Raw genomic sequence first — 288,358 nt, 5'->3', positions numbered from 1 at the left:
TGGGGGGGAGAGGGTGTTACTCTTTATGGCTATTAAATTTTCTATGAAGTACTCATTTTGGGGATGGAAAATATTCAATTTGAATTTTGGTTAGCCTTCTATAAGAACAGTTTCATGTTTTATATTTGTACTAAATTATACAGTATTAGATTTGACAATACAGTGCAATGACATATCTTGTAGGGGTTTTACAACATACTTTTTTGAAGGAAGGAGATTTTTTTTTTGTGACTATAAATACTTAAAGTTTTTGTATAGGTATCACACACTATTTCTACAAAATATTTTTATTATTCAACTTTGTCATGAACTGGAGGTACTCTCACCTGTAATGATTTATGAACTGTTGGGATTGTTGCCTTAAATGTTTTGTTTTCTGCACCTATAAGCACATAAAATACTGCTTTCTCTTGGACTTTTTAGTGACTTGTGAATGCTGCTGTAAAAAAGGCCTTATAGCACAATATATCACAAGCAGTTTACACCGTAATTTGGTTCCTGTGATTTGCTCTCCACTTCTGAAGAGCTCCAAACTGTCTGCAGATCACAGGCAAGGAAATAATGCAAGAGAGAGAAACTCATCTGGGGCTCAGATACATTGCAACCAAAGCTTCCTGCACACAGTTGTTGTGCTTCCTTAGAGGCATCGGGACTGATTTCCCAAACTGCTGGCTGCCTGATGCTTCTTACATAAACCGCAGTTTGCTACAGAAAAGTTTGAGGTCAAAACTCTGTGTTCAAGGCTGCCTAAGGAAGTAAATTCAGTACACAGTGACTAACGCTACCCTGCACTGCTACAGGTGGACTGACCAGCCTGTGGTTTGAGAGCAGGCAAGTAAGAGCAGATGCAAGTCAGAGTGCATTTATATATACAAAGAAGTTGAGATATTTGATAGTGTAAAGTGTATTAAATACCTTTCAAAAGTTATCTTGCAATATTAAGACTTGCCTAAAATTGTTACGAAAGAGGGTGGTTTTCTTTTCTTCTTTTTAACCTTGTGCAAGTTTCTTTTCCTACACAAATGCTACATTACATAAAAGTTAAAAAGATGGATGGCAGAGATCCAGAAAAACAGATCTTTGCGTAGAGCAATTGTTTTTCTACTGCTAAGGTAGAAAATCAATAGTGCATCAAATCTGCTTTGTTCATGAATTACTAAAGACTTTTGTTCCAGATGGGTACCTAAAAAAATTACTTACCTCAGTAAAGAAACAACCTACCAGATAAACAAGCCAGTGCTTTAAAGTATGTTCATTTCTAAATTTTTTATTCATTTTATACATCATAAGAGATCAAATCTAATCTAACTCAGGAAACATTGTTTCATTTTCCATCAGGAATCTCAGCCTATTTAGTAGTGACATATAATCTGGTATTTATGTTTTGAAGCACTACTTTTCCTACCATTATTATACACTCTAAAATTTAATATGATTGTAGTAGAGACACAGATAAAGGTATTCTTAACTTTTGCCAGTGTTTCTATCATTTTTGATAAATATGTGAGTAGACAGAGGGACAGAGAATGCAATAAAAAGTCTAGACTGTTGGAAAATTGAAACCTGATTTTAAATTCAAGAGTCTGTATCAAAATTCTTAAAAATGTCTAATGATTTTTATTGCCTCAGTTACTTCATAACTGATTTAAAACACCTTCCTGGATTTGAATCGTCAGATAGTATGTAGCTGTTCTTTCTTGAACAAGTTGGTATACTGTCTTCAGTTGGGAACTCTACTAAGGGAACTAACATTTCCATTCACTATCAGAGTCTTTGAGGTGATGCAAAGATTTCAGAATTGGAAAAATGGCCCAAATGTTCAACTGCTTATGAATCTTTTATACTTAGAAAAGTTTTTAATCCCCAAAAATTTATTAATAAAATTTATTTCTATGAAAGTCATCAATGTAATAAACAAGAGTCAAATAAGAAGAGTTAGTAACTAACAAGACTTAGTAAGGGAAATTATAGTTACAGTCCTTACAGTAAGTAGAGTTCCCTGGGATTTTTATTCTTATCTATGATCTGACCTAATATTCATTTGTGTCACAAGAAATATTTTTTCTTTAATTCAAAATGGGTTCTGCTTTGGGCAGACAGTATTTGGTCTTCTACCCAATGAATTGCCAAGTAGGTGTTTATTTGCCCACCTCAAAAGCTATCAATTTATAACTCAAGTGTACTTCAATTAATACTTAGGGATGAAGCCAGTGTCCTAGCAACAGTTTTGCAAAGGGAACTTATTTTGTTATGACAATGCTTTACTTCTAATGCAAGTGATGAATTCACAGCACACAGAGACCAAACACTCTATAGTATGTATGGCATATTGTAACAGAGGAAATATAATTCTCTGTCTGCAAAAATCAAATGCTATAAAATATACTGCTTCCTATTACAGCAGCAATAAATATAGAAATGCTTGCCATGGCTTAGCAAATTTGCTCTGCATTGACAGGTAAACAAATAGAGGAGTTCCCTCAGACTTCACAAAACTTTGACATTCCTTGAGCCAAACCCCTCCCTTTACTCCTTTATAAACATATAGAGTTATAGATTTATAATATTTATATATACATTTAATATATAATGATGTAGATTTATTATATTTATAGATATATAGATTTATAGATTTATAGTAAAAAACAAAAAAACACAACTGCAACAGACATCAAGGAGATACCGAGGGAATCATCAGTGTCCTAAGTCCCTACCCACACATGATCCAATAAGCAACTACATGTAAAAGAGATGGAAACATCACACAGAAGGCTCTATCTTCTCCTATTGTATCTGAATTCTAAGTCAAACAAGGGAAAACAGAATGCTATATGGTGGTGTCTTTATTTTATAACCAACCACAGTATTTCTAATTGCTATTTGGCAAAAAAAAACAACCCAAAACAAAACATAAAGAAAGCACACAGGGAACTACTGACTACTTCTGGAACAAAAGATTTAAGTCTCTGCAGTCCTCCCAGTTGAGAGTATGCAGACTGTAATTGTTATTAATATTGGCTGTCAGTGATTGATTTTGCTTTCTTCGTATCCTGCAATGCTTTTAAACAGACAGGGAATGGCACATAGTTGTGAATGAATGTTACTTTGCTGAAACAGCCAGGTGAAGAATGTCAGACATCTTGGTGCAGAAGAATGTCACACGACTATAACAATTTCAAGCTACAGTCAGAAACCAAACTTGGCACAGCATAAAGTAGCTTTTGAGGTGAGCAAGAAAGTGATGGAGGTCAGACTTCCCCACAGTTTCTCTGTTTATTTGGAGTTTGAGAGCTAGGCTGGCTGCTTGTGACCTGGAGGGGGTGGAATTCCATGTGTTGGTGTTGAGACTTAAAAAGCATGTTATTTTTGTCAGTCCTTGCATTTCTCCACATTCTTTAGGACATTGTCATCTCTCTTTCCAAATACTGCATTAAGCTAAGGATTAGGCATGATCTGTATGCATAATCATAATTTGCTATCTATCTGAGTCATTGCTGGTTTTCATCTTGTCAAGTTATGTATACTTTTGAAGCATTAAATTATTTTCAGGAAAATTCATATGTTCTAGAATCTATATGTAAGCGGCGAGGAGAAGCAGACAGGCCAACCCAATATGGGTGATAAGCAACTTCTACTTTATTTGTGACACAGTTCACACATATATAGGAGTGGTATTCAGCCACTCCTTCTTGGCACAACAGTATTGGTTAGCCCCCCACAGCTTCCTCCACATTCTCCTCCCATGTCTGGTCTCCGGCTACCTGTGGGGGCCACCCCCTGCCTTGCTTGCACAGTCCTCCAGACCTCTATGGTCCTGCTCTTAGAGTCATTCTGCAACATCTATATATGATGATTTGTTTGGCTGTGTGTGGTTTGGTTATTTTTGTGTGTTGTTCTTTTTTTTTTTCTATTTTGTTCTTAGTTTTCAGAAGTGTTTTTCCTATTAACAATTGCCGCTGTTGTAACTTAGCTGCCATTCTCACCAGTGGTTCTGGAAGTGCTTCTCAGCACTCTCATATGCAGGTTCTAAGAATAATTCTTCAAGCAAATTTGGTGAAGCAATATGCCTCCTGACTGAGGAGAGAGCAGGTCTTTTTGCATTGCATTAGCAGTAGCAAGGGCAACAAGAGGAGAACTACTTCTTTCCTTTTCCCACTGATATGTAAATTCCATTCTCTTACAGCGGTTCTATCTGTACTGTTATTCTGAGCTAAGGAAATCAGATGTGCACTGTTAAGTCAGCTCTATGAATATACTAGTTACAATAACAGAAAATACCATTAGAGTTTAATTATCACTAACATAATATGTCCAACAAATGATTTTCCTACTTGTACTATATATTATATCTTTCACATTTAATGTGATTTAGCAAAGTGTGTTTGCAGCAATTACAATTAAGTTTTACACTCAGACTTCACACTGCAGCTTCCAAGGGGAAAAAAGGTTATTGTACAATCAACAAGAGAGAAGAAACTAGGAATCTGACATTTTTTTGTCTGTTTTTTGGTCATCACACGCTTCTTGTGAAACTCTGTTACGCTATTTTCAAAATACATTTATACAGAAATCTATATGCTTATAAATAATAGTTTACTGTGTCCTGAAACCTAACATTTGCAAATGCAACAGCTAAGGATAACTGAAAAAAAAACCAAACAGTCTTAGTGAGAAGAAGTAACCATGTGTGTAGAAAGGTGGACAAATGCTATAGGGAGGAGAGAATGGTTGAACACAGGGACTTATGCAAAAGAAAGGACTGATCAAGGAAAGGGCTGCGAGTACTTCTTAGGAGATCAACATAGAAGGAATTCCTAGGAATAAACATTCCTAGGGAGGAATGTTTATTAAGGGAGAGAAGGACCCTCCCCTTAAGCATACATATCTTCCCACAGTTTCCGAGTTCCTCTCAATTCTTCCTGAAATTCTTAATATTCAGTGAGGTACCCGTGACTCCTCAGACACACCTCAGGGACTCCTGTTCCCTTTTGCCCCATCTCTCCGACCTCTCCATTGCTGGCAAATACAGCCTACTTTAATTTTAATAAAATGAAAATAACTGGATAAAGAATTAGGAATTACAAAATAAGGTAATGCTCCAGAGAATAAAGCTATTGGGAATGCAGGGCTAGATTTGCTTTTAGTATTTGGATAAATGGTTTTCTTTACAAAGATACAAGTTTGCATGAACATCTCACCTTTTCTTATTTTGCAGCTAGAAATGCATGAAATAAAAGAGATATGACCAGGAACACTCAGAGCAACCTGATTAACTCAATTAATAAGCAAACAATGCAGTAATGAAAAGCACTGGGAAAAGGGTGTCAGAGAAGGACAGAGACAAAATAGAATTCTGAACTCCCAGGCAAAAAAAAAAAAAAATTAAATTGAGCATGTATTAGTGTTTATTAAGGTCATGCAGGATTAAAGATAAGAAAAGGAGGATAATTTCTTTTTTTTTTTTTTTAACTGATAAAAGTTAAGAAGTAGATGTAGGTTATCTGGTGCATAGATGTAGAACACTCCAGCATGTACATTTTAGAAATGTGTAAGAAGGGGGCTGTGAGTACCTTGGAATGGAGTTAATCGATCACATTAATCACATTAATCACATTAATGTGATCACATTAATCGATAGCATTTTTGGCACATAAAAATTGATGTGTCTGTGAAAACACTGTCTAAACACAGGTGAAGCCAATAAAATTGCAAGGTAAACATTTTTTCCTTTAGCAAATGAAACAATAGGAAGACATTTTTGTCCAATACTAAGAAAAAAACTTCACATCTACCTAATACTGGTGCTGAAAGGAGATCAGTTTGGCCAGCCCTGGAATTCACAGGAGGGACCGATGTGAACACTACCAGCCATACTTTTTCCAGGCAAAGTTAAAAATAAGGAGAAAAAGCTAAAATTTTCCATCTTTTTATACCACCATAGAGGAATATGAGCCAAGGGTTTGTTACTTATTCCATTTAAGCAGAAAGTGAAAATTCATGATTGAAAACTCTCCTTGCTTCAAACAGTGTGGGAAATTATCTTAGGAAAGAATGAAATTGTTGATATTTCAAACATTTTTTCTAGCATCTTTCTTCATTCTTTACAAAGAAGCAGTTGATGGAACTATGTGACTGAGATTGATTGCAAATATTAAATGTTGATATCTTTTGCAGATACATTCTTTTTCTAAGAAAGCAGCTCAATTATTTATTTTTTATGGTTTAGATGTGTCGTGATTTAAACACAATCAGCCACACAGTCTCTCTCCCCCCCCCCCCCCGTTCTTGCCCTCCCCCTGCTCCCAGAGGTATGGGGAGGAGAATTAAAAGAGTGCAACTCCCACGGGTTGAGATAAGAACAGTCCAGTAACTAAGGTATAACACAAATCACTACTGCTACCACCAGTAGTAATAAAGGAAATAATAAGGGAAGAGAATACAACACCTTACCACCCTCCAACCGATAACTCGCCGCCCCCCAGCCTGACCAAGCACCAACCAATACCTAGTCCAACCCTGCAGTCTCCCAGCCCTTCTGGGTAAATCTCAGTTACATCCTGGGTATGATGTGCTGTGGTATGGAATACCTCTTTGGTCAGTTTGGGTCAGGTGTCCTGTCTCTGCTTCCTCCCGGCTTCCCCTCCTTCCTGGCAGAGCATGAGGCTCAGAAAGTTCTTGGTCAGAGTAAACATTACAGAGCGGCAACTAAAACCATCGGTGTTATCAGCACTGTTCCCAGGCTGAAAGTCAAAAAACACAGCACTGCAGCATCTACTAAGAAGGAGAAAAATTATTGCTACTGCTGAACCCAAGACAGCTATATAAATTAGAATGTATTAGTTATAGAAATCTGCCAAGAATCTCCTTCATTTAGGTCTTTTTTGCTCATTTTACCAGATCAGGGAAGGGAGGTGAAATTACAGGAAAGCTTCTTACTGAAAGGAAGATGTAAATATGTCATGTAATCTTAAGCAACCCTGAATGTAATTTGAACTTTTTATAATAATGTAAGATCTCAGAAATGATTTTTCAGTGGGTCAGGATGAAAGTACAATCTTCTGTGTTTTCTAGCTGCTGTTTTAACTATGAAAAGGTCTCAATTCTATTAGTGAAGGAGAAAGGGCAGTCAAGGTACAGGTGTTGTGACTGGATTCTCTTTCTAATGAGACTGAAACTTTTGTGACTCCTTGACTAATAAGTGCCCCCAGTTGTATATTAATGACCTTTATTCATCAGAAGAAAATCAAATTCTTCATGGAAGACCGACCATTTTGAAAATTCACATGACAGACTTTTCTAAGTATATTCAGGTTGACTTTCATTGCAATGGTAACATAAATGACATTGAAGTGCATAACTTGCTGCTTAGCAAGGAAAAAGCAAGCAGATCACGTCTTCACAATGCACATAAAATAGCCCCATTTCAAATTCATTCAGTTAATTTGGAAAACTTATGGATTTGAATGTTTATGTGAGTGGTGGCAAGATTTTTTCAAAAAATGATCATCATTCAAAATAATTGAGCAGTTACTATTTCACCTATTTTGCAGCGCAGAAGCTAATTTCAGAAGAATGTTTTCACAGTAATTGTGGCTTGTGATAAGGACAATAATTGTGATAGAATGGTGTTAGGTTAGAATTAAACCTTGAAAATAAACAATTTGATCTGCTGAGTAACTTTATATGGTCAGTGAATTGACTGTAATATTTGCAATGAATAAAACGCTTCAATCTTGCTGATACTACTACTGCACATTGGAGTTTCCGGATCATAACCTCAGACTCCAGAGTGATGGATGCTCCATTGCTCCGCTGCTCCATAACAACACATGTCATGCTGCTTATGCACACATAAAGAGGTGCACACTTCAAAAAAGTACTTCTCTGCTAAGAGCTGGAATTAAAGTGATAAAATAGCCTCTTGGGAGCAAGAAGTAATTGGAGATATACGGACATATTGAGCAGTTTTAGGACTAAATGTTCATGTGCTAGCAAAAAGTAGCCAAATGACATGGATTATATCTATGTGGAAAGAATTTCCAAAAATATTATACTTATTAACTGTTGTTCAATCTAAGGAATTATCTTTTTTTTTTTTTTTTTTGTATGCACAAATCATCAATTTACTTGCATTGATGGCATGTTTTGTGTTTGGAGTTTTCCTAACCTCATTAATTATCTCATTTACATAAATGTGAGTTAGGTGCAACAGAAATTGAATAAGGATGCAATTTTTTAAGAATCTTCATTTAAATCCTTCCTTTTCAAGAGGATTAAGCCATAATTTGAAATCCTGAGCAAAGTATTCTCACAGTCTATGAAAATGATGATTTTTGTGAAACATCTGCTTTAATACTGGATGGGTTTATCTTCTTGTAGTCTGGGTGGGATTACCGGATTTTGGTTCTTTCCTAAATCTATCACACACACTTCAGTAATATCATAGATTTGAAAGGGAAGACCATTCAATTCTGCAAAGATCTATATCATCTTCTTTTGCAACATCTTTCAGAAGTGATTTCCCATTCCTATCATAACTGTCCAGATAGCTACCCTTTTTTTCAAGTGTCCAGTACATCTTCCAGGATTATTTCTTTATCCTTATTTTACTTACAACTTTGTACATTTACACTTTTAATTTCACTTCTTTGATCTTCAGGTCAGACCATGCTTTCTTCCCTATCTCTCAGCCCTTCGTTAAACTGAAGTAGCAGGGATAAGTTGAAAAAAGCCCCAAACCAGATATGTTTTCCATGCTTTTTTTTTGAAATCCTAACAGTTTTTCTGTTTTACTAATTTGTATCATGATTATTGGTTACATATTTTGTTAGCAACTTCTCTCTTTTTCTCCTGTTTCTAGCCTGTTCTTTATTGTTCTTTCTTTCACCTGTGTGAAGATTTCATCTAGGACCTTTATACCTTATTCTTTTACTAGTTTTCTGACATGGTATCTATCTCCCACATTCTTCTATCTCCAGTCTCTCTCAGAAGCCCCAAACCATTCTCTAACTACCCCCATCCACCCCCCCCCCCCCGCCCTTGGTCCCTTTCAATACTTTCCAAGTAAAAAAATAGTTTCCTTCCTATATAATATCTATATTTTAAGTCCTTAATTTTTTATAACCTTTACTATTCACTCACATTCAATCTTACATTGTCTTTAGAAGTCCTGTTCTGGTGTGTTTTATCTTGTTTTATTTTCAAATGAGATACCATACATGGAGAAATCAGTGATAATAGCATATTATTCTAATAGAAAATTCAACAGAAGTTAATCCAGAGAATATTAAAGTTTGTATACAGATACTGGCTATCAATACAATATATTTTTTTTCTTTTTTAGTGCTTCAAAGACACTTTAAGACAATCTGGTGAATTAGAGCATTTATAGTTGAAGTCTTATAATGAATGAGTGCTACTCCAGTGGAGCTGTATCTCCACTGGATATCTCCACTGTATCAGCACAGATCTCTGTCCATGTGGAACTGTTCTTAAAAGAAGAAACTAAACAGCCAAAATAAGAATGAAGAAACAGACATGAGGGAGATCTGGAAGAATGTAATAAGACTCAGAGCAATATTAGAAAGGATAGGATTCAATATACATCTCATTACTTCTTCTTAATTTCATTTTTATGATTTCCCCTACCCAGGCAGCGATAGTTTTAAAGTCCTATAAGCCCTGGACTTCTAGAAGATGACAACATTGATTTTATAATTAAGAGAAGTATGATAACTGAGCATCTGTCTGTGTTTTCACTATAGTTCTCCATACCAACTTTTAGAACCAAAATGAAAATCTAGTTTATATGCTATTAATCTTTCTAATGAGACATTAATATTTCAAAGCCATTATCCAACGCTTTTTGACATCAATTAGATCTATAACCATATAAATCCTATGACATTCCGTACCTTTTATTCTCAATCTTCATCTCAGATTGTATAGGAAATGGGAAACAAGAAGACACTACGCAGTCTGTAATACCACTTATGTAAGAAGTAGGATACTGAATTCTAAAGCACTGAAATCGTGTTTTAATTAAGATAAAACATTAATAACATCCTCTTCTTGGATTTGATAGTGTTAATACATAAATTCCATTGCCGTCCTTGACAAATGAAATATGATAATGGATTTCCTCATAGTCGAATTAGCATTTAACAACAATTACATTAAAAAGATATGTAATGATCTTGATATAATGAAAATATTTGTCACAGGCAATTTGTGGGAGGAAATTACATATGCCAGTATGAACATGTTGAGGAAAATTCCCAGCTCCTCTCCCTCTCATCGAAACATATTTCAACATCAGTTAAATGTTTATTTTGATAGTGACTGCCATAATTTTACAAATTCCTTGTCATCCACAAAGATTACACAGAAAAGAGGCACTAATTTTTTGTCAAAGTCCAGTTGTTTTCCACAGAATAGACAGGGTAAGAAATGCCATAATCCTTAACCATTTTTTTTTTAATCTTTCTTTCTTCTTCACCTGAGAGAAAAAAACCAAACTCATGTAACATTTGTATTTATCACCTGTCTCCCACTTAGTGATACCAAAAACACAAGTACAAAACACACCCACCTAAAACTGAAACAGTTCTGGTGTAGCGTTATTGTATCTATTCTATGTGGATTTCTTTTTCCTGTTAATGTACATGTAAAATATAAACGTATAATAAAAAATGAAGATTGTTTGTAAGACAAGTGAGATGCTGTGCCTGCTAATTACTCTAGGCAGGTCATGTATGTGTCTATTTGACAGCACTAAAAGTCAGGTCACTGTAAAGAGCTCTTGAAATTCCATGCCTCTTTTATTTGCATTGGGTGTATGCTAGACATTTATAGGATTGAATCAATAAACTTTCACTTCCTCCTTGTTCACATCACAGCTCATAATGACATTTACAGTAACTAAAAGGTCACTTGATTTCTTTTTAGGTTTTGAAGAGGAAAAAGGCAGAATTATTTGGTAATGTATTTCCAGAGATGAGAAATTAAGAACTGTCCAGAGTATAAATAACAAATAAATTCCACCAGTGACCTTTTGGTGATATCTTCCATGCATTATTCTAAAAATGTTTTAATTATGTTTTTAACAATCCTGTAGTCTTAGATCCAAGATGGACTACTGGTGAAAATCATGACTGTTTTATGTGTGCATAAATTGAGATGTTATTACATTAACTAATTGGCCACTGGGTACCAAAATTCCTTTTTTAGGCACTTACTCTTTTACACAAAAAGTTTTCATTGCCTTCAATGTTCTTCTAATTTATGATGCCCTTTCTTTATTCTTAATTCAATAATGATTTGTATGAGTAGTTCCCAAGAATGTTATTAGGAATTATAAGAATTATTCCCATGCAAAAAGATGAATACATACATAACCTTAAAAGTCGTTATCCTCCAAAACAAACTGGCTGAAATAGTTTGTTAAAACAAATGTAATAACGACAGGTTGTGGCTCTGAAAGGTATGAGTAAAATTGTATGAATACTAAGAAACATGTTTTAAAACACCACTCTGCCATATATTTACGCATCCTAAACTGTATGTTAAAAAAAAAATAGTTAATTTCTGCTAAGCTAAATATTTCAGTCAGGATAGCTTTCAAGTATTATTCAGGTCAAACTGCTACTGGGTTTGTGAGAGTATAACACACTGAACTGATGACAAGTTTGTCTTGTTGTAACTTATAGGATCTTCCTGTAATGCATAATGAGTGATACCAATGCACTGAGATATAGCTGTAAGTCATCATTAGGCAATCGGTCCTTTCTATGGTCACATACCACATTTAGACTTTCTAACTACACAAATTAAGGATTTTTTTAAGCCCCAAACACTTGCATTATCTCTGTTAACAATAACTGTTACATTGCAAAGATTAAATTCTGTTAATATTCAATTAGGTATTAATATGTGTGTGTTGATAGAGGCATATTTCATTAAGTACAGTCATTAAAAAACATGCCTTAACATGCCAAGGAATTTCTCTGAAGACAGAAGCATCAGAAGTCTCAAAGTAAAGCTGAATTCCAATATTTTCTTGCTGCTAGAGAAGTTCTCATTTTTTTTTGCAGCTAAACGTAGATCACATTCAAAGGGAAGAGTGTTTTCAGATGACAACAAATTAAGTACAAAGGATACTACTTTGCTGAACGGTACTGTTTTTAGTGAGAAAAAAAAGAAAGTTCAAATCTTTCATGAGCAGATAACAGCACAGGCAGCCATTCAGCTATGCCAAAGATCATTCTGTTGTCACTGTAGAAATAAACTGTGATGACATAAAAATATAGAAACATAAAATATGCATTAGACTACAAGTCCATCAGGCTTAACTGTTTTCCATGTTTTATTTCTCCAGCATTTATGGCACGTTGATAGTCACCTGAAATCCCCCAGGGATATCAGACACTGTTCGAAACATTTATTATATCATTTGTTTTTCTACATATGTATGTATGTATGCATGTATGCATGTATGCATGTATTTATGTCTATTCTTTTTATTTGAAACAAGGATGTGTAAAAGTGTAAAGATCAAACTTACTTGCTCTGGGAATTCATGGTTTCTTAAAAGCTGGGCTCTAAAATGGGCATGATTGCAACTCTTCCATTAAGCGCTGCCTTGATGCTCTTCAGCCTGGAATGGAAAAAAGCAGAAACAAAGCCTTTCACTTTAGAAGCAACTGGGACTCCTTCTCAGAAGGGCTGGGTAAGATGTGCAGCTAGCATTGGAACATCATTCTGTGTCTTCCAAAACTCATTTCTGTACTCTGGAAGATATTCTGTGTGAACAAATGAGAATGAAGAGAGACTGCTAGTCTGTTGTCTGTAGAGTCTGGCATGAAGAGCAAATAATCTGATGAATGAACAATTTAAACATACACTGCATTTATTTTTCAACTTAGTATACAGAATGTTTCCATTTTTTTAACTGCACTTACTTGACTGCTTGTTGAATAGTCCTGTAGTGTCCATAACAACAGCAGTTGAAATATTTGCCTTCTCTTTGGTTGCTTCTCAAATAATAACTGGATTGCAGTTGCATCTGGGAAGAAAAAAACATATCAGGAAATGTTCAAAGAAACATAATGGCATCCAGAACTGAAAAGTTATATGAATTTTTACAATAGGATTAGATTTATAACAAGATGCCTTTAATTTAAAACCTGTGGCTTTATCTATTGTGCTAATTTTCATACCTATTCTTCAGTTATAGGTTATCTATCCCAGTGTTACCAACAATGCAAAAAACAGCTGTAAGCATTTTAATGTGTCACATAGCTGGAGTGAGCAGCATTTATATCAGCAAGACTGTTAACAATGGGACAAATACACTGTTGAGAAAGTGCTAATTTCCTTATCAATCACTGATGCGTTGTCAGTGACTAGTACTTTGAGACAAATTATCAGTTCTAAACTGAACTCTACTGAAGGTACATATTGAAAATTAAAGATGAAAACCTGAAAAAAAAATAAATCTATATCCTTCTTTATAAATAAAAAGGGAAATGACTATTTAACAGGAACATTCATTTTATTTTTTATTGTAATTTATTACTACAGGAGCAGCAGATGAGATTAGGTATATTTATAGGGTGTACTAGAAGAATAGGATTTTTTTTCCCTTCTGAAGAAGACAGTTAATATTGTTTAATCTTAATAGAGTTAGACTTGAAATTTGTGTTGCCATTTGTTGTCATTATAGGTCAGATCTAAAATGGGTTTAACAGAATTTCAATTCCAGTAAGGAAAATACTAATTTCACTGTTGATCAATCTTACTTACTTCTTAATTCTTACCTGCACAAAAACCTTTATAAGGAAAGAAGGAAGATAACATCTTTCTAACTTTCAGTGTTTAAAACCACGTAAAATAGGTTTTTAATAATTTTTGAGAGTTTACTGAATTTTACCATTTTTGATACTGTTATGGTTAAACCCAATAGCATTCATATATCTGGACTAGCTGGTCTGATATATATATTTAGAAAGTTTGGGAGTGCTTAGAAGATGTAGTTGGATTCTGGGAAAATTTTGATGGAAAATGAGATTAGTTCTTGCACTTCATAACTGGCTTGAATGCTACTGTAAAACATTTCTAGCTACACTGAGCCACTTGGTGTATAAGCAATACTTCCATGCTACAAATCAAACAAGAAAAATGATGAAAATTACTTAAGTACCTTGGATACATAAGCATAACTTAAACATAGGAATAATGGAAATCTAAAGACAGTTTCTATGAAATGATTTTTGCCATTTAAAGTTCTACTATTGCTCTACTGATTACCTGCTCATTTATTGACCTCCCTTCTAGCCTAATCTATGCTCGTGTAAGCACAGTGTTTAGCATTAGGAACTGTACACTGTATTCAGTGATCGGCCTCTAGTGATCACTGTGACGGAAAATAAATCTTTGTGAGCCTGCAGAGTTTATTATGAAGCTGTGGCAAATTTAATTCCTAACTTTTATCCTTGCAAAACAGATGATTTTCTGGAGATTCCTCACCTGTGTTTTTCTGGTACAAGATTTATGTTTTGCTGGGGCCATTTGGGACTGTGACAGAAATTAACTTCTGCTTCACTGGCTCCCCTTCTTAGGCTCATCTATGGGTTCTGCTCATCTATAAATCCATTTTGAAATTCATTGTGAAAATTTATGTCATCAAGAAAGATAAGTATATCTCAGCAAGACTCATTCAGTTCCAAAGAAGCAAGTAGCATTACCATCAGCAGGGCTTGCATATGAGTCACACTTATGGATGTGTCTTAATTTGATGGTAGCTTGCTGCCTTGATCCTGAGTATTGTGTTTCAAGTATGGTCTTCTATCAACAACTTGAATTGTAAGTAAATATAGACTTCTCTATTACATTCAGCTCTGCAGTATTTATTTTATCCTTATCACAGTCTGGTGCATGGGGCAAACAGTTCTATTATATTGATAGGAAAGTAGGACGCTGCTAATTTCCTGTGAGCTGCTGGTTGGAAAACAGCAACTGTATCTTGCTTTCAGTGCTCAATATTTTTGAAGTTTGCATCAAAGCAAAGAGACCGATAAGTCTTTAACCTGGAAAAGATTTGATTGACATCAAATTTAAGGCTTTCTTCATCTAATATGGGGCAAAGCTCTGAACTTTGAACTCAGACTTCAGCCAATTGTTCTTAGCTCCAAAAGCGAAAAAAAAAAAGAACTAATAAATGGGAAAGAGAGCATAGGTTCATTTTGGCAGTCTCATTCAGGTCTGAGAAAAAGATCCAAGGAAACTACCAGCAAACCCAGTATCCTCTGACAACAAAACAGCATACTTCAATGGAAACATATTTTGTTAAAACCATTTTAAAAGATCTAATTAAATTTTTCCAGATGCTATAACTGTGCAATTTTATGTGGTATTTCATGATAAATTTTATGCAGCAGAAGTACTTTTTTTAGAAAAAAAATCAAAAAGTATTTTAGAAAGAAATTATTATTACACCAAAATAAAAATTAGACCGCTTAAAAAAAATTCTTAAATTGTGCGTGTGTACAGACATATATATAGACATATACACATATATATGCCAAGAATGAAAATTAACTTCAGTCCTATGTAAATTTGTTTGTCATTTACCATAAGATTGCCTTATTGTGACAGAACGTCTACCTGCTTCTTAGTTTAACAAAATAATAGTATTCTGCTGCATGTCCAAAATTAAGACTGACAGAAGCAGTACCAAGGAAGTCAGCAGGAAATATAGCTGCAAGAATGAATATGCTGAAATCAATAATGCTGGGGCTCTAGGGGAACAGTGGGATATCCAATCCCAGACTGGTATCCTCTGGGCTAGTAAAGTTTACATTTTCAAGACTAAGCCTGTGATACAAATGTAAACTGAACTTGAAATATATAGTTCGAGGCAGCAAGGGGGAAGATATACACCAAGTTTATCTGATGAGAGAGAACATAGACATATATTGCAATAAGCAATCTGCTCACTTCATTATAAAGGTGAAAATAAGTGGTCTAAAGGGAATGTATGAAAGTTTTCTAGGGGAAAGTAAAGCTGAAACATATTGTTTTATAGGTTTATGCTATGGGATTCTTACTGTGAAAGCAATACATCAGTAGTCTATTCAGAACCTGTCTTTCAGTCATTTTAACACTCCCTTGCTCAGAAAGTCCTGGAGGAAAAAAGAAAAAAATAAATATGCACCACAAAAGTTAACGTGAAAAGTGAGTCCAGTGCATGTCCCCATTTAAACAGCGGTAAAGCTGTGCAGTTTCACAGTTAAGAGAAATGAAAGCAGTCAGATTTATAATATATAAGCTTAAGATATATTTGAAAGACCCTGCAACTGTAAAAGACAAAAATATATAACTAGCCATCTGCAATTTATCTCTTGTTCTTTGCCTTCAACTTTTGAACAAAGAGTCAGAAGAACTTTTTGTCTGGTGAGCAAAGACTGTATTTAAAAGGAAGTTTTGAATATTGGTATGGGGATCACCGCTATTGCTGTAATGAGTATTGTCATGACATATATATTTCATGCTATCCTTAGTAGAATAGGAACCTAAATTACACTCCAGCATTTTCATAGTTCAGACAAGAGAATCTTAAGTATATCACGAGGCAATTTCATAAAGTAAAAGGCAGTAACACTGACATTTTTGTGGAAAATTCTCTTCAAATACCCTTAATTTGGAAGATGTTCCTTGTAGTAAACTAAATTTCCTGCCTATTTATCCAAAAGATTATTGGCAATCAGGCTGATGTCAAATTAATAGATATGTACAAAAGAGGTGTGTAGTCTTGATCACTTTTTAAGATCTGATTTTACACCATAGTGTGATTCTTCTGCTTAATAATGTGTAAACATTTTTTCATCAGTGCTTCATAAACAGAAATGCAAGCTTATGTATATAAATTCATCTATCAGGCCTTTCTGGACCAACAATTTATCACATCAAAACAGTGAAAATGTTACCTGGAAAAGAGCTGTGTAAAAAGGAATCAAATTCAGAGAGGAATAAAAAAACCCCAAACAACCCTAAATTCTTCAAGGGACTGTATAAACCATGAAAAGCACTGTATAAGAAGAGTAAAATTCAACTTTGTCTTAGAAATGAAAGCTCAGCAGTTTTTTCAAGACAGTACATAAGACAGAGGTAGATCAAGGGAATTTGTCTATTTGCATTTACATCACCTCTTCAGAATCTGTTTTTTTTTCATTTAAGTTAGCTGCAGTAGCCGAATGACAAAATAATGGATCCTTTCAAGTTCTGCCAAACAATTTGAGCCCTTGGGTATTTATGTCAGTGCAATAAATGTAAATAGCTATGTATCTCTCACTTGATTTCTGCTTTCCTTCTTTCAGCTCAAAGTTAAAATTAAAATTTCCAAACTGGGAGTAGCAATTAGTTTTTGAGTGCAAACAAATATAACAGTGAAAGAAGAAAAAAGAAGGGAAAGAGGGCTAGGCAATGTATTAATAGCAAGTATATATATACATACTGAGTAGACTACGAGTTCAGACTTAAATAGGGGAAGTTTAGGTTGGATATAAGGAAGAAGTTCTTTACTGTGAGGGTGGTGAGGCACTGGAACAGGTAGCCAAAGCAAGTTATGAAGCTCCATCTGTGGCAGTGTTTAAGGCCAGGTTGGATGGAGCCTTGGGTGACATGGTTTAGTGTGAGGTGTCCCTGCCCGTGGCAGGGGGCTTGGAAGTAGATGATCTTAAGGTCTTTTTCAAACCTAAATATTCTATAATTCTTTGATTCTTTATAGACAATATAAGAAGAGGAGAAAAAAAGGGAGGAGAGGAGATGGAAAGAAGAGGAGAGAGGAGAGGAGAGGAGAGGAGAGGAGAGGAGAGGAGAGGAGAGGAGAGGAGAGGAGAGGAGAGGAGAGGAGAGGAGAGGAGAGGAGAGGAGAGGAGAGGAGAGGAGAGGAGAGAAGAAAAAGGAGAGGAGTGAAAGAGAGTACTATTACAGCCAAACTTATATACATAACACTAATTCATAAGAGGCATTAGATGCTGTTCTTTCAAATAAGAAATATTAAGGAAGTTCCAAAGAAGTGGAAAAAACCCTACTAAATCATAACGTGAGCACAGCGACTGAATGAACTCAAAACATACCATACCATTGGCCATGGGTACTACTGGTGCCCACTGTGAATCAACAGTCTGTTCCTGCATAGAGATCAGTACACCTGGAAATGTTGCTTTTGTCCTTGTCATTCAGAAATTTTACATTTTTCTTCAGGTGATAAGGAAGAAAATACTCCCTGTATTTCAATAATATGAAGAAAGACTCAAGGATTTTTTTTTTTTAATTTTTATTTGTACCTAAGCCATCTGTCATGGACAAGTAGCACTGAGACTGGAACCGCAGGATATTCAATCTGTGCTGGGCACAGGGATGCTAAGGCATGATGAATTGTATATATTTAGGTGTGTGTGTATATATATATATATATGTATATATATACACATACGTGTGTATGCCTATATAGTGCTTTAAAAATAAACAACCCAGCAATACCTATTGAGATTACTTAGTTATTGGCAGAAAAAAAAAAAAAATGATTCTAAAGTAGGAATGAATATGAAAAATACTTTTTTTTTTTTTTTCCTATGTGAAGTGGGCTGAGCCAGAAGTCAAGAGCAAGCAACTGCCTCTTGGTAGTGACTAGGAGTTGAACTGGATTTCTCTATTCCACAGGTCATAGTACACCAGATTTTGAGACAGCCTCTTTAGAGCTTGGAAGTACAGAACTTACTTTATAATCTGTGATAGACGATACCTCTGTATTTATTCTATGCATCCATGTTCCTTTAAAAAGAGAGAAACTCAGAGGAGCTCCCTAAAAAGGAGTAGTTTTGTTTTCTCCTGGAAAAAACTTAATAAAATCAGAGACAGAGTCTTTGAGACTGCAGATTTTGAGGAAAAAAAAAAAAGAGCTAATGAGGTTTTCAGCATAAAGGGAAACTGCTAAGAACAGGTAGTAGCCAGGAAGATCTCAGAAGTGACACCAGGGACTTTCTGCAGGCCAATGGAAACTGGAGTATTTGTTGCAACTTGATATTTATAAAGTTCTTTCAAAATATTTTATTGCGTCTTCTTTTTAATCTTTTTTTGTTACATAAATTCTAATAGATTGTATTTAGTGCTTAATTATGTCATTTGATCTTGGGGATCTCACTATGAGGAAGAAGTCAAGACAAATGGATCTCCCAGTTCCAGCTGACCTGAGTTTAGTCACACCGTTCCCTAAGGATTTTTATGCATCTGTGATTGCAAGAAAGAAGAAACAACTTTTTAACTTGTCTTTCTTCCCTACCCCATCTTTCTTGTGTCAAGAACCAGCAGCATTCTTGCACCCATCACTGTTCCTGACCCACTTATTATAATAGTATACAAACAGTATAATACAAAGAAAACCTCAGATATAATCAGGAATGGCAGTTACTTTGGGTACTTGAAAGAAGGGAAACAAAAATTTTTGCAGTAAAACCATAATGTGCTCATTCATGTTTATATAAAAAAACCTCTCTGTAGTGGAATGATTCTCTCTGGATGAAAGAGAGAATTGCCCCTCTAGAATTTTGGAGTCTTACATCCAGAGAGAATATTATTTTTATTTTAATAAAATATTGAAAAATTGTATACTTGAATAAATATTTTACTTACACTGATAATCTCAAGAATCTAGTACATAATTTTGCATAGGAATATGATATTTTTTAATCCCAAAATTTAAAAATCTGAAAAATTAAATATGGGTCATTAGGTGGGAAGAGGGGACGTGAACAGTATGATAATGTAATACTAAATTTTTTCAAGTCATGGATATTTTAGTTTTTACTTTAACACTTAATATCTGTTGACTGAATTTAAAAAAAAGAATCTCTATTTTTTCCTAGGTTAGAAAATGATTACAGATGATCATAATTAGAATGATAAAAGGGAACATAGTTCTTTCAGAACAGTCTGTTCTCTGACCCATGGGACAAAATGTCAACATAATGAAATTATTTTCCTTTGCAAAATTGCTGGTAGTAGCTAATACAAAAATTAACATTTTTAAAGTTATCACATTGTTTTTCTTAAGAAGTAATGGCATAATAGTCTAAGGATGAGGGTAGACCTGAAAGTGAGAAAAGGTTAGAATTTGTAGCTTTCTAATACTTTTTGCTATCTATTTCTTTTATGTTTAAGTCTTGTGGCTTCCTGCCACACAGAAAAATAATACTTATCGGTAGCTCGAGGGCTATCAGTGTACACACCATCTACTGCAGGGCAGTCAAAGTGTCAAGAAAGTGGTAGCCTGCCAGAGGGTGAGAGGAAAGGAAAGAGACAGTAAGAAGATAGTGAATTAAAGAACATATGAGAGGAGAAAAAATGTTATAGGGGTTAATGTAAGCTCAGCACAGTGACAGAAATGAAGTCAAAGGGCTAAAATGTGAGTTCAGTACCAAAAAATGAAAGTATAGCAGTACGCTAGGCAACAAAACGAAACTTCTCTGATCAGAAAACAAGAGAGTTTGTCCTATGCAAAATATTTGAGAAGGGATCCACCTTTGCAGCTGGATAGCCAGATGAACCAATGTTATTTTAGAAGATCAGTCAGATACATTGTACAGGGCCAAACATAAAAAGTGAGTTAAGAAGAAACATGTGAGGCATCAACTATTCCTAGAACCAGTTCTCACAAACAGGCAGAACAGGTAGCTGCCTAAGATAGGAAAATATTAAGGGCAGCAAATTGTTTAGTGATCATTTATTGTGCCAGAGGAGGTTCACCTGAACAAATGTTTTCCAGATTGCACGTGGCAACAAAAACTGTAAAGCAGGTGCCAGTAGTTTCAGCCTCAGTAAAATTCAGAGATGAATTTTTATTCAAAGAGGAGGAAATGCCAGAATTACTTATCAAAACTAGAAATGGGAATCATGACAATTATTCCCACGTTGTATTTTACAATGGTATGTCCACGCGTGTTTGCATGTGTGCATGCACACCTCTGTTCTTGGTTTATGTAGCTGGCTATCTTTGCAAATATGTAAAGCTTTGAAATCAGACATAAGATACATCATGCTTGAAATTCATTGGCCTTGTAATGATGTCAGAAAAAAAGAGAAAGTTAAAACCAAAATGAAAATCCAAACTCATTAAAAAACACAAAGAAAGAACTTGGAAATTAAAACCAACAGTTAGATTTACATACAAATTTAAAACCTAAACTTTCAGTAATTTTTTGTTTACTTGAATAACAGGCAACTAGAGAGAGGGCAGAATTCTGAGGAGCTGTATGTTGGGAAAATAGCTAAGGCATACTTCTGATCAAATGTCAGTTCCAGTAAAATTGCTCTAGCCAGAGAGATTAATGGCTTTAAACCACCACTGCTGTTCTTTGATTACCAAGAGCTTACATACAAAATCTGAACCAATTTTGAGTAGGCCATCAGTTCTGCAGGTCAAAAGCCATATCTTAAATTGCTTAATGAACCAGAACTGTATTTCTCATAAAGACTGAAAGAAGAACCTTCTCACTGCTCTGTGCATCTTACTGTTGCAATTTGAATTAATTTAATACCACTTTATCAGCAACTGATCTCACAGGCAATATTTAAAATCTTATGTGATAATACGTTAATATTTTTTTCTGCTACAAATTTCCCTTTCTGCAAGCTTATCTCACTGTCCTCTAGCTTTTATGCCCCGTGTCCCTTGGAAACATTGGGTGAACCTTCACCTTTAAGTTACAGAAAATCAAAGTGTAAAATCCATAGACAGTCTTAATTGGTAATAATATAAATATAAATTTTATAGATAGGCACATTTTGTTTTTCAAATAGCATTAATCTCATACACATTTGTGTGTCTAAAAAGGACAAATTATCAAAACCATAAAAATTTCATAACTGCTAGGCATTTCAGAGTGCTTCTGTTTTACTCCAGAATAATCCTTTGGCATCTGAAAACTCAAAGAAACACAAATCTTGGATAGCCACGTGAAATTGTAAATATTTGCCAATAGGCAATATACTGAAAGAAGAAGCCTTATTTTCTACAAAGAACTATTCCATGATATTTTTATATTATTAGTGTGTCCATAAAACCTACAGGAAGAAAAAGAACTCCAGAGACATAGTAACATTTTTGATTATTTCCCTGATGAAAAGATTAATGTCCCCAAAATTTGGTTTTTGCTGTGATCCTAGCAATCTGTCTCTTTACAGCCTAATTTTATTTAGCAAACAAAATCGTTCACTATCATTGTAACATCAACAGTGGCTTTTTGTGGGGGTTGGAATTTATCAAAGCTGGCAATTAAGGGGAAGGAGGAACTTTAGTAGGCAATTAAGAGTGACCTGTCCGTGACTGGTACTTGGAAGATGTTGGAACTGGCAAGGAACAAGGACGTCAGAACTGGAAAGAGGATGTCGATAAGAAAATCAGATAGACCTTTCACCTGATGTAACCGCAAGGCAAAAACAGATGTGCTTGGCTAATTACTTGGAAGCATATACATATCGTGTAAGCTGTTCAATAAACGATCCAGCTTGCACTCTACCTCTGGGTCCATGCCTCCATCCTCACAGCTTTTGTTTTATTTTAATTAAATCTCAAAGCAAATTGCCATTAAATGCTTGCCTTTCACAGATATTTGTAAAACCCATCTAATGCTGTCTAAAATAAAAGGATTTTGTTTGGTTCAGGTTTTTCATTTTATTAAGGTTTGATCCAGTTCAGTTTTTATCCCCTGAGGTCTGTACTTGGTTTGGAATACTGATACACTTGCACGCAAACCTGAGTATTACCTGACTGCCATCCATACATCTACTACAGACCCAGCCTCAATCAGTAATTCTGTGACTGAACACTGCGAAACTCCTTTGAGTTTGAGAATCAGCCCAAGTTTTATACTTCAGATTTTGTACCCTTCTGTTCAAAGACAACAACAGAAAATGCATGTAATATTCCAGGAGCCCAGGAAGAAAAAGCTAACAGAAGCTGTAGGCAAAAAAACAGGCTGTGAGGAGCTGACAAGCACGAGAAACAATAGTGCTTTTCCGGTTCTTGCTTTTATTCTAGGCTTGTTCAGCATCAGAAGACAACAAATCTTTTTGGATTCCTTACAGTTGTCACAAGAAAACCTATTGCACATCTCCCAGCTCTTCCAGTGAATTATTTATTAGATCTCCCTGTCAGATTTAATTGTCTTTCATTCTTTACCAAAGTGTTATGAACACAAATTCAATCAACCATTTTCCCATTTGTATGAGTAAACAAAGATGCTACTATTCTTCTTAGTAATAAAAGTCTAACTTAGTCAAAGCTTTTAAAGAAAAGCTTAATCAAGTTCCTGGTGAGAAAAAAAAGGAATCAGATCCACAAAAGCATCTAAAATGGATTTCGTTACATTAAAACTGTGGTTTTAAAAAACCCATCTCAGTAGCTACCAAGCTTTAGAGCCACGCAGGTATCTTTGTGGCCATAATATTTATCTTACAGTTCTCAGGTACTTTAAATTTTATCTTTTTGCCTAGTGTGAAGAATTTCTGCTGCAGACTGAACTATCTCTCATGTCAGCCTGACCCATATATAGATACCTTCACAGATTAGGAGAGCATATGCTTCTCAGAGCATTCTTGCATACACCTATAGATGACCAAACTCTTTGCAGAGTATAGGCTACTATGCTTTGGAAGTAAGAGATATGTATTAGGTCCTCATCAAGGCCTCTTGACAGAATATTAATCTATTTAAATTTCTGGAGGGAAAAGTAAGAGACAGCAACATCACCCACTCTGAATAGAATGACTAATTTTTGAAAGATGTCAGTTGGAAAGAAATGTCTCCCTGTGTACCAGACATAGGCAGATCAGTATTTCTTTCAGGCCATCAGTAGGTACCAATCTGAAGATACTGATTCCTTAATATTCCTTTTTAAAAACATTTATTATAAATATATGTGTGCATATATATATTATAAATAGATGAGGTGCCAAATTAGGGTTCTGAATTTAAAAAGAAGGAAATTATTTAAGTCCAACATCTTTAGACAAAATAGTGCTACTCCCATAGGTCTTTCTTAGTTGATCTCAAGAGACTGTTAAGTAGCTCTACTGCTACATCTGTAAATTTAGGGTTAAGGATGTCTTTCTTTATGAGGTGAATTCTTTTTATATTTACATTAATAAGTACTAATGAGTACTTTATTTTATCGGCTGCAAACTTGCAAGCAATTACAAATATTTACAACTCCTAATTTTAGTAAACTAAAACTGAGAACAGTTCTTGATGCCAGTTCTAGCTGTTTTGCACAGCTTCAAAAAAGCTGCTAGAAAGTTGCCCTAAAGGCTCATTTTAGGTGTTCACAGAAACGTATATAATTATCCTGTACAGACATTTAATTCATGAGACAGTGACAGCTCTAATGCTTTTCAGCTGACAGAAAATTCAACAGAAAATGTTACAGTAGAAATGTGCATGTGTTTTTGCATGTACATAGCACAAAGAAGGCTTAAAGGAAAATAATGTACAAAACAGTATAGGTAATTGATTATAAAGACAGCACTAAGAAGGTTACAATAAATATTCTAATAGTTGTAGTGCCTTGCAAAACAGAAAATTATATTGCTATTACTTTTCTGCTTTCTCCTCTGCAGCTTTTTTTGGATTAGCCTGAATTGTCATATGTCCATCCCTGACACCTTGGGCATAGCCAGAAAATTCCTGTTGTGAGTCCTCCTGTGCAGGTAGAGAAATGTAAGAACTATTTAATGCGTTTACTAAACCTGGTTTTCAAGACTGAAAACCCCAGTTTTTCACATTCATCATAAGAAGGAGGGCTGAAGCATGCAGTTATATAATAGACTGATGCCTCTCACCTCATGGACAAAATCACAAGACAGCTGCTATGATGGGATCTTCTAACTTTTTCCTCTGTGCGGTTTTTTCATGCTTATCCTGAGTTACCTCATGCCTCCCTCTCTTCAGGTATAATCAGAACACCCTCCCTATCCCCCAGTAAATTCAGCTCTGTAAGATGGTGGACTTGATGGTAGCATGTGCTTAACAGCAGAGAAATAAAGCTCAAAGAGTTATGGAAGTCTATGATTGTATGTTACCTCCCCTAGGAGTGCCCTAGCCACTAGACTGCAGCTGCTCTAAAGACAAAGAAAAGGAGCATATTTGTGTCCTTATGAAGAAAATATTGTGCTTGTTATTTTTTGTGACATATTTTCTCTCAGCTATAGCACCCTAAATGCTCCTGAAGTGAAGGATGACTCATCTAAGAATAAATGTACATTTTTATTCTTAAATTTCTTCTAGAACAAATAAGTAAAATTGTTGAATATGTGCTTACACAATTAGGAGCTGAAGTTCTGTACAGCTGAGCTTCTAAATGACTTACATATCTTGGGCAGTTTTCTTTAGACCCTCTCTAAATCATTCTTATTCATTCAGAGTCAACAGAGTGGTGATAGTCTATAATACTGGGAAATCTGGCCCTATACTGCTAGTCCTATAGTTATTATCATATCTTTAAGTAGCTATGCTTCACTGAGAACACTTTATCTTTCAATATTTTAAATGTCAAATATTTCCGAAGGATATAGTTATCAACGAACTGTAGATTTAAGAGAAAATTACTGTTTGCTTTACAGAACAGACTAAGATGAATTACACCCTTATACAACGTTTTATTTTACAAGCCTAGAATGGTGCCTTTCACCCAGATTATTGTACAGTCTTTAGCCATTACAATTGTTCTCACCAGTGTAACCTGCATGATAAAAGCTGTGAGACCATGTGGTTCACAAAGATGTGGTCAATAAAAAATGTGGCAATTGCAAAACTTCAGCTCATTCCAGCTCAGTTTTCTCAAAAGTCTTTCTTTCTTCTCTTAGATAATCAGAGCTATGAGATTTAGATTACTGCAATAAAGTAGCTGAGAAAGAGCAATACATTGATTAATGTAAATCCCTGTACTTTGCTTGGTTAATAATAGCTGCCCGCAATTCAGTGTATGGGAATTTGCATACTATGCTAAACTACTCAGATAAATCTCCACTATCATTATGCAAATATAAGTGCAAGAAAATGAGTGACTAAGAAATAAGTATACATACTGAGCTGTAGGGGCAAATCAGTTAAAAATGCAACAGCTTTCTTGAATTCTGACTTCTTGAAACAGTTTCAATTTTGAAGCAATTGTGATAGGTTAGTTGAAATATGCAGAAGTATAAAACAGGGGGAGAAGGAACAGAGACTGGAACAGTTTTCGGTGACTTTCACAGAAGATAATTTTCTGCCAATATTCCTGTTGCAAAATGAATATAGCATTTATTCACCTTATAAAGATGTCTGGACTTTTAAACCAGTAATGAGTTCTAAGATCCTTAAACGAAAGAGATAAGATGGAAGTCTTGGGTACAATGAAAATTAGATTAGTATTAGTAATATGCTAAAAAATGCAATTACCTCATTCATTATTTTATTTAAGTTTTTATCCAAGAAAAATTGTGCTTTCATGACATTTGGAAATTATGTTGAATTTTGGCTGTTGTTTGAACTTAGATGTATATTCTGGACATAAATAGGAATGGGTCAAAATGTATCATAGAAACGAAGGGTTTTTATTCTTTGCTCGTACCCCATTTAGATATTATAAAATGGCCCATTAAAGTAGACATTCACTATGCATTCTATATATATATATATTATAACTGTAAAGGGGACCCTACTCATCTCATATCAAATTATATGGTAACTACTGCTAAGATGATGTCAAACCTGTTATATATGATATAATGATGGGATCTAGGAAATGGGTAATTGAATTGACTGCTCTATGAGATTTTCCTGACATGTACTGAAAATTGTCATAGGATTATTCTGCTGCCTGAGAATACATCAACAATATTAATCATTAATTAGATTGAATGAGACAGCATGAAGTTGCCTGGCATCTAGACTGCAGGACTTAAAGAAGCTCTGTTTCTGGGAGATTTTCCCCTGACCTATGTGCTTGTTTCAGCAGGAGAATGAATAACCAAGCTCATAACATCTCCTTGGACACATTAGCAAACTATAAAGAAGCTGTTGTAGAAAACCATAGAGAAACACTGTGGTTTCTGCTATTCACATCACTGTTTAATTCTTGTATTTTAAGTCAGACTTGCTTTGGTTTGCTTTTTTTACTTCCACTACAGAGTTATAAATTATCAACATTTTTTTCTGTGTTAGGATTGCTGACCTATGCTGCACTCTGTAGGGATGTTCTCACAATATATGCCTGCACAGTCCCAGTTTACAAGCTTTTTGTTGTGAAAAGGATTTCCACTTCCGAAGATAGAGCATTGCCTGAGCTCAAGCAGAAAGGGAAAGAAAGGGATGGAAATCAGTACAACCAAAGGTATGTCTGTATGGCGTAGCTCTCATGAAATGCCATCCATTGGATCACATTGTTGCTGTTTGTCAGCGTCATGTCTACAGCAGATCAAAACTGTCAAGTAAGCATTTTGCTGTCAACATGACATTTTACTTTCTCTTCGTGATACTTTTGATCAGAAAATGGCAGACCCAGAAAAGGCATTACCATAAATAGTGCTCACAACTATGAATTGTTAGTGTGGTGTGGTACCAAGAATACTTTGAAAACCAGCAACAGAACCTAGAGAGACACCAATGACTCCTCCTCCAGAAGCCCTAGTATAAAACTCACCTGGTAATGTCAGGGCTTTAAATAGTCTTTTTCTTCTGAAGAATTAACAATTAGAAAATGTAAGAGAATCTAGACTCTAAGGTTGATTTTTTTTTTTCACTGTCTGGGAAATGGAACAACATAACTGTATGCATAACGAGGGAAATAATCATTATTTTCAGAAAGGAAATATGTAAGGTCATGTGAAAGTGAGATTGCGAGCAGATCGTAAGAAAGAATTTAGAGGAGACAGATGTTGAATATGAGAGGTTTAATTCTTCATCACATGTCTGTCTGGTCTATGCTGTTGGCCAAAGTAAACTATATGATAGGGATTATATGAAATAGGGTACTTTATATGTTAGCTTTCCATTCTGGAGCTTTACAATAGCCAACAATGAAATTATAACAGTAAGAGAATTAAAAAAATAAGAACCTTATGCTGAAACATCTCTCCACAAAATGTATTGTTCTTAGTTATTCTCAGAGGAAGGTTATATAAAAAATATACCAGAAAACATTGGAAGATATTGATATTTCCATAAAGAAGTGTGAACTGCAGAAATCTTTAAAGTTGCAATTGTGACATGATGAAGAAAGGCAGTTAGGGTTTTGTTTTGTTTTCTTTTGTTTGAAGTGATATCTGTCATCATATCACTAAGTATTTTTATAAATATGTATGTAAATCTGAAAGAAAGAATATGGTAAGTAAATAAATAAGTAATTCAAAATTCAAAACATACAAAATTATACTCTAAATATGCCTTTTTCAAACTTGTGCTGGGTTTTTTTTGCCTTTTTTTTTTGTTGTTGTTGCTATTAAGCTCGAATTTGATCCATTTCTCCCTTATCCAATTTCTGATTTGGAAAACATGGAGGAAGGCTGTAAGAAGATGTTTCAGGTAAAAATACAATACATTTTTCACATATATTTGGCACTTCATCTTTTCAAAACAGCTTTCAATACATGTGGAATAATGTTAGGGCAGTGAACCATGAATGTCTTTCCTGCAATGGAGACAGTTTTTTTCTAGCAGTACATTAGATTCCTTCTGACAGAAAAGAAGAAAAAGCAATTTTGTCTTTTATTCTCAGGTGTTTCATGGTGGTATAGAAATATCTGGGAGAAATAGCCACAGGCATATGTTCTTTTTTGATGACAAGATGAAATGGTAACTAACCTAATTTAATAAATAATGCTATATAGTACTCTGACCTAAATCTCAGTTAACAGGAACACATTGCATTAGTTAGACAAAGACACTGAATATTAGGAAACTGTACACAGTCCCTAGGTTGAACTAAAGAAAAGGGGAAAGTAAATAGCAGAAGAAAAAGCAGTGGAATTTATTTTAAGACACTGAGTTGGGATAATGGCTCAGGAAATGTGAGAGTAGCCTTGGACACAGCATTTCTGTAAACAGTTTTAAAGCCAGAAACACTGGGTTTCTGACAATGAAAAAATTGGAGAGTTTATGTGCCAGAGTTTTTAGAGCTGCAAGTCACAGTACAGAAGGCTTCAAGTAAGTGCTGATTTGAGTGAAAGGGGTATTTATATTAGTGCTTTTGCAAAATGAAAGTTTGTCCCACAGGGCAAAATGTAATCAGCACCTTTCACAATCTAGACCACTCTTTCTCTGCCTAGCACTGTCTATCATGTTTGCTATTGATCATTGTTTCTGGGAAGGAATAGCAATAGCAAGCTATTTTATATATGTCATACCTCACACCATCTGGTAGATAAACTGATGGCTTGGTGGAATTAAACATAATTTAGACCTAGATTCTAGTAGAGACTCAATGGTTTGACAGTTCATTGACTCTGTTCCTGCAAAAAAAATGGATGTAAACTTCTAGTATTCTGAGTAGGTAATATATTTACCATAGTAGAGAATTCAGACTATCTAATATGAAACACCCAACAGGCTAACGGAATTGTGTAGAAGATGATTTGGAGGACTCATGTTAAAAAATTCTCTTAGGCTTCACAGTCCCTTAACTCATTATATTAATTCCAAGAAAAGGTAAAAAGTTTATGCAATAAGTAACCAATTATTATGTGGTCAAGGTATCTGGCTCCAAACAAATGCATTTTCATTTAACTATGAAAAAAAAAAGAGATCAGGTTAAGTGATATTTAACAAATGTTGCTTTAGTAATATATAGACTCAGAAAATTCTGAGATGCTTAAATCATACTTAAAGTTTGTAGAATGGCTGAAAATGTACATGAATTACTCATGGCTTGGCCTTGGGCCATCTGGATTCTGATCAGTGAAACTAGTGAGAAGAAACCTGTTTTGTCATACTTTACAATACCTATAAAATAATAAACAACAATAATATCAAGAAGAAGTAAAAGTATATAAATTCAGATGTGTCTTTTCTTCACTAACATGTATGTATCACTTTCATTGCATCTCCATTAATGGAAGTCCATGTTGTTAGACAAAAACTTTATTAAGGACCTCAGTCTTTGACCAACTTCTCATTTTGCCAGTAGCTGGAGAAAGTGTTTTTTTTTCTGGTTTTCCACCACGTCCCCTGTTCCTGGAATATTTTTTCATGGTTTAAGATATACAGAAATGGAGGGAAAAAAGAAGTTTGATTACTGAGTTATTGTACACATTGGATTTTTTTTCCATTTATACTGTACAATGGAGAAATATTGTCATAATAGACAAAAACACTTGTGGTCTAGAGTTTTATGTTGGGTACAACAGAAAGATTTCTAAAAGACCAGTTCCTGGAGTGTTTAATCAGGGGTGCTGGAAATAGATGATCTTAAGGTCCTTCCCAACCTTAGCCATTCTATGATTCTATGATTCTTCAGTTACTAGCCATCACATCACAGCCTTGGGAAAACTCAAGAGAATGTTTAGGAGCCCAGGTAATAACTAAGCTCTTTCATAAAGATAGATAGTGCAAGTTTGCTTGGTATCTCTGTGTTGGGATCTTAAGATCTCAAGGGAAAAACCATTTGTATGCATTACTTTAAGGAGGCAATGACAATACACAATGGTACAATCTTTGCTTCTGCGTTCTTTGACAAAAAGGGACAAAAAGATAAGACTTTCTAAAAATGGTATTTCTCAATCAAAGGGGTATTTATTGCATGCTAGTAAAAGAACAGACTACACTTTACTGCATTTTTAAAGCCGTTGAAATAGCAGTAGAAGAATACAAACTGCTCCCATTTGTTTATGCCAATAAAACCAGTGAAAATCCTAGGAGAATTATCTGCAGAATCTCATTCATTTTTAAGAGACTGTATGAAAGCAATATATCATCATTTTTGTATTGAGACATCTATTTTATGCTATACAAAGTCAAATGTCATAAATGGGAATCTCTATACGAATTCATACCCTCCTGAGATTGAACAAGGTCTAATTTTTATATCTCCTAACCTCCTGCTGTTCAGTGTGGTTTAGAACTGTGGAATTTAGATTGTTCATCTTACTTGGCCTAACCAAAATTCATTTTATATTTGTATATAATAATAATAGAAACAAGCAAGACCAAGACTTAACAAATGACCAGGAATAAACCTTCCATAACATAGCTGAGAAAGGTCAGGATTATAAATGAAATTGATGTGATCATTTTAATAGTTTCAAGGGGCTGAAGTAGTCTTCAAAACTAGTTTAATTTTTAAAAATTTTTTTAAGAAACAATAAACTGATGCTTACCAAGAGAAATTAAATCAAATAGTGAGCTGACAAGTACTACAGCTATTTTCCTTATGCAGTCTATAAGATGTTTCTGAATATGCACACTTTACCAGAATATGTTCTAAAAGAAACTCTCATTATCCTGTTTCTCTCAGGAATTATAATTTTAATGGTTAAACCTTGACATTAGTTTAATCATATTTAATTCATGTAGCAGAGACAGTGGAATAGAGCAATGCCTCCTTCTTCCTGCCTTGAAAACGCTCTCCTTCTTCACAGGGATATTCAGCAGAGAGGTCATTTGCAGTGCAGAAGGGGAAGCACTAAGTTCTGACTTAAGAAACAGGTTTCAAGCACCTCGTGTTCAAGCAAAAAGTAAGCGAAGAGTATCAATAGTCACCTCTGGTCTGGGGAGTTAAAAGATAATTATATTACAAAAGCCTAATGTAAATCAGGTTTCATACACATTACTGTAATGGAGAAATAATAGTACTGAAGCTGAAGACATGTTCCATAAATGAATGTAGCATGTGAAACACAAATCAATTTTCCATCTCCTCTTAAATCCCAGAAGCTTGAGAGTATTTCAGGAATCAATCTAGGCTCAGCTTTTTCTCTCTGGAGAGACTGATTTCCTATCAGGGGAACACTGAACTCTAATAGAAGGTGAAAAGGATATAATACTGTCATTCTCCTTGATTTACAGTTTTACCATTAAATAAAACAGATAACTGTAGAATTGCTGACACTTCTATACTGCTGTTTACAGCATGCTCCCAGTAAATGCTTGGCTAGGGGGATGCCCAGGGTGCCCCAGTTGTTGCCCTGGCCCTGGCAGGCACCTCTTCTCCTCAGAGCAGCTGATGCCATCCCGTTTGGCCTCAAAACCCCGTGCAAGTGGCTCTTGACCTGCTATATTTAGAAAGATGCTACTTCTTGACTATTTATCAACCACCAGGAAAGTGTATAACTGAAAAATGCTGTGCAGTATACTACCACCATGTCCTCGGGCATGTTATGGTTTTTGTCAGGCTAGAAGGCTTTTTAGGCCCTGTGCTTGGGAAAGTAGGTTTGCAGGGTCTCTCTCCCTGTAAATGATGATAACCTTGACCTCAAAATACTGCTGAATTGTTCCCTAGAGATATCTTTGTTCTTAACTAGTTTTCCAGATTTTTCTAGATGATATGCTATCAATGATTTCTGAAAGGTAAGATTGTGATATAATTATGGGATATAATTTACCTCAAATGCAGTTGGAATCACTAGGCCATGTGAATATTCATTGCCTGGTCAGTCTGTAAATCAAGTCACTCATTTTCTTTCTCCATATGTATCTTCAATACTTTTGAAAAAGTAGTACACTTCAGGCTTTCTGCTGCTAAACAAATGTAAAGGAATACATAAGTTTCTTATTCTGCTTCTAGTGGTATTCAAATTTTTTTTTTCCCCTATCTTTTCTGTTAAAGGAAAAATCTTGCCTAATTTAGACAGGACACATCTACCCATTATATAAGATGAGAGGAAACAGATGAAGTGATCTCATTTCCCTTCACATGTGCTTGATGTTAAAACAGAAAAAAACTTGAATTGCAAAGCAGACATAAAAATGCAAATGGGTGACTCTAAAACCTGATGAAAATTTTAAGTTTGAAATTTAATTATCAAAAAAAGGATAACTGAAAAGAAAAACTTCTTAAAAATGGCAATACAAGGTGCAAACTTGTCTCATTATCACCAAATCAAAGAAAAAACCAATTTTTTCACATAGTGACTGCCAATAAGGGGGTTATTTGTGACAGCCAACATAGCTTCACTAAGGGCAAATTGTGCCTGACAAATTTGGAGGCCTTCCATGGTGGCGCCATGGCATTGGTGGATAAGCAAAGAACAACTGACATAATATACCTGGACTTGTGCAAGACATTTGACACTGTCCCCCACTACATGCTTGTCTCTGAATTAGAGAGGTATGGATTTGATGGATGGACCATTTGGTGCCTAAGGATTGGCTGGATAGTTGCACTCAAATAATTGTGGTAAACGGCTCAATGTACAAGCGGAGATCAGTGAAGTGTGGTGCTCTTCATGGTTCAGTATTGTGACAGTGGGATTGAATGTGCCCTCAGAAAGTTTGTTGATGACATGAAGATGTGTGATATGGTTGGCACGCTGGATGGAAGCGATGCCATCCAGAGGGACCTTGACAGCCTTGAGAACTGGACCCATGTGAACCCCATGGAATTCAATAAGATCAAGTACAAGGTCCTACACCTGGGTCAGGACAACCCCAAGCACAAATACAGGATGAGTGGATACTAGACTGAGAGCAACCCTGAGAAGAAATGGGAACTGGGGAGGGGTGCAGGTTGACAAAAAGCTCAACATGAGCCAGCAGTGTGCACTTTCAGCCTGGAAAGTCAACTGTGTACCAGGCTGCATCAATTGGAGCATGACTAGTAGGCTGAGGGAAATGATTCTGCCCCTCTGGTCTTGTGAGACCCCACCTGCAGTACTGCATTCAGCTCCAACACAAGAGGGATGTGACCTCTCAAGTGAGTCCAGAGGAAGGCCATGAAAATGATAAGAGGACTGGAGCACTTCTCCTGTGAAGACAGGCAGAGAATTGGGCTTGTTCAGACTGAAGAGAAGGTTCAGTCTTCCAGTATATAATGGGGTCTACAAGACATCTGTAGAGGTACTTTTTACAAGGCATGTAGTGACAGGAAAGGGGGTATGGGCTTTAAGGTGACAGAAGGTAGATTTAGATTGGACATGAGGAAGAAGTTCTTCACTATGAGAGTGGTGAGACACTGGAACAGGTTCCCCAGACAAGTTATGACTGTCACATCCCTCTAAGTGTTCAAGAGCAGCGGATGGGGCTCTGAGCAACCTGGTCTAGTGGAACCTGTACCTGGCTGTGGCAGGCGAGTTGGAACTAAACAATCTCTAAGGTCCCTTCCAACCTTCAATGAATTCAAATAAAATAACAAAGTATATGATAGCTGCAGAGAAATATGAAAAGGAGTCAGTATGTGACAAATCAGAATATTTCATAATTTATATTGAAAGAACTATAGCTCCATCTGATAGGGCTCTTTTTTTTCTCTTTTTTTTTTTTTTTTTTTTCCCCAGGCTATATATTGAGGAATAACAGGAGAAAATAAAGTTTTCCCCCTTTTTTTTTTGCTACTGCCAATGTGATACATTTAAGTGTGTTAGTTGCCAAAATTAAAAACCTGACTGAATCTCTAACTGGACCTTGATGACATCAGACTTGCATAAGAGGTCATAATTCTGCAAAGTTTCATGTATAAAACAACAGAAATAACTAATTATCACTCTTCAGTCTCAGACTCAGACTGAAAAGATTTTTCATTTGCCCATCATATATAATCAGCTCTGAAATACCATTAAAGGATTTACTAGCATATTACTTTAGTGACAAAAATGGTGCTATACCAAAAAAGAGCAATTCTGGATTGAAATGCGAAAGGATTTCAGAGCATGCTCTAAACACTGTCACGAGACATTAATGTATCGAAAAAAATTTTACAGCTACTTACACATAGAGATTTTTCAAGTATTGTAATGCCACAATAAGGACTAAATTGAGTCCAAAGATAGTCACAAGAAAAAAAATTCTCTACAGTGATTTTGCACTGGCCATGAACCTAGAAATCGAAAGTAGAAAAAAGCTTTTCTCTTTTCTTGAATTTTGAAGATATCAAACATGATGTGTGTGACTATCTCTTGAAGTACCTCTTTGGATTGATATTTAAAAAAAAAAAAAAAAAGAGAGTTTTGCTAAATCACCATTTTTTTTTTTTAAAGTAATCTACCTTTTCCTTACACTGTAGCTCTTTGTGTTTTCTTGGTCATATTCCAAATCTTGATAGGCCATAGCATTTTCAACATGCCAGATGGATCCAAGTTATTAAGTTTTATGAGATATAGACTTGGCAATACTTTATTTATTATGAATATAAAAATAAGAAGACAAGTTTCTTCAATCATCATTAGCATGTTTCATACGCATAATAATAAAGGTAAAATATGACTAATAAGTTATTATTTCCACAAGGAAATAATTTTACAAACTTAAATTTAATTCAAAAAATTACACAGTACTGAGTAAAAAATCTATTACGTGGTTAGTTTTCTAGTATTGATTTGTGCTTGAGATATAGTCTCACTACTCAATTACACCTTTACTATATGTGATTCATAAATGCTTTCTGCATCCATGAGTCCTGTTATATTCCCCGAGTTCTCACTGGTTTCAAAGGTTAAAATAGGCTTTTAATACTGAGTTGAGAGTACGCTTTATATCTTTCTGGAGGAGAATTTACTCCTCCTGTCAATCCATAAGAAAGATGTAAACTATGCCTGCTTTAAAAAAAGTTGCTAAATATACAGAAAGGGAGCTTACAGATGGAAATCAAAGCAGGACTGATAATGTATGGGAATCCTGTTGCTGGGAATCTATGTGACCCATGTACGTGTGGACTGTACTCCAACTGTAGTTCTGTGATACGCATTAATTTAGGTATCTGGAGAGATGAGGCTTCCTTAAAAGTGACCTTAAATTGCTAACAAAAGTACACCAAACAGAATCCATCAAAAGAAACCCAGGATTTTGAAATTCATCATTCTCAAAGAAGGAAGAGCCAAAAAATAAATTAATTTCATAGCACATTATAATCTTTCCATCAGTCTATGTCTTATTAATATTCTGCAGATGTTATCCACCTCTGTTTTACTGTCTCACAGGTTTCATAGGTCCTGTCTGTACAAATAAATAAAACAGGGTTAGGCTTGAAATGGTACCACAATTGTGGTCAACTGTATAATGGTTATAGCCTGTTATGACTGCATGCTCAGTCACTGGTGTGGTCCTTTATACAGCTCTCTGGCCAGTGTTAGGTGGCTAACTGCCACCCACTGCCCATTGGCACAAGTAGTACATGAGAAGCTCCATGCCACACATGCAGTTCTTACGTTGTCCTCTTCTTTTGGGGGATAAGAGGCACATGAATGTGAGCTAAGCTATGACATATTGATCTCAGAGCTGGTGAGCAGTTCTTGACATCTTTTTTGCCATTATACTTTTAGTGCCAGGGATCAACAGATGATCTCCACCTTTGCAGAGAAGAGGTCTGTTGGCTCCTCAAACGCTAATATAGCCTTTCAAGGTTCTAATTCATCAGTGAAAACGCAATCATATATGGTTTCACAGATGTTTTGCAGCTGACATAAGAATTCCCATTCTCAATGCATGTCCTACTGCTTATAGTACAACTATTGGCAGCTGCATGTTACTGATCCATAAAGTGAAAATAAAATGTAGTCACAGTTACAACAACACTATCACTTACAGATAATTTGGAAAAAAAATAGTTTTTCTGAGGGTTTTTATAAAGCTGTAGTGCTTGGAAAAGATGCATGGATTAGGCTGCAGTTGTCTAAAATGTAAAGTGAATGCATCATTGCAGATGGAGGAAGAGTTCTGGATGAGTAGTGTCTGAAGAAATACAAATGTGAAAATTTATTTAGATTTTGAACTGAGCAGATGGCAAAATAGAAGGATATATATTTGTATTAATGATGATTTAAAATGTTATCCATCAGTCTGTTTTTTTCCATTGTGACAAATTCCTGTTTGCCAGTTAAGAAAACTGTGCCAAAAAAAGCAGACTAACTCCTGATTTAAAGTGAAGATTGTATGAACACTCCCTTATGAAAAGGGGAATTTCGTTAAAAATTGTAAGTTCAGAAAACGATCTTTTCTGGGAAGGGGGGGGAACAGAAGATTTTCTGAGAAAAGCCCATACTTAAAGTATAGCTCATGGCCTGGTGCTTGTGGCTGTCATCTGCTTTGTGGATAGCTGAGGTCCAGTCCCTGTATTATGTGGGTAACATGCAGAACATTTTAAAAAGTAAGCATATGTTGAACAACTCCCAAAGAGCACCAGCTGTTTTAGCCATTGTTTCCACATAGACATCAATTCTCCAGCTGTTGTTTAAGAAGCAAAAATGTCAAATTGTGGTTGGGCAAGGTAGTGTTGATGGTACTTTACACCTGTGGGATAGACACAGAAGACAAAAGCATTAATGTAAATATTTCCGATTGTCAGCTCTATACTGTTGTTGGAGGGACATAATTCAGGCCTGTGGTCTTCTTTGACCCGTAAAAACATATTTAGATAATAGGTATTTGAAAGTTATGACAACCTTTGTCAATGGAGAGACTGTGTTGAAGTTAGTTTTGAATTTGTGGATTATTTCAAAGCATAGAAATACCATAGTATTTAAGTCATCCACCTTCTCTTTAACAATGAAAAAGCCCTCTTTGATCTCACTAAGTCCATTCTCCCATTGTTAAAAGCAGCAAGCATCTTCTGTCTCTATGAAATGGAAGGATTTTTCCAGAGTTCACTCTGGCACAGGGGTAGTAAAACACACTGGTGCCAGCACTCTTCGATCTGGTGTCAAGAACTGCATGTTGAGCTGTCAATGGTAGACTCAACTGTTATCTGGTCTGATGATTAATCCTCATCTGAGATTCAAGGTCATTTCAAAAACCTGAGAAAACTTTTTAATGCAGTCTACAAACTCAGGCAAACAACTTCTTATATTTCAAAGGCTGCATGACTTCAGAGAGTAGTCAGAGGCCCATTTTACTGTACTTTCCCTTCACTTGGATATAATTTACTATTATAATTATTTCTACATGTTTCAGTATAACATTTTTTAAATACCTTGGAGAACAGGTACCTTGGAACAGTGTGATCAATGCTTACATTACACTATTGCAGTGGGAACACACTGTTACTGCATTCAGTCTGGTTGATGGATAACTGCAGTCATGCAGTCACTTTCTATCATTCCTAATATATCAGGCTAAACTCACACACTGAACTCCAGAAGGTCTTGCAGTCCTCATTTCCATCCCAGCTCTAACACCATGTAATATATAATACTAACATTTCAATTTATATAATTTTCTAAGTTTAATGAAATCATTGCATCACTCACATTGTAACATATTATGACCCCACAAGAAAAATAGGGACTTTATTCTAGTTGTGAGGATAAATCCTTCATAATCAATGTGTGGTCAAACAATATGATGCTGCCATTATTGTGGCCAATACAGTTGCTTTCACAGTATCACAGTATCACAGTATGCTAGAGATTGGAAGGGACCTTGAAAGATCATCTAGTCCAATCCCTCTGCCGGAGCAGGAACACCTAGGTAATGTTACACAGGAATGTGTCCAGGCGGGTTTTGAATGTCTCCAGGGAAGGAGACTCCACAACCTCCCTGGGCAGCCTGTTCCAGTGTTCCGTTGCCCTCACTGAGAAGTTTCTTCTCAAGTTTAAGTGGAACCTCTTGTGTTCCAGTTTGTACCCATTACCCCTTGTCCTATCATTGTTTGCCACTGAGTAGAGCCTGGCTCCATCCTCGTGACACTCCCCCTTTATATATTTATATACACTAATAAGGTCACCCCTCAGTCTCCTCTTCTCCAAACTATAGAGACCCAGCTCCCCCAGTCTTTCCTCATAAGGGAGATGCTCCACTCCCTTAATCATCTTTGTTGCCCTGCGCTGGACTCTCTCCAGGAGCTCCCTGTCCTTCTTGAACTGAGGGGCCCAGAACTGGACACAATATTCCAGATGGGGTCTCACCAGGGCAGAGTAGAGGGGAAGGAGGACCTCTCTCGACCTACTAACCACCCCCCTTCTAATACACCCCAGGATGCCATTGGCCTTCTTGGCCACAAGGGCACAGTGTTGGCTCATGGTCATCCACTAGGACCCCCAGGTCCCTCTCCCCTACACTGCTCTCCAGCAGGTCATTCCCCAACCTATACTGGAACCTGGGGTCGTTCCTGCCCAGATGCAGGACTCTACACTTTCCCTTGTTATATTTCATCCCGTTATTCCCTGCCCAACTCTCCAGCCTGTCCAGGTCTCGCTGGATGGCAGCACAGCCTTCTGGCGTGTCAGCCACTCCTCCCAGCTTAGTGTCATCAGCAAACTTGCTGATAGCACACTCAATTCCCTTATTTAAATCGTTGATGAATATATTAAATAATACTGGTCCCAGTACTGACCCTTGAGGCACTCCACTAGTTACAGGCCTCCAACTAGACTCAGCCCCATAGACTACAGCTCTCTGGCTTCTCTCCTTCAGCCAGTTCGCAGTCCACCTCACTACCTGATCATCCAGACCACACTTCTTCAATTTAGCTGTGAGGATGTTGTGGGAGACTGTGTCAAATGCTTTGCTGAAGTCAAGGTAGACCACATCCACCGCTCTGCCATCATCCATCCACCGTGTTATTTCCTCATAAAAGGCTAAGAGATTGGTCAAACATGATTTCCCCCTGGTGAAGCCATGTTGACTACCCCTCATAACCCTCTTATCCTTGATATGCCTTAAAATGGCACCAAGGATAAGGTGTTCCATCACTTTCCCAGGGATGGAGGTGAGGCTGACCGGTCTATAGTTACGTGGGTCCTCCTTCTTGCCCTTTTTGAAGACTGGAGTGACATTTGCTTTCCTCCAGTCCTCAGGCACCTCTCCCGTTTCCCAGGACTTGGTAAAGATGATGGCGAGTGGTCTAGCAATGACTTCCGCCAGTTCCCTCAGCACCCGCGGGTGCATCCCATCTGGACCTATGGATTTATGGATGTCCAGATTGCTCAACTGATCTCTAACCCATTCCTCATCGACTAAGGCAAACCGCTCCATTGACCTGACTTCATCTAAGGTCTCAGGGGTACAGGGCTCTTCAGGACTGCCTGCAGCAGAGTAGACAGAGACAAAGAAGGCATTCAGTAACTCTGCCATATCTGCATCTTCTGTCACCAAGGCACCCATCCCGTTCATCAGTGGGCCTACACTGCCTCTGGTGTTAGTTTTGTCTGCCATGTATTTGAAAAAGCTCTTTTTGCTGTCCTTGACCCTTCTCGCCAGGTTTAATTCTAAGGAGGCCTTAGTCCTCCTAGCTGCCTTCCTACATCCTCTAGCAGCAGCTTTATATTCCTCCCAAGTGGCCAGCCCCTCCTTCCATGACCTGTAACCTCTCCTCTTCCACTTGAGCATACCCAGCAATTCCCTATTTAGACACGCAGGTCTCCTGGCCCTCTTCCTTGACTTCCTACGCGTCAGGATGCTCCGATGTGCAGTGAGTTTCTGTGTCCTCACAGGCTTTGTTTAGTAAAATTAAAGAAGACAAGCTATACTAGTCAAATGAAAGGTTCATCCTGTAATCCTCTCAATAGCTCTTGACTGTAAATGTTCCAATTTGAATTCTGTTTTCCTGCACACTGGCAATCAGAATGATATGAAACATTCTGGAAATGGTAACCTCCAGCCTCTCTCTACTAACAGAAAAGTAATTCTGAAACTTGCAAGTGGCTTCCTTGCCCTTCTCATGTTAAACCAAATATGTCACAAGATTCAGGAGAAACATAATTGGTTTCTACTTACACAAAGTTGGATTTTGCACTGCTGCATTTGTATTATTTAAAGTCACCAGATTATTTGGACCTATTTCATGTCTATGCGATATGCCAGCTCTGTCTGCACTTTTATAAGCATACCCTAGGATTTGTGCCAAAACCATTAAAGAACCTATAAAACAGGTTAGATCACAATACCAGTACTAGAGGAAATCAAGAAGTGTTTTTCAACCTCATTTGACATTATAATAAATCAGTAAAAATTAGTAAAATTTGACATTATAATAAATCAGTAAAAAAAAACTTTTCAAAACCATGCATTTCAATGAAAACATCTATGAATTTAGTAGTTATGCACCTGATAAACTTTAAAACCATCTAATAATTAGAATAAGCTTAAATTTACCTTTCAGTCACTTCTACTGATTCAAATTTCTGTCAGATTTTTTTTTCATTATCCTAATCAGATCTGAGAAAATGCATCCAGCCTATTCCTCTATTGTAGTTTCTGAAACCAGAAAATGTGCTCAAAAAAACACAGTTAAAAACAAATAGCCAAAAAATAAGAAGAGGAAGAGTGATAATTTTTAAAACTGATCCTGAAGAAAACAGATCATCTACACATGGTAGTTATTATTTTCAAATATTGAACAGCAAAAACTTGAGAAATTATATTTTTAATAGAACTTGAATTATATTCCTTGGACAGTGTTATGGTTAGGGTTGTCTTCCTTAGGCTTGTGGTAAACAACCTAAATAAATACAGGATGGAATGGTGGAAATGTGTCCATATGACTTACTTTCTTTTTAAGGAAAGTCCCAATATACTGTGTAATGTAAGGATGAAAAGGCTATTATGCATCTGCTTTGATCATTTTAGGGGTAACTTTCTTAGAATATTATTTTACTATATATATGTCTCTATAATTCTCTTATTCCTCTTATATTTAAATTTTGTATTTTACTTAGTGAAAGTTCTGATCATAAAGAATAATAATTCATTTTGGGTGAAATTTGTGCTATTCCTTTTTTACACTTCTGCTTTTACATGCACTAATAATTTTTAGTTCCTTACCTCTTTTGCTTATGTGTTGATAATTTTGTTTTTTCTTTTAGTTTTTTTTTTTTTTTAGTTGTTATTCTACTTTGGTTGCTTTTCTTCAAATCCATGTGACTTGAGGAAGAAAAGTAGGACACTTGAATGTTTTCCTTGACTGATAAGCACCAAGGAAGATACATTAGCATGCACTCCGAGTAGTTTTCTGAATTTCCGTACAATTTTATATGCTTAAAAAATGTTGCAACAGCACTTTGTAACCAAAGATATAGTAGTTTAATTTTATTTTTTTTTTTTTGATAACTGATGTCACACCTAAAGTTAAGTATGTAGTAAACAAAATAGTTCTATTTTAGGTTATGTGTTTCTATCTCCCCACACACATACTGTTGTTCTAAAGGTTTTGTTCCATGTTTCTCATTCATGGAAGCTTTCCATGAATAAGAACTGAGGTTGACAGAAGTTTTGTGAAGATAAAAGATGTACATCTTCCTTTACATTTAGATTCATATGCATTCCCCTAACATTATGCAGTTCATCAAGCCTCCAGATGTCAGTGCCTAAGATTATGTTAAATGCTTTCAGTCTCTAGGATTGTGCAGTACATGCTGGTTGCTGCATATACAGGTGAACTGATCTGTTGTACCTTTCAAATATATTTGTGTCTCTGGCAAGCCTTTAATTCTTTCCTACTGACTAAAATAAATGTTATTGTGTCCTCAAGCATTAGAAAGCTATGACCAATGAGTTAACAGATATTCTCTTTTTAGTACTTGTCTTCTTTCTTAGTGTCCTTGTCTTCTTTCTTAGTGTCATGCCTTTGGCCAGGTGGTTTTGATGGGCATTCCTGTACCACTTTCTAATGATCTTTGTGTTTGCATGCAACAAAACTAACTTGCTTTTTAAATCCAGTGAATCATATTATAAAAATACTTTTCAGTGAAAAGGTTCAGTCAAAATAGTCCTAAATTTAAATACTTAGGACAAAGAATATTGAAAGTATGAGTGTATGAATGTATGATCATCCTGCCTATATCTTAAACATCATCCAAATCAATACACTTCATTAGTTTGATATGTTTAAGCTAATATTTTAGATGGTTACTGCATCAAGGCTTAATTAGAAACTAATTATAAGAAGAATCTTTCATTTAAAATATGATAGGACCATTTCACTTTTGGCCAAATCAATGAAATATACCAACTCAACAGTGCTTGTGTAAAATGTACTGTAAAAATAAAAATATTTAGCGAGAAAATACTGTCTTTTGAACCACAGCATCTGCTTTTTACTGCCTGAAATTTAGATAGGAGTAAAAAAATTGGGCTTTCCTTTCCTTGTGTCTCCCACAGGGTACTGTACTGCCTAAAGAAAATGGTAAATGGTCAACAGACAAGTACATCTTTTCCTGTGGGTGAGATGTTTTACCATGGGAACTCAGGCCTGAAGAAATGGCAATTAAAGAGGACTTTGATTTATACTGTACATTAGTTCTAAATCAAAATGAAGTAATTTATTTTTCCCTTAAGGATCCGCTTCAATAGAGTGATATCTGTGACAGCAAAAGTGGCTTTTTTAACATCATAGTGACAGCATTCTTTAGTCAACTCTTTTCATGTGATCCTCATGCTTTCTCCAAAGTTCATGTTTAGAAAACAGCATACATAGAGATGATACAGGAAAATGTAACTGGTTTAGGCAGGAGCTGATTTTTTTTCTCTGCTGAATTTATCTCTCTCAGAATCAGAATACCCCATTAAGAATTTGAAACATATTTCTTGCCATTTAATTGCAACATGCAATATCTTACTAGCTATAATTATAAAGTTATTTTTTACTTTTATATAATTTAGTAGATTTTGAGATGCTTATTTTGTAATTTTGGATTTCTTTAACTATCCAGAAACCTATGCTGTTACTTGCAACATTAAAAAATGAATCACAATAATTGATTTTTCAGTTTAGCAGCAAAATTGGGGGGAAAATATTTCAGGAAAAAAAATATTAAAAAAAAATGTAACTTTTCCTTACCAGAAGGAAAAAAAAAATAAAAAATCATAGTTATTCAACATATATTTGTTCAACCTAAATCTCAGCAGTTTGATCACTTAAACTAAACAAATGAAAGGTAAGATTCATAAATCACATGTAGTTATTTTTATTTCAAATCTCAGCAGTGTGTCAACCAGGTTGCAAGACAGACAAACAAACAAACAAAAACCCAAACACAAGAAGAAAACTGATTCCAGCTCTCTCCAAGCAGGCTCTTCTACCTTCTCATTTATCTCACAGCTACCGAGCAATTCTTACCAAGACAATGGCATAATAAAAAGAGCTTTCCTCAACTGTTTTTTCTGGATCTATTCCACTTTGAATAAAATACATATTTCTTGAGCATTAGACATATCTTTTATTAGAAAATATTTTTAATTATGTAAATGCAGAAGTTTTTATATAGCATGCCTATGATAGGGTTGAACAAAACCCCTAGAAAAGTTTGAAATTCTAGAAGTAAGCCATCACATAATATAGCCTTTCATTCAACATGTATATGGTAACTTATAAGTTATACTAAGTGGCTATATTTTTATTAACAGAACAGAAACTCTCAATATGTGGGTTCTTTGGAAACGATTGGGATTATGAGCAATAAACTAGGCAAACTTTTTCTATGGTTGTTGATCAAGTTGTGTCATTCTTGAGCTCTTAACTTTTCATTATTAATTAGTGTAATGAATGAATGTATTGGAAACAGCTTTTATCAACCATAGAGAGGTATACTAATTTTGACCACTTATGGAACAGTTCACTATACTGCAGCACGCCACAAATTGCATTGCATAATTCATGTAGCCTGAAATAATTGATACAATGATTTACAAGATAGGGTAATAATAGAATAATAGCAGCATAAACCTGTTTAATTAAACAATGAAGTAAGTTCACTCTAACTTATTTTTTATCCACTGTTCAAATTAATCCAGAAAGAAGAGTTTCACTATTAGAATACAGACACTTATATTGTGTTTGTGTGGCATGGATTTGGTAACGAGAAGAGGGCTGCCAGGGTGGGTTCTGTGAACAGCAGCTGCACCCTTTTCAGCCAGAGTCAGTTCCAGACAGTTGCTAAAAAGAGCCACTGCTGGTCAAAGCTGAGCCCAGCAGTGATGCTCATGACTTCTCTATGATAACATATTTAAAAAAGGATAAAAATGTTGTACCACTGCTGTGAGAGTGTAAGAAATAGCCCTGCAAACACCAAGGTCATTGAAAAAGGAGGGGTGGAGGTTCTCCATGTGCCAGAGCAGAGGTTCCCCTGCAGCCTGTGGTGCAGACCATGATGGGGCAGGCTGTGCCCCTGCAGCCTATGGAGGTCCATGGAGGAGAAGATATCCACCTACAGCCCATGGAGGACCCCATGCCAGAGCAGGTGTCTATGCCTGAAAGCAGCTGCAGCCTTTGGAGAGCCCATGCAGGATAAGGATCCTGACAGGACATGGGGCCTATGGACAGGAGCTCATGCTGGAGCAGGCTTTATGGCAGTTGCTTCAGCCATAGAGAATTCATTCTGAAGCAGTCTGCTCCTGAAGGATCATGCTTCCATGTTGGAGCAGTTCATTAAGGACTGTATCCCAGCTTCAAGGGAACATTATGAGGAGGAAATAGTGGCACAGAGAAGCAGTTACGGACTCACTGCAAGCCCCATTCCCCTTGCACCACTCAAACAGAGGTAGAGGTGTCAGGAGTGAACGAGTGAAGCTGAACCTGGAGGAGGAGGGGGGGAGAAGAAGGTGGTTTAACTTTTTGTTTTTATTTCTCACCAGTATACTTTGTTATTAATTAGCAATGTTAAACTTCCCCAAATTGAATCTGTCTTGTCCATGACAGTAATTGATAAGCAATAACTATCCCTGTCCTTACCTCAATCTTTAAGCTCTTTCACCTTATTTTCTCCCCCTCTGCTCTATAGGAGGGAGAGAGCCAGCGATGGTTAAATCTCTACTGCAAAACCAGAATCTTATCAATGATTATATATGCCTAGTTACATGTAAGCTTTCATAAGGCATTTAAGTTGGAAAACAAAACTTTGTTCCATTGAATGCAGTAAAAGCATTTAAACTTTCTATTCCAGTCAACATGATTTTTAACAATATATCTGGCAGTACATAACAAGAACAAAATAAAGTGAAGAACAACATACAATGAAGAAAACAAAATAAGTGATTAATCATATATAGTCATATCAAAAAACTTTTAGTATTTTTCCTCATTAAAAGGGAATGTCTCTAAAACATGTCAAAACACATTAAAGATAATGTGTTTATTTGCTTTTTCTCTTAAGGGCAGACACTTCAAAGTTTAAGATTCTTCCTTATTTTGATTTCTTTTCTTAGAGAATTACCATGGCACTAAGAGCTCCACTTTTTTTTTTTTCCTTTTTAATTATTTTTTTTTGTTCTTTTGTTGTAGTTGGTTGTTTATTTGAGAGAGACTTCTGTGGTTTCATCAACCTCTAATCAATGTCGTCAGGACATTAGGGAACAATTACAGTAGCCTTCAGAAATATGCTGCCATTTCAGAACTCTTAAAGCTGTGCTTCTTAAATTCTGTTTGTGGATATCAATAATGTAGTGCAATGTGTAATGAGAATCTATGTAGAGCATTGACTTTTGAATCCATTTGTATTTTTATTGATTATCTGACTGGAAGAAAAGCATTCATTTAGACAGAAATACTGCCTATTGTATGTGTACCATAGCATTCTGTTGAGTTAATGAGATAAGCAAATTCACTTTTATCTTCTAATGTGTCCACTGATTGATGGTATGATAATAGTTCTTCATTTTACACTCTTACAAAGAAAAAAACACAAACTTAAATTATAAGAAGCATGGTTTTGTTTGTACTTATCTGCATTTTCTTCTTTTAAATATTAACAACTTTAAGAATTATTTTATCTAATCTTAGCCTAAGCAGGCATTCATGGCCCTTTTCTAATTAAGATCAATTGACTTCTGAAATGGCATTGCCTGGAAAATATTCTGTTCATGATTAAAGCAGGCAACTGAATCACATTTGCAGTTTAACACAGTTATGTTTGTTGAACATATTGAGAATAACCCTTGAAGTTAGTGTTTGAGTTTTAGATAATATTTATTTAGATTATAAAAAATATTAATATACTTTTTTTGATTAAAATTGAATAAAACTGCTTCCCTTCATCCTGAAGTCACAGTCTCTAATGATAAAAGGCATCCAAGAATCTCCATAGTTCCTGAGAAATAATTGCTTCCTGGCATATTTTTAATTTAGTATTGGAGGATTTTTTTTCCTTTAAAGTGAGGAAAATAAATAGACTCTGGTTACTCTTGAGATAGCCCCTCAATTGTGGCAAGATTTAAGCATGGAAGTAATGGAGACAGTCACACTCAGACAATAAATGGATAGACATTTCGCTTTTTTAGGCAACACTTATCTCAAGAAAGGAAGAACAACTCAATGGTTTGCAACCAAATTGAAGGTTTGACATTTTCCTGACTTTCCCGTACTTATCCTTAGTGACCATGAGCAAGACATGCCTACACAAATGTGTGTGTTTACTGCACACATGAAAAAGAGGAATGGATGGGAATACTTGTATATAGCACATATCATAGATGTATATTTAAGATCAGGTGGTATGCTATTATTATGATGAAAAGGACATAAATTAACATTTTTTGACATTATCTGCTGCAGCCAGGGCCATTATGTATCATCTTATTTAGCTTACTTTCAAGTGACTAATTTATGGGTTTACTTTTTCAGAGAGACCTCTAAATTTCTCTGTGTATGTAGTTGCTGAAATAAATATTTCATGTGGTTAACGGAAGTAGCTGCATTTTCTCTTACTCAAGGAATAGGAGGAAATTATGAAAAATGAAAGTATCTTGTGTGAACTATCACAATCAAGCAAGACAAGTTAAATAGTACTGCTAAAAAGGTACTTTAAAGTAAAATATGATCAATAAGTGATTACAAAGAAATGTGAGGGATAAATGTAAATATTAACTATCCCTCAAGAAACTATAATTTTCTTATGAGAAATAAAAGATACTATATTGATATTTTGAAATATAGATTTAAAGATTAGCATAATCTGATAATCTTTTTATTGACATAACCTTTGGACTATCCAGATATAGCACGCCTGCTGGGTATTATAACACAGTGAGCATGTACTAAAGGTTTGTATGTTAGAGCTACACAGAGCAGCAGAAACTAGCTTCTAGTTTGATTTCTATCGACATCCATGTTAGAACACCAAGCTGGTAGCACAGAAATATTCTCCAGCACCAATTAAACGTTATTTGTTTTTCTTACTTGCTTGGAGATAGAGAGGGAGAAATACAGAATCCTACTTTCCCCAGTAACTCACAAAATTATTTAACTTTTAGCCCTAGATATTACTGTAGGCTGAAAAGAGACCCTGGAGCTTAAAGAAATCTTGCCCAGCTCCTGAAGACCTCGGACTTTATCTCTGAAAGGACCATATTTCTAATTGCTTGTCAGATAAAAAAAAAAAAAAAAGTCTTGTCTCCAAACCTTGTCTAAATGATACAGGCTTTTATCAGTAAGCTGTTATGTGGCATTACTATATTTTCAAGTGCTTTAGTGTAACCATAGAAGAACATTTGGCTGTTACAGTATTTGAAAATCAGTAATTACACACTTTCAATTTCTATTGTCATATTGACATTTTTAATATGGCATTTTCAGTTCAGCATTTTCATATTACATGCTGAGGTGTCACAAAGGTGCTGGCATAAGAAAAGCAGATGGAACTTTAGAGAAATTTTAGAGAAAGTCACAATGCAAGGAACTAGGCCAGAGTTCTTTTGTTTAATATAAATCCTTGAACCAGTAAGCTAAGAAGGAGAAGAAGTTCAAGTTAAAAAAGAAAATTAAGTATGATGGGTATCAGAAAAAAACTTGTGGATTAAGAACAGAACAGTTTAATAATTGAAGTAATATATAATAATAATAACAACAATAATAATAATAATGTAAAAGAAAAAAAAATAGAAGAATAAGATCTGAGAAAGACAAGTGATGCAGAGTACAGCTCTGCACCACCAGCTGACCGATGCCCATCCCGTCCCCTCCTTGCCAACCCACCCCCAAGTTTATACACTGAATATGATGTTCTATGGTATGAAATATCCCTTTGGCTAGTTTGGATCAGCTATCCTGGCTGTGCTTCTTCCCAGCTTCTTGTGCCCCTTCTCACTGGCAGAACATGAGACTGAAAAGTCCTTGATCAGGGTAAGCACTACTTAGCAGGAACTAAAACATCGGTGTGTTATCAGCATTGTTCTCAGACTGAAGCCAAAACTCAGCACTGTACTAGCTGCTAAGAAGAAAAATAACTTTATTCCAGCTGGAACGAGGACAGTTATGAATCTTATGTTATTGTCAATGTTATTGTCCTATAAGTTTTAAATGTTTAAATTCACTTAAAAATAAATTGTCTCACAGTATCTCTGTACTTTGCTGATGAACATCAGCTACTGGTAGCAGAGAAAGACAGCATTCCTTCATTATGTATCCCTTACTGCATTCTGAGAGGTAATGGCTGGGAATAAGTCAGCACTTGTAAACATGAGAAAAGGCTAAGAACATAATAAGGTAGTCAAAACATGGATCCTTCTACTTTAGCATACCATCTCCAGCAGCGGCCAAAAGCTGGTGCTCTGAGGTGGCCACAAACACAGGTAGAGTCTTCTGGCTAATCTCAGCCTCCAATCATTTACAGCTTAGGGAATTCCTAGAAAAAATGTGATTCCTGTGTAATTAACAACCTTTAATGCTTCCCGTTTATAAATTTGACCAATCTGCACCTGAAACTAAGCAAATTTTACCTATGCACACATTGTCTTCACAAAAACTTCTACAGCAGTCACCAATTGTGAAAATAATTGTTTCTTTTTATATGGTGCCAGGTAAATTGCAAGACAAATCAGGAGGACACAATATCTGCAACAGGCTTAGAAGGAGAATATAATATATTAGTGGTGTGAGAAATATTGTTAGCTTTAAATACAACTAGAATTCTCTCAGAAGTTCTCAATTTATAGGGATATAAGGCATGAAACAAACATCGCTTAGCAAGTAAAACAGGTTTGCAGAAACTGTGATGCAGAATCTACATATATGTTAACAACTGTATATGTCAAACAGCAAAACAGTATAATTTGTGTCTGAAAGTTACTGTTTTTTATAAATAATGAATTTTCTAAAATTTTCAAAATCTGCTTTTGCAGTTTATCTTAATATATTCATGTGGGTTTCTATGTGACATTTATAATTTTTCCATGGACTATTAAAAAATGTAAAAAAAAACGTGGTATATACATTAAGATATAGTTTAGATGCATTATTTCTATGTATTTCTTTTATGTCATAAGAAAAACAAATACTTTTAAAATCTAAATGCATAAGTAATAACATTCAGGTATTTTAAATAAAAACTTCTTCTTTTTTTTTTTTTATAATGAAAAAAAAGCATAGTGCGTATGTCACCGTGGTAGAACTGGGGAACCTGCGAAGCAAAGTTACTTGCCCATTGCTATATAAATACAAAGAAAAGACAGGAGCAAAGCAAGAAACAAATCATTGACTTCCATTTCAGACTCACTGTCTTCCCAGGACTAAATATGAACCTTTCATATGTTGTGTACATTCTAAAGTATTTTTTTCCTAAATGAAAAATCAAAATACACCTTTTGCTTTAGAGGAGTGCAATAAAGACAACTGGAAAGGAAGGACAGAAAACTGTCAACAAAAATTCTAGGTTAGTACACACTGGCACTAGCATATTTTCCTTGGTTCTCAAAAAAAATCTGGAATACGTAGAAATAATGCATACAGTGTTCCCATATATGTCCGGCATGCACTTCTTCAATGAAATTTTCCTTTACATCTTTATGAAGAGTTTACTTTTATTGTCCTTCTTTACTGTTAGCCTTTTTTGCTGCAGGGCTCTTTGATGAGCTGCTCTTCACTCACTATCTTGGTAGACTTTCCAGCAACATCCAAGGAACTTTCTTTGGTCAAAAATCCTGAGTCTGCTTTCTTCTGTCTCTCTACTCTGAAATGAAATTTTCAAAGATATGTGACCACAACACTAAGCAGAAAAGTCAGTTTAAGTTTAAAACAATTGCAGATCAAATTTATTCTGAGAAAAAATTACAGTAGGATACAGTAGAATTTAGATGGGAAAAGATTTCAGTATTGTTAAGCTTGTAGCATGCATTAGATACTTTCTTCAACTGATTCCTTAACAATGAATAAAAAACTATAGTGTTTCAGAGCAATTACTTGGAATTGTCTTTCACAGTGAGTAGTCTACACTTGCTTCACTTTTGATGACTAGGAGCTATTATTTATTGATTGACAATTCTGAACTGCAGTACTATTGCTATTCAAGATACATTTAAAGTACTTATATATAACTCATGAGTCTTTTTATCAGAAGAAGGGAAAGTGGAGAATAGTGAAAAAGGTCAAAGATATCTCAAACCCCTAATTTGTCAGAATTCTAGACAGCAGTCCAGCATAATGTCTTCATATTACATTAATAGCAATAGGGAGAGATTACTTGTAAAAGCATAATTATAACTTAGCCAAATTTTGGGTTGGTAAATCACATGCTCAAAACCAGTGTGCAGCAGAACAAGAACTGCCACTCAAGGTGGGCACCAGAAACAGACTATTATGCTCTCTGGAATTAAGAACACAGTAAAAAGACAGTAGCCCTGCACAGAACACAGGCTTATCAAGATTTAGGAGCTTAAGCACTGCCCAAAATAGCTATACTAGAAACTGACCCAAGAAAACCACATGTAAGAGTGAATAAATCATGGCAGATCTAAACTATTTATGTATATTACTAGCTTTTACCTCATCCATGTTTAATTGAAAATTTTCTATGCCTTAAGCTTTGGGCCATACATCTCCAATTCTCCCAGTGTCATCTTTACACTTTCATTGAAATCCTGCTGTCAAGCCACAGTGCAATTCCTATTTTTCTTGTCTTTTTAATGTATCTTGAACAGGCTTTCAGCAAAGGGAGTTCATAAACCCTTTGGATTAGTCTTGGCTCTGGGACCTTAAAAGTCTTGTGAAGAGTGTCCAAACATGTCGAGGAACCTGAGTATTGTTGTCTGACTGCGGAACATGTTGTTTCCTAGTAGATCTAAACCCAGCTCCTGGTAGTGCGAATGGCTCCTTCATGCCATTATGCGTACACATCTACTCTAATGTGTCTACTATTGAGAAAACAAATGCGTACTTAGAAAAACCCAGCATCACGTGTCAAAATCACTCTGGGTTAAGTAAGATGACAAATAGTAGAAGTCTTTGAGCTAGCACAGCTGTGTGATTACTTGCAGAGTCACAGATCACATGATGTTCCTGTCTGCTGAAGAACACATCCACTAATCTTTTCAGATACAGACTGGTTGCCAAGCCCTCCATCAGTAAGAATCAATAATCTGGCAAATTCTTCACCCTGCTGGATACACAAGACTAAAATGATTGAAAACTTAGTTGTTAATACTGAATTTCACTGGATTTTTCTTTTTTAACAAATGGACATTTCCTTTTTAATTACTTTAATGATTTCCCAAAATAATTTTATCTTGTTAGAGATTCTATATTAAGTTCTATTAACAACTCATTATTAAAAATACTTCTGTGCATGTATTTGTGCAATATCACTCACAGTTTTTTCCTTCATTAATTTTGCTAATCTAAAATATACTAATATAAACTAAAAATAAAATCCCTAAAACTAGCAAATGAGTTGTAGATTAAATTTAAAGAAATAAATGAAATATATATGCAAAGTAGTACCTGCAACTAACCCTTAACTGATAGCTATGGGCTTAAATTACCTCTTGTTCCCCTAGAAACACACAGAACACACTTTCAAGACAAACCAAGTTACTTGTTTTTACAATATTTTTTAATTAAACATTTTAGAAACAAGCTGGTGTTTCTAGATGTTATGTTAGGGTAACTATAAAAGAGTAAGAGTTTAATTCTGACATCTATTTTGCAATCAAATGAATGCAGCTACACATATGAGCTACTACTAAAATAAATACATGAATATATAGAATGGTAAGCTTTAAATGTTTATGCAAAAGCTTACACACTTGCCAGAAATCCCTAGCATGCATCCATTCTTTTTTTAAAATACTAGTCTCAATCTGTAACAAATCACAGAACTTCACAGTGTTTGTTGACAAGCTAGTGTACAACTTGCTTTCATTTCCACATTGGTTTACAACAGTCTTCAAATACGTCCTGTAGGAACTCCTGAGATCACTGCTTTATGGAAGGTAATTTTTGCCAATATGTATACCTGGAGTATGTCACATGTATATCAAAAGGGTTTGGCTCAATTGCTCTTCTCTATTTAGAAGCTTTAATTCTTCCTAATAGTTCTGCACTTTTGCTATTTCAATGTGTGTATTCCATGTGATGGCAGCAATGAAAAGTCTAACTCAGTGTGAGCATTTGTGGCATTCCTTCCATTTCCATTAAGGAAATCTTTCCTGTGGGTAGTCTGGATCAGCTAGCCATGACAGCATCTGGGAAAGAATGGGATAAGAAGTTGTTCTATAGTGTCCCTCAGCCACATGATGGAAGGGCACTAGGAGCCAGCTGAAATGGGAAATATGTCTGCTTCCAGACAGAGCTCTCTGAGGTTCCTCAGGGCAGCCAGGGAAGCAGCAAATTGCGTGAGTGGCCAAGTAACAAGTGGAAGGACAAGAGGAAATGGTCTCAAGTTGGGCTAGTGGAAGTTTAGATTGGATATAAGGAAGATTGAAAGGGTTATTGAGCATTGGTACAGGCTGCACAGGGAAGGGGTTGAATCACCCCTGGAGGTATTGACAGACTTGGCAGTGCTAAGTTATTGCTAGGACCTGATGATCTGAAAAGTCTTTTCCAACCTAAATATTTTTATAATTCCATGATCCTGGTCATGAAAAGCTCAGATAGCTCTGCAGCTGCTGTTGTAGTTTTAGCCAGCTGTTAGGCCAGCACTGAGTCAAAACCCTTCTGTATGTGGAAGGACTACACAATTTATTCCAAATTATTGCCAGAAAGGGACTGAAATTGTGAAAAGCATAATAATAAAATGAATATGCAACTTCTTTAGCAAAAAAAAACAAAAGGATTTGATACAAATGAATAAGCAAAACAAAATACTTGGGTTTTGAACTCCAAATTAATGAGCAAAATGTTTTAAAGACCACTTCCTAATAGCAGACAAACAGAAAATGCTATCAAAGTCAGCTAACAAAATCATGAAAATGCACAGGCATATAAAAAGGAAGCATACCATATGTCCACCAATATCTGGTACAACAGGAGCATTAAGAAAGCCATTAAGATAGTGTCCCTATTGTGCCTAGGTATATAATAACATATGGTTCATTTCCTGCTTCACCATGCATTTCCTTGCTTTTGTTTAGCATCACTGATTTAGAGCTCAATTAATATCATTTGTGCGTGCATTTCTTTGCAGGATATCTTAAAATTCTTTATTGCTGCTTAAAATTATTTTTTTTTTTAGTGTAAGGGCACAGTAAGTATTAACAAAAGGTAAGATTTTTTTCAAACCTTAATTAATTGGAAGAACTAGACTGAATTATTTTAAGGTAGAATTATTATTGTCTTCTTGTTTAAGTCCTCACACAATTTGCTATGATGATGCTACAGAGTGACATTACAAGGTTGCTGTTGGTTTTAACCAATGAAGACTTCCAAAGGCCAGATGTGGGTATCTCTCAGCAGTGTAGATTAAAGGCAAAATAGTAAGGAACTAATGTCACAGTGTTAAAGAGAGTACAACAAGAAATACACGATTATGTACTGGTAAATGTCCACCCGTACATGCGGAAAAGAGAAAGAAATCAAGATATCTGAAAGATTTTTCTCCTTTCTGGATATTTATTCTTGAAAACCTAAAGAAGATTAAGGAATCTCAGGACTCCCCCCAGATGAGATTAAAATTATATGTAAAAAGCATTGTCTCTTTCTGTGGTAATTACAGATTTCACGTGCATCAAGGAAGAGTTGAATTTTCCCACAGTAGCTCAATCCTACCAAGTTCTCAAAGGAATATTGTTAATAATCTTATCTGCATTTTAAAAAGAGTCATATACTGTTTCATGACTTTGATATAGAAAATAAAATTAGATTGAAATTAAAAAACCCCACCAGCTTCCCAGATGCTAGCACAAGAAAAGTTTAGATCAAATAACTGTTTATACCAAATAGCTAATATCCTGAATATTTCATTTTAAAAGATAAAAATGTGAAAGCTGATTTAATAATAATAACAATAAATAATAACAAACATCAGTCCAGATTCACTAGGATTTGCCATTTATTGTCTCATCCATGACAGTTGTGATATACAGTACTGTTCAAAAAATCATGCATTATTTCCAAGCATGCATGGAGAAGCAAGGGTTCTCTGCTATGAAACCAAATTAGAATGAAGAAAGGAAATCATTACAAACTTTAGTATCTTCACTGCTATAAATTATACATCAATTTTAGACATTTATTAGTGACAAGATAATTTTCACATCAGAATTACAGGTTCCTGCCCATTTTACAGTAACATAGATTTATGTCAGCTTCTGATTTAATTAAAACACATTTGCCATTTACTATTAGGGGGCTTTTACAGACCATGATTGAACATATGGATATTGAACTAGTTATCATATCTTTACAAGGCAGAAATTGCTTAGACCCTGTGTAAATTCATCCACTGTGTGATTCCAGTCTCTAAAAATGTTATATGAGTTTTCAAACAGTATGACCTTTTCTTTAAATTTTGTGTTTCCTTTGAGAGCCACAAGACACCAAGTAATATTTTTTTCCGTATTTCTAATTCAATTATTTTTACTTCCTTGGAACTCATGCAAAATTATGCATTTCTGATTTTCCTTACAAGAAAAGATGTGTTTTGCCATATAATTATATACCCTTTGAACTTTAAAATTTGTCTCAGAACGAATACCCCTAGTACATTTCTGGTACAGAGTATTGCGATAAGTAATAATGAAATTTAGTAAAGCAATAGATTTAATATTTTTGAAAATGACAGAAATGTCAGTTTTGATCAAACTTTGCTGTAAAATAGAAACAACTATTTGCAACTCGATCATTGTAGTTTTGCCAATCAGGACCAGTAATAAGTATTTCTGGAGGTTAAACAGTTTAAGTCACCCACTTTAAACACTTTAAGAACAGCAGAGGATGAACATTACACAGTGGGTACCTAACATAAAAGGAATCCTTCAGACTCATTCAAAAAGTCAGGTCTTGTTAACAGCGAGTTTTTCCAAAAGAAGAATCATTCCCATTTATAACATAACATTTTCACTATTCTGGCACATTTAAGATCACCTTTGAAAAGATCTGTTTTTCTTAATTTTTTTTCCTATTTCTCAGATAACCACACACTTTTACTCAGTTGACTTTGCATAACGACTTTCTTAAATTCTAATGTTTTAGAATGTGATCATGCTAAGTTATGGTATGCTCATACTTATAAGAAAGAAAACCACCTTTCTGAAAAAAAAAATCCCACAAAAAAGAAAACGAGACCCAACTTCCTTTCAACTACATGATAGAAGAAAAATGTATCTGCTCTCTTCAACAAAATGGACGCAAGAAATAAATAATTTCACATTTTTAGGAAATGTCAGAAACTTTTTTGGCTTTTCTACCTTTGTTTTTTTAGAATACTATGAACACAGTGGAATAAAACAGAATATCTGTGTCATCTGATCTTACAATGAAAGAATGCAGAAAAAAGTACATTTTTTTCACAGCTTGCTTAAAACTTCAGTGTCCTTCACTTTTTCTGTTTTATGCAATTTGTTTCATCTTACAATAAAGGAACAGGAAATGCCCTTATATTTGAATACGAAGTATTACTTTTGCTATTGCTAAGCATACATTAAGACAAAATGCAAATTAGTTTCACCATTATTCTCTGCAAATCATTGAGTTTGACATTTGAATTGTAAACACTCAAAATTTAAAAGTAAAAATTGAAAATGAGATGTCAGATATTTTAAATAGTGACTGACACAACACAATCAATAAGTTTTTGTGGGTTTATTTTCATATGGTCAGATTAAACTAGGGAAAAAAACCCAAACAAACACCATGAACTTTTAGCTAAAGTACTTACTTATAAAGAAGGTAGATACTCTAAGTGACTCTTTTAAGACTTATAAGTAGATAGGATAAGACTTATTTGTGTAACATGCTTTAATATTTCTTTACGAAATGCCTTCTGATTGCTGAACACAGTTCTTTTAGTCCTACAAAGGAAAAGATAACAATATGTAGAGACTTTTGTTTTAGGAAATGTGATTTGCATGAAAGGCTTTTTGTAGGCATCTTTACTAATAGCTGAGTAAATGATAAGAAAGTACAGCTGGCACAAGCTCTTTCCTCATTCCTTTTTCACATATTAAGATTCACTTGATATAGTAGTATTTTTGCCTGCATAATCTCCAGGCCAATAAAAACATGATCGTTTCCCTTCCCAGTAATTACATGGTCGCTAGGTTCAATTTAGTTCCATTTACCCCTTCAAAATTCTTAACTTTTAACAGTTGCTCAACATGCATCTTCCTTCCTTTCTCTTACTTCTTCCAGGTAGAAAAGATATTCAACTTTGCAGCAGACATTTACTTTCCTCCCCCCTCCTCCCCTTATCCATTTCCTATTCTCCATCCAAATTTGTCTTGAAACTAAGTGGGTTATTTTCCAAATCATGTCAGGTAGTTTCTTTGTTATGTACATTTTTTTTGCTCTCTGGAAACACTACATGGATATTTAAACTGAAAATTAAGTTCTCTTTGAAATAAGGAAAAATCATGGACCCTCAATAAAATAAACCACTTAATTCCTGGAAAAACTACTTCCTGTAATGCAGTATCATGCAATATTATGACTCCTAGTTATAGTAATTGAATGAAAATTATACAAGAGTTCTAAGAAACACTGAAGAGGTCTTCAGTACACCATGTTTTTCCTTGGAACATTGCCCAAAATCACCTTTGACAGCAGTAAAGTTTGGTATCTCTTGAACTAGCTGGAGTATAAAGAAATACCATGCACTACTGCTGTGCTGTGATTACAAGCTTTGCAACAGTAAAAGCAGTTCTTCTAAAACTTAGAATGCTGAGAGACAGAATATGAATGTGTACATTACAATTACTTATTCTACTCCCTTCCGTTCCCCCCAGCTTCAAATTCTGACATGATAGTAGCTACTATCTCACAAGCTGTTAAAGACAGCATGCAGCTAAAAAATTACCTAACTGTAAGTCTGAACCTAGGCTTTCAAGTACCACAAAGCACTAATCTCTAGCTCCCTGGTTTGTAAATTTTTGACTGCTTAAGTCATGTGGGAGCTGAAGTGAAAAGCAACAAATGATAATGGTAATCTGGTAATGTGAAGGTTTCTTTATCTAAGGAACTATCATGTCTGATAAAATACTACAAGTACTCTCAGGACCAGTAGAATTATCTCAAATATGCAAAAAAACAAGGGGAAGGCATTAATACCTAAATGGCAGTTAAGCAGACAAGGACAAAAGCAGACCAAGAGTAAAGCAGTTAAGACAAAAGATAAAGTACAAATAGATAAGATAAAGAGCAATTTTCCTTTTTTTTTCCTTGTCCAGTTTTCCTAATGTTTTATTTACTTACCAATGTTTATTTTTCCTTGAAAAGTAACCTATCCAACCATTTGACCCATTCAGAAGCTGGAGCATATGCAACTGTGATTTTGTTGAGTATTAAGATGGAATATTAGCAGTTCAGATTATATATATTTGAGGTAAATGTCACATCGTCTGCAATTTTATTTATAAATTTAACTGATAGGAAAGGTCTTAGATCTCGAACATTCTTGGTTTCTGTATCAGTATAGAAATCGTGTGATTTTTTATTTTTTTTTGTCTGCATAGGTTAATTTAATCACTATTGAGATTCTCTTTCTGGGTGTTGCTTTGCAATTCCTTGATTTTTCATATCTCTAAATATTTTACTACTTCTAAAGACTGAATCCGCCACAGTATCCTTAGATGCCTGAAAGCCTCTACTGTTTAATAATATTGTTGTAATTAAAAAAAAAAAAAGTTTATCTTCCTATTTACATATCAAAAAATAAATAAAAAGAAAATTGGAATGACATGCTATGAAGCTCTTCTGTGACCAGAAACATAATACAGCTATTTGTTATATTGTTAAACCAAGCAGAACTGATTCAATTTATTCTCTTTATTTCCTGAAAATTATGAATCACAGCAGGTGATTCAAAGTGAGCATCATTCTACTGGGATCACAAATAACAAAAGCAGGTTGAAAACACTGTCTGTATAGTAGATGCTAGATTTTAGGAATTTTACAAGCTTGTATAGAAGATACAGAATCCACATGGTTTTTAGAAGGTAAATGACACCATCACAGGATATGTAGAAGTTAGAGGCACATTCATCATCTTTGTTAAATTTAATAAGAAAAAAAAAAATTAAACCAAATAAGCTATTCTTTTCATCATATGGTTCTGAATACTGTTGATGTGTTGTAAGTGCTGGATTTGATCAACTTTGTGCCTGTATAATTCCATTAATATCATAAACTGATGCAAGAAGGGTACTTTTGGAAGCAGACGCAGGGACTATGAGAATGAAGACCCTAGGCCCACTGTAGGAGAGGATCTGTTTCGAGACCATCTTAAGAACCTGAATGTGCACAAGTCCATGAGACCTGATGAAATCCATCCGTGGGTCCTGAAGGAGCTGGTGAATGAAGTTGCTAAGCCACTAGCCACCATATCTGAAAAATTATGGCAGTCAGATGAAGTTCCCAAAGACTGGAAAAAGGGAAATATAACCCCCATTTTCAAGAAGGGGAAAATGGATGACCCGGGGAATTACAGAGCAGTCAGTCTCACCTCTGTGCCTGGCAAAATCTTGGAGCAGATTCTCCTGGAAGGCATGCTAAGGCACATGAAAAACAACAAGGTGCTTGGTGACAGCCAACATGGCTTCACTAAGGGGAAATCCTGCCTGACCAATTTGGTGGACTTCTATGAAGAAGCTAAAAGTACTGTCGTGGTTTAAGACCAGCCAACAACAAAGAACCACACAGCCACTAGCTCACTTAAACCCATTCTTATGACAGAACTGACAGAAAGGGGCAGAGCAGTTGACAACATCTACCTGGACTTGTGCAAAGCATTCGTATCCTGGCCTGCATCAAAAGGAATGAGACCAGCAGGTCAAAGGAGGTGATCCTGCCCCTTTACTCTGCTCTTGTGAGACCTCACCTGGAGTATTGTGTGCAGTTCTGGTGTCCTCAACATAAAAAGGGCATGGAACTGTTGGAACAAGTCCAGAGAAGGGCCACGAGGATGATCAGGGGACTGGAGCACCTCCCGTATGAAGACAGGCTGAGGAAGTTGGGGCTGTTCAGCCTGGAGAAGAGAAGGCTGCATGGAGACCTCACAGCAGCCTTCCAGTATCTGAAGGGGGGCTACAGGGATGCTGGGGAGGGACTCTTCATTAGGGACTGTAGTGATAGGACAAGGGGTAAAGGGTTAAAACTTAAAAAGGGGAAGTTTAGATTGGATATAAAGAAGAAGTTCTTTACTGTTAGGGTGGTGAGGCACTGGAATGGGTTGCCCAGGGAAGTTGTGAATGCTCCATCCCTGGCGGTGTTCAAGACCAGGTTGGACAGAGCCTTGGGTGGCATGGCTTAGTGTGAGGTGTCCCTGCCCATGGCAGGGGGGTTGGAACTAGATGATCTTAAGGTCCTTTCCAACCCTAACTATTCTATGATTCTATGATTTTATGATCTGTGAACTACCAGACATACCTACAAAAATAAAATAAGAGATTTAAAAGCAAAGATTAATTTAAAGCTCCTTTGTATCTTGGTTTTTAACTTCTTTTTTTCTTTATTATCTTCCACTGTAAAATTTCACATAGATAGATATATCTCATTGCAGTCTTTCACCTGTGCTTTGCTATGTGGTTAGAGAAGTAACTGTATGCATATACCTGATTAAAATACTGTGTAAATCTATATACATTTTCGATGTGACCTTTGGCCAGGTTTCAAGCTTCCCAGTAGAAAATCAGAATTTACTTCTTTCTACTGCTGACCTAACGTAGCAAAAGAAGAATTTTCAGAAAAGGGAAAAAAAAAAAAGAAAGAAAAAAAGAGAACATAACTGGCAATCTTAAAATGAAAAATTATTTACAAATATACAAATATAACTATTTCCCAACAGTCTTTATGTAGCAGAACAGAACCAGTGAAATTGGGGTGTTGCACAAAATCCAGAAAATGTTATTAAAATAATGTAGTAAGAAACATTCTCAGAAAAATCCCCAATGTAAGAACAGAAGCTAATAAGGTTTGTAAAAATACACCTCTAAAGAAGATGGCTTCAGGTGGGTGAAGTGACAGCAAGATTGATTCAGTGAAAAGTTTTCATCAGAGAATCAATATTCAAAACATCAGGTAAGAACGGCTAACTTTTGATTAGCTAGAGACAAGTAGTTTCTAAATAAGCTGAAAGCAGGACTGGAAGTAGAAGACTTTTGAATTATTCCATTTATAAAATTCATTGCTTTTCAATTATCACAGTACTTTTTCAGTGAGAACATGTTGCTCTCTTCCTTGAAAGGGAAAAAGTTATTAATTATGCAGAATTGAAAAGTGGTAAGATAATGTAACAATGTGATGTAACAGTAAAGAAAAAAGCTATTAAGGAAATTGATAACACAATACTTATTAGAATCATAGAATACTTGGGGTTGGAAAGGACCTTAAAATCATCTAGTTCCAACACTCCTGCCATGGGCAGGGACACCTCACACTAAACCACTAACTTACACTGTGATTTTTGTCCATGAGGTGAGAGGCATCAGTCCATTATATAACTGCATGCTTCAGCCCTCCTTCTTATGATGAATGTGAAAAACTGGGGTTTTCAGTCTTGAAAACCAGGTTTAGTAAACGCATTAAATAGTTCTTACATTTCTCTACCTGCACAGGAGGACTCACAACATGAATTTTCTGGCTATGCCCAAGGTGTCAGGGATGGACATATGACAATTCAGGCTAACCCAAAAAAAGCTGCAGAGGAGAAAGCAGAAAAGTAATAGCAATATAATTTTCTGTTTTGCAAGGCACTACAACTATTAGAATATTTATTGTAACCTTCTTAGTGCTGTCTTTATAATCAATTACCTATACTGTTTTGTACATTATTTTCCTTTAAGCCTTCTTTGTGCTATGTACATGCAAAAACACATGCACATTTCTACTGTAACATTTTCTGTTGAATTTTCTGTCAGCTGAAAAACATTAGAGCTGTCACTGTCTCATGAATTAAATGTCTGTACAGGATAATTATATACGTTTCTGTGAACACCTAAAATGAGCCTTTAGGGCAACTTTCTAGCAGCTTTTTTGAAGCTGTGCAAAACAGCTAGAACTGGCATCAAGAACTGTTCTCAGTTTTAGTTTACTAAAATTAGGAGTTGTAAATATTTGTAATTGCTTGCAAGTTTGCAGCAGATAAAATAAAGTACTCATTAGTACTTTACTCATTAATGTAAATATAAAAAGAATTCACCTCATAAAGAAAGTCATCCTTAACCCTAAATTTACAGATGTAGCAGTAGAGCTACTTAACGATCTCTTGAGATCAACTAAGAAGGACCTAAGGGAGTAGCACTATTTCGTCTAAAGATATTGGACTTAAATAATTTCCTTCTTTTTAAATTCAGAACCCTAATTTGGCACCTCATCTATTTATATAACATGTATATAGAGGCACACCTATATTTGTAGAATTATTGAATAGTTAGGGTTGGAAAGGACCTTAGGATCATCTAGTTCCAACCCCCCTGCCATGGGCAGGGACACCTCACACTAAAACATGCCACCCAAGGCTCTGTCCAACCTGGCCTTGAACACTGCCAGGGATGGAGCATTCACAACTTCCTTGAGCAACCCATTCCAGTGCCTCACCACCCTTACAGTAAAGAACTTCCTCCTTATATCCAATCTAAACTTCCCCTCTTTAAGTTTTAGCCCTTTACCCCTATAGTAAACCTTTACACTATAGTCCCTAATGAAGAGTCCGTTCCCAGCATTTTTATAGGCCCCCTTCAGGTGCTAGAAGGCTGCTATGAGGTCTCCATGCAGCCTTCTCCAGACTGAACAGCCCCAACTTTCTCAGCCTATATTCACAGAGGAGGTGCTCCAGTCCCCTGATAATCCTTGTTATTATGGTATTATATTTATCCAATAAAATTACCACATCTTGAATGCTGAATGCAATGTTTACTGCATCTGAGAGGAAATCACACAAACCAAGAAAACGGTTTGCAGCACAGGAAGGATGTAAACAAATGCATGTGATGGCTTCCACAGAGCAGGGCGCATATAATGGAGTGAACAGGAACAGATCGCAATCTGTAACACAGAAGCTAGGCATCATCAGAAGAAACCAGAAAAAGGCAGGGTTAATCCAAGAAAGGATAACTTTTAACAGAACACAATTAAGTCTTAAGACCTCTTGTAGTATGCTGTTACAAAAGCTTTACAAGGCTCCAGAAAGTTACTGAATAATTTAATAGAAGAGAACTCAATATAAGTCTTAGAAGATACCATCTCTGACTGAGAAGTCCTTGACTTTGACTTTTCAGGAATCTGGCACTGTACTGCTGAAATGTATGTCTACCTTTCTGCTTTGCTCTTACAGACTTACACAAATCCACTTTTGTCCACCACTAGGAATAGGAATGCCACTTTACATGGAACTTTGTGTGGTGTTATTCTGCTATATTCATTAAGCATTAATGTGGACAGAAAACAACATCTGAAAATCAGATTATTTTGTTTAGTTTGATGCTTAAATTTACATGAGAAGAATTATAAATGTGACATGCATTCTGGTAGGACTTGGAGAACTTTTTCTTTCAGTTATTTTTTTCTCCAATTACATTTAAGACACATAGCCTCACTGACCAGTGAGAAACTTTCAGGCTTCTAAGCAGAGGATTTTATTATACATGACATCTGTATCAGTGTCTCAAAGTGCTGGAAAAGACAGCGTAATCTTCTGTATTTCAGAATGTGATTTCTTTCTGTCCAGTAAAATCTAGTGGTATTTTGAATATGTTATGACTTTGAGAGTAAGTTACACTTTCTTCTTTGGAAGACATCTGGCTATATTCACCATTATATTTCATTAAAATCAATGTTAATTTTCTTATTAATTTGATGAATTTAAGTAATTAAGATAATTTTATCTCCCTTTTGAGATTAAATGTAGTCTAACAAAATGTCAAAATAACATATCCATGTTTCTCACTTAAGAATTAAAATCCATTAGAATAGTACTGTACTCTAACAAAGCTGTACCTTGTTAAGATGCACAAAACTTGAAGCATCACAACTGTCTTGCAACTTCGCTATATATACTGCAGCTTCATATAACATAGCTCATTTGGCACAAATTTTGCAGCACTGTTTCTCTGCCTCTACACTTTCTCATAACCCCATCAACAGATATTTCATTTTTCATATCTTACAGAACCAGCTTCAGTTGCAAGCTTCCTCCTTAAAAGGGGCCATGGCACTAGAATATAGAAGTACATCTTCTAGGCACTTATAAAGATCATTTATCATTCAAATGACAGGTTTCCAGGAACTTCTGCAGAGTGCATTATTCCTTATAAATCCCAGCGGTTGGTCATACATCACTTTCTAACTAGGGTACTTCTTTCACACTGCTTTCCAAAATCTCACTTTCCTATTGCATCTCTTAATTGCAACTGTATCAATTTCTTAATTATTCTGAATTCATGTACTTTGCAACAAATGACAAGTTTTCTTCGAAACAAATGACAAGTTGTTTAGTTCCGGGTAGAAGTATTAATTTTTTCATTTAGCTCTCAAACACAAGTGTTATTGTGCTCCTGAAAATTTACAATTTGTCTATTTAAAACTACAATGCAGTAAAGAATATACATTCATATTTACTAATTAGCTTATTAAATGAAATTACATGTCATCAAAACTTGATTTGTGTTAAGTAAATTGTTTTGCTTAAATTATAAAATTTTTATTTCTTCAAAATTTAAATGTTGATTGTCTGTTTCTTTATATGTAGGTCAGTGCCTGCAAATACAGTTCTATTGAAAAGTGATGCTACTACAGCTACTACTATACTGGTGGGATTATACTGCATCCTGTGGAATTAAGACATTGTGTTGTGTGAGTCTTGTCACAGAATTTTAGTTGGTAATGGTGGTCACTATAGATCTGTGATGGTGCTTCAAAAAGATTTCATGTTTGTTGTGGGTGTTTTTGTTTGCTGTTGTATCTTTAAACACACCTCCAGTGTGGGCAAGCAGACAAAATCAAATATTTAAAAGGACTCAGCAGCTTCTTTCAAGAAAAATGTATAAGATGCACTAATTATTTTTTGCAAGTGACAGTAAATGCAAGTCACAGCAGAACGCTTTCAAGTATGTAACTGATGAATGGCAAACATGTTACCATAACAGAAGCGTATGCAATGTAAGTTTTAACTTTTTTGGAAATACTGCTGAAAAGAAACCTTGTAAAAACGCTTCACATTGCTATCTGAAAACTGTAAGAAAGTGACTCCTCTGCTCTCCAGAATAAAATATAACTGAAATATGTGCTGAGAGGTGATAAGCACATCTAAAAGACTTAATTAAAACTCTCAGGAATAAAGAAAAGAAGTACTAACACAGAAACTGTCATGGCAAATTATCTGTTGAAGAATTTTTAAGAACCAGAAGATACACAGCTGACTACAAAAAAAAGGTTTTAAAACTCTCACCAAAGAGTGAGATTAGAACCATTATACACATTTATCATGGTCAGTATAAGGTCAGCCACTTACTCTGATGCATTCAGAAAAGTTGACATTTAAAATTATTTTTAAATGAAGTTTTTTTCATTTATACCTGTTATGCAACCAGTGTGGATCTTTCAAAAACATTTCCATAAAATTACATTTCAAGATTATAATATTTAATATCAGCAGTAAAGAACTTGGATGTTTAATTACCAAGATATTAATTCTATTAATCAATCTGTAAATGGGGTTTGTTTTTAGTGACAGAAAATTTCAGGAAAGATCAATTACTCATTTTAAGAACAACCATGCTAATATTCCACCTTTTTGATTCCTTTGTTTAACAAAATCATCCGCTACTTCACGTTAACTTTCAGAATAATACACTGGTTATCTCCATATAATAATTATTGAAAGAATTCAAGCCCATTGAAAAAAATGGGTTATCACATTACAAGATGCTTAAGAATATTTAAGAAAGCTATATATTATAAAACTGTGTTTGTTCTAAAGCTATAAGAAGCTTTATCACATTATAAGAAGCTTATTGTAAGAAGCTTAAGAAAAAAAAAATCACATATTGAATTTGTTGTCTCAAAAAATGTTAGTGATTTTACCAAATACTTGCTCCACTAATGAACTTTAAATAGTAAAGTGAAATAGAAAGGATGCATCTTGTTCATGGACTCATATATCAGGTTTTTCCTTTTGTATCTCTTATAGTATGAAGTCAAAACACCTGTGCTTACCAGGGTAGCTATTTAATTCAGATACAAAATACAAAAGAAGATAATGGTAAATAATACTCTTTGTAGGTAAGTAGACAATAGCATACATACTGTTGATACTGAAGGTAATCAGCATAACATAAAAATATCATTATATATTGAATTTATATTGAATTTATCCAAACCCATAAAAAGCAATGTAGGTGATGCTGTCAGCATTACTATATTGTCAGTCCGTGGAAAAAAAGAAAAAAATAAAACCAGACTTGGATTATTTAATTATTAAGTCTTTTTTTCTAATATAGAAAGCTACTTCTGTGCTGATATTAAATCACTATCATGAAGAGTTAAGCAACTTTTAAAGCTTTAAAGAAACCAATGAAAACTTAATATGAGGAGCTAAGTGCAGAGAAATAGGCTATAATTTCAACAGGTCATTGATCGAAGGCTACTGTTTGGCTTTTCAATTTAATAGAGAGGGCAAATATAATTACAGAGTGTTCTCTGCAAATCAAAGAGCATAGAAACTGTCTTTCTGTTATGTTCTGTTAAATGTTCATAAATAACCCATTCACCACCTCCTTATGTTTGCTTCTGCATAGGATCAATTGAATACCAGAAAACTAAAAACTAGTGATGTGAAAATTTTTTAGAGCTTTTATGCATGAAATCAACATAGCAGTGTCTTATGAAATGCCTGCTCAAAATCAGCCTGTATCATTAAATTTTAGAACTATCAAACAAAAACATTTTGCACAAGTGTATTTTCAAAGAGCTATAGGTGAAAGAATTCAAAAAGAATGGAAATTTGATTCAGACACTTTCTAATTTAATAAAAAATATTATAAAAAATCTTAAAAGAAGCAATATTTATCAATTCCTTTCCTTTTTTAATTTCTTAATTAAATTCAGGACCTGGGGAAATACATTTTTCCTTCTGCATCTGACATGTAATTCCTCAAAAACTGTATGAATAAAACCAAGTTATTCAACATTTTAATAAATATATCATGAGATAAATTCATTGTTGATGTGAATTTAGAAAACATTAAATTTTGGGAATGAAAGATAAAGAAAATATATTTAATTACAAATTTAAATTTTCTGGAAGATTGATACTAAAGCTATAGAAAAGCAGTATCAGTATTTCTTTACTTTGCAGAAGTTAATAGTACCATGATGCTGTACAGTTTTTCCTTTGTCTTGGATTTTTTTATCTGATAGAATAAGGATGCAAGATCTTGCTTTTGCAAAATTATTATATAGAATTATAGAATCATAGAATAGTTAGTTTTAGAAAGGACCTTAAGATCATCTAGTTCCAGCCCCCCCGCCATGGGCAGGGACACCTCACACTAAACCATGCCACCCAAGGCTTCATCCAACCTGGCCTTGAACACTTCCAGGGATGGAGCATTCACAACCTCCCTGGGCTCAGTGTTCTTTTCCCATATTCATTTTACACAACATAATATAATTGCTCATGTTCACTGAGATAGTATCCTTGTGTTTCATAGTGTCCAGCTTGGTAGGCCAAAAATGTCAATATTTTCTTCTCTAAATTAGAGGGAGCGTTGCTGTTTAGAATCAATAGAATCAATGAATTGCAATGAAAATTTGAGACTCATTTACCAAGACCTACTGATCCACATTTTTTTTAATGGCTGTCTCCACTATGACAAACTAATACAAATATCTATCTAAAAAGGAAAATAGAATAGAATATACTGGAATATACTAGAATAGAATAAAAAAGAGAAATATCCTTTCAGGGTATTTAATGTCCCCTTTGCAGTGGCATCCTTTTGTTTAGAGCCAGCTTTGAAATAAACTTTCCATTTTGAATTCAATGCAAGCATAAAATTTAGCAACTTTGTTGAAGACACAATGCATCAATTTTTAGCTATAATTTTGTTCCTTCCACAAGAGATGATACCGCAGAGTGCGCACCCATCAGATTTTGCACTCTTTGGGCTTTGTTAATTCCAAATCTCAAGTATCTAGCTTTATGTTACTGAAACCTTCACCATTTATCATTCCCTGAATAGCTGGATCTACTTAAATACTTTTTTTTTTAGCAGAGTTATTTAAATTATTATTTCAATACTTATTCTATAAATTTGTTCCTTAATGTTGTTGGTAAGTTAAACAACTGTATAATTTTAATTATTTTTTTTTATCCTCCAATGTGTGTAAATAGCTAAAGAAATATGATCAGCTCCTTGGTTGATGGTTTTTGGTCTGTAAATACAGAACATGGAAAAGAAAAACAACTCAGAGTAATTAATATCTGCATATTGGCTTAACATCAATGTTTGATGGCTATTAGTAAAGGCAGGTTTTCAGTGAATGAACATTAAAATAGATAGATAAGATTACTGCCATTGTAAGCATTTGAATATTTCACTTTTCATATAGTCTGAAACTTTTCCAGATGTCAAATTTCATTTCAAGGAATGAAGACTTTATATTTTCTTTTCAGATTATGCTTCCATGGAGGTAACTTGTTTACTTCCAACAACATACTGAATGACACCGGGTAACAGATCACACTGGATTTGAAGAGATCCCTTAATACAGAGAAAACACTTAATTTAGTTCTTGCAACCCTATATAATAAAAAGTTAGGGTTCTTTTTCTGTAAAGATTAAGTCATTGATCAGTTTAATCAGATCAGTCATTCTGAAGAATAAAGTCTGCCTTCTCCTCCCTTGTTCTTGGAAGACATATTGGCAAAAAGACAGAGAAAGAATTTGCCTCCACAGCCATTTTAAGGACAAGGCAAGTGATACAGAGCTGCAGATTTTATCCTCCCCTCAGCACAGGGAAAAAGTGAAAAATTCTAATTGTGGAGGAAAAGTACGATGGAAAAGTAAATATTGTGGCTAGGCTGTCCTATTGCCTGTTGCTATAAAATCTATAGAGGTGCATGGTTGAAAAATCAAACACCTTAAAGGCTGAAAATTACAGAATTGAGATCTCCAACATTTTTTTGTGCACTCAAATTTTACTTATATCACAGTCTTACATTCATGGTTGAGGACTGTTTCCCTGTTCCCATCTGCCCTGCCCCACTCCTTCTGCTTTTACTCTACCTCTGCCCCATCGTCTCCTGCTGTCTGGTTCTTTTAATTTTCCTTTCTATTTTGTCTCTGCCCCCAGTTTCTCCACTCTGCAACATGCCAGGCCCAGCCCTGCTGCTCTTTTGGTAGTCTCAAACATGCTGTCCTTTTTCAGGGTGTAGATGTCAGAGAGGGAGGTTTGCAAAACGCACAGCAGAACCTGTGCTGAAACACTGCATCTTCTAGATATCCTCTGTGGCTAAGAGGAACAGTTGTAGCAAATACTGTAGTACCTTGCAAGTCAGGATTGACACACGCCAGGTACACAGAGAAGCTACCAAGCAGTTTGCTGCAAAACGAATCTCCAATGAACATGGAAAATTGATTTCTACAGGCTTCATCAGAATATTCAAGTTTCCATGGGTAGGGAAAAAGGCATATACTTGACAGCAGAATAATTGATCTGGCTAATTTTAAAGTCCCTACTCCAAAATGCTGAGTGAAAAAGTTTAGGAATATTTTTAACATAAGTAAATATGTGCATTTTCCTGGAGGCTGCCCAACCCTTATTGCAGATTTATATAGCTATATACAAACACAGAGGGCCATCCAGGACAATAATGGTCTCATAGACGTCTGCCCAACTTATAAGCAGATGACAGGAAAAGGGTTTTAATTGTTACTATTGTTATCGTATACAGGTACAATGATTACGATAAGCATAAACTGTTTTTTTTTAAGCAAACCAACATAAGAAATAATAATTTTTTTTTGCATATACAAGCAATCATAGGAGATTTTGAAAATAAAAGAGTCTGTTAGACTGGTAGATTCAGTGTTCCGAATATCAAGATTGATCTTTCCTGCTGCCTACAAGCTACGCATGCATGCTACCCTGCTGGAGCAGAGCTTTGCAACATTTATGGGTACAGTTTTACTGATGCCCACAGGGGTGTTGTGAAAGTCTTTTTGCTACCAGGATGTTCTTTTCCAATCTACCAAACACAGAAATAAAACTGTACTCATTGCACAGCTGTGTTTTTCATTAATTTCAGAGAGCTGCAGGTTTCTTAATAGCCTCCATGGCCTCCTCTGGCTTAAAGCTTGAAGTGATTACAGGAGCTAAAATTTTGTCATCCTTCCCTTGTAACCTGCAGGAGAGGAGGACATGAAGCTATGACATGCTTTCCAGTGTGCAGTAAAGTCAATAGTACCATGATCACTGGTGAAATTAGAATGGGAAGAACTGAGACAATATCACTGTTGATTAGTCTATGTGAAAAGAGATGAATTGGCTTTGAAGGGGAAAGCCCTGCATTTTCCTGCTGAGCTTGTTCTGAAAGCAAATATACATTATGTTATATTCTGAAATATAATCTTAAAATGACTACTATATTTCATATTGTATTATGACATGCATTATAACAAGCTAATTCATTTAGTGATCTTGTGGTTTAGTTTATTTTGTTTTTCATCTTTTAGAGCAATGTTTAATATCTGTAAGTAATGGGAAATACACTAGATGAATAACTAGTGAAAAAGAAGTTCAAGGACAAGTGAGTGAGTCAAGAGTTTGAAGTCCAAAACAGATGAGGTTGACAAATGTCCTAAAGCAAGCTCTGTAGTATTGATTTATCAACTATCTGTAGAAATATTATTCCATATTATTCCAGATCAAAACCAGTTCACTAAAGATGACAAGATGTACTTGAGGAAGAGCATTGGGTGGTGTAAATGGTGAGAGAGAAATATATAGAATGGTTTTGCCTTTCCTTTTCCTCTAAGTTTTATTTGGTAGTAATTCTGTTACTGTAGCTATTTAAATGAAAAAACTCACAGAGTAGGTGTCAGTTTAATCTCTTAAACTACAGAATAGTAATACTAGAGGAAAACATATAAAGCTGGAGGTACAGGAATCTTTTTTCCAGTAATTATCTGGGATTTTCCTTTACTAGTTTGAGGTTTATTATACAATTACTAATTTCTTTGGAAAGGTGACAGGTTATAGATCTTAGGATAGGAAGACCAATATGCAGAAAAGCATTGACAGCTCTCTGTGCTGCCTGTATGCTCTCTGTATTCACTTTCCTACGCTAGCTACAGGCAAATGTATGGGTTGCACTTTGACAACATTGCCTAAGAAACTAATTTCAATGTTGAAAATTTAGTTAAGATACTTAGGAATAATATTTGAACAGATTAAACTCCTTGCTGATATAGAATCTGGTGTATAACTGTTTGAAAATTGTTGCTTGTAGTACATAGCACATGTAGTAAGTACTGAATTAACTAACAAAAATGGATACATAAAAATGCCAACATTTTGTATTTATTATACCCATTTTAGAAACCTGTTTTTGATAAAAATTATATATATATAATTTTATATTTTTCTAAAATGTATAAATTGTATAGATTCCTTTATAAAGATGCATGCCATTAGATTTTTCCATTATTTTTATGCACATATATATAAACATACCACTGCAATAGCTTTAAAAGATGACTATGCTGGTCAACCCAGTACATTTTTAGTGTGAGGATTCCTCCTGCCCCTCAGATAGTATTAGTCATTATACAAGAACATATATGAATCCTAGCAAAGTCTGACTGGGAATAACCTACTTGTGCAATAGAAGCCTTACTCCTGGATTTAAGAGATTTATACATCCTTTCCAAATTGTTTGTTTACATATGCTGTCTCTGGCTTGTTATGCATGCAAATGCCCAAACCCTTTCCAAACTTGCTAATGCCTTTGAGAGTGTATCCTTTAGTATCAGTGATGCCACAGAGCTGACATATACCTCCTAGTGATAGGACCCTGCCATTTACAATGTATATTGGTTGTGATAAGGATGCTAGGAACTCAATAGAGAGTATTACATATGATCGCTTTCTTCTTTGGTTTTATTTTGTTATGAAAGTGTTATAGAAAGCAATTTTTACATTCCTAACACTGGTACTTTATTTCTGAGAACGTTGTCTTTGTTCCTGGGGTTATTATTTTGCTCCTCATTCATTTTATCCTCTGTGGAACGGACATATTAACACTGGAATACTCATAACATTGCATCATATTTCTCTAGCTACTTCTAGGTTCTTTTTCAATACAGGCACTTCAACAGCTCTAGAACACTGTCATTCACGGTTGTTGTGTTGAAGATGACAATATCTATCACATAAATATAAAAAAAAAACAAAACTAAACAACAAACCACAAAATCCCTCAAACTGTTTCCTAAACTCACTAAAATAACGCACCATTTTTTGAGAATACAGGCTTAAATTTCTTTACAACATGTCTCAGAAGATGGCTTTGTAGCCTCACTACATTGAAATAATGATTCAATTTTAGGTAGTCATGCAGGAAGCAGGGAGTGTTGGCCAATAGATAAGAATACAGACTAATGAAGCATAGGATCTGAACAGTAGCTTTTATTTTCTCCATTCACGCTCATTTGAAGCTTGCATAACCTTGAGACATGGAGCACAAACAGAATCAGGACAGAAGATAAAAGTCAGGCACTTTAACAAAGGAAGAAAGCAGTAAGACTGACCCTGGAACAGGTCAAGATTTCTTGGTGCTCTCTGTGGCAGCAGGAGTCAGCCTGGGCATATAAAAAAGGGATAAGGGGATGTAGAAGGAGTTACTAGTTATGCGATGGGGAAAGAGTTACTAGTTTGTGGGGAGTGAAGGTGATAAGATTTGCATGAAAAAGAGTTTGGGAATGAGCTCTGAGGCCTTGGTGCTTTGACAAGCCCTGGGGCGATGAGTTCGAATGTTAAAGGACAGGGAAGGTAAACAAAGCAAGCCTTGGGAGGATGGGCCAGGATATAGCTGTGGGGGGATTCTCAGGCGGAGGCCAGAGGATGTGGGGGTTATGAGAGGGTCTGCAGCATTGTGATTGGACTATTTACCTGAAGAGTTTCACAGGGGCCGATGAGATTGAACGTTGTATGTATGTGCAGGGTGGGAAAGTACCGAACAAGGGGATAAAAAGGGCTTGGCGGTAATAAACAAGGATTTGAGTCTGCATCAACTTGAGTCCGTGTCGTGAAATGCCACAACAGTTATGCTGTTTTGCATGGAATGTTTCATCAATTTGCCATAGGCCATAGAACAGATGCGCAATTTGAGCAGAAGCTATTAAAATACATCATGAAGATGGCTCACTTGAAAAAATGCTCATCCAACTGCACTGCCAGCTATTGAGATTTTAGCTCTGAAAGGTAAGAATAAGGCATATCCCAGGAAAAAAACAGGAAAAAAAGACATACTTTAATGCTGCCATAACTTTACTTTTGGTTCTGGGACGCCCAACAACCTGAGATTCAACTGAGCACTATGAGATGCTGCTGAAAGCAAACCAGTTCATGTTCTAGGGATGATTGCCTAGATCACAAGTAATCATGTAAAACAATATCTGTGATTAGATAGAATTGTGTAAGTAGTAAACATGATTTTAAAATACAGGAAGTGCCATAATAAAAAAATAAAATAGAGTGATACTTGAGAAGCCAAACTTAAACTCTATAATGAACTTAAATTTGCAAACTCTGACAGCAGAAGACAGCATTTTAATTTATATAATACTGAGGAAGCATCCAATTATTCTTCTTTCTGCCTTCCTGGTTTCTAGAAATACATGGGTCAGACTACAATAATGTAATAAAGACAAAGAATGGGGGTGAGAAAAGGCTTTAACATAATATATTCTTTCTTTTTGTATTTTGCTCTTTCAACAATCAGTCTGTGCAATGAAGCATTGACCTGGTGTGAAGGTCCTACATGGAACACAAAGCTCATAAATCTTTTAATAACTTATTTAGTAAACGAATGTGCAAGAAAGGCTTTTTCACAGAGCACAGTTAACAATTATAGGCTATAATCACATTTATTTTGGAAAAAATATGGTAAGCAATATAATTTATGTGTAGAATAGTTTATTCCTTATTATTCTGTGCTTCTGCTATGCTCATAGCTACTCAATAACCTGCAATTTTAGCTATAATAAGACAAGTTATTTTTCTCAGAGAATATGACATGATGGATTTCAATTTACCATAATTACTTAACCTCCAGTGATTTAGTTATATGTAGGGTTGTTATGTCTCTTTGTAGAAACAACCAAAATTAATTGTGTCTTATTAAGAGTAATTAGGAGCTGAGCAGTTAAAAAATCCTTAATAAGACTGACCCTCTTTTCAGCAGGTTTCTCACTTCACCTACAGTGTTATTGATTTAGAATAGAGACACTAAAAGTTTCATCAATATATTGCCATAGAAGACTTGGAATAGTACATGTCACAATTAGAGGTATACAAAAATGTTCTGATAATTTGAAGAGAAATATTGTTGGAAAACTACTGACAGTGTGATAACCAAGAATCATTAACAATCTGGTGCTTATTTTTGAACAGGTGTACATTTAATTATCAAAGCCAGTGGGCAATATTAATGCCACTTTCAAAGAAGCAAAACACTGCTGGAAGTTCTGAGCCAACAAGCAAATAAATATCTCGTTTCAGTCAGACAATCTAGGATAATCAGGAGTAGTCAACAGTGCTAATGAAAATGCTGCAGTCATGAAATAAAAATGATACTTTAATTCTCTATGTTTCTTGTCATACTGACACATTCCTGCCAGAGTATTTTGCTCTTCATTAGCCTCTGAAGTAATTCCAGATCTCATGCAGAATTACAAGGTGCAAGATCTAAATGGATAAAATACATATAGCTATTACATATTATTTGGATTCTTTTCCTTTTTTTTATTTAATAAGCTTTCATGAAAAGTTTCTGAAAGATTTGGTTTCTAATAATTTACCCAAGAAAACAAATATATGAGTTACAGTAGAATTTGCATTAGTGTTCTTGGACATTATTCATATCAAATAGAAGTATACCTTTAGGTAATACTAAAAAGTGAACAACCAGTTAAAATTATTTCCTGCAAAAATGGAAGTTCTTATTCTATCGCATTTTTCCATCTTCACTTTTTAAGATTCTTTAAAATTTCCAACTTATTTTGTTCATAACATTCATAATATGTCACATATTTTTTTATACTTCTAATGGGTAATTTAAAAAACACCACCCCACCCCCCTCCTCCAGTCTAGTATCATATATCAAAGTCAAAGCCATTATTTGTTCACGAAGTGTTTTTGCCTACATAGCTTTCTTATTCACATTTACAGCATAGAACTAAATCTTCATTTAATGGATCTGAAATAAAGTTTTCATCACACTTCCAGTGGTCAAATTACACAGTGTTTTCTACTTTAAAGCCTCACTAGTGTTTTGGGGATTAAATAGCACAAAAATCTGTTCCTTTTGCCTGACTATAATATTTACAGGGTCAGGTCAAAATCACAAGAAAATTGAACTTAAATTAAAAGAAATAAAATCTGAAGTATTTTCTTGGGCATTTCTGCTTAATATAAAATATAAAGCCTATGGAATTAATGTGCAAGACATACAGAGTTATAAATCATGGGCAAGGTGTAGTAAGTTTAAATAACCAGACATTCCATCCAGTCTGTCTAAGTCAGCGTTCTGTGGTCTGCGTGAGTCTTAAATAAACAGGGATAACTCTGCTGCATTAGATACTCTCTGATTTATGATCTGGTTCTCCCGCTGCTGCTGTAGTTGAAATAAAGCAGTATTGAAGCTGATGATCCATGGTATTTAAAGAAAAAAAAAAATGAAAAGAGGGAAAGAGACAGAGAGGAAGGGAGTAGGATGGGCGGGAAGAGAGAAAGAAGGGAGGAGAGCTTGAAGATGGGAATGAGCTACTATTATTTCTCTCTTAACAGCTCTCCATTTTTATACACTTGCTTTGATCTGACAAAACTGGGATTTGTCAACTTTCAGGATACACTGAAAACCGCAATCTTCCTCTAAATGTTTAGCCAAGGCACCTCTGTTACTCTGAATTTTTACAACTTGTGTGAAACATACTGAATCATCACTATACTTATTTTTTAAAATTAAAAATATTTCGAAGTGTAATTAAGAAGATGCTTTTTTTTACATGATTGCACACCGATCAATTAAAGAAATTATTCCTGTACACCATAGTGTCATCAAAGTGTTCCTAGAAACTATATTAGAGGACAGATGTCAAGTTAAAGACCAAATTATTTTTGTAAGTTGTCAAGGGTTTTATTATCTTAACCTGCTTTGCTAAAAACGTGCACATTTTCTCATATAATTGAAAGGTGGTTTGTAACCTTTAATTAGTGAAGTGCATCAGCATGGTATTAGGCTCTTATTCAAATCCCAGAGAGAAAAAGAATCTGGAAAATCTTTTTTCCTCCAAGGATTCAAACAAGTAAGTTAACAGGTATATTATGAACAAAGCCAAATTCCAAATACAGATTACAAGAATATCTGAAGCATATTTTGCTATATTTTATTTCCATAACATATGAAATGCAGAACTGAGACTTAATAATAGAATATACCTTTATTATCACCAGGCAAGCTTGTTCAAAGGGAATCTCTTTATAGTAAACTGAGAGGCAAAAATATTATGCCAAGGTGACAACCAAAGGTAGACTCCTGTTCTGTCCTGACCAGCTGGTTTATATTACAGAAAGTTAGGGATGGTAGTGTCACTGACTAATACTAGTTTCTGTGAATATTTACTCTTTACGGTCAGATATGTATATATATATATATACATATATATATATATAAATTATATATATATTATATATTTATATATATATTTTATATATATATATAAAAATTATATATATATATAAATTTATATAAATATATATACCCACTGTTGAATGCTATTTCTATAAGGACACAGGAGATATATTAGTTTCAGAAAACACTTGGAGAATATTTGAAGTTTCACAGAATATATATTTTGACAACTATTTTGCAATTTACCATGGGCAGCATCACGTAGGTTTTTATATAAATGTGAAATATCAATCCTCCTTTGCTCTCATTTTTTAGAAAATGGACTGTTCTTCTAAATCTATTTCTGAGCTACTAAGAAATACACACTTCAGGTAACTGCACCGTGACTGCCTCCTAAACTTGGTAAAGAAAGATTAATAGTATTTAAAAAAATAAATAAAATTCAATATGCTGCTGTTGTTGATTGCTATACACATCTATGCTTTATAAGAAAAACAGACATTGTTGATAAATCAGTCCATTTTAGCTATTGTTCACTTGTTATTTTTATGGAAATAGAAAGACTACAACCACAAAGTATTAAGATGATGAGTTCAACTAAAATTTGATCTATCAAAACACCAAACTGCTCCTTTTTTCTACCTCTTTCTTTCTCAGTCACTTTTTATCTTTCAAAAGATATATGTTAAAGATATGTTTTGGAGAACCTTGAATGTATAGAAGTCAACTATGATGACTTTGGAAACCCTATTGAATGTCTCAGGGCTAAGATCCAAGATCCAAAGAGGGGTTGTCTCCAAGGGAGCCATATAATAGGCACTTGCTCCAAATTGAGACAAAAAGGCCAACAAAGCAATATTTGGATCAATTAAGCAAGCTTTGGACCAACAGAATCTGGTTCTTACAGGTGACTTCAACTATCCAGACAGTTGTTGGAAGAACATTACAGCAGCTCACATGCCATCCATCAAGTTCCTGGAATTCACAGGGGAATGTTTCCTCATGCAAATGTTAGATGTGCTGACCAGGAATGATGCACTGCTGGACTTGCTACTTACAAACTGAGGAAATCTGTAATCTCAGTTAGTGATAGCTTTGACTGCAGCAATCACAATATTTTGGAGTTTGGGATCCTGCAGAGCACATTGAGGGTTAGTTCTCGGACAAAGGTTTTAGATTTTAGAAGAGCAAACTTCAGCTCACACAGAGCTCAGCTAGGAGGGATTCCATGGGAAGCTTCCACAGAGGATAAAGAAGCTGGTGAGTGCTGGAAGATTTTCAAGAACTCTCTGCTGGAAGCACAAAAAAGTTCATTCCCTTTAAAGTTAAGGGAAGTAAGTAGAGCAAGAGACCCCCTTGGCTTAACCGCGAGCTTCTGTGTCTGTTCAAAATCAAAACAGAAACATTCCAGAGATGGAAAAGTGAATGAAGAGAACTACGTGGGCATTGCCAGGGTGTGCAGAGATGCAGTTAGAAAAGCAAAAGCTCAGTTTGAGTTGAAATTAGCCAGAGAAACTACAAGAAATGGTTCTTCAGGTATGTAAACAACAAGCAAAACCAGAAGGAAAATGTTGAACTGCTTTTAAGCAAGGGAATTAGTCACCATCAGAGCTGAAAAGGTAGAGGTTTTCAACACTTTCTTCACCTCCATCTTCACCAGCACTGTTGGGCCACAGCCCTTGGGAACAAAAATCCAGGTTGATGCAGATACAGATTCACTGTCAGTGACGGAAGAGTTGGTATGTGAACTATTGCAGGAGCTTGAAAATCAATGAATCCTGACAATATCCACTCAAAGGTGTTAAGAGAGCTAGCTGATGTCATTGTGAGGCCACTCTGCATAATCTTTGAGAAATTGTAGGGATTAGGACACATCCCAGAAGACTGAAAGAAGACGAATGTCACCCCCATCTACAAGAAAGGCTCAAAGGAGGTTCCAGGAAATTATAGGCCCATCAATCTTATCCCTGTACCTGGGAAGATTATAGAGTTAATCCTCCTAGGGGTTAACACAAGGCAGATTAAACATGAGATTGGGAAAAACCAGGACAGATTAACCAAGGGGCAAATCATGCTTAACCAACCTGATTGCCTTCTACAACAAAGTAACCTGGTCAGTTGATGTAAGGCTAGTGCTGGACATTATCTACCCAGATTTCTCCAAGGCTTTTGATACGGTTTTCCATAGCCTCCTCCTAGAGGAACTGACACATTACTGTCTTGATGAGTGGTCTGCAGTGGGTGGGGAACTGACAGGCTGCAAACAGAGGGTGGTGGTAAATAGCTCCTTTTCAAACTGGCAACCTGCTACTAGTGTGGTCCCCCAGAGATCAATATTGGGCCCAACACTATTCAGTGTCTTCATAAGTGATCTGGATGATGGGATCAAATGAAGTTTGTCAGTGATACCAAACTGAGTGGGGAAGTGGACACTTTGCAAGGGAAGACCTGGGTAGGCTGGGAGAATGGACTAACAAGAGCCTTATGAAGTTGAACAAGGACAAGTGTAAGGTCTTGCACCTGGGTAAATACAATCCAGGGTCCAGGAGCATGGGCTGGGATCTACCCAACTAGGGGGCAGCTCTGTGGAAAGGGACCTGAGTTCCTGATGGACAGCAATCTCAATAAGAGTAAACTGTGCAGTTGCTGCAAAGAAAGCCAACAGGGTGCTGTTGGTTGATGCTAACAAGAGCATCACCGGCAGAGATAAAGAAGTCATTTAAATCTAAATTTAATCTCTGTGCCAGGAATCTGTCATTATTCATGAGTTACACTGATATTCATGAAAGATCAAAAATTCAAGTAAGAAATCAGAAACTTTATGGGGAGCATGAGACATCACTAGGAGATGGCAACAGTGGAAGTAAGTCAAGCACCCAGCAATATGTTCTCTTACATTCTTTTAAGATCAAATAAAGAACAAACATGAAAAACTTTTCCTATTATGTGATGCAAATATATACTTCAGCAACATCAGAAATGAAAAGAGTTGGGGTTTTGTTGTTGGTTTCAGTGTTACAAAAAAACCCCAAACAATACTGGCACAAAACAAAGCCAGCACCTCAGCTATTCCAAAAGCATTTAGCTCTGAAGAAGGCATTCTCAACATTAATAACTTAATCAGACAGTCTGGCACTTTAATATATAAACACAGCCATTACAGTACAATAAAGAGAAAACAGCAACCGAAAGCACAAGCCTTCTCATTCAGCACAATGAGTGGCGTCACTCCTGACAGTAATTATACGGTGCTAGGCTACATACAGCACATAATTTTGTGTTTAGTTGATATTTTTAAATTACAAAAAAGCCAACCCGGCAGCCATAGTTTTGAGTCATACATTTTAATCATTGTTTACTGCAAGCATTTGCAGCTTGCATTAAGCTTAAAGAACTGCATAAGCAGTACATTCCTAGTCACCAAACTTTTAGTTAGGAAAAAAAAAAAAACAAAACCCAACAAAACCTTGAAAGACTCAGTAAAACAACTTTATGTATTCATGATTATTTACATATTTTTTAGTTCTCAGGGCTTGATGATGGCCTCCAGCATATGAAATAATATCTCTCTGGAGCTCAGACAGTGGAAAAGCACAAGGATCTAAGCCATAGCTAACTGAAAACTCAAGAAGAGTAACTGATTTTGCAAACCACACAGCGCTGTCTACTGACCACTATCTGAGAGTCTTTATTAAGCCAACACAACATCACAGTTCAAGGGAGCTTAAAATTTCACTGTTCACTCTGGAAATGATATCTTTATGAAATATTCCCATGGATTTTTTGCAATGTGTCAAAACAGGTGCCTAAATATTACAAATAAGAGTGTATCAGCACTACTATGAAAATCAGTGTTACATTCTTATGAGAATTCCAAATCTCTTTTATGTAAAAAGAGAACAAAAGCCCCTAGAACTGAGCAGTCGATTAAGCACCTGTTACCGCAGTGAATGTCAAAGAAAGAACTTTAACTTTTGAAAGAGAAGGAAAACAATGAGAAAGTTAATGCATGATACAGGTAGTTCATTCACAAATGAATTACATTATAATCTCAAATAGTATCAAGTTTCAGAATATCTGACATATGTTACATAAAGATATCTTGACAGATACATCACATTATGATACTAAGATCTGTAGGGGTCTAGCCTTGAGTCGCTAAGAACAGCTAGGTTCTGATTCTTCTGAAAACTGCGCATTTTATAAACTGTCATTTACAACTGTCGTGCTTTAAACCCAGTCAGGTAATTCGTTCACTCACTTCCCCCCGCTTCTTGCCCTCCCCCTACTCCCGGAGAGATGGAGAAGAGAATCGAAATGAATGCAACTCCCACGGGTTGAGATAAGAACAGTTTAGTAACTAAGGTATAACACAAATCACTGCTGCTACCACCAATAATAACAATGATAAAGGAAATAACAAGGGAAGAGAATACAACACCTCACCACCAGCTGACCGATAACTTGCGCCCCCCCAACCCAACCAAGCTCTGACTGATACCTCCTCCAACCCTGCAGACTCCCAGCCCTTCCAGCTAACTCCCAGTTAACATCCTGGGCATGACGTGCTGTGGCATGGAATACCTCTTTGGTCAGTTTGGGTCAGGTGTCCTGTCTCTGCTTCCTCTCAGCTTCCCCTCCTCCCTGGCAGAGCATGAGGTTCACAAAGTCCTTGACCAAACCAAAACATCATTGTTATCAGCTCTGTTCCTGAGCTGAAAGTCAAAACACAGCACTGCACCAGCTACCAAGAAGGAGAAAAACGACTGCTACTGCTGAACCCAGGACAACAACACAGGTCAGATGAACTATGGAATCTATGTTATAACTACAGTAAGTATGAACGTCTTGAAGCTATGTAAGTATGTTTTCTGTCATAAACCAGCTTCCTACAGAGGACAGGGCAGAAAAAATTCAACTTGATTTTCCAATCAGAACCTCTGAAACCAAAAAGCTCAGACAAATTAGTTCTTGCCTATGTATTCATCAAAAGAAAAGAGAGAGAAAAATAAAACCAAAACCAATCCTATAGGTTTGAACACAAATTATTTGAAAGCACTTGTTCTGTATAGTGAGTGTTTACATATGTAATTTATTTCTGCTTAATTGCATCTCAAATGAATCTCTTTAGCATTACTTAACTAATGGCTAAAGTTAAGAAGATTTGAATCAGAATGGTTTGAATTTGGAAAAAAATGGTTTGGAAGGGACTTTACAGATCATATAGGTCCATGGACAGGGGCACATCCCACTAGAACAGGTTGCACAGATTCCAACCTCTCCCTGAACACTTCCACGGATGGGGCCACCACAAATTCTCTGGGCAACCTGTTCCAGTGCCACACCACCCTCACAGTAAAGAGCTTCTCCCTAATATATCTAATCTAAATCTACCCCCTGTCAGCTTAAAGCCATTCCCCCTTGACCTGTCCCTACATGCCCATGTTAAATGTAGGTTGTACTGGAAGGCTGCTCTATGGTCTCCCTGAAGCCTTCTCTTCTCCAGGCTGAACAGCCCCAATCTTGTGCCAGTCTACAGAAGAGAGGTGTTCCAGCTTTTTGATTATCTTGTGACCTTCCTCTGGACTCACTTAAGCAAGGGCTGAATGCAGTACTGCAGGTGGGGTCTCATCATAGCAGAGTAGAGGGGGAGAATCACCTCTGTCAACCTGCTGGTCACCCTCCTTTTGATGCAGCCCAGGATAAGGTTGGCTTTTTGGGCTGTGAAAGCACACTGCTGGCTCATGTTTAGCTTCTCATCAACCAACACCCCCAAGTCCTTTTCCTCAGGGCTGCCCCCCAATCCGTTTGCTACCCAGCCTGTATTAGTGCTTGGGATTGCCCCAACCCAGGTGTAGTACCTTGCACTTGGCCTTCCTGAATTTTACAAGGTTAGCATGGGCCCTCCTTCCAAGCTTGTCAAGGTGCCTCTGGGTTACATGTTACAGGCTGTCATGGTATGTATTTCTTGGTTTTTGCCTCAGTCACCACAGTATGTGTAAAAATCATGCTAGTAGCTAATTTATAAACTACAGCCAAACTGCTTATCAAATGCTTTTCATGGAATATCAGCATAAGAAGTGTCTAACGATTTATTTTCTGCCAAATAAATCCACTGCAGAAGAGATACTTTAAAAATGAACATGTACTGTTTTTATTTCAATAGCTCTAAAAAATGAGCTTTTTTTGTCTGAACTATCATTACAATTGCTAAATGCAAAATAAGAGATCTTCTGTATTTACATATTCACACTGAATGTGAAATGTTACCACAGAACCAAGTCTGGAGAAATGCACTGAAGTAAGGTATCAAATATTTGCTTTTCAATTTCATAGTGGAACAGGAAATTGCTAATCTGAGTGAAGAATAGCAGCAACCCAGCCCATGGCCTTATCACTGAACTATTACAAAGTGACAGTAACACACAGAAAATTTCAGAGTATAATCGTTTTTTAAGGAATGGGTATTGTTTCCAAATATGAGTAGCTCCTAACTGGAAATAATTAAGAAGAAAATTCCAGTGAAAAACTACTTTTCAAGTATGCTTGTAATGATATAACTCTTATTTAATGATGTGGGGCTTATTGGCAGGAGTATAGTGTACAAAAGCACACTATGTCTAATGTGAACCTGACTGAGTCCATTATTAATAGGTCACATTTGATGATTTTTGATTTTGATTATTTACCTGAAATTCTGGATTTAATCATATCTATCTCTACCCTGTGAACAGTTCAAAGCACTTTTTGGTTTGTAGTGTTAATTTTTACCATTTGCACCCCACTTTTCTAAAGGACGTGGTCTTGGGTAACAGATTCATGTGAAAGTCAAATTCATGCTTTCTTTGCTTTCTGCACTTTTGAGCTTATTTTTTTTTTATTCTAATTTTGACGTGAATAATTTCTCAGTATTTTTGGCTATGTACTGTTTTAACAAAATGCACCATTACAAAGAAACTAATTACTATAACTCCCATTATAAATTTGGGGTGAAAGTGCCGTCATCAATTCTTGCTTCAGTTCACATAGAGAGACCATAGTTTTCACATTAGTGGCTACTCTAATTAGAGGGTAGCAAGAACAAGGAATTAAGACACAAAGGAAAAGAAAAAGCATTTCTCTTAGCTAGAGAGTTGGATGCAATATAAGAAAGAAAGTGATTCCAGGATGCTGTTTCATTAAAAAAAAAAAATTTGGAACCTAATAATAGTAGTAGAAACATGGAATATCATCTAAAAAAATAGCAGAGACTATTTTTTTTTTTTATCTTGTTTACCTTCCAATGCAAGTGCTTCTATACTAGATTTTCATGCAAGGTGAGTATTTTTAGCAACCTTGTGCAGTGACACAACTAACATTGTGGAGGTTTATCTCATACTGATACGCAGTGTAGCACTGAATCTGTTTAATGTGTCCAAATGTTGGTTTGCTATTTGTATTACCCATCATGCTTCTGGAAGCATAATTAGAAGGCACTACAATGAGATTTTAGGTTTTCCTTTAATAGTCTTTCAACTTTCTTCACTTGCAAGTGCAAACAATCAATCTGAATTATTTAGATGACTGCCAGTGTTATAAATCAGAAATGCTAAAGCAAAGTAAGGTTATCAAGCTATAAATATGACAGTAGTGTTGAAATATCTAGCTGAATGTAAAATTTAGATCTCAGGTCTTTCTGTACAGAAGGTAAAGGCTATTCTGACAGTGAACATTGCTTGCTGGAAACAATGGATAAAACAATACTACTTTGCTGTGCACATATGCATTGAAGCATGAAGTTCATAGGGGCCGTACATATAAAAGTTTAACCAATTTCTGATTTTGTCTGTGGAAACCGGGGCAATCCCAAGCACAAATACAGGCTGGACAGAGAATAGAGTAAGAAAAGCCCTGAGGAGAAAGAATTGGGGGTGTTGGCTGATGAGAAGCTCAACATGAGCTGGCAATGTGTGCTTGCAGCCCAGAAAGCCAACCATATCCTGGGCTACACCCAAAGAAGTGTAACCAGCAGGTTGACGGAAGTGATTCTCCCTCTCTACTCTGCTATTATGAGACCCCACCTGGAGTGCTGCATCCACCTCTGGAGTCCCCAACACAAGAGGGATGTGAACCTGCTCAAGTGAATCCAGAAGAGGGCCACAAAGATGACCAGACATCTGGAGCACCTCTGCTATGGACACAGGCACAAGACTGGGGTTCAGCAGAGAGAGGGGAAGGCTCCAGGGAGACCTTGCAGCAACATTCCTGTGCCTTACATGGACCAACAAGAAAGCCAGAGAGGGCCATTTTACAAGGGCATGTAGGGACAGATCAAGGGAGAATGGCTTTAAACTGGAAAAGAGTAGTTTTAGATTAGCTGTTAGGATGAAGTTTTTTATTATGAGGGTGGCAAGGCAATGGAACACGTTGCCCAGAGAAGTTGTGGATGTCCCATCCCTGGAAGTATTCGAGGGCAGGTTGTCCTTAAAGGTCCCTTCCAGATCAAATCATTCTATGCTTCTATGATTATGTCAGAGAAGTGCTGTTAGTAGCAATCAACCCTATGCTATATCCATATACTTGATTCCTAGAGAAAAGTTTTCTGTTGTCTAAAAGTCTGTAGTCCCAGTTTTGTTCCAAGAGGACAGGTGGGTTTTGGAACTGGTGAGATGCATAAGAGTCAGGGAAATTAGATTTTTGGAGATAACTGATTTTGAATTCTCATTTCAGGAAAGATAACCCTGCTTGAAATCTGGCCCTGCTGAACTCATTGACTTCATAAGACCAGGATTTTAACCAGTGTTTTAATAAATGATATTTCCCCATTAGCTTGTCTTTTATTTTAGCCTGAATAAAAATGTGCTTTAAAAGTAAACTTTCCTTCCATGTAGGAGGAGGAAAATGGAGGTTCTCTTTGTATTGTGCATTTGCATTTAAATTGCTGCTATGGAATATGGTGAACACATTACTATTTCACTTTCTTCTTTTAATAAAAACTCATACTATCAATATTCAGTTATTGTGCTTCCTTCATTATTAGCATGGCAGTAGAGTGAGTTAATTAGTCATGTTAATAAAATGTGACTGGTCCCTAAAAGATAATCATTAAGCAGAAAATTGCAGTTTATCAGCAAAATACTAGCTTTTCCTCCTGAGTTTTTAATTCATTTTTCCCTATAAAGGATTATTAGATGACTAATTTTCTCATGGTTTTGCTTTATTTATGCTAAAATTGGATAATCGTAATTTTTCCAATTTACTATTTATGGTTTATTAAGGCTCTATCAAGGTTATTTAATAGAAATAACATTTTTACTTATTAGTTATGTATACTCATTGAGTGCTGATGTGAATGTGTGGATTCAGCTTTATGAAACCTACAGAATTTACTTAAATTACCAGTTTGGTGCATGTGGACATTTCTCATCATTCCAGTTTCCTGAAACAAAGCTTACCTTGAACACTAGATCAATCATCACTTATTCTGATGAATATTGCTGTTTTCCTTTCTCATCACTTATGTTTGTGTCCTTCACATGTGTATTTTTTAAAAGTAAGGTGGGAGAAAGAAACTTTGACAATACATTAAGACTAAACAGAGTTGTGACTGTAGCCATATCCATTTGTCCATCACTTGTAATGTCATTAAATTTAGACCTAGATTAGAATTGCGGATTAACTAAGAGTAGTTAATGTCAATTTTATGCTTATGTGAAGCTAGAAACCATTACTGAATACTAAAATGTACATTCCATTGTATACAGACAGCCTCTTCCCCGTTTGTAATCCTTAGATTCTGCTATATTCAAATTATGGGGGAAAGAGAAAGAGTAAGATAAAATATAAATGAGATATAATAATTATAGTACCTGCTCTTGACTTCTTAGTTTTAGACTGTTAATACCATAATTTTAATAATATCCTTGGGGCTGTTTTCTTTGTTTTCTTTTTTTTTTACATTATTTTTCTGTGTTCTACATTTTCAACAAGAACGTTAATATCCACTCACTGACAAACAGTAGCACAAACAAAACACAAGAACATTTTGCTGTAGAAAGCATACTAAGATATAAAATGCAATGCCAATTCAGTTGGATTTAGCAGGTGATTGTATTTGTCAAACAGGTTTGCCATAAAGCTATGCTTATAAAGTCTTCTGTCCCTAACCTCACTACCAATGATGTCACAGTGACATAAGAAAACTCAAGAGTACGTTACAGACATTATACAGGGTTCTGCCTTGTGTATTTTGTGATACTAGTAAGTGATTCAACACCACTAAAACACAGTCTACAATTGTTTTAAAGATATTTGAAAACTTGCTCATTCTTCTTTACTATATTAAAGTCAAATGTGGTTATTTGCCATGTCCCTGGATTAGTATAGATTCTTTCAGCATATATGTGATTTTTGTAACAATATAAATGAGATGGACATTTCAAACTGTTCACATTTTACTTCTTTACTTCCCCAAGAGAAAAAATAGGTCTACCTAATGCATCAATAATACAATCTTATACACCTAGTGACAGGTTACCATGATGAAAAATTTACTGATGATAAAATAAATTCTAATCTTACAGAAGGCTTCAGTTTATTGCCATCTAAGTTTTACAGCGTATTTTTCTTATGAAAATTTTTATTTAGTGCTAAAGCAGTAATGAAAACTAGCCTTTCCTGAAATATAGATATTTTTAAAGGATATTATGTCTTATTAACTCTAAATACAAGAAAGTTGATAATTTTCTTAGCAGAAAATAATAAGAAATTTTAGACACCATTCTCAAAATAAAATGAAGACATTTTTACAGGTACTGCTTCATGACCACATGAGAAGAACAGATGGCAGGTGCATACAGATGCTGCTAAAAGGCAGTTGACTACTGCTTAATGTCAGGTCTTGAAGTAAACAATATTCTAATTAATGGGAATGCATTGTCATTGTAACAGGTAAATAGAAAAATAAAACTGAAGCACCATAATTTCTAGGAGCAGAAGCATGCTCTAAACAAACTAAACAATGCTAATTATTATATGTTAATTTTGATAGAGTCAAGGTAACACAAAGTACAAACTGAATTTGTAGGATAACAGCTATAAGAAATATGTCCTTGCCCTGTCAAGCAGACATTCAAATATGTCATATGCTATAAAAAGGACATGAAAATGCATTCCTTAAAAAACACCCATGAAAAGTGTGACTATAACAGTTACGATTACATATGAAGGGAAATACAGACTTTTATTAAAGACAACAGAAATATAAGTATCTGCTATGAAAGAAGAGAAGAAAGTTAAATTAATAACATGGATTAATATAAGTTCACATCATTCTGGTGATCTATTACTCAGCAAACTAATCAGAAAGGCTAATAGAGATATTTTACACATTATTTACTGAAAAATACAGTAATACTTAAGTTTTTCCTTTCTTTCTTTTTTTTTTCACCTTTCTTTTTTTCAGGTAAAACACTAGATGAAAATATTAGTCCAATATTGATATACACATTATCTTCTAGCTCCCTAAGATTATATAGGCCTAGTGCCCATTGTTTCTCTTGAAATATGAATTAATTTAATAGTAAATAATTTTAATTATTATTTAAAACAATCAAACAAACAAACAATAAGCCCAAAACCTTCCTCCATGACTGTGGCAGCGTTATAAGCAAAATGGACAAGAGAAGGTCACACTTTTGTCTGTGCCTACTGCTTTCAGTTATTCTTCTGCTGTATCTTCTCCTTCTCTTGTTTTATATTATAGAATACAATGAAGCTACAGAACTTCACAGTAACTGGACCAAGCGCAGGCTGCTGTTCCTTGAGATTTCTACTGTCGTGTGATTCAAGGATGTTTCCCTCTTCCTTTCAGACTGCAAATACTTTTTTCAAAATTTGAACATCCTGCCCTAGGAGTTATTCAGTGTGCTTTTACAGCAAGAGTTCCTATTCTCAGATCCACACACTAAAGATTGTGAACCTTTAGAACCTTTATAAGTTTTTGATGCTTTGTTTCCATAAACATACAAATATTTTGTTTGGTTCTGAACACATCTAAATTGAAAAATTGAAGTAAATCTTTGATTCAAAGATCTTCAGTTGAAATGGAACATGTTAACTTCAGAGTTGTACAAAGATAACTGGACAAGGTTACATCCTGAAACAAACCCAAAAGGTCAGTTCATGACTATCTAACCCGCTCTGGTTTTGCAACAAGGGGTGAAAGTGCCCATAGCATTAAAATTTCTAGAAACACATATATTTTCTTACAATATGAATGCCTTTAATTCAATAATGTCAACGGTTAGCAAATACTTATTGTTAACAATATGAGACTTTTTTCTAAACTAGGATTTTTGTCTGGCCTGTGTCTTTAAGGAATGTAATTTATAACAACAACAACAACAGCAGCTACTTCAGTTTGCCACGCTTTGACTGACAGGAACAATTGGCATAAAAATGTAAGTATTACATCAATCTGCTATCAGTATTCAATTTCCACTTCAAAAATGTCCATACTTCTGAAAAATGAGTACTGTCATTCAGCTCTTCATTTTGGACATCTCAGTAATAGCTCCTCATATTAACTTTGAATGACAGCCTCTAATGAACGGCAACTCCATTAAAATGGCATGGTAAATCTGTTTACGTATGTAATTCATCTAATCATTTTGCAGATAGAACATTTAATCTTGGACCACAGGGAAAAATTATACAGTAAGCATCCATGATTTGGACAGCTACAGAAATTATGTCTATTTATTTTGACTGCAGGGTAATTGTTTTGCTCAGGACATAAACTCAAGGATGCTTTCTTTTCCTTCCTTGAAAAACAAATCCACTTTGACATACATCAAGATTCTATATTGACCATAGAAAAGTATATATAATGCTACTGTATATCAAGCATCTTGTTCCTGCTTTATTCCAGATATATATCCATCTTGTCATTTCCCTCAATGGTAGAGACAGGTATTTTCCTCCCTGACTGTAACAGAAACCGTGTTTGCCCTAATGCCATTACATGGTACCAGGTATCAGTTTTTAAGTTTCAAAGTTTCTTAGAAAAAAAGGGACTCATATTTTTATTCTCACATATTTTGGAAATAATAGAGTCAAGTCTTTCACTTTATCAAAGATTTTCCTTTATCTTTCATAGCACTGGGCTTAGAAGCCTGACTATGATTCATACTTTCAATATTTTTAATAAAAAAACAGTTGTCATAACCCATATCAGTGAGAAAAAAAATAACAAAATCAAGTATATAAAAGGTAAGTGATCTTGAAAGAAAAAAAAAGCAACATTAGAGAAATAAGCAGATAGAAAATGACAGGAAAAAAAAAAAACACCTTAGTTTGAGATCACAGCTGACAAGGTTTAAGGAAGCTTCTGGGCTAAGATAAAAATACACTGCTTTGACTAGGTCAATGTATTATGCTTGCTTAAACTACATATAGCCATTTATTTTACACTTTTCCAGTATTTCAATATTCTCTCAAAAACTTAGCTTTGCTTTATTACCATAGAACTGCTGCAAATGCGTAGGTGGGTGGGCTCTCAGAAGCACACTATGCTTGTTCCTTCAGATAACATTTTACCAGTCATTTATTCATCAGTAGTCAGCTTTCCCTCAGAAGCTTACCATATATTGTGTTTAGGATGGGGATTGTTGTTGAATGCATAAATATATAAATTTCCAACAAAAAAGGTTGTCTGGAGAAGTTGTGGAGTCTCTATTGCTGGAGAAATTCAAAGTATTGAGTGGGCAAAGCTCTGAGCAACTACATTCATCCTTAAAGTCAACTCTGCTTAGAGCATAGGGTAGCAAAAGATGTCCTTAGGTCCTTTCTAACCAAAATTATTCTGTAATTCCAAAATGCTACTGAAACTTGCTTGGAATATTTAGGTTGCACTAAACAATAAAAAAAAAACGCTTTTCAATTTTACTTCAGATGAAAACATAATGATTGTGAAGCAGTTTGAAATTTTTGGAAAACAGAATCTTGACTGATTTTTTTATTACCAAATATTTTAATTAGAAATAAGGCATGATGCTAGATTTTACAGCAAAGAATCTTAGGTACATTTAGGTTCATTGACTATTTTCCAGTGTGTTTTTAAGCATTTAAAGTTCACATAGTTTATATTTAACAGTCTGATTTGTAGAAATACACTGGATTGATAATAAAAGAAATAATAAATGTTGAAGATTAATCATTTGCATCTTAGTTACTGCTAAAGACTCTAACTATAATCTCTTTTGTAGACTGAAGACCAAAAACTACGAGATTTGAGCCAAGATTTGTATCAGTTGCAATTATTTGTTTTGAAAAATCCTGAAAATATAATTTCATTATCTAAAATCTACATGAGTTACGGAACTTAAATTATATTCCTTATTGATTTGTGAAGGAGAGAGGATTTAAATTTTCAAAGACTCAAGGCATGCATATGAATTTGCTTGGATACAATCAGATCTTCTGTTGTACAAATTGAAAATATATTATTTTATATTTCTAATTGTATGCTATATATTTTACAGTATCTTTGTGGTAAGGAAAACTGGCAATACAAACAGAAAAGAAAAAAGTGTGATATAAAATTGAAAGCAATATTCTTCTTTCAGCTTGGTATAAAAACATAATCTTTCTCTTTCCCCAACCCCTAATCCCTTCCACCCCCAAGTCTAGAATCATTATTTAATTCTTAGTCTGTTCTTCTGAATATTCTGAACTAAATAAACTTTTATGCAACGGTTTATTGGTCTTTTCAAACCTTTGTTCACAAAGCTGCCTTCTTTAAATATACCTTTTTTTTTTATGTTTACTAAGAAGTCTTGAAAACTTTGACAATTTTTTCTAAGAAGTCTTGTGTACTTTGATAATTTCTGAAAGTAACAACAAAGAAAGAGTAATGCAGACACAATGTGCTCCAACTTCTACTCCCTCTCTTTCCCAGAGTTCTTGGAGAAGCAGACAGCATTGAAAACTTTTGATGTGTACACACTGAAATATTCATTATGTCTTTTTTTTTTCCCTAATTTCAGTCCAATGAGGAAAGAGTCTGAAGAAAAAATTAAAAAAACAAACAAAGGAAACAAAAAATTGTCTCTGCATTATCTCTGATTGCTCATTAGTAGATGAGTAAAAGAAAGGGCATACCTACATTAAAAGATGTCAACTAATCAGTAGGAGTTAATATTTTGTCCTCAGAGGGGTAACATATAGAACATATGATAGTGTCACTTTTAAATAATCCCTTTTAGTACAGAGTTACATTTAATGTTATTTATTTATCCATATAATTGCAGGAATAATAGCATTCTATGAAAATTTCTCTACTAGAATTTTCCCATATGTCGTGCCTTGTGATAAAAGCACTCACCTCAGGCTCCCTGCTGAATCTGAAAAAAAAACCAAACCAAACCCACCAAAAAAAAAAATCCAACCAAAGAAAAACAAACAAAGACACCCTCCCCTCCAAATAATAAACCCACAAATTCCAAGTACTGATTCTATTCATTTTACGTTTCAATGCAGATTATCTGGTCTTAACTTTAAGACAATAAAGACCGTTTTTGTTGCTGCCATAAACATACAGACAAAAAAATGTTAATGAAAAGTATTAATGAAAAAATTATATTAATGACATAATGAGAGTTCTGTTTTTTTTACTATGAAGAGATGAGAATGGACACACGCTCAGATAATGATGCTGGTCTCTGTGGGGAGTGACATACAAGAAGGAAGCAAGCTGGAGCAAAACCAAGAGGAAAGACTGAGCAGAAAAGAATTTGTATTATCAGTGCTTTCATGTCCCAGCCTAGTCTTGAACTGGATTCTAAAAAAGACTTCCTGATTTTGTTTCAGGCTGCACATAATTGCTGGAAATGATTTGAGAGCAATTAAATGACTATAAAAAACACTAGAATTTGGTGTGTTTAGAAGTGATGAATTAGGCTCTTCAAAAAAGTATATATCAATAACTGATACTATTTTACTTAATAACAGCAAAATATGGAAGTTCTAGCAAAGAAAGAAATAATTAACATTTCTATTACTGCAGACAAACCTTAGATGTACAGTTTTATAATGCCAAAATTTGAACTTGCAGAGTCATAAAAGAGTGTACTGGAATAGACAAGGCTCTTTAAGTACTTACAAACACTTTATCTTTAAATATATAAAAATAGTAAAAATAATTTATCTGTGAACTAATAAATTGTTGGTTAAGTAAGTTAGAGCAATGAGACTAAAATCCAATTTCTTGGAAACACTGTTAACACAAATTAAAGACAAAAATATGGATAATCAAGTTGTACTCTACAGAACAAACATTGCAATTGGAAATCTTAAATGCAAAAGTAAGGGAAGTATGAATTTGCAGCAGTTCAGATATGTTTTGTTTGAATTGCTATGCCATAAACTGCAAAACATTTACTTTATATGGAATCAGCAGATTTACATGAAACTAATGATCTACAAAAACTGAGATTGGAAAGCTAGGACGGTGTGAATTACATATGAGTCTTGGCAACAATCTACAGTATATTGTGCTTTATGAGGTATGTGATAAAACAAACAAACAAACTTAATAATTCTAAAGTAGAAATTACCATTAGAAAGTTAAAAATATTCATGCATTAAATGAGATAACGTGTTGAATGTATAGTATGAAGAAATAACAATGCTTACTGAGGTCTAAACATTTCTTAATCCTAAAGACTTAAACTGGAATGAAAAAGTGCCCTTAAATATAAAGGGGTAGGATATGAAGTACACATGAATTAGAATTACGCGGGCAAGGTTAGTGTCATAAACCATGAAGTTATAAGAAAAAAATAGAGTAACTCCTTATAAAATGTGGATTTCAGTTTTGAAATGTTTTGTTGGAATCATAGATGTTTTTCTTTATTTATAATTCAAAAAAAGCAGATAATAAAATGCTGAAGTGCAGGACATAAAGCACTGGAACAGGAGATGATACTTTGGTGGCAATTCATTACCCTTAAAGGTTTTGAAAATATATGCTATTTTTAAGGAAGGTGGAAGGTTATCTGTTGCACACATTACATACAGATGAATTATATTGGAAGTTAGAGCTCAGGTTGTAAAAGATCTAGATTGAATCCCTAAAAGAATTTGAAGCCACATTTTCAAATTAATGGAACTCTAAGTTACAAAATAAATGTCTAAGTAAATAAAAATTGATAAACTATGTGTCAAAATAGTTTGATTATGTAGCAAATAAATTAAAATCCAGGGCAAGAATAAACAGGAATTTCATGGCTAATGCTACTCATGATTCTTAAGAAGAGAAAAAAAGAAAACTATTCATATGTTCCTACTTTTGATCAGAAATATTTCAGTGGGAGTACTTAAAGTAGATTTGAACCAGCTACAGTCCATATACCTTTTTAAAGTGCATTTATCAGAAACCAGTTCTAATTGGTAACTGTTAACTTTTTCTTCTAGTTGTTCAGACATACGTGTCATTTAAATCATTAATATTAACATTTCAACCATTATAGGGAGAACATGTGCATCTGTAGGTGTTCTGATTTCAGCTGTAACAGTTTTTTTTCTCCTTCCTAGTAGCTGGTGCAGTGCTGTGTTTTGGATTTACTCTGAGAACAATGCTGATAACACACCGATGTTTTAGCTGTTGCCAAGCAGCACTTATCCTCATCAAGGACTTTTCAGTCTCTCATGCTCTGCCAGTGAGGAGGGGCACAAGGAGCTGGGAAGGAGCAGAGGCAGGACTCCTGACCCAACCTAGCCAAAGGAGTATTCCACACCACAGCACATCATGCCCGGTATATAAACTGGGCGGAGTTACCTGGAAGGGACTTATTGCTGCTCGGTTTGGGCTGGTTATTGCTTGTGTTCCTTCTTTGTTTTTTTTTTATCTTTCCCCTTTTAGTTTTATATTCTCTCCCCTTGTTATTTCCCTTATCATTATTATTGTCATTAGTAGTAGCAGTAGTAGTAGTTTTATATTGTACTTCAGTTATTGACCTGTTCTTATCTAACCCATGGGGTTTATATTCTTTCGATTCTCCTCCTCATCCCACCCTGTCCTGGGTTCAGCAGGAGCAGTCATCTTTCTCCTTCTTAATAGCTGGTGAAGTGCTGTGTTTTTGACTTTCAGCCTGAGAACAACACTGATAATGCCGATGTTTTTAGTTGTTGCTCAGTCATATTTACTCTGACTAAGAACTTTCTGAGTCTCATGCTCTGCCAGGGAGGAGGGGAAGCCGGGAGGAAGCAGAGACAGGACACCTGACCCAAACTAGCCAAAGAGGTATTCCATACCACAGCACTTCATGCCCAGTATATAAACTGGGGGCAGTTACATGGAAGGGCCAGGTCGCTGCTTGGGTCAGGCCGGGTATCGGTCGGCAGGTGGTGAGCAATTTTATTCTCTTCCCTTGTTATTTCCCTTATCATTATTATTATTGGTGGTAACAGTAGTGGTTTGTGTTATACCTTAGTTACTGGGCTGCTCTTATCTCAACCCGTGGGAGTTACATTCTTTCGCCATCCCTCCAGGAGCTGGGGGAGGAAGAAGGGGAGGGAGTGAGCAAGTGGCTGCGTGGTTCTGAGTTACTGGCTGGGGTTAAACCATGACAGTCCTTCTTGGCACCCAACATAGGTTGAGAGAACAGCAACCTTTCCCCACCATCTAATAAGAAAGAAACACAAGCTTTCTTAGGTATTGTGGGTTTTTGGAGAATGCACATTCCAAATTACAGTCTGATTGTAAGCCCTCTTAAAACAGTCATATGTAAATTTGCTAGAATACTTTTACTAATTGTAACTCATTAGAAATATGCTTCCTTTCCAAAGCTGCTAAGTGCTTTTTTGTTCAATAGCAAAGTAGATATAGATCGAAAAATGTAAATAATTTCAAGTGAAGAACAACAGTGAACATAAACTGAACAATTACTGAAACAATTTATCTTGATCATTGTGCTGCTGTATAGCTCATGAAAACAGAGTCTAAACCCATGAGGTCCTGAAATTTTTTTCTTCGTGCAGTTTTAAAAAGTTATATAAATGGTTTGATGTACAAAAAATAATAAAATAATGAAAGGAATTAAAAAGGACACTCATTAACCATATTAGGGAACATGACACCTTATCAGACTGAGTAATGCTAACGTAAATACTGCCTCATCACAACAATTTCAAATAATTTTGCTACATTTTAGAAAAAGCAATCCCTATTTAATGTACAACCTGATTATTCATTCATGAAATCTAATTTTAATTCCTTTGTGACACAAACAACTTACTAGACCATGGAGTTTTTCGTTATGCACTCTACCCAGACAATTCATGCAATAAAGCTGGAAAAAGGTTTATTAAAAAAAATAATAAAATCCGAACAAATAGAAAATCCAACCCCTAACATAATTACAGAATTATAGAAAGAGAAGTTAAGTCTTGCTGAGATTTCTGCTATTTGAATTCAAGGCCTTTGCTAATTATTAATCTTTGTCTGCAGGTAGAAGTTTGGAACAAATACTAAACAGAGGTCCCATATGCACATCTAAATCTATGCTCTTCTATTAAACACAGCCATACACTTTGAAGATCAAATATATTCAGTTAAAATCTGCTCTATTTTATACTAGCATTAACAAAAAAAGCTTTAAAGACAAACTGTTTAACACTGTGCTTGCCTTAAATGATCACCATCCACAGACTCATATCAACTGATTGCGCAAAGAGAAACTTGTGTGATACAGTATCAGAGTCTTTTATTTCTTATTGCCCTACTCCATTTCTTCATTGCCTGACTTTTTTGAAAGGTTTTACAGTATCTGTTATTTTCCGTTGTAATAAAACTGACATATAGCAGCATGTAGCCATTTTTCACTAGAATTTTAATTACAATTTGGAGTCAACTCTAGAAAGGTAAAGACAACTTATTTAAAAACTTACACTAAATTAAATCTTTTGTTTGTTAGGATGTCAAATGGCATTTGTGCATGTGTCGTGGTTTAAACCCTAGCCAGGCAGCTTGTTCACTCACTCCCAGTGAGTGGTGCCGGGCTGAGAGCAATCGACTGATACCCAGCCCAACTTGAGCAGTGATCCATGCTGCTGGTAACTCCACCCAGTTTATATACCGGGCATGTGGTATGGAATACCCCTTTGGCTAGGTTGGGTCAGGAGTCCTGCCTCTGTTCCTTCCCAGCTCCTTGTGCCCCTCCTCACTGGCAGAGCATGAGAGACTGAAAAGTCCTTGATGAGGATAAGTGCTGCTTGGCAACAGCTAAAATATCGGTGTGTTATCAGCATTGTTCTCAGAGTAAATCTAAAACACAGCACTGCACCAGCTATTAGGAAGAAAATTAATTCTATCCCAGCTGAAACCAGGGCAGCATAGCATTTTCTTTCTTAAAGTCTTACCTAAAATGCAGAGTGAATACAGGTGTTAAAGGAAATAGGAAAGTCTGCTGCTTTCAAACTCTGCAATGCATAGTACTATTTTAAGGCAGTACAAATTATTATGCTTATTGAAATGCAGTGCTGTATATTTGAAACTCAGCTACTTTTTCCTTGGTTTCAAATGCCACATAAATATTACACAAGGAGACACTACTTTATATAATGGGAAAAATAAGATAATCGGAAATAACTGGGAAAAAAAAAGTTTTTTCACTGATGCATTTCATAACTTCATATATAAATTTGTCATAATTTCATTTTCAACCATCAAAGGTTATTTTGGCAATTTATCTAAAACATTTTAGGTTTTCTATAAAAAGATTTAAAAGCAAGTTATTAAATAGAAGTATTACACATACAAGCTCAAATACGAATGCCTCCCTTCGTATCTTGCCCCCCTTTAGTCTGGGCACTTCAAAAGTTTTTCATACATATTGAGTAACTTTAGAAAAGTAACCTTTAAATAATCATGCCTTTATTTTCTCTCCTAACAATTTCTGTCTATGAAAATATAAATATTATTTCTGAAGGCTGGCTCTAAGTCACAACTGCTACCTTCGTATGAATATGGGAATAGAATAATAAACTTGTTCACAATGTTTATTACACAGAAGTGAATGTGAATCACATCATGTTGAACTATTTTTGTAAGATTTGCCTTAAAAGGTTACAAAGTTCAAGTGGCTGTAACAGCAGGATTTTGAAAGTCAGACCCAAAATATATGAAAATACAGGGGTAAAATTCTACTGAGAGAGTGAGAGTACGTAAACTGTATACACTAAATTATACTGAAGTTCAGAGTTATCTCACAGAGGAAGCTAGTCAATGCTCACAGGTGTGTTTCATGGACTCTGACCCTGAGCTCAAGGAAGAAAATTTTATGAGTACACACATAAAATATATAAATGGTTGGCTATTAAAAACCAGACTAGTTGGCAGAACAGTGCCCTAATGAGAAAATGAGAATAAAAGTGTCTCTGGATGATTTATTATCAGCATCCTTTCTAAAATGAGATAAAATGCCTGGAGGGATACACTGTCTACTCCTTGACCTTGCTGAGATATGTCATATGAGCAACAGAAACACAGAGCACAGTCTTGAAAACAAATATCATATTTATGATTTACTTTTTGTTTACTAGAAAAATTCTTAGCTAGTGTTACCATCTTACCATGTATTTGGGAAAGTTAGTAAAACCCTAATGCACCAAGAATTATTGATATATATAAAATATATCTATTAGTATATATATAATCCAATGTTTAGTATTACAAAGAAGGCTTCTACATTAAGTCAGTGAAAAGTAAATCAGAACTTTGAGTGCATTTTTTCTAATCAAATGAGCAGTTACAGCAAAGAGCACAGAAACTGTATCCATCCAGAGAAACTGAGCCACTATGGAATTCTAAAATATCATCTAGTCTGCCTATCCTTTCTGCACTCCTGTAAATTTGCTATAGCAATACAGCAACACTATTGAATTTTGTTTTGTAAATTTAACTACAATTAGAATTTATGTTTTAGCTCAGGTTTGGGATTCTTTATAACAGTGAAATTACAACTAGCTACACATAAATTCAACTCCAACTGAAATGAGCTACTCAAAATATTTTTGTGTTCTTAGTACCAAATGTAGCCAGATTAGGTTGTCTCAAAATACTGAAATTAAGTTATTAACATAAATTAAGCATAAGGCATTTTTAAAACTGTCATTTCTGACTGATTTGAAAACTATATATGCAAGAATTCAAGTACTGTGTGGTATTCATGTAACACTAAGGATTAGAACTATAGGAAGTTTTGCACAAAATACTTAAAATTTTATTGGTTGGGCCTTTTTTTTTGTTTGTTTGGTTGGGTTTTTTTGAGTCATTTCCAATTTTTCTATTCTATATTCACAGTTTTACCTAACATAATATATAAAAGTTCAGAATTATGCACCTTTTTTTAAACTTAAAGTTACTTCTCTAAATCAATACCTAAGCAGCTTCCTTCTCAGAAAGTATCAGTGCACATTGTTACCATCAGCTGGCTACAACAAAGAGGGTACAGTACACTACAGACATTCTAGATACATTCTCATTTCCAGCATGTCTAAACAAGTGCATAGTAAAATATGTGGATTTGTTTATTGGCTTTTGGTTCCCAGCTGATTGCGCTGGAGTTCACAAAAAGCAGCAACAACCTTTGACTTGATGGAAATTGTTTTTATACATCTGTTTTATTCACTGGCACAGTTATTCAAGTACAGATATCTGAATGGAGTAGAATGGAGTGCTGCGTTAAACTGTATCTAAGAAGGCAACCTTTTTCTTTTTATATTATTTAACTGTTAGAAAGTTTAAATTTCATTTAAAATTTCCCATGATATCAAAAGACATCTGATTACTTTTTGTCTGTCTTAAAAACAAAATCAACAAAACAAACCCAACAACTATAAGAAAATGAAACTGGAAGAGACTAAAGAGTTATTGTCCACTTACTGCCAGAACACAATCAGTATAGAAATAATCGACAAGATACCATGCAAAACAGAAAGATGTGTTAACAATTTTCCTTTTCACCTGAAGAGAAAATTAGTATCTAGGGGCAGGGAGTTGGGAAAGAAATGAAAAAAAGGAGAGGGGAAATGTGGGAAGAGGGAAAGAGAGAAAGAAAGAGGCTAAGAAAGTGTTTGGCTGCAGTATCTTTTTTTTGCTCCCCAACATCACACATACAAAACAGATTTGGACTGTCCTCCACAGCAGTAAATTGTTTGAGGCACCTGCCTGAGACGTTTGTCTGAGAGAAACTTCATTGTAAGTATTTTAGAACCTAGCAGACTGAATTTTTACAACATCATCTCAGAAAAATTATTTTATCTTAAGCACTTTATACAAGTGTAATTATGTTAATCTCAGTGATTTTTAGGTCCTTCAGGAATATGTATACCCTGAAGGGATAAAGTTACAGCTGAATCCTAATCCCAGCTGTTCTAAATGTTATAAAGTGTATAAGGAGTATTTCATAGTCTAAAAAGACAAGAAATTAAAATGAAAAGACAAAGAGCTGATGCAGAAGGCAGTAGAACAGGTCCAGGAAAGAAGTGATTGATCCAAGATCTCCTGCAGAGTTTCTGGCAGAGAAGAGCATGTCCCAAATGATAGCCTAATCAGCAGACCCAGAGCAGTAGCATTCATGTAACCAAACTAAATAATACTTGCATTGTATAATGATTATGTCTTATCCAGTAGATGCACATAATAGATATACATGAGAAATTCAAATAATATATAAGTCGATTTCTTTTCCTTTTTTTGACATCATTTTACTTTAGCTGAGTCTTTCAAAGTCATTTAGCTTGAAGTTAACTGGGACATGCCTTTGCCTAAAAGTCACAGAAGTTCTCAGGGAGGCTTTTCAGTTTTATGTAGATTATATGAGCTGACACTCTTCAGTACCATCCTCATTCAAAAGATGTCACCTTTATGATATCAAAAGCCAAATTTACCACAGGTGTGTTGATTAACTTCTTTATTGGGAAGCTGAAGTTTGCTTTTCTAGGTAACACTACAGAGTGAAACCAATCTTAAAATACTGGCAGAGACTATATAAAAGAGTAGTGACCACAGCCACGATCCTGACTGCCTGAAATCCAAACTGAACATTTTGTGCGAATAAAAAGTTACTTCAAGTGAAAGTGAAGTGTAAATTTCTTCCAAATGAACGGATGGAGATAGTTGCTTAGAACTTTTAACTTAGTCTTGTTAAGGGTAATCTGCAAGAGTAGGGCAACATTAGCATATCGATTTTTTCCCTTAAAATCTGGTTCCTTGAATTGAAGCTATTATTCTACTAAATCAAGTGGGCATTTAAAGTAATCTTTTGGAAATATTCTTTAAATTGTTTTGAATATAAATCACAGAAAAAAAAAAAAAGTTCAGCCAAGTTGGAAAGATCTCTGGAAAAACCTACCCTTCTAAACCAACTTTACTTTGTATTAAAAATGAATAATCACTGGTATTTCTAATCTAAATAATGTGTTTCTAGAGTAAATCTGTGTTTCTTATATACTGTAAATAAGTTTTATATTATTAGGTAATAGGTGTAATCCCTTAGCCATAGACAAAACCAGAAATATGCTGTAACAAAATAGCATTCAGAAGGTTTGAAGATTCTCCTGAAATACACGATGGTAGTTCGCCTGACTCATAGAGAAGCAGATTCAACATGATAGTCTTTTTTTAATGAAAAGCACTGTTTCATATCTCTTTAGTTATCATGCTATCATCTCCTTGCTATTAACTCAGTGTAAGATGTTTAGTAGCTTTTAGTTGACTACATTGCAACAAACAGGTATTTTCAGCAGAAAAGATGTGGAAAATATCTTAGACTGGTTGGCAGCGTAAGAATATATTTAAAAACTTGAAATCATTGAGTATATTGGGAGCTGCAGGCAACTGTTAAACAGTGCTTAACTATATTAATTCTTTTTATGAGCATAATGCATTTTTCTTTATGAAAAAATAATTATGTTAAAAGCATACTTAATTCTGTAAGAATGGTATATTTCGAAGCTGTGTGCAAAGTCTAAGGCAGTCATAACCATAAAAATCTCTCTGTATCTTAATAGATGCATAATCATAGAATCATAGAATAGTTAGGGTTGGAAAGAACCTTAAGATCACCAAGTTCCAACCCCCCTGCCATGGGCAGGGACACCTCACACTAAACCATATCACCCAAGGCTTCATCCAACCTGGCCTTGAACACCGCCAGGGATGGAGCATTCACAAGCTCCCTGGGCAACCCATTCCAGTGCCTCACCACCACAGGAAAGAATTTCCTCCTTATATCCAATCTAAACTTCCCCTGTTTAAGTTTGAACCTGTTACCCCTTGTCCTATCACTACAGTCTGTAATGAAGAGTGACTCTCCAGCATCCCTATAGGCTCCCTTCAGATACTGGAAGGCTGTTATGAGGTTTCCACGCAGCCTTCCCTGCTACAGGCTGAACAGCCCCAGCTTTCTCAGCCTGTCTTCATATGGGAGTTGCTTCAGTCCCCTGCTCATTCTCGTGGCCCTTCTCTGGACTTGTTCCAACAGTTCCATGTCCTTTTTATGTTGAGGACACCACAACTGCACACAATACTCCAAGTGAGGCCTCAAAAGAACAGAGTAAAGGGGCGGGATCACCTCCTTTGACCTGCTGGTCATGGTTCTCTTGATGCAGCCCAGGATATGGTTGGTTTCTGGGCTGCAAGCACACACTGCTGGCTCATGTTCATTTTCTCATTGACCAGCACCCCCAAGTCCTTCTCCACAGGGCAGCTCTGAATCTCTTCTTTGCTCAAGCTGTAGCTGTGCCTGGGATTGCTCTGACCCAGGTGTAGGACCTTGTACTTGGCATGGTTAAACCTCATGAGGTTGGCATCAGCCCACCTCACAAGGGTGTCAAGGTCCCTCTGGATGGCATTCCTTCCCTCCAGCATTATCAACTGAAAGACACAGCTTGGTGTCATCGGCAAACTTGCTGAGGGCGCACTCAATCCCACTGTCCATGTCACCCACAAAGATGTTGAATAAGACCAGTCCCAACACTGATCCCTGAGGGACACCACTCATTACTGGTCTCCAGCTGGACATTGAGCCATTGACCACAACTCTTTGCGTGCACCCATCCAGCCAGTTCTTTCTCCACCGAGTGCTCCATCCATCAAATTGATGTCTCTCCAATTTAGAGACAAGGATGCTGTGTGGGACAGTGTCGAATGCTTTGCACAAGTCCAGGTAGATGACATCAACTGCTCTACCCCTGTCCATCAGTTCTGTAGCCCCATCGTAGAAGGCCACCAAATTGGTCAGGCAGGATTTCCCCTTAGTGAAGCCATGCTGGCTGTCACCAAGCACCTTGTTGATTTTCATGTGCCTTAGCATGACTTCCAGGAGAATCTGCTCCAAGATTTTGCCAGGCACAGAGGTGAGACTGACTGGTCTGTAATTCCCTGGGTCCTCCATTTTCTCCTTCTTGAAAATGGGGGTTATATTTCCCTTTTTCCAGTCATCAGGAACTTCACCTGACTGACATGATTTCTCAAATATGATGGTCAGTGGCTTAGCAACTCCATTCGTCAGCTCCTTCAGGACCTGTGGATGGATTCCATCAAGTCCTATGGACTTGTGCACTTTCAGATTTTTAAGATGGTCTTGAACCGTTTCCTCTCCTACAGTGGGCTGAAGGTCTTCATTCTCACAGTCCCTGCGTCTGCCTTCCCAGACTTGGGAAAAGTGACAACTGAGCTCATAAATTTAATTATTGTCTATTGGCACTTCATAACTATCCTATGTAATTTAACATCAGCAGGAATATACCTGATTCTGGCTGCTCTACAAAAACTCAATAAATTCACAAAAAAAACCTAATTCTTGGGTGCTAAGGAATCAGTATTGCAGACAGAAAGTCCTCCCTCAAGCATTTGAAAAAGCAGTTTGCAATATTTGGGTTTTTCAGTACTTGTATAAAAATGCAAGCACGTTATAATGTGTTATATTTAAATTTATCCCTTTTATCAGAATGGTGAATTTCTCTTCTATGATCACATTTTTTGGATAAAGAACCATTATCAGGCTGCATAGTGACTGATTTCTTTATGGTTATTAATCAGTAGAAGAACTATAAAGAAATAAGCCTTTTTTGTTAGTTTGTTTAGATGTACCTAGGGTATTTCACCCATGTGTATTTGCTTTGGTACATAAAGTGTTGTATTGTTGTACACTATTCCTTAATATTTTTCTATAGTTACACAGAGCACTGCAAAATAAATAATAATATGTACAGATAAATTGTTTTGAAAACTGATTTTTTTTTTTACATTAAGAGTAAACATGGATACAGAAAACATCTGCTCATTAAAAGCTCATGGAACTGAACTTCAGCAGTAGCCCGAATTTTTATTGCAACACTCCATTTTCAAACACAATCCCACCTGCTGACATTAATACAGAGGTCTCCTGTATGGTTTGGTGTTTTACCAATGCCTGCACATTCTGCCAGAAGTACACTCAGACCCCACACAAATGCCTGCCAATTTTAGTATATTAATTAACACTTTCTTGGTTTATTAAATCCTTAAACCTTCAACTTTCCTAAGAAGGTAATACCACAAAAGCATCAAGAATATTGAATTTCAGAGCTTACCTGCTTATGTGTGGCAAGCAGCTTCTGTAATGTAGCTGACAGCATTGACATTAGAAAGCTTCACATAGCTAGCTGGTCTGCTGTTTTCATAAACTAGGGGCAAATAACTAAAAAGATATTTACAAATTGAGTAAATATGTAAGCTTTTTGATTTAACACATTGATAATTGTCTTGTTAACAAAAGAGTTTTCATTCAGAAGGCTTAATCTTTAGGTCAATAGCATTCAGACTTTGCTAAAGCTTCAAAGTATAGAAATATGATGTTGAAAAGAATGGCTGTTAATTTCATTGTCACAAGTAACGTTCATGCTAACACTACACAATGCTATTTCCCTGATGCTTAACTGCTTACTTTTCTTATTAATACTTGCCTCTGTCAAAAACATGCTGTTGTGTTTATTAAGATGACCTGCCATTATAAGGTGAACACTTGGACTTCATAGAGATGATCCAAAGAAAATAAATACACAAACAAACAAACAAATAAAATTAAAATAAATAAATAAGGCAGCTGGCTACTGCATTGTAGCCAATAGACTGAAATTAATTTTGAGTGTGATAACAAAAAGGACACCAGATTTTGAAGTAAATTGAAAGGTTTATACCTTTATATGATGTTTCCAAGCCACGTTTATGCAATGAAAATATGCTACAGTAAGCTCACTATAGTGACTTGGTGTGTTTCTTTGGCAATGCAGGAGTGCCTGCTCAGTCCTAGCATCAGCTGTAATCTGTAGGTGAAACAGGTTTGTCTGGACTGATGCATGAAGCTAAGAAAAGTTTTCTGGAGAAGGTTTTTGAAGCTCATTACATTTCTTGTTAAGGATATTATTCCAGTACCTTCTCATTTCAATTAGCTTCCTGGAAAAACTGAATGTTCTTGTTACCATATAGAAGCACAGCTTTAGTACAGTTTGGTGTTAAATTAATATAAGAATCAGAACTCCTAATTCAGCCTAAGACCTCCTTGAGGTTGTCCTCTTAAGTTAAGCAAACCAATCATTAACTGGGTTATCACAAAGAGCTATGCTTTCAAGAATCAGACTTTGCTGTTTTCATTGTCCACATCAACTTCCTTTCAGTTAGTCTTTTTATTGTCATGCAACTTATTTTTGATACTAGTTACCTATGCCAAATACCTTTATTTTCTCCAGCAACAATATCTACAGGCACAACATGTGCATGCAGAGTCCAATTACCTGTCTCTCATGAAGTTCCATTTTTTTTTTCTTTCAACAATACCATCTAGCCCTAAATGCAGCATTTTAGATTTGAAAACAGATGCAGAGGAATAATAAAAATAAAATAAATACTTTCACTATAGCTATTTTTGCAAACCACAAAGCAAATCACTGCATAGTGCAGCTTCACTTAATCTACCTCATTTAACATCACCACTGATACCAGTTAGCTTCATCTATATACTTTTCAAATGTCTAAAATGCCTAAAGTAAATTTGCAGACTTACTTTCGTTTCTTTCTGCTTATCTAGGCACTGCTGTAGGTTTTGAATCTAATTCAGCAAAACACCAAGCTGAAAGTAAATAGAATGATTTTTAAATATCCTAAGCACATTCTTAGTTTGATGTTAGTTATAATGCAAAGCAACATCCAAGAATATTTGAAGTTGTTCTCTATATATATGTACATGTTTCTCTTTTTAAAATGTTTAACTTCGAAGAGTAGTATTCTGCTTTGCATGCCTTAAGCTGAAGTTGTCAGTTTTTATTGTTATTACGTATATCATTGTGCTGTATATTCTAGGCTGTACACAGAAATCCAATTTTCTTAGCTACCTTGAAATTCTTCTCTTAAAATCTTACTGCTACACTTTGTAGACAACAGGACATTACATACAACAAGGGCATTTCTCTGTCTTAAGATATTTCTCCAGTTTGTACGACACTGCCAATGAAATATATGTCACATGACTGGAAATACAAAATAGTACAGAGATGGTTTAGAAATAGGCCACATATAACTTTCATTCCAGAACTGTAATTTGAGTGCTATGAAACCTCTGGTATGAAAACTGATAATAGATGAAACTTTTTTCTGGTTTTGATAAAGAAACAACTAACGTATGGCCATCATTTCTGTAAAGGCTTCATCAAAAAAGGTCTATCTGAGCTTGGAAAAAAAGGATAAAATATTATACTATCTGTTGTCAGGTCAATGCCATTGACACAGTAGATTAGATTTCCTCCCAAATATTAAGACAGTTATTTCTATTTCTAACTTTACAATGCTACTTTGTGCATTTCTTTTTGATCAAAACCTGAATACAATCATTTCGGGGACAAAACTCCTCTTTTTTTACTAGATGATTCACTAATCTTGAAAGACAGAAACGGACAGCAAAACAGCCTGACAGTTCTGCTTAATATATGTATTAAAGTAAGGGGCGCTGCATCTTGTGCCAGTTGGGAACATGAAAAAGAACACCATTTCCATGTTGTTAATGTTTTTTTAATTACTCTGCCTACAAGTAGAAGACAAACTGAACTGAGTTTTCCACTAGGTGTAGCAGTTTCATCTGACGTCATTTACAAGTAAAGAGCTGACTCACTTTTATGTTTTAACTAAATGTGAATAGATGCCCAGAAACTGAGTGCAAAAGAAAAATATGCTGAGTACGCAATAATTATACAGGTGCTCTCTACATACAGGTATTAATAACTTTTTCTTGTCATGTTGCTCATGTGCCTTTTCTAGAGCTAATCCGTAACTCACTGAGGGAACTAAATCTTGATAATCTTCATCGCCAGAGCTTCAGAAATAAGAGATAAGTATCTTAGTACTCTATTAAGAAAGCAATTTTCTGCAGGAGAAAGAAGAAAACTGGTGATGTTCACTGATAATAATACAATAACAATAATTTTTCTCAAGAATTGAAACAATAAACAACTTCTGAATGAGGGAGAGACAGGAAACATTTGTGTTGTTCTATAATTTTATCAGAAAACTCAAAATTAGTTACTTAAAAAGAAGACAAACTAAATAAGCATGAGCATCCTAGACAGAAAAAAAAAAGATTTTTTTATTCTAAGAACCATTCACAGGAGTGTTTGGGACATCAGCAGTTGACATGGTATAGTCTTCACCAGACTCAGACTGGAAGGAGCACAAAACAAACTCAGTGAAACCACTTTGGTGTCCTCCCATTTCTTTTCTAGATGTAATGGACAATTTTTCAGTTTAAAAGATAATATGTTCTTTCCTTCATTTCTTAAATTACCTCCCAACAATTAGCAGCATGGTCTACATGAATGTTTCTAGCAATAACTAGTGACAATGACTACCATGCTGATGGAGAGAGAAGTCAATCATTGCCCTCTTTTTATGAGTTTTCAGTGTACAGGAGAATTCCTCCTACACATTGGGCATGTAGGGTGTTTCATGGTACACAAAATATACTAAATAGCTCATTTCATGATAAGCATGCCTACGTCATTTTCTGTAAGGTCTATTCACAGTGGAATAACATCATCACCTTATCTGGGATACTCAATCATGACAGAAATTTTATTGGGAAAAAAAGCCACAAAAATGAGCCACCTTAGAGTAGTCCCTAAGACATAATAAAACATATCCCTGCCAGATGGCTTAGTCACAGTAAAGGAGCCAAGAGAATAAAGCTCTTTAAAAGTGGAGTAATTAAGAAATCTAAAGGTATGTAACTTCCTTTCCTAATTTTGACCTCTACAGTCCCTGAAGTTACTCTGTCAATTTCTGAGCAGTTTCAGGTAAATGAGTTCAATGGATACACTACACATGACTTAATTCTTTAGGACAGTGAATCTTCAGCTGCAAAGAAAGGAATGTGATCACTTTCAATAGGTCCATAATATCATACATAGAACTAAACAAATTTACATTGATTGCATCAAATGAGGACTTTTAGTGGGGTGCTTACCTTATGATTTGCAATGGTGGATGATGTTAAGTATTAAAAAAAATATAAATATAAATACATTTCAAAAGTTGCTAAGTAGTCCAATGTGATGGACTCCAAATCATCTGTAATATTTATTGAAACTGTAGGCCTTCAAATCGAAAAATCTTAGATCTTAGCATATCTTCATGAATAGGCAGAAATTCTATGAATCTAACTTTTGCTGATTTAAATCTAAAACTGAGTTTATGCTTACAGTCAGATAGTGAAGACTAAATAGTGAAACACCTCAAACCAGTATTATTAACCTAATTTCTGGTAAAAATCTGAACCTTCAAGTAAAAATTCTTTTTTGATACCTATGACAGATATTAGAGGAGTGAGAATTCTTCAAGGACTCTGAAAAGGATGTTCCTGAGATAACGTTAATAACTATGATATCAAGGCTCTCATTAAGTCTAGATCAGTTCTAGTAAGATTTGCAATTGTTATAACTACTTTTGCAAGTACTTTGTTAGGCTATGCTTAATTGCAAATTTTTCTGCATATAAAGGTATTATTTTCCTGTACTCTCATTTCTTTACAGGGTTTATTCTGGTTATTGTTTTCCTATCATATCTTAAGCTAAACCTTACAGCAGAATTTTCTTGTTTTACTTCTGTTGTTCCTGCACAAATTTATGAAAGAAGTGGAATAAGCAAATGATGCATTTTGGAATATAATCCTATTTTTTAAATAAAAATCATTTTCTTTTGCTTTGTTTTGTGGTTTTTGTTGTTGGTTTGGGTATTTTTATTTGTGTTGGTGTTGGTTTGTTCTTGTGTTTTTTTTGTTTTGGGTTTGGGTTGTTTTGTTTTGTTACAGTGGTAATGCATTTGACATTATATAAACAGAGGTCTCAGACTTCAACATTAGAGACTGTAGTGATAGGACAAGGGGTAACGGGTTAAAACTTAAACAGGGGAAGTTTAGGTTGGCTATAAGAAGGAAATTCTTTCCTGTTAGGGTGGTGAGGCACTGGAATAGGTTGTGAATGCTCCATCCCTGGCAGTGTTCAAGACCAGGTTAGACGAGGCCTTGGGTGATATGATTTAGCGCAAGGTGTCCCTGCCCATGGCAGGGGGGTTGGAACTTGATGATCTTAAGGTCCTTTCCAACCCTAATGATTCTATGATTCTATGATTCTATATTAGAAGCATAACAAAGAAATCAGTCTCAAAATCCCCAAGACATGCACTGTGTTTGGTTCTGTGTAGAGAGATTCTTAGCAATAAGATTAGCATAAATATGCTGCACTGCTACAAATAAAGAATACTGCTTTAACTATAGAAAAATATCATCTATACAACCCATACAACAGAAATAGAGGTTCCTCAAATAAAAAAGACTGCTTAGTAATGCAGGGACTGGAAAATACCGAGCTGAACTTAAACTGTGTAACTGTAGTTATGTAGAACGTAATTACCCAATTTGGAAGGAGGTCAAAGAAACAGAAGACAAATTCTGCTGTCTGTTATATAATCTCACTAAAATTCAATTGGCAGAGTTTGGCTCAACACCAGTTAAACCCTTTTAGCCATGGGACTTAATCACTGCAAGAGGTCAGACCTTGGGCCTGTGCCTTTTTTAAAGAAAGAGCAGACATTTGATAGTTATCTTTAAACAGAAGATAGAAATTCTCATATCTTCTAAACAGTAAGAAATTTCTGTTGCCACAGAAATGGTTTAGAATATGACCTGCCAAGTCACATTCTCCTCTTTAGGGAGGAGAACTGCTATCACATTTGAAATGGGCTGTATTTTAGACTGGTAATACTTCTTTCAGAGAATTAAAATTCTAAACAAAAGTAATCTTTTATTTTGGAATTGGTTTTGTCACATGGTTGGTAGCCAGCTGAAACGGTATATAACAAAAACATTAGTATATCAGAAAATATCTCTTTATAATTATCTATCACTTGTTGTGTACCAGTGCCATCCATGATCTGAAATGTGTCTTAGAAGTTTTTAGGAAAGTTATCTAAAACATAATGTAATGAAAATATCTTATTAATGTATCTCCAAAGTTTCTTTTCCTTCTTAAAATTCTTCTCTTTCACTCTGTCAAGTAAATTCATAGTTTTTTGAAGGACTCATGGTTCAAAAAATGGAAGATAAATTTTAATTCTAAATAGATAAAAGTGACCCTATTGGACAGAGTTTTGCAAGGGGGATATCTTTGCTTTTTCTATACAGCTGTTCAGATAGCAAGCTTATTTTAAACAGTCATCCAAACAACTATAAAAATAAAATCTAAAGCTGTACATATACAATAGCGCACTATTATTATACATCCCTGAATAATGTTTGTGTTTCAAGTAATGAAGGAACTTGATAAACTATACACTACATTGAGCATTAAAACGGTCTACCTTATGGCAACTGCTAAAGAGAAATAAATACATTCAGCTAGGGTTTTTTTATAGTGTTTGTTTTAAAATTTAAATGTATGAAGCTGAAATGGCCTTCAAGACAATGAAAGATAAAAATGTAAATTTGTAAAGATTTTGCTATTAGATCTTGGAAAACCTACTCAGACAATAATGATCTAAAACGGAGGGGTATTATTTCTTGAGATATGAAATGCGTTCAAATATGTGCACAGAAGTTCTGGCTGAACTTGTTATGCAGACGTAGTCACCTGGAATCCTACAGAAAAGAAATAGGAAAAGAAGTCTGAAAATTTATCTTTCAAATCTGTTACTCTGAGAACCATGCTTCCTTTCAAATAATAGCTACCATGATACTATACATTTAACTTCTCAGAATTCATCAGCTTTCTCAACTATGTAAGTTATGTCAGAGATCATTGTGAGAGATGTAAGGCCATTATCACATTTGGTTTTTATCAGAACAAGTAATAAACTTATAAACCTGATGGATTTAAAATATGCACCTGGCTTTGGAAAATTATCTCATGTTTACACAGTATATTACTGCACTCTATAATCCTACTAAAAAGAAATAAGGTAATAAAGATTTTTTTTTTATTCTTTTCATAGTTTCTCATTTAAAAGCTATAAAAATCTTCATTTATTCACAGTGATCAATCAATATAGACTTATACACTCATATATAAATGTTGTGGTATAGTAAGTATAATGTAGACTAATCCCTAAAATACTGTCCATATGCTTCTTCTAGCTATCGTTCCCATAAAGAATAAGCAACAAAATTTTGTGAAGGTATGTATGGTAAGGATAGGAGTCTTCTAAGCATTTTAGAAAATAATTATAAACAAATTTTATAGCTCCAAACTCTTGATTATTTCTTATGGCAAGTTCAGCTCATCAGAAACTGATGGTTAATCTTTCTATTACTTCTATAACATTTTTAATATTTTCTTTTTCCTTCGTACTTTTTCGCTCTAGACATTCTAAAGAATCCTTAAAGCAATTTTTCTAAACCTACAAGAGTGCACTAACAAGCATGGTCTTATTATGGTGTTAAGTTTCACAGTTTAACACCCATTAAAAAAAATAAATAAAAAAAAAGATGTACAGATTAAGAAATTATTACCAAAACTTTCTTCTATCTGCCAGCTAACAGTAAAATTATTTTCCTAGGGATTAATTTTCAGTTCTTTTCTTCCACTTGAACAAATACAGATAAAAGAACAAATGCCAGTTGTGAAAGAGAATTGCACCAAGCACTTCAGCACTTCAGGATTTATTTTTTTTTTCCCAGGTTGTCTTCCCTGTTCAGCGGTGGGCCCATATTTTCTCTGACAGGGAGCTGTTACAGTCCTTTCCTGTGACCCTTTGCATTCCTTTCCAATTTAACATCCCACTGTCCTTTTGCTTTCCTAATTTTATCTCTAAGTGTATATTTTTATGATTCCTTCTTTGTAGACTTGGTCAATTTACACATTTTGAATGCTTTGTGTTTTAGTTCATTATATTCTATAATTCTTAATTAATTTGCAATAAATACATAAATTTTCAAAATTAGTAGAATTACTGTTTCATACGCTGTTCAAATGCTTCTAACAAAATACTACAGTAGTGGTCAGTTCTACTTTTACCTACCTCAACTTTTGACTATTTTGTCTCCCTAAGACTTGACTTCCTAAGAATTTTCAGTGTTTTAATTTCAGTTTCATGCTGTTCTTCTTCTTCATTTGCATATATCAGTTCTGCTACTTTTTCTTGATACTCCTTTTTTAGCTTGGTGTAAGCATGCTGCAGATTTTGGAGCTGCTTTTAAATAAGAACAGAAAAAAATAAAAATGAGACTCTGAGATCTTATCTAGTGTTATGCCAAGAAATCTGACTACTGGTAGGGAAAAAAAGCATTACATTTCCCAGTATATATGGACAAAGACACTGTTATGTACCATTAATGGTACATAACTGAAACATTTATTACTTTTTTTTTTTTAAATCTGTATCTGGCCACATTTTCTATAGTATCTAGAGTAAGATTTTCTGAAACAAAGACTTATTTAAGAATTATTTTTTAAATTTCTACTTTATTTATGCTGATAAAGTTTATACTAACAAGTATGATTTTGTATTTGAAATGCAAGTAATGGCAGAGAATATTTGAAAAGAGAACTGGATCTAACAAAAAACAAACCACTGTGACGTATTTGCAGCTGGTGAAAACTGTCAAAGGTCACTGCCACTGTTTATCACAGAATGGTGTTTCCCTTGTTCCAGACACTGACAAGGTAAGAATAGTCCTTTCAGCAGAAAGATTACAGAACTATATAGCTATCACTATTGCCTTGTGCTTTCCTACCAATCCTGTGCACAGCCTGCTATTTCTTCCTAAGCACAGATGTTGTCTATGAGACAATACTGTACCTTTCCTGTGGTAAAGATGGCACTTGATCAGAAATCATAAAATCAGTACAGCTGGGAAAATGAGAGTGGGCCTTATTTTACATCTTTATTTTGTAAAGGTATAGCATCAACCAACATTTAAAAGAAACAAAAGCAATATAGCTTATAAATGTGTGACACTTGCTTAAGAACAAAAGCTGCTTCTTACTATCTTGGTTCTTTGTATCATTAGACTACGGTGTAGAATCATAGAATCATAGAATAGTCAGGGTTAGAAAGGACCTTAAGACCATTTAGTTCCAACTCCCCTGCCAGTAAGGGAAAACAGAAAAAGTAACCATTACCCTGAACAATTTAGAATATGAATAAATGAAACTTGACTGAAACTAAAATTTGAAGAAATCTGGCCCATCAGCTACAAAGTTAACAATTATCAACTACTATAGTGTTAATTTTTCTTCATATTGAAAAAAAACCAAATACATTAGTGATTATAATTCCCATCTCCACCATCTATTATTGTAATTTTCAGCTCCTGTAGTTCCCAAATGGCCAACAGTATGTCAGAATGACATTTGTAATGGCTGAACTGAGTAAACTTTGGTTTGAGCCTCTAAGTGCAGTGAACTAGTAATTTCTAGATCTTACACACTCATACCTCATACACTATGTTTATGCTGCATGTGTGACTTGTTAGATAACAGAAATTTTCAGAGACACATCCACTTTAGGATGAAATGAACCGTATCCTAAAATACCCCATTCTGCTAAATTAAGGTAAATTAGTTTCATTATTTGTATCCAAAGTTACATTTGAAGCCTGAGCTTCACTCATGCAGGCATAGAACTTGCAGACAAAAAGAAAGACAAAATTAATTCTATTCAATTAAAAATAACTGAGAAATACTACTATTATGGTGTGACATAGTAAATGGCTTTACTAAATACACTCTATTTTTCAGCTAATTGCTCTCTAACAAAGCCCATATCCAGAAAACCAAAGTAAGGTAAGCTATGTCCTTTCTGAGCTAAGGTGTGGCAGTTCAGGCTGGAGAAGAAAAGGCTGCGTGGAAACCTCATAACAACCTGGTACTATCTGAAGGGGGTCTTCAAGGATGCTGGAGTGGAGCTCTTCATTGTAGACTGCAGTGACAGGACAAGGGGTAATGGGTTTAAACTAAAACAGGGGAAGTTCAGGTTATATATGAGGAAGAAATTCCTTACTGTGAGGGTGGTGAGGCACTGGAATGGGTTGGCCAAGGAAGTTGTGAATGCTTCATCCCTGGAGGTGTTCAAGGCCAGGTTGGACGGAGCCTTGGGTGACATGGTTTAGTGTGAGGTATCCCTGCCCATGGCAGGGGGGTTGGAACTAAGTGATCTTCAGGTCATTTCCAACCCTAACCATTCTATGAGTCTATGATTCACTCTTCAGAGAGTAGACCCTTATCCCTGATATTCAGTCAGTTACAAACATAAATAAGAATTCTACTGCTACTTAGTATTACCAGAGCTTAATTCCTTCACTTCCCTCACACAGGTAAATACGTATAGACATTTTTGTCAGTAAAAATAGCCTAGAATAATTCAAGAATCACAACGTGATATAGGTTACTGTATCTATGACTTAAAAAATTTGACAGGATTCACTTCAGATACTTGAAAATACTTTCAGCCTGTTCCCTGAAAGAACCAAAAAAGCTCTTCAGAAATAGCAGTGTCTCTAAAAAGTTATGATTAAGAGCCTGGCAGAAAAATAGTATATAAAATTTGCATGCAAATGAAGAAGAAGAATGTGAATTCTGAATGTTAACAGACACAGAATTTAAAAATTGTTTTAATTCCTCTATATATCTATATTTTACTTGCTGCAGATTAGTTCAGCTGCTACAAACACATGCATTAACATGCCTGAAATAGGATATAGTTTTCTTTCAGTTCTGCATTTCATATAAATTGATGCAGGGGTATCAATTAGATGAGGGTATCTGTCTTATGAAGTGAACTAGAAATATATTTTACATAGATGCTGTGAACATTGTGAGATCTTCAAGAATCACAGGAATTGATATGCTATGGTATGCTAAAATTGCATCCAATATATGAAAAGGTAACAAAATTATGTGGCAGCTCTCAGCAATGAAATGCCATTCCATAGCTGTAATACAACTTCTAACACTGAGCATCAGAAAGTGAAAGGTGAAATTCATTCATTACACAAGTATCAGCTGTTGCCCTGGACTGCCAGAAGATGGACAAGTTTGCTAGAAATCTAGGAAACCTACAACATCTAACTTACTTCATAAGTTAGTATTGCTACTTTGCAATATCACACATACCATAACCCAAGTCTGCACCGCAAGCTAGCACGCAACTGTGAAAACGTTATAGTAAACATACAGACAGGTCTGACAGGGAAAAATATAATACCCTTACACCTTTCTGCGTTGTGTGGTATAGCGTAATCTCTATTTGTACAGCCAAAAAGATTCCTCCTTGAAGATGCAGTAACAGTTCTGTTTTCTGTTGCAGCATGTGATATAATGTGAAAGCAGAAGGAGAAAGAAAAGCCTTCTTTGGGGTGCAAAGAAGTCACAATTTGACAGTAGTCTTTATTTTGGCCAGCAAGTGCCAGACTTTTAAAATCAACCTTACTTTAACTATTTGCCCCAAATACTTTTTATATTCAGTTTACAGAAAGTGATTCAAAACTTAGTTACAATAGAGAAGGAAGAGAGAAACACCTGCTAGAAGAATGAGATATACTGGGACTGGGGTGAGGTATTTGTGTTTGGGTTTTTTGGGGGTTTGGGTGGGGAGGGGGTTGGGATTTTTGATTGTGTGTTGTTTTTTTTTTTTGTGAGTTTTTGTTTAGTTTTTTTGTTTGCTTTGGGTTTGTTTTGTTTTTATTTGGGTGATTTTTTGACTTTTATATACAGACATGACGCTACTGAAATTTAAATTTCTATCTTCTACTGCTGAATTCAACAGATATTACCGATGTAGCTCTTTCTTGTCCACTCCACTCTCCTTCCAAGAGTAAATTGTTACACAAGATGAATGCTTGCATTTTCTCTTGTTTTCACCTATATTTATTCTCCCTCTGGGTAATTTCTGGTAGCTTTTAAGCATTATCATTTAAAAGCTGAATAAAGACAAAGTCCTAGGAAGCGTTAATTACTATTATCTGTAAAGGCAGTTTTTATAAAGTTGTTATTTTTGGTTTTCATATGTTAAGGACAAAGTTCTGGATGAAATATATGACATGCAAAACCCCTTCTTTAACAGAAAAAGTTATTAAAATAGGCAAGAAAAGAGTATACATCCAGAAATCTAAAACTAATAGAGCTGCAGTAAAGCTGAAAATGGTGTATAGCAGCAGACCAAGTTGGGTCCTCAAAAAAAAAAAAAGCAAGAGCAATTTCAGAGAAAAACTGATTTTTTTCCATGATTTATTTTTGTAATTTATTTTTTTTAATAACTTGGTCTTATCAGCTCTATATGATGAAAGAACTCCCATATACAGTTATAGTTAGTATATTTATGCCATTTTTCAGGGAGAACCTGTTTGAAGATGAATAATAATGCTTCATTCAGCAACTATAGTAGAATCATGTTTTCAAAACTATACCCTGCTTGCCTGAATTGTGCTGATAGCCTTGTTACACTCCACGTGGGTTTAATGGGGGGATGTACAGGAACAGTTATTGTTCTATGGAAACAAGTTGACTGAAGTGCAGAATGCACTAACACCATAATCAAAGCTGTTTGAAAATGAGTCAGACACGTCAATCAAAAAGCGCGGAAGAGTTAAAAAAACCCAAACCCAACAACAGACAAAGAATTATGCAGAGTATTGACTTGTCTCTGATGTCTCCAGGCTCAGTCTTATCATGTTCAAACTTCACCCAAGAGTAACAGCGTATATGAATTCCATTATGTGATGAGTTGACCCTCGCTGGACACCAGGTGCTCACTAAGTTACTCTGTCACTCTCTTCCTCAACTGGATGGGGGTGGGGGGGGAAGTATAATGAAAGGCTTGTGAGTTAAGATAAGTCTGGGGAGAAATCACACCGATTACTACCACAGGCAAGTCAGACTCAGCTCTGGGAAACTAATTTATTAATTAAAAAAAAAAAAAAGTCTTAGGAGCACCTTCCCTCCACCTCTTTCTTCTTCCCATGCTTAACTTTACTCTTGACTTTTCCAATGTAAGTCATTCCCAGAGGCTGCAGTTAGGGTTAGCTCCAGCATGGAACCCTTCCCTGGGGTGCAGTCCTTCAGGAACAGTCTGCTCCAGGGTGGGTTCCCTGTGGGGTCACAAGTCCTGCCAGGATCCTGCTCCAGTATGGGCTTCCCATGAGGTTAAAGCCTCTTTCAGATCGTCCATAGACTGCAGGGTGGATATCTGCTGCTCCATGGACCTCCACTGGCTGCAGGGGCACAGATGTCTCACCATGGTTTGCGCCATGGGCTGCAAGGGAATCTTTGACACCTGGAGCACCTCCTCCCCTCCTTCTGCACTGACCGTGGTGTCTGCAGGGCTGTTCCTCTCACATATTCTCACTCCTCTCTTTTGCTGCAGTTGACCAGGTTTATTTCCCCTTCTTAAATCTGTTATCCCAGACGGGCTACTACCATCACTGATGGGGTCAGCCCTAGCTAATGGCAGGACATCTTGGAGCCAGCTGGCATTGGCTGAATTTAACAGAAGAGAAACTTCTAGCAGCTTCTCACAGTAGGCACCCCTGTGGCCACCATCAAAGCCTTGCTACACAAACTCAATTTAGAAAAAAGTATGATAAAAAAAAAAAAACAACAACCTGTCAAGTAAACTCACATTTTAATTTATGTTTGCAAAGGGAACATAGACTTACTGAAGTTTTATTTTATAATTAAGCTAAGTTTAGCCCAAGTTTCTGTTCATACTTTGCAAAATTATCAAGTGGCTCCAGGAGATTTCCAAAATACGTTTTCTTAATTAGAAGAGAACTTGTTGTTTGACAGCTTCAGAAGGAAAACAGCTATACAAGACTGAAATTCCTAAAGATATAGAGGAACAGAAATTCTACGTTAAGTTTAATGTATTAAAGAGGAACAGAAGTTTAAGTTACTACATGAAGTTTAATGTATTATTTCCAACAGATTAGCATGAATCACTTATTGTTACATTTTACTTATTTTTACAAGAATTATACAAACATTTATTATTCACTAATTGCTACTATTTAAAAAATGTATTTAAAGCCATACTATCTATATTTGACTTGATTTGTGTCCTTCCATGTTCATTCATAATTCTGTACTTTTACAGAATGCAAAACCCACACAATATTTTTAAAGAAATTTCCCCAGTTTGTCTTCCAAATTTTGTAGGACATTTGCTTGCAGCATTTTCCCTTACAAATTCCCATTATAATATGATATCCTAGAAAATGAAAAAAAAAATAAATCTCACATGATCTCGTCATATGCACATAGCCAACAACAAATATATCCATCTTTGTCTCTTGACTTTATAATGACCATATTAGTTCCCCCATTTACTATTAATTTCTGCTTTACATAGTCAAATTTGCATTAAACCAGTGATAGCGACATATACAAAAATTGCCATGCTGAAATAAATTTCTGTCCATTCTTTCCATGTGTCTGGTCCCTAAAAATGATGTATAAACAGGGTTTATATACAGGGTTTATGCAGGAAAGGTAAGAAATGAGAAGGTAATCACACTCTTCATCTTAGATTCAGTCCTTAAAGTTTTTGATATTCGATAACTTCTCCCATGCTCTGACATAATGCACATAACACCACGGAATGAGTGTGTCACTTCCAATAAGCTAAAGTAGCTGTTGGACATGGTAAGAATTTGTCACCATTTTCTATCCTTCAGTTTGGCTTCTTACAGTACTGTAATTTGGTGCAGACTCACCAAATTGCACAAATTAATTTTCCTTTAGTTTTATAACATCTAAAATACTGCATAGTACATTAGAAAATTCTAACATAATGTATATAGGACAGTGTAGAGAAATTACTAGCTTTATCAAACCAGTTAATAATTGTTTATTTTAGAGAAGAAAAGCACAAAATTATCTCAAATTTTTTATCAGTTTATGAAACCTTTTATTACACCTACAGATTCCCCAGCAATCTGAAATGAAATGGCCTACTTCTGAGGTACTATTAGGATAAGAATAACTTACAAATTAAGCTTTGCAAGAGATATAGAATCAATCACTTTTACTATTGTAACCAAGATCTCATTAGAAACTCAGCTACACTTACAAGCATCTATTTTAATTTTTTATATACTTGGTAGGTCCAACATAACAGTACTGTGTCTCAAATTACTTTTGTAAATCTAATTGATTTAATAAATTCACACTTAAATTGCTATTCAATTACTTACTCTTCAGCAATTTTACAATCTTGAGCATATAGCAGAACAAGAATATAATTAAAGGGCTTATTCATTAAAGAAATACTTCTCATAAGTCACCTGTTTGTTGTTTTTCTTTGTCCCAAGATACTTTTATTTCCCCAGGCTAAATCACTTCTCTGTAAAAATATTATCATAGAAAGTTATCACGCAAAGTTCATCTCGATGTAAGCACATAGAAATGAAAGGTAAAGCTACTCACAGCCATTTGTGTGTGACACAGGTGAATTCATTAAAAGACAAAACAAACCAGTGGGCTTATCATGTGGCAGAGATCACAACATAATGAAGAAGTATTAGTATGCAGGTATGCAGTGGTATTTTAAGGTTCTCTCTGGTAGCATGGACCCACAGTACCTAGAAGCCCTCTGAGCAACAATTTTTATTCACAACAAACCAACAAAGTAGGAAAGTACTATCCATTTTGATGGATACTTGAAGGAGGGAAGTACTACCTGTCTTCTTCAAGCCTGTACAAATCTGAACATACAGCACAGATCAATTAATCATTAGGACAGTGCTTTGATCAAGCCCACCACATCATTTATTTATCTATTTATTTATTTTTAATCAAGAAACTTGTTTCAGCTTGAAGCTGTGATAAATCTTACTAAAGTGAGATGTTACTCCTCTAAGCACAGCCAGATTGTCATTTCCCCACAAGCAAACTGTGTGCTTACTCTGCAGTTCCAACTTCCTGCCTAGCATTGCTAAAAGTGGTTTTCCAAAAAACTCTGCTACCTAGGGTAAATGTGAAGAGGGAAACACTGGCACTACTTCTGCCTGTGGGCTAAGCAATCTATTCTGAAGAACAGCTTGACCCTGCTAGTAGGTGGTAGATAAACTAATTCAGCTTTTTCCCCCTTTCCACTTCTCAAGGCACTTTGTGTGTTACATGTTCTACTCTTAGGGATGTTCATACACAAATAAAGACTTGATAGTGCTTTCTGCATTTGACTGTCTATATTTTTTAAATGGAATACTTATAGTGTTTAAAGATTTTAGTTATATCCAGAAACAGAAAAATTAAACAACTTTATACATGAAATGACTTTTTCTCTTATTACGTGAAAGTAACACTCTTATTCATTCCCATAAACCCTAGATTATTCACTCTGTTAAATATGATGCATTCAAAAGAAAATCAACTCCAAAAGAAAAATTCGACAAATTTACTACAATTGTATTATCTGCATTTTTAATAGTGACATACAGACTAATAAAATTTTCTCAAAATATTTGGTTAGCGCTTTCTGAAGACATTTCAATTCTCTAAATTGGTATACATTAATTCTATAATTACTATATATATTCCAATATATTTTATCTAGATAACATTCCCTCAAAATAAAAATTAAAGCAATTTTAATCTTTGCCTAAAGAAACCTGCTTAGGAGTATTAGATGATTTGGTTTTGCATCACTTCACAAACAGTACAGACACTTGTAAGAATTCTGGATTTTAGACCAGTAACAAATTTAATGCTATAGTTTTTAAGCTGGGATGATGTTCAAAATTGTGTGTTTGAATCATACCTGACTTCTGCACAAAGCTTTTATATCATAAATCTACTTTGGGAAGTGATTGGTTCAGGGGTTTCATATGTTACTATAAGGGAAGGTTTATTAACATCAACGCTATCGGTTACCTTGACATTTTGACGTACCAGCATTCTTTTTTTCAAGACCAAGCAAGTTAAAATTTGTTATGATCTTACCTGACTGTTAGATAAGTCTTGCAAAATGATTACTGAGGCTAAGAGGACTGAGGCCTCTGTTCTACAGAATCTTAGCTGGAATGTACACAAGGACCACCTGTAAGGGTCTGAAAAGGTGCACTGAAATCTGGACTACCTGCACATGGGATACTGTTCTATTAGCATTTTATTTTTTCTGGAAGCTGCTGCACTTGATTGGTAATAGAATAATAAAATCACTATAGAACCAGGTATTCTCTAATAATATTTAAGGAATTGAGGGGAAAAAAAAAATAGAAATATGCTGGCAATATTACATGGAATCTTTATTACCAAAAAGTAATTCCAAAAGCTTTTTGTTACAATTTAGTGGGTTTTATGTTAGGTTTTTTTTTGACTTAGCTAAGATGATTTTCTTATCTAGAGTAGAACATAAAGTCACCTACTTACACATATGTACTTTGTTGCACACTTGTCCCCACAACCCTTTATAAAAGAGAAAATAGGTATTTCAAAATGTTAAAGAGGAAGATATTTCATTACCTCCATGAATATAAAATGACTTAAGAATTAGGAAGATGAGAAATTCCTGTTTTGAGTAGGGTGAAAATGAAGGGAATTATAAAACCCTAAAAGAACAAGTGACAATTTTTCACAGTAAGTAAATTAGGAAACTGAGAGCTTTATATACAGAAATGTGGTTCCTTACCAGAAACAGTCATTTGGCTGTGACTCAAACTGCTAAATCATTTTAGGCCAATCTAAAACATTTTAATAATCACTCAAAAAATTGTTTAGCAGTCAGCAGTGGCTGGGAAACTCAGTAATCTTTTTGCCTGAAACACTGTTTAGTAATTGGACTCCCTGTCATGTTACAAATTTCATCAGTTATGAAAATCACTATGATATCTCATTTTCATTTCTTCTCATGTAAGAAGGAATATGCCAATATATTCTGGCACTAAACCTGACCATGTGACCAAACATATAAGCACCAGCAGAAAAAGTGAGAAGTATTACTTCTATAGCCAGACCTGGTACCCAACAACCCACATTTACTTCAAGCAATCCACTTTTTAGCCCTGTTTATCCTATTGAAAAGGACAGCTAAATTCAAGAAAAAATTCCCACTGTTACTTTTCAGACATATCAAGCACAAAGTATGGCCCCTCTAAGGTTAGCGATTGCTGCTGCAGTCTGCAGTTTTGTCAGCATCTCATACTTGATTGTTTCCATGGTAACCAAGGAAATGGTGGTGATGAAACAGTAGAGCAGGACAGAACCATTTATCTTCTTCCAGGACAGCCATGTTAACGAACCATCAGTAACATTACTGCCACTTAGCAGTAGCCAAAAATCTTATTTCTGGCCAAAGTGACTGAGCCATCTGTTAACAGGGCAGGATTCTTCAGGCTCTTGCAATTCTAACAATGTTATCTTTCACTTTTCTAATCTGTTCAACAGTTTGTTTTACAACTCCTCTGGATGGCATCTGAAAACATCTGAGGAATCTCTGAATTGCATGATTAAATACTATGGGAAGATGATGTCACTATCTTTTCTACAATTTGTTTTTTTTTTTAATTCTTGCTCTATACAAGCTGATATTCTCTCCTTGTTCTTTGATTTTAGTAGCTGTGCTTAGGTGTAGAATATTTTTCAATATGAGCAATATATCCTTAATATTCACAGAACTCTACATTCAATTCCATCTTTGCTATTTTACAGCACATATGAAACAACTACAAAAATGTTCAGAATATGGATAAATTTTGAGAGTTCATTTACCAACACTTATCCAAAGGGTTGCTTAATTTCCCAGCTTCATTTCCTCTTGTTTAATTTCTATCTTAACCACTTTATCAAAGTTATTGCAATCTCAGCATGATTAATATGCAGAAACCCAGTGATTTCAGTATATGTCTTATAAGCTGAAACCCACAGATTTGCAGCTTTACCATAGAATCATAGAATAATTAGGGTTGGAAAGGACCCTAAGATCATTTAGTTCCAACCCCCCTGCCATGAGCAGGGACACCTTACAATAAACCATATCACCCAAGGCTCTGGCTTTGAACACTACCAGGGATGGAGTATTCACAGCTTCCCTGGGCAGCCCATTCCAGTGCCTCACCACCTTATGGTAAAGAACTTCTTCCTTATATCCAGTCTAAACTTCCCCTGTTTAATTTTGAACCCGTTACCCCTTGTCTTATCACTACAGTCCCTAATGGATAGTACATCCCCATAATCCCTATAGGCCCCCTTCAGATACTGGAAGGCTGCTGTGAGGTCTCCATGCAGCCTTCTCTTCTCCAGGCTGAACAGCCCCAACTTCCTCAGCCTGTCTTCATACAGGAGGTGCTCCAGTCCCCTGATCATCCACGTGGCCCTTCTCTGGATTTATTCCAACAGTTCCATGTCCTTTTTATGTTGAAGACACCAGAACTACACACAATACTCCAAGTGAGGTCTCACGAGAGCAGAGTAGAGGGGCAGGATCACCTCCTTTGACCTGCTGGTCACGCTCCTTTTGATGCAGCCCAGGATACAGTTGGCTTTCTGGGCTGCAAGCGCACACTGAAGCCAGCTCATGTTCATTTTCTCATCAACCAACACCCCGAAGTCCTTCTGCACATGGCTGGATTAATTTATTAATCAATAAATTAATTATTTTTATAACTCACTATTTATAGGTTATTTTAAAAACAAAATAATGAAATAAGGAGATATATTTACCAATAAAGTTCAGTTGAGAATCTCAATTAAAACAAAAATTCGTCTTCTTAGAGGAGCTATCAGTGGAGACTACCTAAGTAAAACTTAGGTGAAAATCAAAATACAGTAATTTCAGAACCTATCCTATTCAGTTAGTGGTAGACTCCTTGCTAATCCTATTATAAGTTTTCAAGAAGACTTTGATTACTTAAGCCTAAAAATATCACTGAATATATAGAAACTCTAAGAGTCCTCTACTGAAATACATCATGACGAAATATAACTAAACATAGAAGTTTTATTGATGATTACTCGGCATGATTAATGTTCTTAAAAAGAAAATTTTTCTTTTCCTGAATTCTTCCTTATTTATTTTGGTAGAGCATAAAGATATGCATACAGATGACAGTTACACATACCAAAGGATACTCTGCTCTTTTACCCTATTTGTGTTTGATTTCTTACAGCAGCACTCAGAAAAGAATCACAGAGGTTAAAAAAATTCCCCATCATAAAAGGGTCTATACCAGTGGCTAAAATTACATACACAACCAGAAGTTTAATATTTAAAAAATCACTACTTTGCAGAGACCGGCTGAGCTTATTGCAGATCAACTCTAAATCAAGCCAAGAATCCTCTTTTCACTTTTATTCCTATTGCATTCATAGTTATCTTTTCTTTGCAATTTTTTGCCTTTAAATGATTTCACAGCTACATTGGCCAGATTGTGTAAATGTAAATTAAAATTAGTGCCCCTAAAGCACAGACGACTAAACAAAATCTTAACAATAAGCTTTTTTGGTGTGAATATTGTTTTAAATCCTTATTCACATAGATCATGGAGCTATTGTAAATCGAGGAATAAATATAGTAATGTTGGCTAGTAATTATTACCAATTAAGCTAAAATTCTGAATATCAATTAACTATACATTTTCTCTTCTAAATGTATCTCTTAGTCCCATTGCATTCATATACAAATTTAGGAAGAGTTAAATTTGACTCTGCAGACAATTTTATGAGATACAGATATTCAGTCAGCAGAATCTGAAGTAACATGAAAGATGAAGTTGTGCTGAATGAATGATGTGCTTGAGATAGATGGAGCAAACAGTCTCTGCTGATCCTTTAGGCTATTCATTAACTTTTACAGAAAGATGAGTAAACAGGACTTATACATTGTTAAGGATTAATCCAGCGCTTCTTTTCTAAATGACCACCTCATTAATGATTTACAAGGAATGGTATTAAACATGCAGTAGCTTTAAGAGGCAGATCCCTCAATAAGATCATTGTGTGAGGGAAGAAGAGGAGGATTCAGCTTGGAGTTCTCCTCTTCACATAACTTCAGAAGTTTGGAGAAACCCCTGCAGTATGGTTCTGTCTTTCAAGATTATATATACATATATCTCAAAGTTATGTCACATTGGTGCCATGAAGATATTTATAATAAATACTGCTGTGACCTTTCACCAATGCTTCCTGCTGAGGACTACCATACTTTCATACTTGGTCAAGAGCAAATAAAAAATAGTGAATTTTTAGAGTAGTGTAAAACCCACCTCCCTCCCCCCCTCCCCCAAGAAAAAACCCACTGCAAGTAGTCAATTTATTGATGTAACTTATGTGTATTCCTTCCACAATGCTTGAAAATCCTCCAGGGAGGTAAAAAAAACATAAAATACAGCATACATCAAATCCATCCAAACTTATCGATTGTCAGTTTGGTAGATGTAGCAATAAAAACCTCATATTATCATATAGCTTACTACTCTTAAGGCACTGAAAGTTTTCTTTAAACTATCATAAATGACTTCCAATAATTATTTCTTTTAACTCCCAGAGGTAATATCAACGTGATTAATGGATATGTCAAAAAGAACAACAAAAATCAGGGTCTGGTTATAGCTACCTACTAGAGGATCAAGAACTATGTTTCCAACAAATTTCTCTTTCATTAAGCAGTATCACACATTTAAATTAAAATGTACAAGCAAACAAAAAAGCAGAAACAAAAAAAGAAACAAAAATGATCCTCAAAACCCCAAACCAAAAACCAGAACATAACCCAAATAAAAAACTCCACACAGTATAGAATGCCTGCATGGGATATATTGCAAAGTCTGTACTGAGAGCATGGTGGTGATCTCACTACATGTGGTGCCATAAACTATTAGAAGGCCACAGAATTTCTATTATCTTGGAAGTGCAGCATATCAGGTCTTGTCTTGACCAGAACTGAGTTTAGCTTTGATATAAAGTCTAACAGTCAAATGACTATTGCCTGTGAATTTTATTTATGGCAAAGGTCTAACAAACCTATAAAGCTGATGAGTAACAAACGCTACCTTTTTATGTTAAGTGGGCTTGGAGGAGGCTACCATAGAACCTTAAGTAATGGCAAAGGGGTGAAGATAGCCACATTTTCAGATAATCAACCAATGAAGAAAAATCAAATAAAGGCATGGATTTTGAAAACATAAAAAAATAATAAAAAATCCCAAGACAGACACAAATCTGAGAAGAAAGAAATGCCAACCACCCATCATGTACTCCGTGCAAATAACTCAGGACACAGATAACTATAATGCTCCCCCTCACTCTACCCCTCTTGAGGATGACTACCCACCTTAGATACTAGACTGACACAAGGAAGATGAACAAAACATCAGACAAAAGGAGTAGAAAACTTGGGCAATTTTGGTACAAGGAGTTTAACTATATTACCACTGAACATTTTCTTTAATACCTAGGTATACTGGCCTGTAAATGTTACTGTCATTGTAACTGAGATAGTAATTGAATATTTGCATTACTTAAATTAGACTGGAAATAAGTTATAGTCTCTGCCTGTACAGTGTGCTCCATTTTGCCCTTAGACCTTCAAGTTTTAAGCAGCTCCTCTTTAAATAGCATGTAGCACAGATTATATAGATGATTAAATAGAAACCAGGAGTTCTGAGTAAATGGAGCTCTTCAGGAAGTGAAGCCACTCTTTGTATCACTGCCTACTACTCCTACATCACAGACAAATAGACTTCCTCCAAGATAAAATGTCCCATTGTGTTCTATGATATACAGAAGATATAAAGCATGATTAGACATTTTAAAGTGATTAGTTTTGACTTCAAAAAGCAACATAGCATGTGATTCAAGTCTTGTTTAATGTTAAACTATAAAAATACCACCCAGAGATCTTCCCCAAGGCTGGATAGTTGTCACTGTCAGGGTGTGTGGGATAGTATGGACAAGTACCTAGGCCACTGGGCACCACGAGTGTCTTGGAAATTCATCCCTAAACATGTGCAAAATCTGGAAAAAATAGTAAAACATTTGGAAAAATGCATGCTGTTTTCCTGGCAATTGCAAAGAGGCACAAATCACTGCAACGCACTGGGGCCTGGCCCATGCTTACTGAGCCTTGCTTAACTCTATCCAGTACCCTCAAGGGAAAAAGAAGCTCCATGGATCTGATAGCAAAGCAACAGACACCACTGCTACTCCATTCTCAACAAGAAGCATGGCAACTACTCCAACCCTGGTGACAAGCACTGTGGCTGCTTCAACCCCAGTGAAATACAGTAACGAGATTTTAAAGAACAATCTAAAATACCACAAGGGAACAATAATTGGTAGTGGTTTTCTTTTTTTCTGTCCTTATTGCTGCCAACAGAAGAGACAGTTTTAAGAGGTAAATGTTGGTAATGAAATCCTGATATTGCAGCCAAGATTGAGCTATAGCAAACAAAGAAGGAATTATATTGAAAAGAATCTTCAAAAATAGTTACTTGTTTAAAAAAGTATTGCTAAATAGGAAAAGAAGCCAATTAAGAACTAACGCAGCAGCTCATTTTAACTTGTATTTTAAATTCTAACTTAACCATTATTCGGTTGATTTCAAAATACAAATATTAGAGATAAAAAAAAAAAAAAAATCTGGAATATTTGGTGCTGTTCAAGTAGAATTTCAGTTATGCTTCCCTCTCCTCTCCCACCCCTCTACCCCTGCCCCCAGTATCAAGCTTATTTCATCAATATTTTAAACTTAATTATACCAGATTCTAAACATAAAATGTATTTAAACTGAAGTAACAGCAGAGATGTTCCATATGTTTGTTAAGAGCATAGAATTTCTGACATGGTGAGAAAGGACTTTTGGATGAGTCAGGAACAATGTGACAGAATTATTCTGTAAATAGATATAAAAAAAACCCCTCAACATTATATCAAATAATGTTTCATGTGCATTTTACCATTTAAATGTAACATATGAATTTAATATTCTGTTTCTTTTAGTCCGGCTTTGTTAATATTGAATTAGCTAGAGTTATTATACCAGCCATTTTCTAATGCAGTCCTGTCCAAACCACAAAATTTCTCATGTTACTACAACATTACCGTGTTACTGCAAATATCATAGATTTGGACCAATAAAACATATTTTTTGCTTTTGTAATATATTGTAATGGAACAATAGTAACAGAAAGCCACACTACTGTGCAGTCATCCTTAATTACACAGAGAGATGATATTATTTTTCTAAAGTATTATTACTTTACTATTGTCACCATATGTTAAAAAAAAAAAAAGGCTGATGGAACATTCATTTTTGAATAAAGATGAATACAAGAATCCTGGTCCACCTCCAGGTCATAACTAAAAATTTCTTTTCTAAAGCCAGGGAATCTATATATGACAAAAATATATCATTAGAAGCAAATGTTCAATTAGAAATGCATAATGATAGTTTTTACATAAACATAATTATATAAGTATATGCTGTTCATACAGTTTAGGTTCATGCACTGTCTTTGTTCAGTGCCCAGATTCTATCAACATAAAGAAGTAAAATAAATTAGTTAAGTAGATGCTTTAAGCAGATGAGTAATGTCTCATTTTAAGCAAAGTAATACTGCTTTAACTTGTCTTTCAACAGAGAAAAATGTAACCTGAAGAAATCTTTCATAGCTCTACTTGTTTTGTTTGGGATATAGTCAATTTTCTTCATAGCAGCTCATCTGGTGCTACGTTTTGGATTTGTAACCAAAACAGTGCTCATAACACACCAATGGTTTAGCTTTTGCAGAGCAGTGGCTTCACAGCATCATAGTCTCCTCTTTCTCAGGTTGCCCCACCAGTGAGTGGGCTGGGGTGGGCAAGAGGCTGTGAGGGAACACAGCTGGGACATCTGACTCCAGCTGACCAAATGGATATCCCACACCATGTGATAGCATGCTCAGCAGAAAAAGCTGGGGGAAGAAGAAGGAAGGGGGATATTCAGAGTAATGGTGCTTGTCTTCCCAAGCAACCATTATGTGTGATAGAGCTCTGCTTTCCTGGGGATAGCTCTAAACACCTGGCTGCTCATGAGAAGTGGTGATTTGTTTTGGTTTGTTCAATTGGGTGTGAGGCCTGCTTTTGCTATTAAACTGTGTTTATCTCAACCCATGATTTTTTTCACTTTTACCCTTCTGATTCTCTCCTCCATCCCACTGGGCAGGGGAGTGAGAGAGCAGCTGTGTGGGACTGAGATGCCTTAACAGGTGAAACCACAATAGATTTCATGAACTGTAATTGGATTACTGAGCTAATTTTTAGGTTCTAAGCATAGTATCAAGAGGTAAAACTGCACAGAAAATGAAGGAATAGTACAGTCATAAGATCAATGTACAGCATGAAAAGAAAGGGAGAAAAAAAGATATACAAAATGGCTTTAAGAAACATCTATGCACCACATCATTGTACTCCTTGGACTTGTCATTGACTGTATTTGCTTGCTCAAGCTCTGTTTTTTGAAGCATGAGTTGATGCCATTAATGAAAAGCTATTTAAGTTAACAGAATCGCATTAGGGAAATAATTCAAATCATCCATTGTATCACACCTTGAACATATAGGAAAGCTACATAAGAAACATATGTTTTTGTTGCATTTACTTTTCTCAGGTAGTCGTACTGCTTTTGTGTTCAGCAACATGCACATGTACCCTATTTAGCACATAAGCATGGTGAATCAGGATTTCCAAGAAGTCAGATCTATTGGGTATAATGTGCACAGATAACAGGAGCACATTCAGGAAAGCTAACACATTTTTCTCATTCCAAATTTATTGTGTGTGGTCAGACCAATGGTGCAGAGCATCTGCAATGCAACTTCTGAATTTCCCAAAACCAAGGCATCACTGCACAAGTCTGATGAAGCTGATCAACACAAAGGACACGCCCTAGATTTTCAGTTATGAACTTTGTAATCCATTCAAGACTTGTATATTGAAGAAGACCACTCCCAAGAATCTATAAGTAAGACCCTTGAATGCCATTTGCATAAAATTTCTGGAGGTGCAGGAGGGGGGAGAAGAGGCACGAACACCCTAGTCCAAAAACAACAAAAAAGATTTTGTTTACTTTTCATGCAACCTTGTGCTGCATCTTGAGGGGGATGCTATCATATTGACAAAAATGTTAGTTTTGCAAATGTATTTATATAATTACAGTCCTTCTCTAAGTCAAGTCCTTATGTAGTATATGTTATTATATAGGCATATCTTAGTTTAGTTCATTTTACTAATTCCATGCAGCAGCTGCGTATTTAACACATATGGAAAAGTCAAAAACAACTTTCCCATCTAGATTATTTTACTGACTTGTGTAGGCAATGTCATACACATTAACACATTATATTAGCACAATATATTATTTTATTCATACTTTCTAGCATTTTTATTCTTCATTTTTGTTTAGTATTTATAGTCTTTGACTATATTTTTAAACCTGCCTAACTCATAGCAATATAATAACATTGGTGAGGTAGTTTTGGGTTTGTTTGTCTGTGATTTGTTTTGGATGTTTGTTCTGGGTTGTTTGTTTGGGTTGTTGTTTTTCTGCGGGAGGGAGGGAGGGATTGTTTGTTTAGGTGGGTTTCTTTTTAGTGAAAAACAGATCTCTACAGTAACCACACAGAAATGTGACCTGATTCAAAGGATTAAAAAAAAAAACAACAAAAATGGCCGTATAGTTGTGGTATGTTTCTAAAAGCCATTGAGTTAGTACAGTGTGGTGGAAATAAGTCACAATAAGCAATTTTCAGAGCACAGTTAAGTCTTTCTTGCAGGATAATATTGCTATTTCTGATCTTGAGAAAGAAAATATGTAGCTTTACTCTTCCCTGAGATCACCCAGAAGGTACCTTTAATGCTTGTGCTATGAAACCACTTCTGACAGCTCTCTCAAGCAATTTACCTGTGGTCTATTCTAAAGCAGCATAATTTTCCTGTCAGCTTTTCTGGTGTCATCAAGGAAATTATGCATGGTTTAGCAGCAGGCTAGATTAAAAGAATAAGGGAACATGCTTATGTATGCTTTCCCACCATTTCCCACATGTGCTTCATATGCTTCTCATACCAAAATTTCCTCTTTCCTTGGTCAAACAAGGTCCAATTATCCCTCCTCAATGGGAGGGTTTTTATCAAACATTCAACTTCTGCTCAATCATTTCCTAACATGCTAATGATATGCTTTCTAGTATATGTATAAATAATGGAAATCAGAGATTTGAAGAGGCAAAAAGATATACATATGTTTAAAATCTGAATAAAGTGACTGACACAATGTTACGGTAACTACTGACCCCAAAAATATGGGAACATATTAATTCAGTGAAGAAAATAAGAGTCATAGAAAAAAACTGATTTTAAATGAATTTAAATGAATACTATACAACATTTTTGCTTATGTAAATGATATGTAGAACACTAGATTATCTTAAATTTAACATGCATTATCAACAATTTGTGGCCATTTCATATCATGCAAGATTATTTCTTGAGAAGGTCCAGTGACAAAGTAATAGTTACATTTATAAAAATGTAGTATTTGCCACTCTCTGTCTTCTCTAGACTACCTTAAAACCAAAGCAGTAGGTACAGTGTGATATTAAAGCCTTGTTAAGTAGGCATGATGAAAGATCACTTTTATTTTAGTCAGTGAATAATTATATAATGATTCCTCTGTTTTAAGTTGGGGATACAGACAAATCTTTTGGATAAAATGAAGTATAATCATAACACACAAATGCTGATGACCTTAACACAAAGCATTGTGAAATGAATATCAATATATCAGTTTTTCTTTCTCTGGAGATTCTTTACAGAGTATTTGTATTCAAATACTTCATATTACCTGTTATTATCTGGCATAATGAAAATAATTCATGGGCAACTAGTGTACAAGATTTCTCTTAAAAGGTAAATCTGCTTCCAAATCTAGTGACTTTTAAATATCATTTAAATGATAAATACTCCAAATAAGAAACAGGCTATATGACCACTTAATTTCAAATACAAAATTTTTGAGTGAAAGTTTACATTTACATCGGGATATATTATAAAATGCCACCATATCACAGGCGACATTTCTAAATACCAATTTAGCTGATTTTATGAAACACAGCTCCTATTTCCGTAGAGCCAAACTGAATAAGTGTTCTAGCACAAGAGAAATTCTTAACCTGGCAACATTGTCAAAGAATAAATAATTTTTATTTTTGTCCAAAAGTGGATATGAAATGCTCCAGCCTACATACACATCCAAGCTAGACTTTATCAGCCTAACTTCACTAGGCCAGACCCACAGTTTACTAGTCTATACAGAGTCCTCATTTAATTCAGACACTGAATATTATAATTATTTTGTTAAAAGAAATATACACCATGTAGAATACGAGATTGCACAGTACCTATTTCAGAGTTCACACATAGAATCTGCCAGGTATTTCTGATTCTACTATTATGCTAATTTACTGCTTGGAGCCGTAAGAAAGTGAATTCACACCAATGTACCCAAGTCTTGGAACATGCCATTCCAAAAGTTGGATGATTCACACTTTTCCTATGATTCTGTGACTATGAAATATGCTTGTTTATATTCACATATAAATACATATATCTATATAAGTATCAAGTATATATATATACACTATTTAGGAATGTGTAACAGGACTATATTGATTACTTTATCAATTACTTTATCATTCATATCAACTATTTAAAAAAAAAATCCCAAACTGTTCTACTTCCCATGTCTTACCCATAATCAGAAAAACTATATAGTTATTTTTTATTTTCTGTTTAGGAAAAATCCTAACAGAAAGAAGCATATTTGAAAGATAATTTTCATTTCCAAAATGCCAGAAAACAACTCTTTCATTTTCATAAAACAGTCCAGCTATAGTTTAGAATGTACTTTCAAGGCATGATTTCATTTTCGTATTCTTGAATCAAAGCAAGAAGCACCACATAAATCTTAAGTTTTACTGAGTCTAGCTTTGTATGAGGATTTACAGTAATTGTGCAATGACAAGTGATTCTAACACAATTTCTTTAATTTTTTTGTGTCCTTTTCAGGTTAAAGAAAACCTATTAATGTACTGTATTTAAACAGTTAATGATTTTGAGAACAAAAAGAACTAGTTAAGTCTTAGCTTACATTACTGACCACAGATATTTTTAAAATTCCTTTTAAAATACCTTAGTATTACATTATTTTAATTATAGAGGTGCTAGTTTTTGTCGTTGATTTCATTTTATTGCTTCAGTCTGTGAACACATCTTTATAATGGACAAAACACAAATACATGTGATTAATAAACCTATTTAGAAAATTACAGAAGATGATCTAGAACATATCAACATATGCACAGTACTATATGCAAGTTACAGAATCATATCCAAGGTTTAAAGACAAAACAGTTTTCCATTAAGAAGAAAAACAACCTTTTATGTTGTAGGAGAAATTAATGGGATCTGAATAATTTCTAGTAATTCCTCCTTATAAACTCCAGTTTTCAAAACTTGTGCTAGAAAGGCATATGACCTTCTGAATTCCAGAGTGCAAAACCTATGCTTCACACATGTGAGCCCGATTTGTACTTATGAAATTTAATGTAAGAATATCCTGGAGCATTTCACTTAACATTTCTATGTGTGTTGCTTGCACTGTTCAATGAAATTAACCTATCTGAATTTAGAATCTAGTAAGCACTACACACTCCAAAAGGTCTCCTTGAAAACCTCTTGTGCGTTGCCATCATATATTCGGGTCACTAGTAATAAATTCCTTTTAAATAAATTATAAGCCGAATTTCATGACCTGTAATATTTCTGAAATGGTTCAAAAATAAGCACGGGGAAAGGGAGAAGGAGGGAAAGTTATTAGATGAAAAATAACTAGTATAGTGAAAAATGGGCATGGAAATTAAAAAAATGTGATTTCTAGTCCTCTGTTACCTAATCAATTAGCAACATATTAGTAAATTGTAACCAGTTGAATCAGGGCATATCACATCATCAGTATTTATTTCTTCTTATTTCAGAGAATACATAAATCAATAAAAAAAACTTATAAATATTCAAGACTTTTAATTACCTTCAATATACTTCATCTCTTAGTGTTAACACCACATTTTTTTTACATTATTAAAGCATTCAATATTTCTTGATGGAAACAAGCTTGACAGTTTATAAAGTCTAAGTATTTTGTGGAACGTTTTGAAAACAGAAGAGACAAATAGGATCAAATACCCCCACCAAACTCCCAAAAGACATACCTCTCCTCCTTACATCAATATCTTGAGTTCTGTTATAGTCTAGTGATAGTGGGGTGTCTCCAGTGGAGTGAGAGCATAGCGGTTTATCAGTTTCTTGATTATCGTCACCATCACTTCGATTATTTTGAATAAATTATGATGCAAAATATTATTTTTTGTTCTCCACAGTACATATGACTGTACATGACAGAAGCAATTTCATATGCATATAGAGCCACAAATATATTTGCTTTAACTAGGAATAAAATACATATGAAGTAGAGAATAATTTTTAACTGTTACAGCTACTGCATTTGACCAGAATCACACTACAGGTGAAGCAAATTAGACCTCTTTTAAATTAGCCATAGATCTTTTTCTTTTACACTTTAGAACAGTACACAAACTCATATATATTACCTAGAATTCTTCCTAAATTAAACCTTATTAGCCAGGTGTGATAAAAGACCTTAAGATTAATGAAGTTCAAAAAATTATTAAAATAGAACATGTATCTCAAAGAGTGTTAACTCACTGCCATCCTTTCATCCTTCCTTTGGCAAAGTTTGAGAAATTTTCTAAACTACAGTATTTGTGTACGCAGAGATGGTAACACCACTGGAGCATATTTCAATACTTTTCAATACAGTAATTTATGCTATGATTCTATTATGCACCAGGATAACTAGTAACAAGCACAATCAAGACAAGTTACGCAAACTTAGAAAATATTGATGAGATGAAAAATAATTCGCTAAATAAATCTTGCTGTGATGAAGTTTAAAAGTGTTCCACTTTTACATACACCATCACAGAAACAGAACTGAAATAAAGCACTGAAGTGCCATCATGCAGTGCAAAATAATAAAAAGGCCTACATGAACTGAACTGTAATACTAAGTCTGTGTTCCAAGCATTGCTAGAAAAAATTATACAATTGCTTCTGTTCTACTGATAACACTTAAGACAGTCCAGCTTACGGACTTTGCAACCACTTTAACTTCTTTAATAAAAAAACCTAGAGTGGAAGTCAAAAGCTCATCATCACCACTACAAATCAATTGACACCTCAATTCAGTTTGAACCCTTTACTACAAAAAAATTAAAGTACATTTTAAAAAGGCAAAAAATCTACTCTTCAAGCTGGAATGCAATGTCCATCAAGAATCTAAACTCTTGTCTGAAGAATTCCAAGTAGGAAAAAGAGAGAGTCCAATTTAGTGAAGTAAGCATAGAGAATGGAAATAAAACTTCATTCCAAACACTGACTGCTCCTTTTCACAAATTATTTATTATGTTTCAGGTTAATGCTGTTTTCAAATCTGTAGGATTAAACTATTTCTTTGAGGAGCTTGTCAACGTTGGAATTAAGCAGCTCCAGACTTCTTACTCATGAAAATGAAAGTCAAAAAAATACCATCTTTTTTGGGAATTAGCCCAAGGCCTTGAGTAGAATGTTGCTTATATGTTTTTTAGTGTGAAAAGTTATACAATGAAAAATAAACAAAAATCACAGAAAAAAAACAAACAAAATCACAGAATCATTAGGGTTGGAAGGGACCTCTGGGACCTCTGGATATCATCTAGTCTAACCCCCAGCCAAGGCAAAAAAGTTACAAACGGTCTTCATAGTAGCTTAACTGTTAGACTGTTCAGGCTGGATAAGAACTGAACACCTCAGTCATATCTGCCATGACTTATTACATGTGGAAGAGGGCTGACATAGTCTTAAGAGGATCTCCCCCAGACTAGATAATAGCTTACACTTCTATCCCTCAAGAGAGATTCTAGTGCCTTATCCTCTTTCTCCTTCTAGTCACAGAATATTTTTCTCAAAACTTTGGATTTATGGAGTTCATATTTTCTAAATCATAAAGATTATTCTTGTATACTAAAGAAAACTTCTTTAGTAGATTTAAGAAGTCCCAGTAAGGCCAACAGAAAAAAGTTTACTGTCAACACAACCATCAGTTTCTGAAATTAACAGAAGTATCAATATCTTTCTTTACCTAATCACTGCAAACAGATTTATTTTTCAGAAGACAGACTATTATGTATGTGTGAGTACCATGTCCTTTCAGATTTTACCAACAATATTCTTCATATAAATTGATCCATCTTATACCACTGGAGCAGGGAGGCAGAACAGCCAAAAGCATTCACTTCCACTTAGCTAGCTAGAAATGTAACTTCTCATGAAAAAGCAGCTTCTTCAATCATGATATGTGGCTTCTGCATGTCATGTGATGATACATAAATGTCTCAAAATTCAGAACTGCAGATACCTTTATTCCTAGCAATCATAAAGCCACAAAGGTGTGAATGTAGAGTAGCCAATTGAAACTCAATCAGTTCAAGGCCATTAGACTTTGTGAAAGGTATTTCCACTCAGAAGCCCATTACAGTCTTTTCCATTTGAAGGTCAACAATCACCAGTGTTGACCTTCAATGGTACATGAAAGTGTTAATCAGTGAATTTATGGGAACAATCGACAATCACAAAACAATACTAAAACCATATCGTATTTAATCAATCTGACAAGAAAAGGAACTCAGTATTTTGGTGAATTGAGCTAGAGTGGGTTGAACCTCTCCCTGTTCTATTGTTTTGTAGCTTTTTAGCCATGCTTTAATAGTTACTTGATACTAAGTGAGGACAAGCAGGGCTGTAAGTGCATTCTCATGCCAAGGGCTCAGGGCCAGTTCAGAATCAGAGAATCATAGAATAGTTAGGGTTGGAAAGATCTAGTGTAGTTGAGGGCATGCCCCTGCTCCCCTTTTAGAAAAGATTTGAAGTAAACAATTTCCAGCTCTGCTGGAAACCAAATGCAAGGGCTCTTCCTCCTTACCTTAAAAGCTTTTATACTGAGGCTGGCCCATGAGCTTTGCCTGAGCTCCAGCCTCAGCTGCAGCAGAGCCACTACGGACTTGCTTGATGCTCTGGACTTTTAGCTGAACCTGGATTCCACTTCTTCAAGCAGGGTATACAATAGTGTATTAAATATAGTACATTATTTGGTAGTAAAGAAATTAAACTTCCTTCCAGCATGGTTGCCAATCATTTATATTACACATTTGGTAATATGAAGATAAATCTCCTTGGTAAGATGCATGGCTAGAAATAAGTAATCAAACAATGTCAACTATCTGACTGAAGCATAGAAGAGAAATACAAAAGGGAAAGTGAAAACAAAACGAAAAATAATAAAGATTATTTATTTTCCTTTGCAATTATATAACAAGACAGATTAAGAATGTCTTGATTTTTTTTTAATATCCACTTTTCAACTATAATTAAACAAGCACATTAGAAATATTAAATAATCTTCTGCTACAAAAAAAACGCATAAGACAACCCTCCCCCAAAAAAACAAATAAACCAAACCAAACAAACAAACAAAAAAAAAGAGTAATTTCTTCCACAATGTTTCTTCATTAAGAAGGTAAGTTGTAGTGTACAGTATTGTCTTTTAAGAAACTACCTTTACAATCATCAAGCGTTAAATGAAATTCTGGAAAAGCATCTTAAAAAAAACAACCAACCAAAAAAAAAAAAACCCCAAAACCACAACCAAAAAAAAACCCCAAATAAACAAAAACTTCAGCTAGAGAAATAACTTGGGCAATTTTACATCAAGTATTATTTTTCATCCTAACAAATTTTCTAAAACAGGGAATGACAGAGTTCAATATCCCTAAATTGAGAAAAGCAAAGCATACAGGAAATGACGGGGTCAGACAAGAGGTGTTCAGCTCTATAAATCAATATTTGTGCGGTAGCTCCAATGTACACAACTCACATGGGTTGTTAAGCAATCGCTTGACAAAATGACTTTAATAACAAAATAAAGGCTGTTATTTCTGTTATCTCTGTCAACATAAGACTTAATTTTTTAAGAAATTCTTAAGCCTTGGAGTGATGGTGTTTTGTTTTTTTTATTACTAGGGATTCAGTGAAGAAATATATCCTCTGAAGAGCATTGAAATAAAAATGGTGTAGAATAAAAAGACAATCCTCTGTAATTAAGTTTAACCAGAATTACATGGATTAAGTAACTCTAACACTAACTCAAATGAGCACTAAGGGCAAGTGTCGGACCAAAATCAAGTGCAGATATTCCAAACATCTAGTGCTGGCTATTTAAAGAACTGAAATTTCCAAAGTTGATGAGAAATATCACAAAATACAGTTCAAATCTGTGTACTTTTTAAAGAGAGATACTGCTGAATAACAATCCCTTCTGTTCTTTTCCTCAGACTTTTATAAGATACCTAAAACTGAAGGCTGAGTTAGTCTCTCTTTACTTCTAAAATTTATTTTATTTTTCTTAGGAAGGAATTTGTCAACAAGTGAATTTGAAAGTCTGCTTCTTGAAAAAAAGAACGAGAAAAGAAAGTACAAAAAAGAAGTACAAGACAGAAGTCAATCAGAACTCTTCAAATATGCAGGAACTGTAAGAAGTACCTTTCCAACTGAGGCAAGTTTACAGACGTACCACTGAGGCCAAAGTTTCTACCTAACTGAAAAGATTAATCACTGAAACTGTCAGATTTGACCTGAACTAAACATCAACACACTTTGATGCATATATACAGCTTTTCCAACTGACAGCTTAATCATAAGAAAAAATAAAAAAATAAAAAAAGGAAAATTCCTGACCTTCTAACTACAATAATTTAATATAACATTTTCCGAGCAGTAGCAGTCATTTTTTCCCCTTCTTGGTAATGCAGTGTTTTGACTTTCAGCTCGGGAAAGGACTTTGTGAGCCTCATGCTCTGCCAAAAAACTGACCAAAGAGGTATTCCAAACAGCACGTCATGCCCAGGATGTAACTGGGAGGAAGGGCTGGGAGACTGCAGGGTTGGAGGAGGTATCGGTCAGAGCTTGGTCGGGCTGAGGGGGGGCAAGTTATCGGTCGGCTGGTGCTGAGGTGTTGTATTCTCTTCCCTTGTTATTTCCTTTATCATTATTATCATTGGTGGTAGCAGTAGTGATTTGTGTTATACCTTAGTTACTAAACTGTTCTTATCTCAACCCGTGGGAGTTGCATTCTTTTCGATTCTCCTCTCCGTCCCTCCGAGAGCAGGGGGAGGGCAAGAAAGGGGGGGAAGTGAGCGACGAATTACCTGACTGGGTTTAAACCACGACAGGAAGAAATCCTGAAAACAGGATTAAAGACTGAATTTTATTTTTATTACAGATAACACATTCTGGTCTAAGAATAGGGCAGAAAAAAAATGTTAAATCCATTTCTCATACTTATATCCTGGGGTGGCGTCTACTGTATTCATAAAGGGAACTATATAAAATATTGAATCACACGATATATAATAACTAGCTGTTTTGAAATCAGAAAAGATTTTGAAATGTGACAGTCTTTTTGTAAATATACAATAAGGCAGGACAAATAGGATTTGAGGAACAACTTGCAGAAGTTATAAAAACTATTATTAGTCCTTTTATAAACAAATAAACAGCAAAAAACTTGATGGTCTCTTGACCATTACACAAACGATATGAAAAATGAAGGGAACAAGACAGCTACTTGAATTTCCTCTGTGTTCATACAAGAGAAGTATGGAAATAATCCTGTGTCCATATTTTATATATGGGCCACATCACAAGGTCTGTACCAGATTGAAGAGTCATGAATCAGACAAGATGGGTAGTTAAAAAAAGTTGACAGAAAAAATATTCAATAAGGTGTATGGGATTTGGAAAACACCACTCTCACTGGAACTTTCTGAACCATAAATTCCTAAGAAGCCATGAAAGTGGTCTGGGAAAGTATTCTTCTGCTGCTCTTAGTAAGTCTTCAATATACACCCATTTTTAGTTAGTCTCAGAAATGGGATATAGAGCTAGTTGAACTCTGGTTCTGATGACATGCAAACACCCTTATGCTACTCTGCCAAAATAAAAAAGGTAACTAGTATTTGAAAGTAAACTTCCCCAGCTGTCTGGGAAAAAGGGAGAGAGGTGGTACAGTAACATTGAGAAGTTAAAATTTTGTTCTTTTTCCCTTAATTTTTGATTTGAGAATTCTAACCTTTGAAAAGCTGCTTACCGAAAAATGAAAAAAGGGAAAAAAAGAAACACAATACAGGCTTCATAAGTTTCACAAGAAAAAGACTAAATAAAGCTTTTTCTGAACTATAAATACTTTCTCATTGTTATAAACATGTAATTTACTGCTTAATGAGAAGCTTGAATGTCTTTTGTAAACATATATAATTGCAAGCGTGATAGTCAAATAGGTGTTAGTGTACCATATGTAATATAGAATAGCATCCAGTGACTTTTAAATAGAAGACAGTACTGAGAAATTCAATGTAAGAAGGTGGAGATGTTCTAACTTCTACAGGCAATACTTTATACACATAGCCCACTTCCACGAAAAAATAAAAGTTTCATCACTTTCATCTCATGACTGGTGTTGAGGTTGAATCATTGAAGAGATCTCCTCCAACTTGACCTTCTATCATTTTATGATTAAATATATCCCTTAGTAAATTATCATATTAAGATATTCCAGCTGTTAAACCTATTTTATGAAAGTTACAGCACAATAATAATCATGCAACCTTAAGTGAAATCAAAATCTTGTCCTACTTAATAACTGATTAACACGAATCAGAAAAACCTACATTTTTTTCCTGAGGTTTAGTATAAAATGTATAATTCAAAATTTTTATAGTCTTCAAAAAGTGTACAATTGTATAAAAATTGTACAAATGTACAATTTATAGGCCCATTCAAGAAGTTAGAAAATAGGAGATAAAATACTAAATCTAAATGGAAAAATTGAAGCATACTAATGCTCTCAAAATTATGCCACTAATCACATGAAAATGACAGATTTTTTTTTAAGAAGTCTAATCTTTAACCTTCAGCTTTTTCTTGTCAGCAGTTACAAATTTTGGAAACTGGAAACAATTTGGTGGGAAAAGTGTGGAGTGCTGAGTGCTGATCCATGATAGTTTGTAATCCAGTAATTTTTTTCCTTGCTATTATTAAAGATCAGCATAATTTCTTAAAAGAAATGAACATATCTGTAAAATTCACTTTTTATTTTCTTTTAGTTCTATACCTTAGTGACTTTCTAAGCAATTAAAATGAGCATTTCACCAGAAAAGTACTAGGGAAAAAAAATCGTATAAAAATAACCGTATCCCAAGAGGTAGTTATGAGAAAACACAGGTGCTTTTAAAAATCTCCTGAGGGAATTGTGCAATGGGTACCACTTTACCATCACAATAACCAGCCCCAGAGGTTCTCACCTAAACTAAGATAATTCTCCATTGGGTGAACAGTGCTAGATGAAGTATCAGAGTGTTTAACAATAATATTTTAATTATGGATTCTCTTGAGTTTTGTACTAATGAAGAGTAAAAACTATATTAAAAAGCTCAATCCAAGAGAACTTTGTGACACAAACCCAGGAATGAAACACACAGCAATTACTATTAGCCTTTACTAGTCACAATTCTCTCACATCATCCATAGACTTGACTTGGTGAAAACTAAATATACTGTCAATTAAAAATAGAGTAGGAAGGTAAGAAACAAAGATAAAACTAAAAAAAGAAATCTCTGTTCCTTCTCACCCTTCTTCCCAAGCCCAGCTTCACTCCTTAACTCCTGACTCCTCTAAGTTCTCCCTCTATGCACAGATGGGGAATGGCAGGTTATGGGTCAGTCTCTGCTTCTCCTTTCTACTCATGCTATTCCTCTGTTCCAGCAGTAGGTCTGTCCCATGGGATACAGTTCTCCATGAACTGTTCCAGCATTAGTCCTTCACACAGACCACACTTCTTCAAGAACTGTTCCTGAACAGGTCCTTTCCACAGGGCGAGTCTTTCAGGAGCAGATTGTTCCAGTGTGGGTCCTCCACAGGCTGCAACTCCTGTAAAGATTTCCCTGCAGCCTTTGGAGAAGACCATGGTGAAGAAAGTTGTCCCCTGCAGCCCATGGAGGACTGTGGTGGGCACCTGGAGCACCTCCACCCCTTCTACTTCTCTGGCCTTGATGTCTGCAGAGCTGTTCATCTCGCATTTTTTCCTTACTCATCGCTATCACACACTGCTGCTCAGTGTTTTTTTCTGTATCTCAAATGTGTTTTCACAGAGGGGCCAACAGCAGCACTTATGGGCTCATCTTTGGCCTGTAGCGGGTTCCTTTTGGAGCCAGTTAGAGCTGACTGTTTCTGGCAGCTCTTGATCTTTTCCCACAGAGGCCACTCCGGTGGTCCCAGTGCAATCAAAACCTTGTCATGTAAACCCAAGACAATTTTCTAAATTTGCACAAAAAAATTCAGTGTTTCCTGCTTTTGAAAACCCAAACACTGATGATGAAAAAAAAATCTTGCTAGGTAATGTTAATCTAAAATGGTTTCATCTTAAAAATGTGTTGTCCATCATTCCATCTTTAAAAACAATGGATTTTTCCCCTAACATTATAACATTATAATATTGAAGACAAAAATAAAACTTTTTTAAAAAATTTAGTCTATGATAAGCGAGCTCCAGAGTTCAGCATTCTGAACTTAGATTCTGTACAAGTCCACTGCAAAACATATTCAGTGAATCACACATTTAATAACCATATATTCCCCATGATAATCAGAGATAATACAAAAAAGCTCTTATTATTCCTCAAAATCAATAAGTTTATTTCAAGGTCACATTCACTGATGAAATAGAAAAAAATCTTTCCCATAAACAGCAAGTTTTGGGTATAGATCTATACTATCAACAAGTTTGGGGTTTTTCTTAATTTTATCCCATCCTAGATGAACCAGTTAGATCCATTTAATATTTGTTGCCATGCTATTTGTCAAATAATACAGCTAATAGTTTAAACAGTCTTTTCCACTCCAAGAAGTACGGTCAATAAGACCACATAGTAACGTCTGATCTCAATTGCTTCATCAATTCTGCTCATCTTTCTGCACAAGAGAAGTTAGCCTTTCAAAAACTGTATATGGAAACATTTTAAACCAACATATAGCCAGCTAAGAATAATATTAAGGGCTCACATTTTGTGCAAAACATAATTAATATTAACTTTTGTGTGTTTAGGATTTCAGTTTGCATGATTTGCTACTGTTAGCGCCAAGAGATTGCACAAATTCTACATTCTGTGGAAGTATACATACTAAAGAGCAAGAAAACCAAGTGTCAACATGAAATCATTTAGACTAGGACATAAGAACTTCACTTCTGTATTTTGATACCATGTTTAATGTAACTAAAACTGTAATTAAGGAAAAAAATGTTGCCATTATTTATACCCTTTAAAAATGTGAATCAGCTATACAACGATTAATAACACTGTAGTGTTGTAAACTACAATGGATCGTCCAAATCATCTCATAAATACAGGTTTTGGAGAAGCTAGGGTCTTACGCAACTGTGGTTTCCTCTGGAATTCATTCCATAATACCTTACCCATATCACTTGTGTCTATTTGCTGAATAAAGCCCTGATCATTCAGAGAAAGATGCTCACAGATCTTTAGAGAGCTATGGTTTCAGTCTTGCATATTATCCCCTTTGCTAACCTGAACATATAATCATCACCCATATTTTATGGAAATCACCCTTTTGTACTCTTCTAACAGTGCCTCTTATGTGTTATTTTATTTGAATTCAAGCTACCTTCCCAAGAAAAAAGGCTCTTAAATCAGAAGTGAAAGCCATTCTTTTCAGAATATTGACAGTATTACAGCAAATTAGATCATAGAATCATATAATAGTTTGAGCTACAAGGGACCTTCAAAGCCCATCTAGTCCAAGACTCCTGCAATGCGCAGTGACATCTTCAACTAGATCAGGTTGCTTGAGAGACACTCTCAGAATTTAGAAAGGTTCAACAGTGACATTAGGATGCCTCTACACAGGAATAGACAGGTTCCATCTAAGATATAAAATGAGTTAGGCTGCAATCTTTGAAAAAGCCACTCTGTCCTTCCCTAAGTCTTATTTTTCATTTAACAGCAGCAACAAGGTTAAAATATATGCTAACTATCTCTACAAACAGCTGTCTTCTCCACATATGGCTGCCCAGGTCTCCAATGCCATGACTGATTTGGATGAACTCATTGCCAAAGTAATTTTTCTCATAAGGCTGCTTCTGTTTTAACTAAATTTTTGCTGCTGTGAAGAGAGTTCATTGTGGCATTAAGGGTTCCCCATAGTCCTTCTTTCCTCTAACGCTGTTGACCTTTTATTTTACTCATGTTTCCAATGGATGTTTGGTGTCATAGAAGACTACTTGATGTGGTAGTGTTTACTCTGCCAGCAACCAGAGGCCAGGCCTTTGCATGCCTTAGCAAATGAGCATCTTTGTGGTTACATTTCCAATCTCAAATTACATATATTACAAAGAGAACATGAAAATTAGGATATGATATTGTATGATATGAAATGAAATGTTTTGGTATGATATGATATGATATGATACGATAAAATAAATACTAGTAAAGGAAAATCCAAAACAGGTGATTGAATATTTAATAAAGGTAAGCTATATGCATGAATTGCAATTTGCTTTTCCTGAGTCACAAAAGAAATATAGGAAAAACATATTTTACATTTAAAAGCAGACCTGAAGTACAGAACCTTTCCCTTCTAATCTTTCCCAAAAGAAGTTACTTTTTTCAATTATAACTTTAAGCTGGTCCTAGTTACTCAAACTACCATTATTCAACAGTAAATGCACATAGATGACATTACATTATTCGTTTTTTTTTTGGCAAATAAGACTGTTACTGTTTCTCACTACCCTTACTTGTAATATCAAGTATGTACATGGCTGTGAGGTGTTTTTTGCTTTCTTTCACCCAGATTTCAGAGTTGCCTTGAAAGTAGGAGCCTTCTGAATTACTTAGTTAATTACTGGCATAGAAAACCACAAAATAAAAGAAATACCCACAGCTAAAAGTCTCTGAATAATTTATCACAGCATTTTTAGCAGTACAGTAAGATTTAAAAGTGAGCAGATCTTTAGAGAAATCAGAAATAAGAAATAAGATCTTTCCTTCAGTTCTCTCTTCCCTAAGAAGAGATTCAACATTCAGCACGACAAAAAATTCTCACAGCTTTTTTTGCTTTGACCTTCATCAAGACTCTGCAGCTATGAAAGCTCACTCAATTTCTTCTGTTCCTACCAGTCTCCACTTTTGCCCCCAAGTCTTGTCAGACTTGTCATATCCTCCTGCTCCTTTTAAATATGAAAAGATGCTTCTTGCTGTTTCTCTACCCTACAGAAATTCAAAGTCATTGAGTTTGAATTGTCCATGTCTGAGATGCTGACAGGGCTGTTCTATCTTGCACAAGCGTTCTTTCAGGGACACATTTTGACATTATGAAATAGTAATTCTTTAGGGGAATGCTCCCTGAGTAACCAAATGAAGCAATGCACATACCTTATTTTTGTTCAGCAGCTTACTTAATGCATTTTGATGATCACAATTTACTTAGTGTTGCTTTATTTTTCATCTAAGGAAGCCCCTGAATTTCTTTTACCTGCAATTTCAAACTTCTCTTCTCTTCTTCCAAACTTTGCTTTCCTGCTTCAAGTCTCTCTCTCTTCTCCCATCTAGAGGTATTCTCACACTGCAGTCTTTCCAGCTGGGAAGGGTTGGGGTGGGAGAAGGAAGAAGCAAAACAGAAGGGGGGGGGGAGAAAAAAATAATGTGATTCAAAATATAATAATATGATCTATATTATATAGATCATATTATTATACAATCTATATAATTATAATAATATATAAAAATCAGAATAATATGAATCAAAAATCCCGTTCTTCACCAGATGAGGCTAATGGCCTCACCTCAGAAGAAGGAGGACATCTTAGAAATCAGTTCAAGATATGAGTTTTCCATGTTTCATAAAATTGAGTACTTGAATTTGAAAAGAAAAAAACCAACCAAACAGGACAGTCAAGTTTTCACTGATTGTACCTTTACAAAAGTAAAACATAGGTAATGTTTTAATATAATCACTGGAAATCAAATTTAATTTATTTTCCTGCTATTTATGGCACAAAAGTATTAAAAACCAAAGCCAAACTTTTTTTTTAAGTAACATTGAGACTGATTTTGGTCTGACAGTATAAAAGTTCACCTTTTATTCCCCAAAAGATGAAAAATTAGCATGTTTTTAGTTATGGTCTGCTTATACTTTAGAAGAACTATAATGAATATTCATCAAACTGAACTAGTTCTGGAGTATGTCTTCAGTACTAGAAACCACTAGCCTAACAAGCAGAAAAAGTATTTTTAAGTTTGCAAAAATCTGTTTCTTGAAGTCACAACTAATAGTCTTAAGGGAAATATTATCCTTTTATGGCCAATACTGTAAACTTAATTTAGGATAACCAAGCTTTCTGAATTCATTTATGTAATCCACATGTAGGAGGAATTAAATCAATAAAAAGCCATGTTACTACGTCATATAAAGTAATTATCAAACAACTGATTTTATTTAGTATTCAGAGACAGCTATTCAGAGGTTTTGTCAAGAATGTATGAAATGCTTCTCATATTTCAAAAAGAAAAATTCCCAGAATGTATTTATTTTTATAGCATAAAGCAGTTATTTGTCAGGTACTAACAGATTTTTATCAGAAGATTATTATTGACACGTACTTAGTATTAAAAAGTTATTATTTACTAGTACTTATGAAAAGATTAAAAGAGAATAAGGGATGGTTAAGAAAACATGAAAATGAAAGATTCCAGCTCTATCAACTGAGATTTAAAAAAGTGGAATGCTAACACATAATGTCAACATTTTTAGAACAACACAATTTTCAGTTCTGTTGTAACTAAAATAGATTACTTCATAAAAGTAGCAACTGACAAGAGTGCAAGGCACTTCTTCATTGAAGAAACAGAATATCTGTGCCAACAAGGCTTCAGAAAGACCTGGAGAGGTGTATTTTTGAGATATTGGTTACTTTAATTTTAAATCAATTTCTGGCAAATAATGGAAAGCTACTGAACCTGAAGCAAAGAGAATGAGGTGTTGCAGCATCAGAGAAACATAATTCAGAACCTGTGAATCATAAAAATGAGATTAGCTATCTAAATCAAACGGTAAACCTGTAGTTCCCACCTTATTTCTGAGCAAATAAAAAGAATCAGAAACTATAAAGTCAAAGAGACTCATTTAGATTTTCAGAGAAAAGCAGAAATGCTTTTTGAGTCTCCATAGTATGGACAAAAAACATATTCAAAGGAAACTAACAAGAGCTTGTTTACTAGAAATGATTATATTTTTCCAGGTATTTCTCTAGCTAGTATTTTATATATGACAAACTAGAGAGTTCCCCAAAAGACCGAGTAAAGTAGGGGGGAGGAAAAGAAAAAGAAGTAGGCAATGTACTTTTTTCACCATAAGTTTCATCTTCTCCTGATAAAGAGCCATAAAAGACAGGCAGCAGGGCTGATGTTTCAAACAGCTTCCATGTATAAATTAGAACGTGATCATAAGCTTACCTCTTTGAAAATGAGGTCCATAATGTCCACATTATGGCTTACATTATTAAGTATGGGCACTTTATGAAGTTGCATCTAAGTAATAAATTATAATCCGTGGAATAGATAGGAAATCAAAGGCAAAAGAACTAAAACGTCACAATAAAGTACTTCATTAGCAAACTAATTAGAGCTATCTCCAAATTCTATTTCAAAGCCAATTCACACACTGTATTACAATCATCAACCATTATGAAGTTTAAAGAGAGCAATGGACAGATTCTCCACATGAGACAGGGTAATCCTGGTTATACATACAAACTGGGAAATGAGAGACTGGAAAGCAAGCCCATGGAAAGAGAACTGGGGGTTTGGATTGGTGGCAGGTTGAATGGCAGTTAACAATGTTCCCTGGCAGCCAAAAGTGCAGATCATGTCCTGGGGTGCATCAAGTACAGCATAGCTGGCCAGTCAAGGAAGGTGGTTTTCCTACCCTATGCTGCCCTAGTGTGGTCCCATCTCAAGTACTGTGTTCAGTTTTGGTGCATAAATATAGAAAGGACATCAAACTATCAGAGTGTCTCTAGAGGAGGCGACCAAGTTAGTGAAAGGTTTCAAGGGCAAGACTCATAAGGAGCAGCTGTGGTTACTTGGATTTTTCATCTTGGAGAAGAGAAAGCTGCGGAGTGACTCCATTTCAGTCTGCAGCTTCTTCAAGGGGGAGGTGTTGATCTTCTCTCTCTGAGAAGGGCATGAGGAAATGGCACATAGCTACGTATCAGGGGAAGTTCAGGATATTTTTGGCATGGTCTTCCCACTGGTGATGGAGTACAAGATGTTAATTCAGTGCAAAAGACAATGTTAGATGCTCACGTATTCCTAATGAGGTCATTAAACTCTATTCACTGAATTTCTGTACAATAACTAGACATTAATGGATCACATACCTTTGCTTAGCACCAAATTATTTATTAATTACTTTTCTGCCTCAAATTGTGTAGATTTATAGTTGTTCAAATATGGTCTACTGGACTACAATCACACCCCCCCTTTTTTTTTCACATAAATATGCAGACACAATGCTTTACAAGTACCCATGAAATATCTGGAACATGAGAAATCCATATGTTCTTACAAAGCATCTGCCAAAAGACAGAGCTCAAATTCTAAGCCTCAAAGTGATGACAGTGATTAATATCAAGTCATTTTTTGGCACATTTAAGAAGAGAGAAAGCACAAAACCATCCAAAGTGGAATTTTAGTCAGATAATTAAGCACAACTACCAAACCAAGCTCTTATGTCAAATAGAAATTGACTTATCACTTTGTCTGTAAAATTTCAATTCATTGCACCCAAATGTCTACAAACTTTAAGAATCACAGAATTACGGATTTGTTAGGGTTGGAAGGGACATCACCTAGTCCAACCCCCCTGCCAAGGCAGGGGTACCTAGAGCAGGTTACACAGGAATGTGCCTAGGTGGGTTTTGAAAGCCCCCAGAGAGGGAGACTCCACGATCCTTCTGAGCAGCCTGTTCCAGTTCTCTACTCTCTCACATGGTACTTGGGATTCTTCCTTGCCAGGTACAGAACCCTACACTTACCCTTGTTGAACCTCATTAGGTTTCTCTTCGACCAATTCTTCAGCCTATCAAGGTCCTACTGAATGGCAGCTCAGCCTTCAGATGTATCAGCCACTCACCCACACTTACTACCATCAGCAGACTTGATCCATGTTTAGCATGGAGAAAAAGAGGCTTAGGGGGAAACCTTATCACACTCTACAGCTATCTGAAAAGAGGTCGGTGTCAGTCTCTTCTCCCAAGGAACAAGCAGTAAGACCAAAGGAAAGGGTCTCAAGTTGCACCAGGGGAGGTTTATATTGGATATTGGGAAAAAAGTATTAAAACGGTTGTCAAGTGCTGGGACAGGCTGTTCAGGGAAGTGGTTGAGTCACCCACTTCCCTGTTTAAAGACCTGTAGACGTGGCACTGTCGGACATGACTTAGTGGTGGACTTGGCACTGTTAACTTAATGGTTGGAGCTGATGATCTATGATTCTATGTTGCTGTGTTTCTTTAAAGAGAACCTGTTTTGTTTTGTTTTCTCCTCATTACATGAGAAACACACACCCTTTTAATTACTTTATTGATGTCTTAAAATCTATTATCCCCTTTCAATTTTCACAAAAACATTTCATAGGAACATAATACTTATTTTTCATTTTGAAATTTATTACTGAAATTTCAATTAACAAAAGCAAATTGACAATAGTGGTATCTACACATCTACAGTGAAAAGAATTGCAGAGTTGTTTTATTTTCACATAAAATATACATTTTAATCTGTGCAGAGAATAAGTATGCTTTTGAGTGGAACTACAGATTCTGATTTATAAAGGAATTGAAAAAATAAGAAACAATTTACAACATGTAAAAAAAACAAAAACAAAAACAAAACAAACAAACAAACAAAAAAGCAACCGAAACCCACCTTGGGATGTTTCATTTTCCCTTCAAACGGGAATATGTTTTCTCTCCAGAAAATGTCTCTACAAACTTGCACTGAATTTTAATTTTCAATAGGAAGACCAGAACAACGGTGAAAGCATAGACTGAGGTCAAGTTATTGCGAGTGAAGTGGATAATTGCTGAGGTGAGTGGTAGCAATGAAGTACGGTGTACTGTCTTTTGAAACTAGATAATAGCATCTTAAAGCTAACTTATACCATTTTACGAGTAACATGAAAGACAGAACCCTGAAAAAAACACACAGAAAAAGGAGCTCCTTTTGGTACAGTTCATTAGTGGGAAAATCTTAATGCTCTAGTTCAGTTTAAGGCATCACAAAAGTAACTGAGGCTCAAAAGATTTTATTTGAAACAAGTGTTTTCTCCTTCCTTTTCATCACAGAAAGATGAAGTAAGATGGAGGACAATTAAGCTGCCTACCCATTTTTAATGGGAGTAATGACAGCTAAAAGAAGGATGACAAACAAGAGATTTAACAGTCAATATGGTTCCAGATGGAAAATGGAAAATTTTCTACACAGCCCTCAGGAGCAAGGGAGATTAAGAATGCAGCACTTTTTGTTTGGTTATAGCACAAACTTTTGTCAGCTTTCTATAAAATTTGGCAAAAGGTAGGAAACTGTACTTAGAGAGTTATCATCTCCAGCTTTCTAAAAGAAGCATTTAAAATAGAGATGAGAGAACACAAGCATAATGGCAAATAGGTATAGTTTTGATTTGATCTGTCTAACAACAATATCAGAAATTGATATGACTGACAATGATATCAGCAGAAAAAAATGCCAACTCAACCAGAAATTCTCTCTGCAAAAGGTTGGTTTTTTTTTACAAAATTGGTGGGTTTTACAACAGCATTTTTCTGAGAATCTAAACATCCTAAATAAAACTTGATTATGCAAGATACATCACATTATATGCAAGGTCTTTTCTACAGCAGAACAGATTGAAAACAGAAGTTTCATTTATTTATTTACAATCTGGACCTTACTCAACCACAACAAAACATTAACTTCTAGTTCTATCTGTCTTCATAATAATGATCTGCAGGCAAGCCAAATATGGCCTACAGACCTGTGAACCAGAGAAGCAAGAATTCCTATTTAAACTAATAAAAAGAAACCTCTGGCAGCCTCACTCAAATACTTGTAAAAACATCTGTTTCAGCTTACACAGATCAAAAACAAAAATTTAAAATCAATACGCAATTTTGTGCTTTAAACAACTTCATAGACCTTTTTCAGGTTTTAAAACAGGATGAATGAATATGCATCTTCAAGATTCTTGATATCCTCACTACATTGTGCATGGGCATAATTTCCACTCATCTACGCTACAGGTTATTCTACAAACTTAAAGCAGGAGACACATTGATTTGGAAGTTTAATAAGCCACAGGTTGATTATGAATTAAGAATCATGGTACTCTCTTAATAAGGAAAACCTATTGAAATAACTATAAAGCTTCATAAAGAAATTAGTGAATTTGACTCTTGCTACCTTTTCCTCACAATTACTTAAAAAACTTGGCACAAGAAAGCAAGTTTCTGAAGCAAATGTTCCCTTTCTGCAAGTAAGACAGGAATACTAAATCTCAAAAAAATCATATCCAATGACCTTTTTAAAGTCAGAGTCAAGAACACAGTATTTGTGCAGTTTTACCAAATATCCTCCAAGTTGTACATTGTCAAGAAATGCAAGGACAGAGAATCTACTGTTTCACACTGGTAGTTTTCTTTATTTTTGAGATGTTGTCAACTTTTAAAGTACTGAATGCATTTCAGCTACTAGAAGGACTGGCAAAAGTACAGCTTCCTTAAATATGGCACCTAGGCAGATTGGATAAAATGAATTAAAATCAAACTCTGCCGGAGGAGTCAACCATCAAGAAGAAGCAGCGTGTTTTTTCATCAAGAATGCATTGTCATACATTGTTGTTACAATTTGTAACACAGTTATAATACTGGGTCTGAAGATCTTTTATCAATGGTCTAAACGAATGGTATCAAACTGTTAAAGACACTCTCAGCACAACTGGGAGAAAAAAAAAGTCTGTACTGGGAGATTGGGAGATCAGGAAAAAACTGATACAAGCAGAAACATCTTCAAAGAGATATTATATACAAGGAGAAGAGATCAGTTAGACTGCTGAATCTCATTCTTTGAAATCCCTCTTGGTTTTAGGTCAGAGGTGTCTACAGAAGTAAGATAAAAATGGTTCAATTCCACTGCATACCTCCCTTTGGGAAAGGTGAAATAGGAAGACTTCATGTAATCAAGACACCCATGTCCAACTGAATAGGGAATACTTTCAAGAATCTTCATTATCTGCACTATAATAATTTGGTTTTTTTTGTTGGTGTTTTGTTTTGGTTTTGTGTTTTTTGTTTGGGTTTTTGTTTGTTTTGGGTGTTTTGGGGGAGATTTATTTGTTTTAAGATTTCTACTGCTAGAAGTCTGTAAGAGCTTGGTGACAACTGCAGAAGCTCCTAAAGCCTCAAAGGAAACCCACTAGCTTGCCTGTTTCCAAGTCCAGCACTGCTGTGCACAGCTGTGATGTTCTCTGGCAAGCAAAGCTATTATTTACCATGTGTGACACAAGGTGGATTTGCAATGATTATTTACAGTGCATGTGACTGGTTTTAGATTTTTTTTTTCCCTTTTTCTTCTAAAAGAAGTCATCGTAGACTGCTAGAATCCATAGCATTCTTACTACAGGAAAGGGAGGACAAATGTTGGCTACCTTTTTATTTTACAAGTATTTCAATATTCAACTTGGGAAAAATAAATTTACTTTGCTTTTTCTCTTATTGTGAGCAAGTCTGCCAAGAACACCATTTAGTCCATCAGAAACTATATTGAAAGCATGATAAATGTGCCTGACAATATCTTGAGACACTGAGCCCTGCAACAAATTGAACTTTTAATGAATGCTTATATTTATAACAGTGTGTCTATCTGAGCACCAGCTTGTTTTGTAGTCAGATATTTCTTCCTTCTGGTACAACTCAAATGTTTAAGTCTTCTGCAAGCTGGTATCATCGCACAATGTTGACATTAAAAAAAAACTGTTGTTGATTTACAGGCATTTATTTTCCTCTCTTCCATCTACACACAGAAAAAAGTCTTTTGTGTGTATGACTAATTTACTACAAGTTTTGTCTGCAGCAATATATGTTGTCCATAGATACATAAAAAACTTAAGAGCTGAAACGTTACAACAGTCATAAATAATATATGCAGAGAGGCACAAATAATTTCAAGAATAGGAAAATGCTAGGAGCAAGGTGAGGAAAATTACCCTTGATCTGACAGATCTTTCTTTCCATGATTCTGGCACTGCTTTTATCAGTTTCTTTTAAGTTCAAGTTTATATGGACTATGTATTACATTAAAATAAACATTAACACCTTCACTGAAAAACTAGGAATGGTGTCCATCTTATATAATCCTTAATGCAGCTTTAACAGTCAATGTTAACATGCACATCAGGACATGATATTTCCCACGTTTCAGAGGTTGCCTGCTGCATTTACGTCTAAAATGTAGCATCTGCATGGATGATAATGTGTCTGGTGGAGCCCCACTCAAAAACAGTGAATTCACATGAAGAGTCATTTAATATCTACCACCTGCTGTTCAGGACAATTTACTATGCACTCAAGGAAAAAAGGTTTTCTACCAATGAGTATCAGATGAAATTATCTGTAAAGCCTGTTAAAAATTCTGCCTTCACCAATTATCTGAAAATAATTTACAACTGCAGACTGCTTTTATCTAGCTGTGGAGATCAATAAAAAGAATACTAACACAACATGAACTCATTTTTACTGTAAATTTATGACATGTTTTTATGTTTAATCTTATTTTAAACAAAAGAGATAATTACATTTTTCAGGTGAAAAAAATAGAGAAGATGACTAAACAAATACTGAAAGTTTCTAGCTGTATGCTAGCCTTCTTCACTGTAATCACAATTAATAAAAAAGACTGAGACTAGAGGAATATCAAACTGTCAGTGACTACCAAGACATAAGCACTTCTTACTTACTTCACATTTTCATATGCGAATAACAAACTATTGTATTGTAAAAGATATCAGGAAACAAGTTAGAACTAGAAAAGACTGTTAGAATAATGATGTTAAAACATGTGCTAGAAATAATACATCTGTTTGCCATAAGATTGCCAGAGGAGGGTCACGAGGATGATCAGGGTTCTGGAGCACCTCCCGTATGAAGACAGGCTGAGAAAGTTGGGGCTGTTCAACCTGGAGAAGAGAAGGCTGCAATGGAGACCTCACAGCAGCCTTCCAGTATCTGAAAGGGGGCTACAGGGATGCCGGGGAGGGACTCTTCATTAGGGACTGTAGTGATAGGACAAGGGGTAACGGGTTCAAGCTTAAACAGGGGAAGTTTAGGTTGGATATAAAGAAGAAGTTATTTACTGTTAGGGCTGTGAGGCACTGGAATGGGTTGCTCAGGGAGGTTGTGAATGCTCCATCCCTGGCAGTGTTCAAGGGCAGGTTGCACAAAGCCTTGGATGGCATGGTTTAGTGTGAGGTGTCCCAACCCATGGCAGGAATGTTGGAACTAGATGATCTTAAGGTCCTTTCCAACCCTAACTATTCTATGATTCTATGATTCTAAGATATAGGGACAAGTCTGTCAAACAGATATTCTTGAACGCTTGCCAGAAAAGCATGGATGTTTGAACGAATATTTAGAAACAAGTAAGAGTATGACTATTTTTTTCTGATACATCTTGTGCTATTCTAGATGTCTCTTCTCCTAAATGGTGTCTATTTTCATATACATAATTACGTGATCCCCCTAAGAGCCGTATCATCTCAGACTACCCCATAATTTAGTATAAAATTAAGTAAATTAAAAACTGTATCCCCACTGGACCCCAAAATTGATTTTACTATTAATGGAATAGAACAGTAAATCTGTCAGGTAAACTGACAGCTGATAATTAGAGGTAGGATTTAAAACTGAAGGGAAGTAGTAGGTTTCCTTCTGAAATCTAGGTCAACCAAATGAAATTAAAAGACAAAAAAAATCTGCCTTTTTACACCTGCAGGAGAAAGAAGTCTGCATTTGCACTATCACTATTCCTAACAGTGTTGCACAGGTCAAAAAAAAGATCTACAAAACAATACTTGACAGTACTAAAAACTTGGTCATAACCGTATTTGAAATGTTTTCCTATCAGAAACTGAAAATACATCTTACATAGGCAATATACTTCAGTATTCAAATAAAAACAACTAATGATTAAGAGGCTTGCTACAAGTATATGTCATATTGCAACTAAACCCAATGAGCCTTAACAAAATCAGATCCACTGAAAAGCACTTACAATCTCCTCAAGACACAGTAGGCCCATAAATCTGTTGTCTTTAATTCTACAGCCCTGCTTATAAGCGTCTGAAAGATAGCATCATGAAATTGGTTATTTTTTTAGCAATAAATAAATAAACAAATAAATTCTGCCACAAGAATTCAGAGTCCTAATTATGATTGTATCTCTTTCTCTAATAGTTGGTGATCAGTATAGTGACAAACCAGTCATTTTCACATGCCACAGTAATGTATTTTTTTCTGAAATAAAAAAGCATTATAAAGTGCTGCTGCCAATTCACTGGTGTACATAACCAGAAGCTACACACTAACAAAGAATTTATACAAAACACCTGTGTCCTTACCTCTAAACTAATACGAAAATCAGCTTTCCCAAAGACCAAGTGGTATCATAAGGAGATATCAATCATAAATGAAATTAAAAGGTAAACAAAAAAACCAAACTAAAAGACAGCCAAACAAAAAAGGTCCTCAACATAAGAAGGACATGGAGTTGTTGGAGGAAGTCCAGAGCAGGGCCTTGAGGATGAGCAGGGGACTGGAGCACCTCCCGTATGAAGATTGGCTGAGAAAGTTGGAGCTGTTCAGCCTGGAGAAGAGAAAGCTTCGTAGAGACCTCATAGCAGCCTTCTAGTATCTGAAGGGGGCTTATAAGGCTGCTGGGGAGGGACTCTTCATCAGGAACTGTAGCAATAGGACAAGGGGTTGATGTGTTTAAATGGGGGAAGTTCAGGTTAGACATAAGGAAGAATGAAGTCTTAAGAAGAAAACAGTTTGGCTGAGATATAAGCCAAGGAAAATGAGGAACTTTCACCTATGGTCTAAAGAGAGCAAATATGTAAATATTTTATTCCTTTATATAGCCAGACAATATACCAAACATGTCCACATGTCCTGATCAACTAAGTTACTAATGTATATGAAAAATGAACCATGTACTTTACTTTCTTTCAGAACAGAATTTAGCAATCCATAGTTCAAGGTGCAAGTCTCATACATTACCAATCCACACAACCTTCTGTCATTTTTCTATCAGTAAAGTGTGTTTTAACTGAAAGAAGCACATAAGAAACTGATTCATTGATCACATAGATACAAAAAAAATTACACTTTATCATTAAGAGCACTGATGAATCTTCTACATGCAAATTCAATCAGCAAAAAAAAAAAAATAAAAACTAAACATGATCAATTTAATCCACTTTGCAAAATAAAACAGAATATCAGCCTCATCCCAGTCTTTGTTCTTGGTGCAACTTTGTCACATATTTGCTAATAGAAATATTTCTATATTTTACCACCGTTCCTGGTTGGGGAGCTTTCCTACTGTACATCTATTTGGAGTCAAAAAGGTAGCAGGCCATACATTTGCATATCTCAAAATATAATATTTGGGTAAGAACCATTCCTGAATGTTATCAATATTGATATTGAATGAATTTCTAAAGTAGCCTAGATGAAATAATTACTGTGACTACATTCTTCAGGTTGAAGTTTAAAGTGTTCTGGTCTCTTCTTGAGTTTCTGGCATCACTGGGGGACTCATAGGAACCCTCCGAGACACTTCTGGGTACCTGCTGCTTCCATGTAAGGAGCCACTAAAATAACTGTCCCTTCATTATCAGAATCTTGGACCTAGACAGAGCTTCAGGAGAATGCAGCTGTGCAAGTGCCAGGCTGCATTTAGTCCCTTGAGCCTCTGACTGGACATGTGGTCTCCTAGTCTGCAAGAGGTGTGTTGTTGTCAAGGGACTGTGCTTCCTTGTGAAAGAAGCCACCAGACTGCACAGCATCAGGGAGGGTGAGAAACAGATGGACTAAATCTTCACTGAGACCTTTCAGCTTCAAGAACCCAAACTCTTAGCAGTAGGGGAGGGACAGGAAGAGCCTGTCCCTGAAAATGGAAACTCCCATGGTGATAAAGGCTGTAAGCTGGTGACTTCTTGCACTAGGAAGAAAGCTTATGACCCACCTGACAACTTGTACTTTCAGAACAGGTTCACTGCCCGTACAGTTGATGAGAAGCCTCTCTGAAGGGTGAGCCTGGGCCATTCAGGATCACTAGAAAGAAGTGGTGAATAATAGCAAGAGGAGACTCCTAGTGAGGGAGAACGGTAGCACTCATCTGCTGGTATGAGGGAGGTTTGCTTCTTGCTGTTTGGTGCAGCTTATGAATGAATGCCCCCATTAGAAAAAAAAAAATAGATCTAGATTTATAAATTAGAAAAAAAAGTAAGAAATCTCTATTTGGTTCCTCCTGTATTTGACAAATTTTCCATAATGTTTTAAATTTTTTTAAAGCTGATTTAATGTTTTAAATTTTTTAAAGCCACTTGCCTAGGACCATGTCCAAATGGCTTTTGAATACATCCAAGGTGGGAGACTCACCAATGTCTCTGGGCAACCTGTGTACCTGTGTCAGTATGTGGTCAACCTCAGAGTATAAAATCATTTCTTGATGTCCAGAGGGAATCTCCTGATTTCAGTGTGTGCCATTGTTTCTGATCCTATCACTGGGTACCACCAAATAAAGCTGGGTTCCGTCTTCTCTACACATTTCCTTCGGGTATTTACAAATGTTCATAAGATACCCCTGAGCCTTCTCTTTTTCAGGCTGAACAGTCACAGCTCTCAGCCTTTCCTAATATGACAGGTACTCCAGTCCCTTCGTCAGCTTAGTGGTCTTCCGCTAGACTCTCTCCAACATGTCCATGTTGCTCATGCACTAGGGAGCCTAGAAATTGACTCATCACTTCAGGTGTGGCCTCTATTAATGCTGAACAGAGGTAAACGAACACTTCCCTCAACCTGCTGGCATTACAACTCTTTGCTGCAAGATCACACTGTTGACTCATGTTCAAACTTTATTTAATATTCTCTATTTTTTAATTCACTCCCCAACACCAACAACATTGCTTGGCTTTCTATTAAGGGATTGACCCTTAACCTTATTTTCCAGCTCTGACTGGGACTAAGACCTAGTACAGATGTCTTGGTTGTCCTAACTTTCCTTCTGCTCCCCAATTCCAGCCCCACTCCAACAGCACCTCTAAGTTTTCTCTCTTGCTCAAACCTAACCTAAGCTTCTGGCTTAGACTGGGACAAAGAACACCACCTCCAGAACTTCTGCCAGTATTTCTGCTCAGTTAGATGTTGTTCAGTTATATTGCCCTCCTACTCCTATAGCTTTGATGTATTTTAAAAGTAATGCTAATGGTATGAAATATACCAACAATTACACCAAAGGTCATACTGGCCTTACTTGGCTGTGCCAATAGTTTGCTGCACTTGCTCAAATCAGCAATTTGACTGCAAATTTATGACATTGCTTAAGAAAGTCCCTTTTTGCTATGTTTTTTTCAGGCCTCTCAATATGAGCTTTCTACTTGGAATCCATTCTAGCCTACTTTTCATACTGGCCAGTTCTAAAGGTTTCTCAATTCATTGAAATAGCTCATAAATCAAATGGTTTTCACTCCTCCTTGTACAAACCCTCAGAGTAATTTCTGATTGCAGAAAAAAAAAATTGAAGCCTTGGTTCCAACACAATTCAGTAACTATGTACTCAAAACTTAATATTAGTCATCGTTTAAGTAGCCTTTGACTTGAAGGTTATTTTTTAAATAAGAACAAAATCCCCCAGATTAAAGTGATTCCCACAATCAGAAACAGAGACTGAATCTAAACTCCTTTGGCTTTACATATTTTTGTAACATCCTTTTTACTTCAAGGTCTTCTTATTCTCAATTTTGTGTTATGTTTAGCAAAATATTGGTGCACACATAAGTGTGACCTTACATAAAAATGTCACGTACAACATGCCCATTTGCTATATTCCTAATGCAAGTGATATTTGAAATGGGATTAGTATGACTTAATTCTCAAACTGCATTTCCTTTTTTGCCTAAAGCTAAACATAATAATATTAGTTCAACAAAGATTAATCTAAATGAACATTATACATTGGTTTAGGTGAATTAAAATGTTGTCTAATCTCAGTCAAGGAAAGAATTCACATTTCAGCTAATGCCTGGAGAATACTGCTTGAAATTAATTTATAAGGGACACACATAAACCAAAACTCTCAAAATTTGACAAGCCATCACTCCTCTGGAAAGTGAGAATTCCAATGTGCTAAGAAGTGCATGGTTGTTTTTGCTATTATGCATGAAGAGTTGAATTTTTAATCCAGGGAATAAGAAAGTAAAAATTCCCATATTAAGTAGAAAATGAATCTGAAATTAATTACTTTTTTTAAAGAAATAAATTACACCTTATTCTTTATGTTTCACTATCAAGCAAGGGAAAACTGGAGCTCTCGATATTCACACCAATAGGGTTTGGTTTGTTTGCTTTACAAACAGTAGCATGCTTTTCTTGCAATTGATTGGGTTATGACAAAACACAGAAGGGTTGACAGCAGTAATAGATTAAACAAACTGCATTAAAAATCCCCATGTAAATGGCAGAAATTTTTGCAGGCATAGGTGTTATAGCAATTATTTCTCTTAATTTAATTTGAAATCTCAAAGGGCAGCTGATTTGGAGGATTCTTAACCAAAAAGATCTGAAGCTAAATATGAGCTTTCACCCCTTAATTTGCCTCAGTGATAGCTTTATGGGGGCAAAAAAAAAGACACAAACCCAAACAACAACTTGCTCACTAGTCCCCCAGTGTGCTTAAAGGTTCAATTCTAGACATTTTGGTTTATATTTAAAAAAAATAAAATTATAATAGGCCTCTGCTGTTAATATCTCTTTTTATTTATTTATTTTATTTTGTTTGCCATAAGAAGGTCAACCCCTCTCTTTTCAACTGATTTCTAAGGCAACCTTCCATCCTAACTTTATATTGCTGAACTAAGCCAAATGTATGGATAAATAAGGAACTGTAAGAAACTGTTCAATCAGTAGTAGACAGCATGAGAGGAAGCACTCAAAGCAAGCTCAAATTGTCATCAGTCTCAAGAATTTCCTAGACTTTATCTGTATTATATGCTGCAGATCAGAATGCTGTTCAAGCCATTTAAGTTAGGAACTATGCAAAATCACTTAATCTAACAGATGAATATTGTTGACTTTTCAGATTAATAGTTAAATGGTGGTGGGAATTGGATGTTTGCTGTAATTGTAGGTCTCCAAAGATAAATATATCTTAGATTACTAAAATAATAAACAGTGTGAAACCACATTAGAATTTGTAATCATTACTTTACTGCGGGCAAATCAATCCATTCCAACATACTTAATGAAAATTTGAAAGTCTGATAGGGCATAATATTAAATTTTCAGGAAAATCAAGATTGTATCAAAGCTGCTTGATGAATACTAGACTCTTGTACCACCGTTACTTAAAGTTCACGTAACGTGCACTATACATCAGATTCCAAAAGTTGCCATGTTACAGCACAGTGAGCTTTTTTCTTAAGCAGTCTATGCTAAAAGGGACAGATTAAACCAGTATTTAAGCTTATTTTCCCCTCTAAACAGAAAGTTTGCCATGATTCAAGAAATGCAGGATCTGGCCTTGTTCAAAGAAATTTTAAGGTGTTACTAGACCTTTCAAATCAGGAACTGATAATTGAAATAAGCAGATTTCCCATTGACTTCAGTGATATTATTCATGCTGCTGCTCAAGGAAATATGCAGCATTCCACTGATACAAACAAAACAAGTTTTGTGACTGTATCCAAACAGAACACTCATTATTTTTACTTAAGATTCAATCCTTTGTTTGAAAGTTATCTGAAAATATAATGCTTCAGTGCAGAGGCACTTACTTCAGTCTTCAGTGCAAGACAGCTCTCTTTACACGTGAAGACCAAAGAGAAAAATTTCTATTACATATTAAACAGAAAAATAAGGGGAAAAAACAAACAAACAAACAACAAAACTCCAGCATATCTGGTTTTCTTCCTTTCCTACCTCTTATGGAAGTACTACCTCTTTGTTCCGGAAGCAATGCGGTTCTGTTGTATATGCTACAGCTAAGTCAAAAAGAAAATTCAATTTCAGCAGTGACAATAAAGAAATAAATCTGAATTTTTATTCCATGTACATAAGTTAGGAAGCAAATTACCTAACTATCCTGAAAGTTGTATCAATATAACTTTATCACAGATGACAGGCATGAAGCTACCTTAGTTTTAACACTAAATATTCAGGCGTATTCTTTATTTCATAGAATATTATAAGATCCTTTAAAACCAAGAAACTCATTCCAGTTCCTCACACGTTTTTGCTTCAAAGGCATGTAAAAAATTAGTTAAGCTATTTCAGATAGTGAACATCAAACTCTATATTATTACACAGCAATGGATTTCACAAGGCTGTATAGACTTTCAACTAGCATAGGCAGTGATTCCTAACAGTCGTGCTGAGTCCACAGTGGAAACTCTTTGCAAGTATAAAGGATCCTGGACAAATAAAGTAACACTTGAACAAGAGCATGTCTATACATAACTACATGGTAAATGGACCACACTAATACAGTATTAAGAAGTAATTTTGTAATCATTTTGGACTTCTCAGTCGAAGCTATGAAAAATGGGTTTCATTAAAAATGTAATGCTAACCTCTAGGACAAAAGCAAACAAACCTCTACACATGATGCCTCTTTAGCATGGTATTCATTTCACAGAAAATCAGTGTATGTTTCAATATGCACACATATGTTTCTTCTAGACATATTGCCTCCACAGAAATAATATGAGGTTTTCATCTTTCAGTTGTAACAGAATGTCCTTGGTTCGTGTTTGTATTGCTAAGCATGTAATGAAGACCCAGGAAATATTGGCAAGTACAACTCAATACAGTTTATATATCTTGTTAGTAGCCAGTATGGGGGAAAAAAAAGAAAATCAATGAAACAGTAGATTTTCCCAGCACTTTCCAAATTCACTTTTAAGTGACTTTTTTAAGTCATTTTTAAGATCCTGATGGACACGGTTCTGGGCCATCTTGTCTAGACTGCTTTGCCAAGAAAGCTTGGATCAGATGATCCTTGAGGTCCCTTCCAACCTGATATTCTATGATTCTATGATTATGCCCTATCACAAAATATAATTAATGATGGGCAGTAAAAACATTCAGGTTAAGTACATAATTTCTAGAGATAACACTAAGTATGATCTGGTACCTGATTTATGAATACAGTGGAAAGAATAGTTAAGGCTGCACAAGAATTTGTGCTTAAGCCATGGTCCAGGATTCTTCCCTTACTCTCAAACTACTTACCTATAAACTATTGTAATTTGGTCAGGAAAAAGAAATGTGCATATCCAGAGTAATTTTTTTAAGTCCTTTTATCAAACCACAAATCAGAGGTGTTGGGACATCTTCATCATATTTTACTCAGTCTGAAAATCACACCAGTCATTTCAAACAAATGAAGGGCTAAGCCCAGTAAGGAAAACTCTAGTCTGAAAATAATAAGAATGCACAGAATTTTCACTCTATAAAGTTATGTGAGTTCTCAAATAATACAGGCATTGTTCTCAGAAAAGTGCCTAATGATATTCTAAACTCAGCCTTGAGGATTCTGATATCAAACTTTATAAAGACTCCTTTTAGCCCACTAAAACGCTACTGGCTATTCTGTAGTATGTAAGATCATCAGAAAATTAATTTTGGGTACCTCACAGTATCACAGTATCACAGTATGCTGGAGATTGGAAGGGACCTTCATGTGCCATATTTTTTATTCATGTGATATCTATGCATAGTATGCTGTATTTCTATGCATCTTAGATGAGAATTAAACAGAACAAGTAGTCAGTACAACCATTAAGGCTACTGTTTTATGTCTGATAAGAATTATGTTTTCTTCAGGATTCAGGGAACAATCAGGCAAAGTGCATGGGACAAAATATGTGGTCTTAATACACGTATCTAAATTTCCTGTGAGATCATCAGAGTATCACTGTTTCCAATTCATGTATATACTAAGTGAATGAAAACAGGTATTACAGGTAAGCACCTCTGCAGCACTGTCACACTATAAGCTAATTTCATAATACAGATTTCTGGAAAAAGTGGAAGTCTTTAACAAGAACTAGCTGTTAACAACTCAAGTCTCCAAAAAGGCTGTTCTGGTTTAAACAGCATTTCAATGTCTACAGTGAGAATAGAAAACTTGATTTATACAGAATCCTCACTCACTTTAGTGAAGTTTCCACCACCTGGGAGAAAACAGGCAGGGAACCATTACCCTTCTTTTAAAGAAAGTAATGCACTTAAGTGGATTGCCATAATATACAGTGTAAAACATCTATGGACAGAGACAGAAAACAGGAAGAACAGAAATGCCTCTACCTAAGATATAAAATGTTAACTTAGTCTGTGTCCCCTTTTCATCTATCAGAGAATCATAGAATGATAGAATAGTTATCTAAGGATACTTCTTTTGATATTGAGGTTCCAATAGGCTTTAAGTACATATTAGTTTAATTTTTCCCTACATTTCACAAACTGGGATATGAATATCCCTCGTTAATTGCCAACAAGCTAGACAATGTAGAGTAAGGAAACATTCTGTAATTCAGCTAGCAGAAAATTCTTGAACACCGAAGTCACCGCCTATAGCGGCATTTTTAAGTCTACAGCGCACACAAGTGGAGTATAGCAGTATATGCATGTTTTCATTGTTTTCAGTATAATGTAGAATCTCTTTGTAAATATTTCATCTTATTTAACCTTTAAGCCATCAGAGAAGCATGCCCTTTAGAAATGATAAAGATAGATATAAAATGTTGAGGAAGACTTGCAAAGAGTGTAAACAAGCATGTTTTACTGTGCATAAGATTAAGTATTCAAACATTTTCTAAACATTTTTTAAAACTTAAAAGTGTTGCTCACTATTATTCTGTGTTTAAAAAAACTCAGGGCAACACACCAAGGATTCGCTCTGTCACATGAAGACTCCAAAGACATAACTACTGAGACTCGGACACACTTTTTGTGTCTTTCAGCCTGTAAGGTTAGTCAATTGATCTGTAAAGTAAGCTGAATCTGACAATATTGGATACCCCTTTAGAGGGACATCAATCAGCAATGTCATTGATGTCAAAAAGTTCATATTCTTCAGAGAACGTAAGGATTCCTAGTTTTTACAACAAAGATTACTTTAAAACCAAAAATATCTGATGTCACTCCTTTTATGTATTCAATGGTTTTACAGTCCTGCTCTTTGCCCTTCTGTGGATTCTTCTGCAAACACAACAGTAATGCAAGTGTAAATCTGTACTAAGGAATTGATTCCCCTTTTTTAAGAATAACAAAGTGGTTTACCATTGTTAATATTATTTTTTTATAAGTGAAAAACAATGCATAAGAAATATTAATAGATTCAGTATCCCACTGAGAGCTACAAGCTCTTCTAGAAGTAGAACTGAAGCTTATTAATTAGACAGTGCATAAAAAGATGTTTGTGACAACTTAGAAATGTAGACATTTAAATCTTAGTTTAAAGGTGATTTTATGGGTTAATATTGTGGAACAGCCTCCTAAACAGGTCTTTTCAAAAGCCAAAAACTTATCTAAAGATCTTTGATACTAATAACATTGTTAGGCAACAGAAGAGATTCAGAACTTCTCTGCAGAGAAGGACTTGGGGGTGTTGGTCGATGACAAAATGAACATGAGCCGGTTTCAGTGTGCGCTTGCAGCCCAGAAAGCCAACCGTATCCTGGGCTGCATCAAAAGGAGTGTGACCAGCAGGTCGAAGGAGGTGATCCTGCCCCTCTGCTCTGCTCTCTGCTCTTGTGAGGTGAGACCTCACCTGGAGTATTGTGTGCAGTTCTGGTGTCCTCAACATCAAAAGGACATGGAACTGTTGGAACAAGTCCAGAGGAGGGCCACGAGGATGATCAGGGGACTGGAGCACCTCCCGTATGAAGACAGGCTGAGAAAGCTGGGGCTGTTCAGCCTGTAGCAGAGAAGGCTGTGTGGAGACCTCATAGCAGCCTTCCAGTATCTGAAGGGGGCCTGTAGGGATGCTGGGGAAGGACTCTTCATTAGGGACTGTAGTGACAGGACAAGGGGTAACGGGTTCAAACTTAAACAGGGGAAGTTTAGATTAGATATAAGGAGGAAATTCTTTCCTGTTAGAGTGGTGAGGCACTGGAATGGGTTGCCCAGGGAGGCTGTGAATGCTCTATCCCTGGCAGTGCTCAAGACCAGGTTGGACAGAGCCTTGGGTGAGATGGTTTAGTGGGAAGTGTCCCTGCCCATGGCAAGGGTGTTGGAACTGGATGATCTTAAGGTCCTTTCCAACCCTTACAATTCTATGATTCTATGAAATTCATGATAATTTGTAAGATAAGCTCCAGATAGTACAAAACATTTCTCATGCAATAAACACACAGTGTAAGGAAGTGACACACCACTTCGATTCCTCCTTTCTCCCTGGAAAAATAAAAGACACAAAGTCTTAAGTCACTCACTTGCTAAAGAAAGCCAAGACATAATTTTCACCATCTAGTCAGCCAAGTAAGGTAGAATTAAGGAAAGGCTAAAGAAAGCTACATGAATGAGGAGTTCTGTGTGTCCTTAGAGAAACAAACAAAATTGTGTGCATTAAAAACAGGTGATGTTTGACTGCTTGTCATAAAGAAACAGAGTGCTGTCAAACATCAATCAATATTTGAACAATAAGCTTCTTAGTGTTATTCTTAACTTTTTATTTTACTATTTAATGGAAGAACAGAATTTTTATAACAGAAAAAGAAATTGTCAATTTCAACACTAAGTGCAACTTCCAGCTGTATATGTTAAAATGGTCTAATTTATGACCCCAAGCAGGACAAGTTCAATGGTAGTGTCACACAAAATTACATATAACACTCGTAGCTTCTACAAACATAAAATGCCACTTTCCTACTTTTTTTTAGTTAATACATTATAAACTTATCTACATTTTGTGAAATTATCTAGTATGCTTAAGTTTTTAATAATATGATCATCAACGTCACTGAGACTTTCCATATTCAGTTTGTTTGAGATGCATGACTACTCTTTTAACAAAAATCTTTTAACAGAAAGAGCACTAATACTTAAATCTAGGTGGCTGCAAAGCTTTTAACATTACATAAAATCTCTCAGACTTCCAAAAGGCTAGCAGAGCTAACCATCCCTAAAAAATGGTTGAATTTTCACTGTCGCTGTCACTTGCAAACCAAGCATTTTTTCCACATTCACAGTGGGACTGTCAGGATCCACCAAAGGAAAGAGCAGACTAATTTATGCATGGCTGAACCCAAAGCTCTTAGTCAAGGTTGTGAAAATACTCCAGAGGTAATGATTAATCTATTATTAAACTAAAAATTCCATTGTGATTTAGTACTGCAAGTGTGTATACAAATCATATTCTATGCTTAGCCTAGCATATCTGGATTTTCCTTTATTTCACTTGCAAATATTTGACTGTCAAAAACCTTGTATTGTGTTCCAGCTTCCGACAGTAATATATAGTGACATTCACAGATGCATCACCTACAGACAACATTTGGGTTTGTTTCAATAAAGGAAGAATTTTCACTTAGAAAGAAATGCACAAATGCAAGTTATTTCATTCACACTAGTCCGATTCATCAAGACCGATGTTTCCCTGTAATTTGAAAACTAGGCGTATACCTTATAAATTTCATAAGGTAAACAGAATGCTCAAAATATCACCTCCTGTTAACAATTAAGGCAATTCAACATGTTCCCAAGAAAAAAGAAACAGTGCACATACATGTGTATGTTCATGCACATATACAAAAATTGGTATCCATCAGTCTCCAACCAGTCCTCAGTAAGTTTTTACTTGTTGTTCTATTCCTGCTGACAGTGACATAAAACATAAAGACTAAATTTCTTAAATTAATTAACTAAATCTAGACTTCCTCTGCTGTGCAGAAGCATGTCAAGCTAAAACCCTGCTTAATGAGCAAGCAGAAAATAAAGAACTAAAATCTGAAGGAACTCAAATATGACAGACAGATGTTAATTTGTTTCTGTGGCTGTTCATCTACGAAGGAAATTCCATTCACGGATATGTTAGCATGTAACTAGAACTTGGAATTTAGTAGACTGCCTGCAATATTTTCCAAAATGTGAAAAGAAAGCTAATTAATATTCCTATATAATGAGATGTTAAACTTATAGGAAATTTTAAATTCTATATTTAGTTATATAGACACACATTTTGAGTTTTGTTGGATCTAAATGGTCCTCAACCCATTGTTTTGGAAGATTAGTCCTGAAAGCTGCATCACGAATATTCTTCTACTGATGAACTTGGATTGAAATAAAGACTTCTTTTTCCAATAACCATTCCTACATAACCAGGTAACGTTCCTAAATTACTTTTTTGATGTCCTTTATAAAAGTACATTGCCATCTGTCATCAGAACTCCACCAAGAATTCTCTGCTAAGCTAACTCAGTCTCCTGACACATTTACCTATTATCCTGTGTATTAGGACAAATCATTCCTGTGTGGTTCAGATTCGCTTACCTCTGGAGACCCTGCAAAGATCCTGTTAATCTCTTTGCCTTCCCTGAGCCTGCCCAGCCTTCTCACTTCCTCCTGCAGCTCAAAAGGGGCAACACATTTCCTCCACCAGTGTATACCTCTTGTAGGCATTGACATTCTTTCCCTGCCTCTGCCTCAAGAGAAGGTATCAGGCACTGCCTGCAGCCCAGTGCCTGGGGACCTGCATTCTCCCTCAGCAACTCTGAGCTGAGTGAGGTCTCTACTGTGCCACCAGCAGCCCCAGCTAGTGCTGGGGACCGTGCACCAGGGTGTGCCACTACTATTGCTGATGTGTTTCATGCCGCCACCAGCACATTTCCAGCCCCCTCTCACATGCAAACTAATGGACAAGCTACTGCTCACCATAGACAAGTTCCACCTGAATGGGCACTTGGCTCCTCCTAAACAGGAGTTACCTCTCTTGGTCACAGCCTAGATCTCAGGATGACCCCAACACCTCTGAGGATGCCACCTTCCTCTTTGCTAGGTTTCCAATCCCACCATACCCATTTGGTAGCCCAAGGGCAATGTCCTTATGGTGATGGGATTTCCCCACACACCCCTTTGCCCCACGTTAGATCCTTCTGCCTGAACACAAGCCCAGCAGGACTCTGACCATGGCTCATCAGGACCACCACCATCCTTACCACGCATGGAGGGCCAGCAACACCTGCCTCCTCCAGCCAGTCCCTTCCCACAAGACTATAGAGCCACCCTAGTACTGCTCTTGCAGCTCCCCAGCATCAGTGCTGACATGACAGCACAGAGTGGATGCCCCAGGGCTGGGCTTGCCCATATACCCACTGCAGGTCCCTTATTGCCAGGCTATATGGATAAATAATTAACAAATGGTTGATTTGTCAAATTCATAAACTCTAGATAAGGTTTTACTCTTAGTTACAACACAGGAGATGAGAAGTCTCAATTTTGTTTCTTACTCAATGTGATAACCATGTACTGCTAACATACCTGTCTCAGGCTTTCCAGATTGGTTTGACGCAGTTCTTCATATTTCCATTTCCAAAGATATAATTCATTTTCTATTTTTTCCATTTCTTTTTCCAGAAATGCATTCATTCTGAAAAAGCATTTTACAAGTCAGCATTGCATCTTTTTGAGGTTGACAACAAATTACTTTCCACAGATTGAGTTATATTTTGCTCCCTTTGTCAGCTGTATATCTTTTTTTTTTTAATAAAAACCTGTATTATCATCATATTGTTACAGCAGATTTACAAAAAATATTAGCTAAAGAGAACAAAGAATCCCAGTAGTATAGAATTAAAATTTAAAAACAAATAACATTTGGGGATAAGCTGAAGAAAATTTGGAAACACCTTTCAGTTAGTGACTCAGATCACCTAATACATCATGATTTAGTGAAAATCCTCAGAGAAAAGGTTCGGTATCAATTCTATTTGGGTACACGCAGAATGTTATTTTAAACACACACATTGGGGGGAATATATATTCTATGCAGACAGTACTGAAACTGAAGATGATCTAATTTACACGTTAAAAAGTATTACAATGTGTATAAACCATGTTTCAAAAAATAATTACTCTTGAAAGAAAATGCTAGAAGAATTTTAGGAAAATTTATCATATAGCTGAGGCACTACACCCTCATTCAGCTTTTTCTCTGGTATGTTATTTGAGCATGAAGTCCATTACTACATTAAGAAAATTATTTGGGATAAACAATTCACAAGGAATGAATGATGATTCCTCGGAGGAAAGTACTGGATTACTGAAACAATGAACTTTGATACTTACCCTTCTAATCAATTAAAATAGTTTCAATCATTCAGGAAATAATGAAAAAAATATGAAGCAGCAGAGGCACTTCAGATGTTCTTGTCTTTGAGCACAATTAAGAATTCATTTCTGTGTTCACAGCAAACACTATTAGCCAAATTCCAAAGACAAGAAGGAACTTCTCGTAATTTCACTTTATAGAATTTCTTAATAATTTCATTTTATATTTGTGTAGTGCATATGTTTCATTTTGCAATTTGGCAACAAAGTAGAATTTGGAACATAATTAAAGGTGAAAGAGAAAAATCTTAATTACAAATAATAGATTTCAAGTTATATTTCTAATATTCTTATAAAATAATATCACAGTTAAAAATTCTGTAATGTTCCATTGGTGATAAACATCAATATGGGAACAAAGTCAGGGTATATATATTATAATATAATATAATATAATATAATATAATATAATATAATATAATATAATATAATATATATTATATATTTTCTAATATATTGTAAAAGAAAAAAATGTTGACAATCCTGGCAACTTAAGAAACTGCCGTAAGCCACAGTAGTTATTTTCTATTCTGAGGCTAATGGGATTTATCAACCTTTTTACTAAAGATATTATTGCCAGGCAGAATCTGTGAAGTATCTTACCATTACTTAAACAAAAGATCAAGATCAGAGCATATTTAACGGATCTTCTAGCCACCTATTTTAACTCCTTCTTATCTTATTAAATTACAGAATTACACAGAATGGTTGAGGTTGAAAGGGACCTCTGGAGGTCATCTGGTCTAAACTCCCCTGCTCAGGAAGGGTCATCTAGAATTGGTTGCTCAGGACCACATCCAGATGGCTTTTGTAATGTCTCCAACAATGCAGACTCAGCATCCTCTCTAGATAACCTGCACCAAGTCATCATCACAGATAAAAAGTGTTTATTGATGCTCAGGCAGCACCTTTTGTGTCCATTGGCTAAGCCTACACATGCAGCACTAAGCAATTCCTCTTTGATACTGTCAAAGACTGGTGTAGTTGGTAGGTTTTGGTTTTAAAGCAAAGAAATACTTTAAAGTTCAAAAGGGACAAATTAATATTTTGAAACTACAAGACATTAAGATGAGAACATTGATCCAAAAGAGGACTAAAGATAACTATTTTAGGAAAATGATTCTTTAAAATGCTGAGCAACTAGTAAGGTCAATGGAACCTCAAATGTGTATTTGATATGAGCCGTGTGCTTAGTAGAAGATTTTGATGTGTGATTTTACCTAACCCTGAAGTTCTTTGATAGCCAAAACATAAGCTTTGAAGTTTTCTCGTTGTTTTGGTTTTTTTTGTACTCCTTTCTTTTGCAAAGCCTGATCTATGGCTTAAGGATAATATTGGCATTACCAAAGACAGCTCTAAACAGAATGCATGAAGCAGAGGTTCTCTCAGGACGAAGAAACAAAACATCTCATGGAGACATTAGTCAGGTAACTAGGGGCAAGTCTAAACACTGGATCTGCATGAGCTAACATGATTCTGGAAAGAATGTGGCCACAGTTTGGGAGTACTGCATGTAAACCAGAGAACTGTGCTGTATGAGTAAGATCATACTGACTGCCAAGGTAACCTTTGGCCTTAGGGTTCAAGCTGTCAATGATCCAAGTTTGCTTTTGATGCAGCACAGCTGTGTGTCCTTGGCTCAAGTTTGCTGGGAAAATTGCTAAGTTGCAAGGAAGAAGCTGTGAGAAAGTACTTAAGTTTTAGCCATGCAAGATAAGTAAAAAATGCAAACAGGGGTGAGATAGTGATCATTAGCAGCTCCAGGATACAGGAGCAGAAATGCTGACATGAGCAAGTCTAAAACCTAAGAGGAAAACCTAAGAATCTGAGGATGGAAACTCAGCAAAATCAACTGAATCCACCAAGGAGTGGAGACCAACCTGAGCTGGCAGATGACAGCCTGCCCAACAAAGGCCCATAAGTCTTGAGACCCAAAGTCTCAAGAGACTGGTGACTATGTTAATACTTATCCTAGTAACATTATTCCCAGCTGTTTCTTGTGTGCATTGCCAAAAAATAATTGCTTCATACTTTTAAGTTGCATATATTCTGCTTACAGAACATCTTTGTGCACAGGAGGCATTACCCAAAGTGACCTAGAGAGGGAGCTGTTATACCAATGCCCTCTGTTATGCAGAAATCGCTGCTCTGTGAGCAAATTTTGCTGCCAGGAGTTAGGAGTTGGCACTGGTGTAGATGTGCCCCAGTTCTTACCATGTGCCAGTAAATTTATTACCATGTACCACAGTCAGTATGTATCTAGGCATAAATGGCAAAATCTACTGAAGGGATTAAAATATAACAGTTGAGAAAATATCCCCTTTCTAAAATTAAAGATTTATATATGCATGGATGTATACTGAGACTGCTGTTGAAAAATTAAGTACCTAGGACCCTAAATACTTCAACTATAAGAAAATGGGTATGTGAGGCATCAGTCTCTTAACTCACATATAAAAATACCATGACAAGCTGGAAAATTTAGGGATTTTGGGAGTTTTGTTTCCATAAAAATCTAAATCCTTTTTAATGAGATAGAACATACTTCTGGTGATCTGCTGCAATATGCTATTATTGTGTGTTTTCTACAGCTATCTAATTCCTATAACAGAACACAGTAAACCCTAGTTAGGAATGTAGCAGATTTTTAAAATATTTTTGTTTGTTTACTCAGACTTGTACTATCTACAGGACAGTTGTGTGGAAAAAAAACCCAACCTGACAGGAAGGAAATTCTTTATCTGAGTTTCCCATGACAGACTCTCTGAAATAAAACTCTTGAACATATTTGCAAAAGAGGGAATGTTTTCTTTTTTCATTTTCTGTTTAACTTCAGCTGATTTTGAAGTTACTGTTGCATAGTGCCTGAAGTCTCCTACTACATCCATCATACTTCATATAGCGCATGTTTCCTTGGAAAGCCTTTTTTGGTGTGATTCAGTCTTCCTCAATACTGATCACCTGTACAAAATGTCATGGAATTTCTACCAACAGAGTCTCACATTCTAGCAGGTAGTGCCCAATCAACATATAATCTCTTTAGTTCATCAAAATGAACATATAGTATTTATGTGAAGTAAACTTGATATGATACAATAAGCATGCAATGTGTGTTATTCTATCTCTGTTACCTGTTTTTGACATAGACCATACTACAAGTGAAGAGTTAAGATTAACAGAATTTTGCAGCTGTATTCATGTACTTTTAATTCAAAACCACTTTAGTTAGTCTGCAGTTGGACTCTTCCAAAGTCTGATGGCAGAGTATATGAAAATTTGTTGTTACACACAAAAGACTCCAATAACTAAGCATAATATACATTAGATATCACTGTATTGATACCAAATTTCTAGTAAGTATATATTTTTTATTAAATTCTTATTCTTAAAAGTTCTGTATGGAATACTTCTTATTTAAGCAACAGAAAATCTAAGAAAATCCATAAACACATTATGGTGGATTTTCTTTCTAAATTATTATCAAAGTCATGTAAATAACAGTTAATAAGGCTTAGAAATGGAAAAGATGAACTATGAATGAAAGTATTGCCATATCTATATTAGAAAGTGTCTTTTAAACCTTTATTTTTAATAGAATTCCCCCAAGTAGGATTTATTTTGTACTTACTCTCTTTCCTTCTGCAAGATTTTCTGTGTTTCAGCCAACTGCAAATGCAAGACTGAAACATGTATTAAATCATTCTCTGTTGTCTCAGTTGTACTGTCCAAACTTTTTCTATGTTCCTCCAAATAGGTGCTGGGAACAGCATTGGGAAAGGAATTGGGAGGCTTTGGAGTGATTTTTTGATTGTGATTACTTTGGTCTTTGAATACATCCTGAGAAAACAAAAATATGACATCTGAGAAAAACATAAATGAAGGGAAAAGACTTGCATAATTTCTGCAGGGACTACCAAGACTTTTCTAGACATTTAAGTCATGTAGGAGAAAAAGGAAATAAGTAACATGCTATACAGTTGCATATGGATAGAATGTGCAAAAAAAAGTCACTGTAGTTGGATCATTTTCACTTTGTGATTCTCTCTTACAGCTTCTGTAATAAGAAGCTTCATTCAAAATAATTCTAATGCATCTTTACTAAAGAAATTAATTCCAATTATCGTTAATTAGCTATAACTATGTTGAAGACAGAATCATGGAACTAACAAAATCAGGAATGCAATTTATGCATACAAATAATATATTGAGAAACTCTATGTAAGGACTCTTATACTTTCAGTGGAAATCATATTGAAGCAGCTGACAGACTTATACAAGTTTCACAGGAGGAGCAAAGTTACCTGCATAACATAGCAATTGGATCCCATTCAGAAACTAAAAGCACTATAATACTTATTTTGAAGGCATACATGCTTTGAATACAAAACATAAGCAAAGATAATAACAATTAGGAAACAAACTCTAAAAAGTAAAATACATATTTATCTATCAGGAAGACTGAACGTCTCTTAAAAACAATAGTATACTTTTAAAAAGTATTTAAATTTTATCACTTCTGCTGAAATTTTTAAAGCTTTAGTAGATTACCACCAGTGCTATTTCATATCACTCTGTTTTCCTGAAGTTTTAGAAGAATGTCTGCAATCTACATCAGAAAATACTAGAAACTGCTGAAAAGATAAGACTGTTTCCCATTCATATATGTTTCAGTTTTCAAGTAGTGCCTTATTTTATGCTAAGAAGGAAGTGTAACAGTTAAAAGGTATTTTGTGTCATTTCCTTCCAGGAATCCTGTTATGGCAGGTTTATCTGCCCAAAAATATGAAATTCATGCTTTTTTTTTTTTTTTTGTCAAATTTCTTCTCATTAACAACACCATGGTGTGGCTTGGTTGTGGGTTGTTGTTTTTTTTTTTTCAGAATTCAAAAGAATATAATGTAATTTATGTGCATTACAGAGTGAATGAAAATTCTGAAAATAATACATTCAGGCCTAAGATCTTGAAAGTTTCCATTGAACTGAAGTAAAAAAATTCATATTTCTTACTACAATGACTGCTATCAGTCAGAAAAATAACAAATATATTTTTTACATAGCGCTTTCTATGAGGACTATGCAATTCATGCCAAGGCAAAGAATTAAAACTGGTATAACATGAACAAATAGTTCCATATTGTTGAATGTAGCTGTTTCTTTTGTATAGAACTTGGAGCTGTAATTAAACCATGCCCATACTTGATTGTTTAATTCTGCATAACAACTTAATTGCTCTCCTTGCCAAGCAAAAAATCTTGTGAATTTGCAGAAGGATTTGCCTCACCTCTTCCCACATTTTAGAAGTTGCATTAAAGACGAATTAAATTATTTTATTTTAGAAGCCAAGAACCTACATTGATTTTTTTTGGAGGTAAAAATAAAGGCAAACCACAAAACATGGAAAATAAAGATAACAGAGGTAATGTTATCTTAAAACATGAAAGTCAGAACAAGTTATTGGATATAACAGTCTACCCCTGTTACCTAAATGTTTAGCCATAGTTGAAAGGTATGAATTGTTTTCTGTACTTCTCTATATTAGGAATATTAGAAATAATAGACAGGTGAAAAAAAAGTGGTTTTGCTGTTCAAGGGTTCAGGTAATATTTTGGGAAAATCCTTGAAAACTCCTAGAAAATTTCTGTGTACTCTATAATCTCTTGCTTTTTCAAGACCTAAACCAATTCCCCATTCTTTACCTTCTTTGTGTCTTCTGTTCCAGGAATCTTTTTAATTTTGCTCCGTTCATTCACAGCTTCTCGTTCCAGAAATGTTAGCTGGTTTAGGTCTTTTTTAATATACGATATTTCTGAGCAACTGAATTCCGTTTTCCAAGCAGTTGCATCTTCCGAGTTTTTCTTCTCACTTACTAAAACTTGATTTATTTTTCTAAGCATACTCAGTTCTTTTATAACATTGTCTAATTTGATTCCCAATTTTCTTGCTTCCTCTTGGGCTTTATTTCTTTCTCCTCTAACTTTGCTCCATCTCTCCCTCCAGTTAGCAGTACAATCTGACCACCAGCGCATGGTCTTCTCCATTTGGGCAGCTCTGGCTTTGACTTCTTCCAGTTCCTGAATTTTTACTGCTTCAGAAATTTCCCAGTCACTGCTGTAATTCTTATGCATGTATGGATAATAAGATGAATATGGGTAGAAACTTTGAGACAGCAGATTTGAATTACACAAATAGCCATCTGGTTGGCAACCTCCAGCCAATTCATAAGGTTGTCTTGGTTGGGTCTCAAAAACCTGCATTTCTTCCATTAGTTTCTGAAGCAAGCCTAAATTAGTGTTTTGATTAATCATCTAATTTCACTCCTAAAAAAAAGACAAAGACAAATAATTTATCTTCCCTCAATTAAATTATATGAATAACCTTAAACAGTATCACAGTATCACAGTATCACAGTATGCTGGAGATTGGAAGGGACCTCAAAAGATCATCTAGTCCAATCCCCCTGCCAGAGCAGGAACACCTAGATAACGTTACACAGGAATGTGTCCAGGCGGGCTTTGAATGTCTCCAGGGAAGGAGACTCCACAACCTCCCTGGGCAGCCTGTTCCAGTGTTCCGTCACCCTCACTGAGAAGAAGTTCCTTCTCAAGTTTAAGTGGAACCTCTTGTGTTCCAGTTTGCACCCATTACCCCTTGTCCTATCATTGTTTGCCACTGAGTAGAGCCTGGCTCCATCCTCGTGACACTCCCCCTTTATATATTTATAGACACTTATAAGGTCACCCCTCAGTCTCCTCTTCTCTAAACTATAAAGACCCAGCTCCCTCAGTCTTTCCTCATAAGGGAGATGCTCCACTCCCTTAATCATCTTGGTTGCCCTGCGCTGGACCCTCTCCAGCAGCTCCCTGTCCTTCTTGAACTGAGGGGCCCAGAACTGGACACAATATTCCAGATGGGGTCTCACCAGGGCAGAGTAGAGGGGAAGGAGGACCTCTCTCGACCTACTAACCACCGCCCTTCTAATACATCCCAGGATGCCATTGGCCTTCTTAGCCACAAGGGCACAGTGTTGGCTCATGGTCATCCTGTTGTCCACTAGGACCCCCAGGTCCCTCTCCCCTACACTGCTCTCTAGCAGGTCGTTCCCCAACCTATACTGGAACCTGGGGTTGTTCCTGCCCAGATGCAGGACTCTACACTTTCCCTTGTTATATTTCATCCCGTTATTCCCTGCCCAACTCTCCAGCCTGTCCAGGTCTTGCTGGATGGCAGCACAGCCTTCTGGCGTGTCAGCCACTCCTCCCAGCTTAGTGTCATCAGCAAACTTGCTGATAGTACACTCAATTCCCTCATCTAAATCGTTGATGAATATATTAAATAATACCGGTCCCAGTACTGACCCTTGAGGCACTCCACTAGTTACAGGCCTCCAACTAGACTCAGCCCCATAGACTACAACTCTCTGGCTTCTCTCCTTCAGCCAGTTCGCAGTCCACCTCACTACCTGGTCATCCAGTCCACACTGAGGATGCTGTGGGAGACTGTGTCAAAGGCTTTGCTGAAGTCAAGGTAGACCACATCCACCGCTCTGCCATCATCCATCCACCGTCTTATTTCCTCATAAAAGGCTAAGAGATTGGTCAAACATGATTTCCCCCTGGTGAAGCCATGTTGACTGCCCCTCATAACCCTCTTATCCTTGATATGCCTTAAGATGGCACCAAGGACAAGGTGTTCCATCACTTTCCCAGGGATGGAGGTGAGGCTGACCGGTCTATAGTTACCCGGGTCCTCCTTCTTGCCCTTTTTGAAGACCGGAGTGACATTTGCCTTCCTCCAGTCCTCAGGCACCTCTCCCGTTTCCCAAGACTTGGTAAAGATGATGGCGAGTGGTCTAGCAATGACTTCCGCCAGTTCCCTCAGCACCCGCGGGTGCATCCCATCTGGACCCATGGATTTATGGACGTCCAGATTGCTAGATTTATGGACGTCCAGTAGTTTATTTTACTGCTAATAATGAGATAATAATGCTGTTGATGTTTTAGAAGTATGCTTCATCAACAAGAAATAGCTATTAAAACATATTTTATGTAATATTTTCTGAGTACAGTATAAACAAACATACCTATTATTTGATGAGGAATTGCTAGCAAAAGAACTGCCATTAAATAATTATAGTGCTCTCAAAAATTTTTGAGTCTAGACAAACCAGGCAAAAGCATCTTCCTTCAAGATTAAATTAATATATATTTTAAATGTCTAGTAAGAGAGAAGTATCTGTATAAACTACAACCACAGATTCACTTGCTTTCTTTCCCAAACTGTGGAACTTCATAGTAAGCAAAACTTACCTCATAATTTGCTTACTTAAGGGGAGGAAAAAAAAAAAAAAATCATAAACCCCCTGACCTTTGGATTTTCTTTGTTGCATGAGGAAAAAAAAAACTAACACATTTTTACTGGGGACTTTATTTTGCTGTATACATTCTCGATGTTCCCCAGGAACTATATTATTCTAATATTCTTGAAAAGGTAGTACTATCCTACTGTACTATATAGTGCCACTCATGATGACATGACTCTGCAAATAATTCTTGCTGCATTTATTTTCACTATGTATCTACTATTACTTATTTGGCCCAGAAGTAAATCAATGCCTCAGAAATTGCTTTTCCACCTCAGAGCTGAGAAAATGCTGGTGTGGGCAGTCTGTAGAGACTAGTCACACTTATCTCCTTGTTTCCTAAAAAGAACCAAAACCCCCAAAAGACTAGAAATGTTGCTGTATCAGTAGAAGACTACATATTTTAGGTTAAAAAAAAAAAATAAAAATTAAAAATATGTTCTTACATTCCTACATCCATCTGTAAAAAAATCATGTTAATGTTAGTGTTAAAACCTGTGTTTGAAATGTAGAAGGCCAATGCAGAAAACAAAATTCTGAAGGGTAGTCTTGGCATTATGATTCAGTCATGTTTCATTTCAGCTGAATATAAGTTTTTACATGTTTTTTTTCCTGTTTCCTAGCTGTTTTCAACTATTCTGTGTTTTCCAGGACATTTATTTGCCATTTGTTAGACTCTTACACAGAACTACTGTAGTCAAGTATGGATATGAGAGCAGGAAAAAGACAGTAAAGGACTCCCTTCATGATCACTGGTGTTTCACCACCAACCCCCTTCTCATTGCCTGACCTACTTCCAGAATTTCAATTTGAATAAAATTTATCCAAAATACTAAGATATGGTCACCCAGAATTTTGTATGAGGTAAAATAGAGTCAAAATAACACAATATTTAAATTTCACAATAAGTTGTTAATTTAACTTCTGGTTTGTGATATTGCCTTTTGTTTCCTACGGATTTAATTAAAGCAAAGCAAAACCAAGCCACTGTAAACTTTAATTATATAATGCAATAGTTGAGGTTTTGGGGGGTTTAAATAGTACAATAACTTTTTCTCACATTTTTTGCTTCTGTCCCAGACTAGTAGATGCCTGCAGAGACATTCATTACTATGTTCAGTAGGTTTTATAAATGGATTTTGCTAGCAGCTTTGCATATTCACTGAAAGATGGCAGAACTTGGGGAGTGTGCAGTTTACAAATCTTAAAAGTTGGAGAAATAAGAATGGAAATAATTTTCTTTGTCTAAAACTTCAAAAGACCTGAGAAGAAAACAAAAATCTTCATGAATTGGAATTACCTGTTGCTGTGGTTTCATTACTGATTTGAGGTAATTTTACTGCAAACTGCTGCCAAAAAGGGTGGTTTTACTCACTGGCCATGAACTCTTGGCCCCCCACAACTGCGTGGCTCTAGTGGTCTTGAGGCTGGAACACCACTAATCAGATCAAACTTAAAGCTGTTATATTTGAGGTAGGCCTGTACAGTAGCCTAGTAGGCTTCAAATAATTTTTTGATATGCTGACCTTTGCCTGGACTTTTCATCATGGATACGTGATCCTAACTCTGCACCTAAAATTCAAAAAAACTGAGAATTAAAATAAATTGCTTGTCCTCAGGAAATATTAGTATTGTCTCGGCCCACCATAGTAAAGGAGATATTTGAATGTGTCTTAAATTCAGAAAATCTACTCAGAACAGCTTTTTTATGAATCCCCTATAATACTGCAAGAGGTAGAATGATATCTTACCAGTCAAGAGTTTGGGAACAAAACAAAGTATACATGTAGTATACAAGATTATATTTAAAATGCTGTGTTTGACTTTTGTGAGAATACTGTATGCAACTGAAAAAAGAGAATGCATTTCAGTGAAGACTAGAGCAGACTTCCTCTCCCATGGAGAAAAGGCTTGTGTGGTTTTGCCTACAAACTTCCTTTCTTGGCAAAAAACTATGATGTATCATGCTGATCCATTATGGTGACCCTCGCTGTCAGGTAAGTGAGCCACTAAGACCACAGGTGACAAAAGCAAATGAACTGCCACACATCACTGTAATGGCATTTCCAAACTTCTTTTTTACTATTATTATGCATAAAAATACTAGAATGTCTAGACTTGGACATTTTAATGTAAAGTTTAAGTTTCTGCAGGTATTTTTCACAAGTATTTTCATTTTATCAGAAAAGTAATAGCTTCCCGTGAGTGTTAAAACACAAGGCTAGTAGAATTAATGGTGGATATTCTTATGCAGTTAGTTTAATACCAGATACATACGTCTATACCTGTCTGAAGAGCAAATCTGTTGCTAGAGTTGTAGAGCAACTGATTAAAATAAGCAACAGGCATTCCACTTTAGCTTGTTCTTGCATCTGTTTTAAAAGAAAAATATTATTCTTGAAAAAAGATGTAAAAATAATAAAAATGTATTAACTATTATGAAAGTGCCTCCAATTGTCAGAATCTCACAGTTCCAGAGGGATGCTTATTGAGGTATTATTCAAATTCTGTTGGATGAAATTGGCATAGAAAAATGAATTAATTTGATACTGAAACCCTAGCAAATAATTTGACAGTATTAGAAGAAACTGAGGCTAGGGGAACCGTAATGACCTGCCAAATGTTTTTTGGAAAAGTAAAGAGGAGGTAAAAAGAGTAAAGTAAAAATATTTTAATAATAAACATGCAGCTCATGCTAAAACCTGATATATTCTGGGAGCAGTGCCATCAGGTCAAAGCAAGAGCAACACATACATAGGACACAAGGAACAGGAAAAGAAAAGGGATGCTATCACCTGCAGCCAGCATCTCCTGCATCTTTGCAAAGTAACTGCCTAGCAGTTTATTCAGAATCTGTGAACTCTTGGAAATGGTCTAAACCAGACTTCTGAGCTTAAAAATAGAAATACGTCAGCTTACACCTAAAGTTTTTGAAGCAGATGCAACAGCAGCCAGACTGATGAGGACTTTATGTTTGCCAGTGTGGTATAAGGGGCATCCATACGTGATGGGGGAGGAAGAATAAGCACTCTCATCAACATCTTAGTATTTTGCTCATATATAAGTTACGTATTAGAGAACTTGTGAGTTAGAGAGTTCATGAATTAATGAAATAATGAATTTCTGAATTCACATGTTGGACTAGTATGAACAAATATGATTCAGCCACTGTTTGACACCTTTGTGTATTTTAATAGGCTTTTGTGGGGGAGAGATTTATTTCCTTCGGTTTTAGTTGTTTTTTTTAAATGAGGTCACAAAACGAAATTTAATTTACAGAGCACATTGTGCTGTAAATTTGAGAGACCCAAACAGACTATTACAATGGATGTAGACTATTATAATTCCACAATCTGGGTCTGATCATGGTCTCTGTGAGCAAGTTAAGAAAATCGTTGGTTTAGAACTGAAAATTAAAAGATAGTGATTTCAAGACTTCTCAGTGCACAGATGAAGATCATTCTATTTATTTTTTTCCACAGCTATAAGACATAACAATATTAAACCATATGCTATATTTTTGTTTTCTGTTGTTTCCAAACATCATATTCTATATATGTGTCATAACGAAAACCAGACAAAAAAAGTCCTGAAGAGACAATGTAAATTATTTACTTCCTGTTACAAGTTATGTGATCATTTTTCCTATTTACACTTCTCTAGCTACATTCCTTTTTATATCAAAATACCAATACAAACCTATATTTATTTCCAAACCACAATTGATTTACTTCTCATGTCCAGTAACTAAAAACACTTATGCTTGAAAACCATAAAATGTAAAGTTATGTTTCTGACTTCACAATAAGAAATATTTGTGGATTTGTGAGGGTTTTTTTGTGGGTTTGGTTACTTTTGGGGTCTTTTTTTTTCAATTATGAAATACCTATAGTGCCTGAAAGAAATGTTTCCTCACTGCATCAATTTGGACATTACGGTTTGTTAAGGGTGTCTTTGAGATCATATGAAATCACAGCCACAGTTCATTATTATCCTGACAGATAAAATAAAAATTATGCAACCTCATCTTCCTTCTATAACCTATCCTCTGCCTGAACTTTTAAAGTATAAGATATGATGTCAGGCTTAAATCTTAATTTCAAAGTTCCTCATTTTTCAAAGTACAGGATTAAAAAAATCACTAGTTACCTCATTATTTCCTTATGGTATAAACACTTCTGCCTTGAAAATAAATAAATACATTTAATCTCAGGAGAGGTTAAAAAATTTCAGAGGAAGTAAAAGGAGTAGGACTGAATGTAAGTAAGCATTTGTTAGTAGAATCTGCACAAAACTAGAGTCAGATCCCACTTCTGAGTTGATTACTGCTAGATGAGGAGAAGAAATAACATGACAGAGAGAAAGAAGGTAAAAAAAGAGAACCAAGCTTGGTCTTCCATCAAAGAAATCCAGAAACAAAGTTTGTCAACTACTATATCAAGCTTAAAAAGTTTGAAAACAGAAAGTAGCTTCAGGAAAATGGTGGTTTTGTAGGGAAAATTTAATTTTATTACCATGTAAAATGTGACAGACAAGGTATTTCTGAAGTACCCCAGACAGTATATTATTATATTAGCAATGTATTGCTAAGTTACCAGGAGAAAAGATAAAGGATGAGCACATTAAAGATAGTGACTGAAAGGCAATAAACCACAGCATAAAGCCAAAAGAAAATAAAGCAATCAACATAATGCTGAAATAAGCATTTTACACATTGTTAAGTATAGTGCTACTTGATGTTCCAGTATTCACTATGAGACAAAATTTCTCTGACACCAGTGCAAGAATTCTTTCTATTCTTAATAGTAGCTTGCTTCTTCTGAAGATTTTCATAATTCACATGAAGACATGTCCAGTAAAATTGTACATACATATAATTTAGCATTGCACAAAATGAAATATGAAGCAGCCCTAAGTGGCCTCAATCTAGTCATAGCAGTTGCATTGTCAGTTTATCCTTATACACATTCATTAAAAAAAAAAAGATAACTTGAAAGGTAGCCACAGATTACAATAAATTCAAAAAGAAACAAATTCTACTCTTTTTTGCTTTTTTTTTGGCTGCCACTTCCAATAAGCTCTAAGCAGTTTGGTTACTCCTTATGTATTTATTGTGATTTAGGTCTACTGGTTAACACAAGTCATTGCATATCATTGCAGTATCTTCTAAAATTCTTTTGCATAGAGAATCTGATGGTTTCTCACATGTCTGACACTGTATTCAAATACTTAGGGTTAAATATGTATAACAAATATTTGTACATACAGATGTTGTTATTTACTACCCATAAGGCCAAATGAAGCTCTGAAGTACTGTTTTAAGTAAAATTTACAGCAACTTATTTTCCCCAAGAATGTTTTGTTTGATTACAAACGTTCATAATGCATCAACCATAATTTTCATACATTTGAGTCTATAGAATTGATACTCATTTCTCAGCCAACACACCTGAAAAAAAAAAGTTTTCTAATCAGATCATGCAGGGGGGAGGGGAGTGTGTGTGAAGTGAACTTTCCCAGAGAGTCTCAAACAGAGCTAAGTATTAAGCAGAAGTCAAGACAAGCTTAACTCAATTTAACTAGCTAGCTGTGGTATATGAGACACAAGTTTGCCTGGTTTGTTCTTCTGTGATGTTGTCTATCACTTTTATTAGGATATGATCAATGCAAAAAAAAAGAAGCAAAATCAACTTCCTAGGTAATTAGGATAAGTATCAACAGTCAAAGTTTTAGATCTTTACAGGTTATACACCATACAAACAGGTTTATAAAACCCAGTGTAAACTTCTGGACTAAACAAGTAGCCAATTTACATGAGTTCTAATCTCATCTCATTGATTTTATGTGGATATTGATAATCTACCTTTATTTTCTGAATGATGCTCTGCACTATTTTTAGGAAAGACAAGCAATGAATAATAACTTCATAACAAATTCAGAGTGTATTTAAACTAAGGCAACGTTAATTCATACAGACGAATTCCTATCAGTTAAAGGTCTGGCCTAATAGGCATCTCCTCATAGCACAGATTTTTTTTAGAACAGTAGTAACTTGCTTTCAAAATTAAAACAGGTAATTGCTTCAGAAGAATAGGTTTCACATTAGTTAATATCAGCTCAGTATACTGAAACACTATCTTGTTTCAGTGCTTATGAATAAAGATGCCAATTAACACTTCATGCGATTTCTGAAAACACCGAGGCATCTTGTTCTTCAGACACAGTGAGATTTCATCTTAATTACATTAAAATGGTTTCTGATTTTTTTTTTTTTTCCCAGCAGTTCCATAGCTTAGGTAAAGAGTAACCAGGTGCATGAGTCTTCCTCTTCCATTTCCACAGAAAGCAGAGGAAGTTAGTGTGTTTAATATGACCGTTTTTTACTGCATGTTGAAATGAACATCAGCGCTAAAGGTGTCATAGCCCCTTTATTGCAGATATGTAGGTTAAGCAGGTAGGTTCTTACACTGATCAGCTAAATTGCAACTGAACCTGTTGTCAATCAACAACAGAATTTCTCAAGAGACTCCACGTAATCAGAGCTGTCAGTGTGTAAATATAGGATATGCAGCTCAGCCAGTACACACATGTGTTACCTTGCTTATACTGACAGACAGTCCTTTAACATGACACAGAAGAATGCCTTTCACAGATTTGCTCTGAACTTTTTCTGGAAAGAAGGAAAAGTATGGGAATAATACCCAAGACATACATCATCCAAAAGATTAGATCTACCTTTGAGCATGTCGCTCATAAATGATTTTAGAAGTCTTTCTTAAAATTTGCAAGCATTTAAGTCAGTTGTAAGTTACAAGTCAATGAAAAAGAGAAAGCCAAAATCATTTCATTTGCTGTTTATCCAGGGTATTTGTTAATCAAAGATATATGAAACATAAATATTTGCAAGTAAGCTTTAAATAAGCTTACAGTACACTATTCAAAACAAATACCTTTTTCCAGCCACTGCTAACATTAGCATGCTACTATTTAATGTTTTTTTTTAATTTATTTATTTTAAAACCCAAATTAATCTCTTTGTGAGAGACTCCATAAGTTCTTATTTGGTATAGCCAAAATATAAGATGCTCAGCTACTCCCGAATGGCACTGAGCACTTCAAAGATCTGTGGGTTTAGGGTTTTTTTACTTTTGGACCCCCCCCATTCCTCCTCCCCCCATGTTTTTCACATTGGGTTATAGATAAGGTCAGCCGAGCTTCCTTCAGTTTCAAAAGGAAGTTGGAAAAGGCAACTGAAAACAGACTTCTTTACTCATTCTGAAAAGCACTTTACTGAACAAGAATTAGGTTAGATACAATTCTAATACCTGTCTATCCAAAGAGTAGGGGTCACTTAAATGTATAGAAAAGCTTCACTGCTTAAACAAAAATCATGAAAATTTTATATTCTACAGTTTATACCAAATTTCTGACAACTTTTTGAATGTTACTTTAAACTGGACAGCTTCACTTTCATTTACAGGCTTGTTTTGCTTAGTAACAAAACAACATTGAGACCTTTTTTTATTTTGTTTTCAATATGTGAAGATATAAAGGCATGTCCCTGAAAAAAAAGTCAAGTTTTTAATCCCTGTTTATAGTCTGAAGAATTCTGAAGTTTTATGATATAAGAGATTAAGAATTGTCTTGTTATAGTTGAAACCATTTATGATCTTTTTCTAATGAAAACTTGACCTACTTTCAAAAGCGATTTCATAATACTGGGAGTAGGGAAAACTAATCACAGATATCTGATGCATTGTTTCAGACCATGAAACATTCCAAGGCTTTTTTGGACACAGAACAATTTTTCTTCAAAATGCTACTCAGCGTCAACCTCGAAAGAAGTGATTTTCCCACCCATATAAGCAGACAAGTAAGAATGCTCACTAATACTTTGTTTTCTCTGGGGCAGAGCCTATCTCTTTGGCTTGTTTGACCACTTTGATACAATTGTATCAGAATTCATGAGTTAGTTGTGCAAAGACACGATCAACTTTATCAGAATAGTTTTAGAAGTAATTTCTTCCATAATTAATGACTATTCTTAAAAAAACAAAGTATACAGAAAAAAGAAAAAGGACTTCTTGGACATTTGTATGCAATTATTCTCTATTGCCCTTAGCCACTGCAGTATTTTAGCACCATCTCGTGTCTTTCAATAGTCCAAGGACTCCTTTGTGAGTTTTAATGATATAAGATAGCATCTGGTGATGACTCCAACTCCACTAAGTCTTCTTTGAGGGAAATCCACTTAAGAAATAATTCACAGTGTCACATAAGCCATGGCTCTACAGTTCCTAGGGTGGCCATATGAAATAATCCACAAATTACCACGTGCTGTAGTCTAGATGGTATTTAAATGCATAAAGAAGCATAGCTATTTATTCTCTCAGTGTCTACAGTAGGCCATCAAGTAGTCCCACCAAAAGAGAAGAAATTAATAAGTACTGGTTACTCATGCAGGCTCCTTTGGCATACTTTGTTTTGAATATTGTTTTTCAGACAGAATGGAAGTGGGTAACATTTACTAGTCTCGTCAACCCACAGAAGTGTCAGCTAGGAGAATATCTAATTTGTACATTTCAAATGATTCTGAGGTATAAACCTCTTGGTGCTGCAGTCAATTACAGTGTATAATGGCTGTTCAATACCAGCTTCTTTAGATTTTTCATTTCCTAATAATTTATTAGAGGTTACCATTGTAAATACATGTAAATACATAAAAATGACAGACTTCTTAATTTCACATTTTTCACTAAGTTTTTCATAGAATCCTCTGCAGAGGGTACCTGACAGAGAGATGCAACTAGTTCTATTAATTATACCAAATAGATTACAGAAATCCTTTTATCTTTATTATATTATCCAAAGAATTGTATTCACAAACTTGAAAGAATGTGAATTTTCTAACATAGCTAATCGAAACCAAAAGCTAGGTTTCTAGCAAAAAGGAATCAGTGAGAATTAAGACAAAATGCAGCTATCTGGATAGTCAGTAGGAGGTCTGTTAATACTACTTGTTATATACATTTATTAAACTCATCAACATTACTTTTGAAATTTGTCCTTTGGTTCTCATTAGGAATGGATCATCAACAAAGTCTCATATCATCTGGGATATTTGCCTCTCAAATAATGCAAACTGTATATCTTTGCCCAGCATTAACAAGTCATAGTATCCATAAATTAAATATCATATAGCTAACACTCTTTTTTCTTATTCTATCATCAGGTATTTTCTGAAGGAAGTTAGGATTATACAACTCACTAGTGTAATTTATAAAAATAGAAACACGGTGAAAACAAACAAAAAAATGCAATATGAGCTGCTGCAAACTCATAACAATATTCTCATGATACATGTTCATAATACCAATAATGATTTAAAGTTATGAATGTTTTATCAGTTTATCCTATTGCAGATTATTGTGCTTTATAAAAGCTTTTCAGTATTGAAACAGTATAATCCTTGAACTTGCTGCACTTATACTAATTTCTAAATAAAAAATAAGAAATAATTTAACAAACTGCCACGTGAAGATTTTGAAAACTTACCTGATTATGGTAAGTAAAGGTCCTACTACATCTGAAAAACAAGCTACATTTAATAGGGTGTTAGAATTAATACTCCCTGACAGTAGTGAAAAGGATAGATGAGAAAAATATAGCTAAATCTGATTTAGCCATGTATTTCAAATACTGTTTTCTGATCTTCAATACTTTTGCTGGATATTTCAGATTGTTTTCCTTCTTATCATCAGCATTATAGTCACTCATACTCTGTCTCTAAAGAGAAATATAAAAATTAAACAGCAAACCCACATGCTTAAGAGCCCTTACCCTCCGAGTTTGCTGGGCTCCTCTTGCTTCTCAGTGTTACAGACACATATGTAAACAACAGAATTTCCTTCATCCTTTTCTCATCTGCACTGTACTGGGATGTGGCCAACAGGATTATTTACAGCAGTAAAGCCACTCCACAGTAACTTGAAAATGATTCTTATTGGTCAGGCTTTATCAAAACTAAACCCACATTTTTCTTTAAAGTATAAGCCATTTATGCAATATAAAACTTTTCCCACATTTTCTTCACTAAGTATTGCTTTATTCAGTTTTTTTTTTCTCCCTACCTTTCTAAACTGAAGTCCGTAACCCCAGACTATTATTATATAATATATATAAATATTATATAGAATCTTAAACTAATTATTCCAATCACAGTAGTTAAGCACAAGTAATAATATTTTCCAGGTTGGGTAGATTCTTATGCCACTACTTGCTCTTACTATATTTCCTGAGTTTTCAATATCCTATAATCACACTAGTTTTTCCCACTGCATAACTGTGTACCATCGAGCCAATACATGTATTCTCATAATTGATTCAGTAATTAGAAGATGTTGAAAATTATGAAAAATCTCTGGCTACATTCCATTACCCCTACTGCAGGAAATCAATTCACATTTTAAAAATAAAGTTATATGCACATCATAACTTACACAGTATTTTATTTCTTTGTAGCTAACCACATTCCAACCCATTCATGACTTACTTACAGAACTCATTTTCCACCATTATTCACTTACTGCAATCTCTGAATGCACCCAAGAAGCATGTTCCATTGCCCATACTCAAACAAATGCTCAGTTTCTAAATAAATTGATGCACATTAGTTTTATCTGAGAGGAAATCATGTGACTTTGATCACAACTGAAAATATCTTCACAAGTGAAGACCTGTAACAGAGAATGTATCATTTATCATCTAAAACTTAACAACAAAAACAACAACAACAAAAAAAAAACAACCAAAAAAAGAAACAAAAAAGAAAGCATTAGTTCACCACATGAAGGAAGTAGCACTGTTGGAAGTACAGAATCACAGAACGGTTGAGGCTGGAAGGGACCACCTGGGGTCATCCATTCCACCCTCCTGCTCAAGGAGCATCACTTAAAGCACATTGCTTAAGAACGTGTCCAGATGGCTCATGACTCTCTCCAGGGAAGGAGGCTCCCGAAGCCCTCTGGGCAATCTGTTCCAATGCTCAGTCACCCTCACAGTAGATGAGTTTTTCCTTATGTTCAACTGGAACTTCCTGTGTTTTAGTTTATGCCCATTGTCTCTCATCCTATCACCTGGCACCACTGAGAAGAGTCCGGCCCTATCCTCTTTACACCTTCCCTTTAGATACTTACTATGATGAATTCTTTGTCACGGAGGTCTTAAAATTCTCAGACCCTCTTTTCCAGTTTTTTTTCTCCTGACTACTTTTTGGAAAGGAAAACCATACTCTTCAAGAAAAAAGACATAAAAAATAATGCAGAATAGATGAAAAGTAAAGCTATAACCAAAGCTCAGGTTCTATTCTGTTACATTCCATAGTAAATGACAGTTCTTGAAGGAATCTTGATTTTACACAGTTGTTAAAGATGTATTAAAATTTAATAAAAAATCTTATACTGTAAATTTGGGAAGTTACCCTGTGAAATTGTATTGACCAAACTATGCAGATGACAGGTTTTATAAACTTTGATGAAGTATATTGTCAACTATGTAAGAGAATAAAAACAAACAAAAAACTCAAACAAACAAAAAAAACCAAACAAAGAAAAACCCATAAAGATTTATTGTACTAAATAAGCCACCGGATTGCAACTTTTCAACTCTTCCTGATAATAGCAAACTACTAGGGGAAGTACTATGCAATATTATTAGGGAAAGGTAGCAAGGAACCTGACACGTGTATGGTGCTAGATTTGGTAAGCAATTTAATTTTTTATTGAAAGAAAGAGAAGTGGAATAGTCAGCTATTTTTATATTTTTGCTTGCAAATATATTCTTCCTTTTCAGTCTTGTTTGAACATGACCTTGATGTTTGGCCTATCACTGTAATAATTACAAAATAGATGATGCCAACATGCAAGCTTGCTAACACATGACCTTCACATAGGGAGCAGAATTGTCTTCCCAGGAGTTTCCAGGTATGTCAACAATTCTTAGTAAATTCATACTAAGAATATTCATATGCTTTTCAAGAGAATGAGGCTGTGATCGTTATTCTTGTCAGAAAATTGTATTGAGAAAATATGATAAAGACTTCAAACAGCATCAATAATCTAGAACATATGTTCTGATACATGGAGTCAGAGGTTACCTGAACTTTTGCACCCCTGATTAATGTGGGATAGACTCCCTTCACTTTAAGTACATATGAGCCTTGGCAGTATGCCTGGCTTGCTTTTTCCAAGATCCACCAAGAAGCATTAACAGAACATGAAAGCCAAATTTTGAATTTTAAAATATCAAGATCCAACACTTTGGAGGTCATGAAGGAAGAGACCTGATCCTTTTTAGGATTACTGAGCCAATAAGGAAGATTAACTTTCTCCTCTGAGACAAATTAAACAGAGCAAGTCTTTTTCAAAATACAGAAGTGAGCAATATTTACTATATTAATGCAATTTCCTTAGCAAGTATAAGAAAATAAATCTCAATACTGTTCAAGCCAAAAAACAATAAAGCACTTCAAGCATAAACAGCAATAAATCCAAACATTTCTATTAATTTAATTAGAAAATAGAGAGGGGTCTGAAGCACTAGAATTGTACATCTTGAAATTGGTCTTCCTTAAGTATTCTCAAACAACACATAAACACTCCAGTTCTTCTTTGTTGATGAAACTATTTTTTAATCTTACCTGTTGCTATGCACAGTTTCACACAAGTGAAGCAATAAACATCTCAATGCATTTGAAAAATATAAGGATAGAAGGCCATTCTTTACTGTACCTGAACCCTAGATATAGAGCCTTAAATGATGAAAATAAATAGAAAACAATTTGAAAGTAGAAGGTACCTATGAAGCATGAAGAAGCAGATAAGGGAAAAATGTCATATTTTTAATCTCATCTCTGCAGCAGACATCTCATTAACTGCATACAAGTGTGATGCTGCTGTGAATTTTAGATTTATTCGCTAATGCACTCATTAGAAAGATATGTATATGTGGGTGCAAAGAAGCTAAAGACTTGGCAAAACTTTTTATTTCATCATCTTAATCTCTGCCATTCTTAATAATGAAAACATCTTGTATCTTCAGCATTTTAAGTGACATAATTTGGCAAGACTGAAGGTTCTATGTTATTAATAAAAAGAATATTTTCATTTAGGTTTTTGAGTATTCTGCATCTATTTCAGAAAAGGAGAGCTTATAACTGGGTAATTAAATCAGAATATTATAAATAATATCCAAAGACGTGTTCCTGATATTTTTTCCTGTAGTCCAAAACCAAGATGAACATCAGCAGCATACAGTTGTTGAAAGTTAGTGCCTTAGCAATTAAAGAGCTTTGAAAAGCATGAATGTGTGCAAGACCTTCCTCCATACTACTGTGATGACATTTACCAAGTCAGTTGTCCTTACCCAGGATTAAATAAAAATTAGAACACAGATCATATTTATATGTAGAAAGTCAAGCACGATATGTATTTTGGTTTTGGATTGGGTAAATGTAATTTTCTTTCTTTGTTTTTCATATACAAATGTTACCTACAGCAATAGAATACTTTTATCTTTCTGCAGTTTTCTTTACTCAAGGCTATTCTGCACCATTAAAGAGTGATCAAGAATGTACTTCTTATGCATGATTCAATAACCAATTTTAATTAAGTAATTTCTCAAGAGCCTAATGAGAAAAATAGGGAACTCTTCTTTAAGCTTTTATTCTATTATTTGTTAACTTACCTGTTTTTATTGTAAAAGTAATTAATCACAACTTCAAAACAAGTATTATTAATCACCTAAAACTATTGTAGACAAAATAAGAAAGTGCCACAAAGAGATATGCAAACTACTTCCAACAATATTACTGAAGAGCATTAAAAAAAAAAAAAAGAGTGCATTGGTCTGGGCAGAGTGTCAGGCAAATGTCTTGAATTATAGTTGTGGTGCAAATCACTTTTCAGTTATGACAGCAGGAACAGTATTTGTGGATGCACTTGTATGTCACAAATATGCTGCAATTACTACACCATACCATGTACTAGAAGCGGTTGCAAAAGAGCGTTGCCGTTAATCTAAAGACATGAATCTTTATTATAGTTTAAAAATACCCTTTTATTAAAGGAACTACGCACAATTTATCTGTCTCTTTCCATGTAGCCTCACAGCCATCTCTATTAACATATTAATGGGTTCAAACTTAAACAGGGGAAGTTTAGATTTGATATAAGGAAGAAATTCTTTCCTGTTAGGGTGGTGAGGCACTGGAATGGGTTGCCGAAGGAAGCTGTGAATGCTCCATCTCTGGCAGTGTTCACGGACAGGCTGGAGGAGGCCTTGGGTGATATGATTTAGCGTAAGGTTTAGTGGAAGGTGCTCCTGCCCATGGCAGGGGTGTTGAAACTTGATGATCTTAAGGTCCTTTCCAACCCTAACTATTCTATGATTCTATTTCAAAATTTACCTGTTGGCAATGGTTTGAACAGGTAAATACCCATGAAGACAGCATGATGCAGCTGAGGGTCAAGACTGTCACAAATGTCTTGCATCTAAAATAATCCACGCTTTGTGCAGTACATCTTTTTAAAAAAAAAACGTTCCACATAATCTCTTGGTAATAAGGAGCCCATTGGTAAACAAAGCCATTCTAAGCCTATCCTTGAGAGTCCTGAAGTTAACACATATGAAAATACCTGCTATGGGTTAGCTTGAGAAGCACATCCACTTCCCAGGAAATTATTAAGACTACTACTGAATTAACTGAATTCTATTTTTGAATGGTTATGTTTAATGGAAACCTATTAATGGGAATCCTGAGTCCAGTTTAAACTTTATTTCCCATAGTAGTAAGTCTAGACCTTTGGCCATGTTGTTTTACAATACTCAAAAAAAAACACTCAGGAAATCTTTTACATGAGTTTTTTCTTCCTTATTAGCTTTAGTAAATGTTAACTACTAAGAGGAGACACATGACACCAGGTTATCTAAAATCAACCACATGCTTTTGGCTTTAAACTGTTCTTTTTGTGCACCAAGATATGATATCTGGCTAACAATTAATGAATTCTCTTTTATAAATCTGAATTAAATTTCAATTTGACCTGTTAGTCCTTAGTTATTATTTTTCCAGTTTCAACATCACATGCATTTAGAACATATCTTATATATGCACTGGTGGTTTATGTCCTCCCAGGCCAAGTTATATCATTTCCACATTAAAGATAAGATATCACTTTCAGAGTAAATTTAACTTACTTTATCTCATCTAAAATATTATCATCTTCCAAAGCTTGAGATTCTGAGCAATAAGTTGAAATGGCTCAACAAGATTTAATTAGCAATCAGAGGACAGAGAAACTGGAAAAACTGCTTTCAGCAGATTAGAATCCTGTAGATATCTGATTTTCATGATGAGTGAGAACACCTGCATTGGTATTAAACCTGTGCAAATATTCTTTTTTACTCAGTAGTTATTCTTTTCTATATATTATATTTCTCCTGATATATTTATATGTCAATTATCATGCTAACATAAAGAAATACGCAATTTAAAAAGTCAACAGAATACACATAAGATAATAGGCTGTCTGATATTAAACAGGATAAGGTTACAATAAGGCTTTCTGTCTGGGTTTCCTGAACTAGACTACAACTAACGTTAGAAGCTATTCTGTTTTCCCATTTTTCCCTGTGAGCACAAAACCACAGTTAGCCCAGATTTTTTTTCTGCTAATAATATTAATATTCTAGAATAAGAGAAATGCAGAATTTAAAAAGAAATAGCTAATAAAGCATTTTAGAGATTATTTATGTTATCTATATGAAATCATGCTGAAATCAAGAATATCTGCTTATATAAATTTCTGTGTATACTATGATACAAATAATTTGCAAGCTTGCAAAATTGAACTACATTGTGTTATGGAATCAACTAGAAGTTTTGAGAATATTTTTGTGTTTATATTATTGTTAATATAATATTCAAAATATCTATTTTCCTATCTATTTATCCATATGTGTTTTTTCTGATAGTGACCAAATATTCTCTAGGAAATACATGCTTCTGGAGCAATAATTGTGCTGCAGAAGTCGTTGTTTATAAATCTAGTAAGTTATGGAACTACAGATTCATACTCTATCAAAAACAACCATGGCTACAATTACATTAAAATGATGTCTCTTGTCACCATGGCAAAATACAAAGAGAAAAAAAAATGTTGTAGACGGACTTTTATTTAACTTCCCAATGAAAGTGACTCAGCAACAAAAATGTTCTGGGACAATTCTCAGCACATGTGTTATCATTTCCAAATGTGAAAAACACCAGTTCTGCCACATTTTGAAGATTGGACATGCACATATTGGTATTTTCAGATGGTTTTTGCTCAATCCACATTCTAGGAGGGATTCATGTTTTCATGTAGTTAAAAGCATATTCTATTTCAGCTTGAATTCATGCGGCTCCCGCATGGGAAAAGATTAAATCAGCTCCTATATCAGTTTTATTAAAACTATTTATGGTTTCAGTAAGAGAGTCCTGATTGGAGCTGACTAGTGAAGCTGAGACAATGGTACAGGCACTTGGGCTTACGAATAACCTGTTTCAAACGAAGGGTATCAAGGAAATATTGATAAACAGGTAAGTAACTTTGTAAATTATTTATCCATAATGATGTTTACAAGACTTAAATATTAGTAACAATGTATTGCTGTTCTGTGGAACACTATGCAACTTAGGCATTGTGAGTCAGGCTATAGTATCCAAACTCAACATTACTCTATGATCATATGAAGCATTTATACTGTCAAAATAAGCTTAAAAATGAAATAACATATAATGAATAAGCCAGAACTCTTGCCTGGTTTGTTTTCAGAAGCAAACATTGTGAGCAAACACTGAAGAGTGAAAATCTTATTCAGTGAATTCTACCCGGCCTAAAACTGCCATAAGACTGAGAACAGATAGAGGTATTTAAATTCAACCTGTGTGTTGTAAAGCATAACAGTTATGGAAACTGTTTCTGCAGATTTTGGCTGAGGTGTGTCATGCACGTGTATGGATCTCAGTTCTTTGTCCACAGATCTCAGGAAAAAAAAAAAAAAGAAAAAAAAAACAAACAAACAAAAAAAACAAAACAAAACAAAACCCTGAACACTAAACCCAACCTAAACGCAGATCTCTACATAGCGGATTTCAACAAAAACAAAAGTATCCTTATTATTCTCCCATAAAGAAATTAGGTGGAAAATTATTTGACTTTATCATACTTACAAGCATCTCAGTAGCAGAAGAACCATGAAAAAAAAAAAAAAAGGAAATAATGTCTTGAGCAACAATGCAATACTACTAACTATTCCATATTGCCTTCCCTGTGGTTAAATTTCACTTGTTTTTTGAATCGATACTAATATATTCATTATGAGACTGCAACATTTCTTTTGGACATCCAGTGCCTTGATGAATAGTCCTGTGCACAGGACATTTTACTGCTAATATTCTCTGAATACAGTTTCATGCAAGGTCAGGGCACCACAGGATGATCCTGGCAGGATGATGGCAGGGGGAGGACAGGGGGAGCCCTGGGAGTGAGCAGGGGCAGGTAGAGCTAGCACTGCCTTAGGACCATGACACAAGGCAGGTAATGATGTCTTTCTTTCCAGTTCAGTTAGTATCAGGTATTTTTAAATAAGACAGTACAACCAAAAATGTATTAGAGAAGTCAATCCCATATACAAATTTACAAAGATTTAATTGTCATTGATACTGTTATCTTTCATAATTATACCTCTATACTTTGCCGTGACTTCAGACCTGCATTCAGGAACATGAAATTCAAAGCTAGAATTTGAATAGATCCTATTCATGTGATGAATCCAGTGTCTTAAACCACATATGCTATGCTCTTTTGCCCATTTTCCACATCTCTCTCTTTGATTTTTTGTTTTGCTGTCTTCTGGGCTTCTGTACCAGTACTTTTCTCACAGTAACTTCTCCCGTTAATTGCTGCGTGACACTTCTGCTGTAGGAATCAGCCATCCAAGATCCACAGATCTAGTTTATATGGCCCGTCTGCCCGACCTTGGCTCCAGTTCACTGAGAAAATTCTTGTTAAGGTGTGAGAAAGCAGGCGAGCTAAACTTAGGCCGGATACGAAAAGTAAAACCAGATGGAAGTGCAACTGTTGAAGCAACAAGAGTTAACAGCTCCAGGACTCAAAGGAAAAAGTACTGATGCAAAACTGTAAGGCTTTTCCAACATGCCAGCTCCAGAGAACTGGAAGACAGTTAACTCAGCAGCAGCAGCAGGAAAGGTCAGCCCATTTGGAGGAGCCTGGCCCTTCCCCAGCTGACCGACAGCTTGTCAGGCCTGAGAGGACTCAGCCGTTCTCAAAGCAGTTGCAAGCACATTAATACCTCACCTAAGCACTTGCTAGTTCTAGCCTGTCACCACAGGTATTACCCAACAAAGAATCCCTTCATACCCCTCAGTTGTATTTTGTTAGAATCTCTTGTCATGGTGAAAGCTGCCCAAAGTAAAAAAAGAGGAGGCTTTTCAGCTTCTAACAAAGGGCGCTGTGCCTATTGTACAGCTAGTAAAATGCTTTCCTGTCCTACGAGAAAGCAGACTAAAAAGCAATTATTATACAGACATTTCTAACAATCATCAACTATAAAAATATAGAGGAAACATTTAGAAAGAATAAAATGACAGCACTTCATGTCTTTATATAGTCAGCTCAAAATTCAAAAATAGTGACTGAAAAGGGTGTTTTATTAATTTTCAAAGTACTGCCATTTTTAGAAGGTAAGCCCCCCTTTTCTTTGCACCCATGATATGGTAATTGAAGACAACAGTTCTGCATCAAGAGTTTTGTTGCTAATATACATCTTCAATAAAAAACATTTTGCTGACAAACATTTATTTGGATTTTGATTTGTTGTGGGTTTTCCATTAAAATAAAGCAGACTAAGCCCTGATGGCTCTAGAAAACTTATATTTTTAGAAACCATGTATTGATCTAACACCACTATGGAAGAATCCATATAGAAACTAATTTCCAGTTACTGGAACCGATGTTCTCAATGTAAGCAGCTAATAAAAGTACATCTAAATCAGCATAGAGTGACACAAACCATTCTGGTGAAATCCTATTGAGAAATTCCTGCAGGTATTTGGAAACAGAAGATCCTCAGAATATATAAATTCTTGCAAATTTTTGTTAGCATGCTATTTCCCTTTTCTTGAAACTAAGACCCTGAGACACAGTGACTTCTCAGAAAGAAAGTCCCTGGCACAGCAGGTTAATAAATTCTGTCTTTTAAATCCTCCTCCAGACTTCACGTGGAACTCCTGCCTCACACATTTTCCTTGGTGTTCATGGATATTTCAAATTCATCCATATTGTACTCTAAGGTTTAATGATAAAACTATTCTCATAAAACCTAAAATCGGTAACAGGGAAATTTAATATCTGGGATAAAGGAACAATAGAAATTACAAAAGCTTTATTTCATGGAATATGTCAACTTCTCCCACATTCCCTTTTTAGTGTATAAAAACATTAACTCCTTAATATTTTTTTCATATTGGTATTGTTATAATGCAGGGAATATCTATGGATCATACATAATATTGAATTATTTAACTCAAAGCCAAAGTAAATCTTCCCAGAGTGAGATTTTCAATTATATGTGTAGTTTATATGTTCATATTATTCAGAGTTAATGTTTTGAACAGCATAAATTTTTCAATAGCATAGATTTTTGAACAGCATAAATTTTCTGAGACTTCTCAGTGGAAGGGATTAGATTGTACTATACAAACATTAGATCCCACAACTTTATGATGCATATGAAGCAAATGCACACAGTATATGTGACACAGGAAGTAAATGACAGACGATGTGGAAGTCAGAATCCTAGACTTTGTCAGATTAGAATCTTTAAAAAATGTGAAGAAACCCCATTCTTAGATATAGGAGCAAAAGAAAGTGCCAAAGCAAGCAAATAAATTTGGAAGAGTATAAATAAAAATGTTGGGAGTTATTTTTTATTTTTTTTTAATTCAAAGAAGATTGTATGACTGCCTACCATATGTTTTCAGATCAATAAAAGAAGAATAATTTCTCACATGGATGGAAGAATCAGAACAGAGTAACAGCAACCCCCAACATCATTTTTAGTCCCTTATGTTAACTCCTCCAGTTTCTGCTGCTGCTAATAATCACAGGATGCTGACATGTGTACAACTAGTTTCTGCCAATTCAAGCAAACTGCAGTAACCATGCTGTAATTTACAGTCCAAGATGTTGACAGACTGATTCACAAGCCAGGGAAGCATAAGTTTCTTTTGCAGCTTCAAAGTCCAAAAGAAGGACATAGAGTTCTGTGAAAATCAGTGGGATGTTGGAAGGCTAAGGCATAAGCTAAGCTGTTCATTACAAAGATGCTGGCCATCATTCCAGAGGGGATATCACAGATCTAACTCCAACAAAGTGTCTGGCAACAGGGTTGTTTCCTACACATGCTATAAAAATAGGCTGAGAAAGTTTTTCTTAGGGACCTCAGCCTGGCGTCCAGCTGTGTGTCATTTTTGTACCCCACCACATACAGGAAACTAATATTTTATTCATCTATATTGTATTACCTACCTAATTCTGTACCTCGTGCAGGTATTTTCCTGATGAATATGTCTTTTTGAAATTTTGGTATTTTGGGACAGGATTTAGAAAATTCTTCTGTAATTATACTTCTGTCAATTACATGAGGTTGGAATCCTAAAATTCTAGTTGCTATTGAAGTTCTTGTCTGGCACACAAAGAAATTTTTGCAGTTATGTCTCGAAACCAAAAAGGGGTGTGGATGGATAATATATTAATACTTTCAGATTACTTTAATGAAAAATAAATCTGACTTTTGAACCATGGGAAAACATTAACCTTAACTCTAAGCCTCCAACCTCAAGAAAATGTGACATCACAAAGCTAGGCCAGAGCAAAGGTCCCACTTGCATTCTGCAACTGCCAGCCCCAGCAGGACCATTCCCCAGCTCTCCCAGCTCTCCCTGCACACCCATAAGCCCAAGGGGGTGTCCAGTGCCTGGAACTTCCCAACTGCCCCTGGCTGCCCTGGCCCTGACTACAGGGTGGGAAAGGACCTGTCTGCCAGGACCTTCCCTGAGGCCTATAAGGAGCCCTTTTGCTACCCTCCTGCCGCCCCCCCCCCGGGGCACTGGCCCCAGCAATGGCCCAAGGGTTCCTCCCTTTGTCTTCTGCAGTCTCAGAGGTTTGGGCTGCTGGTGGATGCCCTGGTGGTGTGATCTTCGCCCCTCTGCCCATGTGCAACCATGGAAAGACGTCCTGTGTGAAATATTGTCAATGTAACATGGTTTAAATTCTGCAAAACACACTGCCTCTCTTTAAACAGAACACATATTATGCAGAAAGTACAGAGAGAGTTAGAATACAGAAGTTGTAACAGTTACCAGCCAAAGAGGTTGGTTTTCTTTAACACAGAGTCTGTTTTTTATCATAGCTATTACATGAGCACCCCACATTCTGCTTGCATCCTGTTGGCTCTACAAATAGAACTCTGCAGATGTTTGCTATTATCTGCAATTTAGAAACTATTTTACCAAAAAAAAAAACCAAAAAAAAACCCCTGGCAATTAATCACCCTCTTTGTTAAAGAGCTCTTGAAGAAGCAAAAGTGTCAGAATCTTTACAAACAAAAATTTGCTTGCATGTCCATCTGAAACAATGCAGCATTGTTCTTCTTAAACAAAAATTAATTTATTATTTTATTATTTATTAATTTATTAATTTTTTTTTTCCACCATGCAGCTCTATTACAGCCCATGCTACAGCCATGCTACTATAAAACCGCTTCCATAGAAGGAGACAGAAAGTACTTAGGTATCCAGTGATACATGGACATGTGCAGACCCGGAGTAACAAATTAATCTGTTCAAATTCAAGAAGGGTAGTGGTCATTATATGCATAAACTCACACACATAAACTTGCATAAACTAAATGGGATTATTCTTGAGTGGTTAGTGATATCTATAGATACTAAAATTACAGTGGTCGACGTTTGTTATTTTACTTACATTTAATCTGATATGGCACCCTGACCTGAAACTGCAAAATAATTTTCTACTTTAAGGGATTTTAACCATGGAGTTGCCAAAGAAAGAACAAGTAAGCAGCAGAACAACTATAATTATATTTTGTCCCAATTCCTCCTGCAAATGTTGCATAGTGTCTTGTTGACAATGTTTTCCACATATATGAAAAATGGCCTAATGAGGCGTGCAATCAGATTTTTCACAATATCAGGATAATAAATTATGGTAAACTATTTCAGTACAGTAAATTTAAATTTAAAGTAAATTTATCTTTTTATTCTTCCTTTGCTTTTGTTTCAATTGTTTCCTTCAAAATATTTCAGTCCATTTATCTATTACGTAACTGGAAAATTGTATCCATGCAGTTTCTAGTCTGCATTCTGAGCATACAGTTAATTGTGAATAGTAACTGACTACTTTGGCTGGTAGGATCAAATAAAATTAAAATTCAAGTTATAGTACAAGTGCTTGCTTATATTTTTTCTGTCAATAGCTGTGGTATTTTTTTAGACCTCATAGCAGCCTTCCAGTATCTGAAGGGGGCCTATAGGGATGCTGGTGAGGGACTCTTCATTAGGGACTGTAGAGACAGGACAAGGGGTAATGGATTCAAACTTAAACAGGGGAAGTTTAGATTGGATATAAGAAAGAAATTCTTTCCTGTTAGGGTGGTGAGGCACTGGAATGGGTTGCCCAGGGAGGTTGTGAATGCTCCATCCCTGGCAGTGTTCAAGGCCAGGCTGGACGAAGCCTTGGGTGAGATGGTTTAGTGGGAGGTGTCCCTGTCCATGGCAGGGGGGTTGGAACTAGATGATCTCAAGGTCCTTTCCAATCCTAACTATTCTATGATTCTATGATTCTATTTATGTAGATTTGCTTACTGAGTAATTATGAAAATTAAATTTCACACATAAAATAATTGAAAATTGGTAGAAATATATTTTAAGCAAATTGATTGAAAATGAAAACTTAGCTCATTATTCATCCTACAGTGGATATAATATTTAAAATTTGAATAATTAGCAAATTATACTAGCTACTTTGATATTAAAGCTGTCTCCTTGATTGCACAAGCATAAGTAATTTCTTCAGCTGAAAATTATATAAAATATTATTATTAGACACACAAGCAAAATTACCGTACTACAAAGCAGTTGCTAGAACAGTCATATATAACAAAACACAGTGTTTCAAACCAGATAATTTAGTCTTTTTGCTTCAAATGCATTTGTCATTAGTTTTGAGACACATATAGGAAATTTCTAAATGTACGCTGTGACTATTTTCAAAGCAGAGTAGTTATCATAGGAGAAAAGACCTTCGGCATCATCTCCGTAGATTCCTCCCTTTCACCTAAGACACCCCTAGTTCATTTGCATTTATCCTTCCTTGACCAATGCAGTATATTTTCCAAACATGTATCTGAATGGCTACTTATTAGAACTAGTGATTTTAAACTCCAGGTACTATTTCTTGGTTTTTCTGATATTGTTTTATTATAAAACTCTGGGTTCTCTTAAAGCTGCAGAGCACAGACACCTCACTTTCTTTTTTTTCTTGTCTGTCTCAGTTTTCCCATCTCTGAAACAGGAAAATGCTTTCAGATTTTCTGATAATTTTGCTTTATAGAATTTACATATTATTACTTGTATGGGAACAAGGAGTGGGGGGAAGAAAAAAACTAGAAAATCTGAAATATTCTCTGCATCTAAAACATCAGCTAAACACATAAACTTTATCATCAGAAGGCAGTTATGTTTTGATTAATGACTGTTACACAGAGGTCTTAAAAATAAACAAACAAGGACGGTCTGTGGCATGTCCAGACAGAGCACTGCTCTTCTGTAAAGGCAGTATCTCAAAATTCACTGCTTGTTACTGTGTTACCATGTGTCAGCTGGCTAGAAAGTGACTTAGTCTTAAAAGAATTCTTAGTCCCTTGACGGCACTACTCACAGTAACCCTCTCCATCTACCTGATTTGTGCCTAGGCCACAACTGGAATCCTTCATCTAATGTATCTGCTTCTTGACCTCACAGCAGTTAAAGATCCACTCTGGTGTGACTAATGAGGGACACTCTGAGACACAGGGCGCTGCCCAGGGAGGAAGCCAAGAGACACAGCAGGTGACACAGTAGGGCGGGCAGAAAGGGACATATGCTCTGTCAAGAAGAGCATCCCTGTGCTCAGTAGTGATGGTGACATGCCACAGAGAACAGTCCCCAACCTCCACTAGAGGAAATACCCTCATGCAGCAGAGGCCTTAACCCAGAGACAGCTCCAAAAGGAACTGCAGCTCTGCAAGGACATGACTGCAGGGATGTCTAGGACCTCTGGCTGGGGCAGGGGTCAGCACAGATGGGCTCCTTGCCTGCCTGCTCATCTTGTGACTGAGCAAAGAAGCTGCAGGACGAAGTAACCAGGATGTGCCGCATCAGAGATGATGGGAAATAGATTGGAATAAGGGAATATAGAAGGGGAGAGCACCTGCTTCATTAAGGTCATCATCTTATCAAGGACCTTTTCAATGCATTGATCATTCTTTACTCAATAATGAGTAAAGGGGGAAACCATAAACAAGAAGAAGACAAAAACCTGGTCACACAAAAGGGATAAGAGAGACAATGATAAGGACCAGAAGCCTCCAACTGCTGACTGATGGGCCAGGAAACTGTAGGTACAGCTTTGAAAAGGGCCAGCCTGGACCGCACAATTACTAACAAGTAGGAAACAAGAGGAACATGAGGATAAAACTTAATGCAAAAGTGTATTCTAGTTTAATTTCTCATGTGGTGTTGGTATGAGACATTTAATGCACTCCATACCATTGGGAGCCATTCCCTTATTAAGTCAGTGATGATAATGGAAGCTTGCTCTCAGATCCTGGATCCTGCACAGTTCCATCAAGTCAAACAAGAGCTTGCCAAACAACTTGATGTAAATTCCAAAAGCATTATTTCTTTGGCTGCAACTTTCTCTGTTAAAGAAACACAAAACTAGCAAATAGAGGCATTCAATTTTATAGGCCAGGTCTATAAAAATAGTCAAGATGTAGTATACTCTGAATCAGGTCCTTGAGAATTCACTAGTAACTTTGTCCACATGTCATTTCAACGTATTACCTGTCTACTGACTCGAACTACAAGGTTCCTATTTGCCAGGTAGCATCTGAAGCACACCAAGAATACTTCTAAATTTAGCTGACCACACTATTCCTGCATTCTGATGTATATTACACCCCCAGCTATGTTAACTTACATTAATTTAAAGCATATTTTCTTTGTTCTCTTGCTCCTTCCTTCTATATGCTGAATGTTTTGCTAGAAAATTATGTGGCCAAGTTGGGGAGAAAGTATGGTTGAATAACTCCTAACATTTCCTCTGGATCACCACAAAATTCCATGAATCTGCTCTGGTTCATACAGTCAGAGTGATGGGCAAGTTTTCTGGCAACAGCAGAAGAGTGAAAATTAAAGTATAATAAAGCTAAATACAAAATACATAGGACAGATCCCTAAAGTTTCACACATCTCTTTTGCATTAATTATTCTCTTGTGGTTTCAAACTGCATTAAATCAGTGTTGTAACATACAGAAAATACCTGCAGTAAGTATAACAAAAATTCAGATGTGAACACTATTCCTGTAAGCATTGCAAAAAAAAGTCACTTAAAAGTGTCTGTAAACTTTTCTTAAAATGACTACACAAATTAGCCCTTAAAGACTGTCAAATGACATCATGGGCACAGGTCTGATAACTGCCAAATGAAGTGAAAAAAAAAAACAAACCAATGAAACAACCCACAAAGATAATTTCCAAGAAAAATAACAGCAATGCCAATTTTGTTTCATTAAGGTAAAAGCTGTAAAACCACATTCTAAATTTGGATAAGGATGTTCCTATGCTATTTATATTGCTTGAAGTGAATAGTGTTCATATTAGCTGCAAAAATTCAGTTTGACTCCTGCCCACCACCACCCTGAGTAAAATATTGACACCTAGCATTTAAAACTTACTCTGCAGCACATGACTAAGCAAAACTCAGGTGCTGGTTTAGAAGGCCATAGGTGGATGACTGTACTTGCCAACCTGCTTGCAGCTGCTTCTGGCCATGGCCAGCTGCATGACGAGGAGGTCATGAATCTGCTGGAGCTGTGCAAGCAGGTCCCTGCTGTGTGTGGGTGCCAAGAGCTGCCCTGACAGGGTGGCTAGGGATGGAGACTGAAAGAAGCTGCTGTAACACCAGAGGTGTTGTTCCAGGATCTGATTGTGTCTGTCTGCCTGACAGTCTGGGCATGGTGTGAGAAGAGATCTAACTTTAGTATCCCACGTAATTACCTATTATACAGTGCAATTACCTGTAATTAGCTATTATTTATAAGATGCCATATGCGGGGTGTATTATACAACTTTTCTGTGGTGACGAAGCCCTGATCTTGTCAGTTAGTGTTTCTAGGGTAGAAACTACAACTAACTAATGTACTAATAGGTTGATCTCAACATTAAACTAGTTCTGACATAACTTTTTAGTCATCATTTCAATCTCTTAAAACAGACAAATCAGAAACAAAACACATAAACCAAATGCTGAAAACATGAAAACCAAACGCTGATTAACATTACATTTTGGAAGAAATATAATTTTACTTCACTTAGCCCTATAATACACCTAAATCTCTCCTCCATATAGCTCTGATAGGGAAGATGCAAGAAAAATACCCATGATAACCTAAGAACCAATATCCAGTGTGTACCAGATAATATGTAAATGTTCTGAATTTCTTTTCAAATTAGGTGGTAGGAGGTTCTAAATGTGACATATTAGAAATGATAAAGCAAACTTTAAAGTAAACTCAGACAAAAAAAAGAAAAACACACACACATACACAAACAAAACAAAAAAGAAAAAACCAAAAAGAAAATGTGGTTTTTGCAAATATACCCAAAGACCACCAGGTGTCTCTGTGATAAACACAATGTAAAAATGTAATTATTTTTTATTTTATTTTTAAATCAATCTCCAACTCACCATCCCCCTCCCCCCCCCAAGGATTAGTTCAACCTGATCTAAAAAGTAAATTGTTCAGAAAGGTGAAAAGTTAATGCAAGACCAGCCGAATTCTGCTGCCAGTGTCAACAGTGCGAAGGTCATAACAATTACGTTTTTAATTCAGATTCTACTTTATGCTGTGCCTTGCAAAAACTCCAAGCATTCTCATGAAAACATGTAGAAAAAACCCAAAGTGTACCAGAACATGTGTAATTATCTGTTCTTCTAATTAGACACAAAATTGTAACACTACGTGTTTATTATAACTTTAACTGTGATTAATAACAACTGCCTTACTGGTTTGGTTCAATTTATGAAACAGGTTGTATCTATAGAAGGTACTGACAGAGTGGCACAAACCTGCTATCATAGATGCAGTCACTATGGGAAGATACTCTGTATCAGTGCAGCTTACTCTGCAATGGGAGAGAAATAAACAGCACTAATATAAACTATCAATGGGAGTATAACTTTGCATACTGTGTATTACAAAAATCAATACCAAATGATACAGTTACTGATATTCTTGTTTGCAATAGTACTTGCATTACAGAAGACAAAACACTTCTTTCTGTAGCCTGCAGGTAGTTCTAAGAGCACATAGGTATGTTCTGTAAAAACGCAACAATGCAAGAAGCATTTGTTCACAAATGTGCACTTATCACTTTCAAATTCAAGTAGGTAACCTCCCTTCCCCTTCACTGCCACAGTGTATTTTTGTTTTGCTTAACATACTGAACCCAGGACAGTCTTTAACAGCAATTCTTAGCTGTGAGCACTGTAATCTTAACTGTCTGATAAAAGGTTACACCAAGGAGGTGAATATTTTCAAAGTCCAGAAGGCCTCTACCTTATTAAGTAATAAGAAAAATGTTTTGTCATACTTTCACAAAGAAATAACACTTAATTTTGAAATTACCCTGGAACTGAAAATTCTGGATCTACCACTAAATTTCTGTTTTTCCACACATTCTCAGATTTCATATGACAGGAAGGAAAATGTAAATAGCTAGAAAACATTTTGTGCAAAATCTTTCTGTAAATGTTCACAAATAGCATTCTGTAAACTTTATTTTGATGTTTACATGTTTCATGTTCTATAACAGAAAATGAATTTAGTAAATAATACACGATGAAGTCAAAATATACTAGTAAAATTTCATGCCAGGCTGGGAAGTTTTCTGTGGTGTCACAGATATGCTATTCACTGTATAGTAATAAAGATGTGCACAAAGAACTTTAATAATCTTAGTATTTTATTTATGTCTCTGTGTTGAAGGCCAGGTTGGACAGAGCCCTGGGTGACATGGTTTAGTGTGAGGTGTCCCTGCCCATGGCAGGAGGGTTGGAACTAGATGATCTTAAGATCCTTTCCAACCCTAACTATTTTATGATTCTGTGATTCTGTTTATGATAACAAAATTGTAGACAGGAAATTATTTGAAAGAGGTTATTTCTATTAAGGCAAAATTCCACACATTCCAGCAAAAACAGGTCCACATTTTGTAATTTCGATGCAGTTACCAACAAGACCTTTTCCTTGCCCTTCACACAGGGCAAGAAGAGTGGACAACCTGCCCAAACAGATATATAATCTTGCAACAGCAAAAAAGCTCTGAAAAGCAGCCTTCAGCAGGCCACAAGGCAAAGCTTGTGTCTTACCTTTGCTGAATCTCCCCATCTATCAGGTTGAAAAAAGAACTATTTGGGGCAGAAGGAATATTATATCTTCCTAGAAATTATGGATTAGAAGGAGCCTTTGAAACCTTGTATGTGAACTTGACTGTTCAATTTTCAATGTTGCACTGATTGCTGATCTCCCCATAATGTTCACTTCCTCCTGCAGTACCTTTCAAAACTTCAGCAGTATTCTCTGCATCTTATCCTTCTCTTCTTTTTTCCACACCTCCTGCTCAAATAATTTACCAAAGTCATCCCTTTCCCTTCTCTAATTATCTTCCTAAATCCAGTGAGTTTAGTGATTTATTAATAGTAATCTATTAATCTCATGTTTTTCAGTTGAAATGTTCATAGCAGAAATAATATTCACACACACACACAAAAAAAAAAAAACAAACAAAAAAAATCCCAACAACTCCTTGAGATTTCTTTAGAACTCATCTATCATTATCCTATTTATTTCTTTTGCATGTCACATGCCTTTCCCATGGTACTTTGTTACTTGGCTTCAGTGCAAGAACTTTTATATGCATATCACATCTTAGGCAATAAACCAGTGCTACAAGTTGTGTAAATAAATATAGCATAGTGTTGTGTATGTGGGTGTACACAAATTTAGTTACAAAGACTAAATATATAGTGACCCCTTCAATTTCAAAATACCATCGCTCAAGAATAGTGCAGTCTTGCAAAAGTCTTTGGCACACAAAATTAAAATGTTAGAACAATTATATTCCATTATTTGCAGAGAGAATAAACCTCAAGGCTGACACATAGGATCTAAAAGATGTGCAAACAGCTTTATCCAAATCTATACAAAACTATATAAATGTTCCCCTCTCTTTAAAAGTTATTTAAAGCCAACTGTGAACTGCATGAGTAAGAGAACTGGATTGTACTAATTTAACAGTTACTTGGCTACTCCCATTTTCTCCAGTATAGATTTTCCACTAAAGGACTGCTGGGGTAAATTGTTTTCATTGTCTCAGTCTAGACAGCAGCTAGATGAGGATCAAAACGGATGTCAGCTCTCATTTTGTCAGGCATACAGACACCACTTAGCTAACTGTGGTATACAGAAAGTGAAATGCTGTGGAACACAAATTCTTGGTATTAAGTGAATAATTCTCATAGTTTATCCAATTTCAGCAGCTCATTAACATCTAATGTTAGCAGCTCCTTAGCTCTAATGAGGGGCAGGGGAAGAGAAAAAAAAAACAAACAACAAAACCAGTTAAATAGTCTGATCAAGGTGTGTAATCACAGAACCATAGAATCAGGTAGGATTGGAAAAGACCTTTAACATCACCAAGTACAACTACTGCCCCAGCCACTGTCAAGGCCACCACTAAACCATGTCACTAAGGGCTTCATCTAAAAGTGAACACTTCCATGGACAGTGATTCCACCACTTCCCTGGGCAGCCTGTTCCAATGACTGATTACCCTTTCAGTGAAGAAATTTTTCACTGTATCCTGTCTAAACCTTCCCTGGTGCAGCTTGAGGCTGTTTTCTCTTGTCCTATTGCTTGTCACTTGAGAGAAGAGACCAGCCACCTCCTTGCTCCATGCTGCATAATCTTCCAGTGAAATGTAGCTAAGAAAAAGATAAGTCTACCATAGGCAGAGTCAGATACTTCTGAATTGCAATGTGAGCTATGGCACATACTTTGAGGTCTCGACTTCTTTGTCGGCCAATAAACCTATGGCATGGTAGCTGGCTTTTCCAAAGGGCTGGACAGCTCTGGGGGGAGGTCATCACTATACAGTTATGGCCTAGTGAGGAAGGTAATGAACAGCCAGTTAATTTTTATTGCTAGAGGAGCACATGTACCTACATAAATGTAGATACATGCATGTGTGCACACATGCATACACAAAGCAGCCCAAAAGTGAGGCAACTACAATGTGAGCTGCTTGCAGACCCTATCATTAGAAGACGAGACAGTGAAAAAGTGTTTCCTGATGTTCAGAGGGAACCTCCTGCGTTTCAGTGTGTGCCCATTGCCTCTGGTCCTGTCACCAGGAACTGGACAGAGCTTGCCTCTGTCCTCTTTGCATTCGCCCTTTCAGGCACTTGTGCACATCTCAGATCCCCCTCAGCCTTCTCTTCTCCAGGCTGAATAGCCCCAGACCTGCTGAACTGTTTAAGAGAGGTCTCTCAGCTGGATTACCTGCCTTGTGGGACCTGCAGATCTGTACTCAAACAAGGCATTTGAGAATACCAAGAACAGAAACAGGTTTGAAAGAACGAGGAAAGCTGAAGAGAATGATACAGTCATTAGACACCAGGAAGAAAGGCCGTGTTTTTCATAAACGTGCTGAAGATGGGCTCCTGGCATCACAGTATCAGTACGTGGTGTGGGATAAGCTCTACCCATAGGAACAGCTGACAGCATGGCAGATGGCACGCGTTTTTCTAAAGGTGTTGAAACTAAACTCCCTCCCCTAGGAGTCAGAGCACTGATTTTATTGAATTCGAGTCCGGTGGGCCCCACCTCTGGAACTCACTGGAGATATGACAAGGTCCACCCGCGCCGCGGCTCGCCACCGAGTCAGGGCGTCACTTGAGCCACCCCCCTCCCTCTTCCAAGGGCGCTTTTCGGCGGCACGGAGACCTCAGAGCCACCGGCGGACACACCACCCCCAACACGGACATGAGCAGCCTCAACAACCACAGGCGCCCGCAGCCGCTACCGCCCCCAGCCCCAACCTTCCACGCCTGCGCAGTGCGGAAAGGTCGGCATCGCGGAGCGCAGTTTCCCCTTCCGGCCGCGCAGGGGCTTCTGTCAACATGGCCGCGGCGGGTGGTCGGTGGCGGTGGATGCTTTGGGTGGCAGGTAAGTGTCGGGCGACCGCTGTGGCCTGGTGGGCTGAGCGGGGAGAAGCGGTGGGCTTCGGAAGCGGGAGAAGGGCCCAGGGGAGCAGCGGGCAGTGCTGAAGGGGGGCTGGAGTTGCGGGTAGTCTGGAGCTGTGAGGAAGCATCGGAGGCGTGAGGGGAGCGGGGAAAGGGAACGCAGGCGGTGAGCCTGTAAGCCGGCGTGGCTGAGCACCCTCGGCTTCGGTTGCAGGTCACTCACGGAACGTTTTTCCTTGCTTCGCAGTGGTTGCACATGTGGTGGCGTCAGGTACCGGTTTTGTGGAGGATCTGAATGAGTCGTAAGTATGGGGTATCTTGCCTTGTGACCTAAATATTTGGGATTTTGCTGGTGGGAGACCCCAGACTGACAGCTTTATGCAGCCTGTGATTGTCAGGAAAGCTACATTGGGAAAGTTTGTCTTTTTCTTAGCAGAAACGTGTGTATTTAAGAAGGTGCAATTTATAAAGCTGAGGAGCATGCTGATTTTGCAGTGTGTTTTGGGTTTTGTTTTTTTTTTTTGTTTGTTTTTGGGTTTAGTTTTTTTTTTTTTTTTTTTAACTGTTTTTACAGATGCTGTTGCCAAAAAAGTTCTCAATCTTTCTTGCTCTTTCTTTCCTTTTGGTAGAGTAAATGTCTTGGTGGATTGATGCTCACCACAAATAAAACCTGACTGCATTTAACCGGATTCCTCATTAGAGTTTGCTGTGTAGCTGCTACAGGGAACTGGGAGAACAAGTATAAGTGCATTCATGCATGGCCGGGAAAGGAAGGGAAAAGGAGGCGTGCAGGACTAGTTCATGGCTGCTTGAAGTGCCAGTTATATTTCACTGTAAAAAAGTGCTTTGATGACAGATTTAGCTCTGATACTGTGGAGGTGTTGAAATAGGTAGTCCTGCCCATAACTTGGTGGTGTAGCGTGATTGTTTGTGAACTGCCTTGCTTTGGCAGTTCCATGGCTCCATGCTTCCTCTTCCAAATAAAAGCTAATGTTCTGAAAATTAAAAGAAGTTTTTTTTTTTTTTTTCAGATTAGAAGGTTGATATAAAGTTCTACAAAGCAGCACAATTATTAGAGTTGAAATAGAAGGTATAGAAAATACTACCTGCTGGGGAAGTAGGAGGTGGCCTTACATGGCTGCTTTGTGGTAAATTTAAGCCAGTCAAAGGCAATGTTTTCATGAGGGTGCAATCTGTGATAAATTACATCCTAGAGCCAAACAGTCAGAAAACCATTCACTTTTTTACCATATTGCTTATTCAGCTAGAGCAGATAATCATAGGATCAAATGAGGTGCAGAATTGTAGGGGAGGGAAAGGGAGTGTGTGGAAGGGGTGCATCAGCAGTTCTGGCTGGTGTTCAGTGTGTAGTGAAAAAGTGAGGTACAGCACTGCTTAGACTTGATTTTCAAAGCTTGTTTTTGAAACATGCCTCATATTTTCAAGGGCTAGGGATAAAGAGGCTAAGTGAATAAAATAGCATATCACATTTCCACAGGTATAAATTTAAATGTGATTGCTGTTTTGGAATGAAGAAGCATAATTCTGTAGTCACATAGCTTTTTTGAAATAGCTGGTAAAAGAAAATCCTGGTTTAGAACGTGGATTTTTTTCATCTACAAAACAGCCTGTATTTGCAGCTGGGATAAGAATTGAATGGTGAGTTGTTCATGACAGATTTGGTTTTTTTTATTTGTTGTTTTGGGGTGTTTTGTGTTTTGGTGGGGTTTTGTGTGCGTGTTTGTTTTTTTCTTTCTTTGTAGCTAATAGGCAAATGATGAAAAAGGTCAGGAAAACATTTTTTAAAAGAAGCTGGGAGCAGTGATTGATGAAAGTTTCAGGTATTCTGTTTTATAGGTACGAGTATTTTGTAGATAACTAAACATTATGGAGTTTTTGCTGTTGCTGAGAACTTTGGGGTTTATGTGAATTTTGGTAGTTGCAAACAATGCCTACTAGAACAAGGTGCTATAGGTGCTAAGTTATAGATATAGGAAAACAAGTAGCAGAGAAGAGCCATCAGAGGTGCAGCTTATCCAGCATCACCCAACTGGCTTGTGGGCATGCAAAGAAAGAGCTAGGGTTCCTATCAGCTTATGCTGACCTTGCTACTGGCTGCCTTAGATCAGTACTGATCTTGTGATACTTGCTGACTTGTTCCAGTGTGATAATGAAACAGATAGGTAACCTAATTAATGCGGGAAATATTTTTCTGTCTGTGAGGATGTATTTGTGGCTCAACCCAGGGTCTGAAGCATCAGAAACTATTCAAGGGGGTGAGAAGAGAGGCAGGGAGAAATAGAGATACCAGCTGGGTTGGCTGAAGGCCCTTTGGATTATGATGTCCGGTTTGTGTCATGGTGGCTTCTTTTAACTGTTAATGATAAAAGTGGGATGCATGGCTTAAGTAGAGATCGAGGCAACATTTGATAACATAGTGCCAAATGTTGGGAAGTTACATGTATTTGACACAAATAATATTGTATCTTATATCCTGATATCTTGTGTTATCCTCTTGTGATGTTGATAGAGGATACACTTTCCACAAGTATGATTGTCACTGTGTCAGCTAGCAGACAGGACTGCATAAGACAGTTAAAAAGAGACTGAAATTTTAAGGCTGGGAATATATTTGCAGGGTCTAGAAACAGCACCTTCAGGATATCCTAAAATACCCATTTGTACAGAGATTTTAGTTTTTCTTCAGTGGTATGTTGGACTTTCTTAATGTTGTCTAATAATTTAGTCGCTGACATTACCAAAACTAGAATGAGTTTAGATGTGTTGTTTTTTTTTTCCACATTTTAGTTTCTGAGGAAGTTGATTAAGTACGTGTTTTTAATGAGTGGTACACCTTGGCAGTTAACATTGTGAACACTACAGTATTTTTTGTAACATCTTGGGTGAAAGATACTAAGCTCCGTTGGAATATTCTGCCTTCAGACATTTCTTTCCCTTGCTTTCTACCAGTTTTGTAAGATTCTGATCTAATTTTCTCAGTGTTTTAATGCTCTTTGCAGTCTCCCATAACAGTCATTCTGTGGCAGGGAGAGGAGAACTCTTCTCTTGTAAATTCTTCTGTGTAAATTCTTCTCTTACAAACCAAAGATGATACTCTAAATTGAAGCACAGCCCAGGATCTGATGATTCAGTAGCTGCTTTCTGCCTCTTGCATCATAACTGATTATTTAACATTGTAATTGGAAGTTAGCTGGAGTTTCATTAGAGTTCTCAAGAGATTCTAGACTGTAACTACTTCTTTGATTATCTCTCTAGTACTTAAGGCAGTGAAGTAGATTTAGAGTGAGGTGTTCAACTGAGCAATATTGTGACTCAAAAATGCTCCTTTCCTGTAGCAGTTTTGTTTTAGTTGTTGCAGATACCCTTTCTGCTCTGCAGCAAGCTTTGCAAACTTGGTATGACATAAGTAAAATAAAAAAAGGTTTGACTTTACCAGCGGATTGATCTATAAAAATGCATTATATTCTAAACAGTCAACAAAAGTATTTAATGTAACTAGAACAGCTGCAAAATACTTCTCCTTAGATTACATATCCTAATCGAACATCTTCTGTGTTTTCGTGTGTTTTCTGATTAATTACTTTTTTTCTGGCTTAGGTTTTTTTGTTTGGTTTTTGTCTTGGCGAATAGTTACAGAAACCTAGTTGGTGCAACTGTGTATGTAGCATCAGGTGCAGGGGCAATCTTAATTCTGAAACATAACTATTTCCTCCTTGTTACCTCCAAAGAAAGAAACAAACCAGGATTTTTATATCTATAGTTTTGTATCAACTTAATTATATATTTTTCCTGTTTCACATATGCATTTCACTTATTTATTTTCAGATTTATAATATAGTGATTTCTTTTTTTTCCCTTTCCAGGTTTAAAGAAAGCCGTAAAGATGATATTTGGCTCGTAGATGTGAGTATATGAGAAAAATGGGAATACCTGCTAGTGGAAACCAAAACACAAAAAAATGTACAGTGCTACACTGTCTATAGTAAAGCTGCTCCATCATTTGGAAAATCATTTGTACATGGTGCAGAAAAATTACATGACAGTAATTCTTCTGACAAGATCGGTAAACAGTGGGTTTGTATTGTTCAGGATAAAGCAGGAATTATACTGAGTACTGGATGCAGTCAGGCTTCATCCTATATTTTACTGTCTTTTAAAGAGGCAAACAGATTGCCTAACTGAGTCAGGAGATGATAACCTCTGTTCAGAATTTTTACAGTTTCATTCTGTGGTTATACCAACTGATTTGTGTTCTACATGTTCGTATTCTAGCACTATAACATCAAATATACAAGGAACTTCTTTTACTTCTCTAATATATTTGAAAAGATTCAGTGCTCCTTATTTCAGAAGCAGGATGGAAAGATTGAGCATGTTTGGGAATGAGATAAAATTCTTTGCAACTCACATAGGATCTGAAATTCCCAAATTGTCTACTTCAGTTTTGAGATTTGAGTCAGGAAACCTATGTATGCTAATTCAGAATTAATCAGTGCTGTATAGAAAAACAAAATCCAACTTTGTCAAGTTGTGACCTGATCTTGTTACACCAAAATACTGATATCTTCCCAATTAATTTCACTGAGGTTTTGCAGCAAGACGTATTCAGAAAGATGAAATGAAGTCTTTGAGTTCTGCTTGGCTGTGAGAAAACAGATTGATTTTACCGTATGCTTATATAAAAGTGGTTGCTGAAGAATAGAAATCCAGAGGGCAGCTTGGGGAAGTGTGTATACATATATATGTATAGTGTTTCCTTTGGAAGAATAGTGTTCCCTTGTTGGCAAGTAAATTCGTATTCCTGGATAGATTGATTACATGATATTTTTTTTTAAAAGGGAAAATATTCACAAGTAATAAAAAAAATGTTACTGCACAGTCTATTTTTAAATAAGAAATAATAAGACAGCAATTGAATGTATTCTTTTCAAACTTGTGCTTTCATATGAAAAGTAGCACCAAATCAGAAGAGCTCTGTTTGTCACTCCAGCTTTGTCATTAACTTGCGGTTTTATAAAGACTCATAAGAGCACCACAACTGGAAAATAATCCTTGCTAATGTATTCGACAGTTAATCATAGAATCACCTTCTCTTAACTATTTATCTTAATTAACTTTTTTTTTCCTCTTTTTTTTTTTCCTCTTCTTTAAATGTATTTGCTTCTCAGTTTTATGCACCTTGGTGTGGCCACTGCAAGAAACTGGAGCCTGTGTGGAATGAAGTGGGTATAGAAATGAGAAACATGGGCTCTCCAGTAAAAGTTGGGAAGATGGATGCAACTTCCTTTTCTAGTAAGCATGGTTTGGTGAGGGGTAATTTCATGACACCCTCTGTTTTGATACTGTTCTCACTCTTTTTTGTTAAGTCATTCTTTTCTGTATTGTAGAGAACAGTTTCCTGATCTTTTTCTCTCTAAAAGTGACAATGTGCTGTAGTGTGCGTTTATCACACTTCTGTCTGCTTGTGTGGGAAATTATGACAAAGGGAAGGTAAAAGCTTTTGAAAGATCTGCTTCTGATATACTTCTTAAAGTACTGTTATACAGGCTTCTTTATGTGGTGTGTCTCTTGCCAACATGCAATTTTAGGTTCTCTGTATTACTGTTGAAGTGCTTGTGTTCTTGCTGTTATTCTTTCCAGGTAATTGTCCCTTAAGATGTTACACCAAAAGCATGCTTAAATCACTGAAGTCATTACATCAGTGTCAAGCCAATTTCTCCCCATGTTTCTCTGTAAATGTCTTGTTGAAGAGCCAATTTCACCTATTTTAATGCTTTCTTCTTTGATGATGCCTTTCGTATGTACTGACCTTTGCAGGGAAAAGCCAAAACGTTAGCTCTTCAGATAATTGGCTTAGGTAGACATAAGAGGATTGTTGCATTCTTAACATCATTTTCTTAGTTTTAGCATGCTTTTTTATTGTCATTTCATTTAAATCTGTGTTAAACCAAGAGGGTGTTTACGAGGGAAGGCACAGGGGGAGCAGTGTGGACCAAGTAAGATCTGTGTGTAATAAAACTTGGTTATTACAGGTAACGTTTTTATTTAATACACATTAAAACTGATTCTTCAGCATTTTTATATTTGCATAAATATTATGCAAAATGTTTTTTTTTTCAGTGATATTCCAGTTCTTCTGTGATTATATGTAGCAGAGTTTGGTCTTTTGAGATCAGTTTGATCTTGTCTCAGACACCAATTTGTTGTATGTAGTTTTTCTGTAAACAACAGAAGTTTTACCTCATGTTTCATCTTAAAGATACACATTTGCTAAAGAAAAATTAGTCTTGATTATTAAAAATAACAAGATTATGCAACCAGGTAACTTCAATATTGGGAATAGATTTGGTGGATCTCTAACATCCCAGTCATATATATATATAAAATTCTAAATTATATAAATTGTATAAACTCTTGAAACATGAACTCTTGAAAAATGAAACATTTGCATCTGTCATCCTGATAATAAATTTTTGTGCTTGATACCTGCAGTAGAATTGGCGCTTTGTTTTTGCTCTGAAATTCATGTTTGCATATTTAAAAATTACTAAAACCTGCAAAGATTCCTTTGTGCCATGGACATGTTTTTCTTCTCAGATTTGTTACCAGTTCTATGAGGAATAGAGTCCAATAAATCTTTTGAAATAGTTTTGTGCTTTTATTTCCAAACTGGAGATTTTACATCTGAATATGAAAACCTCAGTCAACTCTGCTTAATGTCTTCCCAGTCTAAAGATTCTCTGAAATCAATTAGTAATTCAGTCTTGAGAATATCAGAAGGAAATGCAGCTGGGCACACACACAATTAGGAAGGAGCTTGAATGGTCGATTCTGCATAGTTTGTGTTCCTAATATGAATGTGAAGTAGTGTGAAAAATCTGACCCTTGGGTAGCTTGTCATCAGTGTTGAGATCACAGCAGAACGTGTAAAGCATCCAGTAAGTGTTGCCTGTGGTAGCTGTGTGGAAGGAGGATACAGCAGTAACATCAACAGAACAGTCACCTGGTGTGGTATCTTGAATTTTCATACGGGTTAGCCTCAGAAGTCCACCGAATGTGATCAAAAAAGAACATAATTGCTCCTGTTTGCCTTTATAGGCAAACATGTATGCATTCTTCATATCAGGAAGCGGAGATGATGATGTAAATAAGTAAGTCACTTCCATGATGTTGAGAGGACATATTAACTGTCTGTTGACAGCTCTTGTGATGGGATGTTCTAATACACATTGTAATTCATTCTAGTTCTGTGTGGTACAGCTATGAGGGAAAAGGATCAGAATCAAATCAATCCTAATACACATCTTTCTTAGATCGGTCTCCTTTGATTAAGATGCCAGAAGGTGAGCTGGTAGTTTAAATTGTAGTTCTGTGCAATTAGGATTTTCACCCAACTTTAGGGTTACAATTTCTAAACTGTTATTCAGAGCCCTGCACATAGGTTCTCCCACATGTGCTGCTCTGGCATGTGGTTGTTAGCTTCAGAATGTTTATGTTAGAAGTACTGAATCTTGATGCATTTTGAATGTAGGGGTTATTTTTCAGTTGGAATTGCACAGGCATTGTCAGAATTTTAGATTTTCTAAAATTTTTTTTAGCCTGTTTTGAGTCCTACTTAGTTTACTTCTGGAAAACACTGGATAGTGAAGTTTAAGGTGGCAGTTGCTGTATTCACAAATGGAAGGGCAGTTGCAAGTTGTACTGTAATAGGAGCAAGAGATAAAGTTTTAAACATGAGGTGGGGAAAAAAGTTCTGGAATTGTTTTTTTTTTGCCACTTCAATAAGCAGCAGGTAAGTAACTGAATGGCTAGAACCTATTTCTGGTGAAGTGGATGACTGTAGAAGTTTATCTCTGCAGAATTTGCTTCAAAACCTGACATTTTTGTAACTACTACTACTGCAGTTTTGTTTTACCCATTACTGTAGCATGTAAGTAGTTAATTGTCTTTTATATTTCTTTTAAGTGTTAGTATTTACAGCTGTACATCCATGGTGCTTAATTTTTGTCTCTGGTGCTACTTGTATGTGTATTTTAAATGCATATTACCTTCAAGTGAAAAGTGACCAGGCATGTCTATTTAGAGGATTCTTAGGCCATTTGACATATTAATTGAGACCCCGTGCTGGTACTCTGCAGTACCTCTGAAAGAGGTCCGAAATTTAATATGTCGTAACAGCAGCTTCTTGAAAGCACATAAAATAATTCCTGCTGAATTAAGTGGTAGGTTTTTCATTTATTTATGTGGCTTCAGTGCTAAATTACGTTTAAAAGTTAAGGTAAGAGAGCAAGAAAGCCTTCGTTTACTTTGGCATTAACACGTTTCTTTCAGGTATTGCATCTGAATTTGGAGTGCGAGGCTATCCAACAATTAAGCTGTAAGTTGATGCTTCCCATTGAATTTCTAACACTTACCTCTCCTATCACTGATTTCATGACAGTAAAAAACATACTCCTCTCGGCTTAAAAAATAATAATGAAAAAAAGTAAACCACATAAAAGTCCCCAAAACAAAACCAACCAAACAAAATACTCCACCATGTCAATGTAGCATCATCTTTGTTTTCTGCTGGATTCCATGGCTTTGAAATTCAGCAGTCTCAATCAAGCATCTTATTTAGAAACAGAATTCTTAAAGCCAGGTTAGCAAATTTGGAATTCATTTAACTGCTGTTTGCTGCGCAAATTTTAAAGAGTGTGTGTATATAAATATATATTTCAAATATATATTTACTTACATCTATTTTTATGTATGTAAGTAAATATATGTATTATATATTCCTTATATATGTAAGGAATTTTATACACCAATTGATTTTTACATCTTCAGAGTGATTCAGGCAGTAAGTGCATACCTGAGTCTTCCTGTTAACCTTTACTAAGTTGCTGATTGCATTTTCTTATTTTTAATTGCCTCTCTTCTCTTCAGTGTACCTGAAAATCTTAAGTAAATTATAGTAGTGGTTACTGCATAGGATGAAGTGTGAAAGCAGCTGCTTGACGAGAGAAGCATATGTAGATTTTTCTAATTCATGTATTTAAAAACAAAATTAATGGAGGACAAAATTTATATTACAATACCAGTTCATAATAACGTATTTGCTTATAACACATCTATTCCAGCACAAGGTAATATTAAATGAAGACTTAATTTTGAGTACTTTTTACTATTTACATACTAGGTTTGCTCGCAGCTTTTTGTTTAAGGAATTAAGTATTCATAATATAAAAAAAATCTTGTCTTGTTTTTGGTTTTGTTTTTTTTTTTTTTTCCAAAAAACCAGCCGAGATGTTTAGCTTAATATTTAAGGATGAAAAACTTTGTTGACATACAGAAGCATAGAAAATTCAGATTATTTTTTTTCCTATGAGTTTGCTAAACCTGCATGGATTCAAAGAAAGCCTTTTAGAATTAGTAAAACTTACTTGAATATTCTTATAATGCAAGTGTGCTACATCCCCTGTCAGCAGTGTACAATAAACTGACCAGCACTTCATGAAAGCTTAATACATAAATTAAGAAAGTTTTACAGGTCGTTTGATACTTTTCAGTTATTTTTTAAAAAAATGCATTGAAGAAGCTTATATACTTGTCTTTCACAAGGCCCAATTCCGAATCCGCTATAAATACTGAATGTTTGGGGTTTGGTTTGGGTGTGGGATGTTATTTTTTTGTGGTCACAAGCAATGCTCCAAATGATCTGTGTGTTTACAAAGTAAATGAATGCTGTGCACTAGAAAAAAATAATTGTAAAAGAATGTTAATTATTATTAGAAGTCAGTAAATCAGATATCGTGTAATTAAATTTTACTCCATAATTGTGTTGTGTTGCATCGTTGAGTTTTATATTTTGCTGACCATTTATTTTATCTGACTGTGAAAAATTACCTTGCTTATTGCTTTCTGAAGGGCGCCTTTAATAAACGTGTGAACACTGAGTAATTCTACATGTGCAGGTATAGTTAGGTTGATTTCAGTTTTGTTCTTGTGTTTCCTATTTTACCTAGCTTAAAAGGTGACTTGGCATACAACTACAGGGGACCTAGAACCAAAGATGATATAATAGAATTTGCTAATAGAGTGGCAGGGTAAGTATACTCCTCTTTGATTCAAAGTGTGCTTTGGATCTTGTGACTTAAAACATAGGATTTTGAGCTGGGCCAAAAATTACATCTACTTTAAAAAGAATGAGATTGACACGAAGTTAAAACCAGTATGCATTATACATGCAGTTTCTTGTGAGGTTGTTGGTGAGTGGCATGGAGAAAGTAAGTAGAGTCTGGCTAGTCCCCATCCCTTCTTTACAGTGCAGTAACTGAGGGCTTTTCAAAGCAGTGGAAACTAGGAAGAAATTAAACTCATGGAAGCCAGAAACAAGAATACTGACCTAAATGCTGGCTGATAGATGTCATTGCTAAGACAGACCGTTTAATACTGAAAAGTTATCTCGGCTTAATACATGCTTACGTATCTGAAAAGTTGCAGCAATTGGCAGTGTAAGGAAATTGCTTTTACAGAATGGTTCACAACCCTATTGGCTTTTTCTTCCTTCCCTACAGTAGCCTGTGGCTTTAATATGTTATAGACTGTAATCTTCAGGGAGAAAAAAGAATCACATATTTTTCCTTCATTCTTAAATATAATTAAGAAGCATTTATATAGGTACATGATATTAATTATTGTTCAGAATTCTGGAGTTTAGGAATATCGGTGATCTCTAATAATTTACCAGAATTTTGTAGGAGTATTTATTTCTAAGACCACATTTTCTATCTGCTGTGCTTAGAATTTTATCTCTCAGATTGTGGCTGTGAAGACCTTATCATGGCCTTTCAGTATATAAAGAGGGCTTATAAGAAAGATGGAGAGAGACTTTTTACCAGAGCCTGTACTGACAAGACAAGGGGCAATGGTTTTGAATTGAAAAAGGGTACATTCAGATTGGACGTAAAGACGAAATTCTTTACTGCGAGAGTGATGAGACACTGGAACACAAAGAAGTTGTGGCTGCCCCATCCCTTGGAGTATTCAAGGCCAGGTTGGATGGGGCTTTGAGCACCCTAGTCTAGTGGAAGGTGACCCTGCTCATGGCAGGGGGGAGTTGGAACTAGATGATTTTTAAGGTCTTTTCCAACACAGTCCGTGATTCTGTGACCAGTAAATGGTGTGCACAATTACATCAAAACAGCATTTTTTACTAAGATGGTAATTTCGTATTTAAGTGTGCTATTTGAGAAACATAACAAATTTTGCGGGTGTGTGTGTGATTTTTATTTTGGGTTTTTTTTTTTGAGGTTTTTTGGTTGGTTGGTTGGTTTTGAGGTTTGTTTTTGTTTTTGTTTTTTTTAGTTCAAACTGAAATAACAAATCGGGAAATCTAGTTTTTTTAAGAAATAAAAAATCCCAGTATGGTATTTGGGGGGGGTGTGTGTTGTTTCTTTGGGTTTTGCACCTTAGAAACTGATTTTATTCTTTCTTTTTCCTTCCTCCTAGACCTCTTATCAGGCCACTTCCTAGCCAACATATGTTTGACCACGTGCAAAAGAGACATCATGTACTTTTTGTGTATGTTGGTGGTGAATCTCCTTTAAAGGTTTGAAGCTTGACTGAATAAAGTTACTTCTTTTGACTATTCACAGATGTAAAGTATCTTCTCATAGACTGAAGTACATGCTTGTAATATGCACAATTGTTTAATTTTTATTGATGTGTTTTTACAATCTTGTGTCATAACCGTATTTTCTAACTACTCTTTGAAGATAAGGTATGTTACGAAACTTCTGTTGCTTCTATTTTTGCAGGAAAAATACATTGAAGTTGCTTCAGAACTCATAGTTTATACATACTTTTTTTCTGCCTCAGAAGATGTGCTGCCTGAGGTAAGCTGTCTCAGTTCCTGCCATTTCTGCAAAAACAGAGTAGTTCTCCTCACATGTAATTTTGCTGGTTTAATGGCGCAGAACTGGCTTTTAAGTTGTGAATGCTTCATCCAAGTTGTGAATGCTCCATCCCTGGCAGTGTTCAAGTCCAGGTTGGACAGAGCCTTGGGTGGCATGGTTTAGTGGGAGGTGTCCCTACCCACGGCAAGGGGGTTGGAACTAGATGATCATACGGTTCTTTCCAACCCTGACTATTCTATGATTCTGTGATTTGCCTGTGATAATTTTCAAACTAACTGCACTGAAACATTTAATTTTTGAGTCTATATTGGGAAAGAGTGCAAAACATGTTTTGGTCTGTCATTGCTTTGTATTGGCCAAATTACTTACTCGGTCATATTAATGAAAATAAACAGCAGATATACAGAACTCAACGCAGACCGTATGACCTGCTCAAGAAGTGAGATACTTGATTTTTTTTTTAGCCAGTGTAAAGCTGTTGTTGCTCCTACGTTCTTTCACAAACCACTTGTGTAACTAGCTGGGGGAGTTATGGCATGGGGTACCACTGGGTACCCTAATAATCAAAGAAGTAAGTGAAAAGGTAAGTTCTTTTCACCTTGTTCAGTACAGCTGATCAAAACATTAGTTTACCAAGGGCTAGACTGATCCACTCAGTCTACTGGCTACAGAATTCTCATGTGGCATATTGAAGCAAAATAAAGAGGCTTTTTGATTTATTGCTATCTCCAAGTGGGACCTAACTACTCCAGGGCTGGTAACGCATAACTTGGACATTAGTTTGGTATTAGCAGAGTGAGAACTAGAATAATGTATTTTTTTTAGGCACACAGAATCATAGAATAGTTAGGGTTGGACAGGACCTTCAGATCATCTAGTTCCAGCCCCCCTGCCATGGGCAGGGACACCTCCCACTAAACCATGTCACCCAAGGCTCTTTCTAACCTGGCTTTGAACACCACCAGGGATGGAGCATTCACAGCTTCCCTGGGCAACCCATTCCAGTGCCTCACCACCCTTATAGTAAAGAGCTTCTTCCTTATATCCAATCTAAACTTCCCCTGTTTAAGTTTTAGCCCGTTACCCCTTGTCCTGTCACTACAGTCCCTAATGAAAAGTTCCTCCCCAGCATCCCTGTAGCCCCCCTTCAGATACTGGAAGGCTGCTATGAGGTCTCCATGCAGCCTTCTCTTCTCCAGCCCCAACAGCCCCAACTTTCTCAGCCTGTTTTCATACAGGAGGTGCTCCATTACCCTGATCATCCTCGTGGCCCTCCGCTGGGCTTGTTCCAATGGTTCCATGTTGTTTTTATGTTGAGGACAGCAGAACTGCACAGAATACTCCAAGTGAGGTCTCAGAAGAGCAGAGTAGAGGGGCAGGATCACCTCCTTTGACCTGCTGGTCATACTTCTCTTGATGCAGCCCAGGATATGGTTGGCTCTCTGGGCTGCAGGTGCACACTGAAGCCAGCTCATGTTCATTTTCTCATCAATCAGCACCCCTGAGTCCTTTTCTGCAGGGCTGCTCTGAATCTCTTCTCTGCCCAACCTGTAGCTGTGACTGGGATTGCTCTGACCCAGGTGTAGGACCTTGCACTTGTCATGGTTAAACTTCATGAGGTTGGCATCAGCCCACCTCACAAGTATGTCAAGGTCCCTCTGGATGGCATTCCTTCCCTCCAGCGTATCAACCAAACCACACAGCTTGGTGTCACTGGCAAACTAGGTGAGGGCACACTCAATCCCGCTGTCCATGTCACGGACAAAGATGTTGAGCAAGACTGGTCCCAACACCTCATTATAAATTCTGTATTGTTAGATTTCCAGAAGTCTTGTATCAAAAGCTAGCTCAATTGCTGTTTGCACTGCAGCCCCAGCTGAGCAACAAAAGTACTGTTCACTGCTTTAGTGGAAAGAGTGTAAAAGGCTGGAACAATTTGAGATCCTGTGATCCCAGCAATGTACGCAGAGAGCTGTTTTTCCCACTGAATGTAATTTCCCACAAATGTCATTTAATATGAACTAGTGATGGTATGCAACATTCTATGGAGAAAAGCAGAAATCTTAGGAAATTAGTGGTTGCTAGTCGTAATTAGGCTTTGCATGACAGTATTCACTACTGGGCTTTGTTTTGTCACTTTAGGTAACCTTGCTCCAGGCTTCAGGTATCTTTTGCAAGCTGTAAGCTGCACATAGCCTGCTTTTGCCCTTTAAGGAGGCTAAGCTGTGTTTTCAGCAAATAAGAGAATGAAGTATCGTCTAGAATTACCACCTTTTTGCTCATTCATATGACCTGTTACATTATAAACCTACTGCTTTTACATTTATTTCCAAGAAAGATAATGCAGAATGATTGCAGAAGGCATGTCATTTGGAAAACCACTCATGATACTGTTCCTGTGTTTTCCAAACATATCAGAAAATCAAGACAGTTCAGCCAACATCACCATCAAAAATAAGCTCATAATGCAGTCCTTTCTTAACCACAAATGCTATTAGAATTTTAACTCAGCATGGTAGCTAGCGGTAAAGAATGGATGCAGCATGTCTTCTCTGACAGTTACAGAAAACATGAGCTGAATAAGATTAAATTCCAAGGGAAAAGTTTCTGCACACTGTATTTCTGAGGTGTTTTTTTTTCTTTAGTGTGGTGTTAACCATCCTAGCTACTATATTGCAGGCATTCATTGTTCTGTTTGCCTAAATTAGGGCAATTTGCAGCCCTGTCTGCTGAAGCTGTGTCTATATTCCTGTCATCCTGAGCTGCAGGACATACCCCAGATTTAGTGGGACGTGTAGTCAGTGTTACTAGTTTACTGTGCAATATTGACTGTCCGTTTAGTAGCAGTAACAGTATGACGGATATGCTGACAACATCACAAACTGGGAACAGCAAGCGTGATTGGTAAAACCCTCAAGTTATGGTCTCCTATCTAAAGTTCGTGTCCAGCCAACAAAATATTCTTCACGCTACTGTAGATACTACTAAAAGCCATGCTTCATTTAAACTTTGTGAGACCTACCTCTCAAAAACATTTTTGAGTTACTTTTTAATACACAGAAGCTGATACATTTATTTTAGTAAATGCAGACAGAAAACATTTAAATGTACTTTGAGATTTCCCCCATGGACTACATTTCCACGTTTAAAGATTTTTTTGTTTTTTTGTTTAAAAATCTTTTACTCTTCCATGGTTTAACCTGTTTCAGTATGTGATGTTACCTGAATTGCCTGCTGTTGTGGTCTTCAAAGATGGAACTTACTTTGTTTATGATGGTAAGTAGTGGTTTGTAAATCAAGCAAGTTAGGAATATGCAGTATAAGAGACTGGATAAAGTTATATCTGCAACTGTTAGGATTGGGTGGAAATTTTAAGAGCTTATTGTAAGAAAAAGATTTAACAAAATCCATTTCAGTGCTCTGGCGTTGTCTACTGTTTTGTTTTGGTTTTCTTCCCCATAGTAGGGGAATGGGGTGCAGATCTATGACAAGCTTTATGGTAGGAATTACTTGCTTTTTAGCCAATTACTATGATTTTTAGCCAATTAATTGTTAGCCTGAAGTTACTGATAATTCATTCTGTACAATAGATTTATTCATTCTATACGATAGGATTAAACACAAATGTATTTAATTAGCATTTGTGTGTGTGTATATGCATCGTACATACATATGTTTATATATGTTTTTCACTTGTGATTAAGATCTAATTACAGTGGTGTTGGTGGTATGTGCTAGAATTTGAGTCATTACAGGTTAAAATACCTGGTATTGGAAACTAACCTTCAGTATAACTGACTCTGAATTTACACTCACAATGCTGTTAATGCATCTAATTTTTCTTGATTTCTTTGTATTTCATTTAAGGACTCGTTACAAATACTGCAGTATTTTCGTATCTCTTTACTTTGTTTGAAACGATGCAAAATTATCTTGTAAAATAGTATTGTTTATCCTTGATTTAGGAAAAAAAAAAAGTCATTAAATCAGCGTCTCCTGCTTTACTATAATACTTTTTGTTTGACAATTGAAAATAACTGTAGAAGTTTTAAAACTAAAGAGGAATTGGGGGAAATGTGTGAGATCTTGTCTTACAATAATAAAAGGAAAAAATACAAGAAAAAAAAAGTGCCTCTATAGCCAGAATAATTTATTTTTTTTTTTTAGAGTATGAAGATGGTGATTTGTCGTCCTGGATAAATAGGGAAAGATTTCAAGGTTATCTTCATGTAGATGGCTTCACACTATATGAACTTGGAGATACAGGTGAGATGCTGCTATCACTAAACTTTCTGGCATCTCTTGTACTTAATGCTTAGAAAAGTTAAAGAGCGCTAAGAATGTGTTTTTGAAATCTCAACAATTAATCTTGGAGCTAGAATTGATAGTGCCAGTCTTTTTTTTTTGATATTGGTGAGATCTGTTCTGTTGTCTATAGGCTTCATGCAAGGCCTGCACTAGTCCTTTCCTCACAGCATAAAAATTAGTATGTCTAATCCTGTAGTAGTCACAAAAAATTAGTAGGACTTTCAATTTAAGAGCAGATGAGGTTTTGCATAAATTACATGGAATGTATGTGGTATGGCATTAAGCCATATCTTACTTTCAATACCTTTAAGAAAACCACATTTGGGCAGGTAGAAGAGGCTATTTGTTACAGCAGTTGGTTTATACTTAAAACTAATTGCCCTACCTGGAGAGTATCTGATCTTCTAGGTTGGAGTATTTTTCATCTGAGAATGCGTGTTTCTCTTTAAGTGGTTTCAAGTATTTTATTCCTTATTTTAGGAAAACTTGTGGCTATTGCAGTCATTGATGATAAAAACTCTTCAGCGGAACATACCAGGTACAGAATTGAGTATTGGTGTCACTGTGGGAGAAATGTGCTGGTATGATGTAGAGAACTTTGGAAGTTTCTTAAATGTTAAGAAATGCTAGGTTACATGAATGGGTTTAACCTGTGGATGTTCTCTAATTTCTGACTTTACCCTACTGAATTTATTTAATTTATGGCTCTGTTGAAGAACGTGTGAGTTCAGTGAGATTATGGGAGTTCCTGTATCACTCTACTGCCATTTGCTAATGAGGTCACAGGAGCAAACAGTGATCACATAGCTTTTTTAAGCTGTTATATCACCTTTTAATCATAGGTAAGAGTACTTGAGTTCAGATGACTTTGGGATGAACTTAGTTTAAACCAGTGACAGTTCCTCAGCTCAGTTGCATTAAAAATTAATTTAGTCATGCTTATATATTAGTTGTCTGTAGAACTTAAATTAGGAAGGGGCATTTTCAATTGGGTTGGAATTTGCTGAAGAGACTGAGAGGAACATACCTTCCCCTGTCATTCTCTGGTTGCATAGATGAGTAAGAAAATATTGTTCAAATACTGTATATGCTATTTTCCCAGACATCTTTGGATTTTCTTCAAAGTGCTGTATCTTCAGATAGCGTGAAGCAGCTTGACATCTGTCTTTCTCCTGTTGAGATTATGTGGTAGATAGTCTTTCAACCTTTAGAAACCAAGCAAGATCAATGAGGTTTGTTTGTTAATGGAACAGGGGATCCTTAATGCTGATGAGGTACTATTTGCTGCTTACTGGTGAAATCTCCATGTTTATAGTTTGTATTTTGACAGAGTATATCCTGGATTAATAACGTTACTTTTTTTTTCCATCCAGACTAAAATCTATTATTCAGGAAGTTGCTAGAGATTATAGGGATCACTTTCACAGGTAAACAGACATGGTACTATAATATCTTAAGTGAACTTCTGCATTAATCTTTTAAAGACAGCAGTCATTTTTTTAGTTTTACGTGACAAATGTTACAGTGCTTGCTTTTATATTCGTATAGTGGTATTTTATAAGACCATTCCATTAATTATGTTGTGGGATGCTGTTTGTTTTGTAGATCATCAGTTTGTTAATTATATTGCTGAGTGTGTGCTCGAATCTTCAGTTATCGGAAAAAAATTTAAGGAAGAACTTTGCTGAAACTCGCTGTTCTTTTTTCCTTTTCATCAACCTGTTTTTCACTGCTTCTCTTACAGGGATTTCCAGTTTGGCCATATGGATGGAAATGATTACATTAATAGTTTACTAATGGAGTAAGTAAATTCTTAGTTGAATATTCTCTCTTCTCTTGGATTTGTTGCTAAATATATTTTATTGAAAACAATCTTATGAAGAATTCTTGCCTTTTGTGCGTTTAGAGGAAAAATTGTTGTCTTCAGAATTCAGCATATAACCTAGTATCAGTTGTTTGTTAAATTAAACTGCATAATTTAATGGTAGAAGTTTGGCTTATTGATAAACTGATAATGGTGGTAGACAGGGCTTCTTTTAGGTCTGCTTTAAATTTTTCTGTTAGAACTGTGTGGGGTTTTCCTTCGTTAAATTTACAATGCACTAGATACATAAAAAGTTATGTCAGTTTGTAACAGGAAATGTAAATAGTGGTTACACATTAGCTATGTTTTTTTTTATTTCTGGAGAGGCACGTTTCATCCTTGATGCATTTTTAAGACATAGAAGTATGTTTCTGCAGAGAAGCAGCATCAGATGTGTGGAAGTTGCTGTCCACACTTGATATGTATACGGTACATTTTGAAATATATAAGTAATTTAGCAAGCTGCTTGACATTTGCCCTTATTGTTATCCTTGTCTAAAAATGTATGGAGAATTAAGTTGTTTGGCATTTACAGTTCACTACTCTGGCCTTCTGAGTGAAAGAAGGGAAAAACAGAGGTCAGTATGCTAGCTCTAAGTTTTCCAATGGACAAAGCATGTGTTCATGCCCCTAAAGACTCTGAGCTTCAAGGGGCTTCAGGAGACACAAGGTCTATAGTTCTGTGTAGATTAACACCTGAATACAATTAATTTAAAACCAGCTGTCTCTCAATTGAAGTTTAGTGATGTGATTGATGTAGTGCTTTATAGCTGCCAAAAGTGAGGCCTTCCTCACTTCATTAATTGCATCTCTGTTGTGGGCTGTGATGTCAGACTGTCAACTGAGCTGTTTGAGCCTGTTCTTCTGACAGAAAAGTGTTTCATTTTTTTGTCTATGCGAGTAAGGGAGTTATTTTGCTGATCCAACAAAACCCTTAAATGTCTTCCTATGTATTCTGCTGAGTACTAGAACTGATGTGAAAAGAAGCAGGGCAGGCAGATGAGGTCTTCTTTAGGAGGAAGAAAATGAAGAAAAAGAAGATAGAATTGCCACTTACAGCAGTAGTGATCTGTTGGCAAGATTGAGTTCAACTGGATTGTTTAACTTAATCTGCAAAATGCCTGATTTTAGAATTTGTAGTATATAGAAAGTTGCTGTTAAAATAATTAGAAGCTTTTAATTATTTTTAAACAGAGTGTGTACGTTTCCAGTTTAAGTGGGAAGCAGCAAAAGAATGCAGCAAAATGTGTTCACTGTTCAAAGTAGCTGCTTTTCATGTGGCGACTTGAGTAGTTTGAGGTAAAATGCATTGTGAGGGCTTCAGTTTTCCACCAGATGGCAGCAAGTGGAAACAGAAAAAAACTGAATAGTGAGAAACCTACTGCACAATACTTTCTTACTGTGTAGGTGCACATAGGAACAAATCCTGTTTCTTCACAAGGGACAATATTGTATGATTTGTGGGGATAGAAGTACTAATCCTTGAAAAGTAGTACACTTTTGAACTTTGCTGTAACTCCATTAGTAGACGTTGTAATTTATCTGTCTCTTCAGAAGGATGAACATGCTTTTGTTGGATTAAAAATTGTACGGTTAAAACTATGCAGAAAAGAAGAAAGCAGACTGTATTTTACTGAAAGCAAAGATACACCTTTGTGTAAGCTAAGGTATATAGCATCATTGGAATGTCACCTATAGGAGTATGTAGAGTATTAATTCCTCAGCTCTTTGAAGAAACGAATTAATCAATTATCATGAAATAATAGCCACAGTTAAGGCTGAAATCATCATCAGTATTACATGGATTACCAATACATGTGGGTGGGGCACTATTAGACAACAGTGAAAATGGAGAAAAACAAGGTTTGCATTGCTTCTGTGTGAAGGAAAGACACCTAGTATTTAAATACATTATTGATATAACACCAGAAAATTGGCAAAGTACAGGAGATTTTTTCTCTTATTTAATGTATTTTAAATCTTCCTTGTTAAACAACACACTTATTCAGTATTAAATTTTCCTAAACTCGATCTGATTTTGAATTTAGGTCTGCTTTGAACAGAGTTTATACTGGTTTGTCTCCAGAGATAATTTCTAACAAGTTTTTTTGTTGATTCCCACCCCCCCCACTTTGTTTCTTTCTGATTCTGTGATACTAAACAATGCTTATGCATGTGAAAGTCAACTGCTGAGTAATAGTTATTTAAAAACTCTGTAGCTCATCTGCTATATCTAAAACAGATGTAGAAAAACTTTGGTGTGGCTCATTCTTTTGACTTGACAGGTAGAGGTTGACTGGTAGAGCTGATCAGTTGTACCATACTGCATGGGATTTGGATTATACTCTGTGCACTGAAATACTTAATGTGTACAAATACAAGGCTACTATCTGTGATCTCTTACTAATTGGCAGGTCAAAAGGTACCTGATTTGCAGTCACTATGGGTATGTAAAATTCAGGAAGATTGAATAGTGTCACTGACACATGTGAAGGAAAAAACAGTAATGAGAAACATGCTTGTACTGTTCAGCTGATTCTCTTCCCCCTTCCTTCTTGCCTTCAAGGAACTGCTAAGGAACACACATGAAGTGAAGGTTAATGGATACCGTTTTAAATGATGTAGGAATTATTTGGGTTGCAGTGTTTTACACAGTAGTTCTTTAATATTTTAACTATCTGTTTTTTGTTTCCAGTGACTTGACAATCCCTACTATTGTTGTATTGAATACCTCCAATCAGCAGTATTTCCTACCAGATAGGCATATTGAGAACACAGAAGACATGGTTCAGTTTATTAACAATATCTTGGATGGTACTGCTGAAGTAAGTCTTCATTGTGACTTGGAATATGTTAGTTGGTGTTTATTTCCATAGGTGCTAAAGTAGGGAAAAAATTTGGTTACTCTGTTATGCCATGTATTTTATCTTCCTGTCTTGTCTGTCTTCCTCTGCTATGTTCTGTCAGTGAATTGTGAATTCTTGAGTTGTGCTGTTGCTTGCTGCTCTGACTGCAGAATCTCTTGGAGAAAGCAACCTTTTTTTTTTGTTTATAGCATAATGTTAGATGACTTCTCTTGATATTTCTTTTACAGGTGTCATTGGTAAATAGAGAGCTTTTTATTCATTTCTGGGTTTGCTTTAAACATGTTTCTTATTTTTTTTTTCATAACACATAATTAAGCTCTACTCTTTCCTTTGGGCAGTAATTAATAAATCTAATAGCTTGATGAAGGATAGGTTTAGACTCAAAAACTAGTGGTATATTTGCTTTGAAAATTACAAAGAGACACAAGATTACCCCTTTCTTTCTGCCTAAAACTAAAATGAGCTGGTTTTTGTTAAAACAACATTTAAATCAGTCTGGAATTGATGGCTTGGACAGTTTCTTACTGTTGGCAAAACAAACTTGGGTGTGCTTATTCCTGCAGTGTACTGTAAGATGGACAGAAGGCTTTGTTATGTGGATGAGGGGGGGATCATGGATCAGAGGTTTCACGTGTGGTGATGGGGCATGAAGTGGGGCTGTGCTAACAAATCATTTGGCTGCCTCTTGAGAGAAGCCTATGTTGGTTTAAGCCCCAGTTCACTGTATATTGCAAGCTTACTGTTTTGGCTGAATCCCACTTTATGTCAGCAGTTTTAGGTCATCAGGTGGTAATGATAATAATGCTGTAGATTGTTCAGTCATACGTGGTACATTGGTTTATTTAATCTGACAAATTGATGTAGCAACATAATATAGGTGGGGTTTTTTGCTATTCATTACTTGTCATGCTTCTAGTTGGAAGGTGAGAGGTATTCCTGTAATTTAATTGGTGGTTCTTTGTTCTTCAGTTCTCAGTTTTTTAATGCTTTAATTGCATTGAATTATGTTATCAACACCTAATTTGCTCTATTAAACATACCCTTCAGGTTGAAATAACAAATGACATTGGTTTGTTTGGTTTTTGACTTTGAAGAAATTCATTTGCGATGCCTTGTTTTTTTCTGACATAGTGTCACTTAGGTCTTGCTACCTTTTTGTTTCCAGTATTTCAGCTAGAATTATTAAATGTCTGTCTAAACTCACATCTCTATCTATGCGAAAGTGATAATGCAAGACGTTTTTGTAATTTGAGGGGTTTTGGCCAGCATCTGGTGCAGATCAGTTGACTTCCAAAATGTAGGTTTGTTTCTCTGTAAGCTCAAGGCGAGTGAAAACTGGTCCTCTTCAACAGACAAATTGCTTTGTTATTTTGAAGACTGCTAAATTAGATGGCAGTGAAGGTATAGTCTGACATCGCTTGATATGAGTTTTCTTTATTATGCCTTTCTATCTCCTTGTTACTTAATGCCTAGACTTTTCTAACAGCTTCTGTTATAAATGATAAATAGATATAAATAAATCCATAAATAGTTGCAGGAAAGTTCAGAAGATCACTGCCATTTTATAATTGTTACATCAGGATAGTTGGTAGTTTCTGTTAGTGTTCCTTTATGGTAAGAGAATGGAGTGCCAGTCCACTGCTGAAATTTGCACTGATTGTTAAAACAATTGTGAGAGATTTTTTCATGAGACTACCAAGATGTTTATCCATGTGTGAGAACTTGGAGCATCTGGGCATCCTAAGATGCAAGAATAATTGCTTTTCATTTCCTTCTAAAGGGACTTAAGATTGCAAGGTCTGAAGAATGAACTTTTGGAATCATAACTGAAAAGTGTCAGCAGTTTTGACATGGTTCCATTTGAAATTTCAGGCACAGGGTGGTGATGGACTTCTGCAACGAATCAAGAGAATAATCTATGATGCCAAGTCTACTGTAGTGGTGAGTTTTATTTTTCATTAAACTAGATGGTGCCATTGTCAATCAAAATGTATAGAAAAAGTTTGTTTACATATACATTGTGCATATGTCATAGGTACGTGTACATGAGGTATAAGCCAAATGAACTTCTTGATTAAAGTTTTTAATAATATTTTCCAGTGTGCTAAATATTCAACATACATTAGTTTCTTCATTTTCCATTCCTTTTCTGTATTGGTCTGGCACTTATTTTAAGGATAGAACAGGGAGGATTCAAAATCTTTTCCTTGACTCCTGTGACATCCTTTCGCTGAAACTGATAGCCCTTCTGCGTTCTGAGAAATGTTAGCGTTTAAGTCGAATGAGCTAGAGCATAAGGGAATTAAGTACTACACTTTGTGTAGTTTTAAAGCAAATATTTTTATCATCTTTCTCATAGGTTAATTATGCTTAACAGAATTTTGTTGGGAAAATGTACACAAATCCATTTCTTCACTTGTTCTACACAAGCAAAAAACCTATGCTGTGGATTCAAATTGAAACTTACATGTTTCTATCAGTGTCTTCAAAACTTCTATCAACATGCAACGTTTTCTGAAACTAAAAGTCCATTCTCCTAAGCCATTAAACTACTGCTCAGTAGAAAGCTGTCTAATAACAGCTGTAGAATGTTTCTGCAGATCCCTTATTACTCAGACTAATTTTTGAGAATGAGACACAAAGAGATGAAACTGGTTGCTTCAAAATGTTATTCTAATACCATTAGAACAATTATTTCTTAAGCTTCAAATAATTAATTGGATATACATTTGGCATGTTAACATTAGCTATCCCAATGCAACATTGTAATATTTGCACTTCCAAGTCTTTTTTTTTTTTTTTTAATGAACTTAGAGTAGTAATTGTTAAAATGAGGATAACTCCTCCTTTCTGAGGAGAAAAAGAAACAAACAAAAAACCCCAAGCAGCCACCACCAACAAAAAAACCACAACAAAACCGAGCAAAAAAACCCCACCACAAACCAACCAAACAAAAACCACCAAAACCAAACCTGACTGTAATTTTTGATGTTTCTGAATCAATACCCAGAGTAATAAGAGAAGTGATGTGGTAATTTTTTATATTAACTGAAAATTTTTTTTACTTCAAATTTGTGTTTCAACAGTCTGTGTTCAAGAGTTCACCACTTCTGGGATGCTTTCTGTTTGGGTTGCCCTTGGGGGTCATCAGCATTATGTGTTATGGAATCTGCACAGCTGATACAGATGGAGGGGTAGATGAACATGAGGCAGCTAAAAAGGAAAATGGTGATCGGGAGCTCACAGATGAAGGCAGTGAGGAAGAGCAAGAGGAGGAAAAGAATGGAAAATATACAGAACTTTCAGATGGAGAAGTGAAACAGAAAGACATAATGGAAAAGAAAAAAGACTAACCTTTTGAACAAAAGAATTCTCTAGAATTTCCAAATAGACTTATTTATTGAAGGTAGTCATTTATCGATGATCTTCATGAAAGAGGACCTTTCTGTTTATATTATGGTAGTTTTGACTTGCATGTATTCAAATTTTCTCAGAAATTGATAGGTAAAAAAATACGGATGTTCTCTTAATTGTCTTTAACAGATCAAGAAAACACAATTTAAACTGATAAGATTTGCAGGTACAGTTCTGCACTGTTTTTGTTTTGTTTGTTTTTTTTTTTTAAGAGTTTTGAATTGTTCATTTTCAGAACAGTGAGATAAAGTTACTTGACCTTAGTGTACATGATGAACTACTACTAATACAGCCCAACTGAATACTCATTCATGTAAAACTAAGGCTGAAAATTAAGAAAGGTAAGTTAAGGTATCTGTAAAGTCTTTCAGAGCCTGATAGCTGAAGACAACTTAGAGGTTTCGAAGAGGTCACGTTATACTTGTTGCACATAATTTTGGAAAAAAAAAAAAAATCCAAACCACCCTAAACTTTTCTATTTTCTCAAGTGAAATGTAAATTGTTAGGAATTAGAGGACTGTTTTACCATGTAGTAATATAATTGCTGGCAGTCAAGAATGTTTACTTGACATAGGATGTGACAGTTAGATGCTAAATTAAGTCTTATTAGGGCTGTAGCAGCTAAAAATATTGGAAAAGTTCATTATAAAACTTTTAGCCTGTTAAATTATTTTGTATGAGTGTTTACACAAACTTACAGTGCAAATGATATTTAAGTTTTCTGAATCTGCAGTACAACTTGATAAAGGAAGACAAACACCCTTTATTTTTCAGTAACTTTCTAATGACAAGCTTTTTGAATGGTGTTTCATAGAATCATAGAATAGTTAGGGTTGGAAAGGACTTTAAGATCATCTAGTTCCACCCCCCCTGCCATGGGCAGGGACACCTCCCACTAAACCATCTCACCCAAGGCTCTATCTGACCTGGCCTTGAGCACTGCCAGGGATGGAGCATTCACAACTTCCCTGGGCAACCCATTCCAGTGCCTCACCACCCTAACAGTAAAGAACTTCTTCTTTATATCCAATCTAAACTTCCCCTGTTTAAGTTTGAATCCATTACCCCTTTTCCTATCACTACAGTCCCTAGTGAAGAGTCCCTCTCCAGCATCCTTGTAGGCCCCCTTCAGATACTGGAAGGCTGCTGTGAGGTCTCCACCCAGCCTTCTCTTCTCCAGGCTGAGCAGCCCCAACTTTCTCAGCCTGTCTTCATAGGGAAGGTGCTCCAGTCCCCTGATCATCCTTGTGGCCCTCCTCTGGACTTGTTTCAACAGTTCCATGTTGTTTTTATGTTGAGGACACCAGAACTGCACACAATATTCCAGGTGAGGTCTCACGAGAGCAGAGTAGAGGGGCAGGATCACCTCTCTTGACCTGCTGGTCACGCTCCTTTTGATGCAGCCCAGGATATGGTTGGCTTTCTGGGCTGCGGGTGCACACTGAAGCCAGCTCATGTTCATCTTCTCATTGAGCAGCACCCCCAAGTCCTTCTCCGCAGGGCTGCTCTGAATCTCTTCTCTGCCCAAATTTGTTTAATTTGCCAAATTTGTTTAATTCAGGTTGATATGTATATTTTTTAGGTAGTTGGCGTTGGTATTTTTGTTTGAGACTGTTACATACTCTGGAGTTAACAGAGCATAATACTAGTAGATATTGGTCAGCGTAATGCATTTTTGTTACCTGTTTCATTATAGAAGTCACTTTTAGTACAACCCGCGTGACTGTTAAAAGGATTAGTTTGTGTCCAGGGTTAAAATCTCCAAGTGTATGCTATAAAGCAGACTTTGGCATTGATGTCTTGGAGGGTATTACGGAAAAATAATCCTAACATTGCTCTTCATAAGTATTTGTCATGGGGTTTTTCTCTTTTTTTTTTTTTTTTAATGTTGTATGCCTGTATAATACAGATTATAATGCTCTCCTTACAAGGCAGCTTGATCACGTAAGAAATTCCTATGCTATAGCACTAAATTAAGGAATATTAAGTAAAAAAGATGGGTAAGCTTAAATAGAGAAGTTCTGTGTTTGAGTAAACCTGATGATGATAATATAAATCATAGCCAGGGAAAATGTGTTGCAGCCTTTTTCCTTGTAGGAAAGAAACTTGTTTCTTCTGTTTAAGTAGCTTGGTAACAGCTGGCTTCATGTTGCAGTGCAGAGTACAGTAAGCAGATCCCTGACTTCAAAGATTTTTGTTACCAGACAGTATAAGCAACATCTAAGGAGGTTAGGGTCTTTTGTTTTGTTTTGCCCTTTTTTTTTTTTTTTTTTAAATTCTGTGTCTGATTTTATGTCCAACCTTTTTCCTTTTGAAAGGGGAAAAACATGAGTTCATGAAATACTGAGTAGCAGGTGTTTGATATGTTCGGGTTTTTCTTCCCCTTTTCTTCTTTTTCCTTCTATAAATTGCCTTTTTTCATTTTTTTTTTATCATTATAGCTATTTGTACATAGTGACTTGAGTTTTCTTGTTTTTTGATTTTAGGGTTTTGGTTTTTTTTTGGCAGAATCTTTGAAGTGTAGTTTTAGTGTATATTTGAAAAATGAGATGCTTAAGAATGTGTTTAGAAAGAGGGTTTTTTTAACATAGTGTAGAGATATTGGGTTGTTTTAAAAAGATTCTTCTTTAAAAAGTTCCTTTGTACTTGAGCACAGCTCAGTGCTGATAGTCAAAATGTAGGACTGTTAAGGCAGTAATATATTTTCTTGATTTGTCTCTTAAGGTTGCAGTTACAGATCAGTTACGTATTTAATTTTGGCTGAGGCTGGAAACCTGCAGCTTTTGACTTAATAAAAACACTGAAATGGTCAATGGAATGTTGCTGTTCCTTCTATGGTGTGTAATAAATTCTGAATTCTGCTGCACTGCTAAGAACTGTTTCAACTATGAGCCTTCATTTTCTGTTGTTATTTTTGTTTGTGTTTATAATAAGTAGTAGCCAAATAACTTGCTGAGCAATCTTCTGAGATGTGGACCTGAATATGATAAATACTGTGTAAGAAATGGATCACAATGGGATCTGTTAAAACTGAAACACTTAACTACTAGAGTTAGAAGGAAAGCATGTGTCTCAGTCACTTCTGAACTGCAGTTTAATCAATTAGATATGTACTGAACTGTTGGAAATTAAATTTGAAGTGTACTGCCATTTTCACCAAACCCTTCTCCCAGCTATATTCAACAAGACACAGGGAGAAGAAGAGTGTACAAGACTGGGTGCCAGATGTAATGTGAAATTAAGGGGTTTGCTGTGGTGATGCAGATAATCGAGTGCTGCCTGAGGGGGAATGTGGCATTTTATTGTTTTCTTCAGTTTTTAAAGTTTCTTGAAGCTACTTCACTGTAATAACATCAAATTCACAAAATAATGCTGCTTTTTTAAGTCAAGTGTAAGCCTTTTGTTTTTATGTAATAAAAATATTCAAAATAGCTTGTTTCCTTTGCTTAATTTACGCTGTGTTAAGCTTGGCTATTACACACTGTGTTAGGAGGCTGTGTTTCCTGGGGCACTTGTTATAAGTGTACTTCAGGCCCCAGGTAATGCAGTGCAAAAAGGCAGCTGGTAGCTTTTTAAAAGAAAAATGAGTTCGTCCTGTCTGATACCTTCTCGTCAATATTTGGAAATGCTCTCTAGGTGTAGGAGTTAATATTTACTTTTGTTCACTCAATAAAGAGAGTGAGTTAACAGCAGTATAAAACAAATGTATTTCTAAAAAAGAAATGTTAAAATACCCATTTGTTCCATTAACATACTCTCAAATTCTCAGAAGAGTTTGAGTAGCTAAGGGAACCTCAGCTGTACTGTTCCAGTATGCATCTTTCTGGAAGAACTTGAGTAGCTTTGACACTTGGACGTGTGCAATCTGTTACTCCTTCATGTATATAGGCTGTTTTAACAGATACTGTCCACACAGTGGTGCTCACTGCTTAAAGGATGGAATGATTTCACTCTGGTAGATCTGATGTGTTGAAGATGGTAAAGAAGAGCTTAATTTTCATGAAGTATTTAAAAGGTTTAGCTCATTCTGTTTCAGCCCAGAACTAGTTTACCCTGTTCCTCTTTTGTCAGCATGTTTGAATAAGTGATTGTACTTGGAGGAGTGGGAGGGTGGAGAGTTATGCTGATGACAGCCAGAAGCTCAAGTCTGAAAAGGGTGCAAAAGTGGAATGTACATTCCTGAAGCTTTTAAAGTCTCATGAGGCTATAGAAGTTTCAGGTTGTATTACACTGTGACAGAGCGGTACTGGCTCTGAGATCTTCTCAGGGCACATGGCAGCTTTCTGTTGTGTTGTTCTCATGACTGAGTACATTGCTAACATTAAATCATACAAAGCTGTTGCAGGTCATATTGCTGTAACAAACGGAAACAGTTTTGCCAATGTTGTGATGAATGCTCTGTTGAACTCTTAACTTGTGAAGGTTTTATAATCTACCTAGGCAGTGTACGTGTTCTTGAAACAATTACTTCTCTGATTTCTTTTTACCAGTTTTAAAAGATTGCTGATACTATCCTTGTATCAATTTACTGACATAAAATGCCGTTTAGCAGCTGATATGAACTTTCCTTTTGCTAGCAAATTTCCTTCTGCTTATACACCAAGGAGTATATAAATTTTTGCAGTTGTTTAGAATGAATAAATAGACTAAAAGCATTTTACATAAAGCATTTTTTAATGGAGTATTTTGGCTTTTAAGAATAAGACCTGAAAGATCTAGGTGGTGCTTTGAAGGAGAGCAAGGAAACCTCTAAGACGATTACTTACAAGAGGAATAGTATTGCTTTATAGCTCAGTTACTGGGCTGGTGTAGTTTTCAGCTGGGTTAACGACTAAAATGGTGTCTGGTTTTAGGCTGACTCAAGAGATTGAGTAAGCCCTAACTCATGAAGGGGATCAAAATGCGTTAATGAGAAATGGGAATGGGAGAAGGGAAAGGAGGGGGTGCATGTGTTCTCTTGTCTGTGTCTTATGTCTTGATGTGGATGAACTACATTTAACATTTGCATAACTAGTGAGAGTTTTAAGACCTTCCAAATAAAATCTTATATTCTCCATTCACTTTAGAGAGAGAAATTTACCCGACATAGAGCAAGTAGCATTACTACCCAATTAAGGTTACTACTTATGGATGGATTTGCCATTCTCTTCAGAAACATACACTCCAAGTCACTCAAAATGACATATTTTAATGTTCATCATTTGTTTGAAACAAATACCAAAACCCAACCCACTTTCATCTTAGGTTGCTACACCACTGCTTAAAAGAAATGATAACTCGGAGTGTTTTTAAATTCTTGCAATGGTGGCAACTTGTAGTCCTAATGCTATCAGGAATTGGAGATCTAATCAACAATGTAGGATTTGTATTTTAATTTTAAAGAAGTGTGTTTTTTTTTTTTTGTTTTTGAAGTAAACAATAATAAATAATACTGCAAGAGTTGCTGTTCTTTTTACCTGAATAGTAAATGTTGACTCTTAATTCAAGGCAGACAAGGTATTGTTCATAGACTGGAGGCAAGAAGGGAGAGGAGGGTGGAAATTGAGGTGACTCAAAAGAAAATAAAAAGACTGGGACTTCAGTCCGTAAGCTTTTAATCCCCTCCCAAAGCAGTGGGTTGTTGTTTTTTTTTTTAACTCATTGAGTCATTTTGACTTAGGATTGACTGTAACTTTTTACTTAATTTTTTTTTTTTTGTATGCTTCCCTAAAAAAAATTGAGTGTTCTGACAGTACACTGTACATTAAAAATTGAAATGCAGACTGGTGATGTGGGTGGCGACTAGCTAATTTTCTTTATTTCCTCTTCACTTCTGTAAGATGTGTCTTTTTTAATTTTACCTTTGCACCCTGGGCCAGTTGAGCTGCTTCTACTTTGCACTTCTTGCAGGATACTACTTAGCAGCTATTGAAGAATCAGTGTAGTTTTTTAAGACGTTTTTGGAGATTCTTTTCATCAACAAACATTTAAATCAAGTTTTAGAATAACTTTCATATTCCTAAACAGAACATTTGTTAGAGCGGGAGGAATTACAGGAAAAAGGTTGTCCTATGGTAGAATGCATTTCAAGTAGAATGTGTGTAGATGGTCTGTATAGAAACATAAAGTGTCTAGGAACAGAATTCTCCTTTGAAGTAAGAGATATCCTTTTATGTAAGGTAAAAGAAAGCTAAGACTACCTTCTTTTCAGTCAGTACAAAAATTTAATGTAAGCATATGTCCTGGTTCAGCAGTAGCAGTCATGTTTCTCCTTTGTGGTAGCTGGTGCAGTGCTGTGTTTTGACTTCCAGCCTGGGAACAGTGTTGGTGAAGCTGATGTTTTCGGTTGTTGCTAAGTGATGTTTACCCTGACCAAGGACTTTGTGAGGCTCATGCTCTGCCAGGGAGGAGGTATCTCTTTCTCAGTTGGGGTATAGCTGGTCTCAGATCCTTTGTATCCCCGACTCCAAAAGCCGAGGGGTCGACCTCAAGTCTCCCCTGGAGCTTTCTGTCAGAGGCTCCAGGTAGGACCATTCTCCCCAGCTGCAGTGTACAGTACATTTTTTACATCTGGCCTGGTCCGGACTGGTTCAAGGGCAAAGATTTCGGAATGTCACCAAAAAGAACTGTCGTGGTTTAAACCCTGTCAGGCAACTTGTTCACTCACTCCCAGTGAGTGGTGCTGGGCTGACAACAATCGAGCCCCCCCCCCCGGGGCTCTCCCCTTCCCTGCTCCCGGAGGAACGGGGAGGAGGATCGAAAGAGTGCAACTCCTACGGGTTGAGATAAGAACAGTCCAGCAACCAATGTACAGCACAAATCACCACCGCTACTACCAACAACAGCAATGATAAGAGAAAATAACAAGGGAAGAGAATACGGATACCACCGACCAAGAAACGAGTCCCACCCGGAAGCCCGTGTCCTTCCGGGTAACTCCCAGTTACCCCTCACCCTGGGCATGACGTGCTGTGGTATGGAATACCTCTCTGGCTAGCCCAGGTCAGGAGCCCCGTCTCTGCTTCCTCACAGCTTCCCCTCCTCCCTGGCAGAGCATGAGCCTCACAAAGTCCTTGGTCAGGGTAAACATCACTTAGCAACAACCGAAAACATCGGTATCACCAGCACTGTTCCCGGGCTGGAAGTCAAAACACAGCACTGCACCAGCTACCACAAAGGAGAAACATGACTGCTACTGCTGAACCCAGGACAGCATATTTCCTGCAGAAGTTGGAAGAAGTACTTGTTGGCCCAGATGAGTCCTTGACAATGCAGTAGTTGCTCCTGAGCTGGAGAAACAGATTAATTACCTTCAGCAGGTTTGTCATTTAATAGCTGTGTCCAAGTCTCGGTGGAGAAAATAATTATAAATTATGCTGTGCCATCATGCAAAGTTATGCTTCATGCAAATAAAAAACACTTGAGAATTGGGTTAAACCTTGACATGGTAAGACTATGGTGCATATCTTCCTCCTCTTCCCCATCTTTTAAAATTAAATACTTTTGAAAAAAAAAACGAAATGCTGAGGGAATGAATATTCTTCATAGCTCATTTATGAAATCCCCAACTGCTTAAATCACATCCCAAATGCCAAAGGTTGTAAGAGATAATGTGATATACTGGGGAGTTAACTTTTTAAGATGTATCTGATCCTACTCTCAAGTAAGAAGTATCAAAAGGCTTTCAGAGTGGGTTGAAGGAGAAGAGGAAGTATTTTCTAAAAAAGTAAACAGAAGTGTTGCTCAGTGTCAAATCCCTCTGAGAGGAAGATATACCAGAATATGAAAAGTAGTCTTTGGAATGGATCTTGGAAGTAGCTGGGAGCTTCATGTCATGAATTAAAATAATTAAAAATAGAAGGATTTCTAGTAGAGGGAGAGTAAGTAATACTTGGTTTTTAGAACAGGATTTAAGTTCAGATATGAATCTTGACCTGAATGAAGTATTTCTATTTTTACACTTTGCATCATGTGCTGTTATAATTTAAGCGGTCTGTCTTAAAGAGAAAAGCTGTCAGTGTGTTCATGTGAATTTGTGTTGGGTTTTCATTTCCAGAGAGCACCTGGAATTCCAGCAAAATGCAGAAGCAAGGGGTACTTTCAGTGGGCTGTAACTCTGCATCAGCTTCAGTTGTCAGAAATCTAAATGCTAAGACATACCAGATATAACCTTGAGTTGCTCAATTAGCTTTACAGAAGCTCAAGCCATGTATGGGAAATTAATCGAATGCAGGCATTGTGTGTTAGCTAATGGAGAATTATTATCTATGGCTCAAACAATCCCAAGAAAGAACCTGCATGCCTTCTTTTAGTTTTGTAAATAATGGTTAGGAGATGGGAGGAATTTTTCATTGTGGCATCCTTAAGTGTTGCATCCAAAACGTGTTATATTGGCTAGAAACGTGCAGCAAGGCTCATAGGGGAAGAAAGTTTGCATGAGGGCTAAAGGCATGATGATCTTAAAGTAAGACTGCTCCTCATGTTAAGGTGCCATGGAGGCTGGGAAAGAGTTATAAAGGAAATGCATAATAAAATGAAACTTGCAACATTCACATTCAAATAATATGCTACTCTATCACACCAGTCTTCTTAAAAGTGTTAATAGGCCTGAGGTTGTATGAGGATGTGATGCACTGTGACAGTAAGAAACAGTGAAGTATTTCCATAGTGCTGGCAGTTCTTTTCACTTCTTCCCTTTAAAGGGAGAAATGCTGCAGTGCAGATCCATGGTGTGAATCAGCACTGCTGAGCTTCAGCACCAGTTTCTTTTCCCAAGTCATTTGGCAGAAGGAGGAGCTTGGCTGCGCAGAGAAGCATCTCTGGTGAGTAGTGCCTCTGGTAGCCTCTGTCGCAGAAGCGTGGGTTAGCCCCAGTGGCTTTCAGAAAGAGCTGGAAGTTGGACGCAACATGAGGGTGAAAAGTGGCAGTGCAGAGACTTGAGGAGCCTCAGCTTTGACATGCAGAAAGTGTACTGCTGTGCAGAGTTTTAATGACCACCTGAAGACACAGCGCGAAGGACTCTTTCTAAACATTTAAAAAAGTCATCATTGCATTGCTGTGATGACGTATCATGAGGTGAGAATGAATACATGAGGTATAGAGGTGAGCAGACACAAGGCCTGTAGGGTGTTTTCTCTGCTCAGGCCCGTGCGTGCTCGTTTGAAGCTAGGACAAGGCCACACCATTTTGGGGACAGCAAGTTCATGATCATAGATGTCTATGCCTCTTGGTCCTTGGGCAGTGAACTTGCCCTGTCATGTTTAAATTAGAGTGTAGACATGCCATAGAGCATTGAGTTCAGTTTCTGGCCATTTTCCTTTGACGTGGAGCACAGTTTTAGGCAAGTTACTTAGGCCATAGTTTCATTATACTGCCCCTTTAATGACAGTGCTGGCTTAAAGAGTTTCTGTCCTCATGCCTTTGTATGCTGCCCTTTAAGTTATGGCCACACACGCTTTTGGAAAAGAAGTGCTCTATGTAGATAAATTAAATGATCCAGGGGAATGCAGCTGGACAGAACAGCATGCCAGGGTATGAGAGGACAACAAGGGTCTGGAGGCAGCAGCAGAGCAGGAAATTTTTAGGGCTATTTCATGACAAGATAGCTGTGCTGACTGAAGTATTTATTTTGTGCTTTGCTTGCTTCCTCCAGAAAACAAAGGTGATTTGGCCAAGTCCTTACATTGAAGAAACTATGGGTTCCTATCCCATAATCCCACTTTCAGCAGTACAAGTCTTGTTTGTAATGTATCTTAACCTGTCCTTGATGCAAGACAGTTAACATGGAAATGGAAAAATCTCAAGTCTTGTCACTTTAGACAAAATGCATCTTGCACAGGATGTAACTAGGTGAGAGTGGGAAGGATGCACTTCTCAGAGTGTAACTGTGGGCAGTCACTGTCATAGTGATAGGATGACTCACTGGGCTATACTTTTGTAGATAAATTCTGCTGTGAAGTTCTGAATGTACATTTGAAGCCGCAGAGTGCTTGGAGTCTGAGTCCAGACTCAGCAATCCTTTCATTTGTGCATGACTGCCTATGCAAATAACTAAGAGAAATGGGACCTAGGAAGGGTCAGGGTTTTCAGACTTGCATTTTGGGAGAGAAATTTTTTTCATGTATAGAGAAAGATAACTACATGAATTTTAGACTAAACTTCTTGGCATGCAGCAATTGCAATTTTTGTTGGTAGAGTTTTCTGTATGAGAATCTTAAGAGCTTTATGAGACAGACAGATTTGAGAACTGTTGCAAGAAAAGGTCAAATTAAAATCTCAAGTGTCTGAAATGCTTTATTTTGGAAGCACTTTTCCAAGTTATATGAGAACATTGCGGCTGTAACCTTGGAGAATCTACCAAATGCTATATATATTATGTTGCTAATAATTTGACAGAAAAGTACAACACATCTTTAACCCGCAGTGGCCAGAGATGTATGCTGGTGACTACTGGCAGCCCTGGCCACTCCTTTTGGCTGAAAAGACTGTTTTCTTCAACAGCGTGGTCACTTGCTATCATGTCTGTTAATTTATTCTGTTTCCCATTTTGTTTCCTTTTCCTCTAATCTTCATTCTCTCTTTTCTTTTTTATTGTACCCTCTCTTTTACTACCTTGGTTTCTCCTGCCCTTTTCCAAGCTTTTTTGAATCTCCTTTCTTTCCCTCGCTATATGTTAGCAGTGAGAAATATATAGGAAATATCAGATAATGATGAAACAATCTGTAACTAAAAATCTTAATTCCGGCTACTGCATGATCTATCATGATGTTTCATAATGACCTTATTTCCTTAGTGGCCCAGCATGTTCAGTATTCTGGTATCTTACATAGGTTTCTTCATTAATTTTGACTGGATGAGTTGAAATTAATAGAAAAATAAGGGAAATGTTTGTTACAGGTAATTTAAAGAATTGAGATTAACAGATTTATATGCAGATCATAAAATGTCTTGTTTTATTGAGCCTTCCTCTTGGGAGTTGTCACATTTCACTCCTGTATCCAGAAAACAGGAGAATTTTAGATTTGCCTCTTTTGAATTTTTACTACAGTTAGTGAAGTATTTAAATCTTCCTTTCAGTGAAGACCACACAGATAAACATTTGCAGATTAATTTTGTCCTGACCTCAGATGATAAACATGGTCTTGCAAAGTCTTTCCCTCTAGCTAGTTACTAATTTCTGTGTTAAAATACTTTAGATACAAATATATCTGCTACTTCTGTTGTTCATATAGTTAGACTTTGGATCAGCAGTTGATGTCTAGTTAATTAGAAAATGAATGCAGAGCATCTAGTTTTCAGATTGAAAAACTAATGATTTTTTTTTTTTTCCCCCTAGGGCTTTTCTTTTCTCCTTGTCTCATATTTTTATAGTTTTGAGTGAAATCTAAAGCAGATAAGAATGTGATCTAGTAACGAATAATTTTTATGCAATGGCACAGTGTCTGTGGAAAACACAATGGTTCCTGTTGAGGAGCAGTTGATACATTTGTTCTTTGGCAAGACTATTTTAACTGAGCATATGTAATGCTCTTAGTTCTTCCAGAATGTCATAATGGTGCTTTAATGCTTATTTAGCCAAGGTATATTCATGGAGACATCTTTCTCCTTCACCTTCTTTCTTAATGTAAATATCAACATGTAAACAAACATGTGCAACTGATAAGCTGTGTGGGTAGTTCTCATAATGAAAGTATCTCATTTTGCCTGTTTTGGACATGACCTCTGCTTTTGTATTATTCACAAGAATGATTCCCAAGTAGTCCAAATAGTTTACGCTTCAGTAGGACTAGCAGATCTTTATGGATTCTCGAAAGCTTTCTGCCACTGTAGCTTACTACCTTTTTGCAAGGTATTTTTGTTGTTGTTGTGAATTGCTTGTTTTTCAGTGCCGTTATGTTAGCAAAATTCTAATCGTGCAAGATGTAAATTTCTGTGCAGCCTTCAGAAATGGAGCAGGAAAAATAATGTTTCAGAAACTTTGTCTTGTACGATGCAACCCCGAAACATCACAATTTAAGAGCTAAGTTGCCTGAGTTTATTGAATTTTAGGCATTAAGACTGCTAGTTAGTTTAGTTTCTACTATCAGTGTCTGTTGTAACAAGCTGAAATGTTTGATTTCTATATGATGCTGTTTAGGCTATGCCAGCTCAAGTCTCCCAGAAAAAAAATTATATTGGTCTGGTCCTGGAACATCGTAGCTGGGGTCTGGTAAACTGTGGTTCATTGAAATAATTGAAGCATGGTCTCTGGAGGTGGAAGACTAAGGTAATATGTAACTTCAACAGAAGTCAATCTACAGATTGTTCAAAGCAAAATAACCACTCCCTGTCAACTCTCTGAAACACAGCTGTAAGAAACAATTCTAGGGTAATTTACTTCTATCTCATTGCTTTTGCATTCCACTGACTATCAGGTTGTTCAGCTCCTCTATGCTGCTCTAGAATAACTTGCTGCATAATGGTAAGTAATCTAAATTTATAATTTTATAGACTCCATGTCTGTACACTCGCTATGAAATGTGGGCAGTCTAAATACAGAAACAATTGAACTGTTTCTAAAAATGAGAATCTGAATGAGAGACAAAATGTTAAACTTCAAAATAAATTTATCATTAATAAAATTTCATACCTAGATCACATAGGTGTTACTAGGTCCCATAGGTAACAGTGATAATACCCTTACTTAATACCTATGTCTTTTCAGTTTCATATATTCACATGGGGGCAATATTAAAGGATTGTTTAGTTATCCATTCCTTCTCTTATGAGATTCAGGGAAAAATCACACTGATGAATAAAAAGATGAAAATAATATAACTGTCAATCATTTGTATAATTAAATTTTTTTAATACCATGTGACTCTGGAGGAGGGCAGGTTGATAGAGAAAATGTAGATTGTCTTCCCTGAAAAACAGATTAAATACCATGGGTGGTCTGTTCCAGAGAAAATTAAATCTCTGTTGTTAACACTATATGTTTCTCAACAAAAAAATAAGACAGTTTTGGACAGTCACTTGTGAAAACAGACTATGGAATTGGGATTTCAAGTCTTACTCTCCCAGCAGTTCCTCTCTGTTAATATGATAGTAAGTCTCTGAATCTAACTCTGTGTCAATGCAGGATCTTAATTATTAACAGCCTAATCCAGTCCTCCTAGTGCAAGGCCACTGGAAGTCTCTGAAATATAATTACATATTTAGAAAAAAATCAGTGGAAACAAGCATAATGTTTTTCAAAATAGTTGTTTAAAAAATAATGCTTTCAAGTCTCTTGCTTTAGTGTTTTCTCTTTTCAAATGTTCTAACATGTTCCCCACCACTCAGAAAGTGCTTTGTGACTCACCAGTTATAACTGAGTAATACAACGCAGAAGTGGATTTTAATGCTTTATATTTGAGAATAATTGGTCCACACAGTTTAAAATTCTAACATACACATTTGAGGGAAAGCTGATTGCCGATTAGAAAGCCTTGCTACTCGAGAGAGATGACATTGCTACAATAAATCATGGGTTTGATTCAGCTCTAAAATAGTTTTGTGCTTTCTGTGTTTAACTGTCAGAAGTTTAAGTTGTAATATTAGTTATAGAGCGAAGTTATCTGCTGCAAACCATTTGTTTGATATTTATGAACAAGCTTTCTAAAACACTCTGATACCATCTTGAGGTGTCTTTTGAGTAATCCAAAATAATACCTTACTGTAGGCAGGTAATGAATGTGCCTACACTTAAAATGGTGAATTTGCTCGAGAAAGACTGCTGTGCTGTCCCAGCTGGGCTAACAGAATGTTGGGGATCATGCCATTTCCAAATCAAAGAAACCCTAAATCAAAAATCAACTTTTTTTTTTTTTTTTATTTTATCTTGCATGTTTGACTGCTAGAGATCAATATATTTGTTTTTTCTGTTGTGGTCTGTCCATGAATATGATTATGCTATTTTTCCTCTATGCTGGAATACACTTCAGTTGTCTGTCTTCAGGATAGAGGCAGCAAACCAAAGTGGATTATATTTAGATGTCTGTTAGTATTTTTCCTCATACAGTTCTTCTCATCTGTACTTCATAACGTATGCATTTCTAGTATGAAGATACTCTGTCCTGTTCTAGAATAATTTCTAATGTAGTGCATGATGATATTGTCACATAAAAGAATTCTTTACATCATATTTTCTACTGAAATGCAATTTTTAGAGCTGCCTACTAATGCTTTTAAAATATGCTTCAAAACAATAGAGTATGAACTACTTTTATCTATTTGTCTGACAGTACCTTTTAATTCCTTTTTAGAGAACTCAGTAAAGCAGTATGTAAGATCCTTAAGCCAACTTTCTTCACTAAAAAAGAGAATGCTGATGTGAAGGAAGCCAACAGTCTCAGCTGCTTAGGTGTTTCAATGCTGTTCATACAACTCGCTTTATTCTGTATTAAGCTTACAATACGTAATTGCTAGATACTTTGGCAGTATGTATATGATTTTCCTGTAGGAATGGCTGGAAAGACAAAAAACCCATTTTTTTTTTTTTTTCTATTTCCAATATTTTCTATTTTAACGTGTGTTTTCTGTGCTAATTTCAGTAACAGGAAAAAAAAAAAACAAACACAACAGGAGCCCATAAGGCACTTCCTGAGTTTGATTACTTCTTTGCTTATTTCTTTTAAAAATAGTAGTACATTAGCTAATTAATGGTGGAAAAAGAAGTTACTAAAAGATTCAACTATGTGCCATATGTACTTTACTTGGCTCTATTTTTGCATTTCTGATTATAATGAATATTTTTTTATTGTATCATGACATTATAAGACAAGGTGGTTTTGCTCCAGTTAAGTTACACATAGATTCTAGCTTTGAGTACAGTTAACATGAAAATTTTTATAATCATTAAAGTCACAAGGGGGTTTCTGTTTAATGGAAGAGCTTTTATTTTTTAAAAATCGACTGCTTAATCTGTTTAAATTTCTCTTGTGTGAAAAGGCAAATTCACAGTCAGGTTAATAATATACCTGGTAAGGAATAATGCTATTTTCCTATCATTTTTACTTTTATTATTCCAAGAATTTCTGAATATGTTTTTTAAAATGAACTGGAGTGTCAGCTGAGTGTTTCAGAAAGTTAGGTGTTTAGCATGCCAGATATAGCCAAAGCTGATGGGGGAGTTAGGCATAAATTCACTATCAGAAAAGATTGGTAAAGTGTATATCTTTCCTAGTATAACATATAAGATGTAATTTATGATACATATTTGTTCATTAAAATAAAAATAGTTAAAGAAAAATACTGTCATAATGACAAACCAGTTCTGAAATCCAGATCAGACCTGATGTTTCCCCAGACTGGAAGCTCTTTGATGTCATAATGAAGGCGGTGGATTTGCAGCACAAATGTGTAACCTGTTCTACAGGAGTGATTTGTTGACCATAGCAAATGACAAATGTTAGATAGACATGCTCTTTGAGGTGCTGCTAGGCCTGTTCTTTTGGTGCATGAGGCGTTTATAAAGTGTTTGCTGTTACTTACGCACAAGTAAATGGGAATATCCCTGTAATTACAGTTTAGTATGTCAAACATTTTTAAAAAATATATCTCTGGTTATTGTGTTGGGATTAAACCATGAACTGTATTATTAGCTTGCTTGTAGTGCTTAATGCAGGTTGTAACTAAGGTGTTTCTAAAGCTTACCTAATTCCCTAACACATTACTATTCTAATCTTGTGTCCTATCTTTTATAGTATTTTACTGGGGTTTTGTTTAAATTATACTGCTGTGGGACATTATCAGTTTTGAAACTTTTTATATCCCGAGCATAAGTAGCAGCCATAACATTTTTGGAATTTCTTCAAAGTGGGCAATAACATGCTTCAGGAATATGTACAAACTTGTTTTGTCATGGTCAGGTTGATGAAATCTAATGTTTTGCTGTGTGTCTTAACATGCCTGTGGTTTGTATGCAGCATATTGGTTAACAAATGCAAAACCTTAAATGTATTATTGCTTGGAGTTAAAAAACAGATACTTGGTAGGGGAAAAAATCTGAATAGATTTGATGGCATTTACTTGTTTAAAAAAAAAAAAAAAATAAATAGGTCAAAGTATTTGGAAAAGAGGGGAGCGTTTTTTAATGAAACAGTAAACTTTCAGTCCTGCTTTGCTGCCTCCTTCATAATTTTTATCAAGCTTTCTGTCAGTGCTGACTTGTCCGATGTTCTACAACATATTTTTCCAAACAAGATAAAAATTATCAGTAAAATAAAATAATGGGTTTCATTGGTATGTGCTCACTCATTGAGGGGGAAATGCACAGAATTTTGCTGTACTTGAGCTTAAGAAAAGGGGGGGTTGAGGGGCTCAAGGGGAGCTTATTTAATTAAAGCTATGATTTTTCACCTAAATGGAGAGGAGAAAAGATTGCTGTAAGGGCTTTAAGATTAGATCACATATGATTTGGGAGATATGAGTTAAAGTCACACCTACTTGAGTTTGAAGTAGCTTTTCCTGTATCTTTGGAATTGTTCTCCTAAGATCCAAGAAAATGTTATTGTTATTGGTGCATTGGTCATATAACAGATTGAAGCCTGTTATTCAAAAAACTGCAAAGAAGGTACCAGTTACCCCTGCAGTGTTAATTGCAAAGTAATGAAAACAATACTAAGAGTTGGTAGTAATTACTTTGTTTAAATGTTTGACACTGAGACATTAAACAAAAAAGCGCTCCAAATTCTTGTTCATTAGGTACCTAGGTACATAACAGGAATGATTGCTGTTTCTAGTGCAATGCAGCAGTGATACAGCCTGGGTCTTTTTCATTTCTGTTGGCAATCAGTTCATGCTAGTATGTGTGTATTAAATGTTGTTCTGACTAGAAACAGGAAAGCTGGTGATGGTTCTAAGGTTTCAGACAGAGTTACTTACATGCCTATGCTCTTAGGTGTTGATTTAAATTATGATAATAATTGAAGATAGATAGCCACTAATACAAAGTCTAATACAAAGTCTAATACAAAGATGTTTTCCCAGATCAATAAAGCAAGAGAAACAAGGGAGTCTTGTCTTTAAGTATTGCCAATAATAAATAACAAGATGAATTACCTGTACTTGTTTTCTTCTCCAAAAAAGCATGAAGAATTCTAACTTTTGCATCATCATGCTTCCAAACAAAGAGGACAGTTTGGAGCTGGTACACAAGGCTGATGACAGCCACTATCTACACCCTTTACCATTTTCCTTTTAATGATTTACTATTTAGAAGATCATTAGCTGGAAAGAAAAAAATGTTTCCATAAGCATACAAGACATCCAGGCTCATATCCCTAATTACTATTCTTTGGAAAGATGACAGCACATTTCACTGTAATTATTGCTCAGCTGCATGCGTGCTTATGAAAAAGAACTCATGTATAGGATGTTAGAATGTGTGGTGTTCAAAACCAGCGAAGAATAGACCTGATATTCTTATTGGTTTCTATTCTTATTGATTTCTATTATTGATATTCTTATTGATTTCTAAGCATAGCAAAATTATTTGCAATAAATCTTGTGAATATTCAGTTTCTTTGCACAGAAGCTCTGAAAAGATGTTGAAAACAGGTTTTAAACCATAATTGAAGGCAGGATTAGGCAAAGACATTACTGAAGACAGCTGTCTTCTGCATAAAATGCAGCAAACTAAGGTTTTGGCTACTGTGACTTCAGCATGCAGAGAATACATGCTTATATGTTATAAACTAGCCCAAAGCATTTTAGTATGTCTTTAAAATATAGTCCTATTTAAAAGCTGACTAGAAAAACTGGAAGGTGCTGTTTGAAATATGTGATACCTGGGTGTGTAGATGTCTCCATGCTTATTTTCATGATGCAATTAAGTTGTCATTCCACTTTATTTTACTGGGTTAATGAAGTATTTTTTCGATGTTCTGATAGTGAAGTGCAAAGCAGAAAGGTGTGAGCTGAATTTTCTTTCTGTGTATCAGCTGAAATTTGGAAAGTTTGTACACTTAGAAATGTATTAAAGCAACTACAAAAGTAACTGAAAGCAGAACTTTACTCTGGATTTTCTACTGAAAATAATTCAGTACACAAAAAATTTAGCACATGAAATTTAGTTCAAATGTGTTAGATGAAGAAGTTGCCTATGTATAAAGGGGAACAGTACTTAGCCAGTCATATCTGAATTACTGGGCATCTTGGTATAAAAGGATGCGTAATCAGTCCCATTCTGTTTTGTTGGTTTGTTTGTTTTTCTATAATGTGTGAAGTAATTTCATTAAGAGTTGAGAAAACAAGTTGTCCTTGCCAATTTTCAGGACAAAACAAAGCATACCTCGATGAAACTAGCACCTTACACTTTTCTTAGATCATTAACTAACTCAAAATTCAGTCCAGTGAGCATAAGGACAGCATATACAGCATCCTAAAAAAAAATCCCAACCAACCAAACTATCTTCTTTTGAACTCTCAAATATCTTTTAATAGTATAAATGGATGCTGAATCAAGAATAACTGCACAATGTTTTGCCAAAACATTTGCACTGTGTGTACTACAGCTTTTCTATGTCTAATATTTATGGAATAAAAGCTGTATTGAATCAAAGTTAAGCTAAATTAGTTCCTTTCATTTTGATATCTTTTTATTTTGAAGATGGGAGCACCTATATAGTCTTTATAGAATATGTTAATGGGTAAGCTTACTAAAGCTTAGTAAGTATAAATTGAAGTGTGTATAAGAAACTATTGTAGAAAAGATAAAATACTATAGAATGGTCTTAAAAATCTGATCATGGCCACTATATATTAAGTTGCTAGATGACACATCAAGGATCATCTTGCCAAAAGGCAGAGATCTCAAAGCAAGACAAGAATATTCACTGAAGTAAAAAAAGCCTACTGACTCAGGAACTTCTAGTAAAGGGAGACAAGGGCCTTCAAAGAAAGGTGTTGGCACTTACACCTGTATTTGTACAGCTGCACTTGTAAAAGACTTGGAACTATTTGCTGCATCATTCTAAGATTATGTTTGTATGCCATGCTTGTACAAGAGCTGGAAGTATTTACTCCTTCATGCTGAAAGACATCTTTCTTCATGCTAGTCCTGGCTTATGTTTCGACCTTTTGTACATTGCCGTATATATTTGAGTGCAGCTGCCTATGCCTTATGACACAGTAATGCACTAGAGGTAAAAATCTGTTGAAGGAGAAGAGTTTGAGTTGGATGAGAATTCAGGAGCAGAAGGGAGTCTATTGCACATCTAAAACTAATCTACAAAGATACTTCCAATGAGAGAGAACAGTAACTATCCCTTTGACTAGCGCTACTGCCTGCCTCCATCTAAACCAGCACTTCCAGCTCCCTATCTCTCTGTGACACTATGCCTTGTGCTATATTTATATTACTGAAAACAGAGATTAATTTTTCACTAAAATCAATTGTTAATCCCCTACTTTTGCGAAGGCTGTGAAAGCTGAGGCGAGTAGCATCAGAGCAATGTCATTGCCCAGCAAATGTGTTAGTTTGTCTGCCCAAACCTGCTGTGTAATGGTTCCTTAATGAGCAAATAAATGGTCAGCTGTCAGGCCTAAGCCTTTAAAAAAAATAAATTTAATGTTTTCAAATGTTGAGTTGAAATGTATTTCCCTTCCCCCACCACTTACCCAAATGTAATATTAGAGCCTAGAAGTGAGTTACTATGCTATTTTTCATTGAAGAAAGTGTGTGCCTGTGCATATGTTTAAAAAAGGATAAACATTAGCATTTGCTTTTCTGAGATATGGGGTATTGCTTACTCTTTATACACACTACTGTCTTCTTGATATACCATGCTTGTGTATGTCTAAGATATCCACTATAGAGATCTGAAATGGCCAAGTATTTTAAGAGTTTGTCCCTGTTAATTTTAACTTCTGAGTCTTATACTCCCAACTGCTTAAAATAAAACCAGAACTGCATATTTTTTAACTCTAAAATAAGCAATACATGAGAAATTTTAGAAATCTTGAAAAAGTTACCTCAGGCGGGTATTGAACCTACTTTGCCAGAAAATATTTACAAAAATAAATATTCACAAAATATTTCCTCATCACCTTTTTTAATATTAGGTTGTTCCCTAGTAAAAGTAAGGGCTCTTTACAGTGTAAATATCAGTCCTCAAGACTCTTACTTTTTTGCTGGGTTGGAGATTTATACCTTAGACTTCTGCCTCAAGATGTTGAGCTCCACTCTTATATAAAGACATTTTAAATGAATATGTGTGAATAGGCATTAGAGGAGAACATGTATTTCTTTTTTCTTTTTGTTTTTCCCCTCCCTTTAAACAACTAGCAGGCTTCATTGAAAGTTTAACCTTTAAATTAAAGAACAGTATAGGAGCCAACTTGCTAGACTCTTCTCCCAGAGAGCCCCAAACCTCTTGTGATCCAGCCCAGTAAATGTCCCTCCTTGTTTTATTCTTTCAACTCATACTACTCAGACTGAATCTTTTCCAATTAGCATTGCCTGTCCAGATAAAAATCTATGGTATCTACTCCATTGCTTGGGCAGTTAGACTGGTGGGTTATGCTCACAGGCCTGCTTGGTGATTTATAGGTTTCTCTGTGGGGGAAAGTTACTGCTCAGTGAGCTGAGGTTTGAATTTACAGTACTGCTAGTTTATTCCACTTCCGTTTTTAAATAAAGTTGAGAACAAGCTCATTTGAAAGTGAACTTACAGTACTTGAAGTAGGCTGCCTGGCAAATTACTCAGCTGTAAATTCTAGCCTCATTTTGTGAAAAATGGTTGTTGTTTGGGGTTTTTTGATAGACAAATTATTTTTTTCTTTTTATTGAAATTTATTAATTGTTATTTATGGAATGTTTATACTTTTATTCTATTAAATTAACCCAGTTACCATTGCTACTGTTATTAAGTTACATTAAAAAAAGAGACAATTAAAAAAAAATTACTATGGAAGTGCTATAGGGCAAAGGTGAAGTACGGAAGTAAGGCCTACAGTATGACTCAGGCTAGCATTTTACCTGGGTTCTGTTCTAAATATGATGACTATCTGCCTTAAGCATAAATGGCGTTACTTGCTCTTATGAGGTACACATCCTTTAATTGTCTGACTTTTCAGCATTCTGCATATACTGCAACATTATAGATGTGTGTCTTTCTCATCAGCGCTGAGATATTGGGGGAAAAAAAACATCTGATTAAATGGAACAAGAAAATGGCTTACACAGATGATAGAAACCCAGGAAAAGGCTGAGAGACAAGACAAGTAACTCAGTCAGAATGCAAAACAAGTCTTATGCACCAGGTTGGATAGGAGCTGCCTTGAAGGAGTTTTTGGTTTCTTTTATGAAGGCTGGTGGTTTTGTAGTGTCAGAAACCACCTATAGTTATTTAATGCTACTAATTTCCTTCAGCTTCTAGAAAGACAGAGCTTCTCATTTAGGATTTCATTTGAAGCATTTCTTTGTCCTAATTCATCTGTAAATAGGGTGTTGTAATAGTTGCTTATGCTGAACAGAGTAGCCGTCAGTGCTTTCAGGTTCTTTAATGAAAGGCACACTCATTGCAAATTGATTTATGAATTTTAAGAAACTTCTGGGTGTGCTCTGAAACAGAGTTCATGTTAGTCTGCCAGCCTATTGCCCTTGTTATATGAAGTTTCTAAATGTCAGATGTGTATTCCTAACAAACGTGCTCATTTTAGAGTTAGCCTATGACATCCATTTTTTCTTCACTATCTCCTTTTTAGACATGAATATTCCTTGTGAGGAATGGGAGTCTGCTCACACTCTTGTGAGGAGATAGCAATGCCATTTAATGACTTCAAATATCCCAGCTTTACAGGTAACTTTTTACTCCATCACCCATTACTATTGCTACAAAATTGCAGGCTTTTTTAGTAAGGGGAACTCTAGGTCCAGCAATCAAAGGAATACAATTATATGACCAAGTGCAAAAAGTGAACTTGGGCTGCCTATTGGCACATGCTCGAGTAGTCAGGTTTTTAAAGCACTGTAGTTACACAACTTTTCACTAGATGGCACTTTCACCAAGACACTTTGATTCACATATTTTCTCATTTGTTCCTTTACCCCTTGTTGAGCTTCATTTTGTGTTTTTTCTTGAAGGGATTCTTTGGATGCTTGATTACTGCGTCTTCTCTATTGGTCCCAAAAATATTAGTGATACTGCAGAACTGCATCAATGCTGTTCACAGATGTTCTGTGATTGTGATGTACTGTTCTTCAGTCCCTGCCATTTCCTACTGCTATAAGGGTAATTGAAAGCTATGAAAATTTCAGAACCTCAGCAAGCTCATCTTATGTCAGTCTATTGTATTGCAAGTAATATTTAAAAAAAAAAAACCAAACCAAAACAAAAAACAACAAACAAAACTGTTGTAATAAGTAAATGTAGTCTGTAATATGGTAAGTACCAATTACTCCAGGAATTAAAAAGTCCTCTCTAAACTATTATCAAGCAGATACTTCTGCAATAAGGGCCAAAGTCAAAGTCTTTAAAGAAGCTTAATAACCTAAATGGCTTAAATTCTGGAAGTGTCTAAACCCTCATAAACGTGCTATCCTGCAGAAATTTGAGGCCTGCATCAGGGGTATCAGCTTCTTTTTACATTTAGGGAATGCTGGATGTGTAAGATACTGTAGCAATGTGGAAAGGACAGCTTGGGTGAATGATGAGTGAAGTGTTAGGGAAAAAGGTTGAAGAAGGAGGGTAAAGCACCTCCAGCAGGGACCAAGGGACTATTAACCTTAGCTTGGCACACCTTGCTGTCAGGCAGGGTGGGGAACTGTTTCAACCCAGGAGGAGACTACAGGGAAGCAACCTCTGTTGGAGGTCAGCAATCTGGATGCATCAGTTGCTCAGTAATGCTCTAAGCTGAGAGGTAGAACCTTTCTTTGAACCATATTCTCCGTTTCCTGTTTGCACTCAAGTCTCTCATGCCTCCTTCTTTAGGGTGGGGGCCCTGCTGCATGGACTACTGGAGTCCGACTGATATGATGATGCAGGGCATGGAAGGCAAGAGAGGTAAGAACAGAGCGAATGCACCTAAGGAGTTAGTGTGCTGTGATTTTTCTGCTTTATTCAAGAGTCTTACTTCAGGCACTTGGGACTTGGGCTTGAATGAGGACCAACCAGTCTGATAGCTGTGAGCTGGCAACAGCAATTGTATGCCTTTGGAAACACTGAAAGGCAGGAACTTGGGTATATGGGAGGCTTTGCTTTGGGGCTGGGTATCTGTATGGTGATCCTGCAGAGACAGATAGGCACCAAAGCAGCTTCAAGGACCTAAGCAAGCATGCTTACTAAAGTTAGTGACTCATATCCATACAGAAAGTGTTCCACTCCTGAATCAGGCCTTTATTATTTTAAACTCTTAATTAAGTCTCTTTGAACCCACAGGTGCAGCTACTCACTGATGCTTATTTGTTTTCTTTTATTTGTCACAGGCTTTCATTTACCAAAATATTTCAGTCAGATTGAACTAGAAGTATTTCAGGGGATTTTAATCTATCCTTGGAAACTGTGAGCAATTTGGGTACTTTCCTGTGCTATTCTCTGGGTATTAGTATGGGCATACATTTGTAGGCAGGTCTTCAATGGGTGACTGGACCACTACCATTCTTATTTTACAGGTTGATTTAAGGTTCATTATGTGTTTATTGCTTCTAAGTTATTTCTTATGGAATAGTATTGGTTTTCTTTTTTTCAATGAGTTGAAATTTAGTAGTCAAATGATAAATATTAAGGAAAATAAAGTTTTCAGATATATGAGAAATTAATGAAATATTTAAGATTCACATATTTTTCATGTCTGCCTACTGACTAGCCACCAAATATTTACAAATTTCAGAAATGAACACATTAAATATTGTGTTCACTTTCTATGCATCACTCATACAAATATTTTAACCACTCTCTTCCAAACCCATTGCTGATGTGCTGATTTTTTTCTTTGCTCTAATTTCCGTGAAGTTATTTCACAATACCTGAGCTGTTAAGTTATGCCTACTAAGTTATTTCACTGTTAAGCTCTTTCATTTTATGATTTCTTAAAGCGCTGTTTAGAATCCAGGTAGTTATGCAAATAGCTGAACGTCAGTCATCATGTTCTTTCTATATCAATGAATGTTGGGATTTTTTAATTTATTTTTTGGGAGGTTGTTATTAGTTGTTTTATTTTTGTTGTTTGTTGTTGTTGATTTTTTTAATGTTATTTTCAGGGGAGGGAAGCGGTGGGTTTTAATCCAAAGTAGAATAAGTTTGAGGGATTCAAAGGATATCTCATGGAGTAAAACTTGGCATAGAGGCATAAGAAAGATAGGAGGTAGCATAGAAAATGTTCATTCTGGTTTTGTGAGAGGAAATTTCAGTCTTTCCTCTTTGCTGGCTAATGTACTTATCTGGGTGTGCAGAGAGAACATTTTTGTAGTTCTTTTATTAAATATGCCTGGAACCTAACTAAAATAATACATTTTTGTGCGTACTTAAATATTTTCTGTTCACAGAAATTATTGGAAAAATCTTGTGGTTTTCATGATTTCAGGAGAAGGGAGATGGAGTCAGCTAAGAAGCTACAAAATTGATTGTGTGCTAGAATATAAATATATACAAAATATAAATAAATTGTTATGTTTAGATTAAATTTTACTGTCAACTTCAAAAACATTTCATGCATGTCTTCTGTTTATTTTACAGTATACCTAGAAAAATTTATAGCTGTTTCATTTTACTCTGACCTCCCCTTGGAGGGAGTGCTATACAGACTTTCTGAAAGCTGGGATTCCTGCTTGTATTATAATACAAATGTCCACTGGTGATCATATTCAAGGAGTCTAAATCCACTTTAAGTCTGGCGTTCTTTATTGTTTTCATGTAGGTGACTGAAGATGTCTAGCCAGAAGGGAACAGTAGGCGCTGGGATTTATGGGAAAATTAAATTGTAAAAAATGGCTTGCACTGAAACATGTTTAGATTCATCCTGGTCTTAAAATATTTTTGAGACATGGTAAGTTGTGGGACATTGAAAGTACTATGTTATACGTGAGGTACGAAGATCTCTCCCTCCCTTCAGCCTCAGGACTCTCCCTAATAATGCTGGAAGTTAAAATGAATCATTTATGAGCATCAGTAGACACATGGGTGGTGCCTCTTTTTAAACTGGTATTTTGTTGATGCAATATGTGTGACAGCCTTTTAGTTCTGAATATAAATGTTACAGAGGGGAAATTAGGTTGGTTCACAGAGGAGATCAGCCAGACCTTGCAGTACATCTTGCTGAGGAGCAGGTATCTCCACCAGTACTGTTCTTCAGAAACTAGTACATGTAGAAGAAAAATGGAAGGTGAGTGTCTTGAAACTTTACTATCACTTGACTCAGTACTGAAAGTGGAAATACTTAGGTCAGGTGTAAGGGGAAAAAAAAAAGTGCGTTTTGGTGTGTGGAATCAAGTCTAGAAATTACTTCTATGGTTCTATGGTTTAGATTTTATTTGTGGACTTGGTGAGAAAGGAAAGAAAAACAGCTTTGGAAGAAATGCTTTTCTTTTGTAATGGAAAATGAGAGCTGTTTAAAAGAATTGGTGAAGCAACAACAAATTCTGAGACTTATAGCATGGAAAAGAATACATTTTATTTCCAGCATAAATGATAAAGTACTAGTTTTTGGTATTCTCATGCTAGAAGCTATTATTTCACAATGGATACCTGAAGTATTCTCTCTGGAATGAAGGTAAAATGTAAATTAATAGAGAAAATTCAGTGACTGGTATTGAGGGTAGGGTTTCTACCAGAGAGAGAAAGCCAGTAAAAGATAAGAAATTGATTAGCCTTTAGTATTTTCTCCAAGATGCCTTTGCTTAAGAAGGCAATTGGTACCGCCTTTGTGGTCCAATTGTGATAATTAACTGATAAGCAAACTGTGGGCTGACTTTAAAGAAATTCCCTTGGAAACATGTAATATATCAACTCCCTGACATTCTGGTTCAGCTGGATTAATGAGTGGATGAGGTGTAGTTGTCTTGGTTTGTAAATGCCTTCAGAGAATGGGTGAAGACTTGCCAGGTTCTTTCAGTGTTCTTGACCACAGGAATTCATCATGTGTGCTATAACCACTTCTAATCCTTTCTGTTGAACCAGAATGTTTTGTGTTACGGTTGAAAAAAATCTCATTAAGGTATGAGACTTTCAGTTCAGCTCTGTTACTCTTTCTTGTCAGCAGGTATGATGCATTCATGAGTAATAATGATGTAATGCATTGCTATATTTTTGGTTGTTGTTGATGGTGTGCATGTTTTTAACATGGGTAACGCCCAGAACTGCATTTATCTGCTGATCTTTTCTGAAGAGCTGAATGATCAATTCGTTTAAATGGTGAGATGAAAACTCTTTCAAGGAAAGAAACCAGAAAAAGCTGGGGGGGGGGGAAGTTTGTGGTTGTTTTTTATGGGGTTTTATTTGTTTTCTTGGTTGGTTTTCTTGTTGGTTGGTTTTGTTGTTAGTTGGTTTCTTTTCTCTTATACATCCTCCCCTCCCAGTTCAATTATGTTTTACTTCAGGACGTGATCCTGGGAAACACTTCTGGGTTGTCTTGGAAGTGTCCTGGTCCCATGGGCTTAGCTATGACTTTCTTTTTATGTGGATACACCCTTGTTTCTGGTTAGGAAAAAATAATTTCTACTAAATACCAACTTTATATTCAACTTAGTGCTAGTATAGTTAGAGAAGTTGAATTGCTTGATTTTTCTGTAGTCTTAGCAAGACCAAACTTAACCCTTTAGAATTGAAATAGTATACAAGACTTTGTAGTCCAGTAAGGCAAATTTCCAGAACTCCTGAGAATCTGTGGCTCCCATTATCTTCAATTAGAGCAAAGCACTTTTGAAAGTAAAACGTTGGATTCAAATAGGTAAAAATCAGTGTCGCCACCCATCCTTCTGGCACCAAGGTCATAATTACCCTTATGAAATGACTGATACCCAGGCAGGATGCCCAAGGGCAGTCAGCTAAAATTTTTGTTAAGCTAATCATAGCACTTGGGATAGATTGTCAACATTTTTTTATTTTTTTTTAGTATTTCTGTCTCCATTAAGTTCCTCAAAGATGTCTGCAAAACTTTTATGACTTAAGGACATGCAGATTGAGACATTTCATGCATATTTAACAGTACTTACAATTTGGGGGGGAGATATTTATTTGTTTCTATTTTTTAATAACTCATTTAAGCTTTCAAACACCTATTTTTTAATAAAATCTTTTATTCAATTTACTTTATTATTTTATTACTTGTATAAAAAACTCAACTGATAGTATGCGCAAAACGTCTGCTGTCTAATTGTGGTTGAAAAGTAACTGTAGACAGTGTGCTTTAATGTGGAAAGAACATTACAGTGCAAAATCAATTTTTCAAGTAGAGATACTATCATCCCTCAGCATCAGGTATTTATTAAGCAAGAAGGTACTAGATAAAAGATGTGAAACTTGTGGCACAGCTTTATAAAGCATTATAACAAGTTTCCACCTGCAAGCTAGGGAAGTGGTGAACTTGTAAGGATAATTTTATGGATGTATGTGTCAATCTCAGTGTTGCTGAATTTTGAACAAACTCCCGAATTATTTTTTTTAAACAGTTATCTCTGTCTTTCATCTTTACCTGCTCTTTCATGTAGTCTTGACCTCAGCCAATGATGGGAACTCAACTATCTGTTTTTTCCTTTGTGTTCCTTTCTCCATCCTGCAGTCATCGAGCTGGGAGAAGTTGACCTGAACTGTCCTTCAAACTGCCAAATTCATAATACACAATTCTTTGGAACTGACAGACAGATAATAAGGAGAGGGCAAGCCTTCAACTTTTATGCTCGCTTTCAAAACCGGGAATGGGATGACTCTGTGGACAAGGCCATTTTCACTGTGGAGACAGGTAGTTACACCCAAACTTCACTTAGTCTTTCCCAGTCCTTTTCTGTTATGTAATATTCTCAGTAGTCTTCAGTGACAAATAGTATCTGCTCACACATCTTCTCTGCAAAGCGACTACCTTCCCCTAGCTCAGGCAATTCTGCTAACTTTTAAAGTTTTCTCACTCTGCTGCAGAGGTGACAAATAAAAAAGAAATCCACCCTTTGCTTTGCATTGCAAATGATGCCTAAACAAATTACTTGCTTTTTACATGTGCTTTGTTTAGTCTGATGAAAGTTGTATTTATTTTCCTGAAAAGGCCTCAGACCCTGCGAATCAAATGAGACAAAATGTAGCTTTCCAATGGGCAGATGCCTAGATCAAACCTGCTGGAGTTCTTCCTACAAAGTTTATCAGCCAAAATGCATCAATATCAGCGTGTTTCCTCCTTCCAACGCCTGCATTGGCCGTTATATTCTCAATATGCAAATCACATCTTGTGGTCATACATATCAGCGATGTCTTGGAGATTTTTATGTCCTTTTTAACCCTTGGTGTGCAGGTAAGAAGTCTAGTGATGATCAGATTATTTTAAGAAAAATTCTAGTGATGAGTAAAAATGTGGAACATTTTGTATTACTTAGCTCATAAGTAAGGGATGAAGTCACAGAAATAGGGAGGGATTTTTTTTTGTTTTCTTGTTTGTTTTTTGGTGGTGGTTTTTATTTTTTCTCTCAGGGTTCAAGACTGTCTCAAGCCCCCTCCCCCCCCTTTTACAGTGGCTTGACAGGGCAAGAAGCAATTAGCACAAACACTTTTTTAAGGTGAGGGTGACTGAGCACTGGCACAGGTTGCCCAGAGAGGTTGTGGAGTCTCCAACCTTGGAGATGCTCTACAGCCACATGGATGTGATCTTGGGTAACCAGCACAGCGTGAACCTGCTTGAGGAGGGAGCTAGACCAGATGACCTCCAGAAGTCTCTTCCCACCTCAAACATACTGTAATTCTGTGAATTCTGTGGTATCATTATAGAATCATAGAATAGTTAGGGTTGGAAAGGACCTTAAGATCTTCTAGTCCCAATATAGTATACAAATACAAAATAAATTCCGTAGATCTGTTTCTGATAGCAAGCAGATCTGGAGTCTGTAGGACCTTGCCAAAATCATTACATATTTCCATTGTCTGTGCTTTTGATTTGATAAAAATCAGATACTGAACTCTGAGTGCCCAGTGATTGACTTCTAGAGTGGCTTAGTGTGAAGATAAATTGCAAGTTCTGTAATTCAGCATACTATAGCAAGGAGAGACTTAATAAAGGTAATACCTAGCTGTAAATAGAACTGAATTGTCTCTGAATGTTTAAAGAGCCTGCACCCTTGAACATGTTTAAAAATATAAATCAAAAATAGGTAGGAAAAGAAAGAGGGATGCAGTCAAGTAGAAGATACAGAAGTGCTAGAAATGTACATTTGCCTGACTGATAGCTCTATATCTTTTCCAGATGACCCTGTATATATGGACAATCAGGCCCATAGAGAAGAGTATGTTCTGAATGAGCATGGCATACTGTATGAAGGAGTTCACAAGCATATTACCTCTCGACCATGGCACTTTGGACAGGTATGTTTTAAAGGCTTCTTCAGAAGCAGATGTCATCCATATATGGATAAGTGAAGTGTTATCCATACCTTTTAAGAAATGCACGGTTATATTATGGGGCATGAAAAGTTCTAAGGACCAGTCCAGATTATGCATGAACAAAACAAAACGTCTGAGAATTTCACTGTAGACCAAGCAACTGGAAAGAATTTTTCTGTAGTAAAATTAAGGAAACTGCAGAACCATTGATGCCTGTTTTAACTTCTCTTTTATCAGTTTGAAGATGGAATTCTGGATATCTGCTTGAAGATCCTAGACATTGGTGCAAGTTATCATCATGGCTCTGATCGTGACCGCTGTTGGCGCAATGACCCTGTGCACGTCAGCATGGTGGTAAATCACATGGTAAGACCTCTAGTGGTGTGTGACCTCTGAATAGGTCAGAACACACTCCATTATATTATAGAAGGACGCGTTGAACTGTAATCTAACATAGTATGAATAACACGGGAAATCGTTTCTGTGCTCAGATTCACAGAAAAAGCTAACTTGTGACACTAATATCTAATGATTTTATGATATGCTTAGGATTAAAGACATGGTCAGCTATTTGAGAAGGTGATTTTTATTTTCTCTTTCTAGATAAGCAGCCATATTACTAGCAGTATAATGAAGATTCCAGAAAACAATGATTACCTGAAGGGAACAAAACCATTTTCCTGGAATGGAAGTGTCCCTATTCTTCAGCAGTGGTACAATGGCAGATGCAGGCCAGTCAGATATGGGTACTGTGGGTCTCTTGCTTCAGTAATGTGCACAGGTATGATATTTCAGTCTACCCTTACCCAGCTATCCAAAAAGGAAAAGAGAAAACCAGGATCAGAAATCTCTGAGCCTAAAAACTAGTGGGAGGATATTAAGCATTTTACTAAAAAAAAAAAAAAAAAGTATTTTTCTCTTGCTATAATATGGTATGGCTCCTAACATAGTGTTTGTTATCAACCTGTTGCTTTCCTATATAGCATGAAGATCAAGAAGAAAAGCAGTACTGTCTTTTCTGTGACCTTTATACCATGCAGCTATCAAATCTACAACTTTATTATAAACACAGAGCAATTGCAGCATTGTGGAGCCAAAATATCCTTTGGGTGAAGTTTGAAGGCTGAGAAAAATACTGAGATATGAACAGGAAAACCTGTAGCCGTGTCCCCTCCAAAACATGAAAGCAGCAGGCTACTATGTTATTTTACTGCAAAGAATAAGATAATAGCAAACTATACGGACAAAAAAAAAATTAAGTTTGAACTTTTTACCATTTATTTACTGAACCTGCTTCTACACATGAAATTGAATTGAATTGATATTGAATTGCAATTGAATTGATACTGCAAAGATGAATCTATGTGTACTACACTGTTTCAAACAAAATGACTGTGCTTTATTAATGCCGGATCAGGTTCATTATTCTGGTTTGGGGATTTGGGGGTTTTTCTAGTATAAGCTGGAAGAATACCAAGCCATTTCTTCCTGCTAGGCTCTTTTCGGACTACTTTCAACCCCATAAAAGAAGTTTTGAAGACAGAATCAGGGCATCCCAAATATTGCTTTCTATCCATTGTATTTATGTAATTGCAAAGTAGAATATTGGAGACTTATTTATAAAACAAGTGAAGGATTTGCTTGATTAAATACCATTTGTAATGACTCATTAATATTTTTTTTTTTTTTCCCTACAGTGATGCGCTGTTTGGGAGTTCCAAGCCGTGTTGTTACAAGCTTCTGTTTTCCAAGCTCAAATGAAAATCCACTTGGTATCAATGAGATTTTTGACTGTACTGGAAAAAACCTATGTGGTAAAGACAAGCTATGGTAAATAAGAAATACACAAGTTGTTTTGTTATTGATTTTGGTTTTGGTTCGTTTTTTGATTAAATGATAGAAAGACTAATGTAAATCTAGCAGATCAGCATGTATCTTTCTTTGTCATGACAAAGCAGTTTACTTTCCTAAAAATACATTTCCAAACATGTAGTTACTGAACAGGCAGTCTGTTCAATCTACATTTTCAGAAAAGGAAAAGAAAACCACTTGTGAGAAGTTATGCTACCTGCTTACCCTTCTATGTTAAAAGAATAAGGCCATCTTGTTTGATAATTATGTTGTCTTCCTGAGATTTTTTTTATCATAGATAGCTTTATTCTTGTAAACCTTTCAATTCATTTTCATACAACTATGACATTATCAGTTATCACAGCAGTATTTCATGTTGTCACCCTTGGCCTGTGTGTTCATAGTTTCACTGCACCAGAATTTTGGTTTTGTCTCATCTGTGAGAGCTATTAATGAATTTTCTGCCCTTTCATTTCAAAAATGCCTTTTCCTTCAAAAAAGGATCAAACTGAAATATAAGGGAAGGAATATCTTATTTTAGCACAAATTACTAAAGAGTTTATTCTTTATTCTTTGTTAAGCCATTAAAAAGAAGACTAAAACAGTATGTGATTTTCCTGTGAAGAACCAGGAGGAAGATATTAGGAAAATAAACTACTTAAAAGAAAGAACTGTGCTGACACATTATCAACTGAACAAAAAGAGGGCTGTAATAAGAATGTTTTGCAATCAGGTCTGCAGGACAGATTCCCAGTCTGAGTGATATAAAGTAAACCTAACAACTCCTGTCCCCAAACATCATTAAAAGTTTTAAGACATAGAGAGTCTTCAGTTGATTAAAATGTTATCTCTGACATGGTTTTCCTCCATTGTAAAGCATTGAACTTGGTGATCCAAGAGATGTCTTTAATCCTATATACCTGCATCCTACAGGCGATATCACTGCTGGAATGAGTCTTGGATGGCTCGCAGAGACCTAAAACAATGCTGTGGTGATTGGCAGTGTTTGGATCCAACACCTTTGGAAACAGGCAGAGGTAACTGTTTACTATAACTGTCATTGTTTTCTTCTTATATTGTTGAGTTTTCCTACTACTCAGGTTACAACCTACTATAATGTTGCTATCTGGCTTAGGTACAGCTTGTAGCGGTCCTACCTGGGTTCGAAGTGTCAGAGAAGGGGAACTGGACTTGGACTATGATGGTCATCATCTGTTTTCTCGAGTAAATTCAAACTATGCTGGCTGGCTTTCCCAAAACAATGCCAAAAGAGCGAAGTTTTTCTGCGATCCTTGGCCATGTGGACAACGTCTAATCACCAAGCATGTTGGCAGTGAGCAATTTGAAGATATCACTGGGGCTTACAAGTATGAACTAGGTATGATGAAAAGCCATTAAATAAGTTAGAGGAAATTTTCAGTGCTAATCATATAAAATTATTAGTGTAATCTGTCCTTTGTTAAAATTAATAGAACAATCTGAAGTTGTATATTTTTGAGAAAAAGGAAGATGCATTTCTGTTCAAAGACCTTCATCCTTAAACTTCTAAACACATTTAGATGATTAAAATGAAACAGATAGTAATTGCATTAATATAGGATGGGATATTTCAGTTGGAAGGGACCTAGAGTTATCCTCTAGCGTAACTTGCCGGTAGCACCCTTCTGCCTCAAAGATGTATTTAACTGAAAGTTACAGCATATTATTAAGGGCATTGTTCAAATACCACATTCTAAGGCATTGACAGGCTTGGGATATCAAACACCTCTCTTGGAAGCCTGTTCCAGTGGTTGACCACCCTCTTGGTAAAGAAATGCTTCTTCATGTCAAGTCTGAATATTGCCTGACGCAGCTTTGACCCATTCCCCCACATCCTGTCAGTAGGTCCCAGGGAGAAATGCTCAGCACCTCTCTCCACTTCTCCTCCTTGGGAAGTTGTAGAGAGCAATGAGGTTGCCCCTCAGACTCCTTTTCCCCAAATTAGGCAAGCCCAGAATCCTTAGCAGCTCCTCACATGCCATGCCTTCCAGCCATTTTAATCCCACTATTTGTATGTACATGTTTTGGTGTCACCTGTACAGTGGTTTAAAATATTAGCAAACTTTAGATAATCTAAAAAAAAAACAACCCTAGATTCTTTTAAACCCAGGATTAACTTCTTTCTTGTTACTTCGTGTACCAGATCTGTCAGAAAATATGCCTGCTTATTGAATTCATGTTTTATTAGGATATTCTGCTGTTCTTACTTTGGACTACTAATTACTGGTTTTCATCTTCCAGTAGCAAGGAGGAGTTCAACCAGCAAAATTGCATAAAGGAATAATGAGTGGATCATAGTTGATTGTAAAATTACAATTTTTTTTGTAAATACTTTACATGTAAATTTTTGCAAAATACCATGGTTTTCCTTTCTTTTTCTTTTTTTTTTTTTTAACAGAAACAAAAGAGAAAATAATAGCTTCTTTGTTTGAATGGTGTATTTTGGCTTTGAGAGACATGGTAACATTTCATATTCACCCTAACCCTGTTATATTTTGATTTTTGCACTAATTATACACTTTGAGATTTAAATGACCATTTTTAAATTTCACTAATAAAAGTAATTTTTTTTTAAAATATTTTTGATATATTTATTTTCTTCTATGCATTCAGACGACCATACCTTGCGTTTCATTATCTAGTGGATTTGTTCTACACCAAGCCACTACACTAGGTTTCAGGAAATTTAATTATCTATCTTTATTATGTGGGTAGATGTGTCTTCTTTTGCCTCCAGTGGATTCCTTATCACGTATCTTCTTCAACAGGTTCTGTGAAAAACAAAGAAGCCTATTACCGGGCTTACAGAAGAATTTATCCAGGGTACTGCAATGCTTCCAACTGTCATATTGATAGAGAGTTATCATCTCTGAAAAACCCATTTTTGAGTGACTCTGGTATTAACATGAGGTTAAAGATGGCTAATTGCCCAATGTACGGTGAAGATGTCCAACTGCACTGGCTGCTAGAAAATTTGCGTAATGAAAACAAAACCCTGAAGTTTAATTTGTGTGCACAAATAATAACCTATAGTGGCTGCCCATTGGATCAGTTTTGGAAAGACAGTGTGACTATCCCATTGGGTCCAAGGGAAGGTAAGAAGGTGAATTTGTCTAACACCTCTTTGTCTACTGTTCTTTTCAGGAGATGGTTTGGTTTTAGGACTAGTGGAGATTTCCTAATAGAGGTGGGAACTGAAATGAATACAATGTTACATATTGACAGCTGAATTCACTTTAGGGTGATGACGCAAAAATCAACACAGTGTCAATACTGCATGTATTGTGACAGGTAAATTGTAGTCTTTAATTTCCCCAAGACTTAGAGGTTCTTAGGATCATTTAAAATCTCATTTCCACTCAAAGTTCTGGTTTCTATAGGAAGACAAAGCTGAAGCTATTTATCAGAAAAGCATTTTTTTTCCCTTTGTCCAGAAGATATTAACTAGTGTAAAACACTTGTTTTGAGCACTAAAATAATAATTTCTAGATATACTGTATACTGGGAAGTGCAAGGGTATATCAGAACATGAACACTTGTTTACAGGGTTAATATCTTTTTCTGGAAGAAAAATGTTGCCTTTAAATAAAACACATCACTCTAAGATTAAATTTCATACCTGATATTAACATTCTGTTTTATCACCCTTTAATTTTCCTGCTTTTTAAATTATTGCTTTAAGAATTACACTGGAATTAAATTTTGCAAACTTTGTGTAATAATAATAATAATGATGATAATAATAATGGTGATGATGATAATGCTTATAATAAATCAACTCGTAAATGCACTGATATTAACTGAAAACTATGAATGTGGTTGTTGCAAGTAACAGTGTATCTAACTAGGTAAACTAGGAAAAATCATGTCTGTTTTTAAAAATGCTGTGATAAATTAATATTTTAGCCATTGTAAATGCCAGTTAAACTTTAGGAGAAAGGAAAGTGGAAATATTAGCCAAAAATCAGAAAAAATAATTAAAATATTTTTATTTACAGTGAAAACAATTCCAGTGTGCATATCATATAATCAGTATGGACCTTATCTCTGTGATCACAACATTATTAAAGTAGTTGCTGTCTCAGACCCAGAGTGTGGAGAAGTTCTGATGGTGAGCAGGGATATCGTGATCAACAGACCACCTGTTATTGTGAAGGTAAAGAATTTTAATTATGGGATTGGTGATCTAAGGAACAGAGGGACTCTTACTGGCCAATTTCTAGGTCTTCCTTTTTTTTTTTTTCCTTTCTTTTCTTGGTAAGATCAGTGTGAATTTAAATGTGTAACATTTGACTCTAGAGTGATGTGCTTGTTTATTTTCTGACTAGCTTCTGAACCAGCCAAGGCTGAAAGTACCATGTACTGCAGAGATCTCCTTCTGCAATCCTCTCCAGGAAGATATGAAGAACTGTGTAATGACGTTAGAAGGCTGTGGTTTATTCAAAGAGCCAATGACCATTGAGTAAGACCATTGATTATTTAAATGGCAAAAATATTGGGAGTTGACTAAGGTGTGCTAGATCAGAGCAAGTTTTGAGGAAGACTAGTATTTTTGGTGTTTAGGACCTGAACAGGATGTTTTGGCTCTTTTTGCTTTGAGACTCCATTAAAAGCCTTAGTCCTCTTGAAACTGATGGATCATTTAGAGCTGGCAAGATATGCTGCTGCTTCGTTTTTTCTCAGGTTTTGCATAAACTGTGTGTTTGAAATTTCTCTCTGAAAGGAAACACACAGTTTTCTTCACAAGAAATTCTAGTTGCGTTCTCCATCCCTTATAATCTTATTGAGTTTGTAAGAGAATTTCTCTAATTATTCATGAACTCGCATCACACACACATGATCAATTAGAAAACATCAGTGAGAAACAGCAATATATGCATTCTGTTCTCATAATGTTAATCACCGAAAATGGAGATATCCAGGATGCTATAACATCCTAGGAAAAATAGTTGTTCATTAATATGCATTGATATTCTTCATGACAAGGAGAACTGACAAAAGTATGACTAGTTTTGAGGGGAAGCAATTAGGAATTGTTCTTGCTGAATAATAATGAACTCAATTGCACAAAGCTATCTGATCCAAATTAAGCTACTAGAAATGGAAAGCGGGAAGTACATTTTTGAAGCAGAAGGGTGCTACATTTTTGCAGAATTCAAGGCAGTATCATGAATAAGCTTTCAGTTCCAATTGCAGAACCAACTATGGGAGTTTTCCAGATCTTCTCTTGGGACAGAAGTTGTTCCCATCCTTTTCATATAGTGGGTTTGGTTATTTTTGGAGGAAGTCAAGAAAGACAAAGTTGTTATAACAGCATGTCTGAAAACATGTTGTAGCAAATCAAGCCTAATTACATGCTCTTCTATTGTAGCTCTTCATGTCTCTGAGCTGGCCAGGGTCCTAATTCTTTTCCTTATCTCAACAGTTTGGGAACACTGGCATCTAACCAGCAGGCACGGACCATTGTGGAGTTCACGCCTTACAGGCTTGGCAGCCACCGGCTCCTGGCTAATCTTGGATGCCACAAGTTTGCCTACTGCAAGGGATGCGCCAAGGCTGAAGTGTGTTGCCTCACAGGCCAGAATGGTACCCTGCCTGCTGCTCAGAACGGTGCCCTGCCTGTCAGCCAGAATGGGTCACACCCCGTGTGTGAGAATGGCTCCGTCCACATGAATGGCTCTGGGCCTGTCCCAGTGGCAGACCCTGCATTCAACTCCATGTGTGAATATGTATGTATCCCAGTGTGCAACCCAAATTGCAGTGCAGGGGGCCAGCCTGTGTATGACTTTGTGTACCTCCCTGCGGGCCATCCGTTATGCAGCTCCATCTGCAACCAAGGCTTCAATCCAAACGTCAGTTCTGGTTTTGATGTGGGAGGTGATCCTGGCTTCCGTGTTGTATGTGAGACTGTGCCTTCTGCTACATGTACCCCGATGCCTCCATCCATGTATGGCTCTATGCCTGCCCCAGCCTCCAACCCTGTGTGCCCCCCTATGCCTCAAGTGGTGTTTGAGACAGGTACTGCTCCTGTGCACCAGCCTGGAGGCAGTGGGGGACCGGTGTCCTATTCAGTTGCTGTCCCCTCAGATAATGCAGTGAGTGCCCTGCTAACTCACTTCATGGCTGGCTCTGGCCCCACAGTGGCAACCCAGGCAGTCCCTACCCATATATCTGCTCCACCATCCCATCCGATGTACTCTCCAGTAGCTCACACTGCCACCATGCCACCAACAGCGGGTGCCTCCGTCTCACATGTTGTCTGTGGCTCTGCACCCTCTCCCACAGCCCAACCTCCATGTGGCCCAATATCCACCCTGACCTCCCAACCCCTGAGCACCCCAGTAGGTCATGGCGTGTGCTCCCCAGCCTCCTGCTCAGTGGCTTCCCCTGTGCCCCACTCTGCTGCCCGTAGCGCCACCCCAGCAGGGCTGCAGATGGGGAGTGCCCCCGCAGCACGCACGCTGTGCTCCCCAGCCCCACGCCCTGTGGGACCCCCAGCAGCCCACTCGGTGTACTCTCCATCCCCACGCCCAGTGGGGGCCCCTGCAGCCCACTCGCTGTGCTCAGCCACCTCTGTGTCTCTGGGGGCCGCGGGCGCCCGCACCACTGGCTCACCCCTCACTCACCCTGAGGACTCACCCAGAGCCTGCTCCCCAGCCCCAGACCCCCTGGCAGCTGCCTCAGCCCGCTCCCTCTATGCACCCACCTCTTACTCGGTCTCCCGGGCCGTGGGCACCCTGGGGTCTCGCTCAGTATGCAGCCCTCAGTGGGGCCCCTCCTGTGACACCACCACTCGCTTGGGCTCCAACCTCACATGGGCTCCCGCCTCCCGCTCAGCATGGAGCGCTGTGGGACGCTCGGGCTACTCCCCCTTGTCCCGCACTGCCTACAGCACGCTCACGCGCCCTTTGTACAGCTCCTTGTCCCGCTCCTACAACACCTTGTCCCGCTCTGCCTACACCACTCTTCCCCACTCCACCTCTCCCTCTGCCTATGCCACCCTGCCTCGTTCTGGGTCCTGCCCCCCTAGCAGCACCTTACCCCAAGTAGGGTCCCGCACACCCTGGAGCCCCAGGAGGAGCACTTATAACTACTTCAAACGCAAATACCTGTAATGGAGAGTAACCTGGAGAAAAGCCAAAGCCAGTGAATTAAAGGCAGGGTTCAGACGCTTTGAAAGAGTTTAAAAATAAGGTGATGGAGCATGGCATGTGTAGTCCTGGGTATTTATCCACATATTTGAGATGTGCCAAGAAAGGAAGCTGCTAGCTGACTTCTGAGGAATGAATTTGATGTAATGCTCGTAAGTCTTGAGATACAGTATGGTGGAAGTGACAAACTGAACATGTTCTCCATGGAGCTGTTGTGACAATAGTTGCACAGTGCAGGTAAATGGATTTACTTGCTTGGTTAAGCTGTTTTATAAAGGATGTGCTTTGACTCTCTCTTCTCTTGATTTTTTTGCGATGGTTACTTCTCAGATCTCCTTGGGCTACAGCACTTGTTGCAAATCTCTCCCCTTGTGTGAAATGTGCTGTCCTTGGGATACTGCAAAGAGGTGGCAGCAGACTTGCCTTACATGTTACCTAATATATTGGGTCCCCGAGTCCCAGTATTGCTGTGGCTTGGGTCAGTTCTGCACACACTCAAATTTCCTTATGGGGCAGTGAAAACTGAGGAGGTCATGGAGTAATTAAATTGTTAAAAATCAACAGAAGAGTTTTTTTTTAAAAAAAAGCAGCTGTAATAAATGTAGTATTACTACTCTTGATGTATTACAGTTCCATTATCAGGAACCCAAAGGTCAGATTAGAAAGGCTGCAAAACTCAGTGAACGATTAATACAAATTTACTGGCTTACACAGTTGAATACTTCTCAAATCGCATATTCCAAAAAATTCTTCATGTGTATTGCATGCATTTAGGTTTGTGGGAGAAGGTCTGATTCCAAGGCTGTGCTTTTTTGATTCAATATAGCTAGTAAACTTCTATCACCAGACCTGAACTAGAGAAGGAAGTATGATGTTATCCTTTCTTTCCAACACCCAGCCCTCCCAACTAAAAGGTTAAGAAGGTGAATGAAAATGTATTGTGTCTCCTTTTGATAATTGGTACCATTTCAGTGCTAACCCTCTCCCAGTGTTTTAAGAATTGAAATCATATATTGTCATAATGGAGCTGTCCCCTAATTTTGGATTTGCTCAGAAGAATTTTAGATTTACTGACAACACTTCCCATCCCTCCATTGTTTTCCTCTAGTGCTCTTCTACTGTTGGTAACAAGTGTTAGTGGGGTTTTGTGTTAAGATAATTTTGCTGGTGCTGCAGAATTTTCAGTTGTGTAGTGATAGTATTTCAGTAGTATCACTTTAGTTCACACCCCTATGCTCTGTGATGAGATTGAGTAACCTTCCAGGGGTTTGGGAAAGATGTGGTGTCAGATGGTAACTATGAATATGCCAGCACTATTAACTACATAGTAATTCTGAGTATGGTAGAAGAAATATTTGCCTGGATACTGTAGTGAAATGGTCATGACTTGTTTTTTTATGCAGTTTCAATAGTCTCTGCTAGGTATTTGCTGAGAATTCCTTTTCCTGACTGACAATAAAAATAGAAACTTAAAATCACCTGTAATTCTGTTGCTTTGGGGTTTTGGGGGTGGGAGGGCAATATCTTTGCAAAAGTGGGGAAGGAGTCTCTCCAGATGCACTGAAATGTGAAATCTTCCTTCTACTCCATTTATAGAATCATATTTTAATTTCTTTTATATTTCCTCTTCCTTTCCCTAAAATCTGAAACCAAGGCTTCAAAATAAGATCTGAAGTTGGGGGAAATCTATAGATTTCCTACTATAACTAAAAGAGTTTGGTATTAGAGGAAAAATTCAACCATCCTTTTTGCTCACAGTAAAGCTTTCCACTTGCAGATGCTTCATGAAGTTTTCTTTTAACAATTCACAGAAATGACAAAATGAACAGATCTTTCAGTGGCAGAAAAATACCAACACTATCTACTTAAGAAAAAAAATGTGATTTTTCTGAGAAAATGTTAATAGTACATAGTACCTACATCATTACCAAATAACATTTCAGATTTATTTTCCCAGTAGTGGTTTGACTTCTCTGATTTTCTTTATTTCTGAGAATGAACCTGGTTCCATATTTCACAAACTCTAAAGATTTGGTCCAAACCTGTTCATGACACTGGAGCTGTCCCAAGTGTGTGTAAACTTTATTTACCACTCTTCTTGCCAAATATGTTGAATACATATTGCTTTCAAAAACTGAAGCGAGTTCATTATAATTGGAGCCATGGAGAATAGCAGAAATCCTTTAAAGTTCAAAATTATTGTAATGCTAAAAAAATTATCTTGAGTGTGTTGTTGTCCTGTATATCCCAGGACTAACAAAAGGTAGGTTGTTGTAGTCTATTTTATACCATCATATTCATTTGGGTTGGGGGGGAAGGGGCAGTGGGAGAGAATTAAAACAGAGCAAAGAAACACACAAAAAACTAAACCCACTACCACCAAACCCAACAGGACTGATTTAATTTATCATCTTCTTAAATATTTAAGTGAAAGACTACAACTTATATTTTATAAGGTAGCTCCTACTACAGAAGGCATGGCTTGAATTTCTACTGGATTTCTGTTCTGTTGTGGGTTTGTTTGTTTGTTGTTTTGGTTTGGTTTTGTTTGGTTTAGTTTTGTATGTTTGTTTGTTTTCCCCAAACTGATATGCTTGGCTGTCAGAAATGCACTTTCCTGAAGTGGAACCCACGAGAAATTCCTTGTTGTTTTTTTTTTATAACATATTGAAGATTAACCATATTCTATAATGTGGTGTGATACATAAAGAACTGTGTTTTAGAGAATGGGAGGGCAACTCAAGTATGACAGTTATAGTCATCAGCTGTTGAACACAGTACTATTTTATTTATGTGTTCAGGTATGCATTTCAAATTTTGATCTCAGTTCAGCCATGTATTTTATTTAAGTGAGGGAAATACATTAATTTGTTTCTAGACCAGTGAAGGTGAAAAAATGTTATTTCTCATTCATTGTTATAGTTAGCTTTTCTATGATTTAGCATAATAAATACAAGTACTGAAATTTATTTTTGTGGTGACTAAAATAAGGTTGTATTTATTTTAAAGAGGAGGAAGAATCTAATATGTGATAATTTTCAGTTTTCATCCTTAACAGTTTATTAGACCTATACAAATCTTTTTTTTTTTTTAGATGAGAAATTATGAAGATTTAGCCACAACTTAACCATTTCAAACTTTAAATGCTTAAGGTTTGTGCTGCTTTGGACATTTGCTGGTGACATAATATAGAGTGCCTGGGTGAAATGTGATTTATTTTTATATATTCCATTGCCAGAAGAAAATCACTGAAATGTGTAACTCAGTGAACCAATTTCCTACCATGCATTAGTTACAGATGTAAATTAAATTTGATATAATGCACCAGACAAGAAGATTAAATTAGGGAAACACTATATTCATTTAACTTAGTGTTAAAACCAAACAAAATAATTTGGAACATGCGCTATGAAGTGTATAAAAATAAAGAAATTAAATATGCTGAGCAGGAAAACATGAAAATATTCAAAATGAAAAAGACAACAGGGATTCCTTTTTCTGTTTTTCAGCAATCATCTTCCATTATATTTGAATTTTCACAAATCAATTTTTTTATGCTGCATTTGCAGATGTGTTTTCATAAGGGAAGATCTTTATTTGTAGAAGGAAATCCTATTCAAATATTTTACAGGCATCTCAGCTCACTCTTTCTTTTGGTGTCTTAGATGGGAGGAATTTCTTCCACACCTTTGTATATTCTTCCTGGATAACCTTGTTCAAGCTTTTAAATTCTTTGTCTTTGAAGTGCAAGGTATGTTATGTAATGTGCACGTACACTAATTTCTATTGGATAATTTTCTGACTCTCTGACTGACATTGCAATAAATTTTGTGCAGGAGACCAATGCGGGACTGAATACAGACCCTAGCCTAAGGATCAGCTAGAGTGTACATGCACAGCTGAGCCCTTGTTACTATTCTGTTGCTTATTTATAATAATCATTAAGTCTAATACCACATTAATTTTGATTTTAAATCTGTTTGTTTTAGATATACTAATTGGCCACACCTGTCTAACTTTTCTACTAACCTTATTTTTTTTTTCCATGTTGTTCTCTCCTGAGAAAAATTTCCACAGATGGTGCTCAGTAGACTGCATTAGCTATTTGAGCAACTTTTCGTATGTTCACTTCCAGCCATCATACATGTCTGTTTTCTCCATAATTCTCAAATAGGATGTTTAGGCATCCTATTTATTGGTGTTACAGGGCTTGAATAAAGAGTACTCAGTGATACAAACAAATTGGTTACAAAAATTAATAAAATGAAACAATGTGTAGAAAACCAGGAGCTATGTGTAAAGAAGGGAAAATCTTTACAGTATAAAGTAATGTCACTAGTTTACAGTTTCCTTTTAGAAATGTCTTCTGTGATTCTAGTTTTCTCAAATTCCTCTTTTTGAATATAAACCCTCAAATTTTATTTAAGCTATGACAGTATATCAAATTAGGTTTCAATTAATTAGAATTAGAGAAATGTTGATGCTTGAGATAAATGCCACTGGGAATCCTTGCCTTTCTAATATATTAAAAATATACAAGAAAACCTAATCCATCAGCTGCAGCAGTTTCTGTGTATAGAGCTCAGACAGTGGATGTTAACCCTGACTTAAAGATGCTCTATAATTCTAGCTGGGCTAAATGTAGCACCTTAATTTTCTAAGTTTTGCATTTCTTTTAATTTAATTCTGACCTTTTTTTGGCCTTCATCTCTTTTCTTCACAGGTGGAAAAATTGGAATAGCTAGAGGCTGCTCAAATGCAAATATCACTAAATTGCTACAAAAGCCTTTATTAGACATTTCAGAGTCTCTAATAGGGAATTCTGTCTTCAGTGCACAAACCATATAAAATGGAGATTGCTGAGGTTTTTGAAATGATCTTATTTCTTTTCTTTAGGTGGACTCAGTCAATTATATAATAGCATGTGTTATTAGGGGTCCCTACTGCACATTAGCCGAATACTAACTTGCGCTTTTCTGCATCACTGACTGAGACCAATTGCCAAGGACAATATCAATGCCAAAGGAATGATAAACAGGATTAACTGAGATCTGGTCTGTAACTTCACAATGAAACTTCATATGCTTCTATAAAAGTAGGTATGAAGTTTATCCAAAGACTACAAGTCAAGTAGAAGCAAGATATAAAAGGGTTATTTGATATATAGGGCAAAAGTTAGGCACTAAAAGCCCAAAATTAAAATTCTGAAAATTCTGTGGTGGATAATGCTTAATCCTGGCAACATCCAGATCCTGCAGGAGCCTTACTGTTTCTTTTTAAAATCTTGAGGTGCCAAGGTTTGTGTCCCAATATGTAGAGACTTTTGTCCCAGACAGAGTTGGATTGATCCTGGTGTCTTCCTCCTTATTCTTAAGTCACATCAAGGTCTAGAAGCTAGATATTTCCATCTTAAATTCCCTTAAGGTGATCAGAATGCATGCGACGTAAGCATAGCTACAAAGTTTAGAAGTAGCCTTAATCCAACAGTGAAGTAAGAACATTTTAGTTCTAAATTACATGCCTCAGATATTAAAAGAAAGAAAATTAGTTAGTGGTCCATGATATTGGATTGGCAGAAAAGAATAATTTTCTTTAAAAACAATACATTGTTGTACAGTATACAGTATGGCCTGTATTGAGAACTTTTATTGCAAAAATTCTGATTGAAATAATTACTAAGGAGAAAAAAAAGTAACATATGCACTTGTGCATTTTTATGGTGTTCTAACTAGAAGGCATACTTTGTGTTGATTCAGAAGTCCAAGGGACTTTGGAGGCAGGACGAAAAAGGATATTTTTGTCTAAAAATTTTTTTTTGAAGGATACCACTACAATATTAAAGTATTTAGAGTCTGAATATAAAAGACCTGAAAAGTCCTTCGAAACATTGAATTAAGCACTAAGGAATGAAATAATTGACATCTTGTCATAGCCATTCTTCATTTTCAAGATTAGAATATAATGATGCTCAAATAACCTCTTTTACTGAGGAAATTTTGACATCTACTTTTGAATATGTTAGATTGTACATGCTCTCAAAAGAGTAAAGATTTGGGTTGGACATACTTGATTTACCGTAATGGAAATCTTCTTGAGCTCTTTTTGCAAATGCAGAGCTTGTACTCCAATTTTTTACATCAGCTAAAATCTGTCAATGTTAAAATCCACAGGTTTAAGTTTGCTGGATTAAGGATTTTGCATTAAATATTAGTTTTACTTCATTTTATGTTTTATTTCCAAGATTATAGAACTGAGCATCAAACTTTTCCTTTGACAGATGCTCACAGAGAATATTTCTCCTTTTTAAGATTCTACTAAATTTTAATTTGTGTAACGTATAAGTAATTATGTTAGTTGTCTGTCCTTTTGTACTTGCTCTGGTATCTGGACTTTCACTCTGGAAATGTAATTTTGTAGTTTATGACTATATGACTAAAACCCCAAGAAGTAGTATCATAAATTTCAAAACCTTCTCACATGTAAATCTACCCCCACCCACCCACCCACTTGTAGGAGCTTGGCCTGGGCTGGAGTCCAGCCTGGTACAGTTGTGTAGCTATGAAGCAGACCTTTTATTTCAGATCTAGCATCATGTAAAATCACATTGGTGTCCTTCTTCCGTGGTATTCACAGCTAGATATTGGTGTCTGTCCCGCTGAATTTAGTGGAGCAAGAAGAATTGTAGGAGTTGCCCTTAGGGTGTATGAAGGCAGTATGAAATCTAATAATAATGTTTGAGCACCTGAAAAATTGTATTCTAAGCATAATATTCATTACCTCTATTTCAACAAGGCTTTCACAATACATTTTTTTTAATTATTCACTAGCAATACATCACCTTCTTTATTAGTAATATATCATGTACATAATAGGTATTTATTGCAGTCTCTCTCTGGGCTGAAATTGTCTTCCAGAATGAAAATACAAATGATTTATTGACACAGAAATACACTAATTACTGACAAAAATTCCTGGAAAATTGGGATAACATAGAAAGTTGGCAATGAGATGTTAGCATCTCTACCTCAAACAAGTTTTCAGCCTTAGTGTGTGCCTTTGAAGAATAAATATCAGTCACAGCCTTACTGAAAATAAATACTGAGAGAGTAAATGTACCTCAAATTAAAAAATGTATGTAGAACTTTTGAAAGAATGGACTCAAGATAAAATAAGATGACTTTATACTTGAAGAAATCTATACTAGTATTTTCTGTTGAAAAATGCAGTTATTTGCTTGAAAGGCAGAGGTTTTTAAAGAAATCTTTTTTCCTCTCCCTACATAACTTTATAATAATAATTAAGCTTTTAAATGGGAAATCAGTTGGTGCCTTTATTATTATGATTATAATAAAAGTAATTATCATTATTTAGTAACTATTATTATTAATTACTGTGATCTGACAGCTTAGGCTCCCTAATGTATAGATAATTTATAGAAACCAATAAGAATAAGGACAGACCCTTCCCAGGTAGGCAAACTGCTTCAGTGCTGACTTTTTAGTGACCTAATATCCCAAATGGAAGCAAACATCCAAAACAATAATACAAATTCCCACACAATAAACAATGGAAATATTTTTTTTTTAAATTATCCCATCAAACTCAGCATACCCAAGGACTTCAGAATTATCAAGTAGGAAATACTTGAAGATCAAGTTATGATGTACTACAGATGACTTATCCTGAGGTACACTATGATTTTACAGTGTAGAAATTAAAGTGGAAGTGACATCCTGTCCTCCTCATCACCACCTCTAAATTTTACCCAGTAGCTGCTAAAGTACATATGAAAGACAAAACCAGAAGATTATTTTTGAGTGGGGATGGGAAAACAGGGTTTCTCTCTTCCCAGGTTAATACCATAAGCATTTGCTTACTTAGACATGCTCATTGCCGCTTTATAGCTCAGAAATTTCATAGCTCTTGCATTTCTTTCAGTTCAGTAGCTGAGTTTCAAAGTGAGAAATGAAAAGTACGTCACGTTAGCAGCCTATGATGAAGTTCTATATCAGTCTGCTGGTTAAGGTTATTTCCATCTCCTGTCAGCCTGAGCTAATCAATAGTCTATGGAATAAAAGAGCCAACATCATCTCCTTCCTCTTAAAGGAAAACAGTATCTGCAGTTTACAGGAAGACCAACCCTATCAACACCAAGTGTGCTAAAGAATGCTTAGCTTGCAGATCATGATCTGGTTTTGGCACAGGCCAGCTGCTTACGCTGCTCTGCTAGTGAGACTGGAATGTGCATACTGCAAGGTTTGGCAAATGTAAACGAATAAACTATGCACATATAGAATTACAGTGCCTCCAGGATAAAATCCTTGGAACTTTGCATGTTGGTACCCACATTTGTCAGTACCTCACTTTAAGAATTTAAACCCATTGTAAAATTCACCTTTATTTCAGGAAAAAAAAAATACCAATGTTAAGGATAATTCTTATGATGGAAGACACCTGACTCTGTTTCCTTACTTATGCAGGAAACAGGAGGTGGATTGCGAAATCACACAGCTAATTTGGCTTTTCATATATGAAATCTTTACTGATTTCCTGCTGCTTCTTCAAACCATGGCCCTATGCTGGCGTTGGATTTTACCATTTTATGTTGCAAGCAATCTAAGTGTCGATACGTTTTTGTTTAAAAAAAAAAAACACTTCAGATATTATTGGCTTACTTTAAGCCAGGTTGTTTTCTCTTTGTTTTGAGTAGCATTATATTCATTTTAGTTAATAGTTCTTTGGAGTGCAGAGAATAGGCTGAATGATGATGCCATAATTTTATGCTACTATAAATCTGCATAAGGTGGCACTACTACCTGAAATTCTTGGCAGTTTTTTCTTGTCCAAAACTTTTTACCTTGTAGGTTCAAAAATAAAATATAATAATAAAACTCCACCAAAATCAGAGAGATGAAGAGGGTTCTCGGAAGAAAACACCCAGGTGTCACAGGAAACTTTATCATTTCGTTGTTTAGCTTTAAGATTTATTTTTTTTTTTCCAAGTAAATTGTCTCTGATTACTTCCCTGAGGTATTTCATTGCACAGCTGTATGACTGCATGTGCCTGCAGTAATGGGTGGAGAAATAAGCACCTGGGAATGGGGAGGTGGTGGATGTCTTTGATGGCTGAGCTGACTTATATCATATTAAAGAGGCTGTGAAACTGCAGTGTAAAGCTACTCCATTTAAACATAATAATCAGAGTCTGTTTCTATAGTTTATAGAATTCTATAAATTCTATAATTCATGCAACACCAATGAGCAAAAACAGGAACAACAGTGGAATGCAGTTAAATAAATGTAGTTGCCCTTAGAATGATCCCACTATCACTTCTGAATGGATTTTGGTAGACACACATGTATGAGAAGGGGAACAAAATGAAGCTTGTCAGGCAAATTATTGTACTCTTCTGTCATCTCAGAGTATCTGTGACTTTAATAAAACTTCTAATTAAAACAGATTTTTAGGGTTGTTTTTCTTAAGAAGGGTGCTTATAGAGTTAGTAACTGTCCCTCTTCATGAAGATCATTTTGTGGGTAGTCCCTGTCTGTGCTTTGAAGAGTTTCACATGTGTATTTACCACCGTAACATCTATTTGAACATTCCTCTGAGCCTGACTCATTTTCTTAGCTTTTAAATGAACAGTATAGGGGGTTAGTTAAAAAAAACAAACAACAAATGAAAAAGAAACACAAAGCCATACTGTCCCTCAAGGAGTTACAAGCAAGAGATTTCGTTTCAAATATGAGTGTGTAATTATAAACATATACTCCTGCTTTACCATGTAGAAGATATAAAAACATCAAAGAATGTTCCTCAGAAATGCTGAATTTTTCTGTGTGCAGACAAGTAGTCAGAATAATCCAAATGCTTTTCCTAACAAAATGTGTAGTGCAAGTGAGAGCAGGAAGTATTTGCAAATGTTTATTTGAATAAGTGGGTCTGAGTAACTTGGATAACATTTGCAAATATTTTTCTTAAACAAATATAGAAAAAAAGTCACCAAACATTGCAAGCAATTTTTAATCCTCAGAATATTTCAGAAAGGATTTGTTTGTGAATATCTATGCCATTAAGAACTTAGTCTAGGTGTCTGTGTGTCCATCTTTGAACCTTTCCAGAGTCTTTCTTCTCCTTATAAAAATTGTAGTCATTTGGTACAGGAAAAATGTTATATAATTAAGACTAATGAAGAATACATATAACAGTAAGTTAAAAATTACTCAGCTGCTCTACTAAAACATGACCATGTAATTCTGAATTAAAAATAAAAAAAATTAAAAAATTAAGCAGCAAGTGATGCTTTGCATTCTTATTCCAGGTAGACCTGCACTAGGGTATCAGGAAATAGGAGCTGCTTTCTAAGAAGTACACTAACCTCCCTTGGTACTGAAGAAGATTCACTGACTACAGTCTTTATATAGATCAATGACTGTACCCACAAATGTTCCCCTTGGCTGAAAAAGTATGTCTACATAACAGTGTAAGTGAATAGAAGTGAATTTGTAAAGCAGAACAGTTGATCCTGAGGATCCAATATCGCAAGAAAGTGTGCCTTGAGAATGCACATAAGTAGGTGAAGCTGAGCTTCCAGGTCAGCTTTCCCAAAATAAATGTTGTTCATGTGTTGTGACTATGAAATATCAACCTAAACTCATAATTCAGATTTGAGAGATTAACATTAAAAAGCATGTCTCTGTCCTATAATTCTGGTCTAAGTGTGCCCAAAATTCTGTAAATGTGTATGTATCATCTTGTACCACTAGACATTGTATTCACTCCTGTGCAGTGCATTCCCTAAGGTCTCTGCCTGCAGTCAGCTGGACAGTTTTTTGTCCGTACTCAGTTTCACTATCACCTTTACATCATGTTAAAATATTAGGTGAATGAAATATACCTTTCTATGAATGCTCTCTAGGTTCTTTCTCTGACTGTGAACACAGAAGCAATTTGTGGCTGCTTGAATAGGCATGATTTTTCCTTATCAATTTTTCACATAGCAGACTGTGTCATGCTGTGTCCTGTCAGTATACCATTGAGAAATGCTCCAAACATATTCATTCACCAGCTGGAAACACTGCATATGCTGTGCATTGAACTCACGCTCCAGTAAAGAGAAGATTATTTCAGTCACCTTAAGGGCCTATCAGTCACGATAAATCCTGAGTCACACAAACACATATGGTTTTAGTCAGGATTAATTCCTTATTTTGCCTTTTAAGAGAAAGAACCTGAAATAAACTGAATATTTCATATGTATACAAATTTGCTGCAAACCTGAATTGAAAAAAAAAGGCTTACATGTAAACCATATAAACCTAGCCAATTAGGTCAAGAAACTACAAAGTGTCTGGATCGGATATCTAAGCCACTGGAAACTCCCTGCCAACACATAGAAAAGATGTACCAGAATTCCCTCCCTGCTCCACCAGTAAGGCACAACTGGTTAATATTACTTTCCCAGGCAAGTTTATAAGCATCAGGAAGTACAGGGTGTAACATCACACTAACTATTTCCATTTTATGGACATGACATCAAAAGAGATCTATTTTGGAATGTAAATACCACTGAGAAGAGGCTGGTAACTGAGTTGAGTCATCAAATAGGAGATCAGCAGCAGCTGCAGAGAAAATGAACCTGCTGCATGTCCTGCTTTCAATGTGACGTACTGCCAAGAAAAAGGTGAAGGTGGAAGCATCGTGGAAAGAAAAAATGGTAAAAAAATTATTGCCTCATTTTTTGCTTCTCCATTTACATAGGCAAAATCTGTGTCTTATCCTGTCAAATGGGTTCCACATTAATAATGTTCAACCCTCATTTTCAATATATTCCAGCCTAAGACCAATGTAGATTTTAAGGCACATTTACACAGGCCATTTTGCACAGATATAAAATTATATGAGAATGTATTTTGAAGTTAATAGAATAAATTGGATTTGCTATACCTCAAAAATTAAGTATTTTACTGTGGGCTTTGTCTTCCAGGAAAAAAAGTGTTTCTTCTCCATGAAACGAGTGACAGAGCAAAAAAGGTGTGGAGACAACAAATGGTTATTAATCCCAGTGCACCCAGTGAAACTGAACAGGGTCTGGCATAATGGTTGGTAAGCTACAAAAGAGAGGAGTGAATCTCCTTAAGCTAGTTGCAGCCAAGGTTCTTAGCAGAGCATGGAGAGAGGGTGAAAGGAGAGCAATGAAACATAACCCACCAGGGAAGAACAGAGACAGGATGACATGACAGCAGGTAACAACTGGGAAGGAGAAGGAAAGCACAAAACAACCAATGTATTAAAGCATAAAATGAAAACAAGAAATGTTTCACATTCCCCGTTTCACATTCAGTGTTTTGTCTGGATACCTGATATTTATCAGAGAGGGACTGGGGAGTGCGTGGTGAGGGACTGAGCAAGAAGGCTGCTAACAAGGTCACCTGAGGGACCCAGCTGGGAGCTCTGGAATTGGCTTCTCTCTTGCAGTACATGAGAAATGGGGTTTACATATCACACAGTGCAAGAGCCCCCGTGCAACCTCTACCTGTCCATTTTGATGCCATAAACTGGTTTCATTTTAAGCATATACACAAATATTGAAAAGCAACTCCACACAGTAAACACATATAACTTGATCTTTCAGTTTACCCAATAATGAAAAAGTGTAAATCTGATTTTAACATAAGATTAGCTGAAAGACTTACTGAGTTATTCAACTGACAGATGCCTCTAAATGCCACCGTATAAACATACAGCTTTAAAGTATGGAAACTTGAAGCTCTCTCTCCTATAATTTCGCTCCTTAAAATTTACTTTTTCTCTAAGGAAATAATAGATCAAAACTGCTTCTGCAGTCCTTGTCTTCTGTATGCTTTGTCTTGGCATGCTGATAAATGCTGCTATGTGCACAGAAAGGAAAAGCGTGGCTGACCTGGGACAAAGAGTAGATAAAGCATCAGGACAGAAGTTTACTAAACACCTGTACCATCTGTATACATCTAATTGTTCAACAAGGTGGGAGGAAACCTCTTTACGCTAGATAGGAACTTTTTGCTGCATAGTGGCTTGTATTAATTTAGACACCTAACTTGGGTTAGGTGATATCATTCCTTCCTCTACAATGTCCATATATTTGCTATCTTAACAGGGTTAGTAGTGGAGGTGGTTTTTTTTCAATTTTTTAGCCACAGCTGCCACACTATTCTTGGCCAAAAATTTCACAATTGGACAAACATACAAACAAACTTTTGCAGATGGGGATAATAAAAAGGATTCCAAGAAATACTAAGTTTTGGATTTGTAATCTGAAAACGTTTTATTAGGACCAAAAAAAAAGCAAATCCTCCTGCAGAAAGTCTTCAGGCAATTTGTTGTTCCCTAATTCTAACAGCAGATCTACATTGTTTAGGACAATTCAGGTTCTGATTCCTAGAACTTGCACCATCTGGCAGGAAGGGATCCTTCACCAGCTAGAGACAGCCTGAATTCCATGCTTTCATTCTTTGATACACTTGCAGTATCACCCACGCGTTCCTTATAATGAGGAGGTCAGATGTGTTATTCTGCATCTGTTAAGATTCCCATCTTGCTGGGGGCACTCACAGCTGCCTTAGCCATCTGATTTCTAGCCCTGTACAGCTTCAGACTAGTGAAATGCTGCAGAATAAACATCTGCACAGTTGTTTATTCAATATTTAGTTACGTTTTACAAAGAAAGATAGTCCCAGTGTTCACTGTATTGGGATTTCTGCACATTTTTTGTGAGTGGGATGTTTTGGTGGAACATTATAGCTACAAATGGAATTGAAATGGCTGGTTTAGCACATATGACACATGGTGAGTTTATGATACAGTAGTTTGTGGGAGTCTTAATAGATCCTGCAAGTTAGAATTTCTGCCTCTGTTGACTATGTAATGCAGTACAGTAACCAAGAGTTTTTGTTTTGTGCTGAAATACTGAATACTATTGTTTAAGCTACTGTTGTATTTGATATGGAATCCTGAAGTTGGAATATTTGATCCTTTGCTATTCTGTCTTTTCTGTGTAGTTTAGTAATCAGCTTAAGGGGGGGGGGGGGGGGGGGGGGGGGGGGGGAGGGGCAAGCTAAGTCACTGCTAAAAGAATAACTGAAGGTCAAAGTTAACTGGATTTTCAAAACTTGTAAGATGGCCAGACTTCTTTTTAAAGAGTCACAGCATTCAAAAGTATCTCTCTTTGATAGTGATGTATTAAAGGTGAAGATGGACATCACCTTAAACACATTTTAAGATGATCTAAAAATTTTCTGTTCATATAACATAACTTCTGAATTTAAAAAATACATATATACATATATCACACTGCATATGACTTGTGGGATACTGTTATTTGGGATACTCTGCTTTTTCCCTTAAAGATGAATGATAATATTTAGTTATAACAGATGGCCATGTTTGTAGTGTCGCTGCTGGTGCCAGTGTGTCCCCATGAGTTAAAGGAGTGAGAACAG

The 288,358-nt window shown here is 35.9% G+C and overlaps 3 protein-coding genes across 5 annotated transcripts; 2 read left to right on the top strand and 1 right to left on the bottom strand.

Moving 5' to 3' along the window:
* Positions 1 to 50,961: 50,961 nt before the first annotated feature.
* CCDC102B (coiled-coil domain containing 102B) lies at positions 50,962 to 189,381 on the bottom strand. Its single transcript, XM_062633084.1, has 6 exons — positions 189,074 to 189,381; positions 176,571 to 177,191; positions 174,503 to 174,711; positions 170,026 to 170,134; positions 146,691 to 146,795; positions 50,962 to 51,051 (listed from the first exon to the last, which is right to left on the bottom strand). Exons 2-6 carry the CDS (start codon positions 177,177 to 177,179, stop codon positions 50,962 to 50,964), a joined length of 1,122 nt encoding a protein of 373 aa, XP_062489068.1. The 5' UTR covers positions 177,180 to 177,191; positions 189,074 to 189,381.
* A 21,409-nt stretch (positions 189,382 to 210,790) lies between these two features.
* Positions 210,791 to 238,751, top strand: TMX3 (thioredoxin related transmembrane protein 3). Of its 2 annotated transcripts, XM_062633074.1 has the most exons (15): positions 210,791 to 210,929; positions 211,194 to 211,248; positions 214,831 to 214,870; positions 216,136 to 216,259; positions 219,299 to 219,344; positions 220,975 to 221,055; positions 222,461 to 222,560; positions 222,769 to 222,846; positions 226,077 to 226,143; positions 227,035 to 227,133; positions 227,656 to 227,713; positions 228,549 to 228,602; positions 228,920 to 228,976; positions 231,735 to 231,864; positions 233,687 to 233,808. In XM_062633074.1, the coding sequence occupies exons 1-15, from the start codon at positions 210,884 to 210,886 to the stop codon at positions 233,714 to 233,716; spliced, it is 1,065 nt and encodes a 354-aa protein (XP_062489058.1). In that variant the 5' UTR covers positions 210,791 to 210,883; the 3' UTR covers positions 233,717 to 233,808. The 2 variants fall into 2 exon arrangements, with proteins under 2 accessions (XP_062489058.1, XP_062489059.1); XM_062633075.1 differs by lacking the exons at positions 210,791 to 210,929; positions 211,194 to 211,248; positions 214,831 to 214,870; positions 219,299 to 219,344 and adding an exon at positions 234,993 to 238,751 and having other exon boundaries at positions 233,779 to 233,847.
* Positions 238,752 to 255,611: 16,860 nt separating this feature from the next.
* LOC134171090 (protein-glutamine gamma-glutamyltransferase 5-like) lies at positions 255,612 to 275,355 on the top strand. 2 transcript variants are annotated; one of them, XM_062633072.1, is made up of 13 exons: positions 255,612 to 260,643; positions 263,038 to 263,217; positions 263,515 to 263,757; positions 264,700 to 264,818; positions 265,074 to 265,202; positions 265,440 to 265,617; positions 266,534 to 266,666; positions 267,621 to 267,724; positions 267,823 to 268,065; positions 269,495 to 269,821; positions 270,725 to 270,882; positions 271,055 to 271,188; positions 272,152 to 275,355. In XM_062633072.1, exons 1-13 carry the CDS (start codon positions 260,481 to 260,483, stop codon positions 273,839 to 273,841), a joined length of 3,801 nt encoding a protein of 1,266 aa, XP_062489056.1. In that variant the 5' UTR covers positions 255,612 to 260,480; the 3' UTR covers positions 273,842 to 275,355. The 2 variants fall into 2 exon arrangements, with proteins under 2 accessions (XP_062489056.1, XP_062489057.1); XM_062633073.1 differs by lacking the exon at positions 255,612 to 260,643 and adding an exon at positions 260,800 to 261,474.
* Positions 275,356 to 288,358: the final 13,003 nt, after the last annotated feature.

This window comes from Pezoporus occidentalis, unplaced genomic scaffold, assembly GCF_034315485.1.
Source record: "Pezoporus occidentalis ecotype Australia unplaced genomic scaffold, CSIRO_AGI_Poc_V1 ctg4, whole genome shotgun sequence".
NCBI classification, from domain to species: Eukaryota; Metazoa; Chordata; class Aves; order Psittaciformes; family Psittacidae; genus Pezoporus; species Pezoporus occidentalis.
This window is presented reverse-complemented; position numbering and strand designations above follow the sequence as displayed.

Coding starts and splice junctions, on each gene's coding strand:
- TMX3 (XM_062633074.1), top strand. CDS start 210,884: ATGGCCGCGGCGGGTGGTCGGTGGCGGTGGATGCTTTGGGTGGCAG. Junction 214,871..216,135: donor ATGATATTTGGCTCGTAGAT/GTGAGTATATGA, acceptor TTTGCTTCTCAG/TTTTATGCACCTTGGTGTGG. Junction 219,345..220,974: donor GGCTATCCAACAATTAAGCT/GTAAGTTGATGC, acceptor TATTTTACCTAG/CTTAAAAGGTGACTTGGCAT.
- LOC134171090 (XM_062633072.1), top strand. CDS start 260,481: ATGTGTGACAGCCTTTTAGTTCTGAATATAAATGTTACAGAGGGGAAA. Junction 263,758..264,699: donor TTTTAACCCTTGGTGTGCAG/GTAAGAAGTCTA, acceptor TATCTTTTCCAG/ATGACCCTGTATATATGGAC. Junction 267,725..267,822: donor ACCTTTGGAAACAGGCAGAG/GTAACTGTTTAC, acceptor TATCTGGCTTAG/GTACAGCTTGTAGCGGTCCT.
- CCDC102B (XM_062633084.1), bottom strand. CDS start 177,179: ATGATTAATCAAAACACTAATTTAGGCTTGCTTCAGAAACTAATGGAA. Junction 174,712..176,570: donor GAACAGAAGACACAAAGAAG/GTAAAGAATGGG, acceptor TTGTTTTCTCAG/GATGTATTCAAAGACCAAAG. Junction 146,796..170,025: donor ATCTGGAAAGCCTGAGACAG/GTATGTTAGCAG, acceptor AACCCTTCCCAG/CTGGAAAGACTGCAGTGTGA.